The 287,574-nt window shown below is 41.7% G+C and overlaps 11 protein-coding genes and 1 pseudogene across 17 annotated transcripts in view; 2 read left to right on the top strand and 10 right to left on the bottom strand.

Annotated features, from left to right (window-relative positions):
• KAZN (kazrin, periplakin interacting protein) overlaps positions 1-12,265 on the bottom strand; it is a 218,301-nt gene extending 206,036 nt beyond the window's left edge. The window contains exon 1 of the mRNA XM_057424203.1: positions 12,010-12,265. Within this exon, the coding sequence (XP_057280186.1) occupies positions 12,010-12,130 (121 nt within the window). The 5' untranslated portion in view covers positions 12,131-12,265. The remainder of the gene's footprint in view (positions 1-12,009) is intronic.
• A 5,512-nt stretch (positions 12,266-17,777) lies between these two features.
• On the bottom strand, positions 17,778-91,584 carry PRDM2 (PR/SET domain 2). 4 transcript variants are annotated; one of them, XM_057424177.1, is made up of 10 exons: positions 91,410-91,584; positions 83,894-83,967; positions 75,287-75,404; positions 73,893-73,996; positions 69,819-69,971; positions 63,283-63,409; positions 39,926-40,033; positions 35,120-39,491; positions 22,243-22,378; positions 17,778-21,039 (listed from the first exon to the last, which is right to left on the bottom strand). In XM_057424177.1, exons 2-9 carry the CDS (start codon positions 83,900-83,902, stop codon positions 22,270-22,272), a joined length of 5,100 nt encoding a protein of 1,699 aa, XP_057280160.1. In that variant the 5' UTR covers positions 83,903-83,967; positions 91,410-91,584; the 3' UTR covers positions 17,778-21,039; positions 22,243-22,269. The 4 variants fall into 4 exon arrangements, with proteins under 4 accessions (XP_057280160.1, XP_057280162.1, XP_057280163.1 ...); XM_057424178.1 differs by lacking the exons at positions 17,778-21,039; positions 22,243-22,378 and adding an exon at positions 31,627-33,203 and having other exon boundaries at positions 91,410-91,583; XM_057424179.1 differs by lacking the exons at positions 73,893-73,996; positions 75,287-75,404; positions 83,894-83,967; positions 91,410-91,584 and adding an exon at positions 72,165-72,368.
• A 12,793-nt stretch (positions 91,585-104,377) lies between these two features.
• PDPN (podoplanin) lies at positions 104,378-118,376 on the bottom strand. Of its 2 annotated transcripts, none has more exons than XM_057424186.1 (6): positions 118,098-118,376; positions 108,154-108,233; positions 107,441-107,573; positions 105,770-105,805; positions 105,282-105,393; positions 104,378-104,705 (listed from the first exon to the last, which is right to left on the bottom strand). In XM_057424186.1, exons 1-6 carry the CDS (start codon positions 118,171-118,173, stop codon positions 104,699-104,701), a joined length of 444 nt encoding a protein of 147 aa, XP_057280169.1. In that variant the 5' UTR covers positions 118,174-118,376; the 3' UTR covers positions 104,378-104,698. The 2 variants fall into 2 exon arrangements, with proteins under 2 accessions (XP_057280169.1, XP_057280170.1); XM_057424187.1 differs by having other exon boundaries at positions 105,288-105,393.
• A 17,013-nt stretch (positions 118,377-135,389) lies between these two features.
• Positions 135,390-223,157, top strand: LRRC38 (leucine rich repeat containing 38). Of its 2 annotated transcripts, XM_057424183.1 has the most exons (6): positions 135,390-136,285; positions 147,354-147,596; positions 149,910-150,158; positions 151,480-151,633; positions 222,540-222,755; positions 223,080-223,157. In XM_057424183.1, exons 1-3 carry the CDS (start codon positions 135,658-135,660, stop codon positions 149,936-149,938), a joined length of 900 nt encoding a protein of 299 aa, XP_057280166.1. In that variant the 5' UTR covers positions 135,390-135,657; the 3' UTR covers positions 149,939-150,158; positions 151,480-151,633; positions 222,540-222,755; positions 223,080-223,157. The 2 variants fall into 2 exon arrangements, with proteins under 2 accessions (XP_057280166.1, XP_057280165.1); XM_057424182.1 differs by lacking the exons at positions 149,910-150,158; positions 151,480-151,633; positions 222,540-222,755; positions 223,080-223,157 and having other exon boundaries at positions 135,398-136,285; positions 147,354-149,681.
• CFAP107 (cilia and flagella associated protein 107) lies at positions 172,981-176,302 on the bottom strand. The gene is made up of 4 exons (XM_057424185.1): positions 176,079-176,302; positions 175,088-175,201; positions 174,098-174,275; positions 172,981-173,470 (listed from the first exon to the last, which is right to left on the bottom strand). The coding sequence occupies exons 1-4, from the start codon at positions 176,217-176,219 to the stop codon at positions 173,217-173,219; spliced, it is 687 nt and encodes a 228-aa protein (XP_057280168.1). The 5' UTR covers positions 176,220-176,302; the 3' UTR covers positions 172,981-173,216.
• LOC130607240 (arylacetamide deacetylase-like 4) lies at positions 176,669-180,881 on the bottom strand. The gene is made up of 4 exons (XM_057424181.1): positions 180,673-180,881; positions 178,643-178,859; positions 178,378-178,441; positions 176,669-177,694 (listed from the first exon to the last, which is right to left on the bottom strand). The coding sequence occupies exons 1-4, from the start codon at positions 180,844-180,846 to the stop codon at positions 176,920-176,922; spliced, it is 1,230 nt and encodes a 409-aa protein (XP_057280164.1). The 5' UTR covers positions 180,847-180,881; the 3' UTR covers positions 176,669-176,919.
• On the bottom strand, positions 182,369-184,872 carry LOC130607258 (arylacetamide deacetylase-like 4). The gene is given in 6 exon segments (XM_057424212.1): positions 182,369-182,649; positions 182,652-183,133; positions 183,982-184,045; positions 184,329-184,394; positions 184,397-184,664; positions 184,765-184,872. Coding segments are annotated over 6 exon segments (1,269 nt in total).
• LOC130607244 (arylacetamide deacetylase-like 4) lies at positions 187,249-191,937 on the bottom strand. Its single transcript, XM_057424188.1, has 4 exons — positions 191,596-191,937; positions 189,225-189,441; positions 188,764-188,827; positions 187,249-188,047 (listed from the first exon to the last, which is right to left on the bottom strand). Exons 1-4 carry the CDS (start codon positions 191,860-191,862, stop codon positions 187,273-187,275), a joined length of 1,323 nt encoding a protein of 440 aa, XP_057280171.1. The 5' UTR covers positions 191,863-191,937; the 3' UTR covers positions 187,249-187,272.
• LOC130607246 (arylacetamide deacetylase-like 4) lies at positions 193,821-199,561 on the bottom strand. The gene is made up of 4 exons (XM_057424190.1): positions 199,304-199,561; positions 198,720-198,936; positions 195,294-195,357; positions 193,821-195,016 (listed from the first exon to the last, which is right to left on the bottom strand). The coding sequence occupies exons 1-4, from the start codon at positions 199,484-199,486 to the stop codon at positions 194,242-194,244; spliced, it is 1,239 nt and encodes a 412-aa protein (XP_057280173.1). The 5' UTR covers positions 199,487-199,561; the 3' UTR covers positions 193,821-194,241.
• Positions 207,345-212,815, bottom strand: LOC130607245 (arylacetamide deacetylase-like 4). Its single transcript, XM_057424189.1, has 4 exons — positions 212,649-212,815; positions 209,968-210,187; positions 209,135-209,198; positions 207,345-208,290 (listed from the first exon to the last, which is right to left on the bottom strand). The coding sequence occupies exons 1-4, from the start codon at positions 212,802-212,804 to the stop codon at positions 207,504-207,506; spliced, it is 1,227 nt and encodes a 408-aa protein (XP_057280172.1). The 5' UTR covers positions 212,805-212,815; the 3' UTR covers positions 207,345-207,503.
• LOC130607257 (arylacetamide deacetylase-like 4) lies at positions 218,510-219,552 on the bottom strand (annotated as a pseudogene).
• A 10,115-nt stretch (positions 223,158-233,272) lies between the features above and the next one.
• On the top strand, positions 233,273-259,625 carry DHRS3 (dehydrogenase/reductase 3). 2 transcript variants are annotated; one of them, XM_057424174.1, is made up of 6 exons: positions 233,273-234,385; positions 255,423-255,566; positions 255,858-255,977; positions 256,519-256,757; positions 257,783-257,908; positions 259,088-259,625. In XM_057424174.1, exons 1-6 carry the CDS (start codon positions 234,191-234,193, stop codon positions 259,170-259,172), a joined length of 909 nt encoding a protein of 302 aa, XP_057280157.1. In that variant the 5' UTR covers positions 233,273-234,190; the 3' UTR covers positions 259,173-259,625. The 2 variants fall into 2 exon arrangements, with proteins under 2 accessions (XP_057280157.1, XP_057280158.1); XM_057424175.1 differs by lacking the exon at positions 233,273-234,385 and adding an exon at positions 246,874-247,031.
• The last annotated feature ends 27,949 nt before the right edge of the window (positions 259,626-287,574 follow it).

Here is a 287,574-nt window from a genome sequence, read left to right as displayed (position 1 = left end):
AGGATGGATGCATGGATGGATGCATGGATGGATGCATGGATGGATGCATGGATGGATGCATGGATGGATGCATGGATGGATGCATGGATGGATGCATGGATGGATGCATGGATGGATGCATGGATGGATGCATGGATGGATGCATGGATGGATGCATGGGAAGTAACTTGGAGCACAGAACAACTTCACTTAATATTGCAAGCTTCTCATGTCCCTTGCGTATGGCCACTAGCAATGGCTTAAAATGGTGAGGAACTGCAGGAGATCCCCGTGGTGCAGTTGTGGGTTTGATGCAGTACAAACCTTTTTATACCCATAAACTCCGAGGCGTTTGAGTTGGACTCTGCTTTGCAGTGGACTCTGCCTCCCTCTCCTGGCCTGTCTAAATGAGAAACTGGCGAGTCGTTAAACGAAAGCAGCACCAGCCAGATTAGGATTTGTCCATTTAAAATGCTCAAAGCCTATAGATGAGAACAGTGAGCCCTGAGGAAATCCTTCCCATCATTAACCTACCGACCCTGAGCTGATACTTCCAAAACCAGGTTTTGCCACGGACTGGCAGCTGTAACAAATGCCCAGTAAAAGGCAAGATAACAGGCAAGCCAGTAATCCCTGTTTAAGATCACAAGCACGGGTATCAAAGCCCAACAATTTCCACTCAGGCTTTCTTAAAATAAATGATTACAATCACGCTCTCCCATTAATCATTTTAAACTTCATACAAAACGCACTCCCCAAGGGAAAGGGGAGGAAGGGGGAAGCATCAATCTTGAGCCACGATTCCCTAATTCAATCAATAAGAATGAAAGCAAAAAGCCTCAAGTGAGACATTATCAAGCTCAATGAAAGTTTAAGCGTAACAAAATCCCTCTCTCTACAGGGAGAGTGTAATTTTCCTGGAGTCAAAGAGCACTGGGGCATTCCCAGGTTAACTGGGGGCAGCTGGGTTAGGAAAACTGAAAGGGAAGGAGGAGGAAAAAAAAAGGAAAACTAGCTAAAACACCCTGTTCTACTGCTGAGGCAAAACAGCAGCTCCAGCCCGAGTTAGTTATGTAGATAAATGTAAATGAATGCTTAATCGTTGGCAACATTTTAAGTATCAGATTCCTAGGTGTACCTGGAACACAGTAAAATACTCCGGATCAATAGGATAATCAGCATTAGATCCCTGTAGCTAGATTCAGAAGAATGTCATCTGTATTTTAAACTTTCCTGTGTGTACTTTGCCATCAGAGCTGGAGAGTATGTGGTCTTCAGTGTTTTCCACAGGGTGGACAATAGATATTCCACCCTCAGAAAATCATGGCACTCCCTTTTGCCACCTCGGACTCGAATATCAAATTTATAATGAAAATGCAGAACTTGATAGGGGAGAAAAAGTCACTTCTGCAATGCCTTTTCTGGGGGTCCTACATGTGCAGAAATCTTTACAGGAGTTAATCCAGTTTAACTAACTGTGAATGTTAAATTCATGTTAAAATGTTAATGTTAAATTACTGTTAAATTACCCTTCCAGCTCATTTACAGTTCTCCTGGAAGATACAAGCTTTTTTATATCTGCAAAAGCAGCATTTTGCAGTTTACAGAAAACAAATCCTCACTTATCAATTTGGGCAGCCAACATTAATAACTCTTGATTTATTTGTGGTACTTCCCACATGATTAACTCTTCTTGGGGAGCAGAAAGAAATTCTCAGCTTTAGGTTAAGTAATTATTTGTAAAGCACATGTACAAATATAAATCCAAACCCCAAAAGTCTTTTTCCTACTTATTTCTAAGCAACCAACTCAGCTGGGGCTACCCATACCAGTAGCCTGACTCAAATCCATGCGGATTTGTGATGATGGCTCTTTGGTTTTCAAGTCCATGTTCGCAGCATAATAGCAAACAGACAGAAAATGGAAAGATAAGCTCATGACAAACAAACTGCTCTCAGTTCTGCATTAGGTCACTGGGAATATATTCCCCAAACTGAATAAAACAAGGAAAAAAGATTTAAAAAGCAAGTTTGAGGTTCTTTGAAAACGTTTGTTCTGTCTCTCAGAATACATTCCTTCTTTCCCCAGAAAATTTCATTTACTTAAAACGAGCACTTGACAGTGAATCAGGGTCATACCCAAGCAACTGTTAGCACTGCAAAGCAGGCACCAGCACAGCAACCACCGGGGGTCAGCACCACAGCAGAGGACATTGACAGGAACAGCAGCTTTGCTAGAAAAGCACCACAGCAGAGGACATTGACAGGAACAGAGCCCTTCAAGCACATTGTGCTGGAGATCCTTAACACAACAGGGAAAAACCTCTCTTGGCACCCTGTTAATGGAATACCTAGTGAGGCCGAAACCCTTTATAACGGTTACTGGAAGGAGTATCCATGCAAAATGGCCTGAACGACTTTTCTACCTCCAAATGAAAAGGTAACTTTGCGAACAGCCTGGAACTTCAGAGTGCAAACCTGCATGTGAGGGACAGTGCACATACCATGGGTGCTCAGAGCTCCACCTGCAGCAGCTGGGAAATAAGGACAGAAAGAGTGCATCAGAGCTGCCACAGCCCATCCCTGGCAGTGCTCAAGGCCAGGTTGGAAAGGGCTTGGAGCAAGCTGCTCTAGTGGAGGGGGTCCCTGCCTGTGGCAGGGGTTGGAACTGGATGAGCTTTAGGGTCCCTTCCAACCCAAACCATTCCATGATGATTTAAAGGCACTGGGGTATCTTTGCACCAGAGTGCACCTGCCCTGAAACGCTTACAGTCCATTTAGGAACACATTAAACCTTATTTAAAGCCTCCGGATGTTATAGGTACACCCCCACTTAAGCACACAAGGATTGTTTATCATGGAAACACCAAGTCTTTGTGTTAGGCATTTGTCAAACTAGCCGTGAACCTTGAACACAGACCAATAAAACCAAGGGATCCTCCAGGTATTAAAGCAATCCTGGCAACCACTGCCTTGGAAGACAAGTGGGGTCAGAGGGGCATGCAGGAATTGTCCTGCCTTCCTCTGCTCAGGTAAACTGCAGCTGGAACATAGAGCCCTTACCTGTAGTTCTCCAGATATAGCTGTGTTTTGGTCAAGCATTACAGAAAGAGGCACATAACTGAGTTCTGGAGAGGCAGCACACAGAAGTTAATTACATCCATGGGAGGCATGGGACAGATGGAGAATGGTACATGAGCGAGAGGAATTCCTACAAGTTCTGCAGGTTTATGTCCCTGGCTGTGCACAAGTCAGGCCAGGCTCATGCTCAGAGCAAGGGCAGAGCTGACCTGTTTTCCTCTCCCCTCTCTAGCTGCCCAGAAGAGAACACCCCATCGTTCTGGGGTGGCCTGATGTTTGCAAGCTCTTGCGTTGCTGCTGCTCCACCTCTCCCGGAGCTTTCTGCAGAGTCACAGCAGCAGCAGTCAGCAATCCTGAGGGCAATCTGGCAAATCTGAAGCTGCGCTGTTCAGTTTTGCGGCCACTGAAGCACACGGTACCTTTGTTCCAGTGTCTGCAAAAGCAAGCTAACAATAAGCACTCCTGGAAGATAACCTGAGCAGCTCAATTGAGAGACAGAAACTATTTTTACCCACGCAGAAAGATGCTGCAGGGAGAATGAAGTTTCATTTTGCTGCAAGTTCTGTGTACACTCAGAGCATCAGATGCCTTTTGCTCTCCCAGACCTTTACAAACACTTTCAATTTCCTGAAATCTAACTTACTTCTTTAACCATTTAGTGGGGGCAGCAGTTTCAGCCATGAGGCCCAAATGGCAGAGCAGCAGTGATGCAGACCTCGTACCAAATGAATGCACTGCACCATTAACCGGGCTGCTGGCAATTTGCTGCAACGTCACTCTCTCCAGCTGCTTTACTGGGAGCTGTTAAAAACTGCTTTTGAACCAAGCCCTATAGAATGATACTGCAAAAATGCAGTATTCCTCATTTGTAACCCCTCTGCCACCAGCTTTGGGACATAGATTGTCTTTCCCTTCTGCAGAAAAAACATCAGTTTCTCTATCCTAACCTGTTTTCTTTTTACACAGAGGTTCAATGGCACTACACTTACATTCCCAAAACTAATGGAATTCAAACATAGTTTCTCCATCTCTTACGACTTCATATACTTGATTTCACTCAAAGCCAGGATAACGTACAGCTCTGTCAGGAGTAGTGTACTTTGGCTCTGGAGGAATGTTTTGGCTCATACATTTTCAGTTTCATCACTGCAGCCACTGCGTTAGCCAGGATGATAAAATACAAAAGCAATACCTCGACCTTGTTCCCTGTTTCCCAATTAAAATGATATTTTTAGTAAAACACTTACTTATCAGAATTTAGGCAAAACGTTCATTTCCATGATTCTCAAAAATCCCCACCTACCATTAAATAGGATAAGAGCACAGTAAAGGCAAATACCTTGCTTAACGCCATTTAGTCCACTTTCCCTTTAACAATGCATGGCTATTGAAATTGCCTCAGAGACCTCCAAAGAAAGAAAGGATAACAAATTCCTGTTGTAGCTGCAAATCTAATCACGCGCATGTTTCCAGCTCATTATTTTGGTGTCATAAAAATATGATGGCTGCTTTCAATTTGAAGGAATTATTATATTCTTCTACTTCGCTGTTCATGAACATTGACAAACCCAAATTTGTCAGGAGGGGAGATGAGCACTACCCATGATTTAATCAGGAGGAAATCAGCTGCAGGTTAGTAGAGAGGTGCTGTGTCACTGAATCTCTCTCTTGGTGTGACAGGGGAAAATCTGTATTTCATTGAGGCAAAGTATTTTCAATTATTTATTTCTGCTTTCTGTTGTTACATTGGGGTTTTTTTGGTCAGACACTAGCGGCATGCAGCAGTATCAACAACACTTTGGAAAAGTTTGAAGCCTGTTGTGAATTATAGAGAGATGTGGGTACATATACATCACTTCATACCTATTAGCACGCCGCCTCCTCCCTCCAATGACTCTTCTGTGCTGCTCTGCTTTTAGGCAGGTTAACCACATATACAAGGGACTCTCCCGTGTGTTACGTGGTGAGACACGGAGGCACAAAAGTTCAAAATGTAATCAGTTCCAAGTAATGTGAAGTTTGATGGCTTTGTAATGGAAAATAACTGCGGTGCTTGGCGGTAGTTGACATAGGTTCAGGCCCTCAGGGCCTCAATGCAAAGGGTGTGAGAAAAGCAGAATAGAAGGACAGGACCTGGCATGGGGAGTATCCCGGACTAGCAGACGTCCAGGATGAGAGCAGTTAAACTAAGTGATAAGTAGGAGGCCAGGATGACTGCTATGTCTGTAATGTTAATTAAGCTTGTTGGAAAAAGTAAACGACCCTTGAAGACCGCCACATTTTGTAAGCATGCCGGAAACCTTTTGGAAAATGATGTAATACGCCCAGTGACCACACGAGGATGACCTGTATAGCAATACGGGGACACACGTTAGGAGGAGCTATCCCCCGTGTCTCCCGGCGCCCCAGTAAGGAATACCTGCTTGTCAGCTTGAAACTCTGCTGGCGAGTTTGTTCCTGGAGCTTTCTCCGAATCAGTGGCCATGGCGAGAGGGAGAAGCAGACCCACAGCACTGGGCATCTTGCTCAGCTCCCGCCTGCCGCCACATCCAGAGCACTACTTCGGGGAGTACAGCACCGAATCCATCTCTAGGAATGCGGATTTAGCCACAGGCTAAGTGCAGCTTTCCTCACTTAATGCCCAGATGCCCTACAGTCATGCTTTTGGAAAACACTGGTTTTCTCCCCTCTTCAAAGCAGGTACAATCCATCACCCTCAGGACATGATCCACTATTTGGCCATTAGAAACAGATAAACCGTGCTGTAAGAGACCCTGACCCATCATCTCAGCCCTGTGCCACAATTCCCACGAGCTTTTCCAGTGCAAACACCCCAAACCAGGAAACCCACTCACACATAACAAACCCTCCAACCTGTCAGCCGCCGTGGGGACCACTGACATGCCATCTCTGTTGATTTCCATGCACTTCACAGCAATGTTTCTAGAGTATTAGCTAGCAATTGTCTTCTGTGCCCCTGTCCTTCAGAGCCCTGTGCAGCATCCCCCAGGTAACCTGCAGCTTCCCCAGCAAATAACAACAGTTACGAAAAGGAGAACGCTGTAAAGCAACAGAAGGCATAAACAGCAAGTGAGCTCCATCCATAAGGCACTGATCACCATTTTTCCTCCTGGGGAGCACAGTGCTACCGAGCAAAGTGAAGGAAGAGATAAAAGAGATAAAAGTCACCTTTTTTTTTTTATCCCTCGTAACAGCTCATTCCACTGGGTGGAAAAGAAAAATAGTTGTGATCTTCCCATTTCATTTCTGTGGCCCCTTAATCTATTCAGCTCAGGCAGGAGCACGTCATCTGTCAAGGCAGATTTTTACTTACTGCTTCTCTGGGGGGAGGTAAATGACTTTCCTTCCTAGTGCTGGAGCTGGCCCTGGAGAGAATCAGATAATCCTGTTCTCCCCCAAAACACAAAAGGCTTTTGGAGTAGTTTGTTTCTGATACATTTTCTTGTCATCTCAGAAAAACAGGGGTTTGGTTTTGACAGAAATGACACCTCTTTCTACAACAACACACACAACGTTATTTAGCATGACAATAGCACGCACAGTTGGCAGCGAACTCATCTACATGTTCTTAAGCACCACAGTGCTGAGCACAGAGATTTATGCTGGTTGCTTTCAAGCCTGCCATAATACCAGGAGGTAGAGCTAGATGACAGCTCCACCCCAAGGGAAAACAGCAGTCTTCAAGAGCAGGCAGATTTAGTAAAATGGGAAAAAGCACCATTTCCATCCCTGTATGAAATGCCAGCAACGTAACAGGCCTTCACGTTGTAACACTGCAGTCTATTTTCTTTCCAGGTGTCTGCAGGGCTGGCCCATAGTCCAACAGCTTCACAGAATTAACTAGGTTGGAAAAGACCTTTAAGATCCTCAAGTCCAACCTTCTGGTTGAAGCATCACAAGGCTATTGCCCAGGAGGACCAGCCTCTGGGATCACCGAATTCATCTCACCTCACTCAACTGATACGTATTTCTGTTTCTTATGTCCCCAAACGCAGGAAATCTGCTGCTCGTGCACAGACCTACCCCATGGCACGCTGATTAATCAGGACTGTTGCAGTCGTCTTTGGAACCAAAGTCTCTTTGCTGTACATACGCACAGGGTCTTCTCTTGGGAGAGCAACTGAAACAACTTGTTACCATTAAAAATTTATTACAGACTAATGCCTGTAGGAAACCTAATGCACTGAGAGCCAAGGAACACATTTCTAGCCCCGATTCTGTGTGGTCTCAAACCAACTGATCCAAGCGGGTTTCACGCTGACTGTTTTCTCTTGTCGTCCGTGAGAGGAAAGAAGAGCTGTCACAAGGGCTTAGCTCAAATGTGCTCGTAGCTTGAGCCTGAGCTCGCGGAAGGGTTGCACTTACGGAAACCCAAGACCAGAAAGGGTTGCGGGTTTGATATGAACCTGTTAAATCATCTTTCATCACACATATGTGGCAGAAGATGAGAGCGATGTGGCTCCCTGAGTGCCTGACGGGCACTCCTAGTCTCAGCTTTTGGGAAGAAGGTAAAACCAGATCACCTCTGCTCTGTTTCAGCTGCAGGTAAAAGGTTTGAAACCAGATCCTGTTTGGCTGGTGCTTAATTAAATCATGGAAAAATGCACAAGGGACTGAAGGACAGAAGTATGAGAGCACAGATGGCAAATGCTCACCTCCTCAGCTTCATTTTGAAAGGTCAGAGATGTTCTTCAGCGTTTTATGAGGGGCTGTGATTTTCCCCAGAAGTTCTTCCCATGTGCCCAGTATGTGCTTTAGATCAGCAATGATATTAGTGAAGCTTTCTTAAGAAAGGCCTTGGCTATAAAGGAGTTATTAGGCAGAGCAGTGTCCCACCTGGAAAAGCAGTAAGTTACAGACAAGCATGGATCTGAGGGTTTATTTTTAAGAACCCCTCCCTGCCCTGCTGCAGCTTTGCTCCTTTGAAAGCTGTCAGGGCTGGTTTGCCCTCAGACCTTGCTCGTGTACTAGCAAATCCGTCTGCTCTGTCACTCTCTGGCTCCTTTCCTCATCAGGCAGTGCAGTGCTGTGAATTCAGCACCTTACAATTGCTTAAAAGCAAATCAGCACACCTATAGTGTCTGATGCAACAAATCAGGGCATTTCCTTGCGTAAGTGTTCAGTATAACTGAAAGATAACATGGAAAAGTTTCAATGCAACATCTTAAAGCCTCAATGATTTTCAAATCACCCTAAAGCTTTCTTGTTCTTTCTGGTCCATTTTGAACCAAGTTCCTTATTTCATAACCAATGGAAAATTAACTGGAAAGATATAAAAAATAAACCAACTTGGAGCCTAACAAAATGGCAGCATCTGTAAGCCAAAGAATATATGGAAAAGGACAATCTAATGGAGCAGTGAGTCAAGGCTGTGAGTCCAAAAAACTGCATCATGGTCGTGGTTTAAGCAAAACAAGTTGCTCGGAACTTGCCTGTGTATAAAGTGGTTTCTCTGCTAAGCCTAATTCTTCAAGAGAGTCCTCAGCTCTCTTTGAGCTCTGGTCTCACTCCATGTATTCAATACTTCCTGGGAGGGCAGAAGGGAAATACCCTTCAAATCCTCAGTCTCTCCCATTTTGAAGTCTGAAAGATTTCTAATTGACACTACCAGTTTTTTATTATTATTTTTCAATCCAGAAGCAGCCAAATGGAGAAACCCAGACCCTTTCACCCCAGTATTGGCAGTATTTGTAGATTTATCTGTGCCAGATTCAAATTCGTGCTTCAGACATGAAAGATGCTCCTTCATTCCCCGGCAGACAGGACTTCCAGCTAAGACATGAAAGATTTAGGATTAGGTTATGAAGACAGCTTCTTTCCCAATTACTCCTTTTGGAAATCACCACCCTTGGAGTTAGGTTCAACCAGGTGAAAAACCAATCAACGTACATGGCTTGCCCATGAAATGAAAACCTTATTCTCTGAGCAATTCTAGACAGGACTTACAGCCCCCCTTTTAAAATCACACTCTCTTGAAAGGTGAGCATGTCCCCAGATGACACTGACAGATCTTTCAGGTATCAGGCACATTTAAAGCCTGAAACAGCAAGAATTGCCTGCCTGGGAAAACTGGAGTTCCATCAGCGAGCTCCAAAGGAGGAGTTAAGCCAGCTGCAGTGTTCCAATCTGCACTACTCCCTGTGCTCAGTGCACACAAAACCCCACGTAACTGCAAGGAACACATCCCACCAAACAAATGTATGGAGGCACAGTAAACTTGGTAAAGTAACAACAGTACAGTGGGGTAGAGTAGGAAGATCGAAGACTAATTTTCAAGAGAGCATCCTATATAATAGACAAGTAAACAGTGCTTCAGAGGTTAAACAGAGATCAAGTACTTCCACAAAGGACGAAACAGCTTTGGAGCAGAGCTCCCATATGACAACACACTCTTTAGACTAATATTGTGATTATCATACTACATCCCAGGGTATTATGCAAATCTACAAAAGCTATGCATGAATAATCAGCCAATTATGCAGAATGAGACACAAAAAACTTCAAGCCTTCCATCAACTGGAAAGACGTGCAGCTGGCTGGAGACAAGTTAACTTTCAAGGCATTCAGTACTGGCTTTTCAGAGCAAGTTACTGAAGAGCAGCATTTGACACAAGGGGACACACATTTGCAAGAGCATCACGCACCCTCCGCTCTCTCCTTCAAGGACAGACACTGCTACACAAAACCCAAGCATATTCTGGAAGCAGATCCCCGATCTTCTTGCAGGTGCCTTGGAGCAAAGGCAGAAGCTATAGAAAATCGAGCTCTTTCCAGGTGGTACATGAAAGCTGTGCTGTCAATTCTGTGATTTATCTGGAGTTCAGTATTTCTGCAGGCACATAACCTGACATTTAATTCAGGCCAGAACCTTTAACATTCAAGCACATCACAGTTATTAAAAACAGCCCAAATGTCACCATCAGCAGTGATGTGGTACTTGAGTGCCTACAAGTCTTGCTCATGAAATCTGGCCTGTAGAGGTGAGAACTTGGCCCCACACACAGCTCCTCAGAAATCACTGCAGAAGATTCACAGGATCTTGGGTTTATGGTCTGTAAAGGCCTTGCGCAGCCCTACACGATGCAGTGACCTTTTATAGCTCACCCCAAGTGTCACTTTGAGCATAGGACATAAATAAATTATGGAGCTTGGCATCCCAAGCCTGTATCCACTCCTGCTCCCTTAGGGCACATTAAAACCCCAGAGTACAGTGGCAGCTTACACAGGCCCTATGAACACAGGCAAATCCACAAACACATCAACCAAAATGCTGCTTGCAGGTATGCTGAGCTTATATTGTCATAAGAATAGGAATGGAAACAGATGTATATCACATGTATCTACCCATTTGCTTTGGGTATCAGTGACTCTCATGGCAGCCACCCCTACATTGCATTGTACCTTGTACCTGCAGGCTGCACATGCCCGAGAAGGCATCTAGAAAATCCTGCTAAAATGATCCACACAAAAGGAGAAAATCTTATGGTTGCGTTACTGAGGTGGGGTTCAACAGCCCTGGAATCACAGGTTTCCTCTCTGGGGTTTCTACAGGAAAGAGAAACCAAACTAAAACGACCACTTACGCTTTCCCAGCTGATCAGTCTTACTAATTTGGAAAACACATTGCTCACCCAGGACTAGGGCTTTTCACACATCTCCTCTCTGCGTCACATCCAGTACAACAGATCCAGTACCTTTGGACTGATCCCAGGCCGTATAATACAGAATATTAACACCAAACCCTCTTGAAAAACTGCCTGCCATTTCCTTGGAGGCAGCAGCATGGTCACAGGCCTGATGAGCTGGGGATATGTCAGCTATGGAGTCACTCTCCAAGCTCAGCCTGTGCAAGTACTATGAGAGGCACAACAGAAGTCACCCACAGATCTGCAGCTAACCCCCAATACGTAATATTTTGTATCTCAGCACAGAAACAGCAACATTACAATCAAACCTCATTAGTCACAGAATCAGCTGGGGAGAAGAGAGAGAAAAAGAGGAAAGGGGGGATGGGACACTTTGGAGAACGTATGTGCAAGATACATGGCACCATCCAACAGTAATAATCAGGTCCCAGTGAAACAAGCCCTAGAAATTCAGAGCAGATGTTATCATTGCTAAAACCCAGGCTTTCTCCACAGCTGCAAATAAATACATCCATCCATTCTCCAAGCTACCTGGAAGCAGGGGTAGGGAAAAGATTCATTGTACTAATCTGTCTTGGGTACTCTCAAGTATGAAGGAGGATGCAGGATGCTAGAGCAAAGCAAGAGGCAAAAATTTAACATCTGGGATAAGCCATGTTACACACACCCTTCTTAATACCCAAAAGCCACAAACAACGTGCAACCAGGCCCATCTGCAGAGACATTACAAGTGTATGAAAACACCTGGGAAAGGGAACAGAGCTTCTAGGTGCTATGGTAACAGAAACAGCCAGAAGAAGCAAAGGAAAACAACCAAACACTTTGTCCTTTGTCAAATTGAACACCGAAGTAAAGATCCACACACCACGAGAGGCTCTGTACTGCAAGAGTCGCCCTCCAAAACTGCAAACCAGCCTCTAGTTGGAAAGGCATTGTTTTGAAACTGGAAAAATTGCTATACATGTCGTGTACACATCCAAACACAATGGGAACATCCTCTACCAGGCAAAGAGCAGTTTGCTCCAGACCACGTTAACCCAAAAACGTGCAATCACCCCAACCCTTGCCTCGTAGTTGTAACTACTTGGACACAAAGGTTTTAGGTAGTTTTGGGAGAAGTTGAGGGAGCTACACAGATGTGACAGGAGTCACTCCAACTTTCCCTTTGGATAAGACCAGGTCTGATGAAGAACTTGGGAAAGACGATGGGAGGGAAGAGATCTGCAAACCAGGAGATGAGATGCAGGACGATGAGGTTGTACTTGCACACGTTTCTCTCTTACCTGCTTCCATAAGCTGGCACTGCTGCCCGAAAACATGTGAGAAGGTAACAGGGCCTGCTGCAGAGCTGGAGGTCACCGGAGGGGAGTCCATAGCAATCTTCGAGTCCTTCCTGTTAGTCATGGGGCTGAGCCCAGCAGCTCTGAGAAGCTTCTGTCCCCCCTCAGCGGGCAGGAGGAGACCCCCCGAGCAATGGTGCCTCTCCCCCAGCCCGGAGGATGCTCCTTCCTCCCTGTTCAAGGTGGAGCAGCAGCACGAACGGGTCAGGGGATTCTCACTGGTACCTGCATTGAGACCTCTCTGCCTCTTCCAGGAGTCCTGTGGCGAGTCCCAGGCAGGGCTGGTGGCCTCAGGCACAAACAAGCATTAAGCAACGAGGACCGACCTCTTCTAGGGTATCATCCATAGCCACAGCAGAGACATGAGTCTCTTTCCTTCTTGCGGAGCCAAAATGTCCAAACCCAGCCGCTACCTTGCCCATGATCTTCGGCACATCTTCTGAGAGGAACACGAGGAGTTTTCTGCCCTGGACCTCAAACCTGCCCCTGCCCCCGGCCCCTGAGGGGGGCACGGCAGATGCTGAAGCACCAGAGCGATGCCCGCTGCTCTCGGCCTTCCGAGCCCAACCTCCCCGTTGGGAGCTCAGCGCAGGAGCCCCGCGGAGCAGCCGGTGCGGTCCCGGCGGCTCCCGGCGCAGGCCCCGCGCTCCGGCAGCCCCCAGCGCGCCCCGGCCGCGCGGTTCATTCCTTCCTCTCGGCCCGCTCCCCCCTTCCCTCGGCAAAGCAGGCGCGGGGGAGGAGACTGCAGGCGCGGTTAAATAACGCCTCCGCTGCCCTGCTGCAGTGTCCCTCCCTCCCCGTGCCCGGGTGCGGCGGCTCTTCCCGGAGGCACAAGGAAGCGCTAGCCCAGCCGGGAGCGTTAACCCCCTCACGCCTCTTCCGGAGGTACCCAAGGGGAAGGAGCGGGTAGCGCAGGTACCCAGAAACCTGCCCATGGATGCCCTTGGCTTTGCCTCCCGCAGGGCTGGGGCTGCTGCGCCTCTTGGGACGGAAACGTCAGCCAAGGCGGTTTGTGTGCAGGAGAAGCCAGGAGTTAACTCGCGGGGAAGTCTGGCTCGGCTGATTCATCTTCACTTTAAAAACTCCCTCTGCCAGGGCAGAGGATGCTGCCTGCAGGAGCCCTGTGAGTCACCGGTGCTTTCCAGGAGCGCTGCGGGGGACACAGCGCACCGCAGATGGAAGACTGCCGGGTTCCAGCAGCAGCCGGAGCAGGAGAGGCGCCTGCAGGTAGCTCAGACCCCGATGCAGCAGGGAGGTGTCCTTAGCCCCCGTCTGCAGCAGGGAGAGGCAGAGACTTGCCCAGGGCCGCCTGGAGGTGTTTTAGCAGTGGGGAATTGAAGGCACGTCTCCTGCGCTGCGCTGCGCTGCGGGCGCCGCTCATCCAGCGATGTCACCGCACAGGGAGGATGCTCAGGCAGGAGCTGCTGCTGCCCTACAAACCCGGCTTTGTCGTTTTACTGTATCTATCTGCCCCCTTCTGCTCATAGTCCAAAGAAACTGGTAGATGTAGCACTTTTAACAGCTGTCTAGCCTAGTTCTGTGCTGAGAAAGCTATTGCCTCCCATGAGGCTGCTCCTTTCTGTAACGATTGCTATAACTAACATCTTCATCAGGGACACAGATAGTGGGATCGAGCGCACCCTCAGCAAGTCTGCAGATGCCACCAAGCGGTGTGGTGCAGTTGACACACCTGAGGGAGGGGATGCCGTCCTAAGGGACCTGGGCAGACTCCACGTGGCCCCATGTGAACCTCATGAGGTTCAACAAGGCCAAGTGCAGGGTCTGTGTGTCCCCGACATTCTCACTCTGTTGCCTGCTGTGACCATGTCCAGCTGCCAGAGCAAGCTGTCATTTGGGCGAAGCCTACTGATACTTGAAGCCTACAAGAGCAGGCTCTAAAACTATGCAAAACGCCAGAAAAGCCGGCATTAAATGCCTTAGTGGCATTTAATTTGGTGGGAAGTGGTAAGTGAAGAGCAAAGAGAGCCAGTTCTACATTTGGCATCATCTCATGCAACGTGTACTCCTGATCATGTATCGCATATCTGCAAAATCCACCACACGTCTAGCACTGAAATATTAAAGTATAACTTAAAAAAACCCAACCAAACAAAAAAGTTATGCAGGAGGCTGCCTGAAAGTCCCTTTTCCCTATTTTCTTAACAAACTCTTCCAGCTCTCCAGGATTTTAGGGAGTTTTAGTGTTGCAGAGCAATTCCCAGGTATTTTCCCCAGTTTCATTATGCATTAGAGGAGTGCATTGAAAGTTATTGAAAAGCCAAAAACAACTATCAAAAGTCTTAGAAAATGGGTATTGTGCAGGTGCTAAGGAGTCTGGCACTGGTAGGATGGGCACCCTGGCTGTAAGAAAGCTTCTTACGTAATGGAAATAGAGAAAGAGGAAGAAATGAGAGGAAATAGAGAAAGGGAGAAGTGTTGAAGCCAGTTTGCTATTTGATTTGATTCAGTGACATGGACAGTGGGATTGAGCGCGCCCTCAGCAAGTTTGCCGATGACACCGAGCTGTGTGGGTCGGTTGATACCCTGGAGGGAAGGAATGTCATCCAGAGGGACCTTGACACGCTTGTGAGGTGGGCTGATGCCAACCTCATGGAGTTTAACCATGCCAAGTGCAAGGTCCTGCACCTGGGTCGGAGCAATCCCAGGCACAGCTACAGGTTGGGCAGAGAAGAGATTCAGAGCAGCCCTGCGGAGAAGGACTTGGTTAAACTCATTACACCAATAGAATGGGCATTTTGTTACAGTGATATTTAACATCTCTAGAAACACCCTGTGTGAGAAAGGGGCTTTATTCACAACAGTGTTCTTAGTAGCAAAGGATTGTGGAATAGAGGAGGACTCAGGAAAGAACACTGACAAATTCAGATGTTACTTACTGAGATGTCACCAGCAACGGATGGTAGCAAGTGAGAACTCATTTCTTGTGTGTCAGAAGTCAGTGTTTCACTGTTACAAAGCAGACACAAATGAGAAGCTTGCAGCACACACTGTGACAAGGAGGGCTGGCCAAATCACTGGCTAGATGCATGGGGAGGTATGGATGCAATTATTCCTCTGCAGACACCACTGCTGAAACCAGGTCTGGAACATTTATGCAATCCCTATGCCTGTATCATGCAGAGAAAACTGAGTAATGAGTTTGAAGCAATACACTTAAGGTCTGGCATCAGTTACAGCACTATTTCCCCCTTCCTTCAGATGACGTCTCCGTTAGTTCTTGCCTGAAAGAGAATTTTGTTTGGTTGGGTTTTATTCTTTCCAAAAAATAAAAGCTGGAATGGCACAGAAGGAAATGATGTAAGTGGTGAAGAGAGAAAAAGTCAAACTCTAAAAGACTTAAATAATTCTTTGGGTAGTTTATCAAAGTAAGCCTGAGGTATGGCTTATTTGATGTATAAACATCCTTGCAGAAAAGAAATATCAACTATGAAAGGACCCTAATTAGTTGATGCTAGGCACAAAGAGAAGTTGAACTCGGGGACGGACATTATCTACTAGACAGAGTACTAAAGGAGATCATCTGGGTATTTCACATCCCAAGGTTAAACTAAGATGCAATCCTAAATCAATGCACCCTAGGTAAGCCTTAATCACTGCACTTCCTAGAGAAATCAGAGGATGAAGTTCAGGGAGTATCAGTTAAGTATTCCAGCTGTAGGAAGATTCAATGTATAAACATTATGTAGATGACAAGATAACAGTGAGCAAGATGTCTTATAGTGCCAATTTTCTGACGTAAGGCTTGTTCCCAAACAGTGTGCTCCACAGAGGATGTGGAACACCCTCCCGCTGGAGGGGTGAGAAGGAGATGAGCCTGGAGATAGCACCCTCCTGCCTAGCTCTGTGCACAGCCAATGGCACAAAGAAAAATGAATAGAGAGAAATCTATTCAAAACCCTGTGGAAGTCAAGGTGACCCAGAACTTAGCGGAGCAGTGAAAGGAGGGGGGAGACTATTTGCATGAGCATCTCATATCTAAGAATATTTCCAGAGCAGTCTAATCTTTAACAACTGCCTCTTCTCCTTCCAAGGCAGCTGCAAAGCAAGTCATAAAGCAAATGCAAGCACAGCTTGAAATTCCCTCCTACCCCCAGCACCTGTCTGTCCCCCTCATCTTCTTCACTGGAGAGTAAGTGGTGCTTGTTCCTGACCAGTAGGCCAGAACGTGCTTCCCTGTCAGCTTCCCAGGCTGGCTCATCCCTAAACCCAGCGGAATGTCTCTCGCATCAGAAGGCACAGCGCTGTTTGTGTGTGCCCTCTGTGCCCTTGTGGGACCAGGCTGGGAGTATCACTGCTCCTTCCCCCAGGCTGCTCATCACCAGGCACAACTACCCCTGAGCAATGACCTTGGCTTGGTGCAAGCCAAAGGCCTGGAGGTGAAAGGCTCCATTGCTATAGTGCAGGAAAACGTTACTCAGCAGTGCCTGATGTACGTTTCTATTCCTACTGCTGTTCCACAGCCCACATCCGAGGTGACAAGATGCTGGGGATCTCGGGTGTGATGTACTTGTCTCCTCCATGTCCACTAAGTGTTGGTTTGGAGATTTTTCCTGAGCATACACAATGCTCTGGGTGTCCTATCGCCTTGAAAGACCATTTACAATTGGCACCAGCATCAAAGTCTCAAATAGCCTCACCCAGACACTCTGCTCCCAGCAGCATCTTGTTCTCTGCATCCTCCTGCCTCCCAGCAGCTGCAAGCAGCACAATACACACGGTGTAAGTAAAGCAGTACTAAGGCAGCAGCTTCACTGCAGGTTTTTCTCCTTGCCTGTTTTTGAAGGTAGCCTTCTCTCCCAAAAGCCACAGCTCTTACAAAAAGGAGTAGTTACTGCTGCTTCCCGTGGTGGCTCAGAGCAGTGGAAGTATGTAGCAGTTTAGGTTGAGAGTATTTCAGAAGTTCCTCATGGAAGGAACTGAAGCTGAGTGGCATTTAATAAAGATCAGGTAGGCTGCAGCACTGTGAGCTGTGAGGCTGCTGCAGGCAAGGCAGCAAGGTGCAGTGATGGCAGCAATGATCTTTTACCCACAGATCACATTTATAATGCATAAAGAATCTTCAGATTTTCTGGGGTGAAAGAGCCACTTTTAGCATATGTGAAATTAACATTCATACCTACGCTTCATCTGTTCCCAAACCTGTTTGTTGTATCTGCCATTGTTTTTAATAGCTGAATTAATGCAGCAGTGATGAATGGCTGCACACTGAGTCCCTCAAGTAAGCGCCAAGTTCCACAGCCCTGGAAAGGTGTAAAATTCCCCTTGAGGTGTGATGGAGCAAATCCTTGAACCAAGATGAATGAAACAGGGATCATTTCTAGGAAGTGAAATACCTCCCACTTCCCACCTTGCTCAAAGCTTCACCTTCCCATAGCTACAGAAACCCTTGGTGTTCATTGTGTTGTGTTGCTCCCACAACGCTACAAGAGCTTGGGCTTTGAATGGAGAGTCCAAACTACAAAGAGCTTCCGTGCTGCTCATCCAGCCCTGTAGACCCAGAGTTTGAAGCTCTTGGGAGAGCTCAGTCTGCAGTAACCACACGCTTGGAGCTTGACAGACCAAGGTGACATTTCCATCTCCTTCCTCCCCTCCTGCCTCCTGCCCCCCATCCCACTGTTTCAGAACTGGACTACATCCAATCTCCATTTTGAACACTTCCTCTGCTGGAATAACCATCACTATTTCCATAATGCTGTTTGTCACATGAATTTATTGTTCTTTTTCTTTACACGGCAGACAGACAACAGAGCTTTCAGCCCTCAGAGGAATGGTCAGAACCCACAAACCAACCAGGTTCCACCACATCTCCACACGGTTGATTCTGTATAAGCATCTCAGTATCAGCCTTGTCCCGAGAGCACTGCGGAGCTACCAGTGTCACTAATTCCTACATGCAAAACCTGAGCTTGTTCCCCACCCTCTCCTTGGATTTTCATGAGAACTTGGGATATTGGTCAAGAGCAAAATTCCACGTTTCAGCAGCAGGCACGGGGGGAGCTTAAAAATTTGCTGCAAAACTGTGAAAATCTGCCTTGGGCAATAAAAAATGGCAAACTTTCCTGAATTTACTGTGGATAAATAGCAGAGCAATGACACCATTTGAACTGATCCTTTTTTTCTGCAAGAAAAAGCAATTTCCCCCCCCCCCAACCTCCTGCTTTTGTTATCTGAGGGAAAACAAGGAAAAGTCTGGTGCAACCATGGGGTGTTTCTTGTCAGTGGCGTGGATATTCCTCTGCCCCAGCTTCGACGCCTCAGACAGAGCAGTACAATATAAAGCTGTGTGCTCCGGTCTCTTGGCTGAGTAACCCGCGTTATAAAACTTTAAAAACAGAGCATTTACAACCAGGAAGGACATAAAGACGTGCTTTGAAAAGTGTAAATACATATTTACAGGCTCATGTGAGAAAGCAGAATTCCTCTGGGGAAAACAAATGTTCCTATATCACAATTTACATACTTCTCTCCTTGAGTTTGTCCGTTACTGTAGTTAATACCACACTAAAAAAAGCAGCAAGAATAAATTGCACAAAAGCGACCTCTTCTAACCTCATTGGTATGCCTTAAAGGCACTAAACTCAGCAGCATCCGTGCCAGACACTCTGTACTGAATTTCACTTACTGTTGCTGGAAGTTGAAGGGATCTCAGAAGAACGGAGCGTTCAAAGCAGGATTTGGGCTGCATGGCAAGAACGCTCTTCCCTGGCAACAATCCTTGTGTGACCAAGGAACGTTTATACACTCAGGGTGATCTCTGCACTCAGGAAAGCAAGGGAACATCATACCGGTGCTTTAAGACAGAGGAGACCGGAGCTAGATTTTATTAGCTCCGTATATTCAGTTTTCAGATGATCTAGATGCTGTCCACACACGCAGGAAGAGAATTGAAAGAACAGGGTTTACCATACTAGTACTAGATGATGAGAGGAAGGAGAAAACATGGAGAGAAAATACATTAAAACTTCAGACATCTTGTGCAAAACTGAAGCGAGCTGAAGTGATCAGGGAGCTCTATGTACACGCCAGCTTCTCTGAGATACGCCTAAGGCCAGGAACTTGATTTCTGTGCTATTTGACCACGGTTTACCAAGCTGCCAAGCAGATCTGGATACTCGCTTCCAACTGGTTTGGATGGATGATGAGAATCTGTCTTCCCAGGCTACTGCGAACAGTTTCAGCCTTCTTTTGGGATTGCTACATCACATAGGGAAAGAGGAAATTATTGCTAGCAAAAAAAGCTCAAGAGGGGACAAATCCTAGAGCCAGAGCAGCCAGCAGTGGCAGGGGCTCTCCCCACAAAGCCTGCACTCAATGGTATCAGTCTTGAACTTCCAACATGGAAGGGGATGTAGCTTTTTATGGCTCATGTAGTTCTCAGCAGCTCAGCCTTCCCCCAGACCACAATTGCACTTAGAAAGCCTCCAGCAGGGGTTTATCCAAAAAAATCTGTAGCTGGGTAATAGAAGATCCCGAAGACCTTTTCTTTCCAACTCAAACAACACGTAGCTAAAACAATTTCACAATGCACAAACCCAATGGTTCTTGTTTAAAGCTTTTGGATTCATGTTGAACAATTTGATTCTCAGCAAAACTATACAAAATTAACTGTTTTCAGTAATTTCATACATATATATTAATATATATGTCATATACATATGAAGATATATCTAAAATTGATCTCTTTTTTTTCACTTTTCCAGGGAAGGAGTATCAACCGGGCACTTAATTTTTCTTACCTAACTTGTGCATACACAGATGTATGCTTATCTGTGTGGAGTGCAAAGGCAAGGAGAGGAATAAACTGGCTGAAATAGGGGGAAAGAGGGCAATCACCCCCCTGGACTCCTTGAAAAACCCCAAACCCAGATGCTACCTTAGCAGGGATCCTGCAGTAACTTATCTTGACAGAAGGAATCCTTCATCTTGTGTTGAGATGAAGGGGTCTGGGGAAGCACCCCTGGTAGATGATGCACCAGTGTGTGATTGTCACCATTTTGGAACAAGAGGTAAGAGACCTTTTTTGCACTGTGTTTTACCAACTGACCCATGTGGTTCTGCAACTTGTCTATCCTGGCTGCCAGCTACCTTCATGGATGTCCTCTCTGCTGGACCACTGTAACAGAACATGCTTGCATTGAGGGCTGCAATCACAAGCTCTGTATCTAAGGAGAAATGTCACTTGGTACTGCACAGCAACATGCAAGTTTGATACTCTAAACAAATCAATCCTGACTATGACAGGAGCACCAGGCCAGCAACAAATGTAATGGCAGCTTTTGAGAAATGGATGCTTATCCCTTTATGAAACTGGGTGACCAGTGCATTTCACAGGTGGACTTCCCAAAAACTAGTGGGTCCTGACCCACTTGGAAAGCAATGGCATTACGCCCATTAAAGCTAATGGTACAAAGTCAAGAGACTGGGATACCCCCAGACTTCAGATGTGGAAACCTCAGTAAAACCTACCACTCCCCTCATGGATTTCCATGGGATGCCCCATTCTTTACCCGTTAGGATGTAAAGCAGGAACTAAAAGGATGTAACAGTCTTTTCAGAATTGAATTGCATAGTATGTTAAACCCCTCTGTGTTCACCAGGAGGAGGAGACTCATCCAGACCCATCAACCCTCTGAACACGCTTCATCTGCCTGCAAGTGTCTGAACACTTCTCGACGCTGGATGGGGACATGCGGACTCCATGCACAGGGGACCCCGAGATCACCCCTCACCAGCAGCCACAGCTCATCACTCTGGAGAAGGCAGGAGGCCTGCTCTGTGCTCTCTCCCTCTGGAAGGAAGGACGATGTGACAGCAAGCGAGCCAGTGCTTCCAGCAGAAGAAACTACTGTCCCTGTTACCTGCTGAGGGAGCTGTCTCACCTCGTGTGAGAAAAAGCAGGAAAGGATAATGCTTGAGGATCACTTCACCTCACCTTTTCCAAGTTCTTAGTACCTGAAAACACAGAGAGTTGCATTTAATCAGTGTCAGCTTTAAGAATCAGTAGTCAGAGCACCTGCCCCGTTACCCTGAGCTGGGAGCAGGGAGAAGATGCCCCCGATTTCACTTGTGTAAAGTCAGTTCTGTGTTAAGGCTTCCCACAACTGAACGGTCTATGCCTTAGGGGGGGACGTTAACATTTCCTTAGCAAACACCCCCATCATTCAGGAGATAATAAACTTCACAATCTCACTAATTTGTCCCCCAGAAGTTATTTTTCTGAACATACTTAACAAAGAATAAATTTCAGGCTGCAGCATCTTGATTTTGCTGGCTGTTTTAGCTTTACACATGTATCATGTTCCTTAGCTGTTACAGCAGCATAAAGGAGGTATCTGTGTGTTACAGATAGGGAAATGAAGCAGCAGAAGACAGTGTCTTGTGTAAAGTCAACCAACAGGAAATTCATTCAGCTTCACCAATGCCACTGGGCCAGGTCATTAATTTGTCCCAGCCCCTATAAGCTTCATTACATCAGTTTATCTCACCACAGTCCCAGCTAGTGTCTTTGTATATTATTGTAACAGTGCAATTTGCATTGTAATAGTGGTCCTGGAGCTTCTGGCATCCAACCAAAGCAGCCAGGCACAACACACATTCCCAGGCATACTTTCTTTTGGTCAGAGCTAGTAATTCATTCAGCATTTACACATCCAGCTTAAAAGATCTCAGAGCACTTTACTCTGTACTACGATCAGATACAAACAGCACTTTCTTCTAAGATGGGGACAAACCTCATCCTTACCAAAATCACCACCATCTTCAAACCTCCTCCTCCAGCACCCAGAGGAGCAACAGAACACCTCATGGCTTAAAAGCTCACAAATGAATGAAAACTCTCCCCACATCTTCCATGGGGCTAAGAGCTGACCCTGCCCCACCAGATCCTTTTGATCCAGAGTATACAAGTACACATCAGTAGCAAAGACCGTGTCCCTTGTGCTGGATTTAACCCACTTCTGACACACCTCTCCTGCTTTACACCTCCTTTTGCCATCAGTGACCACTTACAACAAGGGCAACAACACTGTGGCTTTCCTGAGGCTTGGGTAATATCTGTATCTGGTATCTCCTGTATAGCATCTCCTTGCTCACAGAGGCACAGGATAGGCAGCCCTACGCATCCTCCCGCGGCAGCACCCAGCTGCATCGCCCTACCTGGTGTGGTTGGACATGCAGAAGAGTCTATTCCTTAAGGAAGTGGGGTGCGATGCAGTTGGATTTCTTGCACTGCCTGGTGCTGGTGTTATGCGAAGAGGAGGAAGGACATCTAGAGGCCATGCGGAGCCTGTAACTGTACAGAGAGGCAGAAGAAACCCATACACATCCATTAGGGTACTGGGGGCATAAAGCAGAGACTTGGTTTAGGGCCCTATAGGGGCTTTACTAAGGTGTACGTAAAAACCATACACTCCACCCACATTGCGGGTGTTGAGAGGGGCTTCTGAAAGCCAGAAGGAGTTTTGCCTTGTTCTGAACTTACCCTGATAAAAGTTTTTTAAGCACAAAACACACAGTATCAACTGGAAGCAGCATCCAGGCTCCCACCGCATGTCCCAGACCCTCCAACTGGGACTGACAAATCCACAGCGATGTAAAGAGCAATGAGAAGAGTCACGGTCTGTTTGCTCAGGACAGTCCATGGGAGGTTTTAAAATACAGATTTACATAAAAGAAACGTCACTTTCCATGAGCATCATAGCAGAGCTGGTCACTTTTCCCAAGGTTAAAGCCTGCACCATGCTTCTGCCGCTGCAGCACTGACAGAATTGATGCTGACACACAGAGGCCATTGCAGCGAGCGCTGCCCCAGGGCCTCTAGTGCACGATTCATTATTTCACCTCAAATCTAAAACTAACTGCAAGAATCCCAAAGGGGAAGTGAAAACCAGAGGTTTTATTTGAGCTGCTTACATCTCCATTGACTGTGATGTCAATAAGCATGAAAACATGAGTCAAAGCAAGGGAAACAGAAGGGTTTATGGCGCTGTTCAAAACATACCACCTCAGCTCAAATGCATACCCGAGTTCAACTTCTTACACTAAAAGACACAAAAATCACCCATTTCTTTACATATTCAGCATCTTTTGCCATCTTGGGCACCCTTGCACCTCTCTGGTGTGTGCAGATGCACGTCAGCTGCCCCCTCACCTCCCAAACCTGCTGTAGTTTCATCTCGACCTTCCATACACAAATCCTTTAGAAGTCCCACCAAACCCAACTGCTCACATTCTGCCAAAGGAACAGCTTTGGAACATCATTTCATTACACACCACATCAAAGCAGAGGTAAAAATCAGGGGTTTCTCCCGGTTATTTTTAGAGTCCAACGTGCAGCCTTTCAAGGAGATTCCAGTTGTTTGTCCTTACACCCAGGTTATACAAGCACCAAGTTTTCCATTACGACAGAGAAGCAAAACCACAGACGTTCTGAAGATTAAGCACTTCCATTCTTCCCAAATCAGAGTTTGTGGTTAAAATCCTCTCCCACTGTTTTGCTATTGTTATATGCACATCCTACTCTGCAGGCATTGTGAATGCCACACTGACGCATCCATCTGGAGAGCAAGAACCACAAAGTGGTAACAAGGAGGTCACCAAAGGCTGGATTTTGTTGTCCCATGTAAGGGCAGTTACAAAGGGACACAGCAGAATACCCCAAATGAGTTAAGTTTTTTGGCTTCAGTTCTTCAACTACAAGAGAGAGATTCTGGGTTCTTTTTATTTGGTTTCCATTTAAGTAATGCTTCATGTCACAAAATTCATTCTGACTTGTAGAAGTCCTACCGCCAACAACATGTGTGCGTTTCTGCATGCAATGAGACCCTGTGGGAAACCTCAACCAAAACAAAACCAAAGCCTCAAATCCAAAGAGACAAAGAGAAAACCTGACCTGCATTTTCAGATGCACATTCCTCATCCTCTCCCAAAGGGAGATCCTTCATCCCCTAATTCCATCTTGCTTTAGAGCAAATAGATCATTTGTTTATTGTTTAGAAGTCAAGGATTAGAGGAAGAAGACAAAGAGGGACTGTTTTTCTAGATAGAGACTGCACTTCTTCATGACAAAGCACTGGCAGAGCCGTGATCCTTGCTCTACCAGAGCAGTGAGGAAAACGGAGCCCTGCTCTGTCCTGGCATTGAACTGGACTGAGAACTCCGTGTTTAAAGAGACTCCTTAAAGAAATGCTGGATTCCTGCTGGTTTAGGAGGATTTCCCAGGGTTTGCCAGGGAAGCGGATCCCGGAGCAGGGAGGGAGCTGAAATGCCCCCATCACATGCAGAAACAGCTCTTGAGATTACTAATTTTAGCAGTGTCACTTTGCACCTGCTTCCACCATCACCCGTGCAGGGCAACTGGAGACAGGCAAAGGCAAAGGAATTCCCAGGCGCCCTGTGCTGATGCAGCCGAGCAACGAGGATTTATCGGGAAGGGGTGAGGGGCTGTACCCCAGCCCCACTGTGCACCATTGTAGCACACCCTACGCTACACCAGCTTTGCCAAGGCCATTGTTCAGGAACAGCCTTAGCCAGAATAAGCTGGGGGGAAAGGGTGGGAAAACAAAGGAACAGCATCAGAAAACATGCTATGCTAACAAGGGCACAGAGACACAATGTTAGACAGCAGGAAGGACTCATCTGCAGCAAGTTTTCTCTGTCAACAGGGTTTTCAATTAGGATAAACAGCTCTGGTAAATGCGGTAGCTATGCCGTAAGTTAAATCTGCACCAAAAGTTAAATGGTGCTATTATTTAAAAACATAGGGCCCAAGCTTCTCTCGCGATTGAAAGCACACCCCAACTAAAGACAAATCGATGTTGTGAGACTCACTACAATAAAAATACACTAAATCCCATGTTTTAGTCGCCTATCTTTGGACCTGAAAGTGTTTTGCTGTATGAGTCAGTCCCATAATCCCCGTTTTAAAGCTGCAGAACTGAGTCAGAAGGATAGGGATTTGCCAAGGTTGCCCAGAAAATCTGCAGTCTTAAAGCAGAGGCAGGAACAAAGGTGAAGGTTCTGCTACCACCCTTGGTACTCTCTGCAGTGTTAAACTGCCTACTGAATACTTAAGCTTCACCTTACTTGTCTAAACCAAATTCCTACTTGCATGCACCTTCCCAGGCCACTGAAGCAAGCAGCACACACAGAGTGCGCAGCAGTGAAACTGCCAGCTCCCAGCACACCCCCTTCCCTCAGCCATTCCCAAAATACATTTGGTATTTTTCATGCAGATCACCTTCTCTCCTACCACACTTGTGCCATCAGTGTTCTTCCCAGTTCCTACTTTAGGTCACTAGAAACGTCCCAGAAACATCAGCCACGCTACCAGGGGGAATGAAGGCTGAAGTGATCTGATGTTGCTGGTCACACCAGGGACATTCAGTGAAAGTCAATGCATAAAAGACTCAGGTAACTGAAGTTCACATTTTACCTCAATTAAAGTGTGTTTTTCTTGCAGGGCTTCTACACTCAAAAACCCCAAGCATATGGACAAGCACTGCAGACATGCACTCCAACTCACTGCACAAAAATAGATAGGGACGTGGTCTATCAAAAGTGTCTCCTACTCTTAAATAAAACTACATCTAAGCTGACACAGAAGAAAGCAGACAACCTGGGAGAAAACAAAGAGATCTGGATGCTTGAGCCTGAATTCTTGGCTTTGCAGAATTAGGGTAGGCAATTTTACAGGCCAAAGGCAAGGAAGGGAGTTCAGAGTCTGGATAACAGAGTTCTGAGCACTACGCTCTCAGCAAGAACTAAAGCATGGTGCTGCTACCACCACTGGCACGTACTCTCTTGCACTAGCATATTGCTTAATGGGAAAGTAAATACACAAAACAAGGACTTGGAAAACCATCAACCACCAATTACATGAACAATTCTTGTTCTTATTTAAGTGAAACAAACTCTTCAGCAGAACAAAAGGTTTGTCCATAGAATTCCTGGAGGACGTCCTGCCTCTGCGTACCAAAACTGGGGGAGCAGCACTAAGCTAAAAGGACCTTAACGTGCTGTCCTGCAGCTATTTTGAGACATACATTTATGAAACGGGTGAAAAAGCTGGAACACGTCAGACTTTATCTTGCGGTCAGGTGACGCTGAAGGACAGAACATGAGTATTATGATTTTATGGTCAGGCCTTTCATGAATCTAAACTGGAAAAACCTGTTACTGAGATCCTTTGCATTCTCAGCTTTCAAGAAGATTCCTAGCAGCATGCTAACCACAGTGCTTCAGAGAAATTGAGAACTTTAAAGCACCACTGCTCCCCCACTGTAACTCCAGAATTGCATTGTTTCATGCATGTGCTCTAGAGTTCAAGTTTCTTCATTGTTGACTTACTTCCACTCCCACTAAAACCTGCTTCAGACCACTACTAACTGCAGTGACAAATACCAAGCCAACACTGAGACTGCTGAGCAGAATAAATCCCACACCAAGCCTGAACTCAGCTAGGGAAATACCCCAAATTGGTACCATTTTACTTAAACATCCCTAGATTTTCAAAAGCTATCTACAGCAGCCACTTTACAGAGATTCAGCTCCGGAGCTTTCAGGAAATCAGTCCTTGGTGGCACCTCAAATTGAGCTCAGACATTATTAGTTTCTTTAAGAGATCTTGGTCTAGGTCTATAAATTTAGATGAATAGTATCACATCCTCAATTCATCTTCCTGCCCTTTTAAAGCAGCACAGAGCATTGTGCAAGGCAGAAGGCAAAGAATGTTGCATTAAAAATAGCAGTACTCAAATACATGGTCTACACTGTCAAACAAACTACTCATTTGTTTAAAAGATTCTATCTACTGAATCACATTTATGACAGGAAAAGAATGAGAAAACTTTTACCATACGTAGGGAAGACTTAAGTAAACTTTATTTATCTTTACACAGAAATTTACTCTGAATGAGCTCAAAATGATCACTGAAGGGCAGCAGAACTACTATGAGCCTTCAGTCCTGCACATCTCATTACATAGAGAAATCACAGAACAAAAGGTGCTTTCAATTTAAAAAGACGAATCAAAGCATTCGCTGTAATGAATGGGGAAAACACCTTCAAACTCCAGTGACAGCAGAGTTTCAGTGTGTAACCCACAGCAGCTCAATGATGGAAGAATTCAGTCTCTCTCCTCTTCCTGCCTCCTTCCACACTACGTTTAGCAGAAATCACAGCGCCTAAATGAAACACTAAGGGAGTTCTCCCTTGAGGTCACAGCTGGAACATGACTAACTGCTACTCACAAGATCCGCTCAAGAGAGGGTTTGCTCAGTCTGAGCACTTCCCAATGCAAACTGCCCCCAGGACCCGTGATGGAGCAGTGCCCGTGCCCCATGGTTCAACCTGCAGTGAGAACAAACTGAGCTCTTCTGTTCCCACTTGCTGCCAGGCCTTCAAATACCCTCAGCAGGCAGCACATCCACTGCTCTCTCAACAGAATCACCTCCCTGAAACAAAATCCTCGTGTTTACCATTGGCATTTAGGCATCAGCACTGCCTAAACTGCAGAAGGCCCTGAGGCAGGCTCTGCAGAGACAGACCCACAAATGAGATTAGTCTCCTTTCCTTGACTGACACGGGGCATTAGGAGCAGTGGAAGTCTCAATTCTCCCGCTCACCTGAAGGGCAGCACACCTGCAGTGTGCGATCCCACCTTGCATCACACGGCCTGAATGCTGAGCCCACGCTTCTGAGAAATGGAACATCACCCACCGAATAACCAAAGCTGTTTCTCGCAACCCTTTGGCAGTTTCATCCAAACCAGGACTCAGAGACCCTGTTTGGCTTGTGAAACATACAAATCTCACAAAAAAATAAGCAGATATACACATCATGCCTGTCGCTGCTTACTATACTATGTCCCACAAACCATTCCAGCTATGAATAAATTAAGAAGATGAAGCAGATACGTATCTCTTAACAAAAAAGCCTCCCTCCAACTTGATGCCTGGTCTAGCTTCCCTTTTCCAGTGTTTTACTGCCTTGTATCTGTGGAAAAAAAAAACCAGCAGTATCTCAATGCTCTTTTTCAAACACATGCTTTGAAAAGCACACTCTATCAAAAGCATTTTAAAAGTCTTACTAGGAGAAGTAAATGTGCAGGAACTGCAAAATGAGAATGCAAAGCGATGAAGTACGCACAGGAAGGAGTAGTAAGAAGTGCCTCAATAGCAAGAAAGCTTCCTCTGAACTAAGGAAGAGGTTTATAAGTGGATGAAGAGATTGGTGCAGAGCAATAGGACGCAGGTACCTCCTTTCTGAGTTCCACCAGCGATCTCGCGTTAGACCCTGCTTACACCAGCAGTTTCCTTTCCCACTATTGGGTCCAATACCTATTTTAATCATTCGGGTGACCTCTGCCTGTCTGCAAGTGATGAGCGCACAGCAGCACCGACTTCAGCTGCACTTAAGTGTTAACTCAGTATTCATTTCATTCAAAAAACAACTTACATTGCAAAGTCAATATCCCAAAGCAAGCTTAAGAAATGACATTGAGACACTCATGTATATGGCACAAAGATCCATCTTTAGTGACATTAACATTTAGAATTGTCTTATTTGGTGTGTGTAACAGACCATTACTGTGTCATGCCTCTCTTACAGTATTTTATTTGCCCCTTGCTCTGAAACACAATTACTTTCCTCACTTTCCCACTCTTCCACTACTGGGAGGTCCTAAACGTACCCCCTTCTATTAAAGAGCTGCTATTCATTAGAGAGCAGCTCTGCCCTGTGTTATGTCATGGTTTCCACCCAAAATACAGTGTACAACTCTGGAATTAAAATCCATCCCATACATCAATAGAACACTGTGGGGGTTCAATGCCATCAGAACATCAGCTTTTTTGAAATCTCTTAAGCATTTTGATTTGTACTTTGTTTCCAAGTGTTTTCTATGACATCTCTTGAGCAGGTGTGAACTCTCAGTTCACTGATATTGCAACCGTCCATCCACAAAGCTTAGATGAAGCAATCTGCTTCAGAAAGTAACCCAGACTATTGTGTAGGTGAAGCTTTACAGGGTTCCCATTAGACGTCTGTGAGATTTAAGCTCAACAGCTCCTAGCCATTCTCTTCAAAACCCGAGCCACATCCTAAAACCACCAAACACAATGTAGCATTAATTCTACAAGGATTGATATTCTGTTATAAATATTGCATAAGGGTGACCCCAAATCAGCTTTGCTCTATATTGGTATTAAAGTATCTTCAGTTACTACTACGAAATTTCAAGCTAGTCCCAAGAGTTTCTTTCTAGTTCTTTACCAGTTTAACTAAACAGCTGCTGTAGAAGTTTACCTCTTTTTCACAACTCACTTACCACAAAGCTCAGATCCAGAACAGCATGCACTTGGTGCTCAGAACCCATCCTTCAGCTCATTTTCAGCAGGAACAGAACATCATGTGACTCATTCAGATCACGCATGCATTAAATAAAAGCTAGAATTAGTATGCGAGGTCTTCCAAGTTATATATTTTAGGTCATTCACAAGCTATTTGTCTGTCACAGGTTATCACTGGCAACTCAGCTGAACTTCACTCCAGTAAAAGCTGGAACTGGCCCCATAATTTTGGAGATGAAGTCCCAAACCTCAGTAAGAGGAGTGCTATTCATTTCTGCACTCACATCTCAAATTGCCAGGATCTAGTTTTCTACATTTCCATGAAGAAAATCATCAGGATCTAAACTAAACTTCAAGTAAGAGGCTTGTAATACCAAATGCTGACAAAACATAGTATCAGAAATACACTAACCTAAATCAATTACAGGTGCCTTACACAAAGGGTGAGGAGCTTGCAGATCAAGGCAGGAAACACTGTATGCAGGGTGTCAAATACCACAGTCAAGACATTCTCTGATATGAGCTGGTTTTAACTCCTTCTAGTAAGCTGGCTAATGAGTAATCACAATGTGATACATCTCCCATCTCCACATACACTGCAGCATTACTGCTTTTATTAAACTGACATTTGATCGCCAGCAGCATGTCAGTCTTGTGAACAGGACAAGCTTTATTGCTTTCAGTGCCCATCTGGATGCATTTCAAGCAACGTCAGCACTTTGCGTGCATCATTACAGCTTTATTGTTGCATTCAGATCATAAAGAGGCAGTTATACAAGCCACAAAAATTCAACTACGCAGATGAGATGCAACAGTAACTATAAAGTTCTAAACTTCCCATCTATGATGAGGTGCCTATTTAGGATTGAAACTTGTTCCCTGATTATCAGCTCTCACTTTGGAATAGAGATGTCCACCATACAGCCCTCCTCTTGAGAACTAGCACGTACAAACACATGTGAACATCTCATAGTAGTAGTATCCTTGGGTCACCAGAGATTTAATATCACAGCAGAGAAACAGCACAGACAATGGCAACAAACCTCTGCCATCATATTAAGGAATGAAGGATGGAAACTGGTTTATTTAGGATCAATTCACTGCTAGACATCTCTAATAAACCCTTACATGGTGATCAAAACACCAACATTGCAGCAAGATCAAACACCAACCGGTAGTTCACTTGTCAGCAAGAGATGAAAGATGTGGTAACAAGTAGGTAAGGGGAAGTTTAGACCCCATCCTCAGCAACTTCGAAACTATGGAAGAGTTTTTACCTTTTTATGTTTCTTAATTGTATCTATCCAAATACAACTATGGGTATGCAAACCAAAACGTTTTCACTTAAGTAAATATAGCAAAACCTAATCAATATAAAAAACCTTTACTGTGGCTGTCCTACCACGTAACCACTGCTGTGAGCTAGGATAGAATTCACCTTTTCCATCACACTGCAGCTACCAAACTGCAGTGTATAGTATCCCAACAGAGATGTGCCTGCAAAAACACCCAGGGAACAAAGTTAGAACTCCTGCCTCATTGTACCAGAATCTTCCTCTTTGCTAAAATTCAAGGAAAACTTGGCTCTGGAGAGGGTAACGAGTTCAAGGAATACATCACATCAGAAAATAACAACGGAGTTCTTGCCAAAGAATCTTACTCAAACAGAAGTATTAATTTGAACAGACAACTGCATAAAATATTAATTTACTACTGGATCAGTAATGAATATGTTAAGAAATTGGCTACTGTAATACTGATGGTGTTAATGATACTACATTATCCCATCCAACCACCAGACTAATATGGACACAGATGCTTCCAGCTCCACTGCAGGAGGCAGAATGTACATCTTGGTGATGGAATACAACAATCCAAAACTCTCAGAACCAAAACTCTTCACATGTACCTTATAAATTAAACTATTTCACGCGTTTCAAGCATATCAAATAGAACAGTCCAGTACAAAAAAAGTTAGTGTGTCATTTTAATTAATACAAATTTATTGTATCCTCAATTAAAAATAAGAATCCAGGCCTAACTCAGAAGTGTCAAACTGCTATAAAGTTGCTCCAGTGACATGGGTGTAGACCATTAAGGGATGCAAGCACACTTAATTCCTTCTAGATGTACACTGCTGCTTTGCTCCTGGTCCATCTCATTTCCACACAAAAGGCAAGTTTCTCACAAGTTTGTAAAAAGTTGACTTTATTGGTTACAGTTATATAAAAATGTGTCAGGATAGTTCCATCTAGTTGGTCATTAAGTGCTTGCAACACCACCAAGACTTACATACATCTGCAACTCACTCGATGCATTGTGCTGGAGGAGAAAATCCCCCTTCAGTTGCTTACCTGCATTTACAGTACCTTCAGCAAGGCCACAATGTTCAAAAGCAATGACAACCCCACTTTTACATCAAGTTGTAATTTTTAATGTTTTCATTAGAATAGTCTTTATATCACTCTCCAATAAAAGAAACAATATAACTAACAGCAAACTTTAATACAGGAACATGCTCCAAGATTAACAACCCAAAAGGAAAACAAACTGAAATTGATGTAAAATGTAAATCACATATAGTACAATTGAAGTGTCCAAAACAATTTAAATAATTTTAAATATTTTATTTTTTTTAAACTTGCTACAAATGCTTTTATACAGTATTTCAACATAAAGTCCCCATAACAGAAATGTAACAAAATGGGAATGATAGTGAAAGTGAAAGTTAAAGTGGCACAAATTCACCAAACAAAGTATTAAACTACAAATTTTAAGAGGTAGATTACTTTTTTAAGTCAAGAACAAAAAATAAAAGGGGTGTCTGTGTAAAGAAACGAGTCACTTTTCCATCCATTCTGTCATTAATCTTGAAAGCTGTATGAACACGAGAAACAGCATTTCCACAAAAAGCTGTTATCAACAACAGACTAATTTGTTGTCTTAAGTTATTAGATAGAGGTGTACAACCTTTCTGAGTAATTATATATTTAACTTTCAAAATATACAGGTATGTAGTCCTGGTCTATAGCCTTCTTATCGATAAAAAGATACAATGCATTCATTATATATATGGTATTTAGAAATTGATATCAGTATTTCATTGCTATATAAAGTTTCATTTGCATGTATAAATAGGAATTTGGAAAAAATCCATAAAACATCCAAATCAGGCTTTTCCCCCATTGTATACTGGATATCTAAAAGACTCAGAAAGCAAGGAGGAGGAGGTGGGAAGGAGATTCTGTGGTGCTAGGTTGGCCTCTATTGATTCAGTTAGACAAAAGAGACTAAATACATGACAAAAATACTTTAAGTGCAGCAACATTTGTTGTCCCTGAATCTACACTGAATTATCAATAAAATCAAGGATCCTGCTTTGCCAAATACACCACTGACCTGCCTGCGTGCCACTCATGAAGGTACAGACAACTCCAGGATCTAAGCAAGCACAAAGGTAGATTTGGTTTAGTTAATCCCACTATTTTTTTTGGTGGTTTCACATGGGTTTTGTTTTGAATAGTACCCTTCTAACTGAATCATCCATGAGCCCAGCCATATGTGTCAGGCACGGAGTAAGACAACCTAAGCCTGACCCTGACTATTAGCAAGAAGCCTGAAGGCAATTTTACGATTGTGAGTCAGCTTCAGCTGGTTTCGCAAGCTTGGTGGATTTCACATCCATTGGCGTAGTGCTTATCCTAAGTTGAGCATGCAACAGCTCTACCATGTCATTAAGGGATTTTGTTTTGTTTTTACAGGAGATTCCTAGAAAATAGAAGACAAAAAACTGAAGATAAATGACAAAACAAACTCTTTGTGAATGGAATATGTTTACACAGAGAAACTGAAAGGTGGAAAACACATCTGGAGACAAATATTACATGAAAAAATATTAAGATTTCCTGGAAAAAAAGAAAAAATACAGTGCCTGCACAGAGCAGAATCAAAGCCCGTGCTGACAATAGCGTATGAAGGCAAAAAAGTTCTTCATACTGTATACCTGATAGAAAACCAAAGTTGACTACACAATCTAGATCTATGAACATTACTTACTGCAGAAACAAAATGCAAGAGTTCTACTAGCATTAACTATTCATTAAATCAGTCAAGGCTGCAAGCTGCCAAAGTAAACCAACAGCATTTGAGAGAGTCAAGGAAATCTTAACCCAGGTCAACTGTGATTTACTCCAAATACTATTGAATGCTTTCCATATGCACCAATTTCCAAGTACTCCATTATTCTGCCCAAGGCCAAATGATTTAATTTAGATGGAAAGACGTGTCATTTTAGCCTCAAATTCTACTGGTCTGTTCTGGCACCACGTAAAATAGAGTTTCACACAACACTAAAGGAGCAGCTGATGAGAATTAAGTAACATAGAGATGTTTATGTCCCAAGAGAACAGGCCTGGTAGATGTTTCTTGTTCCTTAAAGGCATTTTTTTTTTACCCCATTAGTCTCCAAATTCCAGTAACATTTTTCTCTTTCAACACGTCCTAATTAGGGTATTGACTATTTAAAGTCAAGTTCCCCTTTAGCGCTTTGAACAATTCTGTTATATTGAACCTTTACTTTACAAAGCATTTCCTCAACATTTTCACCTAGGAGGTCTCCACCGTAAGACACACAAGCTGCAAAGGCTGGATTCTGACACTTGATAAATCCTCCTTGTTCTGAAGGAGGCTGCCAGTTCCTCCACTGTCAATTACTTCGATTAAAGAAATAATACCTTCAGCCATAACTCTAGTGTTAAACACAGCCACGCACTGCAATTACCAAAACCAAAAGAACTCCTACCTACCAGTGAGCTTTGTGGAGGTTACTGGGCAAATCACGCACCTGTATTCAACTCCAGCAGGCTAGGAGCATGCTACTAGCAGTTACAAACAGTTTGGAAAGCACCCTATTGATCTGAGAGACTACACGAAGACGTAAGTCGGGACTCAGGCACGTAGATTAAGAGTTTATTTATTTATTGATGTATTATGCTTTCTTGTGATTAAAATGGTTCTTCGCAAAAAGAAATAGAACTTTCATTATAAAATTTGTTTATACTGCAACGTAAGAACATGAAACTTCTAACAAATTTACATGTTCATGTAAGTTTTCTTACACATCTACTTCCCTTCTATTAAGTATTCACTGATCTGACTCAATATGCACATACATCTTTGAAGTATTTGGTCGTGGTTCGGTTTTTAAAAGATATGCAGAGAATGCTTTTATTCAAGACCAACAATGCAAGTCATTTTAGTGAGCAAAAAATGCCATCATGATTTTTAGCTTAGCCAACCACCATAAACTAAATCTAGAAAGATTTTAGGCCCCCGTATATGCCAGGTATCAAATACAAGCTCAGTGTCTCCCATACCATTAAGTTTAATGACGTTCAGTTTATTTGCACTCAGGTACTGACATTTTTTTTCCAGAGTTTTCAATTCAGTTTATAATTAAAGACATTCTCTATACAAACTATGTATTATTTCATGACAACATGAAAGAATGCATCCAGTATGTACATCATACCTCAGCATGACAGCTATTTAACCAGGGTTTAAGAAAAAACTTTTTTATTTAAGTACGAGAAACTCAAAAACAAACAAACAAAAAGACCACGAATTATGGCAAACCAGCAAACAACGTGTTCCTGTGCTGTTTCAACTTCAAATTAAATGCTTACCTGAAATCTTTCAGTTCTTGCTTTGTACTGCTTTCATCTCTTTTGTTTTCTGCTGCCTCTGCATTTGCCGCCTGCTGTAGGCTTCGTGTAATAGGTCCTCCAATCCTCTCCCTAGCTTTCACCATGAATCTGTCTGCCTTTTTCTTACTTGCCACAGCAGACTTGCTTGACAGAACAGCTTTGTTATTCCTTTGTATTCTGACGTGCAATTTCCGGGAGGCTTTGCTAGAGATTCCAGAGGAACTGTTCTTACCAACCCCCTTAGTCTTTTTCCCATCAACGTGGGACATTCGGGACACCCTCACAGGACTAGAGTTCCTCAGTGACGATGATGAATTTGGCTTTTTAGAGCGAATGGAAGGTACAAATTTAACGTTTTGTTTTGATTTGAAGGATGCAGAAGGAAGCTGGAGTTGGGCAGGTCCTGAGGTCCGTGCTCTGGTCTTGCCCAGGTGAGGCTGCATGCTCTGCATTTTGATTTCTGCATCTGCTGTCCGCCTGCGCTGGTTACTGCCTTTCTCACTGCTTGCAGGTGAAGGACTTGCACCCTTTTTAGAAGAATTCTTTTTAGAAGATGGAGAGATGGGTTTTTTGGGGCAGCTAAATGATGCGTGCTTGTTCAAACTGCCAATGTAAGTAAACTCTCTATTACAGTAGGGGCATATGTGAGGGTCTGACTCGGACGGATGAGTTTTCAAGTCTGCCTTCTGCTGGGCAGCTTTCTTTTTTTGCAGAATAGCTTTCTGGACAAGCTGGTTCTTCTTTTTCAATGCACTGATTTTGAGTTTGTTTGAGGACATTTTGCTAATCTCAACATTGAAATTAAGTCTTTTAGGCTGACCCATACGTCTAAAGGCGTTCTTCCCAGGGCCAGCTATAACCAACATGCCATTCTTGGGCTGCACCGTCTGTTTGAGCGGTACTGGATTCTTTTTAGGTGTGTATCTCTTTTTATCACTGGCAGATGCACAGGCCAGTATGTGTTTGTGTAACTCAGGCATGTTATCAACACTCTTCCCACATTTTGTGCATCGAATGGCAGTAGTAAAAGTCTGCGGAATATTGTGGGTAGTGAAGTTTGTTGCAGTAACTCCAATCCCCATAGGATTACGATGGTGATACTGAAATGGAGGTGGTTTAAAGCTTGGGTAGTGTTGATTGAGACCCATACGAACATCTGGATCTTTAGATTTTACTCCAGAAGCCATTATTTTTATAGTAGTATAAAGCTCTTCAGAGGAATCATTCAGATCTTCATCTTCCTCCTCTTTAGAAGGTTCCAAAGAATCTTCTGACAGGCTCTGAATGTGCTCCACATTTGCCTTACTGGGGTCAGTAAAATTCTGGGGTCTCAAAGTCCCACTTTCAAACTCATGATGTGTGCACTCTTTGTCTGGATGGAGATCCCGCTGATGCTGTTGCAAATTGCACAAAAAAGCAAATTCCTTTTTACAGACCGAGCAAACAAAGATATTTCCTACTCCGTGAAGCAGAAAGCGATGCTCTGACAAGTCTGTTTTATCCCTAAAAAGCTGTACACAGAATTCACATTTGAAGGGCCATTCTTCAGCATGAATGGATAAATGCTTTGTTAGGTCTTTAATGGAAAGAAAAGGTGATTCACAGACATTGCACACAAAGCTTTTGTTGAATGTTTCCTGCACTACTCCTGATTCACCTGAAGTATGAGGATCTTCTCTTGCTTTCTGCTGTTCGGTTTCAGCTTCTTCTTGTTTTATTATTGGGAGAGTATTTTCCAGATTATCAGCAGAGGAAACAACAGAAGAAACTACAGAAAGAGGAGGTGGAGATGGAGATGACGAAGATGAAGAAGAGGAGAAAGAGGAGGAAGATGAGGAGGAAGACGAGGAAGAGAGTGTAGGAGGACCAGGTGAAGCAGCAGAAATAAGAGGTTCAACAGAAGGAACAGGAGATGGAGAAGGAGAAACTGTAGGTGAAAGAACTGGTAGCGGGGATTGGGTAGTAGTGTTAGAGAGTGGCGATGGACAAGAAGAAGTGTTAGTGGCACTGGCAGAGGCTTCTGGAATTGATAAGGGCATTGTGGGAAGGAGGGGAGGAGGCGATGTAGCAACTGTTAACATGGGTGGACAGGGAGGTGGGGAAGGAGGATTGGTTGGTGTTAACAAAGGAGGCAGCTGGCACATGGAAGGTACAGCAGATGCCTGTGGAACAGGGGAAATGGAAGAACTAAGGGGCTGAGTGTCAACAGAAGACAATGCAGACAGACGGGGATCCATGTCAGGTTCTGTCTGAGGCTCCAGGGATTTGTTCGGGCTCACACTCCTGTTCACCCCGAGTGTGCTGTCTGTGGCTGCATCCGTCCCATTATACTCATTCAGCAGAACTTTCTGTAACATGCAAGTGGTCGGTTTCTTCTTTTTAACACCACTACAGGTTGGCTGTATGGAATTTTCTTTATATTCCCTAATTTCAGCATCATTGCAAGGCTTCTTATGCACACTTAAATCTAAAACAGATTCCCAGGGAACCTGATTCTTATTCTTGGTATCAGACCTTTGTTTCACACCACTAGATAAATCCAGTGGCTGCTGGTTGCACACACTGCCAAAAGTCGGAGCTGCTGTCCAGTCTTTTGATATTTTATAGTCTTCAAAGCAAAGAGGGCTCAAAGTCTCTTTCTCCTCCCTTCCAGTCAAGCTCCAAGCAGGTGAGTTGCTGTGGCTTTCTAACTTTGGCATTTTTGAACCCCGAATATTATCATTCCACACAGTTTTTCCCTCACCTGATTTGACAAAGTCTCGAAGTACTGGACTGTGCTGTGGAGAACTGGGAGGGGAGCTGGTCCTTCTTTTAAATCTACTGGATACTGAAGGCAAAATAGGTGAAGATGTAACAGAAGGTCCCAGTTTAGGGATCTCTCCTGATGGATTTATCTTCTTACTGTCCTGTGTCTGAAGAAGCTGTTTTAATTTTGACGACAAATAAACACCTTTTTCTTTCTGAAAAGGTAAGCTTTCTGTTGAAAGGCTGAGAGGCAGATTTAAGGAACTAGTAGGAGTTACAGGTTCTGGGTTTATTTCAGTTTTTATTTTTGGTACAAGAGGAGGGCTGGCAGTTCTCCTCTTTTTGGATTCATTGCTCCCATTGCTAGAGGGTTCCTTAGGAGGTTCATTCACATGCGTCTGTGTAACCTTTAAAGTTGGGGAAATTTCCACTGTGACTGGACTGATGATACAATTTAGCCCATACAACTCTGCAGAGTTGGACTCCATCTGAATCACATCACAATTGCTAGTGCTGCTGTTGGACTGAATTTTACCATCAATGTAATAATTTAAATTTTCAGAGATATTGCTGGAAATATCCATAATATAGACATCGTCTACCTCACCTTCCTCTTCTATTTCTGTACTTGCTATATATACACTCTGGACTGGTGGGGCCTGCTCTGCCTGAAGTGGTGGCTCTTCAGTAAAGAATCCTTTTCTTCTGACACCTTTGGGAATAAGATGACGCTCATGAACCCTACGCTGATGCCTCCGCATGTTGGTGTGAGTTCCAAAAACCTTTTTGCAGTATTTGCATGGATGTAATTCTTTGGGCTCCTTATTTTCCTCAGCAAAAGCAGAGTTTGACATTTCTTGGGAAACCTTCTCAGAATCTAAGACAACAGAGTCTTGCACAAGACTGGAAACATTCAGGTCATCTTTAAGACCATCATCCACAATTACTTGGTTATCAGCAACATTATCCAAGTGTTGTGAGGACGTTAGTGTTAAGAATGGTTTCCTTTTTGGCCCTGCCTCATGGCGTCGCTCATGTCTTCGCCTGTTAATCTGAGTACCAAAGGCTTTCCCACAGTATCGACACTTGAAAGCATGGTTAACAGTAGATATATGGATGTGCATGTGGCGTTCAAGTCCTTGCTTTGTTGTAAACTTCCTCTCACAATGCTGACAGGGAAACATGAATGTTTCTGGAACATCCCCATTTGACTCACCTCTTGCTTTTGGAATTTTCACAACCAGTTTTTTCTTTGGAGAGCTTTCTGGAGATTCTTCTGATGTACTCTTTTGCTCTTCCACGCAGTCTATCTTCTCTTCACATACCAAAGGCATTTCAGCATTTTCTTTAGGCATACTGGTATCTTCTATCTCCTCTTCATCTTCCTCCTCTTCATCATCCTCATCATCTTCATCATCAAAATCGTCTGATGCACAGTTTATTGCTTCTTCTTGTTTATCTTCAGTTACCGTTTGTGGTTCACTGGTAGGACTGGGGATCATCAGCTTTGGAAGTACATCCTGATTTACCATTTCCTGAATTACGGCTGTTTGTTCCAGGGACAGTACAGCAGAAACAGAAGGTGCTTCATCTTCCTCTTTGTGACCTGACACACGGAGTAGGAAAAGAAAAGCATGAGACATTTTTACCAAACACTTCCAAGTACACTGCACCTTTCTTCTGCCTTTTCTTCTAACATAGCATAAACAGTATTTATATTATGACACCGATTTCCATTAAATAACAATAAATACTGACTGTATAACTAAGCTCCAAAGACTCTTCCGTTCTAAGAAGTCTGGATTTACATCTAAGTTTTACAGTACATTTGGTTTTCCTGTTGTCAGTCCTGCATGCTTAATGACATACTTCTGATACCAAAGTTCCCTACTAATAAAAAAGTCTGGGCAAACAATATAAACACGTTCACTCTGCTACGCTAACAAAACATGCTAACATACTAAACAGGACAAAAAGCATCCCCTATTCAAAAAGATAGTTAGAAGGATAAAAAATAAGATAAAATACTTAAGAACTCACCCTCTTTAGAGTCCTTCATATCTGCAGCAGTAGAATCCAAATCAGCCTTTTTCTGTTTTGTATCCACTGCCTTCTTTCCCTTTTTACCTTCCTGAGACTTCTTCTTTCCTGAGGAGAAGAGATGACCAACAGTCATTATTCCTGCTCAACAATATTTGCTTTTCGTATTTGAATGGCAGAATTAAACCCCCCAGCTTTGGAATATAATACTTCTCTAGAAACCCCATCTTCCTGAGGAATACAAATGATGGATCAGTAAAAAAGACAAAGATAAAGAAACAAACCTCCAGAGCCCAAAACAAATTAGAAGACAACAGTGAATGTCTAAAACCCTGAGACTCTGAAATACTTTACTCACTTTCAAAGCAAGAACAGACTATAACAAAAATGTGTTGTCCAGAGTTAACCAGCTCACACCATACAGTTACCCAATACCTCCATATGGCTACTGAATTACTGTATCCATAAAAGCATATGGAAAATGTGAAATGTCTTCATACAACGCTAATTGGAAGATCTGATGAAGTGAAACCCATGGAGGCTTCCCTACTTGTATGAATATTCTGAATAATGACTTGAAGAGCTGTAATAAAAGCAATGAAGTAATAACATTATGAGAAAACTAAAAGTAATCTTGACCAAAAAGGCAAAGACAATAAAATCAAACCAGATGGAACTCAGTAACAGTACAATATGAAGGTATTTGATCATGTCCACCAACACAAACAAATTTTCTAACGTTTTCTGTTGGCAAAATTAAGAGATTAGATTAGTTCCACAGGACGCTGAACACAAGGAAGATTAGGGGAGAATGGCATTACGCAAAGACTTGATCAGTGTTGCAAGACGTACGGACACTGTAACTTCTTTTACCAATGCACTGCACCGTTACATCTGCTGATTTTTTCCATTAATCTTAAAAATTCAGTCCTGTAACATATAGAAATTACAGGAAGAACTGCAGTAACAAATGAAACTTTAAGGCCTTCCACCTCATTCACTGCAAAGACCACATTCTCCAGGCAGAATGGTTATTTTACATACATCAATGCGGTTGAGACATCCACCTCTTCTGAAACTTCACACTTCTACACAGTACCTCTTAGGAGTGAGAACTGTTCAGAAGAAGCAAGCAAAATTCCTCCTTCTAACATAAATTCCTTCTCTAACACTGAAAATGCTACTTTAACGCACTGACCCTTCCCTGTAATCAGAAGTGTGCATCACAGCCCCAAACCCATTTCTTATTTAGAAGCACATTCTTCCAACCCACAATCCTGTCAACAAGTTCCTCCTCTTTTTTTTTCCTTGAAAATATTTTTTTCACATCTTGAGCCAAGAAACTGAAATGCCTTTTAAAAAATGTTCCTCTGCTCAAACTGAAAATGTTCGAGTATGTAGCCCTCCAACAGAACAGATCAGAGACAGGTCAGCTTTAAAAGGAAATGCTTGGGTTTATTTGAACATTCTATTCTATCTAAGTAATTATCTGGATTTCCTCTCAAGGAGCTCAGATTTCACAGGCTCTCCCCACATTCTGGAGTGTTTCCATTTCATGTATATAATTACCCTTGTGTTAATTTCCTAATTCCAATTCAACGGCCTTTAGCCTGAGAAACTGGCAATAGTCACAGAATGGATTTATGTCACCTTTGCAAAATACACACACACCCTTCCTAAAGTGAACTAGCAATTATCTCATCATATCCTCAGATACTATAACAATCTCTGTGTCCAAACAGCCCATAATGAACCAATACTGATTTATCTGATGATTCAACATTTGGTTGTATTTTATACCAAACACCTACAAGCTGTGAGAATATGTAGCGTGGATTTTAGTGTTCACATAGGTATAAGGAATTGAAGAGCATCTTTCTGTGAGAGGCTACTGAACGTCCAGCTTGAACAGAGCTTCTTGGTATCAGCACCACCAATGTTTGTAACTACAACTGCCAGTACCAAGCCTGAGTACGAAGTATTTCAAACAAGCTTCCAGAAGTCAGCTGAAACCACTCTTGCAATGTACAGTAACACAATCCACCTACAGTTCCATTTCTAGGTAAAAGATCCAAATGTGTCAATTTCAATATATCCTGAAGGACTAAAACATACCTCACAATACACCTTAGGACCAACCTAACAAAACTAGGTAAAAGATCCAAACGTGTAACTTCAGTACATCCTGAGGGAATCAAACATATCTCACAGTACACCTTAGGACCAACCTAACAAAATGTATTCAATTGCTAGAACCCTTTAAGAGCTGACATTTTTCCTGCAGACTGCTCAGAATTTCAAGACCAACATCAGTATCCTGACTTAAGTGACTGAAAATATGAAATTCTTGATTTCTCTCTCATCTCTATAAGTGAGAGTGGAAATAAGAAGGAAAAGATGGGTCCACAGGCCCCTCTCATCTGTGCCAAACTCAGCCACAGTTAGAGACAGTGCTCTACTAGACTGTGAAGCATATGACAGTATTGCAGATGAAGTCACAGGGCAATTCTACATTTAGTTCTAGAGCAGCACTGAATTTAAGCATAATGACGTGTTACCATTAAAGCCTTCAAATCCAGACCCAATTCTTTTTTCTAACAGGACTAGAAATAAATTGTGCTCTTTGAAGTGTGAGGTCAAGACCATAAAAGCAACAATAAAAATCACTCATAGGTGTTAAAGCATGCACAGGTTTTCCAGAGCACTGTCCATTTATAGGATGTAACATTTACAGTACTTCAAATCCAATTATAATCTGGGAAATCACTAAAATAGCAGGATTTGTACACAAAATGGAGTTACTCAAGTCACATACTTCCTTATGCTATGGAAGGAAGATCATCTGCAAGTTCTCCTGCCACACTCCAAAAAACCAAAGATGCAACCTGCTCACAATGCAGCCTGCTCAATTGTATGGCTGGAGGTGGTTCAATTTCTTGGCCCTGAAGCATAAATGCATTTGAAAATTCATCTAGCACCTAACTGCCCTTACTCAGAAGGGCAAGCAAACTTGCCAGTTAAGTGTCTGACAGTTATCAGCTAGAAACAACCACCAGTTTTCAGTGTTTTCCTTGGACCAGCTTTAGCTTGTTCATTTATAGGCTGCAGCATTCTTGTAAAGGTTAAAAGAATCCACTGTACTCAAGCATGGCAATGACTGTCCCAGATGAGTCCACTTCATGGCCCTGAATGTTCAAAAGCAGATGCCCAGGAACAGAATTTAAGACCAGAGTAATAGTAAAGTGGTAATTCATTGATACACTCTCCCAGCTTTCACAGATCAAGACTTCAGGAACTTTTGAAGATGTTTAATAGCTTTTGCTAGACTTTCTTCTATGAATTCCCAACATCCATATACACCTGAAACATTGGTATCATTTTCTTCCTGCAGATTTTCAATGAATAACACAACCTACTATTCTGATATAATGGGTACCACAGGGAGTAGCCAAGAAGGTCTGCCCCTTAATTTTCCTACTGTTTCAGATGTCAAGCACTAACAGAAGCCTGCAGGAGAGGGAAAATGCCTCAGAATACAGAACCTGGTGGAAGCCTGAGTATAAGTACACACGTGCACTTACCATCAGGTTCCTGAAGGGTCCTACATGGCTGCTACTGCCAGCTGGATCCTCCACTTGGTCTAAACAAGAAAGATACAGGAATGAAACACAGGGAAAGTGAAATGGAAACAATGACAAAAGAATAAATGAAGGGCAGAACTTCATATACGTGCACGTGCATTAAAAGAATTGCAAAAGAAAGATGCAAAGGAAAATGAGTGAAAGAAACAGATGGAAAGCTACTTGTCTACAGTGACAAAGATCAAAAGAGGAATGCATCAATTTGGCTTGCAACTTCTTTTTAAAATATAGTCCTTTTACGCCCTTTCCTTTCACTTATGCTGCAGATAGGTCAGCACAAGCATTATCTGCCTTTAAACCTTCACAATACTTGTATAACATTTAGCCCAAAAACTGCAACAGCCACAGGTGATCTCATGCTATTGCCAATGTCCAGATAATCATTAAGTCCCACTTATTACAGGAGTTCAGATGAGAATAGAGTAAGAATTCAAGAGAGAGGAGTAACCTTTATTTGGCCACACTTTATTGATCAAACCAAGATACCTCAAAGCAACCTACAGTTAGCTGTGCTTGTATTTTTGCTCTTAACCAGAATACTAATGGAACTGTGAAACCAGAGTTATTTCTGGTGGGATGGGATAAGCATACTCAGACAACAGGAGGCAAGAAGTTAAACACAGTGTTTCTATACACTTGGAGCTGAATTCTGTAAGTAAATGCTACTAAACTATACAAGCTGCTATTATGTTTAATAACCATTAAGTGCAGCACCATGAGACACTGGCACAGGGTGCCCAGAGAAGCTGTGGCTGCCCCATTCCTGGCAGTGTTCAAGGCCAGGTTGGACACAGGGGCTTGGAGCAAGCTGCTCTAGTGGAAGGGGTCCCTGTCCGTGGCAGCGGCTGGAGATGGAGGAGCTTTAAGGTCCCTTCCAACCCAAACCAGTCTGGGATTCTACATTCACAGTTACGATCATAAAGCAAGGATACTCACACCTGACCTCGAACAGTTTTGAATCACTTCCAAGAAATCTGACAGACATTGGCCTCCCCCAAAAGACTGTGTTTATAAGGGAAAAGAATCACTGGTGTAAGTTTCTGGTACTCCTTTGAAATCCACAGCCAACAACTAACTGCAGCCCAGTAACGTATCTACCTCATACCCCACCTGTGCTGTCTCAAAGTACCACACATACCTGCCCAAATCTCAAGCCTCCTGGAAAACAGTGCAGAAGAGAACCCTTAAAATGCATTCTTAGGGCACAGGTGAGTGTGGCCACCTTGGAAAGGTATGGCCAAAAGGAAAAGGACAGATTTGCATTTTATACTCTGGGAAACAAGGATCCCCACATGGTTTCATGATGCAAATTACAGTATAATGACATAAACTTGATAGTCAAATCCCTTTGGGACTGGTTCAGATTAGTGAGAGTTTGCATCAATCCCATTCTAGAATAGTATTTTGGCATTGAAGAGAATGAAATAAAGGATAAGCCTATATACAAGCTAGAAAGTCCTACAGAAAACTCACCAGAAGACAACAGCATAATCATTTCCACATTATTCTGATTAATGAATTCTACAATACTGATGAAGCTTGATTTTTTAATTTGAGAAACTGCTTGTTGTGCACCAGAATTCCTCTGTTTCTATACCCGGAATGCTGGTAGATGTCCTGCTTTTCAAGTACATTCCTTAAACCTTCAGGCATCTGTAAAAATCTGACTACTTGTTTGTTCTGGAAGACAGGCTAGAAAATATGAATGCCCTTTGCACACAAAAGCAGCCATATCCAAAATAACAGCATAAATGGCTCCAAAAAATTAAACCCAAGTTGTGTTGGCTGCAGGAGCATGAAAAAACACAGAAACATGTTGCAGTCACTCTCAGAATCTTGTCCAACTTGGAATGTCACAGCACATCAATGTTAAAGACCGTACATATTTAATAAATGGAATTTATTAAACAGTAAATTAAGTAAGCACCAAAAAAATGTCTTGAAGTCAAGATGCCCATTATGAAGCTGTGAAGTCTGAGGCTGTTCTTTTAACCTGTTTTCCCCTGATGGCTTTTATGTGTCTTCATTTTGGGTTTTTTTTTTTCGTTCCCCCATTAGCCACAGTTCATCACAGAGTGAAATCCTGTTTACAAAACCTCTCCTGCTATCTGCCAGCACCTGCTCAGGCAGCAAAGCCAAATCATGAACTACTTGGCTGACTAAAGAGCAACATACCTGTGTGTTAAGAGCTGCTTACAGACACTGGGAGGACTGAAGAACTCTTTCTAATATTCAGGAAACCTGGTACGTATGACATGCCCGAGATATACATATATGTATATATATAGATATATATATGAGGATTATTCGTATTATCATTGGGATTACAGAAATTTGCTGAAAACACGACGTCATACTCACAAGGTTATGCAAATATTTTATTTCAAGATCTAAGCCAACAGCCACACATCAAAATAGACACAAGCTCATTGCACAGCTCCTCATCCACATTTGAAGAGTTAAGCACTGCAGACTTACACCTCTACCACATTACTGTGGCAAAGAATATTTGACTTTTAGCATTCACCGTCTCACAATTAATCCATTTTTAAATGGATTTAAACTTTGCTGTCCAAAGTTTAAAGTGATTTAGGATAGGTGAGTTTATTCACTATATTGTTCAAAGTGTCACACCGCAAATTACTGGAGAGAGAGGATATGAGCATAGAAATAGCAGGGATAAGTCACAAAATAGCAGGGACAAGTCATAAAGCTAGCAAATATTAGGCTAGGGATTGAAAAGATTACACCCCTGAAAGAAAACACCCCAGCAATTCTAGTTTGTTGATGTTACTTAGGTGTTATAACATTCACCTCCAATATTTCTACGTAATATTACTGTTAATACAATACCCCAAAGTTCCTTTTAACTACTTACATTTACATATTGCTTTGAAACTTGACTAGAACAAGCTGAGCTGTGTTTAACTTCTTGTGTACTTCTGAACACACACACACACACACACACACACACACACACACACACACACACACACGTTATTACCTGGGGGGGGGGAGAATGTCTTTTGAACTCAAAGCTTCCAACTTGAAACAAAACAGAACATGAAACCACTGCCCACCAAATGCTTTGGGGGAAAAATGCTCTTGTCCTGGCAAGCTAAAGTACTAGAGAACCCACCAGGATGCTTCCTGAGACCCCAAGGCTCAGATACGCAAGTGATGCCAAAGAACAGCTTTGATGGTAGATTTTTTTTTCCACAGGCTGAACTGGTATGAGTCAAGGCAGAAAAAAACTTATTTTTATGCCATTGTGAGTGTAAGAGATGCTGTATGAGTAATGTCTTCCAGTTTGGCTATATGTGTGTGTTGCACGCACACATGAAACCCTTTCTAACACCCTCTGGCAGAACTTTTCCCCTGGGTTGGAAGGTACCTATCCCTCTGATTCAAAAGCAAGACCAAGTATGAGAACATTAACTGACTTTTCCATCTTCAAGACTAAATCTTTCTAAAACTGAAATTAAAACAATGTAAAAAAGACACCAAAGCAGCACATTCTTATTCAGATTCCAGCAATTCTAAGGGTGAAATTCAAGCTACAGGAGGCACAGATCAATTTTTGAAACACCTGATTAAAGGGCATGTCAAATCTGAATGGACACACACAGGATCATCAAGAGGCCTATTTCAACAAGGCCTATTTCAACAATGCTGTCAAGGATGTAGGAAAACCTGCAGAAAAAGGCAAAATTTCAATGTGGTTACCCTGGTTTCCTCAATCTATACGATAAAGAATTGATGGAGCATTTTCCTTGCAACACCATTACAAAAGCAGCAGATACAAGTAGACCCTGCAAGTATAATCTTGGGTACTGTTAAGAAAATGAAACACTAAAATGGACATGGGATGTTTCAGTGTCCAAAAACTACCACAATGTAGTTTTTCTGACTCCCAAGAATAATTTAAAGCCAGAGAAGACAGCAAGGTCTCTGAAGAGAAACTGCATGCCCTGTTGTTTTAGATAATCTATTTTCCTCACTGTAATTTGAAACACAATCTCCAGTACTACCTCTGTCTGAAGACCACAAACAGCAGCAGCAGAGATAAAGGGCTGCTTGACAAGAATAAAGGCAAATGCAGTGAGCAAAGGCTCTTCTGCAATTTTTTCCAGCATCAGCTCTTCCTTAAAAAGACACTTTCAAGCTTGCCCAGTAGAAGCGAAGAAGAGGAACCAAATAAGCATGGAAGACAAACTTCACAATAATTCTATTAATATCAAACTGTACAATGTATAAACATAATGCTACACATTAACCATCACCTTGCATACAAAGAGTAGCATTTTAATCACTGCATTTTCCAACCAGATTATGAAAGTTGCAGTAACGTCCTGCCTTGAGAAGACATTTCAGAACACCTGAAGACAGATGCGCATACACCCGTGTATATGTATTGAAATGGTGGTACCAATCACTAAACAGCCATTTTGCAGAAAAATGGAGTAATGCATTTATGGAGACTGTTAATATGACATTTGCATAACAGATGAATTTGTTGCCATGGAAAGCATAGGAAAATTCTGAGCTGGGCTATTTAAAACACCAATTCCTGCAAGTGTTTGGCAAAGTCTCCACTTCAATGATAGCACTGAAGATCCTGTTACTCTATCTCAATACAAACTTCTTGAACTATATAATAACCAGTACAAGAAGCATTAGCATGGCATCATAGGGTATGCCATGCCAATATAAAGAAATGATGCAACAGTTTGCAAGAAGCAAAAGGGAATATACTGCCATTATGTGGTGTTCTTCATGACCCCAGAAAAGCTCAGCTGAATTTCTTCACAAAATTCAAATGTAAAAAATCATTTAGCCTGAAAAATCCTATGAAGGGAAATCTTAGTATTACATATGTGATATTACACTAGTCCTCAAAAATTAAAATAGGAATTCTCTTCAGTAGTCTTCCTACACTTCCTGGTTTTTAAGTTAATTATGTACTATCTTCCTCTGTAACAGGAAGAGGGGCAAAAAGCAGTTTATATTATCTGTTTGCAGTAGTATGCCATCCACATTGGCAGCACCTCATGCAAATTATTAATATGATATGCCTTTTGACTGAGTATAAATCATAGGAAGTGTTAAGTTTATAGAAAAGAAGACTTACTCATCTGTCGTGGTTTAGACATTATCCATAATGACTTAAACGGTACAGAATGTCATCTAACAACTACCAAATACAGCAAACAAACATCTACAGGGTTTAATTCTGTGCAGTTTTCACCCACATGAGAGCTGTGATGACACTATTAAATGCAAATAATTAAACAAGGAGCTTTCATCTTCCCAAGATTTAAAATGTTATTCCTGCCCCATGCCAGTATTTCTAAAACTGAATTAGCAGAGCACACAAATATGCGCTCAGACTTGCCCTAGAATTTCTCCATCACTCAACACAGTTGTGTATTTCTACCTCCTACCCTCCCCAATAACACAACCTCCCACCATTCACTACAAATTCCTAGTAAGTCACTTGATAGCCAGCCGCCACAGGCACAATGACACAGCCAACCCTCACAGAAAATGTGATCAACAGCCTTCCCTCATTATAATCCATTAGGTTTTAGTTTGCTAAGCATTAAAACAAAAGCAGCAGTGAAAGAAATGACAGCTGGCATACAGATTTTCCAGAAATAACTGGTGCTCTCTATATTTAGCCAGTTTTTATGGACAATTCAGTTAAAAATAGAGCATCCAAAGTACGTATTTAAATACAGAGAATTATTCAAAAGTTGAATTTATGCTTCAACAAACGTGAGCTTTTACTTGAATCCAGAAAATGGTGCTTCCGCATTCACTACATCTCTCCTTGATATGTTTTTCTACCGCTGACAGGAAGCTAAACTCTGATAATTAAGAAATAACATGCACTCTGACAGCATCATCTACAAGATAATGCAAATGAAAGACCTCACACAAAAACTTGCACCACAAAGTTTAACAGGATCACTATTAGATCAGCCTGCCTTGATCTATAATAAATAAAACAAATATTTGCCATGGCTCTGTCTGGATCACTAAACATTTGAGAGGGTTAGATTAAAAATACCCAGGGGTTCTAGCTCAGTTATCTTTAGCAGTAACTACTTAGGACTTTAATTTTACTCTGCTGTTTGACACACTGGAGAGATTCAAAAACAGTGGTGGCCACACCAATAATGACATTTAGAAAGAGAAAATACTTATAAAGAAGAAAGAAACATGAAAGGACTGCTGAGTCCACATGCAGACCCCAAAGCTGATGCCCTTCAGACACTGCTGCTAAAGGTGTCCTTCCCCTATGAAGAGCAGTTTCACTCCACCACACCAAACAGAACTCTTGAAAGGTGAAAAACTGCAATTGCTTGGAAGACCAAAAGCACGGTTTATCCAAACGTTTGTCCAGACATGGGCTGTGGCTTTACTTGGAGAATGCAGCTGTACAAGGGCTACAATTCCCAGGAAACAGAACTGCCTTTGTATCAAACCGGAGCACGGGAATTACTACAACAGGAGTCTCTAACACTGAGGAAACAAGAGCAAAGCCTCTCACAGATGCAGGATCCAGACAGTGCTGCTACTGCCAGATTAAATCTCTATGTATAAAATTAAACCCCTCAGAACTGCTACAAGGTCACACTCAACATTTTCTATTTAATGCTCTCATTTGTCCTGTTATTTATATTGTTATTTTTTTCCAAATGAATTCTTTTGTTTAGCAGACATACAACATGTCATCTGTCAGAAATCTTCCTCCAACAATACAGTAAAATATTCTCAGTGAAATCACCCTCTTCTCTTCTACAATGTATTTCATTCCCTCCTTGGCATTCATTCCCCATTTTCTTTCCTTTAACCTAATTCTCTTATTTTAATTCGGTACAACTTGCAGACATTATCTCTACTTTGGGGACTCAAAAGGGAAAAACACAGCACAGAGTTTTTGTTGAGGTAATTTTTTTTTTACTGTTATCAGCAGCAATCCAACAGATTTGTAATAGAATCCTATCTTGTATTTCAAGAAGGGAAAATTACTTTGGAAACAATATTCAGTGGTACTCCCCAAAGCACACACCCCCTTACTGCCCTCCTGTCACCAGCACACCCCAAAGTGCCAAGGTATCAGCTTTGGCATGCAATGCAAGCCTGCCTTAAACAGCATTTCTTCTGTACAGTTTTAAAGGCTATTATTTACTGCACGCACAGCATTAACAACTTCCCCGAGTGTTTTGCTCAAACACTAAGAACAGATGTAAGAACAACATATATCAAATGACACACACTCAGATTTGTACAAGGAAAACACCACGATTACCAGCTTCAGCAGAGATGACAATAACAGAATTACCAACTACACACTATAGTAAATATGTAGTGCGCTTTCATCAGTCCCCATAAAAAATCTTAGAGCATTTCATGAACTGGGTTTCTAACATAAGAAGGAACATCTTTAACTGTTAACAAGCAGCTGCCGTCATGACATTTGCAGCATGAAAATTTTGCTTCTCCGCATCTGTTAAATTTAGGAAAACCCTCATGTCCCTCCAACTTTCCAACCTCAGAGTGACAATCCAAGGTCATGAGGCAGAATATCACTGCAGGTTCTTTCTAATATATACAAGTAGATAAAAGAAGAAGGTAAATATGTACAATTGTTATTTTAAGGTACAATACAGACCCCAAATCATTTTTATCTGCTGAGAAACTGAGATGTGCTTAGGTTCCTCTGTGAAACCAAGCTCTTCATTCACTTCAGCTGCAGCTCACTGGTAATTCCTTTGAGAAATGCTTTTCAGTCTTCTCTGATAGTACAATATACTGACTTGTACTTCCAAAGGAACTCAAACCATAATGCTCCAGTTGCCCAACCAGAGCATGCCTCAAGATGCACAAGAGCATACCACAGAACAACAGCAACAGTTGGTGCTTAAGTTAACAGAGCCAACAACAGAAGTTACTAAATTTTTTGTTTTCCCCAAACCAGATGACAGCAATTTGGTACCTGCTTCATTTCTGAAACCAAGTCAGGTCTATAGGCTCAAAGTCACTACAAGGAATAGCAACTTCCTCCATTTTTCAAACAATGTGAAATGAACCCACAGTCAGAGCACAAATCTATGTGTCTTCTGCTCAGTTAACTACTATATTCAAGATTAATCTGTTCAGATTAAATTTAAGATGGGTAAGTTTTTGGCACACATCTTTGCACAGCATAGGATATCAGCAAGAAAGAAAACTTCACTGAAAAGTAACCCGCATCTTTTCATTTGCAGGCAAGGAACTGGAAAAAACCCACAGCTCTGGACTATGAGTGTGGAGAGCCAAGAGACTGGAGGTTGATACTGAACAGTTAAGGATTCGGTAGCTGTAGTGAAGTTGCAGCACAAAATCCAGTTGGCTTTTGCATCCCCTGAGACAAGGGTCTGTAAGATTGGAACCACTGGACTCTCTGCTCTTCACCTGCAGCTTGAAACAGAACACTGTGGGCAAGGCAATTTTTTTACTCAATTCACTGAAATGGAGCATGACCTACTTGGTAAAAGCCCCAGACAGTGCTAATTTGGCAGCAGTGTCACACAAATTTCCTTTCAAGAGTACAACTCTATGGCAAAGGTGTGTATTTTAACATTCTGACGCAAACTTAGTGCTAAAGAGAGGTAAGCTATCGCGGCAGTTGAGCGGTTTTACCCAGAGCTTACTGTCTAGACACTTAGCTGCTAATTTTACTGGCAGCAGCATAGGAAGCCTGCATGGGACTCAGCTCTGAGCAATGGCAATGCGTAAGAAAGTCTACCAAATTCTGTATGAATTGAGTAACTTTCAGAATCATTCAGCCTTTCCCATTCAAGAATCAAATTGTTTCAACTGCCAAATAAAACAAGATTCATATCTGACTAGACTCAAGTGAGACATCTGGCTTCCAATGCAAGCTAGGATAGATCTGTAGCTGATGGTTACCACTCAGATGGTAATCCATGGCATTCTGCAGTAATAATAATCCAGATGATTGATTTTCAGCTATTACAATACTCTCACTAGTGTCAATCATCACACTAATAATACTGCTTCTTTGAAGTTGAAAGCATTAATCACAGTACATCAAATGCTCTTGCAGAACTCCGACACAAAGTGTGACAACAGCATTAACTCTTTAACAGCAACTCTAGTAATCTCCTAAATGCTCCTCAGAGTTTCATCCTAAACAACTTCCAGGCACTGGTGATCCAAATAAATACTGTGCTTGCTTAGTCCCGGGGGAAGAAGTGTTTAAAAGGTGAGTAAATATTTGTCAGTGAATATCTGATGGTCAGACATTATCTGATTTCTTAGCTACAGATGCTGAAATACCAGCAAGTCTTATTTCACTAAGCCAAGTAAAAACTTCGACTGCTGTAACATTTCCTTGAGGAACTTGACACAGCAAGTGAAAGCCAGTGAGAGCTCTTCAGAACAAAGTCATTCCTGTCAGCCTGTGTAAGGCTCTTGGCAGGAATAACAAAATAAATATGAAGGTTTGACACGTTAAAAAAAATACACTCCAGTCTGACAATGCTTTTCCATTTTGTTGATTTGGAAAATGAACTGAAGAGCTAATAAGTGGATTATAAAGTTACTTTGATATTTTGCAGTTTCATGATCCAGTGACATGAGAATCTGCAGAGACTTCACAAACACAAATTACCTTGCAGAGATCTCACAATTAAAAAGCTCTCAGCCACACACACACAGATGTAGCCTGTATCTCTCCTCAGAAATAACCAGCTATCAAGACTTTGCATGCACACACGAGGTTAAACATGCTTTTTTAGCACTGCACAGTGAATTACACAGGGCACCTGTAGGTAGGCCCTCAGTGCAAGATGATCCTCATAAACAATTCAAGTGAAATAAATGGTTGGTGCAAAATTAGGGTAAATTGTAATAAAAACAAGCACTTAAGTTTAGTGCCATGAATGCTACAGAATCAATATCAATAATATTTTTCAAATGGGTTGGAAGAGATGAAGTCTAAAAAGAAAGCAAGAAGAGAAAGGCAGTAAAACCAACTGCGAGTAACAAAGATTCTCATTACGAGTAGAGCTTTGTCCTGGGTTCAGCAGCACCAGTCATTTTTCTCCTTCTTGGAAGCTGGTGCAGTGCAGTGTTTAGACTTTTGGCCTGGGAACAGAGCGTATAACAAGGATGTTTTGGTTTGGCCAAGGACTTTGTGAGCCTCATGCTCTGCCAGGGAGGAGGGGAAGCCGGGAGGAAGGAGACACAGGACACCTGACCCAAACTGACCAAAGAGGTATTCCATACCACAGCACGTCATGCCCAGGACGTAACTGGGAGTTACCTGGAAGGGCTGGGAGACTGCAGGGTTGGAGGAGGTATCGGTCAGTGCTTGGTCAGGCTGGGGGGAGTGAGTTATCGGTCAGCTGGTGGTGAGGTGTTGTATTCTCTTCCCTTGTTATTTATCATTATTATTATTGGTGGTAGCAGCAGTGATTTGTGTTATACCTTAGTTACTAAACTGTTCTTATCTCAACCTGCGGGAGTTGCATTCTTTTCAATTCTCTTCTCCATCCCTCCGGGAGCAAGGGGAAGGAAAGAAGGGGTGGAGTGAGTGAATGAGTTACCTGACTGGGTTTAAACCACTACAGTTCTTTTTGGCACGCAATGTGGGGCTCGAGGGGTTGAGATAACGACAGATCTAACCGGATTAATAGTCACTTGTCACAAGGCAGATTTATTGGCTCTCAGAGCTGTTCCTCTTGATCTCACAGTTTCAGAATGTAGTACATTACTTAGAGCCGGTATTTGCTGTGTCAGTGTTTATCAAGTGTGGGGCTTGGGCTAAGGTTCTTGTCTCACTGTACTTCATGACAATGACTTGTAATACGGGTGGGCTCCAGCAGCAGGGCGGGACGGACGTGGCCGTGGACTTGTACCTGGCCGTCCGGCTGCTCTTCACCGGCCTGGCCCTCGTCCTCTCCTCTGTCTTCATGAGGCTGCGGGGAGCTGAGGGGGAGCGGCCCCGGTAGCCGGCGGCAGCCGAAGCGGCCCGGGAGAGCGGCCCCGGGGACCAAGCGGCGGCGGGAGCGGGTCCGGAGGCCGCGAGGGGACGGCTGCCGGTGGAGGAGGCCGGGGAGGTCGAGGAGCGGAAGGAGGCGGCTGTCGAGCAGCGGGAGAAGGCGGCGGAGGAGCCCAGCCCCGCGACGGCCGAGAGCATTCCCCAGCAGCCGCCCGCCGAGCCCCAGGAGGATGCAGGAGACCACGCAGCACTTCCCAGCAAGGCAGAGGAGGAAGAGCTGGACTCAGGAAAAGAGAAGCTGGTGGTGGGAGAGCCGGCAAGCACAGCAGCTACACCAGCCCCAGTGACAAGTACAGCAGCTACACCAGCCCCAGTGACAAGTACAGCAGCTACACCAGCCCCAGTGACAAGTACAGCAGCTACATCAGCCCCAGTGACAAGTACAGCAGCATCGTCTGAGAGTTCTGAAGGTTTTGAATGGCCTTTGGGTATCCTTGGGACCTGCCTGCTGATTGTCATGGGGATCAGCATGTTGGCACACACACAGATTCTGTTCTACCCACGACCATTTTGTCTGATTTCAGAAGTTAAGCAGAGTCAGGTTCGGGTCTTGTCTGGGGTTAGATGACGATACAGGGGGACCAGGAGATTTTCCCCAAGGCTGGACAGTCATGAGTGGCAGGGTGTGTGGGACAGTATGGGCAAGAATCTAGTCCACTGGGCCTCTCCGGTACTCTGGAAGCGTCGGAGGTGGAAGGCAGCTGTATGGAGTCCCCAGCAACAAGCTGCAGTAACTGCTGAAGAGGACAGTGAATTATTTTAATCCTGGTGGGCCCATGGCACTTCAGGCCATCAGAGCAGAGATGCAACACAGAGATGGACTCATGATCGAGGGGTGGACTTAGCAATGGACACTATTGCCCAGGTTATTCACGAGTGTGAACACTGCACACAGTCTTTCCTGCTCTGGAAGACTGTTACAAGAGATGGAGCCTGACATCATGGACCACATGGACTCAGCAGCTTTATAGGGACTGGTCCATGCACTTAGATAAGAGTGATAGTATATTGAAAATGTGGGATCTGAGCATGACGTGAATGGTATGGAATAAGGGGGGGGATAATGTCCTGGGTTCAGCAGTAGCAGTCATGTTTCTCCTTCTTGGTAGCTGGTACAGTGCAGTGTTTTGACTTTCAGCTCGGGAACAGAGCTGATAACAAGGATGTTTTGGTTTGGCCAAGGACTTTGTGAGCCTCATGCTCTGCCAGGGAGGAGGGGAAGCCAGGAGGAAGCAGAGACAGGACACCTGACCCAAACTGACCAAAGAGGTATTCCATACCACAGCATGTCATGCCCAGGATGTAACTGGGAGTTAGCCGGAAGGGCTGGGAGACTGCGGGGTTGGAGGAGGTATCGGTCGGTGCTTGGTTGGGCTGTGGGGGCGAGTTATTGGTCAGCTGGTGGTGAGGTGATGTATTCTCTTCCCTTGTTATTTATCATTATTATCATTGGTGGTAGCAGTAGTGATTTGTGTTATACCTTAGTTACTAAACTGTTCTTATCTCAACCTGCGGGAGTTGCATTCTTTTCGATTCTCATCTCCGTCCCTCCAGGAGTAGGGGGAGGGAAAGAAGGGGGGGAGTGAGTGAACGAGTTGCCTGACTGGGTTTAAACCACGACAAGCTTAAAGTCTTCACTAAACTAAGACACAATTCAAGCTAAATAGAATGAGAATACACTTAAAGTCAATGGCTGACTTTACCTTGCATCCACCATAAAAGCCAGTCTCTAAATACAGAACAAAAAAAGTGAGTAGGAGATGGCATAGGAGAGTAAGGAAACCATAGAATTTCTGGTAAAGCCCTTGACTTAGCATGAGGTAATGCAAAGGAATTCAAGAAAGGATTATTCATGTGAATAGACGTCATCCAGACTTACGGGAGAAAGCAAACCCAAATGCTTTAATACAGGTAAGGCAGTCAGGGACTCATGGAGCTTGCTCTCCTGTACAGGATTAAGCAACCGGACAATTCTAAATCACAAAATAAGACACACTGGAATAAAAAGGAAAAGTATTTGCTTCACTGTGGAAAACAGTGGCTATTCTCCTGTTCTGCAGGAATTCATCCCCTCCCTGGTTTGGAACGTAACCTCCAAATACGTTAATCTCGAAGCTCTTCACTAAAACAGCAATCACGAGGTTTCCTGTGCAAAAGCAGTTAAACAGTTCTGTGATTCTAAGAAACTTTTGAAAAATCCTAATATAATGCAATATTCTTGCAAGGAAAGCTGCTTTTCAACAGAAACTCTGGAACCTTTAACTTATTTTCAGGAAAATTAAAAAAGTATTTTCCTAAGAAAGGAAGAGAATCGCTCTAAAACACATTGTCTTTATTAAAATAAAGAGTGAGCAGTGGAACACTCATCCACTGTTCTTTCAGGTCACTCATGGTTTCAAACATAACCCTGACCAATAGAAAAAAATTGATTAATACTGGAAAGCTGCCTAGTGCCTTATCACTTATTACTTCCCACTGTAGGTTATGTAACTGGAGACAGTATGTGCTTGAGATGTGTTTTATTTTTTTAGCTTGGAAAAAATCATGTAAGGAAGAGTGGCTGAAAGAAACAAAAGCATAAAGAAAAACATGGAAACCCAAGACAAGTATTTTTCTTACATTAGATAAATATATGTATTTGCTCTAACAGAAATACCTCAGTAGGTAGAAATATGCCAACTTGTTACAATCATGAAGGCCATATTGTTATTTTAAGTTAAGGACACAGAAACAGAGAGATAAAGTAACAGGGACACCATGGAAAGTGCTCCTAGTACTTAATTAACAAAGACCTGATGTCAGCACTGAGTCCTTACACTGCATTCCCGACCACCTTCGAGCCCTTTGCTGAATTCTTCTTATGGAAGTTCTGCTTTGTTGGTGGCATCACTGGTCAGAGGCTCCCACAGCAGATATGAGGATGTCTGACCCCACTGCTCCTACAAATACATACTGTGATGCCCTGTTAAGTCCCACACTGCCAAGGCTCTGATAGCACCTGGGGATCCATCCCCAGCTGCACATGTGGAAACTTCTAAAAGGAGTGTGTACACAATAGTACATCTGAGGCTTCTGAAGAAGAAACAAAGCACACAGCCTCCCCTACCCCTGTAATTACAGCATGTAAGTAAACACATTTCCCAATGTTCACATAAAGAAAACACAATCTGACTAAAGCCAAAACACTGATGGTTTTCAGTAACTTGGGAAACATCCGAATGTGCTAAGGCTTCATATGTCTAAAAATTTACACTAGGAGTTTAAGGGGTCAATACATGCAATTTAGTGTAGATTCGTCATTTACTTATTTTAATAAAGATTACTTATTTTTTCCCTCTGAAACGAAGGCTTATCTTCTATTCTTAAGCCTGTAGGCAGAAGCAGGGCTGGAATGAATCACTGCACTCTGCTGTTTGGGAAAGCTTAGAGCAGCAACTCTCCTAGGAACTGGTGGAATTGCTATAGAAGTGAGATGGGAATTTAACACGAGCCTCCCATTCAAAGGGCTCCACTTACAATGGATAAAAGAATTTCCACTGGTTAGATGACCTCAAATATATTAAGATAGTCACCAGAGAGAAGCTGCCACGAGAGACAGAGCTGACCTTCTCCTTCCCCCCTCCTGCCCTTGCCTTTTCTCGGTATTGGCTAGGAAATTTTGAAGCCTTAAGTTCTGATCTATGGCTTTCAGTAAATCTACTGGAAACAAAGCTTAGATAAGAATATCACTTCATATTATCCTTGCTACAAGTGTACAACTTGCCAAACTTTAGCACCCTTCTATAAGCTACATTCTAATTAATAAAAAATATTTTTTCTCAAAAGCTCTTTGGTGTTTGGAAATAGACTTCTAAACCTACTCCAAGTACAAGCCTGTCTAATAAATTCATGTAACTTAAAGAACAGATATCATCTGGCCATGATTTCCATTTGTGATGACATCCACACTGCAATCCAAGGCCTACCTTTCATAAACAGGATGCCTATTCATGTGACTCTCAAGTACAGCTCATTATTTGGAACTGAGAATGCCTATTAAAAAAAACTGTAAGGATTCATATCACCACAGAATTTAACCTGCTTATTCCATCTTTCAATTTCCCCTTTCTGCAGCAATTGAAGGCTCTTTCAGCAACAGTCATACTTACAGACAAAAGAAAATCCAGTGTAACTTTTGTTATGACAGCATTTATTTTATTTAGCATTTGGCTGTGGAGCCAAAACCTGAAGTTGCACTTTGCATTCAGACTGGTATAAACCAAGGCATAATAATTATTTATAGCAGGTGAGAATTGATTCATAATTCACCTACCTTGACCTCACACTATCTCTGGGACACTATTACCAAGAGTTACCCCATAGTTCAAGCTTTCCCTGAAATCTGATAAGAACTATGGGAAACAGCAACATTATGACAGCAGTAAAGCCACTGAAGGTAATAAAGTTTGAAAAGATTTAGTAGCAATGGCTTCAGACTTTAAAACTGCACTACAATAAATAATCACCAGAGGCTGTCCAAGATACAGGTGAACCCGATTCAGGTGTTCTGCCCTCACTACAACAGAAGACTCTATTTTAAGAGGTGGGGTTTTTAAGAGGTGTTCTGGTTTCTTCACAGACTCCTACTCAATTCACCTTATGCAGCATCTGCTTTTGGTAAAATGAAATTACGGACTTCTCCCCCCCCTGCTCTTGACAGCATGACTTTGTACAGAGAAGATATGAAAGGCACATGCAGTACTGATTCCAGGCAATAGTACAGATTATGCCACTGGGGTTGGTTTCCTACATAAAGTGCAAAGTGAAGCACAGCTACGACACAACTACAGCTGCACAGGCCTGCATGGAACCCCTACCATAAATAAGCACAGGAAAAGTAAAACATCACATTGTCCCCCCAAAAAAGTTTTTTTTCTAAAAGGTATTATTCACAAACATGTAGCAGAGCAAACCTTTATCCTGTGTAACATCAGTATCTTTCTCCCTTTGAGAACACTTTCAATCTGCCACCTAATCCATAAGAGAAACTGCCCAGACTGTTTTAGCTTTGTCTGACTGCACTTCGGAGCCTACGTAGCACCTTAAAGCAGATTACAGCCTGATCAACCCACTGGACTGGGGCGGCTCTGCTAAAAATCTTTGATGCTACCCAAGTTCACGAAGCTGCTGTTGAATTCTCTCCCTCTCCCCCCCCCTTTTATCCGACTACATTTCTTTCTAATTCTCAAATGCACTCATCAGTTTAGCAACAACATGCAATGTTTCAATGCATAAAAATAAATAAGAACTGCCTCTTTTCCTCAAGGTCTCCTAAGCTACTGCGCATGGCAGAAGGAAGATGTAAAGGATTTATTCCAGCTCTGAAAACCTATGACCAAGCCAACCAGTGACTACCAAAATTAACACCTGGGAGATGTAAAGGAATTTGAATGCACACTACAGGAAGAAAAATATGGAAGACACTGAACTGCTGAAGCTGTACAAGCAAAGAGCGAGGGAGCTTTGAGAAACACATCTGAAGCCTAACCAAGATCCCATCTTCTTGGTGAGAACACACCTTGTTGGGCAAACATGTCAGAGAAGACTGGCGCACAGAGAATGCCCATGCCACCCTAAACGTGCTCTAAAGGAGATTATGAACCTTATGTCAGTAATCACTTGCAAACAGAGGTCAGATCAAGGGCAAGGAAAACAGTTCAATCAGTACTTTGTGTCTAGACTTGGTCAGCTGCTGATCCTGAAATGCCATCTCAAATTCACAAGTTTAATAAAACCTGCCTCTTACAGTAAGACAGTCCGAACTGACACCACAGGAGGATTTAGTCAGAAATAAGAGTATTGCTACTGCAACGTGAGAAGTTTCACAATACTGACCGCCTCACTCGATCAGGCAAAGCACATCACATTTTTAATACCTGCGAAAAAAATCACCTTTTCAGATATAACCAGAGTTCATTAAATAAACACTCTTTGTCAAATGACGGATATCTTAACTTTCCAAGGGCAAGGCCTAAGATGCATTAAAAATTCAAAAGGATATTTCTTTTACTGAACACAGAATAATTAAGAGCTATTTAATAATTACATGCTTTAAGTAACTAAATTCTAATACACTTCTCAAATAATGTCTAGTCATTTCTTAGGTATTAAGCTGTCAGTTTACTTTTCTGGAAAATGTGTTTCTAAACGACACTCTCATTCACAAGTGCTTAAACTTGGCAGTTTTGACTTAGTTCTATTTTCTCCCCAGTGTGTAAGACAACAACCTGCAACACAAGCCAAAGAAAAGTTTGTAAGAAAAAAGGGACTGATCTGATTAGGCAGCCAATAAATTCAACTTTCAGAGCCCTCTGGAGAAGCTGCTCTCCAGCGAGTTGTTTAAGTTGGTATTTAATCTAAAATATTACCTCTTATCCTGATTTTTCATATGCATAAACTTAAGCCACATCTTTCTCCTGCCACCCCCCTTTTATTATAGCTAAATTAGTTTTTCTTAATCACTTTTTAACCCTGCTCATCACAATTTCCTTTATTTTCCCATAAAGCCCAGGGCTAAGAAACTTCCATATCCAAGAAATACAGCTGAATCTGCAAAAGAAGAAATATCAGTAGAAACCATTTTGGAATCCTAACTGCAGCTACTGCCATTAAATCCGCACAAAAATACCATGTTTCTTACAAGAAAATTGCTGTGAATGGCAAATATTACCAGATGTTATGACACACACTAAAATCACAGAGTAAATATAGAAGAGTAAAAATAATTTTGATGAAACCTACTGGAACTAGAATTATATCATTTCAAAATATGCATGTATTACAAAAGAATAAAGTACATGCTATGAATTGACTTATCATTTACAGCATGGATATGGACTCTGTAATCACAACAGTTCAAATCAACTAAATATTAAGAATTTGGTCTTTCTGCTTCATGATACAAGAGTATAATCCCACAGATGAAGTACTCTTGGTTATTCTCAAATGCTTCATCTCTATTGTGTTTGGGGTGGGGTTTGATTTGCATTTTATTTGGTTTATGTATCTGTGAGCCTTGGTAAGGAGCTTAGGTTTATAAAATGGGGGAAAAGGCCAATTCTGACAGTCTGAAATCTGTATACTCCATAACAGTTAAAACTTTAAACCTATAAAATAACACACAACTAAAACCCCTGAACCACCTAATTACTTCACTGGTATTTTGATCTATTAACTTCATGAATGCAAATAAAATTTCTATGCCACGAAAAAATTACCTTAGCAATTACTCTGTCTGGCTTTTCTGATTTGCAATATAATCAAATTCTTTCAAGTTGTTTTTCTAGCCTTTCAGGTAAATCACTGGCACACAGATTTTATTTGCTAAGATAATGCACATTTAGGGAAAAGCACTATACAGCCTGTAATTTGCCAAGCCATTCCTTCTATATGTACTAAATATGCTTCTCATTACAGGCAGAAAACAAAACTCCGGGCTTGCATTTCAGTTTGTTCTCACCTAATCTACAAATTACTGTTGAAAAGAACAACTGTGTTGCACCACTTCTTTCCCCCAAACCCCTCCCCAATCTCTAAAATAGAAAAACTTATATAATTAACTGTTTTCCTAAATATCCAAGCTCGTTCCTAGTGTGAGTCCCACACTCAATGGCACTGCAAGGAAGATCAGGCCCAAAATTTTAAGCTTAAAAAACCCACGGTGATGCCACTTAAAGTATTATCTCCTTTCTTCGGTTCACTTGTAACCTTTCAGAGAATTCCAACACACGCATTCACCTACAAGAGGAATCGATTTCCTCCTGCTACGACTGTAAATACTTCCTTTTGCTATTTACTCTCTCCAAGTGGTAGTTTCTACTGCGATTCTGGCCTAAAACGGTAGTCAAAATGTCAGTTATATAAGGCCATGCGTGGAAGTACAAGCACTCTAAAACATATTGCTACTGAATTAGTCATGGAAAAATAATGGAGGTCTGGTCAGACATACATATTTACGTAAAGACCAGTATGTGTGTACCCCCCACCCCCGAAATCCTTCCCTCATCCTTCCTCCCCTCCCAAAGCCAGCTGGAAGCAGTCAGCCACACTGCCTGCAGGATTCCAGCCCCCACGAGACCGCCGCTACCCCAAAACAAGAAGAAATTAAAAGCCACAGAGCACAACAAAGCCTCAAGTTTTCCATCCGCACCGAGCGAAGTGCACAACCCCCGCGCAGGAGCAGCCCCGCTCCTCGGCTCCACTCGTTCCCGCAGCCTGCGAAAGGCTTTGGCAGCGGCGGCCGCACCCACACACAAAGTTTACAGTTTGGGGAGGCTGACACGGCCTCGCGTGCTGTTGCGCAAAGGCCGCTCCCGCACTCCCGGAGCCGGCCCCGCTCCTCCCTCCCGCGCTGCACGGAGACATTTTTGCTCCGCGGCCGCCCCGCCGCCAACTTTCCCAGCGGGGCCGCAGTCAGCACAACTTCCACGTTCCGCCCCGCGGCCCTCCCTCCGGCCCAGGAGGAGGCGGCGGCCGGGGAAGGTCACGGCGGCCCCCGCCGCCCACCCGGGAAAAGTTTGCAGGTCTCCCCCGCCCCACCTCACGGCCGGGCAACGCGGGAGGGCGGCGGGAGCCGGCAGCGCGGCCGCGCAGGGCTTTACCTTTCTTGGCTTTCGGGGAGTGCCGCCGGCTGCGGGCGCTGGCTCGTTCTTCCTCAATAGCGGCGGCTATCTCCGGGTCGTCCTCCCCATTGTACCACACCAACAGCTCCTCGCCGGGCGCGATTGGCTGCCGGGAGAGAAGAAAGAGGCGAGGCGCCAATCAGACGGCGGCTTGTTGGCGGCGGCGGCGGGCCGCGGGGCGGGGAGCGGCGCGGCGGCGCCGTCGGCAGTGGCGGTGGTGTCCCGCGGAGCCCGCGGCACCCCGCGTGAGGAGGCGGCAAGAGGGGGCCTTGCCGACCGCGCCCCTGGCGGCTGGAGGACGCGCAGCGTGAGCAGCGCCGAACACCCTCCGTGCTGCGGGCAGCGTTAACAGCACAGAGCCGTTCAACAGCCCGGAAACCCCGATGTGGGGTTGTCTCAAACGTAACAACGTAAGAACGACATGGAGCTGCTGGGGCAAGTCCAGAGGAGATCACGAGGATGCTCAGGGGCTGGAGCACCGCCGGTGTGGAGACAGGCTGAGAACATTGGGGCTGTTCAGGCTGGAGAAGAGAAGCTGTGTGGAGACCTCAGAGCAGCTTCCAGTGTCTGAAGGGGGCTGCAAGGATGCTGCAGAGGGACTCTTCATCAGGGACTGGAGTGATAGGACAAGGGGTGATGGGTTCAAAGTGAAACAGGGGAAGTTCAGGTTGGAGATAAGGCAGAAGCTCTTCCCTGTGAGGGTGCTGAGGCGCTGGCACAGGGTGCCCAGAGAAGCTGTGGCTGCCCCATCCCTGGCAGTGTTCAAGGCCAGGTTGGACACAGGGGCTTGGAGCAAGCTGCTCTAGTGGAAGGTGTCCCTGCCCGTGGCAGGGGCTGGAGCTGGAGGAGCTTTAAGGTCCCTTCCAACACAAACCTTTCAATGATTCTACGATTAAACACAGCAGTGCACCCCTGGTGTGTGCCACTACTGCGCTGCACAGGGTCGTTGTTTCCACGGAGCTGCCAGCAAGATTCAGGCTGAACACACCTACCTTACACAAAGCATTAAGCAGTGAGTTTAACTTCAGTCATCCACTAATGTTGGGGTTTGGAACAAAATCTAAAGGTACAGGAACAGGCTGTTGCAGTGAGTTAAAGGTAATACAGAGGGAAGGAGATCATTACTACATGTTTAACTGATCCACTTACAATAATGTTGGTTTGTTTGGTTTTTTTAAATCTCAACCATTCTCTCTCCATTTCCTGAAACATTCTATCCAAAACCAAGAAAAACCACCTAAAATGCCTTCCTTTACCTGACCTACAATTCCCTTCTTCCAAGGGCTTGGCAAACATCAGGCTCGTGGAGATGAGACACTATTTTTAGAGTGATTTCATTCAAGTAAAGGGTATCACTGACTTCTTATCTCAAGTCCAAAGCCAAAGGGAAGTTTTGTTTCAAGAACAACAGTAATAGTAATATTTGTCTCTTCTAAAGCACAGATTCCAGATTCCAGATTCCAGAACAACAGCCCCAGATTCCAGAACAACAAGAGATTCAAGATCCCTCCAACTGTTTAAGTTATAAGCGCAGCCTATGGTTTGGCTTCTGCAATACTTGTGGAGGCCTGATAGGGTAAACAGTGGTAAACCCATTTGCACAGTCCCGTTTCACAGCTGTTTAGCAGCAAGGAATGAAGAAGAGTTGTCCGATGCAAACAACTTATCATCTAAACAAAACCTTGGAGAGAAGAGCTGGCAGAAACTGTAAGCAATGCAAACACAGGATGATAAGGAGCACATAATCTGTTAGCTGCATGGCTGGAGCTAACATTCGATGTGGTGAATTTAGTACTGGTGTAACTACTTTAGAATCTAAATTAAGGCCTCTAACGTTGTGCTTCTGAAATGAGATGGAGCAGCAGCTTCAAAGCCAAGCAATTAAAACACTATCAATAGAGCTAGAAAAGGACTACACTGACCAAGCGCCACTTCTACTGCTACTACAACACTAGAGAACACATCTCTCTTACTGATGACACCCTCTAACAACAACCCCAAAACCCAACCTCCTCCAAACTATTACCTACAGATTGAGTAGCCACATCAGGTTGGCATAGCCTAGTTAGAGAAGGTAAGGATTCTGCAAAGGCTCATCACTTTAACAACTCCCCCACACTTTTTTGTGCTTTAATGCAACATTTAGCATTTCTTAATCTGAGTATTTTCTGTTCAAAAGGTTTTAAGTAATTTAAAAAACTGTTATTTTCAAGAGAAATATCACAGAATGGTTTGGGTTGGAAAAGACCTGTCACAGACAGGGATGCCTTCCACTAGAGCAGGCTGCTCCAAGCCCCTGTGTCCAACCTGGCCTTGAACACTGCCAAGGATGGGGCAGCCACAGCTTCTCTGGGCACCCTGTCCCAGCGCCTCAGCACCCTCACAGGGAAGAGCTTCTGCCTAAGAGCTCATCTCAGTCTCCCCTCTGTCAGGTTAAAGCCATTCCCCTTGGCCTGTCCCTACCACATAAAAAGTCCTAGTTGCGTGTTTGACAGATCCACTTAGTCGCAGTAATGAAAGTCGTAGAAGTCCTGAGAAAAATATTGTAACGACTCACATCCTAAGAAGTTCTAGCACAGATTGTCTAAAATTCAATTCACTCTACACATACAAGCACCACAATGTGTCTTGTACAGAGACATGCATTTGCCTACATAAAATATCTATTAGAATATATATTTTTCACCCCAGACATTACATTTTACTGTCATACTGTGCTTTTGCACCTCAATGTGGCCTTATCAAAGTAGACAGCTAGTGGCATTAGTACTTGTGTTTGGAACTGACTTTTCATTCCAATTCTGCTTCTTCAGGAAATACAAAGTCCTGTGCTTTGTGCAGAACAACACTATTCAACCGGCTCATTTCATTAGGAGAGGCAGGAAGAACTTCTGAAACTCCGTAATGAGTTTAAGCTGTTTCATCAAAATAACACAACTCTTATATATGCATCTTGGGGGAAGCATATGCAAAGCAGTCTCCAAATATCTTCAGTCCTTCAGTAAGGATAAAGAGAAGATGGAAGAGAAAGGTATTTGCTTGTGCTCACTTAAGTGTTTTATCCCATTACTATTCATTCAGGGCAGAGAAGAGGGAAGTTAAAGCTCTGTGCAGTTCTGAGGTTCTTTTCACCAAGCAAATTCGGACTTTGCTCATCTCAGCAATGAAGCTTGGAGATCAGCTTGTTTAACTTACAAATCAGCAAGCCACAAAAAGCTTAAGAAAACATTGGGAAAAAGATAAATAGAGAGCCATAACAATACTTCAAGTACTTTGAAGTAAAGCAGAATAAAATTAAGTATAAGCCACTCAGATTCTCTTTTGGGGGGTAAATAAAAACAGTGCTGTTGATTTATCACTAAATGGAATTCCCCTGAATTTGTGAATCACGATAAAGATCAGGAAAGCACCATGTGTATGTACTTAGGCTGGTAAATTTGCAATAGTTTTGAAATGGCAGCACGTCCACAAAACATATGCAGAAAGACAGCTGTTATTATATGCTTTCTTTTGTCTCAATCATGAGTAAGGTGTGATGTGAATCTAAGGCTGATATGGACTCTACAAGAACAACACCTCTGTTACAGAAGCTGAGACAATTACAAACCTCTAAATAAAAAAGGCAGATATATAAGTAACCATATTTTGTAAAGAAAGCAAAAATAGCTCTTTTTTCCCCACCCCCAACACATGAATTTTCCCTGCAGTTTCTAAGGGTTGAGATAGTAAAAACCGATATGACAGACAATATTTAAGTGCTTGAATTTAGTAACTTGCCCTTCAGACCACACATTCAAAATCTCCTCCGTTATACTTCTCCTACACTGTCAGTCACCTGTAGCTTAACTTCCAATTTCTTCTCACTACCTTTATTTTAAAAGCCTGTCACTAAATAATGAAAAATAAGTTTACAAAACACTAGACAAGATTTCTTAATGCCTTCCTTTGGTTTTCATATTCTTGGAATGGACAAGAAATTAAAGAGAATATTTGATTTAAAATATTCCTATTAAAGGACAAGAACAGTCCACTTGTGCAATTAAAAAACACAAAATGTGACTCCTAAATCTTGACCTGATTTATCAGTATGCTGACTGAATGCTGAATGTTTAATGGGCCACGAGGATGATCAGGGGCTGAAGCACCTCCCATACAGGCTGAACCATTCTATGATTCTAATGGTAGTGAAAACTGTCCAATTTAACAATAAGCTTTCACTTTAAAAATCATCAGAGACTAGCAAGATCAGAATTTTCCTTATGTATCACTTCTCTATAAGGTGGAAAAAAAAATATATTCAATAGATGGTTCAAAAATAATCATAATATTAGAATGCACTTTTAACAATCATTCCTTATTACACGTTTGTGAACTTTCTTCCCCAGCATAGGGCAAAGTTACACTTTACATTATAACCTAGTTTTGCCTAGTGAAGCAATTCAGACATTTCTACAGCCGCCTCTTAAATTACCTGCAAGTTACCTGTGTTGTAGTTGTAGTGACAACCAAAGAACAGCAGGAGCACACCACTGAACCTTGGCTGCAAGGTTTCTTGGATTAACTTGGTCCTGGAAACTGGCTACTCCTGAGCAGCACGAAGCTGGAATTACTAAAACAGGCCATCCCACCCCAGCTCATGTGTAGTAGCTCTTTGAGCATGACTACACTGCCTTCCCGGAACTATGTCTACAGGGCAGAGCCAACTCTGTGGTTCTATGCCCAGTGACCTCGGTGTGTGACACCCAAGCCCAAAACTACTCAGGGCTTCTGCTTCTCTACTGGCCTTGAAAAAATACAGCAGCAAGCCTTCGCACAGAAGCGGCCTTGAAGTAACACCATTCCCAATGGAACACTCCCTCCAACTAGCATACAGTGCAAACATACAGATGAATTTCCAGAGGCTTGACTTGGACTGGTACTGCCAACCCTGAGCTGAAGCTAAGGAACAGTCCCACAGTGCACGTATATCTAAGTGGTTGCTGCAGGGGCAAATAAAGGCTGCTGAAGATGGCTCTTTGAAGAACCCCTTCACATCCCAAACTCAAAACCTCCCATTGCAACAAATCCCAGACTGATTTTGAAACACTAAAACTGATCCCTATAGGCTGCTCTAACAATCCTCAGAAAGAGCTGCTTGGCAGCATGATCTTGTTGGCAAAACCTACTAGGATAAAATTCATCAGGTCGCAAGGGAAGACAGCCAAAGGAACAAAAGGATCTTTCACATGCTGAGGCAAAGTATTTGTTATTGTCAGCCTCTTTAGGGGTACAATTATTTTCCAAAGTGCAGTATTATCCATCAGAAAACAAGCCTGGAATAAGCAAATGCTTCTTTTTATCAGGACTAAAACCTCTGCTGAAAACATTGAATGAGAGAGAAATTTACAATGTCAGTGATTCCAAAAGAGCACTTATGTTAATGAACTAGTGTGACTATGGGCAAGGGCAGAGGCAACCTGACATAGAGTGTCCAGGGAAAACTCAGTTGGCTACAGCTTCACATTGGGAGCCTGCTCTCAGTGGATGAACACTGAAGTCAATAGTCTGGCTGGCCACAGCAAGCTCTACCTGAATGCTATCCCAAAACTACCAGAAAGTTCAGAACACGTTTAGAAGTTTGGGCTTTTTTTCAATCTAGTTTGAGTGACCTAAAATATAACAGTTTTACCTATTGCTGCATTGTCAACAGCTTCAAAACTGAATGATATCAAACTCATTCTTTTTAAACGAAGATCAGTTACTTATAGATGTTGTCAGCCTTACAAACAAATGTAAGAAACAGCAACAGCCTAACAGCAAGTCTGAATATACCCAAAAACCACTAAAGCATTTTAAACAGAAACAAAGTTGAGCTACTAGTTGTTATCTACTACTAACTGCCAGGACGTTCTTGATCAGAGATTCAAATAATACTTTACAGCCCCAATAGTCTAAAACTAACACACTCGACCATTAGTTAAACTAAAAAATTTTTTTCTTGGTTTGGGAGATACAATATCCCAGGAATTACACCCTTCTTCCTGCCTCCCACTCCCTGAATAAAATTGGAACGGTATAAAACCAGGCAAATTTGTTTTATGAAGCTACCTATGAAAAGTGTCTTGACAACCAATCTTTGACATTTGATGCAAAGACCATAAAAATAACTGATTTCTGCAAAAGCTCCTCAGAAGAAAGTGTCTCAGTATCTACAGAAATAGAAAAAACATTTATGTAATCTGCTATAGTTCTTCATTCATTTGTATCAAATTTGGTGCTACAGCAGATCATTAACATGTAAGATTTTCTGTTCATACATATCCTATATTTTACCAGTAGATCTTAATGTTAACTGTACTGGCATAGAATTTAGACTGATGAAACGTGACATCTGCAATATTTTAATTATATTTCATAAAATGTTTCAAAATCTGTTCAACATAAATGAAAAAAAAATAGGATTTGAATAAAGGGAAATTAGAAGTATTAATAATAACAAGTAACGGAGCAGTAAGTGATTGTTCAGACATCAGTACCTTTAAACTTTTGTAGTATATGGTCCTGTTGATCTCCAGAGGAAACAGATTCTGCTCCTTCCCTGACCGTGCCCAGTTTATATACCGCAGCCAGTTCCCCTTCTCTGGATCAGTTGCATCGACACACATCCATCCCAGGTTTGGGTAATACACCTGTGAGACACAAATGGCACTAAGTGTGACAACTCGTAACACTGAAGTGTACACGTACTAAAACTCTATGTACTTTAAGGCTATACAAAGTAGTAGTTATCATCTAAGGATGGAAGGTAACACAAAGGATGTGAGCAGGGTTAGGGCGTGTGCAGGGGGAAATGTTTCTGGTTTTCTACAAGGTGTTTTTTTTTTTAAGCGGAACTGCTGCAACCAAGGGGAAAAAAATCCCAAACTTCCTACTCTAGAGGTTTTGGGCTCAAAAGCCAAAATACTTGCAACATTTCATGCTTTCTTTTCAGTTTGGCAAGCCTGAAATGACCCTGTATATTTTGCATTTCCTAAGATGATTGATTTTAAGATATAAAGGCAAGAGGGATTTATTTTTACTTTCTTATGAATTGGGAAAAGTATATAGTAGTTAGAAGAATTTGCTTTATTTGGGAAGGTAAAGAAAAGCGTAATTTATACTTAATCTTTTTTCAGGGTATTAAAGAAGATCTTTACGTTTCAGAAACCCTTAAAAAAAACTGTCCATGTCAATGAACTGCTGCATGTTCCAAGATGTGTAAATTCTTTGGTTTACATTCTTGGACAAAAAAATTCAACACCTACTCCTGTTTTACATTCAAGACAGCTTGCACTAAAGCAAGGTTACTGCCACCTTCAGTGCTTCCTGGTGACAGGCAACTCTGCTTCTCTTTCAAGACATGTTCTGCATCTCCCACTCTTATTATAATCCGAGTTAGATGTCTATAAGAAGAGCCATTTGTGGATGAGGTACAGCTTTTTTCCCCAAACAAGTAACACCCCACTTTGGCAACTGGAACTATCTTCCATCACTTTGTCTCTGAACACAGACATACGAATAGGTACACAACGTGTCAGGAGTATTGGGCAGCTCACGTTTTAAGAACAAGAAAGAAAAAATATATGTAATTTTACTGTATTTTCTACTTGCTTTTTCCCTTTTGGTGAAGTATCTAAACAACAGCCTCTGCCTGGAAGAGCTCTTTTCAAAACCCATCCTCCCTAGCTCATTGACTCCTGCTACACTCACTTAGCACTACTGCACATAAGGAATACGCTAAAATTCTGATTCCCCTGTAAACTTCATATTTTGTTATGCAATGTTGTAGCTTTTTATTGTTTCTGATACTTACAAATAATTATTTTCAAACCATCTTTTCATCAGGGACTATCGCAATAGGACAAGGAGTGATGGGTTCAAACTGAAACAGGGGAATTTCACGTTGGAGATAAGGCAGAAGCTCTTCCCTGTGAGGGTGCTGAGGCGCTGGCACAGGGTGCCCAGAGAAGCTGTGGCTGCCACATCCCTGGCTGTGTTCAAGGTCAGGTTGGACAGGGCTTGGGCAACATGGTCTAGTTAGTACAAGGCATCCCCACCTATGGCAGGGAGTTAGAGCCACGTGAGCTTTAAGGTCTTTTCCAACACAAACATTCTATGATTCTATGATTTTACATTTTCAATTTCCTACAGCAATTTAAAAAAGAAACATTAAATAATTTTTAATTTAATGATTTAGTAAGTAATTTTAATAATGATTTTAAGTTAATAGATTTCTTTTGTGTTGATAAACTGTTGGTCTAATAAACTAGAACTTTTGCAATAAAGTTTCAATAAACACTCTGAAATAATCTTAGTTTCCAAGCAAACAGAAAGTTACTTAAACTATTCCAGTATGGATTTCATCAGCTGACTTTTGAAAGAATGATCATCAGCACACCCAGCCCTTGCAATATGGAAGAGCATAAACAGCTGCACAGACCAAGACTGTAAAAGCAACTCGCAACTCTTTTGGTTAAAATGGAAGAAGAGAGCTGAATAGTGCTGTGGAAGAGTTAGCAGATATGCAATATTTGGCAAAACATAATGATTTATTACTTTTTTTAATGAATTATTTTATTAAATTGTCACACAACTTGATTATGACTTTCGCACAAAGCAAAATACTTTATTACTTTGCAGTTAAAGCTTCTAATTCACAGATGACTGTTTACAGGACTCATGCACCGTGAGAAAGGAACCAGCTCCAAGTCCTCTATAGAACACTGTGACTTTAAGCAATTCCTGAAAACCACAATAAAGATCCCTCAGCACAGCAGTGCCCGAATCCCGCATCGTCTGGTGGCATTCCCTCCGTTTTCAGTGACTTGATGTCATTTTCTTACCTGTGGCTTTTGTCCGACAGAGAATGAAAATATGTTCAAGTCTCTGTTTCTCTCCTCAGCCATGGCCCTCACACAGAACTTGTGGCTTTCAGAGGGATCCTCCAGCACAACAGTTAAAAACTATTAAAATTCATTAGAGATGCAGCTTTGAGAAGCTTTACTTATTCTTCAGTTTAACTTCATTAGAGAAACAAATGGGGTTCTTGCGGAAAAGGTTGCTCTGCTAGTTGGAGGTTTCTGATACTTACTTACAAATATTTTCAAACCATCTTTTCCTCAGGGACTGGAGCAATAGGACAAGGGGTGATGGGTTCAAACTGAAACCCATACACCTAACTACTCCCACACACCACCATCCTTTCACAAATCGTATTTTCTAACAGAGAATATTCTGGAGTGGTTGCAGATATCAGCATATGGGGCCAACTGTTCTGGTCTCATTTTAGCTGCTTTTTTTCAATTCTAAAATCAGTATTAAATCAACACAGGATTCCTTTGCCATCTAGCAAAGGTTCCCACTGTCACCTGCACTGAAAAACTACAGAATTCTGTAGCAGCTTGTTTGCAACTATCATTTCTCAACATAAATTTAAAAAATATTAAGGCATATCCACTGAGAACACTCAAAATCCAGCACTGAGAAAAAACACCACAAGGTCAGTAATTTACTTGGCTGATACAATCTCACCAAGTGTTCTTGTATCTGATCAAAACTGGAGATACCTCATGCAGTGGAGTTTCTGATAATATTAGCTCAATGAAACAAGCACTGTTTGAACACTTTATTACTTTCCTGAATATGAATTTGCATGTAAAGTAAGTTGTTCTAAATTAACTCCTCTGGTAAGAGTTAACAGTAAGTTTTCTACGTATTTGTATGTATCTAGTGGTTTATGCAGCTCAAGTTTTGCAAGCCAGGGGCCAGAAGGATGACTTCTATCAGTATCTTTGGCCTACAATGCCATAAACTGTCCCAGATCATGCTATGCCACAGCTCCTCAATCCCTCCCCTCCTCAACCATTCACTTTGCTAAAGCCATTTGCTCTACGTGTCTTTAGAAAGATTAAAATAGCTTTTGGAAGTAGTTATGAACTGCCTTGAAGAAACTGTAGATAAGATTCAAGACCAGATTAAAGCACCTACATTTTGAAATCTACACAATATCCAAAATGTTATGACTAGCAGCAGAGTTTAAAGTGCGATTCCGCTGTGAAGATAGTATTTGCTTTAACGCAAGCCCAAACACAAGCAGCACAAGTGAGAACTTTTTATAAAAGTTCCAAAAGAAAAACCAATTCCCATAACCAAGCTGGTTTTCAAAGAGCTAAATGAGGAGGAGTGCTGGGGCTCCCTTAAAAGATTCCATATCCTCCTGATTTCCCTAATTTCATGAGCAGTTGACGGTACTCAGTTGCAGATGGGATATTACTCAGGATTCAAGCCAACAAAGCAAAGCTTTAGCAACAACAAGCTCTTAAAGGTAGGTGTGATCCAGAGACAGTATCTAGGAAAATTAATACAGCAGTTTCAAACTATGTCAGGAGTTTAAAAGTAATTCAGAAAGGTTGTTCAATCCAAGTGTCTATAAGTAACTGTAATGGTAGACAAAGTCTGAGGGCAATTATTTCCCATCGTGTCTATTTCTAAAATCTCTAGAAAAAATAAAGGCTAAACAAAATCTTGCGCTAGTGACAGATACCTTTTTCCATTGACAAGCTGTTTCTTACCTCCCACATGTACACATTGCTCTTAACTTGAGATCTTTTTTTCTTGTCACCAATGAATGGTCCAAACTTCTTGCCTTTTAAAATTGATTTTGTTGCCCAGACACCTAAAGAGACACATACCAGTAGTTAAAACTTATCTAAGTTTAAGTTATCTCGAGTAAATCTTCTACTCACAATTCGTTTTTCTTCAGAACATCACGAGTCTGTTTCAGATGGGGGAGCATTCTACATTAAGATCACAATAAGGAATTTGAAGTTCACTAGAATAAATTCCAACAATCCTCTCCCCAAAACTCACTTCAACCGTGAAAGTTTTAAGCATGTATCTAGTTTCACTCTTTGCTCATGGGCTACTGCAGCTCTGAAAATAAAAACAATCTTCATTTTTCTTGTACTTCAGGTGATACTGAAAATACTGTAAGAGCATTTCAGGTTTTACATTGTAAAGTCACAGATTTCAGCTATTTTGCTGAGTAAATATCTTATTAAACAAAAACTATTTGCTTTCTCTGAAACAATGCCAGGCAAATGAAGCCCTCACAAAAGTTTTACAACTAATGGATACTATACTTTAAAGGAAAAAACATCTAGGACTGGTTAAAATATGTGCATCTGCCCAAAGCTTTATTGACAGGATTTAACTGAACTGAAAATGGACAGGTGTATTTCACATTTACAGCACGAAAACTAAGAACAGATTGGCAAGTAATTGGTAACTAAACATAACATTCTCGTTCAAACCATGCTAGATCAGGTTTGTACCAGGAAAGATTAACCTTGCTCCAAGGAGCTTATAACCTGTTACTAACAGTAACGCATCTATTGTCAGGCTTAGTCTTCAAACCACCAGCTTTCAACATCAATGTCTGCATACCCAGTCTGCAATTCTGACTTCCATCAAAGTTCTCCCATTGTGTTAAAAAAGCAGCCAAGCATTTTGGATATATTACAGAAACACCACTTTGCTCCACACAGCAGCTTTCACGTCTGCACTGAGTCTGTTCTTCTAAATAAAACTTTTTATATTGATTGGACAACAAGATGCAGCATTCTAAAGAGACAGAGTAAGACAGCTGCAAAACACAAAGCTGGTAACAGTTAAAGTGTTATAAGTGAAAACACAGCAGTAAAGGAACTTATCAGTTATTTTCATAATCTAATCTATTTGCATCCTGGTCTATCTTAGACCCCAATTCTGATGTTCCAGGAACATCATCTTAGAATGCTGGAGAAACTTGGAAGATGTCCACTCTTTCCAACAGAAATTATTTCCGATAAATGCACCAGACACCATCTCTACTCAGCACAGGAAGGCACCACACTTTCACAGCAACTGTAATTCATGTGATCTAGTGTACAGCTCTTCATTTCCTTTTCACAGTTGTAGCACTCACCAAGCCGTGTCTTGTCAACAGCAGATGGGAAGAGCCTCACGTCCTCGGGAAGTCCCCTAAGCACATGCTCAGGTACGTCATCCAAGGTCTCCACAGTGACAGTAGCTTCAGTTGTGTTCTACAAGTTAAAAACCCAGAAGGGCCACAACCATTAACAGGTAAAAACAATAGCACAACAGATTGTCAACTCATACAAGATATAAAAAACCCTGACCTGATATTAAAGCAAAATTTCCAAATTGCCATTTCACTGTTATTTTTATTACACTTGTTTATGCTTTAATGCAGAGTTCTATGACTACATTAGAGATATACACAGAACACTGATAACTAAAGCTGCTGCAATTATTATCTTGCTTTAGTTAATGGATGTGTTTTGATCACAAGCAGTAACATTCATTTCCCTCTGGCCTCTCCTTACAAAGAAAGATTCTCCTTTGAGTTACCTGGAGAACAGAGCTAAAGGTATTTTCCTCTTGCCATCTGAATATGACTTACCTGACAGCATTACTATATTATACCTAAAGATGTAACAAAAAAGTACTGTGGTCCTACACCATGGATATATGTGCATTTTTCAGAATATAGTTTTCATACAAGTTCAGGCTTTGTATTAAGTCTTGAAACAGCTCATTAATATGGTAATCTGAAGCTCATCCATGGAGCAGTTTTCAGTTGCTTTTTTTTTACTGGTCAGCTATGCCATAAGAAACTATATCTAACAAGTAATTATGTCAGTAACATTGTGTTGTTAAATGCTACGTTATTTTGAGAGAACATTCCTTTGTACTGTTTGTGATTAAAGTTCTTCCAAATTTCAGATAAAATACACTGTAAATTCATCTACCTGCTGAGATTTCCTTCAGAGAAGTATCACCTAAGTGTTCACAGAAATGGTCCAAGAGTTTTAATATCTATGAGTTATCACTATAAAAAACTCCAGTTCCTGAAGTATTCCACTGAAGACTTAGAGTTACTGATTACACAACAGATTTGTAAACAATATGCTTAATTCTGGTTTTAGGCAACTCAAAATTTTTCAACAAAATAAGACATAGCATGAAAACACATTAGCCTGTATGTAACCTGCCTGGAAAGTCTGACTCCGGTTAAAAAGTAAAATAGGCAGATCAATTTCCCCCTGTGCCGTGGTTTAAGTCACGACTGTAACTCAGAACCACGCAGCCACTCATTCACCCCCCACCTCCCGTTGTCCTCCCTTACAGGATGGGAAGGAGAATCGAAGAATGTAAACGCCATGGCTTGAGATAAAAGTACAATAGAATACTAATAAGAGAAATAACAAGGGGAGAGAATATAAAACTGAAAGCAGAAAGGGAAAACAAACAATAAACCCAAGCAATGCACAATACCATTGCTCACCACTCGCTGACCAACACTGAGCCCAACCCGAGAAGCAATCTGGGTCTCCCAGGTGACTCCCTCCAGTTTATATACTGGGCATGACGTGCTGTGGTGTGGAATACCCCTTTGGCTAGTTTGGGTCAGGTGCCCTATCTCTGCTTCCTCCTAGCTTCTTGTGCCCCTCCTCAATGGCAGAGCACGAGGGACTCAAAAGTCCTTGATCAGAGTAAGTGCTACTGAGAAACAGCTACCATCAGCATGTTATCAGCATCATTCTTAGACTGAAGTCAAAACACAGCACTGCACCAGCTACTAGGAAGGGGAAAAATAACTGTTACAGCTGAAACTAGGGCAGCCTGACATTACAGACAGATACAACAACTGCATCTCACATTCAGACCTAAACTTTTCTGATAATAAGACACCAAAAGTTTTCATTATTTTCTGTTTCAGCTGTATACTAGATCTTAAATATTATCTCTTATGCTAGAAAATGTTTCTGCCAGCTTCTGAAAGGCTGGCATATTTAGGAGCAACACACGATGCTTTTAGTGTAAGTCTTTTTAGGCAAGTGAATTGCCACTCTAAAGTACACTGATTAAAATGGTATGCAGCAAACCAGCCAGAGCACAGGAGGAGTAAAAGGTTTTTCACTTTATTTTATAACCATCCTATCAACAGTTTTCTAAAATCCTAGTTTTCTTAAAAAATAAAATGGTTGAAGTCCCTAAAACAGAGGTATAATGTAAACTGATTCTGTCCTGAAGCATCACCACCTGCATTGTTACTTTTCTTAATTCACTTAATTCTATGTGGCTTATCTTTATCAGAATTGACAGCATTAATGAAAAGGTTGACTGAAAACACACGTATGTCTTATCAACCAGCCATTTTGTTTTCTATTTAACATAAATATCTGTCCATAAAAAATAATGGTGACCAACAGGAAGGAAAAAATATACTTAACTGTTGAAGGCATGTCTATTAATAGAAAAGTAGGCAATTAAATGCTAAAAGTCATTAAATTTGAAAAGTATTTATTTGTACTTTTAACAAGTCTAAGCATTTTCCATTTTCTGTATTTGTTAAAAAAATCCTTCCTTCAAGGGAAAACTGCAATTTTCCTGAGCATGCCTTCATTTGCGTTCATAATGGAAGCTAACTGGTATTCCCCCTTAGAGTAAAAGGCCATCTTAGCTTCAAACCAAAGGGCAGTTCCAGCTCCAGAGCACTTACGGTCTGAGGGTCCAGACCTTCCATTTTGATTCTGCCAATCATTTCCTAAACATGCACACTGAAGTTCCCAATTAAACAACTGTGTATGCCTCTATGCACAAGGAAAAAATTACGTAAAGCATCGGTAACAGGAATAACTTGCCTAGAAACACCCTAGTGATGCCTTTGGAAATAGAGTTCAAAGCCGGGACATCAGCTACTCACCGCACTGAGGATAATTTCACATGTATTAGCAAGTCTTTATTTCTAACTAGTTTCTGGTATTGGCTTATGTGAAAAGGTATCTTTTGTGAGAAAGACTAAACAGTAATTTACGGAGAAAACCACACTCCAAGTTCCAAGAAGTACACACGGTTCATAAAAATGAGAAGTTTTGCCTATTGAATCGAAGATGTTGCAGTACAATAACTACTCCAATGTACACAGCAGAACTTGCACTTGGGATACAGCATCTACTCTGCCATAAACATGGATGTACCTGTACTACCCAGTACTGAATGTTAGGTGACAGAGACAAGCTACCCTGCACATCCTGGGGACTAGTAATGTGCGTAGTACTCTCATAGTAGAGCAGCTGACATAGCAAAGCTTTTATTTTAATGTACATCACAGAGCTGCTGTGTGTCTACTGTTGTCTTTCTACTGCTCTATTTACAACCTACGAACACACCATTTTACTCCACAGATTGACACTGGAGTATGTGCATGTCAAGTTTACTTCTCTGCAAGCAACAGAGTAAGCTAAAAAAGTAGATTTTAGAGAGATAATAAAAGGTTTTAAAGAATGTCGTAAAGCTCATGATTTCCAAATCCTTCTAATCATAATTCCTAAATAAATCAACCACTCAGAATCCTTAGCCAGCAGGTTGTAATTAATACAAAAGCTTTAAAGGTATTTTTATATTAAAGTTTGAAAGGCAACAGAAAGCTAGTAAATGATTTATGAATGTCTAGTGATTCATTCCAATTTAAGCAGCCTACAAGGTTCAATAGGCAACTTAAAATATCATTCACACTATCCTTTGTAGAACACAATAAATGCTACTCAGACTTGTCATTAAACAATTTGCTCTATTACCTGATTATAATCACTAAAACACTCTTCCTGATAAAAATTACCAGAATTTTAAAATTACAAGCATGTATTTTCTCATAAAACCTGTCCACTTCTGAAAGAATCGTGCTTGGTGAGAATTAAGTCATACGTCGAACCACGTACAATGGCCCTAAAGTACCTGCCCTCTGAAATCAAATTTCAGTCATTCTGGTCAGAAACAATTCCTGGTGATGATGAAGGATGTTATATTTAATATCTGAGCAAGCTTCGGGAGGTGTTAAACTGAGAAGTAACAACAACTTGGGCAACACTACAGCTGTCCAAGTAAACCCTGGCTTTCCGAAAATTATTCTTGCCGTAAATATGCCAGGAGTTTTCCTACAGAGTAGTACTCAGAGCATCGTCCACTGAGCACTTCAGAAATATGTTATGCTGAAAGTTTACTGAAATATATTTAAAAATGCATCTCTACATGCTATCCAATTTCAGGGGTTTAGCTCTAAAGCAAAACTGAGCTCCTCAAGCTTCTCTACTTGGCACCCCATCTTTGTGAGGGGTGCTGCGTATGGTAATTACTCCCTGCATTTCTGACTAAGTCACAATGTCTTCTGCCAGTTTTAACAGCAACAATGAGAAATATGATAAAACTGGAGTCATAGCAAGGTTATTCTGTTGCTGCCTTGGTAAGCCCTAACAGCTGCACAGACACATCCTTGAGAGCTATATGTGTGGGGGAGAAAGACCTCAAAATTGGAAACCATGGAAGGAACAGAATGCCAGAAATCCCATCCCATCCAAGAGAGTGAAGAGACCAGGAGGGACGAAATAAAAATAAATCCTTATTCTTTAGTTGTAATAGCTGAAGGCTATTCAAAGCAGAGCTAAGTGTTATTCTGCTCTTCCAACAATCCAAAAGAAAAAACAGGGATGAAAGAAGTCTGATTTTCAGACATCTGTTAGCCCTGAACTGATATACAAGAAGCCATGTCTCCAACAAAAAAGAAACAAGTATGTTTCTTCTTCTGAGTACTTCTCAGCATATCAAAGAAACCTAAACGTCATTCTAGCACATTATGCCATGATTTCATGAGGGGAGAACCAAGCCTGTTTTTCACTGTGGTTTCTACTAAATTATATCTAGGCACAGATGAGGGGGACTAGAGAGAGGGAAGAAGACAGCTATCAGAACAATGCTCTTCTAGTCTCAAGCTAACAAAAGCAGGGCGGGGTTTTTAGTTGGGTTTCATTTTGGGGTTTGGGTGGATTGTTTTACAACCATAGCCAGGCAAGCAATTGAAAATCTCAAGCCTGTGGATAAATTTTAACCTACCAAAACTTTAAAATTTAGACTCAACTGATTTAAGACAAGTGTAATCATAGAATCATAGCATAGTTAAGGTTGGAAAGGACCTGCACTGTGTTCTCTGATATGTCTGGCATATTCCTTAATAGTTTAGCCATTAATATCCCAAAACTGTTCCACCATTTATTTGTATGCAGTAATTCAGAATCAGAACTTTATTTTGCACCTGCCTACATAAATCAAAGACTAGCAGCTACATTCAGAGAACACAACACTCACACTACTTCGACACCTGCCATATTACAGGATTTCACAAGTACTAGAAAACTGGCTATGGTCTAGGACATAATACATTTCACACCTCAAACGAATGGTAATAAGTAACCAAATACTGAATGGTAAAATAAACAACAGTTTAGTTTAGTCAAATCACTGCAATTTCATTTTATTTGCAATTTAAATGTAGCTACTTCAAACATTTTCCAGATCGCAGTCTGTCCCCCAGGAATGTCTGTCTACCAAAAGAAGAAATATCGTATTCCAATCACTTTTCCACCAACACTTAATCGCATTTTAAAGAAATCTCCTGTTGATAAGAATGGTGCATGTCCTACAGCCAACTTTTGCATTTAACTGAAGTCCTAACACAGTATTTTTCACCCACTGCAGGACTGCAGTTTTGACTATAAAAGCATTTGAGGCTCATTTCACTTTCAAGCTTCATACTCTGAAGATCAACAGGAATATTACATTGTTTCAATCAAATCAGACAGGGTGAAGCGACTTAAGAACAATGCCAAAAATCATCTGAAGGTGCCTTAACTGAAACTCTCTTATCTCCATCAGAGTCCAATCGCTTTGACAGTACCTTTCAATACATTCAGCAATTTTTCACACCACTTTCTACACAACTGTACCTATGGAGCAACCACAAATTAGATTATAATGTTACAAGCAGTATTTAAGCAGAGCAGGAACAGTACCTGTATCTGTAAACAAGATGTTTACAGATAACCAGAGATCAGAGCAAAAAGGAAAAAAAGAAATCATCCTGAACAGTGTAATGACAGTCAGTCAGTGTCATGTTTTGGTGGGAAGAGGATTAAGATAAATGAAAAGATAAAGGAAAGGATGCTACTGGGAGAGGGAGGAAGGGCAGATAAGTCAGAGGAGGTAGTTGTGAAAAGGAGTTGGCAGAAGAGGTAGCTGTGAATAGGAGATGAAGGGACTAAGACTGCCGACACAAACCAGACGGTACAAGGAAGGGAAGTCAGAAGCAGAAACGTCTCTCTGTCCTAAGACCCTTATCTAGCTACCCCTCAGCCACAATTTCACTGTGGGTACTTGAAAATTAAAAGATGTATTGGAAATACTTTAAAGAGTCACCGAAAAAATCAGAAAGAATGTGGGGAGGGAGCTTTAGTACAAGCGTGGGTGTCATTTGCTAACAGACACCACCCCAGTTTTTAGTTAAGTTCCCATGCAGTTTTCCAGGTAGCACACAACTGTTTTTCTAGTCTATCTTACTGCAGTCTGAGAGGCAATAAAACCCCCATGTTTGCTTGGCGCTTTTAAAATACATTACTCAGCATATTCGATGAAGGAGTTCACATGTTAAAGGAAGGCCTCTTTTAAAAACAGACAGGAAAACAAATCCTGTCTATCCTGAGACAGCAGTCTTCCTAGAAACCTAAAAATACTAATTCCAACAACAGCTTGCTTTTTTAAGCCTTCTCCTTACTACAAGGCAGCCATATGGAAGTACGTATGAAAAGGTTTTCTTTCCCTTCTTCAAGATTTCTATGGGATAAACAACAAAACTAACAGTCCTTTCATATAAACCCAATTAACAGTAGACCAATTAGTTTCAGGGTCACTGACATCACACCAAAAGCAGAGATAAGAAGAAAGAACACTTGAAAGATGTTTGGCATCATGCAAAACCATTTCTTACACAGACATGGCACTACAACTTGTTAACAGTGAATGAAATGACAAGGGCACTGCAAGAAAAAACTCCACGGGGTTGATGCTAAATACAAACTTAATATGAATGGTAATTGAACAGTAAAAAGCAACATGAGCTCTGTGCACTTCAGAAACTAAATGTGAAAGCCCAAAGAGAAAGATGAAGGCTTTGTTTCAATTCAGAAATCTTCATTCTAGAAACAGTTTGGGAGCAGGGAAACACAATAGATAGGACATCATGGGACACAGATAGGTAAATGGAAAGGAAACAGTCAATTATAGCAGGTAAATATGAGGATCTACAGCTTTCAGAACTTTAGCAGAATACAAAGCTTATCAGAATGACTCTTAAGGCAGGTTTACTACTTAAGGAGACAGAGCAACAGGCACCGAGTGCATTCAAAACAAACCTTAGAGGTGTAAAGATTTCAAGCCTCTAGAAATAACTTGTGAAGCAACAGTTAACCCACCTACCCCAAATTAGACTGCTAAGGCTTAAAACTGTGCAAAAGCAAATGTCATTTTAATATCTATATGTATAATTTCTATTTGTGTATATTTTACAAATATGTATTTTACAATACATATTTAAAGGATGTGATAGAGATAATACTGTTTTTTTACTTTTTTAACGAACATATATATTGAAGATTCTTTTTTAATTTTAAATCAGAACAAAAAAATAAAAATAAAAGGAAACATCCTAACAACCCACTGCACACTGCATTTGCCTGTACTATGTATATACTCCTGTAATAACAATGAGAGCAAAGCGCTAGCTGTATTCAAAGCTGCTGCTGATCAGAAAAGGGCACAAAGGGTAATAAAAGCACGTTAGAATAGATACAGGCATCAATAAAGAAAAGTATACAAAGCATTTCATATGACTTTTGTACATAACTGACTTTTTTCGTAAATTCAAAATGGCATTCCTTCATGTAACATCCTACGTTCACATTCGCACACCAAAAAGACTTTGTAAGATCATTCAAAGAGGAAAGTACTTACAAGAGAAAATTAAGGCAAGATGTACTTTTTCCGTAAGTAATCTTTAAATAAAACAATTGTGCACGATATACACAAACAGATGTGTGATTCCTACTTGGAGAGACAAATGCAAAGTAAAATCATGTACACTTGGCACCGATTAAAACAACACCCTTCAGTCAGGATATTCGTGCATCCCTATAGGCACACCACAGATAAAATATGCTTCCCCAGTCTTTTCATTCGATTCTAGGGAAAAAGCTTAGGGTGAAATGTCCTGATCAATCAATTTCTGTGACTGATTGTTCACTGCACATTTGAAATGGTAAAGTGGTTAGAAAAGCTTTAAAAAAATATAATGGAAGCCTTCAATTTTCAAGGCACTTTCATATGGAGTTGAATTATTACAAAAAGCCTCAGGATGAAACGGATTTTTCTGGAAAAGGTGTTCTTACAAGAGGTGCCAACAGTAGTAACTTACATGCTGCTAAAGGTAACTCATATACAAAAAACTTACATCATGAAATGAAATAAAATACATCTCACAAACACACACGCTGTGGAAAGGAGGATTATGACATTTAAATACACTGAAGATTTTAGAGCGCATTTCTCTTATAGTGGACAGTTTACTTCTATTATTATTGTCTAACATCTAAGCATTTTGATAAAGTCTTACATTCATACTCACCTGATTCATTTTGAATTCCTGTTGTGTTCTGAAAAGACACACACAACAAAGAAACTCCTTTGATTACATGAGCCCTAAAAAGAAAAACAGACAATTGTAACATGTACCTACCTACAAATGTACAGTGAAAGCACACACAGACCTGGAGGATCCCTTCCTAAAGGTGCAGGGATCCCTTTGTCACAAAGGTGCATATTGCTTTATGAAAAGAATAAAATCTGCTCCAAGCTATGGATTTGTTGTTATAGCTCAAATGAACATGAATAATCTCAAGATTATTATCTCCCATTAATCTTTCTTCCAGTTTTAAATGATGCAGCAACAGAAACGTGCTCCTCTGATTGTTTCATCTGTTTTTAAACACAAGGGAGCTTGGTCAAGATTAAGTACCTTTAAGAACTTTAGGGGAGCAGAATTTAGTATCAAAGCATTATTAAACACCTTTAATGGGTTTTGAATTAACAGAATGTATGCATTTGAGTCTCCAAGCTCTCGTATTAGAAACAGGAAATTCTTGCTTAAAATTAAGCCTTTTATTGAGGTATTTTGTTACATTAATGCATTTGGCATTCTTGTTTAGCAGAATGCCTGAGATTTCATAAGGTTTCCTAGATGAAGTAAGCATCAAATTTGAAAACCCAGGACTCAATGTAAAACTAATCAGAACAGTGCTGTACCTAAAAGTCCAGTACATCAACCCACTTCCTTCACTTTAGGGTTTTTTGGGTTTTTTTTTAATACCTACATAAAAGCATTATTGCGAGTGCCGGAAACCCCATCCTTCCCAGTGACACACAGAATTTTCAATACAGGAACAACCCCCTGTTTTGGATGTTAACTCGTACCTAATCACTTAAAGCACTTCATTGAAGTACTGCTATTTATTCCTCATCTTCAGTAACAACAATTAACTGATTCTTCACCAAGTACTTTGTATAAATACTAACATTTAACTTAAAATACATTCCAGGATAACATACTCCAGAAATACATACTCCGAATAAATTTCATATAATCCTTCACATCTTTGCACTGTAAGAATTCTTACTGCTGCATAACAACGCCATACGTCTTAGAAACATTACATTAAGAAATTCCTCAGAAAAGGAAAAAACTCCTTGAAAAGGGTATTTCAGTTGTATACAGCTCTTCCAAGATTAACTCCCTTTTGCCCCGATATTTCCATATTGCATGAGCATTTACACAAAAAGCCAAAACATCTGTATTTCAGTTCCACTTTTGCAGCTGGTTCAGTGGGCTTTACAGTATGCCAGCAAAGTCCAGTTGCTGGATAAAACAGCTCCATCTGAACAGCTTTTAAACATCTGAAGGAAATCAATTCCTAGGAATAAGACATCCCAAGCATTTGATCTTCTAAGATTTTCTCTATTACTGAGAACATAGCCTACACCAAAGTACAAGAAGTAAGGAAGGCTCTACAGGTTTCATTACTAATCACAGTCACTTACAAGACAGTTAAATCTTGCCTTGACAAAAACTTCTGTACTTGAGATGAGGCCTGAATAACAGAGAAAAATCCAGTGCTCCTACTCATTGTTCACTGGGACAATACCTACACAATGTCAATTTATAAATGAAATATTTTGGATAGCAGAAGACGCATCAAAACATTTTCTGGTGGGAAAAACAACTTTTTAGTAGCAAATGTCTTGGTTTGCTATACTTGGCTACAAAACAAAAAATGATTACTCACCTAAAGACAACGAAAGCAAGAGCTTTTTGTTGATGCTATTTTACAGCCCAGCCTGATGAGCTACTATGGCTGTAGCTGCCAGTTTAAGTGGTTATTGTCTCCAGGTGCCTTTTGTACCTTTACTCCTCCCTCACAGTGAGGATTATTAGTCCCTCAATGACAAGGGATTAACTGTTCACATAACCATTTGCTGTTACAGTTCTGGAAGGTGATTTAGAATAACAGAATCACAGAATGGTTTGGGTTGGAAAGGACCTTAAGATCATCCAGTGCCAACCCTCATCCTAGATCATGTTGCCCAAGGCTCTGCCAACCTGGCCTTGAACACTGGAAAAACACTCGAAAACCTCCTGGAGGAAGCACACGTATGCTACATGATGGTAAATGACAGTCATCTTAAGTACACACATCATTTTCAACACTGAGTAAAAGAGGAAGACATTTAACCCATAACTCTTCAATACCATTGTTACTCAGCCACTAAACATAAAGAATTTGGGTCACAACCAGCAAATATCAATTAAGCGATAGGTTGAAGGGCTCAATGCTCAAGTGCTGTCGTGCTGAAAGCTTCCTTTCTCACCAAGTTAAGCAAATTAGTCTAAGACTTGAAAAGCAGTCAAAACTTTTCTGTTTCATATGAGCAGTAAGAATACACTTTTCTTGTATTTCATAGACTAACTCAACATTATTTTGCTACGAATTAATACTGTTTTCAAAGAGGGTTGTTTGGTTTTTTTTTTAAAAAAAAATCCTACCATTTTTACAAATTTTATAAAGGCTTTATTCAGCTTTAATAGAACTGGTTATAGTCAAACATCTCAACAGCATTTCTTAGAAGATTACATCAAATCTTAACATCCTGATGTATTTAAACATCCACATAATACAATTTAGGTAGGTTACTGTACTATTCCATACACTTGCAGCTACAAGTTAGTAGAGGAACCAGCTGACCGTAAAATAACAATTAAATGATAAATTAAGCTACAGTAAAGCAAAAGCTTCAACAAGTATTTATATTGCTATTAATTTAAAATACACTTATACCTGCAGTACTGACAAGTTCATATATGAGCTCTGTAACTGAAAAAGAGACTAAAAATATTTCCCCATTTCTTCCTTCCTCTGTTATCTACTTTATTAACAATGAACTCAACGATGTGGAAAACAAGATTAACTGCACTGGGGGAAAAAAAACCCAGAACTTAAGAGTTCTTGCAGCCTTACGTATAATCGCTAGTTTTCTTGCCATCTAAATGAAAGATGACAGAGGAAGACAAAGTATATGCAACATTAAACTTGCACTTTAACTTCTAGTACAAAATTAAAAAAAAAACCAAGAAAATATGAAACAAATATAAAAAAAAAAGAAACTGCTATACAAATATTAGTGCACCTATGATCAATAACTACCAACAATGTACATCCTCTTGTCTCTGCAAGCAGAAACAAGCTTTCACTTCATAAGCTAATGACTTTTTAGCTACAGAGACAAGTCTTATTGAAGATCTTCCAGGAAAGCCCCAAAGAAAATGTTACTGCTCTGACTTGTCAGCCAGAGAAATATGATATATGAAGTTTAAAGAAGTGATGATGACCACATTAGATCATTTTTAAAGGTAGCAATAGCCTACAACTGTGTTAGTACTCCGGAAAAACTCACATCAGCAACTCCATCAAACAGAGGTAACAAATGGTTCGATTCAACCTTTCCTCCTAACTCAGCAGTAACATTTATCTGCATCTGAGAGTGAAATACCTGAACATTGTTAGTAACATCTACCACAGTAAACTCCGAAGATTCACTAAGTACCTAAGAAAAACTAAATAAAGGTTCTATGCCAAAAATGAAGCACATTATGAGTACAGGAACTTGAATTTTTAATATTCATTTCCAGAAAACACAGCAAAGTCGCATTCATTTCAAACCACTACCTACTATTTTATCTCATGAGTACAAAAATACTATACTCTTTCTCAAGGCATTAAAGCATCTGGGAAACAAACACAAAAGAAAAAAGACCTACTGCATCATATAATCTTAAGAGTGTCAGAAAAATGTATTTAGAGGCACTGTTAAGCAACAGATTATATTTCTTTAGAGAAGAAAATACAAGGCATTTGTGTTTAAGGAAATACTGCGGTCACAGTAAAACAAAATGCTTGAAACAAAAAAACATTTTAAACTTAGTTCTGAATTCTACACTTCAGAATTCTTAAATAATCCCTTATAAAGAAACAAAGACACCTGCTGGGAATAAAGGCTGCAAACAAAAGCAAGCAGTTGTATACAAAGCTAGCACTACAGATCATCTTTTTCAAACTAAATCCAATGGTACTTCTAGGTTTCACCTTCTGATTTTATAAACCACATTTATAATTTCTATAGGTGCCTTTTTAAAAAAATAAAAATCTCAGAATCAAAAAGCACTTTGAATGAGAACTGGAATTGCTGCTTCCAGTTCAGAAAAAAAAGAAAAAACAGACATAAGAGCATCAACACTCTTTTGGAAGCTGAAAATGGGACATGCATTATGTCACTGCTCCAGTAAAAACAAGTTCATTATAGAACCAGGAACAAAACTTGAAAGTCTCAACAGTGCTCTCTTAATGACCAGGGGCTCAGGCTGGGACACAGCAGGGCTCTTTGTTTTAGTTTTTAGTTGAACAGATCATTTTTTGGTTTTATTTTAACATCAGGGCACTTACATTTTTCCAATTCAATGGTATGCCGGTAATAGAGTATTTTGCTCTAATCCACAATTTTCAATGTATTTGGTGAAATAAAGTTTGCAAAAAAAAAAAAAAATAAAGTTCATGTTAACTCTTAAAGATTAACATATGCTTTTGATAGAAATGAAAGCACTATCTGTGGGCATTTAACTGCAAAACATGGTCAGTTATTCAAGACTGCCAGAATAAGGAGAAAAAAATGGGCAAACAACGATTTTCTGAACACAAAAATCTACCGCCTATTGTCCATTAGGAAAAAAAGCTTTGCTTACTTCTATGTAACCAAATAAACTGGAAGGTTTATTCAGATAACTCAGAAAATAAGCCAAGAAATCACAAACACAAAAACTTGACTTTATTAAACAGCAACTAGTCAAGAGAAGTCAGCAGAAAACAGGAAGTCTCCAAGAGCTGCAAATATAGAAAAATACCACTCCAATCTTCAGACCTAAATACACTTTTAATTCTACTTCCTAACAGTAAATTCAAATGAAATTGAATTTACAATTCAATTTACCAGACAAGTACATTGCTGATTTGCTACTATGTGAAAACATCCATTTCTGTCATTCCTTTTTACAATACAGGACTGAGCCACCCACTTTTGTCTACAGGCATGTTTTTATAGAGAGACAGAAAAGAAGTATTTTTTTTCAGAATACTGCCACAGAAAAAAACACACTGGTACAGATAAATATGCTAACAAGTATAACAGCAAATATATTGCACTTCAAAAAGGTGTGCCAATGCAGATATCCGGCCCATGAGTTTATGAACCCCGTCTGTTTATAAATCCCTGATAAAAACCATACAAGTAGCAGTCTCTCATCTCACCAGTAACGAAGTGACTCACAGTGATCAAGGTACTGCACTATTCCCATAAGCTTATTTTTGCTTTTATTTTCTGGTTCAGAGCTCCAGTCGAAGATCTTGCAGGCGCACTGCAAATAAACTATCAACTGGATACTAACTGGAAAAACATTACCACAGTGGTCACCTCTAAATCACTCTGAACTTCTGTTTTCAACAGACAGACATCCAGTAAGCAACAATATTCAGACCTCTTTCTTATATGCTCCTACTTGTTTACCCCTAAGGATCAAGCCTTTTATGTAAAAGAGTGGAATGAGGACATCACTGCACTGGAGATGGACTGCAAGAGCCATTTTAGTTTTTACAGAAAAACAGTAGCTCACTTTGACTTTCTGCTTTACTTCCAACAAATGCTCATGTAGAAAAATAAGGGTAGATTATACAAATGTACGTAAGTATTTCAACATCCTTCCTCCCTCTTCCATGCTACTCCGGAAAAAGGCTATTCTTCAGATCCTCATACCTACACTAAACAGGGATCAGCTCAGGAATCTCTAAACACCACACTCATCGGGACATTTCTACCCATGACATTTTATCCAAAGTGATGATCTGCCTTTTATTTAGCATTAGTAGGGTTACACTACAAGTGAAATTTAGCCTCATTTTTATGCTTTAATCCACGGGCACTTCACACTTCTGCCCTATCAAATCCTGGGAGCTAGATGCTTGAAGACCATCATGAACACGGTTCTCACTGCTGTCCCTACAAATCCAGTATTTCTTCTGGACTTAAAAGTCACTGTATCAATGATGCAGTTCTTTATCTGGAGAGTACCAATGCTCTCATGGATCATCATCGTATGTTTTAACACCTGGAGGCCTCTCTATACCAAGGAAAGCATAGCTGAATCCTTAACACACACGTAATTTTCATTAAAACATGGCAAGTGTCTTAAGCCAACACAATAATTGCATATCACACTGCTGTGCATCTCCAGCTCTCCTGATCTACTTCATATGTGTGAATAAACTGAAAAAGACTTTGCATCCAAATAACATGCCCAAAGTCAAGAGCTTGGACTGGGAACAGCAAACTGAAGCAGCATCAGGAACACAACCAGTCCTGCTCTCAAGAGCTGTCCACTGTTGATTACTCAAATGCAAAACAAGAGAAGGATTTATACTGGCACTGAACAATCAGATATCAGGTGCAACCACAAAACCTCCCCTTCCTCCTGCAATGGTTGAAAGCAATTTAAAGTTTTCTTTACCATTTCACAATGGAAACGTTGCAGCTTCATGTGAATTTGAAACCACTGGAAATTTCACTGCAGGCTTCAGCCACCTACTCCTGAGACAGTTACCAGCAAAACTTCACTTACTGCTCTGGCTTTAAGTAGAAAACCTACTTGAAGATACTTCCCTTGATCTGTCCTAAACTTTCTCTCTCACCCCAGCCACAAAATCATAGAATCACAGAATGGCTTAGGTTGGAAAAGACCTTAAGATCATCTAGTTCCAACCCCCTGCCCTGGGCAGGAACATTCTTCCCCATGGTACTACTGCACCATCATGAAGAAATAAACCTCTGCTTTATGTGACATGTCCTAGGAAAGACATTTCCAGTTAGAAAATCAATCCTGAAATCCATTTCCCCAGGCCCCTCTCACGCAGTCTGGCAGACCCTTGACCTGCAGCGAGCTTTAAGGCATGTGAATTGCCAGAAGTTTTGAAGACGGTGTGTATTGCAACTATTGGGAAGACAACTGTTGTCTCACAGCGTCGGGCTGGCAGCGGTTATGGAGCTCTGCTTCGCCAGCTGACACCTCCGAGGCAGCGATTTCAAGGAAAAAACATGGAATAACAGCCCAAGGGATGGAGCGCCTTCTCCCCAGTGGCCTCTGCCGCCATCCCCCTCCTCTCGTTCTCTCCCCGGACCCCCGTTCTCCATCAGGCTCTCCCACAGAACTCAAGTCCCTCGGTCTCTCCTCGCACTCGCAGGAGCCGCCCCCACCTTCCCCCGGATCCCCCTCGGGGCGGCTCCACCTCCCCGAAGGAGGCTCCGCCGCGGGCCCGCCGCCGTCGCCGCGGTCCCCTCCTCCCGCGCCGGGCCGGGCCCCTCTCAGCCGCGCCCCCGGCGCCGCGCTGCTGGCTCTGCCCACCGCCCTAACGGCCCGGCCCGGCCCGGCCCGCCCTGCGGCGCGGCGGCGCCCGGGGGCAGCACCGCGAGTCCCGCCGCCTCCTTCTCACCTGCGCCGCTGCCGCCGCCTGCGGCCCGGCTCGGAGCGGCGCGGAGCGGCCTCAGCTCCGGCACCGTTCGGGCGCCATTTTGTCTCCAGCCTCGGAAGTGACGTTGGGGGGAGGCCAGCGGGCAGGTCCCCCCACCGCGGGACCCCCTCCCGCCCGCTGCCCCCAGCCGCTGCTGCGGGGTTCGTCCAGACCCCCTCAGCTCATCCGGCTGCCTCCGGCCACCACCCTCATCCCAGACCATAAGCTGTGGAGAAGAGCAGATTCTTTTCCCCTATTTTTGCTTTCGCGTCTGTTTTTTTTCTTCTCATACTAACGCAGCTCTGCAGGGAGGTGGTTTTCTCGACGCTGCCTGAAAACGAGGTGTCTGAGGGGAAACGGTTTGAATAACGAGGTGCTGTGAGGAGGGATGCTCACCCCCGAGAAGGTGCGGGCGGTTTCTCTGGGCCAGCGCTCCGCCACAGGCCAAGACCTGTTTGCCTCACAGATTTGGTGCTGTCCTACATAAACCCCATTTTTCTCACTCTCATTTCTGAGCAAGTACCTGAAGAGAAAAAAACAACCCATAGTCACCTCCTGGGAGATGTTCGTATGCGTACTGCAGGAATAAGAGTGTCTCTTTAATTTGGAGAGGAGAATACCTGTTATTTAAATTCTGTATTCATAATACTGCCAAAAAATACGTAATCCTCCTTGGCTAGGGCTGTTTTTTTACAATGAAATGTTAAGAATTTGACCTTTTTTCCAGAGGAAAAGCCCCTGACTTAAACAAGTAGGAGATGGGAGGCACTGGTACAGTTACAGATTAGAAACTGAAAGTTCAGAAGTGTTTTACATGGCTTTGTTTTCATATTCAGTGTGAAACTGACAGGAAACTTGGCAGTAAGCCTGGACAAAGGACTCATACTGTACCAGGATGGAGAAATCCCATTCCATGAGCTAGAAGGCTTCTTTAACAAGTAGCCAAGTGAGTCCCCTGGCTACTCCTCCCTCTTGTCAAACTGAAGTATTTTTTAAAATCCACCGTATTTCGAACAAAAATAGCTACAATGACAACATTTCAGGCATCAGGAAGATGCATACTCTGAAGCCAGAGAATCTGAATGCCTCTGTGGCAGCAGGCTGAAAAATAACAGGACACAGTGATCTTCCCACCTCGAATACTCAGGATGTGTTTAAATTTTAAAACATTGCTTAGATATACCAGAATCAGTTTTAAACCTTCTGATTTTAATAGCAACAATTTTCATATAAGCATGTTTAAATTAGCTTATTAGGCTAAATTAGTTCTAATTTAGCTGTATTAACATTTAATTTTGTAAGTGAGCCTGACTAATTACACCTGGGTTAAGTTTGGAGATAATTATAAGAAAAGCCAAGACTCTTATTTCTCTTATTTGACATGTTAGAGCCTTAGAGAAAACAAAACCAAGAACACAACATGTACCACATCAGTTAGAGTATGAACCTTTCTACCCTCAAAATGAAGTGTAAAGTTTGCCAGTAGTATCACAAGCAACACAAGTTGTAATTTTCTTTTACTTAGCATGTTTATAGCGCCAGGAAAAGCTTCCAAAAGAGCTCAAACCTCCTCTTTCGAAAAAATACCTTCATCCATTAACTTCCTACTCCTCCTCCTTCCCCCCCTCCCGTGTTCTAGAAACAGTGCTACTGAGATCTTAAGTGAGGGAAGGTACATACCAACTTGCAGCGCTAATGACAAAACACTGGTACTCTTACCATCTGCTTTGAGCTTCCTCACTTTATTTTGCTTGTCTAACCTGACTGTCACAATATTAATGTTTACTCACTCATTTAAGGATGAAAGAAGTAAAGGCTTTTGCTCAAGGGCTGATGCTACCTTTCCATTTCTCCCTCATCAAAGCTTTATTGGTTCTTCAAGATCTTAATTTGAAGGCTCACCCTGCTACTGATTGGAGGATGGCCCTTAAAAAGACATGGTGGAAGGGCAAAGAAATTCAAGGCTGAAAACTAGGGCATGGAGGTGAAGTTGTTTTCAGTGAGACTGGTTATGTTTTGGTTTTTCTTTTCCTGTTGGTTTTCTTTGGCTTTTTGTACAGATGTCATACAGCTGAATTTGTTTTCTTGCCTTAATTACATATTTTTAATTTTTTTTTTTATGTTTGCTTTTTCTGAATCAACTTTCCAGTGAATGGAGCTTAAACCTTAAATTATTTCTGCTTGCTCCAAAGCATAATTTTTTTTTCATATTATGTGGAAATATAGTCCTAAACCAATACGATACTTTCTATACCTGCATATTGTTTATGAAGACTACCTAACTCCATGTTGCTTCTAACACTTCCAAGTTATTTTACTAACTTTACCCAAAAGAGGGTAAACGAGGCAGTAAAGCTGTTTCTTGAATCCTGTATTGTTTGCGCAGTGACTTGTAATGTATTAAATACTAAAATCATCTTCACAAATGTCTGCTGCCTTTTGAGGCACAAGAATAGAGAGTCACATGGTACCACAAACACAAGCTTCTACTTTATCTGTGGAAGCAGGCTTCAAGATCTGGAGAAACGTGGGGGATACTTTGTCAGCTCAGTTTTACATCTATTGAACTAAAGAGATTCCAGTTACTCTAGTTTAGGGGCCTCACTGGGGGTTGTTTCTTGGCTGGTATATTTCTGGTTTATCCCATCACTTTCGCTCTAAGCAGCTGTGCTTTGCTGAAGTGTTAATCGATGCTAGAGTTTTCCATCTAGCTGTCACTTTACCAAGTTCTGTATATCTAATTTACATGCTTTGAGTGTGAGTAAAATACCTCTGTACCTTCAGTACTTTTTGCATATGCTTCTAATATAGGAAGACCCATAATCCTGTAATCAAGTGTATTTTTGTTTTCTCATTGATTGTCCAAGTTCCAAACCATTTACACGTTTCTGTGCTGCTGTGATTCAGTTAATATATAGCTTTAAAAGTGAAAGATGGACCAGAAAGACAGTAGTATTTAACACCCTTTCTTTTAAAGTAATGCAGTAGCTCTGTGAGGTAGTTGAATCTGGCATATGTCTTTGTGATTAAAAATATTTCTTCAATATCTATTGCTTTTCATATATAGAATGTTATTTCAGTGGTTCACTTAAAGCACTACCAAATGGAAAACATGGATGAGATTCATTCCTATGTTGCTGTAAGGTATTATTAACAGTTGAGAGGAAATTTTGAGGACCTGTGTAGTATGGACAGCATGTTTTTAAAGGAATGGCAGGCTCCAGCAGGGCAGAATTTTTGTCAAAGTTTGAGGCTGCATTTCTTTCTGGAAATCATTAGTGTTTCTTTCACCTGTGATAACCGAAGTACTGACACAAATGGATTTGTATTTCAGGAGTGTCGTTGTATGCTTATTTGCAAAAGGTGAAAAAGGATGTAGAAAAGCAAGATGTTTTCTGTCTAGCCTGAGATTAATATTGCTAGTTTAGAGTCATTAAATAACAGAAACATTAATATTTTAGTGTGTTGCACTTGATGTAGAGGAGGTCTGTTTATGAGTCCTAGGGCTCTCGGGCTGCTTTTTTAAATTATAAATGTCTCTACAAAGCTTACTGCAACATGCTACCCTCCCAGAGTGAGAAATGGTACAGCAGGCCAACCGTTCCTTGTTTTCAGAGCTGTCCAAAACCAGGGAGGTTAACAGACTGGCAGCATTAAAAAAGCAGGTGACAGATTTTGGCTGGCTGTCAGGGAAACATGAAGGAAACGTATATTTTTCCAATAAAAATACAGCTTCCAATATCAGCCTTGTCTCAAACTCTCTTGTACTATACCTCAGTTGCTTCCTTGTGGTATTCTTTGCTTGTATTCAGGCACATCTGTGACTGTTAATCCTGTTTTTCCAGATCTTGTCACTCAGTCATACTGAACAGAGCAAGCTGTTCTGTTGGCATAGTCTGTGCTGGTTTTTTGTTCCTTTTTGCTCTGTTTATTGCCTGATAGCACCTCTCGGTTTTCTTTGCCTGAAAGGTTTTGCTTTTGTTGATTGTAGTGTAGTCATTTATTTGTGCTTGAAATTCAGCTACATCTGGCTATGGGTGTACAAGTCATCGTTATTTTCTCTGTATTTGCATTGAGAATATATACCACCTGATGGTGTTCAGTTCACTTGTAATTCTGTTTACACTATTTCTGGTGGTCAGAGAAGCCTACAAGTCTTTAGCTGAAGATCTGAACACTTAAGCTTTCTATATTGTGAAAATATCAATACTGCTGCTGTTGTGCTGTCTAAATTTATGAATTGGCTTTTCAGGTTGCCTGGGTGTGCATAAGCACAGACACGTATCAGTCAGCCCACAGTAGAGACAAATACTAGCGAAAACTTGTAAATCTGGATATCAGACTCAAGATATTCATAATGACTGAAAAAGTGACTCTTACTGCTTAGACAAGGAAATTCTTGTGTGTGGAAGCCCTAGTGAGCCATGGAAGGAAAAAATGCTTCTAGATTTTTCTCAGGAGAGTCTAAAGCAGCCTTGAAACCAGACAGCCCTAAGTGATACCAGTATGGCCAGTTGCTGTCATGTTAATGGGAACAAGGTCTCTATTATCAAGTTTCTCTGCCATTCTAGTTTGTCCTTAAAAACAGGAGACAGTGTGCTACATGTTACGGCTTAAACTAATAGTTTCTCTGGGAGAGACTGGCACAGTTGAACTGCTGGGGTTACTGGTCATTTAATAGCTCTGAATTTTAGGAAAAAAATAAAAGGTAATATTACTTAAAGAGCTTTTTACAGGTAAAACAAAGAATTGGCTGAACTACTAAGATATTTACTTAGCTTGTGCTTGAGATGTCCTGGGGAATGAGACTCTTAAAACTCAAGCACTTAAGTATTCTTGCTGCTGTACTTCATTCTTGTTTATGTTATTCTTTCTGACTTAGGCGCAAAGTCCTTCAGAGTCTTGGATTTCTGCAGCCTGGGGAATTTGTACCAGTAGCACAAAGCACTGTCCAAGCTTACCATTTGAGTTTTCCACTAGTCACAGATGTCTCATGGTTTGCTTGTCATTCTTGTCAGAGTTCATTGCTTGCCAGTGATACTGCACACAAGCTCTTCTGCTAGGACAAGTGCTTCTTTTCCTGTAGTTATTGAGTTTCTCAGTTCCACTTTATTGAATTGATGATATGGTCATAACTAGCTAGTCTTAGATACTTGGCTTCCATATGCAAGCTCCAAGTGGCCTTCCTAAAGTCCCATAGGACTGACTTTAGCAAAAAGGTAACCAGCATATCTGATTGGCAGACTAGTGGTGACAGGTCAGTAAAGTCAATTCACTACCTCCTGATCACAGGCTGTGGAGCCTAAGATGTTCTTCTCAATCTGCAGAACAGATGGCTTCTGTCTAAGACTGAACAGACATGTTTCACTTAAACATTGCCCTCTCCAGAACTTGACAGCTGCTGACGTCTTCAGTCTATCAGGTAAGTTACGTAGGATTAGTAGCCATTACCTGTGTACTATTCCTACTAACTGATTAAATGAGTCTGTGTCAATTTCACTGACAGTGATACAGGGATGAAGATAAGGCCCATTTAAATTTGGATAAATTTAGATTTGTCAAGTGGCATATGATGGTATCCGTCGCAAACTAGAACAGATCTTGTAGGGCTGCCTCTGTAAACTGATTCAGACACTACAGGATCGGATTCCAAAAATGGATGACCAGCCAAGTTTCTTAGCTGGATTAATCACTTCAACTCAAGTATTTATGTTGAGAGAAGATGTTGACAATACTCTGTGGAAGAGGAAGTGTGGTAAGAATAATGTTTAATTATTCTTTTGGCTGCCTACTACTTATGTAGCGATAACCTGGTTCTGAGGATGAAATAGCACAGAGTATGGAGAAAGCATGTATTGTCTGTACTAGTACTGCTTTCAACTTCAAACAGCTGGAACAGTCAAAACGACTTGAGATGCTGTATAGATGGGGTAGGCATGCTTTGTGAAACCAGTAGTAACTTTGGTTTTGTTAGTAGCATTTTAAAACTAAAATCGGGTTTGACAGCTAGGAGGCGATATATAATAACCTGAAGCTTTTCATTTTTCTTGTAAAAATGCTTTCAATAATTCTTACCACTAGCTGGTGCTAGGGTACGGTTCTCTGTGTGCAGTTATGGTGCTTCTGCATTACTAGCCTATGGTGTGGACCGAGTCTTTTGTTCTAGTGTTCTGCTTGTGTATTTCTTTATACAAGTTGTTCTTGTGGTGCTTTAGTTTTCTGCATGAAAACTTACCTTCTCAGATACTTTATTACTTTCCACTCAATCAGTCAAGCATGCTTATTGTGAAAGTAAGCTAATGATTAATCATGACTAGATGAGCTGGAGAAAGCCATCAGGAAAACTTGTTTTCAAGGAGTGACTTCATAATTCTGGAGTTAAACATTTAAATTCAGCACTTGTAAGTTTAGATGAACAGTTGGCAGGGTTTGCCCCCCTGGGAGTTGTGGTTAATAGCAATGTATGTTTTCATAATCTCATTGATATTGTCTCTTACATAGAGGCAGATCTTAGTGCCAGGAGTAGTTTCCTCAGGCTAAGTCCAGCTCTGGAACACAGAGATAACTTTACACAGCAACTTACACTATGTAAATTCTTTTACTACATTACTGATAAAGCAGAGGCTGCTGTTAAAGCAAGCTGTATCTTACTATGCAAATTGCCTTTAAGGGCTGGTTTAGGTCAATCTCTTGTATCACCAATTTCTAAAACTATGCCTAAGATGTAAGAAGCAGACTTAATTCTCATTGTGTAAATGGTTTGTGTGAGTATAGGCAGGGAAATACAGTTCTGCAAATGGCTGTCCCTTAGTATTTCTTAGTGCATCTTTATTACATCAGGGATAAGCGCACAGGAGAAGAAATTCCTTTCAGAAGGAAGCTAGTGTGTGTTTTGCTATGCTCAGTTATTGCTGTTTATTCAATTTTTGTGGGATTTTTTGCAAAATGGTATACAGGAAATGAGAAAGAGCTGATTTTCCCATCTCTTTTCCCCTGAGTACACCTGCTGAAGCTGCTAATTCCTTCCTGCACAGGATGAATCAAAAATGTTGCAAGGAAAAATATCCACAGGACTCTAAAGGAATGTGTTATGTGATGATAATGTGGTTGATAAAAGCAGGAAATCGAGTTGCTTCCCAGCTCAAATGAGACATACACTACTAGTTTCCTAAGGCAGACATCAGTGCATTTAAAATTGCCTTGTCAAAAATGTTTAGCCATTTCAGAGGTCAGGAGGAAGTGCTTTAGGGGTTTAGGTTCATCCGCTTCTAGTCAATTATTTAACTCAGTTGCTGGTCAGTGTTATTTTTAAGTTGTTACCAGGTGGTAGTCTTATTTTAGGGAAAATTAAAGGGCCTATGTAGTCCAGAAAAATTGGTTTTCTTAAAACGTCAGTAGTTTCCTGTTCTGCACAGGAGAAAAAGAGGGCTTCTCTGAAGATTAGGACAGATTCTTCCTACCATTTTTCACCTCAAAAAAGAGAGGGAGGTATATTTTTTGGGTTGGTTGTTTTTTTTTTTTTTTTTTTGTGGTTGTTTTTTGTTTGTTTGGTTGGTTTGTTTTGTTGTTGGTTTGTTTTGGTGTTTTTCTTTTTTTCCTGGATCTAACTTGAATTGCTGCTGTACTGCATCAGTATTGCTCTTACTGTGCTTCCTTTCCTATTGGAAGATAAGTTTGCAATTACTTCAGTTACTTTCTGCTGCTGCAGTGTCCACCTAGATTTTGTACTGTTAGGAAAACTAAAACCTGCTTTATACCAGTGCTGCTGTACCATTTCAGAAGAAAATCAGTCCAGTTCTAAATTAGATGCAGAGCATGGAAGATTGAAGTTTTCTTTATAGAACTTCATTATAATTAATGATGCTTTCAGGAAGGTAAGCCATGAAAAATCCTTTGCTCCCTTTACGTTTTGCTAAGGTAGATTTAGCAGTGGGGAGGAGAGAGGTGCAAAAATTTGTTGCAAACTCAGTCTTTATTGACTAAAAGCAATTCTTCATTTGCAGAGAAGTGCATCCTGGGGCTTGTAACTGTAAAAACAAAAAAGCTCTTAGTGATGTGCATCCTGAAGTGTAACAAAACTACAATTGATTGCAGTCTGTACTTTGTGTCAAACACCAGGAAATACTCAGCAGAAATCATCAAATCCATCTGACTTTTTAATGGGCTATAGGTACTATACTGTGGGAAGCTTGCAAATGAATACAGCTCTAGTCTAGCAAAACCAGCACCTGGCTTAGGAATGTGTATCTAGAGAATCTGAACCTTTGTGGCAGATTGGTATGGTTTGCTGTAAGGTTTGGTGGTCTTAATAGAAATCTTTCAAAAGCCAATTTTATTGAAAGCTGTGTTCTCATTACACCAGTTTCATTTGAGATGTATCTTCTGGATTTCTAGATTAAAGAACAAGCTTAAAAGGAAATGATTATTTCTGGAAGAATCTCTGTGTGAGCTCTTACCCATTCAACACTTGCTATAGAGACTTTGGTGGTCCAAGCAATTCTTTCCTACCCATCTGTCCCAGTATTCCTTTATTTCAACTTGGATAGACTTTGTGGTGGTTTAATGTAAGAAAATACCTTCTTTATCCTTCAAAGAACCTGTTTTGGAAGGTTTTAAGAGCAGTTGTGGAAAATATATCCAGTCATATCCAAGTGCATGTAAGTGAACTTCAAGGCTTAATATTTGATAATTCTAGGGATCCTGACTGCACATAAAAATAAGGATATTGTATGTCTATGCAGTGGAACACTCTAATACTGCAGGGGCAGCCCAGGATGAATTGAGTGGTTCCTTATCCTTATATTTGTGCTGTGGGATCCCAGAGGACACTTAGATCTATGGTTCTATGTTAACCTGAAACGTAGCCCAGGAAAAGATTAGAGCCTGTGTATGCCGGACCCTGGACAAATGTGTTTGAGACAAACTTCTAATCTGTCAGAACAAAACATTTTTTCTCCTGATACAAGTTTTATCTTACTACTGATGTAGCTTCACATCTGAAATAGCCCCCACAGGTGGGCAAGTCCTTTGTTTTATTTCAGCTCATTCTGGAAATGTGAATGAAAATTAAATGTTTACTTGAAGACAACATTCTGCAGTTCTCCACTTTCACCTCGCCTATTTTCCACTTTTCTTTTGTGGATGGCACTGTTTGCTTTTGTTTCTGAGCTCTCAATCAATCATCCTTGCCAACTGCTGTCTGGAAATGCATCACAACCTTGAGAATGCATGGAATGTGCAGCACTCCTTGCCTGCTAAGACACTTGCCAATTTAGCACTTAACCAGAGTCTGAAAATGTGACTTCTCCAGCCTGGAAGAGCCTTCCAAGCTGCATGATTGAATGGGGACTTTTGTGTTGCTGTCCAACTGTTTGTTGCAGAGCAGGGGGAGCTGTGGGTTTGGTCCAGTGCCTAAATCCACAAGGCTTGGACAAAGACACATGGCTGATGTGATGCTGGGTTTATTTATACATAAATGCCTTCACGCTGCAGCTGTGAGAAATATACAAAGCCCTAATTCAACCTTCTCATTATGGCATCTAGTGTTAAGTTACATATCCACTACTACCTTCTGTATCCATCAGTAGTTACCTGACAAAAGTAGATGCTGGGAACTTCACTATAATTAATGCTTTAGGATTAAAAAGCTGGCTGGAATAGGATGGCTGTGTTTAATCTGACAAATAGGTATAACAGTGTCTTCAGACATGGTGTAGGCCAGTTAAGCTTTGAATTGCAGCAGTTCAGTAACATCTACAGTGCAAAACTTCAGGTGGTGGAGTTGTTTTTAAATGGAATGATTTTTGATCAAAACCAACACAGCATATTTCTGACCTGAAGGTTCTTGGTAGATTCAGTAAGTTTTTCTCCCCATTGTTGCTGATATTAAATAATGTTAAAGTTCATGCTAAAATAAACCATAACGGAACATTGCTTCATCTGAATTAGTATGGACCTGTGACAGAACTAATGGTTAAAGATTTCTGGGTTGGTGACTCTTCCCTTAACTGTGGTTATAAGCCTTGGCAAGTCATGTAATCGGTGTATCATCCTCTCCTGAACTGGAGGTACTTGCCATCCTCATGTGAATGATGTATCAGTGCTTTTGAGTTTGGCAAATGTTAATGTGCAGGTTGTAGTTTATGAAATAATACATGGTTAGGATACTTGCAATAGCATGCTGCAGGTGCTCTTAAAATAGATTAAAAGCAATTGCTGAATGTTTTAATTGGTATTTCACTATAAATGAACACTTTGAAAATTCATTGGAGTAACGATCTCTGTGATTCTTCTGGTTCATACTTAATTATTGCTAATTTTAATGAATTTGTTGTTCTGACATTTTCTGATCTTTTAGTAAAATCTCCTTACATGAATTCCTGTAAGAAGTGCTGTATGAATGCCTAGAAGTATTATAAATAATGATGCATCAAGTCATTGCTTTCATAGTATACTGATGTGTATCTTCCCCACAGATACAAACACAAGGGGACAACTATGTTTATGATACTTTTTAGTGACATCTGGCATTCTCACAGGAAGCCTGGTGCCTGCTTGTCTGTTGGGAAGAGCCACATTTATGACTCCAAGCCAAGCTGCAAAAGGGAACATTACTGTTAGTAACTATAAAGGAATGAATGTGATCAGGACTAATGGCTTTAAGTTAAAAGCAAGTGTTGATATATTTACTTTTGTTCCCTGTGAACAAAAATCAAAACTGGCCAGCTGTTGAAAGTACGGAGCTGTTGTTTCCTCGTACATGCTCATGCATAGGAAGTCTCCTGACCTTGGGCCTTGATTCTGCAAACGTGTACTGATCATTCATTTCAGCTTACAGAAGTATTTGCCCTAAGATAATGTGCTGTGTGGCTTCTTGCAAAACAGAAAAGATCCCATCTTCCATGCAGATTCTACCAAAAAAACATGGCTTATGTTTAACCTACCTTTGAAGTCTTGAACTAGAAGTGGGAATATAGATCATACAAGCCAATAAAAGCTCAGTCACAGAAGGCTGCAGTAGTTTGCCTATGGAATATAGACCTCTGCAGGGATTTTTGAGTCAGTATTTCTAGAATGCTTTCATCATGAAATTAAATTCCTGCTTAACAGAAGAAACTGGTGACATCTGTGCTGTTCCTTCCAGCGGCTGAATAATTCATAATTCCATGAGGCATGCATTTGGTCAGATATCGAGTGCATGTTACAGGGTAGTTTCCAGTACAGACAAGGAATTATTAAATCTAGAGTAACAGAAATTCCTATTCTTTTATGTTGCCATGATAAGAAAAAGCTGTAATCTTCCTGCTCTTGTATGATTTTACATGCATTTTTAGCTAATTCACATACATCAAACAAGCAAATATAACAGTCGTGTGAAACTTGGTCATAATTCTCTTTGAAAAAACAGTGGTATGTATGGACACTTGGAAACAAGATATCTGAACTAATCTGGTCCCCTTTAATTACTATAACCTAAAAGTACAAGGGCAAAGGATGCTAATATGAAAAATTAAACTTTTTCTAGCCAAGTTCAGTCTTCAACTGAACTGAGTCACAGGAAGTGGAAGGTGATTAAGGTGTGTGTGAATTGTATCTCAGGGGTGGGACCTCGTGTGTTCATCTGTAAGACTTCAGACGTGCTTTCTTGGAAGATAACTCATTTGATGTACCAGAACTTTAGAAAATGAAAGTTTACCCTCACTGCATGACTTTGTTACATGAGTAATGCTGCATGCAGAGTGCAGTGAGTCAGAGGTGAAAAAATCAACTGTTGCTGAAGTTAAACAGCTGCTTTTAAAAAACAAGTTAAACTGAGGTCCTGTGGCTTTCATAGAGGTGTGAAAGCTTTTCAACCTATTTCAAGCCTACTTTGGCCCTTGAATTTTGTACTTTAAAAATGCTCAATACCAACTTGCGTTAGTAAAGGACTGACTTAAGATACACACTGGGCTTAAACTTGTTTCAAGTTTGTATATAGTGCATTCATTGTACAGTGGTATCATTAATTTGTCCTTTACTTTTATGCAGCTTTTGAGTGTAAGCGGAAATAAGCCACGTAAGACAAGTTGCAAAATCATTCAGGAAAATTGAGGAAGTTTAAAACAATTTTTTTTTTTTAATTTTAAAGAGAATAAAGAAACATTGCAAAAAAAGACAGTTTACATTATAATTTTTATTTCCAAAGCTTGAAATTGTAGTTCAAGGCACATGAATGAAACAAAAGCACATATAGTTGACATGTTTAGCAATTATTGACCATATGGTTTATCATGATTTTTACACCAAACATTTAAGTGCCTTAAAGTTTAGAAAACATGATGCATATCACTTGACATACAAAGCCCTTTGCTCTGAACTCTGCATTCAGCACTAAACATGCCGCAGAAAAGCTGTGGACTCCAAAGATGCTTTATATCTTGCTAACATATTCTGTTCTTATTTTGCACACATTAACAAACAAGCCAACTATACAGTTAGGAAAAAAAAATGTATATGCTAATTCAAAAGCTTCTACATATCAGCTCTAAAGTGGGCTGAGTAACTGGCTAAAGTGACCCATCAAAACTGGGTATTTTCCAAGCACCCTTTAATTCAGGATGTGTATTTCAATCCCTGCATGTCTCTGCAACAGGAGAAGACAGGAAATTCCTGGTGCAGCAGTCAGAAGAGCAAGCTTTCAGCTAGTAGGTCAGTTCCAGCTGGGCCTACCATGTTTTGCCACATAATGTAAATATCAAGAGCAGAAAATCTGTATCAGTAGTGGAAAGATTTAGCTTCCAATATCTATCTTGTAAATAATTGGTTCTCTGTGAAGCCAATCCCTTCTTTTTGATACATCATTTGGTAGATAAACATGCCACAAGCACTTAACCAGCCAAAACCACTTAAGATTCTGGAGGTTTTTTTAATGCTTAAAATGTAATGTGAAATAATCTTTGGTAGTGTTTAAAAATAAAGCTAGGATACATATATTACCTGCAAATCACATTTCAGATGTAAATCTCATTGCTGCTGGGTTTTTTCTTACTGTATAATCATTTTGTGCTTCTACTAAACTCCTGGTTAGTAAAAACCTTATGAAATATTCCACACTCTGTAGTCTGGGGCAGTGGGAGTCTGTATTGTGTGGGATCCCCATAGATCTGGAATTTTTCAACCGTATTTTCCATGGATCATCTTCTCACACAGATACAGGAATAGTCTTTAGTTTTTATAAGAAGCACTTGTATTTTTCTGGTGTAGAACAGCGTGGCTGCTTGTTTCAACTGTTTTCAGGGCCTGTAGGACAAAAACACAGATGTTTTATGTTCATACTTACCCAAACGTTACGCGGTCTTTACTCTTTCTTCTTGTATGTCTTATTTCACTTTCCAGTTCATAGTTGAGTACTATTGATACAATGCTGTATCAATAGTACTCAAGAAATGTAGTGTGGTCTTTTACTAGTTTGGAGTTTATAAGCACTTCAGATTTACATGGCACCAGTGAATCTTGTTGATACCAAAACAGCTTCTACGAATGTCCAGAGAAATAAGATAAAGATCACTTGTGTCACATGTTATCCCACACTTCCAGAAGTTGGTCCTGTAATACTTCATACTGGATTTTACCTCTGTGCAGTGGAGTAATCCAAAACCCATGCACCTGATGACTATTATAACTGCATGAACGCAGCGTCTGACAAACTTCTCTGAAGTATATGAGTGGGTTTAGATCACCCACCTCACATTGGTGCTGTGAGGTCATGAAACAGGTTATTGTGTCAAAACAGCATTAGAAATTCCCAAAGCAGTCCCTGTGACCTTGCTCAGAGGTTGGTGCTTGTTTGAAAAGCCTGAGTAACTATTTACTTACGAGTACCTGCCTGACATCTTCCTTACAACAGCAATGATGATTCCTGCAAGGATTCCAACTGCAACTATGACTCCAATAATTATTCCAACCAGTGCAATTGTTTCCAGACCACCTGAAAGAATGTGGGGAATGTTAGCATGTTTCTAATGGAGACCACTAATAGAAGGCTACTGATAGAACTGACAGTGTTCTGCTGCATCTCACTCTTTGGGGAAGGTTCCCTTATCTTGTGAACTCTGAATTAGGCTGGGTAAGTTAAGCAGGCTTTTTGTAACCTATAAAAGTGCTTTTGGGCTGAGGGGCTCCATAGAGATATGGCCATGGGGACAGCAATGGGGTGAAACAGAGGAAGAGTTCAGGGAGCAGCTTGTGACTCCTGCCAAAACTTTTATTTAAGTATAGCATGGGCATCACTAGTAGCTTTTTGAAGGGTATCACCTGGCAGTTACGTTCTCCCTTGTTTTTGTAATGGTTACTTCTGTTCATACCTTTTTCAGCTTTCTCTGGCTCCCCACTCAGTCCACCTGTAAAGCCAAAGAGAGAACAATTTTTAATTACCTGCTCAGCTTTGTATGGAGTTTTCCATCCCAATTTTTAATGCTGTATCCAAGGAAAACTGATCTACTTATCCAAGGAAAACGTTTATCAAGCTTTTATTGCAGTGGTTTGAGGGTTGTGTAATAGGTTGTTCTTTCCACAGAAGTGAGCAAATGAGAAGCTTGAGAGAATGAATGCAAAGAGATCCCTGAAGTAACAGAAATTAAAATCTAAGGGACTGATTGATCTTATATATACTAGTGAAGCTTAAGTGTGATCACATCAAGATCAACAAGGATATACCTGGTAGAAAATGATTAAGACAGAAATCAGATTTTAATTGAGATGAAGTTATGCTGATAAGCTGACAGCAAGGCAGACCTTTATTTGCTGAACTACTCTTTGTTAATAAAGGCCTTTTTTGTCAGTTTGAAAGATCCTCAAGTTCCTTAAGTCTTTTGTGTCTGGAAGATTGTATAAAATCTGTTTAGTATACTTCTCTAATCCTGGAATTTTTAGCTGAGAACTCATCAGAAACAGATGAAACACAAATGCTGCTTTGAATTCATTACAAGTGTGTAAGCTCTAATCTTTCATGTATCCTTTTAGAAACATCTGAAAATTCTCCATAAAATTCAAATCTGCTGAACAGTTTGTTATTTAATGCTAAGCTGAGAAGCCTACACTCAGCAGAGACAAGCAGGCTGGGAAAGGAGATAAAAGCATGTACAATTTTTAAACAAACGTGTCTGATTTATTGAGGGATATAAAACTGCTGTAGAACATGAAAGCTTCAAAAAGAAGCTAGCAAAAGAGAGGTGTTTGTTCATAGCTGCTGTCTAGAGGTAATTGGTTTGGGCTACTCTGGGGAGAAGCAGTAAATAATATACCTACTACAAGACTTTGTAGAAATCCAGTTGCCACCAGGTCTGATTTGAGTGTTTCAAAGCAAAGCCTATATGCTAAAACCAAACTGACTTGCAGTGGGATTGACAGATGCCATTCATGTGAATTAAGTTTATCACTAACGTATTCTGATAGGGGAACCTGACATATCTGTGAACCTGATTGACTTCCAGTATTTCTAATCTGATTGTTGAGCTTGTACTTGAGGTAGAGTCCAGACTGAGCATCTGTTGGCAACAGCTACTACTGTTCACATTAAATGAAGAATGGTTTCTTTGGGTTTTCTTAGACACTCTGCTGAATTTGCATTTGGTTATCAGAAAGTTGGTCTGGAAACAAAACCACCTCTTTTCTCATAAAGGTTCATCTGACCACTTTAAAATGAGATCCATTAAACTTAAGACTAAGTCAGTGGTACTGTTATATGACTGAAAAAGCAGAAATTATGATGCTTGTGTTCTCTCCCTTTTTACTGGTATGAGAGTGAAGTGCAAGAACAACCACTGGTGAACAGAATGATATAGCTACTCTTTCCTATTATGAGTGCACATCTGTGATGAAGTTAGGATGAAGAGTGATTATTGAGTAATTTTAGCAATCTCTTTTCAGCAATGCTACCTTTGAGACCAACTTCAACTTAGTATTTGAATTTTCCAGGTCTTGTTTAGTAGGTGGCAGTAGAACTTTGATATAATAAAAGAAATTAAAGAATTTACCATCAGTATTTTCTGTGTTGCCTTCATAACCAGTAGAATTATCACTGTCTTCAGCTGGGGCAAATGCACTTTCTGTGGTCATCAGTTGTCCAAACTGCAAGAGATTGGTTATGCTCTGTAGTCTTGTGGGCAACTACAAGAATTTGGGGGGAGAAAGAGGGGAAAGAAAACCTCAGTACATTTGGTCTGTATGTATGAAATAAGCATTTTAAATCTCTTGGTCTGTCCAGTGGAGGATCTCTTAGCTATCATATGTCATCTTTGATTTGTGTACAGTGACGGGAAAAGTAAAGGGATTTGTATTCCCAGCCAGAGGCTCTCAAGATGGGATGACCTCTCAGTAGCACTATGGAAGGTGTAGGGCAGCACTGCAGAATATTGCAGACCTGCCTTTTTCATTGTTTTTCTTTTTTACAGATTGTCAGTTTGGTTTCACTGAAGCTAATGGAAAGGTACTGTATTAAAGGTAAATGGCAGCACATAAGCAGTTATGAATGCTTTTTACAGCACAGAACTACTGTCAAAAAAAGTGTTTTTAACTTTATTACCTTCAACCTGATTGCTTGCAAAACAAAGATATTGGTGTTAGAGCTCTTATGTTAGAACTCAAGATTATTCTTTGTAATGATTATTGAAAATGTAAGACACAAGACAATACCAGGAATATGAAATCAGGGTACCCTAAAGGGACCTTTGTTCAGAATGATACTCACCAGGGTTGGTGATTCTTCAAGTTCTGTGTCATTTCTGAAATCTGTTGTTGCACTTTCTTCTCCCTCTACAACTGTGCTTGCTGAATAAAAGTTTAGGAAGTGAGTTAGCATTTTTCTTGGTAATCAGATGTCCTGCCTACACTGACATGGAAATTGTGTTAAACACAGGATCTGAGTAGTGTTCCATCTCCTTTTCCCTGTGCACTTAGGTTTGCAAAATTATTTAGATTTCTTTGAATTCTGCTATAGTCTTGTGCAAAGCTGTAGGATAAAGAGCTGAAATTCACATCACTTAAACCTGGCACAACCTTGAAGCTTACTGGTTACTAAACGCATTGTCTAAGAAGAGATTTCTTTAAGGAAAAAATTTCCCCCTTCCCTCTGGATGGAGGCAACTACTCCAGATCTAAAGTTAATGCTTAACTTATGTATTTGATAAATTACTTCAAGCATCTTCCACTTTCTAAAACAATAAGAGCTTTCTTCCATTTTTCAGCTCAGTCCCAGCTACAACCTTTATTTTTAGAACTATCTTGAATGTTTATGGGTGTATCTGTAGTTTAGAAAATATTCCTATACAAATCCATTCTGAGCTTTTTTCTAAGTTGAACACGTTACTTGCTGAATATTGCTGAATAAGGATTTTTTATGTAACAATGTAAGGTCTCCCTTTTCATTCTAGACCTATGTATGTCACCTGTGTTCTTTGGTGTAACAGACATGCAAGTTTTGACCTTCACGATGTTTTTACAAATACCTCAGACTTCATCAATAGGAAAAATAAGATGGAACAAGATAGAACATTAAAGATGAATGTATGAAGACAACTGGTAATATCAATATTAAACATAAGTATCATTTAAGTTTCTTGCTGATTCATAAACTCTGACCATACACAGTATGATGCTACTGCAGTATGGTATCTCTGGGAGTTTCTGATTCAGTGTGCTTACAAAGCTTGGTGAGGCTGCTGTTATGCTGCTGCCTGGGGCATAAGGGTTTCTGCTAACTCCAGATACCGGTGTTTTAAATTTAAGCTAACAGCTAATAATAGCCATTGTCCTGAGCGAAAACTGCAGGCAAAACCCCTTAAACTTCTGAAAAATTCTTTCCTGGATTCAAATTTTGCATCTAACGTTAATTTCAGCAATTGAAGCAAAAGTTTGTCCAAGTAAGTTGTTGCCAGGAAATACTGCAGTGATGGCTGAAGGTTAAAATAAAAATGTTATTTCAAGTGAAGAAGCCAATATTTAGTTTTGAAACAAGTAACGAAATTACACTGAGCACTTTATAGGAAACTTTTCATACAGAGGATGAATGATTTGACATTGGAAAAAAGCAATCTCTGGTTTTGCTTGAAACTCTCACCTGAATTCTACTGGAAACTTGCAAATATTTTTCCTTGCTCCCAAAACTCAGTTTTGAACCAAAGTAATGCTTTTTCATCCATCTCTGGCATTGTAAGACTGAGAGCTTTGTCCAATTGCCAGGAGCCAAACACTGGTCTAAACTTAAACTTCTAATTCCTGGTTTACCCAAGTAAATAGAGTTTTCTATTTTTACACCTTTATAAACCCAAATGCAGATGCACTTTCATTTGAAGAGCCAAAAGGGTGTGCGAGTAGTACTTGAAACACAAACAGATGAAGAAAGTATATTTATATTATGCCAACATGAGGTCTAATTAAGCCAGTGAGTCTCCCCAAAATCATCTTCTAATCCATGGACAGTCTGGAACAGGCTAAGATAAGTTATTTTTACCATCTAGCTTAGAAATAGGATGTTTTGGTCATTTTTGATTGAAATATCCCAGGTGAGCAGCCTTGCATATTTTCTGTTGAGATAGCATAGAGGGGCCTGATTTAGGTGTCTTGCTTTAGCCACCGTCTACCTATCAGGGCATTTTTAAGATATGGCACTACTTTATCATATTTTTGTAAGTGTCTTTAAAGTACAATATTGTACCCAGAGTTTTTCCTTTATATATACAAAGTTAACTTCCTATATTAGCAAGCAGCTTCTCTGAATATACTCTTGGCATGCCAGTAGCTTTCAGCCCTGGAGAGTTACCTGACAGTGAAGGCAGGACAGTGTCACACAGCAAAGGTGGAAAGAATTAGTTTGTCACAAAGAAACATGAAACCATTATTCTTTGTGTGATAAAGTTATTGCAGATTCTTGGCAGTGAATGAAATGTAGAAAATCTCCTTCAGTGCATTTGCCCTCTGGGTACAGTGATTGATAAAAGGAGGTTGCCCAGATTAATCTGGCCTAATTTTAGGTTCTTAAAGGGGCCTAAATAAATGTCTGCTTGCTCTTATCTCCTTTCATAGTCTGTAGGGAAAGATAAATCTAGAAGGTAATTCAGCTCACCTGAGATTTGGGTCACCCTAGGTAGTGCTGCCTTGCCTTTACTGCAAAGGGAAACGAGAATAATATTGCTCCCCTATTACATGCCTCAATCTTACTGATTTCTGTCATCACATCCCAGTCCTGTCCAATCCACATAATTCTGTGTTCAAGCTGAGCTGCAGGATATGCAGGGGAATAGTCCCTGACTGTATTTTTAGGTTTGTTTTTCTGGCGAGACAGTGGGGGTGGTAGTTAAGCTGACACTACTAACTGACCAAAAGACAGACTGGGATGTAATTTAGCAGTGTACTACATTTGTAAGAAGGAATACTTGATACCAGACAACTCTTTGGCCCAGAAAGTCGTAATAGAGTAAAAAGTATTTAACTGGAATTGAGACGAACTATTGGACTTGAAATGTCTTTCCTTCGACCTAGTACAAGGCACATATATCACTGACATCAAAGAGACTGTAAATAGGATGCAGGGCTGTATGTGCTTTAGTTATTTGTTTGTTTTGTCTAATGTGGGTGAGTGTAGCAAGAGCCATAGGGTTAAGTAGTGCTTTTGTGTATGTTCTTGATATGATCTTCAAGGAGGCTGCAAATGAAAACATTGCCTCGCAGTGCTGTGGTTGTCTCCAACCAGCATTATAGTCTCTTCTATTTGCAGCTGTATGTTGCTGCAGATGTGAATGATTCATTGCGTCTCTTTCTGCCAGAGTTCCAGCTGGGTGTGTTTCAGTTCAAAGTCCTCAGCTGCTATCAGGCTGCCAGCTTCTCACACCAGGAGAAAATGGGATGCCTTTAAAAGTTTAATACTGCTTTGAAACCATCCCATGGTTAAGCATCCCATGACCCACTTAGGGGAAGATGAGCTCACTGCTCATTGTTATGCATGGAATGACAGTTTACTAGAAAAACCTCTTAGGGTTGCTTTCAAAGCACAGTGGTTGCGTTGAAAAGTGAGTGGTAAAACTGTTGTTCATTAGCATTTCTTTCAGATATCTCCAAACCCAACAAAGATACTTCTGAAGATGAAAAATGTTGTAGGATCTTGTTTCTTTCCTGGCAGCCTGAATAAACCCAGCCACTAGTGAGCAAAGGCAGCTGTAAGCCTGTATTTTAGCTTAGTCCTCGAAATAGGAAGCCCTCAAAATAGAATGTTTCCATCTCTGTGATAAGAGAGCAGTAGATAAAAATGGGTAACCTTAAAGGATTCCCTCTAGCAAGAGCTGAAATAACCTTTATTGCTCATTGCCCCTCTGTGCCTATTAAAATAAAAGCAGCTTCAGTTATTTATAACAGCTAAAAAAAAGAAAAAATCTGCAGGTGAACTGTTAAACTAAAGCTTTGAGCTGAGAATTCAACTTTATTTTTATGTGTATCTTACTGATATCATATTTTATCCTATCCAGCTGTGCCATATAGGTGCTTTGGGGAATGCTGCTCTAGAGAAACAAGGGAAAAAATTTAGTGGGACAGGTCACTTGAGAGATACCACTCTTGTGCATCTGGACTTTACTGATGTTTTTCAGTATCTGCTTCCTGAATTGTTACAGGCCAACTGGTGGTTGAAGGACTGTGTGTGTACATGTGTGTTGGCTGTCATGTTTTGCCAACATTTTATTCAGCATTTGTCCTGATACAGGAATTCCCTTTCTGAGGAAGTACTCTTCACTCACAGATCTGAGCAAAGTAGTCTTAGAGCCTGTATCTTGTTATTGGAATCAATTCAGCTCTAGTTCAATGGAAACTTTTATTAATGGTGGTGGAAGCTGAACAAAACTGTGTGATTTGATAAGGTTATCTGCCCTCAGAATACAGAATGTCTCAGCAGCAGCTCTGTGATTTTCAAAAACAGTTTTGTCAGTGATTTGGCTTCATCCTCAATTTAAATATATTCCAGAGTCAGGTCCAAAGCCGACCTCATCAGCCCAGCCTTCTCTGGTAGGAGTTTTCCATTATTTCTCTATAATTAAGTATTTTCTGGGATTTATAAAAGCATATAGTTGTCTTTGTGTGTGTGAAGTAGTTTCATGCTGCCAAATACAGGCTACAGAATTTTTTGCACTTAGAAAATTTGAGGGTTTGAGGAATATAATATAGTTTATGCTGAGTTTTACCTTCTGGATTTTGAAGTTTTGGACAGTTAAAATTTTCAGGCTCTTGAAAGGAAGTTCTTCATGGAAACTGAAATTCTCATTGTACCTCTGGTTCAAGCATTATTCATGACATCTGCAGTACCCTGAGCACTTTGCATCTTTACCCTCTTTGGGGCCACAGCATTGGCGTATCTTGTGTTAATTCCTTCTGGTAGTTGGACTAATGTATCATGCCACAATAAAGAAATGCCCTGATGTATGATTAAGTGTCTAGGCTTCTTGTTCAGGAGAAAGTATACTGTCTGTGTGACTCCTGCGATGCTTACTACAGTTTTCTTTCACAAAGACTGACAGCTTTGCTTTATGTAATCAAGGAAGCTGGATGACAAAATACCATGATTGTATATCTGCCAGTTGAAAAGTGGCCGTGATGCACAAGAAATGATTTAGTTCAGCCTTCTTCAGAGTATGGCTGCCTTTGTTCAGGTAATCCATGTAGCTCTTGATGACAGTGTTTTGCTGAATTGTCAGAAACATATCCTTTGGTCACCACACCCTACCACAGATGGTTTCTATTGCTATGACTGGCTTAGCCAAAGGAACAAAATCAGAGTTGAATTCTACAGTGCCAAGTGACAAAAAACTATGTCCTGGGTTCAGCTACTCTGCTGCTTCTGAAGGAAGTCACATGGCTTCTGAATGTTACAATATTCTACACAGCTGTATTTGATACCCACAGAAAAGCAAAGTATATTTTAACTGGGCAGATAGAGGGGAAAATAGCACTTAAAGAGCAGTGATGTGTATATGACCCACAACCAAAGCTATGAAACAAAGCCACAGGAGGAAGTGGTGGTAACTTACTAAGCTTTTCTTGTGCATGATAAAATTGACCACAGAGCTGTGGGCATTGAAAAGGAAAAGAATATTTAATTCCATTATGGGGTATTCCTTGGAGAACTAGAGAACTAGAAGTGAATCTTCTAAGATTTATGGGTTTAATACTGTTGCTGTGTCAGTCTGTGATTTCTTACGTGATAATTACACTGAAGTCAGGGTTGTTATCCCATGAATGTGGGGTAAACCGACTTTCTTACAGTATTTTCTGTTATCCCATGAATGTGGGATAAACCGACTTTCTTACAGTATTTTCTGCCCCATGACCCTGCTGCCCTGGTTGAGGTCTTACTAGCAACTTTGTTGTTGTTGTTCCCTCTGAGCAGTAAGGGTTTGACTGGGGCAACAACACTGGACTAGTGATCAAATGTAAGTCTAAGAGAATATGTATTGGCTTGAAATGGTGTACACATCTGAATTGTGCCCTCACAAAGGAATATTCTGATGCAGTTTATGCTAGATGTTGTAGTGTTTGTAACCAACAAATACAAAGATGGAAAAAAACATGAGGAAGTCTTAAAGCAACATGAGAACGTGCTCAGCATCAGCTTCTATTTGCTTTGAGAATCTTGGCCAAGCTTCTGAGAAAGTGAGTTAAAATCAGTAGTAAATTTAACATTTTTTCTCATTTGTTTCTCTGTAGAACATCCCAGCATACCTATACTCCCAATCCTACATCTCTTTCTGAAACGCTCTGCAGCCTGTTGTGCCCCACACAGCCATGGGAGCTTTGCTGTAGAATGAATTCAAGCTGAGGGTATGGTATGTGCACACGCAACTTAGAGGAGGCCGTTTTGGAGGCTGCCTTGCCTGCAGCATGAATCCAGGATGCAGTGAATAGTAGGACCTGGCAGCATTTGGGTTCCATCCTTTAGTCCCTAACCACATCCAGACAAAAAGCAAACAAACCAACAAAACAAAAGTGCAGCTGAAACAGACCATGTGTTAGAGCTGGGCAAACGGTAGTTTCTGTGGCCTGCATGGATGTATGGCTTGCCTCAGAGGACATGAGGAAGAAACACTGCATGCTTCTCTCAGAGCCCAACAGCCTGAATGCTGTGGGTTATCATTTACTGGCATTTTATTTTCTATTAAGACATGCTTGAGGTTCTCAGCTGCTGGTTTCTGCAGATGACTTTCAAGTTCTAGATCTTGGGTAAATGCATGGGTTCAGTGGAAACTGTTGAATTACAGGAGTGGAGAATCTGGGTGCCTTTTTTTCAGTTTTCACTGTGCAGCCTGAGTTAAAGTTTGCTTGTAAGCTTTTAAATATGAATCTTTTGCCTGTAAAGTTACACAGATTCAAACCCCATCTTTTGTGATAGGGATGGGCAAGCCTCTCTGAAGCCTCTTTGCTTTCCCTGTGGAGTAAGCAAATTTCATCTATTCTCTGCTGGTCTTTTACCAAGATACTGCAAACCAGAGTCACTAATTTGCAGACTTACTAACTGAGATCCATTAAGATGTTTTTCTCTTCTTTGTGATGAATAAGTTTGGGGTATTGGACATGAAGAGCTAGATTCATCTCATGCTAATGTAGTTTTCCAGAGGCCTGTGTGGGAACACATGCACAAGTGCACTCATCATTCATGATGCAGCCAGATGCAGAGTGAAAGGCTTTGTCATGCTTACTGAGTACAAAACTGATCCTTGTGAGTCACATGTGACTGTTCATTTTGGTGGTTCATTTTATGTACTACCAGCAGTTACCCAGTTTGATTTTCAGAAGTGTTTGGAGTAAACCAAGATCTGTTTGAAACAATCCTTTCTTGTTATTTTGTTGATTCTAGTCTTCATGATTTTGAAAAATATAAAATACTTTTTAGTCTTTCATATTTGACTGTAAACTTCAGTTTTCTCTTACCATATAAACACTTTTCATCTCAATTACCCTATGTGTTTACTTATAGTTCAACAGAAATATAATGTAATGTGACCTAGTATAAACCTGTTTAATGGAGACTTGCATAAGGAGATATAATCTAATATTTGCCTCTAGGTAAGATCAGGCATGTGGACAGTTGATGCAGCTCAGGTGACATGTGGTAACTTGTTAAACAATCTCGTTAGTTTTTGTTCATGTTATGTGACAGCCAAGAGAGTCATCTCCTTCCCTGCAATGATACCTGCACCAGGGGAAAGGTTTCAGACTAGGAAATGTCACCTCCGTAACCACTTGTGCCTTTAATTGTTTGATTAATGCTGTGCCCAGAAAGAATCAGGTTAACTTCCATTTCAACTCATTTGGTCTGATCCTGTGTGCAAAGGTTTGGCTGAGTTCTTATGTGCTGAACAGGATCACAGGACAAAAATTATCTGCTAATCATTGATAGGAAACATTTAGCCTACGAGAGTCTAAGGATTCATCAGCTTGTATAAGAGTGCTCAGGGCTCTCTTTGCTTGTAAGAACAAGAAAGTAGTTGGCTGTTTCAGTGAGGATTTAAACCATGAATGGATAACACAAATAGAGTGTTATCCATCAGCAGATACTGATGAAACTACTCAGATTGTGGATCCCTTTTTGAAGGGTGAAAAATGCTATGCTTAAAACTAGGATCAACAGCTGAATTCAGTTTATTTGGCAGTTCAAGGAGGAATTTGGAACCAATAATCTTTTTTGGACATACGCTTCCTGATTGAAACGAACCTGCTTTTCTTGAGTCAGTCTCAATCCATAAAAGAATGTCCAAATATAACAGAAGGATGGCTGTAGACTTTTTTCCTTTAAAACCCTCAGGCCAAATTGTCTATTCCTGAGGTTCAGGTATCTGAACATACCCACTCCCCTGAGTATTGTACGAGCCTAAAAACTTCTATTTTCACTAGCAGTGCAGGCACAGATTGTCCAGGGTGAAACTGTCATTCTAAGTCTAGTCTAACTTACAATTGCTAATGGGTATCAGTAAACAGCACTGATACACATGCTAAATAATCAAGACTTGCTTATTTTATATCTGGAGTCTGTTTTCCTCGTGTTCCCTTTGGAAGTCATCTGAAATGACTTGTTCCGCATGAAGTCATAAAACCTAAACAGACACAGAAGGCCTTAAATACTGTGAACTGTGTTCTAGATCCAAGTGTGGAGTTCAATGCAAACTATATCGGAAATGGAGGTAGAATCTTGCACGCAGGAAATATTTCAGCATTCTTTTGGCTGGCAGGATTTCAACCTGAGCATTGCTGGGCTCCTTCTCTTAGGGTTGAAAGAAAGAAAATATACTTAAAAATTCCCCAAAAGCCTGTGATGAAGATGAAAGACCTTTTCCTACAAGAAAAGGCATCTGGTATTATGGTATCTTAGAAACTGCTGGAGAGAATTCTATGAATTTGGGATGGTTTTTCCTCATTTCTCATGGCTTTAAGCTTTGGTCCAGGTAATACTGATACTTTTTCAGGTAAGCTAGCTCGGTAAGCCTAGAAAGGAATAGTTGGGACTTGCCTAATTTCTGTGGATTTTACATTTTCTGTGAAATTTTGAAGTGCAGCTCCCAAGCTTCCAGCCTCACATTCTGCCATCCAGTCCAGAGCACCTGGAATTACCATTAGAAGTCTCAAGCCAACATTCACACATCCTGTATATTGATATAGCCCCACTATTCCAGCAGAATGAGAGAGATTGACACCAAGCCAAAATTAGGTCACATCATTCAGTTAGGGTCCCTAGATCTAAGTCAGACAAGTAGATTTATGCTTTGGAAGACAAGCAGGCTGAGTCTCTGTTTATTGTTTCAAAGCACTAGGACTTGGGACATGTTCCATAGCAACAGCAACTGGATTTTACCACTACAGGCATACCTCACACCTCAGGCACGTTGCCTGATGGCCAATTCATTCATAATGAGTCAAATACTATGCAGAAAGAGTGGGGTTTTTTGAATGCAAAATTCCTGGAATCAAGTACTGCTCAGGGTAATTCTGATTTACTGTTAATCAGACTCTTCTTTAGCTGTAAAAAGACTTAATCTGTTTTACCTTAAAGTGTGTGGTTTATTTTTCTTAAAAAATTATAAATAAATAGTTTGCCAAATAAACTTCCTGATTAGATATGTAATGCTCTTCAAATCTATCTTGCGTAATAATTCTTCCTGGTTTCCCTCGCTTGTATACATTGCTTACGGCTAAGTTAGTATTAGCAAAATCCTGCATAAGGCTCAAATTCTAAGCTGTTGTAATGCCTCAAAGTACCGAACCTAAACTCTTGAATGGAAAGATTTACAAGTTACTGTCACAGAGTTTCACCACCTAAATATCAGTTACCACTAAATTATTGCTTGCAGTCATCTTTGCATATATACAGTGAAACTACAAACATTCCAAGGGCTGATGCTGTGCCTTCCCTGTCTGCTTGTACCCTTCTTCCTTTACACAGACACACAGAAAATGCTTTTCTAATAGAGCATAACTCATCTGAAAACTTTGGATGTGTTTCTTTCCCTATTACAGCCATAGTAGATGCCGAGGAGTAGCTTAAGGATTTGAAGGAAAGTTTCATAAACAGGACAGAGCAACTCTATTGGCTGTGAGTAAGGACACAAACTGTTACATTACAGGAAATAACTGGAAATCATTGTAACCAACATTTCTTCTTACCTTCTTCCACAAGTGCTACGAAAGGTACTCTCCCTAGAACGAAGATGAAGAATTGAACTTTGATCATAACAAACATCTTTGATCTGCTTTGAGAATAGTTTTCCAATCCTGAGACCAGATGGACCCAAATTCAGATCAATTTTTGGAGAACTGAGATCACAGAAAGAAATCGCTGCAAAAAATACTTTGGTATTCCAAATATTCCTTTAACTGCTGTAGTCTAGAGGGGGAAGGTTTTCCCAGATGATAACTATACAACTAAGGAAAGCTGAGTGGAGTCAGCATTATTTGCTTTAGCGAAGGGGTGGGAGCATGCCTAAGGTGGTCCTCAAAGGGCCAGGCCCGCCCTCTGCATTCTGTTTGGTCAGTACTAAAATGATGATCTCAGCCCAGGTTTAAAGTTACAGGAGCTGTGGCTTTCAGAAGACTCTTATTTAGTAAAGGGGGAAAGGGTATTCAGGCAGAGGGAGGTGTTCAGGGAGTTCTCTCCCTTCTGCAAACTGTCCTTAAGAAATATTTAAGGAACGACGCTAAGGACATTTTTCCTGTTATTTCCAGCAGGGAACTGATGTTTTTTTTCATTTCAAAGTGAGCACCCATGTTTATCTGAGCAAGTGTGGTAGTGGATGTGCAGTTAGGGAGACTGAAATAGTTTTAGGACAGGACATTTAATTCTGCAGTAAATACTGTCTGAATTTTTCTGCACGCTGAAGTCTCTGTTGTGTCCTCAAGTGACATCTAGCTTCCTCCAGCATCGGTCTCTGCCCACAGGCTTGCTGGGCTCGTCGGCATGCTAATATGACCCTGCAGAGGTGGAGGTTTTTCCCTTTCTGAGGGAAAGTATGTAGCTATTAGTAGTAAAGCTGTACAATGGTCTATACAAGACTAGATATTTTTTCTTGTGTATGTTTCTGCCCATCAGCATTCTATGGCATGAGTGCAAGACTAGATGAACACCCTACCAACATCTGTAACAGACACTACTTCTCACAAGTCATGGTGGTTAGACAGGAGCTGGGACTGAATTAGGACCTGGGAAGCAATGATTTATATTAATCCTTTTCTGAATCTTCCCTTGTCTTGGGCAAGTAATAATCTAATGATTGACATCTGTTTAGCAATGTGGTGAGTTTTAATCAGGGTTCACATGTGCCAGTGTGCCACATGGCTGAGTGGAGGAAGAATGTAACCTCCTTGGGTTTCTCTACCTCAAAGTCCTGTGGTGCCAGGACATTAGGCTCTGAAGCATAGATTTGTTTTCTTTCTGCTGAGAGCTGTGGAGGAGGTCAGCTCTGCAGGAGAGTGGGGCATGCTTATGGAAGAGGTTTTGACTTACAAAACAACTCTGAAACCTGGCTACGTTGTTTTGCTCAGTGAGTGATAGTCAGAGCTGACCCCACAACGCTTTGTTGCACTATGAAGGAGCAAAGCAAGTCCAAACATAAGCAGTGGTAGTAATGTAAAGAGGGCTGCAGGTAGGAAATGCAACACCTTCCATAAGGCTTTTCTTTTGAAAGGGATAGGTGCCAAAGGAATTTCTTAGCTATAGATCTAAGTTATGGTGCTGTAATTGTACTCTTTGGATTGAAGAAGACTAGGAGAGAAGGATTTCAAATAGTCAATGCAAAGAAACAACAGGCAATATTGGCTCATTTCTTTAGAAAAACAGTGAAATATTACCATCTACTAACTTTCAGCATGTCACGGGTCTTAAAATCTGGGATTAATTATTCCTCGATAATGCAGCTTCAGATTTACTTAAAGAATGTTTGCTTACTGGGCAATGCCATCATGTGAAGCTGAGATTTGCTGGGGGAGTATGTCAGTTTTAATGAAACTTACTTTGGAAAATGGAAACAAATCATTTCTACCATATCAGAGCAGAATATCTGGAATTCTGTCTGTATTTTCAGAACCAAAACTGAATGTAATACACTATGAAAGACAAGCTGGAACAAACAGTGACTTCTTAATGTTAACAAGTCAGTAGGAACAAAGAGAAGGTATTAGGATTTCATTCAGTTTCCTTCAGAGGTGCCCTGAAGACATGTCACGTTTATTCATGGAAATGAATCTGCCTCAGGTTTAAGAATAAGCTTTTCTCAGGAAGGACAAGCTCTTTGCTGAATGAAATAATGTTTTCCTTTAAACAGTAGTGTATTCTGGGTATAGAACCGGAGCTCTTGAGCTTTCAGGGATTGTAGATGTCCAAGTTCCAGTGGCTACTTCAATACTTTCTAACATTTTTAGTATTCTTCCCAAAAAGGAATCGTTTCTCCTATAGCAGCTATTTCTACTGCTGCTCAAAGAAAAAGTCTGTAGATAAATTTACTGAACTATGAAGAATTCAATAAAAGCAGCTTCTATCACGGCATCAAACTGATAGATATACAAATATAGATATATCAAAGGTATACAAAGAAAAGGAAAAAAATTTGCCTACCAAGTTGGTGAAAAAAGCTAGAATTGTCTTACTATTTGTCATCTTGCTAATTGTCCTTAAGGAACAATGCAATTGTTAGTGTTGAACCAATTGTTCCTTGGGGACAACAGTGATAGGAACTTGCCTTCTAATGGTGTCAGCATGTTGCTGAGTAAGGAGATTAAGGCTGGGAGCCATTGCTGAGCCATCTGATTTAAACCATCAACTAAATTCTTTCAAAAGAGCCAATACATCCTTGAAAGAGAGCATGGAGCCAGGGAGAGAGGAAGGAGCAGTTTTCCTCTGAACTGTAACAAATCAATAGGTTTTAATGAAACTATAGTTTAACATATTATCATCTGGTTAAGTCAATAGGGTTTGTGAAAATGAAGGAATTATTCTAGGTTCTGATTTAACAGTTCATCTGTGTTTAAAGCAGCACTGAACTATGTGCTCAGCTTGCTTCAAAACGCAAGTTAAGCACTTACTCTATGTAAGTGCATGTCTCTGGGAGTGGACTTGCACATGTGCTCCAGCGCTGCAGTGAGCTGAGGTTTAGGGCTATGAAGAGATGTCGGAATTTGGTATTTTTTGTTCTGGGTGTGTTCTGACAGTTCCCACAAATTGCCAGGATATGAGTGCATGGGCGCCCTCCTTTTGTTTTCGTCAATTTTTTGGCCAGGCAGCTCTGTGTGGTTTTAATCACAGTGGTTTAAGGGAGGAGGTGGAAAGGGTCTTGAGTACAAGCAGCCCTCATGTTTTCTTTTCATTATCTGTCCTTTCTGCCTGACTGTATCAGTCATGTGCACAGCCTTGAGAGGCTTAGTCTGTCTCTAGTTCAGCAAGAGCAAAGAATGAAACAGAGCTGGGGGGTAGAAAAGTAGTGACTGTATCCTGCAAAGTGTTATGCCTCAGTGGGCAGAAGTGTGGGATGATGTTTTGTCCTGAATCAGTGTTGCAATATGAACCCAGGAGTGCTGAAGTCAATAGAAGTCTCCCTGTTGTCGTAAGTGGGCCTTTAAAGAGCAGCTCTGGTATGAGTGAGGGCAGCTGTCCTCTGATCCTGTGTAACTCTGCTCATGCAGGGTGTGCATGTAGGCAGCTCAATTTCTGTGGCTGTAGGACTGCTTTATGTTAGCATTGGTCCATCTGCCTACATACACCCTTCTGAAAGTGCAGTGTTTTGTTGTGATCTCTTCCCTGGTATTATTTGGCCTTATAACTGGCAATGGTTTGGCAGTTTATCCTGGAACTGGTTGCATTTTGCTGCTCATGGAAATAATCTGTATGTGTACATTTAATTCATCTAGCTCCAGATTTCCTTTCCCTGCAAGGAAACACTAGGATCCAGAAAGTAAGGAATGCTCCACAGGGCAGAGTGTGACAATGAGCTCTGGGGAAAATGCTGACTCAGCTCCTGAAGTTAATGGGCTGGAGGGAAGAAGGGATGGTTGTAACACAGCTCCAGATGTTGCATGAAGCTGTTAATTATACTTAGCCTAAGATGACAACAAACTTGTTACTATTTTCCTGACCATGCTTCAGGAATAATTCCCCTTTTCACTACAGCCACAAGGAAATATATATGGAGAGAGAGAGGTCTAAACTTCTTAGGGCTGTGTTACCAGAATTGATATTTGATTTTTTCTTATGTTGGACTGTTTTAGAAACCCTTTGAGCACACCTGAGTCTTCTAGCATGGAAATTCAGGAACGCCAAGCATGCAGAGCTCCTGTAAACTGTCTGAGCCCCACGTTGGGCGCCAAAAAAGAACTGTCGTGGTTTAAACCCAGTCAGGTAACTTGTTCACTCACTCCCAGTGAGTGGTGCCAAGCTGACAACAATCAAGGTCCGTGTTCGTCTCCCCCCCCCTCCCTGCACCGGGGCTCTCCCCTTCCCCGCTCCCGGAGGAACGGGGAGGAGGATCGAGAGAGTGCAACTCCTACGGGTTGAGACAAGAACAGTCCAGCAACAAATCACCACCGCTACTATCAGCTAAAACAATGATAAGGGAAAATAACAAGGGAAGAGAATACGATACCACCGGCCAAGAAAACGAGTTCCACCCGGAAGCCCCTGTCCTTCCGGGCAACTCCCAGTTACCCCCCACCCCGGGCATGACGTGCTGTGGTATGGAATACCTCCCCGGCTAGCCCGGGTCAGGCGCCCCGTCTCTGCTTCCTCACAGCTTCCCCTCCTCCCTGGCAGAGCATGAGCCTCACAAAGTCCTTGGTCAGGGTAAACATCACTTAGCAACAACCGAAAACATCGGCTTCACCAACGCTGTTCTCAAAACTAGAAGTCAAAACACAGCACTGCACCAGTTAACACAAAGGAAAAAACATGACTGCTACTGCTGAACCCAGGACACCATGCCTATCCCTTCTGCAGGCCCAGGCTCTAGTGTCTCAGACTGGACAGGAGGTTTCTGCAGGTTTGCGTTATGTATCACAAGAACCTGCCTAAACATCAGTTAAGAAAAATGCAACCTATGGACAGAATTTGCATTTGATTTCCACCTCCAGAAGAATTTGGTTTGTGGATACTCTCTGCTTCTGATTTATTGTTTTCAAAGAGTAAATCTATTATATTATGTGAAAGATTCAAAAATGGAGATGGGCAGTTCTGTACAGCATGGTTTGCTCAAAGGTTACCTCACAGTAAAGCAAAGTTGAAAAACTGTAGCTGTCATTCTGGGTCTCCTCCTCTTTCAAGTCATTGAACATCTCCTAAAACTGAATTGTGTGTTTTTGTGTATGTCAGTACCTGCCAAAAGGGGTGGGGTTGCCCGAAAAGGGGAAACAGGAAATGGTTTGAAAATTAATAAAGCTTGCAGAAAACAGTTTCTGTGCTTCTGACCAAATATTGCAGGAGCCACAGCTGCCCCTGGGGTACAGAAACAGGAAATCTGGCAACAGAAAGAGATGGTATCTTTTCAGTTCCAGAGCAGATTTGCAAGGGATATAATCAAATAGAATGCTTAATTTCCACATTTTGAGTGTAATTCTAGTGAAAGAGTAGGAAATACTGGTTTATTTTGTATGTGCTGGGGATACAGAAAACTTCTATGGGGCAGAGTTCTGTGGAAGAAGAAATTCTGGCAGCGTATGAGCTGCATATTCATGGGAAATAGGGTTAGTCAGGCACAAGCCCGGACATTGAAACCTGTCAGCAGTGTCCAGTCTCTGACAACTTGTGAGACTTTGGGACAGTAGAGGGGTAATTTGGATATTCCTCTTTCAGAGATGAGGCATTTGTGTTCCCTTTTTACATGTGTGTATATAGAGAGAAGTCATCTCTCTATATGCATTTGCAGGTCTACATAGTGGACTTGAAACTGAGTATGGATGATTATGTTCTCATGTTATGGGGTTATTTACATCGAAGTCAAAGATTCTTAAAAGGCTTTGCAGAAACACAGACTCTTGCGCTCAGAAATGGCCTTTACCTTCCCTTATTTACAAACTGTTAAAGTTGAAGTCCCTAGTATCTCTTCATTGATTTGTATAGGCTTTAAATAGGCATGGCTTTATGGTAGATTTTGGTTTAGAGTTAGTGTGCTTTTAGTTCCTAATGTCTTGAAATGCATTTGGTATGCAAGATATGAGAAAAAAGCAATCTAGAAGTTTTTCATTGTCAGGGAATGGGAGAACTTGAAGACCTGTCTGTGTTTCAGACAGCCTTTTCTGACTGGTAGGAGCACCACTTTTAATGTGAAGTCAGCCTTGCAGCTGATGTAAGACATAAGAATTCACTGAAAGTAAAACATGTCCTGTAGGAAGGGATTCGTATTAGTATTAACAAACTCAAATATTTGTATTATGCATCAGTTCTTAAGATAAGCAGCTATAAATCAAATCCTGTTCCTTAACGATCTGTGCTCCTGATTGTAGTGTAGTATATGCACAGATGTGTGAGCAGCCCTGGCTGTGTCAGATGTAAGGAAGAGATTATTGATTTGAAAAATGGCAACAATGCATGATAGTAGAAGATCTTAAGCTAGTATAATTATATTAGTCAGTTTTAGAGATGGTGCTAGGTTTTCAGCTGGTAGAACTCAGTTTCACCAACATCAATATAGACCTGTGTTCACAACCAGTGCTCCAATCTATGTGGCATTGAGGCAAACTAAAATACCTCATGATCTGATAAATGAGCTTGTGCCTCTGGGCTGTACAGCAGGATGGCTGATAGAGCAATTCTGAAGTAGCCTGGTTCCATCCAAGCCAGGAAATCAAAATGTATTCATTTGACTCTCAAACGAGTATCTAACAAAAAAGGAACAAGCACCTACACTTGCAATAGTTTCATTTGAGATTTAGGGGCAATTGGTCTTTGTACAAGCTGCTTTTCTCCATGATGCTCCTTCAGTCAGTCCTCAAAAGACTTAACTAAGATGGGCTGGGAGAGGGAAAGGGTAGAGAGGGCTACACAGTAGTTACATGTAAGAGTGAGTTGATCTATGTAAAATGTCAATAGTTCTCTATGATGTTTCAAAGACTGGTTTGATGTTAAAGTGAATTTATTTCCTCTTACAATTTCAGAATGTAAATTGTTGGTGGGTTTGGGTTTTTTTGTTTTACTGTAAGGCTCTTCACTGGAAGTAGCATTTGGGCTGTTTAAGCCAAAAGCATGATTTATGATCTTTATATCTTTTAAGTAAGAGTAACACCATTGCCTGCGTGAAGGGAGTAGGGTACAATTGATAGACACTGCCTTTCTCAAGAGGATAGATATGTATGTTGTATGTAAAGGCCCTTGGAGCAGAGCTGCTCAGCTGCTTTCTTACTAAAAGTTTCTTCTCAAAGTGAAGTTCTCAGGAGGAACAGTCTTGAAAACATAAATTGTATGGGATACAAGAGGTTACCTATGGTGTAAGAGCTGGTTGCAGGGAGTGGGCACACTCCTGAGGGCTCACTGGAGTTGGGATTTCTGTCAATAAGCATTTTATTCAGAAAAAGTCCTCCAGAGGCTGCCAGCAGTTGTCTCTACGTGACATACAATGGAGTGACTCAGAGTTAAATATGGAATGCCCACTCTTTACTACTTTTAAACCTGTGGATGACCACCGGGTATTTAACAAAAAATTATAAGGTTGATATAGGTTTTCTTAGGTCAGGAGTGTTCTTTTAACTAGAACAGTTAAATAAGGAAAGCAACACAGTGATGGAGCCAAAAGGGGGGTAAAAACCACACAAATACTGTGTATTCAGTCTCATTTATTACAGAATGGTTCTGTGAGTGTTTCTCAAGACTTTCAAAGACTTTCATTGCTTTCATAGTGAGTTTATACAGGTAAAGCAAGTGCCTCTCATTAGGAATTTAAAAGTTGTAATGATTTTAAATACACATTTAAAACTGTGTTACTGTGCCGGAAATGCACCAAGAAATGCTGTAATCCTGACAACGTGGCTGAGATCACACTGCTTGGAATGCAGGCAGAACCCAGCATGGTCCCTGAATGTCCTGTGTCCCAGCAGCCTGGGCATCTTCAGCATGAAGCCGGATCTGCTGGGGTTTACAAGGAGGTGGACTGAGGCAGACACAGCATATGTGTGCAGCCAGTTGGTCTGTAGATTTGTAACTGTCTCTTTGAATATGCTTATGTGTCTTCTAGAATAAATGAAATACACATAGATAAATAAAGGATACTACCTCCATGAAGTTCCATGACAAAATTCCCTTTTTAACTCTGATTTTAGGGAGAAAATGTATATAATGTTTCTTCTCCTTTCTGTATACAAAGCATGTTCCCAAGAATAAGCAGCGTCATAAAGGAGGTGCAAAGATGGGGAGTTGTTTCAGATGGTGGGGCGGCAGGCAGGGGCAGAAACCCAGGCTGGTGTGTGAAGAGGTACTTACTGTGGGGAAGGTGGGAGTGCAGAGTGATGTTTTCCAGTGACCTTTCCTGACTGACACGTTTCATGTTAACTGGGATTGATCCGGAAACAATGTAAGTGAATAAACAAGAGCCCATGTCTGCAGCCAGCAGAGGGAGGGATGTGTTCACAGGTACTGTTCAAAGCGTGCTCGCTTCCCTAGTCCCGGTGAGGAGATGGAGCAGAGAAATGTGCTCCAGACAAGTAAGGTTTTGTACTGCAACCTCTCTGCCACGTCTTCAAGCAGCAGCATGTTTTCCCACCGTGCCTACATGTCCAAATGGGTATGAAACTACATGCTTCTGTGAAAGGTTTGGTGAGAGAAATAAGGCACAGTGATCTTACTGCAGTAGAAACCATGGGTTTGCTTGAAATGCCAGTTGTTGCGGTGACCCCCGGCTCACCTTCTGACAGACAAGCAAATTCAACAGCTAGCAGCAATCTGAAGCACTGTATTAAGGGCCAAAGCGTACCTCAGCTGAAAATGAAACCAAGCCCTGAAATCAGGGCAGGGATCCTGGATGGTTCAGATCTTTTGTAAAATCTGGATTCATTCACATATTATTCCACTGACATGAATCATGTAGTCTCTTAAAATGAAATAGTATACCACTGAATTTAATAAAGGGTCTCAGCTGCAAATGCTAATGCTTTGTCTACGAGAAATACCAGACTAATAGCATGGCTTTATAAGTATTTTAGCCAAAAGGTTATAAAACTGGATTGTTTTCCTGAAAAATAAATTGAATAAGTATCACAGGAATGGAGACAAAGCAACAGAGGACACAAAAAAAAATCTAAAGCAAGTTTAGCATGCTTAAAACAGCCGTTAAATTCAGGGCTTGATGTATTCTCCTAACTTTGCTATAAATCATGAATGTCTGGATTAAATGAAGTGATGACTTGAGACTGTGTAGGGGAGTGGAGTCCCAGCCTGAGCGTGGAACATGGACCTAACGTAATGTGATTCAACTGGAATTCACAGAAAGACCTTGTCTTTGCGTTACACAAACTGTTGCATGAGCTCAGGCTTTGTGATGTTAGCTTGTCAGTAATAACTAGAGGGAGAGAAGGGAAGGTAGCTCAAATGCAGGATTTTCCTATGTAAGGGGAAAATTCAGTCATGCTTTAAATGGAAATAAATGTTTTATGCTTTGCTCTCTGTTTGCAAGACCCGTCTTATTCTAGAATTAGTTTATACACAAAGGAGAATGAGAGAGTTTCTCTCTTGGAGGCCTGCTCACCACTTCAGTAGCTTCAAGCCATGTGTCTTCAGATCAAGGCACTATCATGTTGTTAAAGTATATGTATTTAAAAGCCCATGCCTTTTAAAATGGAAATGCTGAAAGCTTCTGAGGTGAATATCATCTAACTTTAATGTTCCATCCCGTTGCTGCTTCTTGTTATTTCTATATGGAACTGTGGGGAAACTGAGGCACTTAGCACCAGAGTGACTTTTCCAAGGTTCCACAGTAGATCAGTGTGGAAATAAGTGTTGCAGATTCTCCTTGCAGTGCCCACACTGTCTCTGTTCTGTAAATTATTTCACTCAATGGAAGTAGTGAATCAAGAGGTTTTTTCTTTATTGGAATGTTAATATCTTCTTGGTTTCACTGTAGGAAACTGTATTAGAGCACCATGATTCATGTCTTTGTAGGCGTAGGCAGCTGTACACCAAGTACAATACAAGGAGTATTAACAATTTCAGTTGCTTGCAGGCATTATTGATAATGCAGCATCTTTCATAGCAAAGGAGATCCTTCCTAAAATCAGAGCTTTAGACCCATATCCCTTATACCCTGTGCATCCTGTAATCCTTATAGCAATTTTATGCCTTCCCCCATTTAAAAAAGGGAAACTGAGGCCCTGAGGTATTATGCTGTAAGTAAAGGGATTTAGATGGAAGTGTACAAACAAGTAGTAAGACACCTCTAACTCCCACCACGAAGGGTCCTACTGAAGTTCCAGTATTTAAAACTACATGTACCGCTGTGGGTACATATACCCCTATGGTACGTTACATCAGCATGTAGGCTGAAAGAAGTTGTGTTTGAGAGACCAGCTGTGCTAATGGTTGCTAATGCACCATTCAGAGTGTGCCTGTAATAGACTTCTGGAGGTTAGATGCCAGAGAAGTACCCCCAGTTCATTGTCAGGGAGGTAAGTAATTCCTGAAGCGATTCTGAAACTAGTCATTGTAATAATTACCATTATCTATCAACATCCTTTAGGGAAGCAAACCCAGAGGCAGCATTACAAGGCTCCAGACAGCTCGCGCTCGGGGATGGCTGCGCTCCCTGATATGATTCCACCTGACATTTTACTCAACTTATTACCAAGGCGAGTGAAATGTCAGAAGGCATCAAGTCAAAATATGCTGCATTCCCTAAGGGACACTGGATTTGTGTATAGCCAGAGCAAGTTGTGAGAGGATAGAAAGATCACTTCAGAGTGAAGACAAGTGACTGACGAGGATCATCTACCATAAACAGGGCTGTAGATATTTCAGTTATCATAGAATCACAGACAGGTTGGACAGGACATGGAGCAACCTGGTCTAGTGAAAGGTGTCCTTGCCTATGGCAGGGGGTTGTAACTGGAGGCGCTTTAAGGTCCCTTCCAACACAAACTAGTCTGGGATTCTATGAAGGAGGAAAAAAAGACTTACAGCTGAAACCAGGACATCATGAAATATTTTTATTGAAAAGGACAACAGAGGACTGTGTAATAATTATTTCCATGATTTCTACTACTCACCTGATGCTTGGAATTCTCACTGACACAGATATACTTTCTGCACATTTAAACCCATGAAGGGTGATCCATTTAGGCTGCATGGAGACTTCATAGCAGCTTTCCAGTATCTGAAGGGGGCCTATAAGGATCCTGGGGAGGGACTTTTCATTAGGGACTGTAGTGACAGGACAAGGGGTAACGGGTTAAAACTGAAACAGGGCAAGTTTATATTGGGTATAAGGAGGAAATTCTTTCCTGTGAGGGTGGTGAGGCACTGGAATGGGTTGCCCAGGGAAGCTGTGGCTGCTCCATCCCTGGCGGTGTTCAAGGCCAGGTTGGACAGAGCCTTGGGTGAGATGGTTTAGTGTGAGGTGCCCGTGTCCATGGCAGGTGGGTTGGAACTGGATGATCTTAAGGTGCTTTCCAACCTGAACTATTCGGAGGGTATGCAGCAACAATCAGTGTGGTAGATGGCAGTGACCACAAATTACTGTCTTGGGGACTTGGGGGGGGGGGCAGTGTTTTTCTGCATTCAAACAAAGGTCTGGAAGATCCAGCCTGTTTCTTTGCCCCTGTTGTGAGTAGCTTTTACCATGTCAAATAAATTAATAGAGCCAAGGAAGGTGGCTTTTAATGGCTTTGTAAAATCCCCTTATCAAAGCAAACTGAGGAGTCACGAAAAGCCTCTGACTTCCAGTTAAATTAGCCGTGCCTTTGTAAATGGAGCTGTTTTCTGGTACTGTTTGTATCTTTAGTACAAATTTGCATAAAATCCTCAGAAGTGCAGCATCTGCTTTGCTCTGGAAAAGACATTTGGCCCATTAATGTTCTGATTTTGATAGAAAAATCAAGCCAGGGCATATTTTTGTTTGTCTGGGGGAAATTACGGTGGCCGGGGGGGTGTTTTTGTGGTTTGTTGGTTTGTTTTTCTCTGGTGTACCGTGCTGACCTCCAGAGAGGTTTTATACTCAAAGAATGTATAGGAGGTATTTTAATAAGCATTAGCTGTCAGTTGGTTTAGTTGCTATAAATGCATTTGCTGTTCATTAGAACAAAGAGAACTCTCCAAAGGGTTTTCAAGGTGGCACAGGGCACACATTAAAACTGTCTGCTTCCTACTGAGAGAACATAAATTTGCTTCCCAGATATTTCAGAATAATTTCTGGGTTTCCTTCCTTGAAAGATAACTTGCCTCCTCTCTGCTAGAACATGCACCATTTGTCACACTGCACCCTCTGCTCAGCCAGATTGCACAGGGGCACGTTCAGTGCTTTGATAGAGCGTTCAGCAGAGGGGGGCCGGAAAGGATGAGTATGGAGGGCATGACTTGGAGGAAATCAGTCCACAAGACTTACTAGCTTCCTGTCTTTTGCTTTATAGTAGCAGTCATGGGTTAAAAATAACAATCTGCTTGGCTTTACATCAGAGCTGGATTAAATTTTGTCAAGTCTTTGGGCTTTGAGAATTTGCTCCGGCTTCCTTCTATGTTTAGGTGCAAGTTGAAGCAAGTTCCAGATATGAAAGTTATGTTCTACTCCAACCACTACTTTAAAGTCATTGACTTCCATAAACCTTCCCCTGCAACTCTGATGGTGAATTTTTTTTATATGTATGTCGTTATTTAGAAACCCTTAGGTTTGAAAGAATCTCTGATCTCCTCGAGGTTTTTCAGAACTTGACAGACCCATTGGTGAACCTGCCCAGATAAATAGTGTTTGAGAAGAAACCTGAGCCCAGCTTTATTCGTGACTCTACTACATACAAGTCTATCAGTGGATATACATGAGCACACCTCTGTGCTTAGGAGAACTTCCACCTTCAGTCACCTTTAATTTGCTTTAAAGCTGCAGTAATTCAGGATCAGCGAAGCCGAGGGCGTGGGGCTGAATACACTGTAGTGGCTGGATGCAAACTCATTCCTGAGGGAAAAGGAAAATATAATTTACACTGTTCCATCTCTTGTGGATGCTTTTAGAGCTTTTCAGTGGTTTACAGTAAGGCAGTGACCACATATCTGTGTGATCCACGTTCTCTAGAGCAGATGATGGAAGTCTTTTGATGGAGCTAGACTGGTCTTCTTTGGCTCTGAACTGCGGTGTCTGAAGTTTTCAAACTCAATCCTTGCTGTTGCCAGATCGATTAATTTTGATGGCATTTCCCTCCCAGTGGCATGGCGGCAGCACAGAAGGGCTGTGCAGGTGTAACACAAGCTTCAGTTCACAGTTTCTTACATCTCAGGAATTGTAAGACAAAGGAATCTTTTGCTTTTTCAGCACTTCTTATATGTAAGATCAGAGGGAACTGTCCAAAGGTGCCCTTTGGCTGCGTTCATACAACATACCTGGTCATAGCAGGGGAAGGTTTTTCCCAAAAGAAAAAAAGCCCTGGAAGTGAAATGGTAAACATCTGAAGAAAAATGGGACTTGTGTTCAGAGCTGTTGTTTAGTGCTTTATTTTAGTGTTTGATGGATTAATATGCAGTTAATCATTCAAGTTTGAACACCGTTCCCCATGACACATTGCTAATGTATGAGGGTGAGGAGGAAAACTGTTTGCAGTCCTTGTGTGCACCTGGTACAGCAGCCTCGGACACGACATGTGCCTTAATGAAGCATAAGTTTGGAATAATAACCTCCTCCATGGAAGGAGGAAGTTTCCATTCTCAATGGGAAAATATGATCAATGAAGCTCTTCAAAAATGTGGGTGGGGATGGACCATTTTCAGTCTCTTCTAGGTAAGGATGTGTTGGCTGAGATTGGGATCCTTCATGTTCTTTCTTTTTTTCTTCCATTACTCAAATTATTCCAGGAAGTTTTGAGCACGTTTTAGGGGAGTGCTGCAAGTTCCTAAGATGAAATCTTTGTCATTTTCCTGCAAAGCCATTTCTTACTTCACTAGATGGAGAAGCAAATGGGTTTTGGTTGGTTCCTCCTGGTTGTTTCCTCCTGCTTGCCATGATGTAGTGCTACAAGCACACTAAAGATTGAGGACCAGTGGGGACTTGTCGCTGTTTTATTTTAGAGGTTTCTCTTACCAGTATCCTGAATAGTAAATTGAAGGAATGAAAAGCCAGATCCTTGTTGTTTTAGTCCAAAGCCTGCCCACTGTTACTGTTCTGTTTATTCAGCTCCTACAACTGGAAGGTATGGAGAGAAATTGGTTTTGCATCTCCATTTTGCACAAAAGGTTTGTCACAAACTTCTCCAAAGTTCTTTGATTATGAAACTCTTACCCTGTTTGAAGTACAAGCACGTTCCTTGAACTCATCCTGTACTTCTTGCCTTAAGGGAGCCTAGAGGGCAGGACCACAGGTTTTGTATTTACCACAGTGGCAGGTGAAGCCAAACAAAATCCTGATATGCATGATACATTGTGAGGTACTGAAAAAATGTTCTCAGTGCAATCATGCAATAGGTGATTGGCAATCTGTGATTTAGGGTCCCTGCTCCTGTAACAAGGAGCCAAAAGAACACCACCAATTAGCACATAAGAACACTGCTGGGATTATATCTTATCTTATTGCATGGAGTGACTTAATAGGCCACTGGAAGAGGAAGAAGTGAAGCTCAGAGCATAAATAAGCTGTAGGAATACGGTAAAACTTGCTCCTAGCTCATCAGAAGAGACCAGGGTGGCTGTGGAATGACTGCTGTCTTGCAGGGCACAAGAGGGTGCTGTGCACGTAGAAGAGAGCAGGCTAACCCCTTGTGTAGCAGAGCAGGTTACTGTGACTGACTGATGCAAATAAAGATGACAAAAGTAAAGCTTTATTTATTAGATAGAAAGCTGTGCTGCTGAGTCGCCTTCCTGCTATCCAAAATTGCCTGAAGTGTCTGGCAAGTGAATGAAGCTTCAGAATGATTCCAGAGAATATTTATGCTGTGAGGAAAATAGATACAGAAATAAGCAGTAGCTAAGGAGTGAATAAAGCTGAGCAGACAAAATGAAACAGGAATGTTATACAGAGAAAGACTGTTCAGGAAGAAGCTCTATGGAATCAAAGACAACAGGAGAAAGGTGCCAGACCATGCAGGTGGCCTGTGATAGCAGGCACTGCGCCTGGTCTGGGTAGCTGGGACATGTTGGCAATGACCCTCCATTTGCCTGGATGCTGAGGAGCAGGGCTGATGTTTGACAAACCTACAGGATCCCTATCCCAAAATATCCAGAGCCAGTAATCCCTAGTCTCCTGCCAACCCCTTCACAGACCTCTCAGACAGGAAAGCTCCACAGGTTCTACAGAGAAAATGCAAACTGCATGCAAGTGTGCAGGATAAGCTGTGAAGATGCTGTTGCTTACCAGGCTTACCCTAAGGGTAAGATGTAAAGAACACACATGCGTGCCTGAGCAAAAGGAAGGTCTGTTCTGTATAGAAAGGAATGGTGGTTTTAGCAAGGGCTGGGGGAATTTTTAGGAAGCTGAATCCTGCTCCTGCCTGTGCCACTAACATGTTCTTGGATCTTTCACAAATTGAGCCTGATTGTCTGCAGTCTCCCATCTGTGGAATAGGCATAATAAACACTGAGGCCTCCTGGAAAAGAAAATGGGAGAGTCTGATTCTGTACATTTGATAGGGAAAGGTGGGTCTGCATAGGAGGAGCCATAAGGAAATGATAATGTTGAATGATGGTTAATGTTTGAAATGATAATGTTGGGAATTCAGTTGGGCTTTGTCCTGGTGATTTATGGAGGCCGCTGTGGCCATTTCTTTGTAGATGGTGTTTTAAAAATGATTCAAGACATGAAATCTACCTGAAGCAGGATGTGTGGTTATGGCAGAGATGTAGAGGCTGGCTCGAGGTGGTTTAGACTTACGAATTAGAAACAAGGTGTTGCAAAACGTGCTCAAAGGTATAACTCTTCCTGGCACGGTCATTTCCTGACAGCTCTGAGGCTGGAAGGGATCTCTGGAAATCATCTTGTCCAGTCCCCTGCTCAAGCAGAGTTGGAGCAGGTTGCCCCATGTACCGCATGGGAGAGATTTCTCTTCTTCAACATTTGTGTAAATGGAGGCTCCACAACTTTTCAGGGCAACCTGTTCCAGTGTCTCACCACCCTCACAGGAAAAGAGAAGTGTTTTCATCTCTTCAGATGGTTTTTAATCTGTGCCCATAGCCTCTTTTTTCTGTTAGTGGGTGCTATTGAGAACAGTCTGGCTCCCTCTTTGCTCCCCCACAGCAGTTCAATGTTTCTACGTCCTTCCTGAAGGAGAGGTTGATAATTCTGCTTCCTTGTGTGAGTTTAAGCGCACTATCTTGGGAGGATAGGCTGTTTTAGAAGGAAGTTTTTATACCATGTCTTGGATGAAAGACACTGAATTCAGTGATGAAATAAAACGTTAAATCAAGATTACTGGCCTCTCTTTGACATAGGAATGAGCTCTCCAAAGGTGTTTGAGTTTGTGCTCTAATCTTCAGGACACATGCACACAAATACAACCTGTCTTTAGAAAAATCTTCCTTCATAGGCGTAGGTATGGCCCAAGCACCAGAGTCCCCTTTCTATCTGCTTGTACGACGCGCATGAGGAGGGAGGGATGGAGTTAAATGTTAAGCTTGCAGCTGGCTGAGGATTTGCCTTTCTGGGTGTGGATTTGGGAATGTCAGAAAAACACAGATACCCTGTTGCAAAATCATCTCTGCTGGCCCACAGGAGGCAGGCAGATGGATTGTCAAATACTGCAGCCCCCTGGAAATGAAGGAAATCTGTTCAGTTTTAGCTCACTGAAGAGCTGAGCCACAATTTGCACTTCTCCATGGCCCAACAGACTCTACTGGTGCTGTATTAGGGAGTAGCTGGTTTTGTCATTAAAACGCGAAGTAAAACCCCGCGCTCTTCAGACCGTATTCCTTGTTGCTATAGGAGGTTATCCTTCTTGATTAAAAGATAATGAGTCATATCCAGAAACAGCACAAGTGCCTTGTCTGTGGGCTCCCCCTTTGCTGCTCTTCTGCTCCCTGTTTTACAAAGGAAAGGGAGAACAGTCCTTAGCAGTCAACCAGGATGCTTCCTTGGCTCTCACCTGCCTTTCTATAGGGCATTGCTCACCTTGAGATAGGCTCATACAAAGAAAGAAAGTCAGTGATTTCATTAGGGTTTATTACCTGGAGGGCTTTTTAAGCGTAAGCTGTTGCTGTCAGAGTCACAGGATCAGGTGTGATTTCCCATTTGCTGGAATACACAGCAAATATGCGAGCAGGCTCTCGGCTTTTTTTAGCTCACAGAAGCAAAGGGAGCCCTTTTGAAAGATCCACCGCTTGCCCAATCATCGCTTTCCCTTGCACTGTGCAGCATTATAACATTCTGACAGTGTAAATCCTCACATTTGCCTCCCTCCCTCCCTCCCTCCTTCAGTCATTCTCCCTCCCCCTGCCAAGGCTGTGCTGCTATCGGATCTGTGATGATATGTGATCTCCTGGATACAGTCACACACACACACAAATACCAGGCACTACTGCTCAGCTGAGCAAAATGTCTTTCTCTTAGAAGTGGTGCTCATCACAGCTTTCAGATCCTTGACGATGTTGCCATGCTTTCCTTTCTGCCTTCTGCCTTCTCCTCTCTTTGTCTGCCTGCTTTTCTTACCCGTGGGTCATTTTTGCCCTGCTGTCTGTAGCTGTATGGACTACCACACCATAGATTGCCGGGATCAAGGACTCCCAAGTGTTCCTAGTTCATTTCCATTGGATGTACGGAAACTTCTCATAGCTGATAACAACATTCAGGTGATACCAGCTGATTTCTTTATATTTTATGGAGATCTGGTCTATTTGGATTTCAGGAATAACTCCCTCACCTCTTTAGAAGAGGGCACTTTTAGCAGGTCTACCAAACTGCTCTATTTAGATTTAAGCTACAATAATTTAACACAGCTTGATGCTGGGATATTCAAATCAGCAGAAAAACTGGTAAAATTGAGCCTTGGCAACAATAACCTGGTGGATGTGGATGAGGCTGCTTTTGAGAACCTGGAACAGCTCCAAGTGTTAGAATTGAATGACAATAACTTACAAAGCCTCAATGTGGCAATCCTAGAAGCGCTTCCCTCCCTGCGGACTATACGCTTAGAGGGCAACCCCTGGGTCTGTGACTGTGACTTTGCCAGTCTTTTCAGCTGGATACAGGACAATGCATCGAAGCTCCAGAAAGGTAATGCTCGGTGCCTTACAGCACAGCATGTATGTTCTTTGTATGTCTGTCTTGGAGGGCAGGAGGGTTCTTGGTCAGGCTGTCTGTGTGCTGCCTGCAGTGTCCCACACTGCAGTTTGGTCCAGCCGTAATTGCATGCCTTCAGCAAAGGAGCCCATTAAAATGATGTTGGCTTTTTTAGCAGCAGCTCCTTTTCCCAGTTAATAAATACAAGTTAAAAATTAAGCCCTAATAGTTTTGATTTATAGACTAAGCTTACACAGGCAGTGAAAGAGCCTTTTCAAATTCATTCAGCCCCGAGCTGGTTCTCTTCCAGACTTCATTTTCTCTCTGGTAAAAAATGTTTTCTACAATAAGCCCTTTGAGAGCAGCTAAATATTCTGTGGCAGCTCCTTAAGAAAAGTGATTTTTCTCTCATCTTGCTGATCGGCTCAAAAGCTGCTACAGAAAAGTTAAATCCCCATTTTATGCAACTGTGATTGTCAACCCTTTCCTGGAAGTATTTTGTTGCGATACTCTGTGTTTGAAACTCTGTAGCTTGATCTGGGCTCTTTTTCATTAAAATAGCAGTGCTTTCCATACTAGGAATAAATTGAATTGGCTCTGGAACACCCCAAATATAATGCTTGTATTTGGGCCAGTGATTTTCAAAAAAGCATGGGAAGGGAAAAAAACAGTATTAACACTGGAAACATAGGGAATCCAGACTCTTGCTCCACACATCCCACCCGACCCTAAAGCCTCTCTTAATCCAGCTTTAGCAGTAGATCATCCCCCAGTTCATGCCTCTGAACAAGCACCAGGGTATAATCTTAGACCACTGAGCTGCCCAGATGCAAACTGCTTGAAGCAAAGCACCTCTGTAAGAACTACAGAGGCTGTACAGGCATTGCCTGACATGAAATCAGTGTGTTGGAGTGGGGATATCTGTGCAGAAGATGGTGAGAACTAAAAAGCTGGGGGAGAAGAGCGCGGGAGAATGGGTTGTGGTTCAGTAACTGTTCCTTTGAATTCAGACAAAAAGGAAGAAAAACAGTGAGGCTGCAAATTCCAGAGGTCTTTTCTCCCCTTTCTTGATCAGTAGTCAGTTATTCGGTTCTTCCTATGCTCCTGACCTTGTGCAGCATTTCTTTCATATACTCATCTAGGTTGCCATCAGTATCCTCAGCTCTAAAGCAGCTGTGTGGAGGAAGAACACAGCTTCCTCACTTTTCATTTGAGGAAAAGTGTTGTGGTTTTGCCCTCTCCCTCAGTGAAACTTTCATCTCTGTTCTTTCAGAACCAAACCTGGGCCTGTTCTCACACCTCCCGTGATGCTTTAGCTGAAGTTTGCTCTATTTGAACCAAGTATTTGCCCACCTCATGCTAAACATCTGTTCGCTTTCTCTGTGCTTTCCATCTCTTTTAATAAGCTTCTGCTCCTTCCCCTTTATCCAGACAGAGTCTGTTCAGTTTGAGAGTCTGTCCCAGCCCTGTCAGTGTTCTAAAGCATCTCTGAACTTATGTCTGGAAATTTCAAGTGATTGAGCTCTCCTATAGTATTAACAGTGTTCCCAGTGTCTTGCAAGCTTCGAGATGCTTTCTCACGGCATTTTCTCTCATCCATAGTTGTGTTTCAGCCTAATAGCTAAAAATTGACTCCCTCATCTGCATCTTCCAAACTTTCAGTTAGATTTTATTTGGGAAGACGAGGAGGGAAGGAGCAAATACTGAAACAGTTGGTTTGATCAGAACCGTCCCCCTGACTTGCCCCCTGACTTGTATGTGTTCCCGAGAGCAAGTCTTCTGATGTCTTTGCATCCAGTGATCTCCAGTGCATGTATGCAGAAAAGCCTGTGGAGTCAGAGAGCTGCTGCCACAAACATACTGGCTGTCTCCTGTAATAAACCAGCAAAACATTATTCACAGAGGGCAAAATTAACCCAAAAAAGGAAAAACTGTCTCAAAGCCAATTCTGAAACCACAATGCCACAATTCAGTACCTTTCAAACCAACTTTTGGCAAGCCAATGGAAAACTAATTCTTAGAATTATGATCTGATTGCATTTAATATCCAGTTTTTAGGTTGTAATTATATCACAATATTATACCCATTAAGAACTAATCACATTTGCACTGTTTGTGTGGCTGACCTTGTCCACAGCCCTGTTTGCGTGGCCTTTCCTGATAGGGGTGGGAAGAGCAAGTCACTGAAAGGTCCAGGATTCCGATTCCCTGGCTTCCTCAGGGTACTGCTGAAAGGCTGGAGACAGAAGTACTCCGGCAGCAAATGCATCAAGCTAAGTAGGACAGCACACGTTATGTCTGGAAATACAGCAAAAGCAAAAGGGATGCATTTTCAGGGGCCAGGAGAAGCTCATGTATCAATGCTACGTGGTTTTCCTTTATAATTCTATTTAAGCATTTGCATTGCACAGCCTGTACAAATGGGAAATCAAGGAAGGAGAAAGGAGTTAGCTGGTGTTTTTCCTCTCTTGTGTTCTTTAAGAATAAACTGTGATGAGCAGTACAGAATGGTTCCATGACAGATGGAAGTTCCCCAGCCTGTAAGTGGCAGACTTTGTAACCTGGGTTTGCTGAGAAGGGAAACTGTGGAAAGGTGAATGACAGTAAACTCACAGTGGTGATCCCCAGCCCTTTCATGAGAAACACTGCAAAGAAACTAAAGGCTCTGTACACTGTCTTGTGTCTTACACTGCCTTGGGATGCTTCTGTCAATAAGGTCTCTGAACAAAAGCTGTACTTCAACCCCTTAGTTTTGCAAAAGTCAGGTCTATTCTTTCTGGCATGCTCCCAGAAATAGCTTGTGGAGTTGTACCTTCTACTGACCTCTCTGACTTGCTGACCGAGAAGCCTCTTCTCAGCTGAGCTGCCTTTGCACATCTGACTTGTCACTTCACACAAACAGCTGGGGGTTGAATCATTTTGCAGTTCCCTGCATTTATTCACCTAACCTAAATGTCTGACTGAAGTCTTAATTTGGCAGTGAGTCAGTGCTTCTGCATGCCGCATCTGCAGGCAGACTTGGTAAAGAAACTGCACTGAAAGTTTTGCCGTTAAACTCAGCACTTTACTGCAATCGAACCCAGCACTTTAAAACAGCAAACATTTTTCTACTTGTAAAGAGATAGTAAACCAGAATTTTCATCATACTCCAAAACCAAACCAGTCTTTTCCCTCTGATTTGGTTATTGATTAATAACAAACTGAAAGTGGAGATGGAATTGTGAAGACCAAAAGTGATAGTTGGAGACTATAACTATTATTCTTTCTCCTAGACATTATAGATCTTCTATTCTCTGCTTGATTATATTTGATCCATCTCGAATATTGCAAAAAGCAATTGTCAAGTCAAGTAAGAATTGCAGAAGGAGGAGGAGGAAGAAGAAAGTTTGTTTGGGCTCTGACAGAAGAAATTAAGAAAAATAGGATTAAAAGCAAGAGAGGTGCTGAATAAAGGGAGGGTGGTTAGATGTTGAGTTAAATAATTTCAGGGCATAAGGTTTCAAGTCTATGGAAATCTGGCATTCATTGCCTTGAGGTCAAGAGTCATCTTTGAGATTTCTTGCATTTTCTACTTCAGAGAGAGCTGGAAATACTGAAAAAATACACTCACTTACTTGGAAAGGTTTTCTTCAGCTTTCAGAGCTTTTTCTGTGTCGCATTTTATCTGGGCTAAAAATGCACTTTTCCTTTCTTACCTCATCTCTTAACCTACTTTTAAGAAAACTGTTTGAAACTGGGGGCTCATCCAGCAAAAGGCTGTCGCTGGTGCACATGACCTACAGAACTGAGGTTTATGAATGCTCCCATTTATGTTTAAATACAAACGGCTTTGATGGAATCAATTTCTGGTGAAAGGTGCTGTTAAAATTAATGCACAGCACTGTCAAAAATGTTTCTTGAATCCTTCTGAGGATCCCATCTTGATGAAGTGGTTGGATTCAGATGAAATGCATGTAACAAGGACATATGAGTAGTCTGCAGTGGCCGCATTGAAGTGCTTTGGAGAGATCTGTGGCTGAGAACATGCTTTGGGCAGCCATGCCTGTGACCTTGTTTGCTAATGACTAATGCATTTCTAACATTACTTTTAATTAGAGCTGAAGTATTCCGGGAGGGTGACTCCAGTGTCTCCTTTCTGTCATCTTGCCCTCGTTTTGCTTTTTACTTTTTTCCTTCTCGCTATCTTTGGAAAAACCTTTTTGGGAAGTTGTGTAGTTTCTGGGATTGCAAGAAATAGTCAGTGTCTGTGCTTTTCGTGCTGGATGCAGTGATGTTTTCCCAACCCTCTGTGTTTAATACAGACTTCTAGTTTCCCACTATCCATCGCAATAATGAAAAATTTTGCTGCCCTCTGTTAAAAGAGTATCAGGTTTGTAGCAATTTGATGAGGTTTGGACTCAACATTCTTATTGGTGGCTTTGAAAAATTCATTCAGAATTGGCCAGTGACAGAATTCCAGATAGATTTGTGCTGTCTGTGTGATAAATAAAGGAAACAGATGTTCTGAATGTCTGACATTAAAGTAGTGCAAGTTTAACATGAGGATCAGTGCTCAGTGTTAGACTTGCAGATGGGATTAGCTAGCATAGTGTCAGTGCACCACCCCCCTGGATGCTAACACTTACCTTCACACCACTAGAAGCCAAACTGGTGAAAGAAGCCCAAAGAAGACAGAACTGGCTCCATGTGCAGGACTGTATCCAAAACTAAGGTAATCACTGAACTTTACTAGAAGAAAGTTCATTAGCGGCTGCAAATCCTGTGTCACAACACGAAAGTGTAGCTAGGACCATGTTTCCCTCTTCATCTGGGCAAATGTCACGCCAATTTGGAAAGTGGTGTTCACAAGACTGCAGATTTTTAAGATTCTGAAAGGGGCTCGTAGTGATGATACTGATACAGATCCTGTTTAGCTACTTTAAGGACTTCTGTAGCTAGTACCTATATAGGTGGATAGGTAAATTCTGGTAAAGTGAAATACTTCCAGGTAAAAGCTGTCTATGGGAAAGATTAGGACAGAAGGATGGCAGGAAGAGGGCGTAGGGAAAAAAGCCAGAGCAGGTGACAGTGAGAATGTAAGCGGCCTTCTGGACAGGAAACTCAGGCTGAATTCAGTCCTAAAAGAAAACAGGACATTCAGAAGAGAATCAGTTCAGTGAGAAGAATGGAAGGATTTGTGTAAGCCTGCTTAGAAAGACTGCCATGAGGTGTTCATCTCTTGCTTCTCTGGCTCTTTCTAGAATCGCATTCCAATCTAAGATCCATTACTAAACTTGTTCTGTAAATAAAATAACATCTTACTTCACTGGTCCAGGCTGTTACAGTAGCCCTGGGCTCACTGAAAATGTTAACCATTGCCCTAAGAACAAAGCATCTCTGTTAAATGGGAGCACAGGTTTCATTTGCCTGTCTAACTAAAACTCAGCGAAACAACTGAGCATTTTGTAAGTCGTCTCAACTTGGCATTCTTTATCAGTACCTATTTATCTGCTATGTAGAGAAGGCTGCCTTAACTTCATGTACTAATACAGACCAGAGCACGCTACAGCTAAAAAGGACAAGCTGTTCTGTCCATTACAACCACTCAGTTCTTCCCTGAGTATTGTGAACATGCTAGCACATCACTGGTACAGAACACAATATCTGTCTTTATGGAAAGGAATGAAAAGCCTTAAGGCATTTCACACAGCAGTTTTTATTCTGTTCAAGCAGAAGCTCCTAACAGAAATTAGATTCCCTATGAAGTGCATAAAATCTGTTTCTACATATAAATACATGATTTGCTATCCTAGTAATTTTCAGTAAAATGGTCGGACTGCAACTGGCTTTTCACTCTGTTTCTTCCATCTTAAGGTTATTTGGAGTACTTCCATCTTGAAGGTGTGAGGAAAGCATTTGAAGACATGAACACCTAATGCTAATATTTAGGCACTGAGACAAACTGTTACGAGCCCTCTGATGTTGATCTGTGAGGCTCTAGGTCACTTGGCTATAAAAAAAAATTGCTTTAAGGACCTAAATCTAGGTTGTGGGTTTTTTGAGACTGTTCTGATAGCTTGAGGCTATTTCCAATGAGAACTCATCTCTCTTCAGAGGCAATGCCTGTCTTCATTAATGCTTATTAATACATCTAATGCATTAGTGACAGTGTTTAAGTAGACAAAAGAGAGCTATAGCTGGAGGAAAAATACCATATGAGAAATATAATGCCATATTTAAGCATTTCAGTCTCTGTCAACTGCATTCAGCAGCATGAGAGAACAGCTAAATTCTGCCCAAAAGAGCGAATATAAATTTTACTTAAAAAATAATAATAAATAGCATATTATAATGTTTTTATGTTTACTGCATAGATAGTAATAAACATGTGTGCATGAAGCTCACTTGGATATTTATGGCTTCAGGTGTTTTTCTGGGCATATTTCCTATGCATACCAGTGTATGTATGAGTGGCCATTTTCATGCTCTCATACTGTTGTACACTGATGAATGTCAGGAAGCTGTTTATTTTGATACCTGTTTTTTGTGAACTCTACAAAGACCCAACAGAATTGAGGCCTCTTTTTAAGCTCAGCATCCAAAATTATAGCTGGGAAATCTCCCTCTGAGGGTAAACAGACCATAAAATTCAAGTAATAATGAATTTCAGAAGTTCTTCAATAAATATATAGTTAGCATGGGTATTGGAAATAAGCAAAGACAGAAATACACAAGGAGTCCTTTAAAATAGAGTTGAGTAGACCTGGAGTAAGTGATACCTCTTGCTTAAAAACCTCTCTCCTTTTAACGTCATGGCTCTAGAATTCCAGCATTTTCATACTCGCCATGTTACTGAGATGATCTGTTCCCCAGGGTGCAGCCACGTATTTTCACCTCATTTTATGTTTCCGTGTTGAGACAAGACTATACAGAATCTAGCACCCGTCCCTTCACTGGCCCTTCAAAGCATTCCCCTTTTGAAAGCAAACAATATGTTACAGCCTGCCAGGAAACTACATCTGCTGCTTCAGACGACGTAGCAGAAAGCTACGGCCTGTGTGACATTGTCCTTGGGCCAGCTGGAGTCACTGCAGATAATGTGATTGCCCTGACCAAAATAACATAAGCTATATATTTATAACACTCACACTTGTTAGTTCATTTACAGATTTGTTTGGTATGAAGAAGCAACTCTTTGAACATGTTGTGGGAGCAATGAGGTATATATATAGCTATCATCAAAGGTTTACTTGCTGCAGCCAAGCACTAAATATCTTTGACATACCCTTTCAAGAAGCTTGGCTGTTTTTTTTGAATGATTAAATTGAGCAGGTTCCACAGAAAAACAAAAGCAAATCAAACAAAGAGGAAAAAAAACAAAGAAAGTATATGAAAAAAAAACAGCATTCCCATGGCTAAAGTTTGTAAAAGTGGAGCACTGAGGTTAAATGGCACTCTCCTGTCCTTTGGAAGTCTTGTGTGTGTGGACAGGTAATCTGACCGAGCCAGCCTGTATGCAACAGAATCACTCAGAGGGAAAAAACCCCACACTTTATAATGAATACTGGTCACTTTATAGAAGCTGTTCTTTTGTTTGTGCAGAGGGTGTATGATGACCTGGGATTGTGTCCTGCCCAAGCAAAGAACAAAACTGAATCTATTGCACAGGTGGAGTACGGAACATCAGTTCTTCATTCACACTGGATCCTCATGTCATAAGGACAACCTACTTTTAAATAATGAAAAGTCAAGTATTGATGTGGAAGGAAGCAGATGCAGTGGCATTTATTGTTACTAAGTCTTCTTAAGCAGACATGCATAAAGATGACTTATTGATGACATTTTCAGGTAAGCAGTTAGGAGCTCTGGTGCAATAATCACTGCTTTAGCTTCGAGAGAAGAAATTCCTTGTGCCACCAGAGATACAGCTGCTAGTCTTACTATTGTCACAAATGAACAGCCTGTTTCAAATCCTCTTTGGAGTGGAAAGAAATGCTACTATTAACTGTACTGGGGTTTGCAGTAGCATCAGGACACAGCAAAGAGAAACTTTCACTGAGCAGAATGTTCCTTCCTCCCTCAATCGCTGCCATGTGCTTCCACCGAGCTCTGGAGTCCTCCTCGGTTGCTTCCAGCACAATTTTAGCTGACTGCCTTCTCTGTGGATAGAGGAGGTCAGTTCCTTCCTGTCTTGTTGAAAATGATGGTGCAAGCACCGGTTGGCTGAAACCAGAGCTGGGATCTAGCAAGACCTCTGCACTGCGCCTGGTTCATGGTGATACACGTTGCCCAGTGGCATCTATTACTCTCCATGACATGCGAATTCTATAAAAACTTAAGGCTAAGCTAACACACTGGAGTGTCACAGGGTAAAGCAAGTAAGAAATTCCTATCTAATCTATTTGGTTTGAGAACATGACCTACATTCCACTACCCATGGCTACATGGGGAAGAGCTTTTTTATTTCTCATTATTGTCTGATCAGACTCAAAATCATCCCAGCACATAACAAGGAATACTCTTGATCTATTGCAGGTTCTATTCTTTATTCTGTGCGTTGTGATGTTAGGTGAAAGCATCTGAGGACTGGGAATAGAGCTCACAGCCTGCAGGCTCAGTTTTGATCTATAGCAAAGCTGCTGATCGTAATGGTAAAGAATAAGTGAGCTCTTAGTTTTCTGCCTCTGGGATCCTGGGCAAATACTACCAGGCTAAGATATTTCTAGAGGTAAGGGCTGTAGTCTGCAGAACTACTTAGAACAGGAGTTATCTTTTGGAGTTTTTTACCCCATCTATAATACATCCTTTTTCTACTTCCTTCCTTATGGAAGCTTAGGTCTGATACTCCAGCTGATCAAGGCCCCTCCAACACAGGGGTCACATTAAAAGGTGGCATGTGAGGACACCAGAGAATTTCTTCTGCTTTGGCCTGAAATAGAAAGTTTAGAAAAAGAAAAAAACTTGTTTTTCTTGTGCTTGCTACAAGAGAAATGGGATTTTTTCAGGTCTCATATTCAATTGGACTGTGCTTTTCTGCCAAAATACTGCAATGTTCTTTTCTCTTAGCAAGGAACTTCCTCTTTGAATGAATTTGCAGTATGTTACATTCATTTTCTTGCTGTTTCTATACAACAGCAGTAACTGCTTTGATTACTGTCAACATCATGTTGATTTATTGAAACTGTTTTGCTTTTTAAACTCTGATTAAAAAGACACAGGGCTTGGAATTCCAACCCATGGTTTTTCACTCCTCCCATAGATCTCATGGTTTTGAATAGGGAAGGATATCCATTTGTGTCCCCTTTTGCTTGTTCCTTCCATTAACCCAAAGGTTGCTATTCTGAAGTCTTGATGAGAAGAAAATAAGGGCTTGGTGAACAACTCTCTCTTCTTTCAGTAGAAAGGTTTGTGCAAAGAGCTCTGTCACAAGCTAGAGAATGCAATAGTATCCTAGGCATCTGTGCAAAGGCATGCTCAAGTGCTCCTGTGTGTCAGCTTGTATACAAGACACACTATATATGAATACTGCAGTTTCTGGATCTCCAAGTGTCTCAGAGGATGTTGGAAACAGTGTGGCTTCTTTACCTTCCAGACTCATTGCATAGGTAGGAGGTTCCAGAGATGTGCAGAGCAAGTTGCCTCACCATCTGGTGTATGTCACCAGTGCACTCCAGGCTCAGCAGGGAAAATGTAGCATGTATTCAGGTGGCAGCTTGCCTAGAAGAAACCTTGGGCATGCTGACTTGTCCTGTTCTGCTGGTAGCTTTTAGTCCATTGTCAGCAAGAGGAGCATGATAAAGACCAAAGGCAACAGAACTTTAGGCAAATATGACATACAGGTTGGCTTATAAAAATTAAAATTTAGTACAATCATCATTAAAAGGTCAAGGAAGTCATTGGATCCATAGTAGACTTAGCTAAAACTCCCTCCCAAATCAACCAAACAGCTGAGCTGGACCAGTTTGCACCACTAACCCTAGGAGCTTGGGTTTAATATTAAAATATCGTATGCCATTGCTGTTCAGCCATAAGAAAAATGAGATTCACAAAAGCAGAGGAAATCTTATTGCCACATATTCCTTATTTAGTGACATATTGGTTATATGGTAGAGCTGTGTGACGGAAACACCTTCTTGACTGTGTGCACACAGGAGTGCAGAATCAGATGCTTGGATCCCTCCTGTGATCACTAACAAAGAGTGAAAGTGTATTAAGGAAACCAGCAGCAATTCTCCTGGCACTAATGCACAATAATTCATTTGCATTCGTATCCTTAGCAGCAAGATAGAAACCATCTTGCCAACAGCCTCACAGATTTAATTCATGTCATTATTTGTTCCATTCTAGCCCATTTAACACACTCTCCTGATTTTCCCATTATGAATGAAGAGGGAGATGGTTCTGTGCAGTGAACTGTAAGCTTTTACTGCCCAGTATCACAGTATATTCTCATCAGGTTTCAAAAATGGACTTTCTCTTTGCTTTCACTATGAAGAGCCCAGCTGTAGGCATTCTTCAGTAATGCATGGAGGAATAACACCTGCCAGACTGCATGTCCTTATGACAGGCAGAGAGAAAAGGTGAAAGCAGGTCATAGACAGACAAGCAGCCATTGAACATAAGCCTCTGTTTTGACCAGAAGGAAAATACAACTGTAATTTTGGAAGTACATGGAAAAAAGTGGTGTGGAAGGAACTTCAGTATCCCTGTTACCCTGATTTGGAGTCAGAATTTGTGTTCAGATGGAGTACCCTGGCAGTGCTTCCAAGTCTTCAGATTTAGATGCATCCAGGGTTCTATACTGGCTTGTTTTATCTGATCCTGGTCCTAGGTCACACCTGACCTGTCGGAAGACTGAAGGTGAAATTAACTTAATACTAACTTAATTACCCACTTGAGGGGGCTGTGTAATGGCTTTTGGGTAGTGACAGATTTTGTTCCATTATTTTCCTGAATTTTGTACAAATTCATAAACCTAGAATTAACCCTAAAACTGCTCTTCAGCCATTCAGTCTCTGACCGGAGCAACAGAGGACTTCACTAATAGTCCACTGATTTGTTTCCCTTTTCCTCTTCTTTGCAGGTCTCCATGAAATCCAGTGTTCCCTGCCTGTAGAAAACAGAAGAATCTTTCTGAATGAATTATCTGAGGTCAGCTTTAGTGAATGCAAATTTAGTTTGTCATTGACAGACCTGTTTTTCATCATCTTCTCTGGAGTCGCAGTCTCCATTGCTGCTATTCTCTCAAGCTTCTTCTTAGCAACTCTAGTACACTGCTTCCAAAGATGTGCTCCCAGTAAAGATGACGATGACGATGAAGATGACGGTGAGGATGGAGTTGGAGCTTGCATCCAAGACTGTTAGCTTTTCTTACATATGTAACCTGGTGCAATGAGGGAGGCTCAGTTTCTGTGATCCTTAATCAAGCGCTGCATTTAAAATGGAAGATTGGAGGAAAAAAGGGGTAAAGGCTAAAAAAAAAATAAGCTCCAGTGTTTTAAAAGACTAATAATTCTCGGCTTCCACCTTGTCCTTCTGGTGAGATGCAAGTCCCTGTAAGGGCTTGATAATGCATTCTAATCACACTTTGAAAAGGATAGGTGAGATGGAGGCATTTCAGCTGGAAAATAAGGAAGCAATTAAAATAGTGTCCTTCCTGGGCCTAAGTAATGAGAGATTCTCTTAAGCTCACACAAGTAACAAAATGTGATTGAAAGGATTCCTGGAGTTAGAGAAAGCATTAGAGGAAGGTTGGCATTTTCTCTCTACAAATGTTCTTTATAAGCATTCATCCTCCATTTAGTTACAGCAGTTGCAGGCATCATTCAGCCAAAAAAACCTTTTTCTGTAAACCCCACAATTCTGTGTCTGAGTCATCCACTGCAGCTGCTTGGCACCTCTTTGGTTATGGCACAAACACTGAATTTAATGTTTCTTTGCATTTTTAGATGCAATGAAGTAAAGGATTTCCATTCCCTGTAATGCCAGGTACAAATAACTGTTGCAGTATTCAGTCCATTTAGTTATTTTAAAATACCAAGGGCTATATTTGGCTCCTGATTATACTAGAGTAGCACAACTGAAATGAACACCATGATCCAAATTGGCAACTGTATAAACAAGAGTGGCATCTGGCCCAAGATGTTTCTGACTGTATTATAGATTTGTCAAAACTTGAGCTCTTCTATATAAGGGTAGATATTTTTGTTAGAATTTAAAACAAGACATTTATTACACGAGATTTTTGGAATAGTGCTGGACAGCTTTTTAGGATAAGTATATTTTTAAAATATTTGTAATGGAAATATTTTTTTAAAGCTCTGTGTATTTAAATATCTAGAGTAGCTGTGAGGGCTTAACATAGTAGTAAATGATCTAAGGACTGTATGCTATTATCAAAGAATTAGATCTGATAAAAAGTAGCATCTGTTTAACCACTGTAAATGCTAAAACACTCTTTGGTTAAAATATTGCCTTGCTCAGCTAATATGAATGGTCTTTTACGGACAGTTAGTTCCAAATCTCTTCTATCTGTTGTGCATATTGTTCAGGCAGACAGGAGTTCATCACACTGTGTGTTATGGGTCAATACAGGCCAGTAACTAAGGGACAAGATCAGGATGTGGCGCTCTGGGGTTTTGTCTCCATCTAACAATGATCAAGTAGGAGAACTCCAGCAAATCACTATCTGCCTGTGCCTCAGTTCCACTACCTATAAAACAAAGATCATAATTATTTTGCTTTCTCAAGTGCTTTGAGATATGCGGGGGGGGAGGACACTATACTGGGGCGATGTGTATTGATTATACGCATTAGGCTGAAGCAGATATTTGTTACGCAGTAGGTCTAATCTGATCTCATATCAAGGTGACTTGACTGACATCAATGAAGTTAATCCACTGGCCAACTGCACTTGCAATGGAGTTTGCACCGTGCTGAGGTCAAAACCAGGACGAGAGTGTTTATTTCTGTTAGCTCTACAGCTTATTCAATGCCACTTAATGCTACTGTTGTTAAGGTTGTTATTTCTGCAAACACATTGCAGCAGAATGAAGTAGGGCAGTGGGAGGATGTTCTGAATCAATACTGTTACTCTATTCTGATTCTCTCCAGAAGAATGAAATGACATGATTTTCACTGTGTAGTGCCATGACTATAAATAACACAAATATATTTATAATTTCAACATGGGCTTTCATGTTTATTTGTACCTGGGTATGAAAAAAAGGAGAAAAACTGTGCCTGATTCATCATTTCTAAGCGGGGTTTTGCCGTGCAGTTGGACATCCACAACTTGCTGCCTGGTGCAATTTGTGCAGTGCGTGCCTTGGCAACAAATACAGATGTTATCAACAGTTTATATTTAGAGCCGTGCAAATTGTCCAGTCATGGAACAAGAAACTGGGTCACACTTTTTTGTCTGTAAGTTTTATTGCAAACTCAAAACCTGTCATCAGTTAGTAAAATGATTTGTCCTGCCACACTTTTCAGTGAGACATCAGTGAATGTTTCAGCAAGTGTCTACCCTTCCTTTGGTAACAAACTTATGGGTTTGGTTTTGTTTCATAAGGCTGAGTAATGTTGCAGAGGGCACATCTCAAACTCTACTATTTTGACTGGGTTCTGCTCTTACTTGCAGGTTCATCCTACCGTGGTGCCTCAAAATGAAGATCTAGATTTGTTTGTAGTTTGTAGCTTTTTGTTCAACCCAACATAAAGCCCTGAAAGCACTGATTATATTTGGAACATAGCACCCTTCAGAACAGCAAGGAACAGACCAAGCTGACACCCACATAATCCAGTGCAAGTTGAAGAGCAAGGCTTAGTAAAGCTTTACTTATGAACCTGCCATTCTGGATACTCCATCACATCAAAGCGATTTTGCAATGTATGTTTTTTTCCAGATAAGAAACTTTAATGAAGTTTTCCCATATTAAGTAATGTATATTTTATAAGTATTGAACTCATCTGGTTAGCAATATTTGTTCATCACAAGCATCAGCAGTTATTAATATTGATTTTGCATAATTCTCATTGCTAACAAGACACAACTTGGATTTAGTTCTTACTGGGAGTTTTCTTATTTTATGTAATCATCAGATCAAAACATTCTCCTGTTGGAACATTGCCAGAACCAGTGATCAGCATAATGATCCCTGCAAAACTTTGAAAGCAAATTTGTGGCCTAAAGGCTGCGTTATTACTGCAGTTTTACCTCCAAAAAGGTAGTAACATGGAGGTAATCCCATCTCCAGCTTTGTGGATGTGAGAAGCATTCCCATGCCAGGATGCTCCTGTGGGTGGGATCCAGTGCTCCCTTCTCAGTCTGTGGTAACCCCCGTTAGATTAGTGAAGCTACGGTGGTGCCAAGTGTAAGAGCTGAATTTAGCTCCTTGTGCAGTACATTGCTAGCTCGAGAGGCACTGCCTGGAGGTGATTCTAAATGTGCAGCGGAAAGTTTATCTTCATTTCCAGTTTTCCTTCTAAAACAGCTTTACCTCAGTGGTGGTATCTCTTGCTGTCAGAAAAGAGCAGACATTTTACCTGCTTCAAAGGGAAGGAAAGATACTATGCATGACCCAAATAAAATGTTGCAGGCTCAAAGAGCCAGGAAGCAGCTGTCGCATTGCCTGCAGATATGTCTCCTTGATGAAATGCTGGAGCTTGGTATGTATGAGGATCCAAAAACTCTGCAGTAAAGCAAATCTTCATGGTGTAATTGAGATAGGGTCTGACTTTTCAGAAGTGTGTGCTTTGGTTTAAATAAAACCTCCTTTAATCCACAGAGCATTAAAATGAAGCTCACCTGAAGGCACTGTCCAAACCCAGCATTTCATCCATCAGCCAGCATCTTTTTGGGGTAGCTTCAGTCCTGCTGTGGGTCTTACTCAGATGTGAATATTAACGGACCGGTTTTCAGAGCAGCATTAAAATGCATTGGGAAAGTAACTTGAAGGGATGGTTCTGGAAGCTCCTAAAGAGGAGCACACTGCTTGTCTGCCTCTGGTGTATAGTAGAGAGTGAGCCAGTGTACACTGACAGTGAAAATTTAGCCTGGCATACACAGAGGTGATCAAAAATGGTCTTGTCTTTCAGCAGGGGGAAGAACACTGTTCTGTGTATGTGGATAGGGTGTGCACACTTGTGCAGTAGGGTGGAGGTTGTGTGTATAACAATACTAGAGCTTGCTGTAACTATCACCCCTGTAGACAGCCTCAGTGGAACAGCTGAAGCCTGGTGGGGATGCTGAGCTTGAGACAGTCCTTCATCCCCAGTGAAGATTCCTCTGTGCTGGCTTCAAACCCATGAGAGCGACAATGTGCAGGACCTTTTCCTGATCAGTATGAGCTGCCTACCTGCTATGTGAGTAAACTACTTTAGTTTCCAGGACTGCTAGTTGGTGTGTTTCTAAGTTCAGCTCATGTCCCCCAAAGTAAAGGAGCAGGGGTTTGGATATCTTCCAAATCTGACCATTCCTCTCAGCGAATGAGAACCTCGTTTACTGACCTCTTGTGGTACCTGGGATGCTCTGTTGTGGAGGTAAGTCCTTGTGGTTCCTTGCGGTGATACTGAAACGCTGAATCCCTGCATACTCTTTGCAAAAAGAAACCAGAAATATACGTTAGGGAATTAAATTTCTTGGAGAGTAAGCTCTGCCTTGGACTCGAAGTGCCAAGCAGCCTGTAATATGCATGAGCCACCAGAAGCACTCACTTCATGTTTAACCTTGTTAAGCATTTAACAAGGTTAAACATTTAGTAAGGTTAACATTGATAACACTGATTTTGTTTAACCTTGGAGCAAAACAACCTTGTCATAGAAGTGTAGAAAATAGGTATGGCAGAACCTCAGATACATCACCTAAGGATAGATGATGTTTTGTAATAAAGATATTTGGTTTTCTAATCAGATTCCTACTTTCATCTTTCCCATTGTGTCTTGGTTACTGTATCTTCGTATCTTGACTGTATCTAGAACAACAGAATCCCAGTTTGGTACTGTTTCTGCAGTGTACAGCAATACAAATCACCACCAGCAAGAACCAACCAGCAGACTAGGACAAACAGAGTTTTATTTATGTTGACCGACCATCCATCTACGTAAAGTGTTAGCATGAAAAAAACTATTGCGTTTTAAGCTGACAGAGCAACAGGAGACCTTCTGTTGCAAAGCAGAATGCCTGGATTCTGATGTGTCTTTCCAGTTCTCATCAGTTCTCACACCCCACCCAGAGCTCCCTGAAGCCATGTGAAATTGTGTAACTTTGGCCTAGCAAATGTGTTTTTTGGGGGAGTTGTCAAAAACCATACGAGTAAACACTTGAGAGCAGGCTTCTGCTGTTAGTCTTGTGGGAAGAGAAAAGTTTGCAGGGAGGTAAGCAGCAAATGAGGAGTGAAACAGCTTGGGCCAGGGTTGGTCAGCAGAGACAAGTTTGCTTCAAAGCAGCATTGTTTTGATCTCAGAGCTGCTTTTTCACCAGTTTGTCAGCAGTGGTGAAGTCTCAGGGGCAGTGAGTTTGCACCCAGGTATGAAGCAGTACAGTATTTCAAGCAGAAATTGATGTCAGTCCAATTCCTAAGGTTTACCACTCCCAGCCAAAGCACCATTTGCCTATTTAAAAACTTTAATTTGAATCTGGAATGGGAGATGTCACTCGGTAGGCTGTACAAAAATCCTTTATCAGCTCAACTGAGAAAGTCAAAAACATCCTTCCAGACAATGGTGGGAGCAAGATATGCTTCAGTCATTTCAGTATGTGAGGTCATTTTGACTCTTCCTGTTGTTTTTATCCTGGTGATGCTACTCACCAATAGTTAAGCAAAGACCAGGCTACAGATGTTGAGCACCACCTTAAAAACTCCTGTTAGCTGGAAGAATGAGCAAAAAGGAATGGAGAATTGAGCAGGAAAGCAGCTTTGTGACCTTTGCTTAAAACCTAACTGTGATGCAGTCCAGCTATCTGACATTCTAAGGCATAGCTTGCTGCTGCTGCATGAGGAATTTGCTCTTTAATTAGGGCAGGTGTTGAAAGACTTTGCAGTAGAAATCGTTTGATCTTCATGGCATTTAAGAGGGAATGAAATGACTGTGAATGTATTTGGCAAACAATCCTAATTTATTTTTGCCCATCAGTTTTTCTCAAATTCAGAAACTGTTGCTCAAGAGTAGATTAAGTTTGCAATCTGCAGTGGGTTAAAGTATTACTCCCTTGATCCTTTGAAGATCTGGATTCAAATGGGAGTTTGGGTCAGAGGAGGAAATGACCAGAATAAATCCCTTAAGGTCGTTTTAGTCAGTTCAGCAAATGCATGGAGATGCCCTTATTAACAATATGAACTGTACACTTGAATACAGGAAAACAGGTCTCTGAACTTCAAAAGATTCCATATAAATATGGCATTTGGATGGTGGCTTCAATTCAGATTTCGCTACTAAATTATTTGTTATCGAGTCCTTATCTTGTAAAGATTGGTAGGACTCCATTAACTTTACTACTGTGATATGCTCATTTACCTAAGGAAGATACTGGACAGTGAAAACTGCAGTTGTGTGTATGCGTGTGGTTATTCTCTACATTTTCATACAGAGAGAAAGAAAATAACTCAATGTGGGCCTTTTGTAGGGGTGATCTCTATGTACATTAGTAACTGAGTCTGTGGTTTCTGCACTGGAAGGTCAATGCTAATTTTATTTAGGTTTATAGGTGGCATTATTTGGAGGTTGCAGACCCTGTGCAAAGAGAGGCCCTCCAGATCTTCCAGATTCTTTCTGGATTCAGTGCTATTGTGCTGTGCTCTGTGAAAGGAGGATCTGACCCTGCTTACCAAAACTTGACTACAGTCTTGTGTAGCTCAGGCAGCAACACAGAAGTTGCCATTCTAAGCACATTCCCTCAATCTGGTAATCATTGTCCATCTATGTCCTAGTTGAAGATGGATTTATAATGAGCATCTTTAAGCTCAGCCTAGCCTGGCCATCTGCTTTATGAAGCAAGCTGGCACTTCAAAGCCATTTTTTGCTTCAAGGTGTCTCTTTGTAGTCTTACAGAACAAATAATGAGTCATTTCCTCCCACCAGAATCAAGTAAGATCATAACCTATCTTGGTGTGAATGGAAAGACAGATTGCAGAGAGCACCACAGTCAACTACAGTAGTAACTTTTGCACTGAGGAAAATAAAGGCTCATCAGAACAGGTAATGCGGACGTATGTTTGTCCTCAGAGGGGCCACAGAGGTGGGAGTAGTGGTTATGTCAGCCAGGTTTGTGTGGGGTCATTTGCCCAAAGAAGTTGTGGATCCCTGGACATGCTCAAGGCCAGGTTTGATGGGGCTTGGAGCAACCTGATCTAATGAAGGTGTCCTTGCACATGGCAGAGGGTTGGAACTGGATGAGCTTTAAGATCCTTCCAACATGAAACACTCTGGTTTGTAGAATATCTCCTTTGTGGTACGCTTACCTAGGGATAGGCAGACATTTTTGGTGAGCCCTCCTAAAATACAGAGGGCATAGAAGTCACATATTTCCTATTTTGTTGCATCCCTCTTACTGCAGACTTCAGAGCTTTGTATTGCTGAGCACAGGAACCAAACTTGAGCATTATTGCTCTCAGCTGAGTGGTAGAGAGATGATACACTGAATGTGTTAGATACGGGGGTGTTTAACTCGCATGGTGTATGAACGAGGGATTTTCTTGCACATAAGATTTATCTGATTAAAACAAAAAACAGATAACTTTGTCAAGACTAAGCTGTTGGATCAGCATCTCTGCCATGCTGGTTTAATTTATTACTTCTCCAAATGTTATAACCAATGATAGGAATTTTAGACTAATTGCTTGCTTTTGGTTTTAGATGATCTTTGATGTAACAGGCATATGCAGAAAGGATTTTAAGACACAGGGTCATTACTGTACCTCATTTTCATCCCTGCAGTGTTGCTGGGGTGCAGTTTGTATGCACTGCACATGTGAGTTGTAAGCAGTACACGTGCTTTGCCAGACAGTACTTTACATACCCCTTTCACTGTATTACAGGCACAGAAATCAAGGCTTAGCACAGTTTCTCTCTAAAACCCATGGTCACACAGGAATTGATTCCAAAACTGAGTTTCATCAGAAAACAATAGATTTTAAATTTACCTATTACCGCTTCGCATCTTTGAGAACTTGATGTAAATCACATGGAAGAGAAGATCCTCCCTGCCCCCCTACTGCAGGCTGTTATCAAGTAAAATGCATTTGGAGAAAGTGTCAGTGAGGGCACTCACTTCATTAAAAGAAATAATTCTGGGGTTGTAAAACTGTTTTCCACTGCCTACTGTTAGCTGAAATGAACCTTTTGGTCTGTCTTATATTGCAGCACTAGAAAATTAGGGGCATCCAGTCTTAAATGGAAAAGTACAAGAAGCATTGTCTCAAAGTGATGCGTAAGACTTGTCTGTCTCTTTTTCCCATGTTCTTTACTAGATGATCCCCCCTGCTGCCATCTTCAGATGAAGTGATTTTAAATGGGTATTAATGCTTTAAGATAGGGGGTTAAAATAAATGAAATGCTATCAGGACTGTAACAGTAACAGATGTTGTGTCCACCAGATGGATGGTGACTTAATCACTCAGTCAAATCCCACTTTCCACAGTGCTGCACTCGTTTTATCTGCTTCTGCCCTTTCACCAAAGCTGCAGCATCAACTCAACAGAGGCTGCTTTCCTGTGGTCCGTGGCTCACTCTGCCAGAGCCACCAAGGGAGAAATCTCTTTCTCAGCACTGCCAGCACAGCCTGCACCGTGCAGCTGAGTTTGCCTTACCTGGAACATGCTTTCTAAAGCCCTCAAATCAGGAAGCAACAAGAGCTCAGGCTACACCTATGTACATGCTTTTGTCCCACTATGCAAGATACAGGTAGGAATGTGCTGCTCAGGGCATTGCTGTGTACCTCACAGCTGCAAAGCAGGGCTTTTAGGGATCTGTTTGTGTAGATATTGGAAAAGCAGCTCTGAACTCCTGTCTTCTGAGCTGGCTGCTTGTAGTGCTGTTTTTCAGAAGGAAAGAACTTCTGCATTCAGTATGAGATTGAATAGTGTCAGATATATTTCAGTAATACTGTTGCTTTGAAGAAAAGGAATTTGTCACTGCTGACTTACTCACAGCGGTTCCAGAATCCTCACATTTCACCTGTTAAAACTCACAAATTATTTCCAAGTCATCTCAGAAAGCAACTTGTGGTTTCAAAATGGCAGATTTCTCTTAGACTTTTACCTAAGCTTTGTAAAAAGCTGTAGCAAAAAGGCTCAATATTATTTCCTTTGAGCCGAAACCGAATCTTTTGCTTGACTCATTTAATCTCACTTGGTTAAAAGAGCCATTAGGAGAAAATTGGTTTTAGCCAAACTGAAAACCACCATTTTTCTGATTGATTATTTATTCAGGTCTGGGTTCTCACTCCCAACAGTGCAGCTAACTCAGTGAGCAAGCATGGCCAAGGGAGTTAACCTTTCTATTGTGTGTTTAATCACCTGTAAAATGGATATGATACTACTTACCTGCCTGATGCAGCTGTACAGAGGCTTAATTTTTAATCAAGCTCTGTTGAAACACTTTGAGCTCATTGTATAAAAGATTCATGGAGAGACAAAACACTTTTATTACGCTATTCTTACTTTTGTAAGATTTAGGTTTCCAAGAATAATACATGGTAAACTATATCATGTTCTAGAAATAACACCATAAAAGAAACAATCGAGAAGCATAAGAGATGTCCTGGGATGGAGAACAGACTTTCTGACAGTCTAGGGTTCCTTCGTCCTTATTAATTATACATGTGGAGCAACTTGTTAATGCATTTCTAAAGACACATTGACACGAGCTCAGACCTCTACCCTGACAGGCAGTCTTTTGAAGGAATTTAACCCCAGGATCAGAAGGAGCTGGACAACATAGTTAAAGGCATTTCTGTAACAACCACAGGTGACTACTGTCAACACAACAGATTTCCTGGGTCCAGGAGAGAGACCAGGGAGTAATGGAACACCTTCATGGGGAGCTGGCTATGAATAATTTCTGTAGAAGGCCCTGGCATTACATTTCAGGCTGATTGTCCATGGACTATGACCAGGTATCATTCTCTATGTTATATCTCTCTCTCCTATGCCCTCCAACAGTTTCAAAAATAATGATAGAAATACTTAATTTTACTATTAAAGTGCCCAAGTCGTTCAGGAGTTAGGTTTATGGTAAAACATAATAGCTTATATTTAACAGCCAGCAGAAATGGAAACCAATGGTTAGTTATATTTGAACAGATTGCCTGATATATTCTACAGTATTCAACTCTTCCCTGCTATTTTGAGCAAAATTTGACACTGCTTTGGAGGCACAATGCCCCCCCCCCCCCCCCCCCCCCGAATTACTGTTCGTAATTACCCACCCAGTAGTGGCGGTGCAGTATTCGAAGTGCATTGCTGGAGTGACTGCACACGAAGCTCTGTGAGGTTTCCTGCTTTGTGCCATCTCAGGACCCCCCACTGCATGTGTTTCTTTATCAGAGGATGGAGAACAGGACAGCCTGAAACTTCCACAGACCAAACTGTGGCAATTTCTTGATTCTGTAGGTAAGTCAGGTCACGAGGAACACACACCTCAGTGGGACCTGAAGCTATTACAGGCATGCATGCATTAGCTTACAAAAGTGTTATTGTTTCTTTTTTGGAGTCACTTAGAAAATTAGACTTTCCTGATAAAAAACTGGAGTGGGCTGAATGAAACAAAAAGCATTACTGGGAGGGACATCCATACTGAGTGTCAAAACTAGGATATTACAATAGTTTGATTATTTTACATTGTGGACTCACAGGGAAGTCCTCCCAAAGATGAATATCACTGTGGGTTTCTCATACAATTTATGAAATGAATTCTTGAAACAACTAAGTGACTTAAACTACTGATTCTGAGTGTGCAGCTTGAGATATCCTGAGGAATTTGACCTTAAAGTGCTGAGCTCCTGCTGCCTTGAAAATGCCAAAACTTGGAGATATCCAAATAATGTCAGTATGTTTGAAAATCCTGAATCTGAAGTTTAGCGTTACCTCTTTACCCGAAGACCTGATCTCTTGTATAATAGGAGTTCTGTGGAGAAAAACATTTAAAAATATAACCTAAGACATTAGAGCCATTTCCAATATTACAGCTTTGGATTTAGTTGATTTAGTGAGCTCTTTTTTCCTCTTCCTTTTCCATGCTGTTCATAAAATACCTTGAACAGCTGCAAATGTTAAAGCTTTATCCACCAAGACACATCCTCATGAGGCACAGTGCATCTAATCCATAGCTGGAACATCCCCACAGTATTAAGCCTGTAGTTTATGCTTATTGCTAGAATGTATGGAATTGACCAGACTAATATTTTTCTCTCTATTTACTGGATTTACTGGATTTATTATTCTGGATAATCTTTAAGAGCAATCATATCATCAGTAACACTTACCACAGCAAAAATCCACTCAAGTTCCTATAATTCAAGGTAGTTTGGTGGATCTCGGCTAAATGGTGATTCTTTTTTCCCTGATTCATTGAAACAACCATGGAAATGACTAAAGGCTTTACTGGGGGTGTGACTTGATAGGATAAGGGTTTTAGGGTGCTAAGCAGTGCGAGTGTGGGGGTGAGAACCGCTTTTAAAAGATGTTGCCCACTGCTGCTTTCATTAAAGCTCTTGTGAATTCCACATCCCTAAGACTTTTTACAAGAAAAGCTTAGGGAACTCCTCACAACATCACTTGCAAAAAGGCAGAAAAGGATGGAAGTGAATCTTTTGAACCTGACCAACTAGGCAAGATCTGCTAACGGCCTGTGGGCACTGGGAATGATGGCTTTCTTGTGGCTTTGGAAATTAGTAGATGCCTCACTCCAGAGAATGAAGGACAACAGGAGCAGACGTATCAGAGATTTCAGGTGGACTTTATCGCCCAGTCAATATTCCTGATGTTTGAACACCAGACAGTAGCTGTGCAGCTTCCTCCTTCAGACTGAGGCTGTACTTGACTTGAAAGAGTTAATGTTCTCTTACTCTTCCTTTTTTTGTCCTTTCTCTCTACCACTGGCTTTCATCTGAAGGGCACAGCATACTGAGTGCTGTTCACATGATACCAGTGACACCAGCAAGATTAAGTGTATTTCTGAGTGTGGCAAATTACTATTATGAAATCCCAATGCGTCTGATTGCAGAATGACTTTGAGAAGGGATCACACATAGGAAGGTTATGAAGGGCTCACTGTTTACTGCAGTAATGCTGACTTGCTGGAAAAAAGTAGCAAGAGTTCTTTAAATAAGAAAGCTTGGGAGATTCCCAATTCATAAGCCATTTGGCTGAGTACATCTGAGCAAACATTATGTTTCTCTAAAATGAAAGGGGAAAATATGCTCAGCAGGAATTCTTAAGGTTCCCCACCCCACCCCCCCGGCTGACTCGCTGGAATGATTGCCAGTGATTCACTCAAAAGGAATCATCACTTGAGGCTGTCCTTCCCCTCTAACACTTCACTTTACGAGGCTACAGGAGTTCTGTCTCCCCGTTCCAGTCAAAGCTCAGGATCCCCTATGTCTGCACTGTGCCCAAGTTAAAAGCAGAGTAAGATTCATACAAAGAATTGTGACAAAAGCAGGAGTAGGAGGAGAAACAGGTGATTTGTGGGCTATGCAATCATGGAAGTTGCCAGAAAAAGCAGCACATCTGTAAAATACAGAACAGCAGTAACCCACCTGCTGAATTATTGTCAACATCCAAGGCTGTGTTAAAACAAAGAGATAAACTGTCCCTGCTCCAAACACCTTCCTTTTCAATGCAATCAACAAAGAAAGAGCAGGCAGTTAATGCTCAGGTTTACAGCAGGATTTTCATCACACCAATGGGCAGCAAGGTATTTTCATGGGGAAATAAGTCTTTATTATATCCTAATAAATAAATATGATTATTACTTTGCTTCTTCTAGGCCTTGTTCATAAAGTTTTTAGTTATGATAACCCAAGTAAACCTCTAATTGCTTTTCTTGCTTTTATTAACTGTAACAGCAGCAGGTTGTGATTACTGCATCCATAAGCAATGTTCTGACTGCTTAACTAAAGCCTGTGCCTTCTTTTTCACGTAGACATTGACATTCCTATTAAATTACAGTTCAAGCACATCCTGCCTCCCTAAGTGCAGAAATATTGGTCTCTGCTATATTTTAGCAGTGTTTTGGAGCTGCTCTTTGTGCTGTATTATACCCAAGGTGTTACAGTAGAGCTCAGCGTATATAAGAATCTGATTAGGTTGATGAATAGGGGAAAACAACCAGCAAAACTTCCCCCCAATAAAAAAAAAAACAACATCTTTTTTCAAGTGTCGCTGATTTGGACTTACTATAGCTCTCAGATATTGAGGCAAATCGGCTTTATTTTAAGCAAGTTTGCAATAAATGTTCCCTAGATTTAGCAGTTGTAACAGTTTCCCTGCACTTCATTCAGTGAAGCGGTGGCTTCAGTTGTCTGCCTTGCTCAGGCAAACACATTTGCTCTGGTGGGTAAAATTAGGTGTGTGGCAAATTCAGATCTCTCCATCTTACTCCTTCGTTCCATCCAATTTAGGAATATTATTTAAACATTGGCTGAAATACACCTGATCCCTGTAAGTATGTATACAACATATAAAAGCCCCTGAAGTTTAAGTAGAACCCCTTAGGTCTGTGTGAGGCTCTTGAATGGCAAAGAAGAAAAATTTGTCTCTTAAAAGCCCCCAAACTCTTGTAATTGTCACTTCTTAGCACACTTTTATGCTAGGGCAAAACATGTTAATCAGTAGATCAATATACAGAAGATGATGATTCCCTTTCCTAATTATCTTCATTTTCTAGGCCAAGTAAAGCATTCAGATGATGTTTATTTTAGGAAAAACAATAGAGTCTTGTTTATCTGCTGGCTGGAATGTGACTATTCCAGTCTGCTTTGATTACCATTCCTAGCTGAATTAGGGAGTTGATCCCTTAGTTTAGTAAGAGGAGACTTGTAGAGGATTGGTATCCTGCCTCTATTGTAACACCAACACGTTTTGCTGATGGTGTGATATGGTTTCCATGTGTAGGTGGCCACAGCCTGTCCTGGGTTTAAACTGAGGGACCAGCTGCCTGAGGTTAGATGTGTAGCATCAACAGTCATCTTTATAAAAGGTTATGTTTTAAAGTTATGTGTTTGTTTCCTGGGTGACATCTTGTACCACGGAGAAGCCAAATATCTTCAGACACGTATTTTGCACTTTGTTGTAAAACCTGAAGGCAATTGCCTCTGAAATCAAACTCATGATGGCAAAGTTTTGGTGCAAAGTGAATTGGTCATTATTGCCCTGTCTGTGAATCATAGAATCCCAGACTGGTTTGTGTTGAAGGACCTTAAAGCTCATCCAGCTCCAACCCCTGCCACGGGCAGGGACCCCTTCCACTAGAGCAGCTTGCTCCAAGCCCCTGTGTCCAACCTGGCCTTGAACACTGCCAGGGATGGGGCAGCCACAGCTTCTCTGGGCACCCTGTGCCAGCGCCTCAGCACCCTCACAGGGAAGAGCTTCTGCCTAAGAGCTCATCTCAGTCTCCCCTCTGGCAGGTTAAAGCCATTCCCCTTGGCCTGTCCCTACATCCCTTGTCCCCAGCCCCTCTCCAGCTTTCCTGCAGCCCCTTCAGGCACTGGAGCTGCTCTCAGGTCTCCCCTTCAGAAGCCTTCTCTTCTCCAGGCTGCCCCAGCCCAGCTCTCTCAGCCTGGCTCCAGAGCAGAGCTGCTCCAGCCCTCGCAGCATCTCCATGGCCTCCTCTGGCCTCGCTCCAACAGCTCCACGTCCCTCTTGTGCTGTTGCACCCAGAACTGAAAGGCAAAGCTGAAAGGGGAATAATGGCAAATTTGGGATCTTTTTGCATGTCTAACAGATTTGAATAAATAAGACTTTTACCTCTAACTTTAGTGGGGCCAGAATGTCACCTGAAAGTTTTTGGAGAAGAAAAGCTAGTGCTGAAGTTGATAGTGCTGTGTTGTGTTACAAGCTGGGAGTTTGAGTGCTATTACTATTTGCAGTGATCAAAGACATCCCACTGCTGCAACTGCAGCATTTACTGGTTTGGGTGCAAAGGAATTGTCTGACTGCAGCATGTGGCACAAGCTGCAAACCCACCAAAACAGTCAAGCTTCATGCACTGCAGCTGGAGTGCAACAGGCTGGGAACTGATCCCTGGTTTTAGGAACTGGAGACTTGCAGGACTTTTTCTGTAAAAAAGAAGCCCATTTGGTTTGCTGCTTAAAAGGTGCTGCATTCCCAATACTTCACTCACACCAGTGACTTGCTTGTAGACCCACCTTTGTCTACATCAATGCCAGCCTGTGCTTTCCTGGATAATTAAACACAGATGAATTGCAGCGAGTATCTTTCGTTACAATGTCTTGTGATTGTTTCTGGAAAGTCCCAAGATTCTGGGAGAAGAAGAGGGCAAAGGGGGTATCCAGCTTTTCCTCTGAAACCGAAGGAGAAACTATGCAGGATCTGCCACCGTAAGCTATTAATGATGGCTCTTTGTTTAGAGGTTGAGGCTGGCTAATTGCACAGTGTGTGATTTAATCTCTAAAGAAAGAGGGGAGGGTGAAAACTGTCCTCCAGGACTTTGAAGTGCAAGTGTACAATTGAATACAAGAAAATTCAAAAATGAATCATCACAGTCTAGAAATAGAATTATCTGTAGTCCTCAGAGTTGCAGTTCTAAGAACTAACAGCCTGACCCAAGTGTTTACAACAGCTGGAAATCTTTCCATTGTTTTCGGTTTACTTGGGACCATATGTAATGCACCTCATGCTGCAGAATTCCTAATTTCCCCCTGGAAATATAATCTAGGTCCCTGATGTGTTATATATAGACAATGCCATTTCCAGCAGAGTTTAAAGACTTATGATGCTAAATTCTAGTTTCACAGTAAACTTCTGCTTAAGTATTTCAACTTAGTCATACAGTGGCTGATACTACAGTAGATCTGCATGTCTCTTTATTTTATGTAGGCAGTCCGTTGTGCTTTTGATACAGGGACTCTATCAGATAGGTAAAAATAAGGAAATTATTTACTGTTGCAGAATTCTAAGGGGAAGACAATAACTAGAAGTGGTGGGACTCCATAAAATAGGCCTTTGGGAGTTTGCTGTGACTGTGTGTTTTAAGGAAAGGAAAACATTATTTTAACTCTGAAGCTGGCAAATTGCACGGTTTCGATTGCAGAACACTCGGCTCTGGGCGAGACAGGGTTTAAAAGCTGCTATTTCTCACTCTCTGTAGCTAAATACACTTTTTATTCTAAGCAATGTGAACAAAATTAGAGCACCGTGAATAAATTCCCCCTGCCTCTGCGCCTGCTGTCATAGCTCCAGGCGGAAGCAGATGACTGATCTCTAAGACTGTGGAACTAGCACCATCAGCCAAAGCTACATTCACCTCAGAAGAACATGAGGTTTATTCCAGCTTGGTAACAAGCTGGGCCATTATTTCAGGGGGTTGGTGCCAGTGTTCAGTTTTTGAAAAGGCCATCTGAAACCTCACGGGCATTTTTGACATTTTCCCATTAACAGGGTTAGTATTTGGGGGCTCGAGAGTGCTTTGTGTTCACATTTAAACTTTAACACCTTAAATCTGTCACCAGTGCACTAGAAAATGCTATTTTGATTTTTCTCGTTAGCAGCTCTGGAAACAAGAAAGGGGGGAAAGAAGGAGAGGGGCAATAGCACATTTCACATTTAACATTAATTGGGACATATTTTTCCCTGTACTACTTTGCTGCTTATGGGGTTTCCGTGCTGCTGGCCGAGGTGGCTTTGCAAATAGTCCCTATAAGTAGAAAATAAGAAGCTGTTTCTGTGAAGTGACCAGCTAGAGAGTCATTAATCAGGGACACAGGTACAGACCAACAGCCTGCCTAGCACTGGGCTGGCAGCACTGTCTGGACAGCCAAGCAGAACAGTTTGGGCTACACTTGCATTTTGTAGGGAGAAAGGTTAGTCACGGGTTTAAAATATGGAAATAAAATCCCTGTTCTGAGTTTTCTGTAGCCCTCCTGCTGCAGTCAAATCACCTTGCCTCTGTGTAATCACTGACAAAGGGCTGGTTTCCACCTGAAAAGAGATGTTTGTTGGATACAGTCTTCAGAAATCACATCATGGAGTATGAAAGGTGAAGGTGACCAGTGTGTAAATCACATAGATTTGTGTGGCAGTGTGGCAGTGCAATTTGTTCATGTTAAAACAGTGCAGGTCATTTTGGGCTGGTTTGCATTGATGTTTTCTGTCATCCATGTACCCTCTAAGTAAGTGCGTGGACTATTTCCAGAAAACAAAGATTATTCATAAGGGGGAGCAAGACCTCTTGCTGCCTTGTCTACCAGGCATGTACCAAGTAATAACGTGCCAAGATCTGCTTTTTGTGTTGACAACACAGTTTACTGCCAGCCCTGCTTTGACCTCGTTTGTAATGTAGTAGAAATAAAGAATAGTAACAGTGGCACCTTTCATCTCTGGGGCTCTTGAAATATTTGGAAAAGATACGTCCTCTGAACAGATATATTGAACTGTTTTAAGGATCATGTAGACATTTCTTCCCAGTAAGAAGGAGTGGGGTACCTTAGATTGAAAAGAGGTGACTACACCAGATCACAGAACCCCAGACTGGTTTGGGTTGGGAGGGACCTCAAAGCTCCTCAGGTTCCAACCCCTGCCACAGGCAGGGACCCCTTCCACTAGAGCAGCTTGCTCCAAGCCCCTGTGTCCAACCTGGCCTTGAACACTGCCAGGGATGGGGCAGCCACAGCTTCTCTGGGCACCCTGTGCCAGCGCCTCAGCACCCTCACAGGGAAGAGCTTCTGCCTAAGAGCTCATCTCAGTCTCCCCTCTGGCAGGTTAAAGCCATTTCCCTTGGCCTGTCCCTACATCCCTTGTCCCCAGCCCCTCTCCAGCTTTCCTGCAGCCCCTTCAGGCACTGGAGCTGCTCTCAGGTCTCCCCTTCAGGAGCCTTCTCTTCTCCAGGCTGCCCCAGCCCAGCTCTCTCAGCCTGGCTCCAGAGCAGAGCTGCTCCAGCCCTCGCAGCATCTCCATGGCCTCCTCTGGCCTCGCTCCAGCAGCTCCATGTCCCTCTGGTGCTGCTGCCCCAGAGCTGGATCAGGGCTGCAGGGGGGGTCTCCCCCGAGCACAGCAGAGGGGCAGGATCCCCTCCCTGGGCTGCTGCTGGCGCTCTGGCGGTGCAGCCCAGCACACGCTTGGCCAGCAGCTGTTGGCCAGCACTCGGACCTTGGCACGCTGTGCAGTGAGCCCCAGTGCCCGCAGGCGGTCGGGGAGCCAGATCAGAGGCCAGGAGGCAGCTCCTCCTCAGGAACCAGCTGCCGGGGAACTTCTCCTGGTGCAGTCTCCAGAGCGAATTGTGCCACCTGCTGCCTCCCCGCAGGCCTGCAGTGCCCTCAGGTCAGCACAGACTAAGCCTTGGTCTGCCCTAACCTGGTGGAGGTTGCGCTGAGATTGCGTTTACCAGTGGGATTTCTGTATTCAAGCCCAAAACGTGAGGGGCTAGATTAAAGTGATTTGCTTTCCATATTTATAAGTAACGGCAGTAATGCTGTGACCATGAAGTACGTAGTGATACAAGTGATCAAGAATGTCCACATCTCTTACAATACTTGGATTGGGCTAAGTATGTATTTAAAAGTAAAATTATTGATAGCACAAAATGCCAGGAATATTGATGGGGAGTGGGCTGTCCAGTGGGAGCACTGACATAACTGAAGGTCCTTTCAAAACTCAAGTGTTTGAGGGAACAGAAATAAAATGCAGACTCGCCTGTGGATTTTTATAGCCTTCCTCTAGATATCTCAAAGAGCTTAAATTAGACAGCCAGCTCTGTGGGCAGTTATCAGCAATGTGCAAAGCCATAGCTTCTGTATCACTGTAGGAGTTCAAAATTGCTTTATTTTTAATTTCAAAAGTCCAAGAGTTTCTCTTTATTGGCTCTAGGCTGAGACACAAGAAGCTTAGCCCTCTAAGCCTCTTCTCCATAAGCCTTTCCCTGTCCTGTATGAGTGTTCCCCACCTTGAGGTGAACTAGGGAGGACACAGCTATAAGCATCCATGCCAGCAGAAGCTGCTGAAGTCCTTGACATGAAGGATGTCAGGGTTGCCATGGCAGAATGTAGCTGTTTGGAGCTTAAGGGAGACTTGAGCAGCATTCCTCTACGGATCCTTAACTACCTCTCAGGCCAGCCACTGTCAAGGACAAGGGCTATCACCAGGTCAATGTTCTCTTTATATATAGAGCTAACTAAATTTAGTGTTAAATCTGCTGTGAAAATTTGCAGCTTGTGCTATTTACCTGACAGGCATCCAGCCCCTTGTGTCCAAATATACAGTTCCTTAAATTAGACACTAAATATGTCATGAGCCAGCAGCCTAAGTCACACATTTCCAGTGCTGAAGCAAGTACACATTTGTGCAGCCAATCCCAAGTTTGTATTTTAAGAAGTGGACTGGCTTATTCAAGGTATTTTTTGAGATCCTGATGGAACAGGCTGTGGTTTGGGAGCTCTCTGGGCCGGGGCTGTCATTGTATGGTCTGTTTACAACCAAGTCCTGCACAGCAACACTGGTACCCTTGGGGGCTGTTCCAGCTGCAGGAATAGAAGTATGTGACAATAAAGAGCAACTCCCTATGAAATAATTGTGCTTAGAGATTTTTTCCTTCTTAGCAAAGGAGTTATTGTTTGGGTTATTGCCCCCAAACAACTAGTATATTATTTATATAATGATTTCCTTATGGGTCATTGTTGAATAGAATTCGTGTCCTTTCATGCCCAGAGCAAATGCCTCCATCACTGCAGCTACAAAATGTTTTCCTTTATACCCTGTCAGGACTGAGCTGTTCTCTACACCAGCCAGCTTAGGAGCTACTCACAGTTACGTAAAGACAAATAGAATTCTGTTCTACAGTTCTTCAGTATCCCAAACTTACTCCTTTGTGAATTCCCACAAATCACCATTAAAGCTTGTGTAGATTTTAAATGATAAGAAAATAAGACCAGAAAAAGAACCCAGGGAATGTGTTTATTAGAAACAGTTCATAGCACAGATCGCGTTCATGACAAGCTGCTGTATTTTTGTGGCTGGTAGCTATTCCTTGAGGACAAGTGGCTCCTCTGAAACAGGATTGTGGAGTGCTGACCAAGTAAGATGTTTCTGCAAAGAATGTGTCAGGTTTTCAGAAGTTTACACACTCTTTGTTGGGGTGAGTAAGCAGGACCTAAACCTGCTTAATTCTTAACTTAGTGTTACTGAAATCAATGGGTCTGTGCCCCTGTGTGGTCCTTTCTGACACTCTTAAGAGCTGTGTGACACAGCCCTTGGTTTTCAGGTGTTTGTTTTGCTTGATGAAAGTCTTGATGGGAGCTGTAGTTCCTGTCGATGTGTAAGTGTTTCTATGAGGAAAGCTGTGCTGTCTACAAAAGAAGGACCAAATACGAATTATTTTTACAAGCTATTAAATGATTTTTCTTCCTGAAGTGTTACAATCCCATATGGCAGTAAGATCATAGAATCACAGATGGGTTTGGGTCGGGAGGAATCTTAAAGCTCATCCAATTCCAGCTTCAACCCCTGCCACGGGCAGGGACCCCTTCCACTAGAGCAGCTTGCTCCAACTTGCTTGAACACTGCCAGGGATGGGGCAGCCACAGCTTCTGTGGGCACCCTGTGCCAGCACCTCAGCACCCTCACAGTAAATGGTTATTATCGTATATGTACTGCAAATGACATCTGTTTAGAATGCTTAGACGTATGGGGAAGGAAAGGGTACCAGTGCATAGGTTTATGATGGTGCATTTTAAGAGCTGATCAGTTCAGCTCAGTTCAACAAACTAAAAAAATTTAAACAAGGGGAAGACTAGTTACACTAATGGCAATTTGATGTTTTCATCACCAATATGAAAACTGTATGTCTAAATATACAACAAGCTTTGCCAGATACGTGTGCCTTGTGTAACTGCCATAAAAGAAAGCTTTTTATGTTCTTATGGGAGCCAGGTGAACCTGAATCCCAGGTGCTCTGTGTGCTTAAAGGTACTGTTCAGAGAAATCAATGCAGTGGAACAGGCAGATTTGAGGACAGAACTTGGCAGCCATTGTGTCACTGTTAGGCAGTGCTCAAAATCACAGAATCATAGAATAGTTGGGGCTGGAAAGGACCTTAAGATCATCCAGTTCCAACCCCCCTGTCATGGGCAGGGACACCTCACACTAAATCAGGTCACCCAAGGCTCTGTCCAACCTGGCCTTGAACACCACCAGGGATGGAGCATTCACAGCTTCCCTGGGCAACCCATTCCAGTGCCTCACCACCCTTACAGTAAAGAACTTCTTCCTTATATCCAATCTAAACTTGCCCTGTTTAAGTTTGAACCCATTAGCCCTTGTCCTGTCACTACAGTCCCTAATGAAGAGTCCATCCCCAGCATCACTATAGGGATTCAGACCAGTGAAGCTGTTTGACCAGTTAACTGACTTGGATATCTCTTCATGAGCACCTAAATATTCCTCCAAAAGAATATTTATAACTTTCTGAAAGAGGCCTCTTGACCATGCAAACACCCTCCTGTCAATGGCTTGTTTCTCTTTTCCCTGAATCCCTGCCATTTATTCTCTGTGACCACCCTCCCTTATAAGCTGGCACCCACAGTCCCCAGTTACTGCAGACCTTGCCAGCCAGAATCAGTGTTCCTTGTTGGAGTCCTGACTGTGACTGAGATGCTCAGTCCAAAGAATCTGTCGTCTTGTTTGTGCAGCTCATCCAGGCTGACATCGCTCTCCTCCAAGGCAAGAAGCACGCTTGCTTTGAGAGATGTGCATCAATTCCAGCTACTGCTTTGCCTCTTTAATGTCACAGAAGTTCAAATATGAGTCTGAGTTCATGCAGTCAAGACTGTCTAGAAGGTTGTATCAAAGGCCCTGTTTACTCCATGAAAACCTGAAGAGACTGGTGCACTCTTTCCAGTCACAAGGGACCACAAGGCTTTGAGACAAAACCAGAGTTCCTCAAAAAACCTTGGATAAATCTGATGTGTTGGCAAAATGTAGTCCTTAACGTATTGTAACAATTCCCAGGAATCCCAGAGTGCTTGTTATACAGCAGTGAATTATGCCTTACAGCATCAAAGCGTGCCGTAATAAACATAACCACTTCTCTGATACAAATATGCTTAAGTTCTGAACTGGATCCATATTTCAGAGGTCTCCAAGAGTGTTCATCACCAGTCTATATTTCAAGTTGATCTGTTGATCTCTTTTCTTTGTAAGGATATGCTGTTTTCACCATTAATATTTCCTCCTCCTGAAAAGTGTGCATCATCATAGTGTAACCCAGCATTTCTGTGGTACATTTTCACTAGTTGGCTTCATTTTCTAATTGCTAGTAAATGGATTTCTGAGTTATTGCAGGTTTTTACTGATGGTGTTTCATGTTTTCTCACCTCTTTTCAATGGCAGCTGTGAACATTTTAATTGTTCTTGAAGCACAGGCAAAATGACCTCTGTCATTTTGGGTTTATCCTTGAATATCATCAAGGGTTTACCTTGAAAATCACGGGTTTACCTTGAATAAAAGTCTTTGTAATTTCTGAACATTTGAGGGAGTTGGGAAACACATTTGTGTTAGACACAACAAGGGTATTTAATTATTAAAGGAATCTCTAGCACAGCAATATTGAAACTGATTAAAACAGAATTGTTTGTCTCAGCAAGAATTAGCTTAGATAACCTTCATTTTTATCTATAGGTGTGGATGTCCATTTTTATCTGCCTTTCCTACTTCAATGCACTTGTGCCAAATGCAATATAATAGTTGGGAAAAAATGTGTATATTCTTACCTGTATCTATAGGGAATAAAACAAACATACAGGATCAGACCCTTGAATTGGAACTAGATGACTTTAAGGTCCTTTCCAATCCTAACTGTTCTATGACTGACCTAATAAAAATGGTCAGAAAGAAAATGTCAATGAGGTATTCTTGGTGTAGCCATGTGTCTGCAGCATTGCTTTCAGCAATGGTTTGACCTTACTGTTTTGGGGGGTTCTGATTGGAATAACCTAGGTCAACTACATTTTATAGGGGAAAAAAAAAGAGAGGAAGCTTCACTATCAGTGCTCTTCTGTCTGAATTTTTTTCTTGTAGAATATTTGAGCAATATGTGTTTGAGATACATTCATTCAGTTTTGGTTACTGTCTGGGTTGTGGTTGATTCCTCCTTCACTGAACTTAGATCAAGAGAAGGAGAAGCCTGAACTCAGTCGTCAGTTCAGCTTGAGGCCTGAGTCACCAAAAAGCTCACTAGATATCATAGAGTCATAGAATCAACCAGGTTGGAAAAGACCTTTAAGATCATTGAGTGCAACCATTCCCCAGCACTGCCAAGGCCACCATTAACACTGCGGGCGTCATGTACATGATGTGTGAACACTTGCAGGGATGGTGACTCCAGCCCTGCCCTGGGCAGCCTGTTCCAATGCCTGAGCACCCTCTGGGGCAGGAATTGTTCCTCAGCTTCATCTAAACCTGCCCTGGTGCAGCTTGAGGCTGTTTCCTCTTGTCCCATCCCTTGTTCCTTGGGAGAAGAGACGGATCCCACCTCACTACAACCTCCTGTCAGGCAGTTGTAGAGAGTGGTAAGGTGCCCCTGAGCCTTCTCTTCTCCAGACTAACCCCCTCCAGGTCCCTCAGCCATTCCTCATCAGAATTATATCTGGGCTGGATGCTCAGTATTGCTGAAGTGACAACAGCTAATCAGTTAAACACTTCGAAGTGGATATTTTGCTCCCAGGTGTTATTAATCACAACTGACATGTCTTGTGGAGTTGTGCATTTGTCTATTTAAGAAGCTCCCTATCAAAATGCATTTCATCTGCTTGGCTGCTGAGCTTGGTGTGGTCCCTTTGGGTGTTGTACTTTTATATTTTACTGATAAATGCCTCAGCAGTTGAACAGCTTAGCCCCGCACTGGGGAGCACTACCCAGCTTCCAGATTGGGAATTAATGTTTGCAGAGGTTTCATAGGTGGGACTTGTGCATCTCAGTAATTTCCTGTACATCATCCAGCAATTTCTTTCCATATATGCCCTTTGGTTCTAGAAGCACAGCAGGTAATAACCATAAATGTACAATTTACTGTAAATATTTAAAAACTATGAATGATTGATGAGCAGATTTTTAAGCAAACTGAGAATTGCATGAAGTAAAGACTATCTTTGTGTAGTTTTCTAAGCTGTATTCTACATATCATATGGGCTTTATTGTGTTATTAGGATGCTTGCCTGAGTGGTATTTTCATTTAAAAGCTTAGCACATGGGTAATAAACAGAAAAATACATTTTTATTTGTCATATTTCCATAGTGATAAAGTTAATCTAGATGGACTTCCTTGTGACTACAAGAATTTCTATAGCTGCCAACTTCTGTCCCATTGTGAGGAATGCCTTCTTTATGGGTTATTTTAAAGCTGTCAAGAGAACATGTTTTCTGCAGCACAGCACTAATAGCTGGCTGTGTTTCAATGGCTGCTTTCACCTCTTTTGCTTTCAGTTTTTCCTCATTGCCTTTGATCTCCCTGGGGCTTTGAAGCCCAAGTAATGCCAGATAATGCTCTGATATTAGCAGGGCTCTTGCTTCTCTAAAAGACTTCATTACCAAAGCTGCTTTGTGATTCATGGGCCCCGTGGACAGTTTGGGATCTCTCCCAGCTTGGTGAGGAATCACTTTGCCAATAGGTGCCACTGTTGCTCTACACACGCATCTGAACCATCAGTGTCCTTCAGTTGAATATTCAACGTTGAAAAAGCAAACCTCAACCACAGTGACTGAAATGCTGCAGAAGTAAAACTCTGGACAGACCATGGCCAGAGGCTTGTCCGTGCCAAGACTAAAGTATATGCTTTATCTTGCTACTAAAAATAAATATATAACTGCTAGTTTTGAGCAAAACTGATGAAGAGATAAATATGTACTCAGTGAAATACAGATATATTTAATCTAAGCCTTTAACTTGCTACAAGTTAATTGTTAAGCCTCAGACTAACAGTAGCTGAACCTTGCAGATAGCTCCTCAGGACCAGATGTGGTTTAGATGCAGAAGCTGCACAGCAGTGTAATAAGAATTTGGATTCTGCCAGCATTTTCTACATAGGTCCTTCCCATGCTTTCTCGACTGAGTAAAGTGCCAGGGTGGCCCATCCAGCAGTATAAAGGACACCCACAACAATTTCTTCTAGGTTTACTGTTTGGTAATGTAAGGTTGGCTAATGCAGTTCACTTTGCAGCTTATCTACCACTAAGTGCCATTCAGGATGCAGAGCCAAGGGCAGTCAAGGTCTGCTTGTTTATGCAGTGAGGGAAACCTTGGTTCCCCTTGTCCTTAGGCAGGCAGCCATTCCATATGTTTACTTTTTTGTTGGATGTTTTAGGCACTTAATGGAATAACACAAGTTCCTTTTCTACCCTTTCTTTAAGCAAGTGGATAGCAAGCTACGTAAAAATGGAAAACACAACTAAGGACAAAGCAATTAAGATATTTATATCCTCTCAAGTTCAGTCCTGTTCTTGTTTTTTTCCTTTCTGCAACTATTAATTGACTAGAAACCAACAGATTAGATTGTTTTTTCAGTGGTTTAATATGTTCTGAAAATTTCCCAGCCATCTGCAGGTCAGAATGCAGCCAGCAACTTGTTCTAACTAGTAGACAGCCCTCTGACTAGATAACCTAATTCTCATTGCTTCTGCATGGAACAGATCATTCCCACATCCATGAGTGAAGCTATATTAAGTAGTACTTAAGATCACCCTAAGCAGTTTAGACAGAGGCGTCCCTTTGCTCTGCTGGCTCTCACCAGTCAGCTGATGACTTGCAGATATTTCTAAGCCTTTCATAGTCCAGGATTCCACTAACATTTTGGGGAGGACTTCCCTGGATGAAAGGGAGAACAGGGGTTTTAGGTGGTCGTCTTCTATGATGAGTAGCAAAGGCAGGAATTGGTAGGGTTTCATAGGAAGTGGTGTAGACTCTGTTCATCACTCTAGCTTCTTTCTTGTGCCATTTTTTCATCAGGTGCTCAAGAAGGCCATAGTTAGTGGGTGGTTCTGAGACAGGAAATGATTGAATGTTAGAAATGATAGAATAAAACTTTTGATCCTGGTGTTTTCACTCCACAGATGCCATAGGGAATACTTGTACTATTTGGACAGGAGATTAAGGACAAAACAGATCTTTTTGTTCCCCAGGCATGCGTGCCTACCCTCCGGCTGGAAGGGAAAAGTCACTCTTAAATATTGATATGACAGCGTTAATTGTATAAATTAAATGAGTCCTGATTCTTTGCAGTCTCTCTGGTAGGTACTTAAAAAGTTAACAGAGATGTATGTTAACATACACTTAAATTTAGAAACATAGTAATACTCTGTGAATTCTGCTGCTAGATGTGTCTCACAGCTCTCCTTGTTTTCAGCTGGTGTCTCACATTATTTAATAAGAGAGAGAAATCTGTTCATTTGCACTACCCTTCACTGCTTCCTGTGGTGATTAAGTATTGTGTGGGCAACATTTCCACTTCATCAATCCAAAAACAAGCTACTGACTGGGCAAGAAATCAGCCAGAATTCACCACAAGATCCATTACAGAATTAAAATAGGAGGTTCCTGGCTCCAACTCTATATATTGACTACTGCACCATGTTCCATCTGATTGAATTAATAATGCCAAAAACTACCAGTAATGGGGAAATCTGATTTCTGAGGAATCCAGGAAGACTTGGGTCCACTCCAGTTGCGCAGGGGAGGCAGCACAGGGTTGTAACTGTGTCTGTTGTATTTATCATCATACTCCGATACTAAATTGCGGTTCCTTGGCTCTTCATGATGGGTGAAACAGTGCTGCCTTGGCAGGCCCTGAAATGAGATGTACATGGAACCACACTGATTGGTTTTGAACACAGGCCTCAGAGGGTTTAGCATGCTTTAGAGTCAGACTACCCTCCCAGTGATATCACAAAATTTGGCCAGTACTTACATTACTTAGAATTTAATCCCTGAAAGTAATGACATTTGCATTTCAAGTAAAGTAAATTTCCAGTTAAATTAAGCAACTACATCAGTATGTAATGAGAACTGATTGGTCTCATTTGAACACATGCTTCATAGATTTGCAGATACATCTAAGAAGCCTACAAATGAAAAGCTGATTGTCTGATGCTGCTTAAGTGCTTCAGTATGCACTGGCATTACGTTTACTGCCTTCCAACTGTCTGTCAGGAGAGATGATAAGAATATTTGGCAGTGGAGAACCACCTTGGAGGAAAGGCACATTCTAGCAGCTGATCCTTGTGGAAAAAGCAAAAGATCTGGGACATGTTTAACTGCAGTTTGTTCCTATGAAGTGGAGGTGTGCTGACGGAAATAATCCTCTTTTATCAGCAAACTCATATTAAAGCCCAGGGAATGTCCTGAAGACACAATCCCCAGTCCTAGGTGGTAGTAATGTGCTGGTTTTCTTCATGTCCCCTGGCCACCCTCCAAGGCAGAGACTAGGAAACAACCAGAGAGTACCAAGAAGCATGTGCCATTGCTACCTCTGGAAGGCATACTGCCTGAATCAAACACAAGGGAGCTCTGGATCCTGTGAACTGGCCATGGAGCTGCAGCATCTTCTTTTACACATTTTGAAAATGTGAATTTGTTAATTTGTTATTCCTTTTCCTTACCTCCATTTTTTGCACCATGGCTCTCCTTAGTGTTTGGTCTGGTTTGTGATCTGGGAAGGAAACGAAGTCTTTTCTGTATATGCTGTGGTTCAGTTCCCCAGTGTCTTTCCTGAACTAGAGAGATATATGACATTCAGTAGAGCTAAGGCAAGCTGATAATTACAGGAGCTACATTTAAAAAGCACTTATTTGGACAGAGGTCTGTGCTGTGTACTTTTTCTCAGAGGGTAAAGTCAGCTGGTATAACCCACCACTGTACAATTCTGATTGATTCCTTGGTGTAAATGGAAGACACTGCACAGCCCTGGAAGAACTATTCATGGTGTTAAACACTTAACCCTGCCACATGAACTAATAAACCCTTTTGGGGGGTTTATTTTGTCCCTTTGTTGCCACTTCTGCTACAGCAGGTGAGCCTCTGCAGTATAGTCTAGCATTTTGCTCCGGGGGAAAAAAAAATCTGAAGGAAGTCATTTTAGCAGAGTCAGGAGGATTTGCCCTCTGCAGCTCTACTATTGAATCCAACTGGCATGTTTTGACAAAGTTAAATGTCTAATGCTGAAATTCAGCTCGGCTCTTAAGCAGGCCATGCAATCTGCAAGCAGCTCTGCGAGCAAAGATGTTTACACCAGCAATTTACACCAATATCCAAGTTATAAAAGATTCTCTGATACAAGTAATAGTCAGTATTAACTTACGGGTTAATGAAGCCTTTTTATGTAATGTTGGTATATATACTGTTGCATATAAGCTGTAAAGCAGCCTGAAGTGACTGCCAAAAGAGCTACAGCATTTTTAATTGGCTGAGGTTACGTGGAGTGGGAACACACATTAACCTCTGCTCAGGCCTTGCTCTGTCCTGATTTAGGGAGAAGAATGGCAGATCATGAACAGAATGACGTAGGCCAAGCAAGGTGCTCATCCTTCTCCCTTTCATTTACTCTTCCGAGATAAGCCTGGGCTGCAGCTCATGACTACAGCAGTACACTACCTCCACAGGGCTGGATCTTTCCCTTTTCCTGTCTTCCAGCCAGTTTCCAATGAGAACTTTAGTGGAATATCTGGGTTCAATTTTCCACGAGTCCTGGCCATCATTTTGCGATGCTATCACATGTCTTCGTCTCAACAGCATCACCCCCAGTGGTTGGTGGAATTGTCCTTCAAGTTATGTGGGTGAAAGATTACTCAGTAGCCCAGCACTAAAACTAAGGCAGAAAAGGGAGTGCTTCAGCAGCGGAGCACTTCTGCCTGCCTGCGTGCTGCGTGATGTGAGTGAGGCATGGAACTGCGTAGCCATGGAAACGTTTGTGTTTGCTATTCCCCGGTGACTGTTGTTCCAGTAACCACATTCTACTTCCTGTTGACCAAAACAATGGCTCCTAACCCAGGAAAATCAGCTGGATATTTTCTCTAATACAGCTCAGAATCAGAGAACAGTGTATTGTTCCACAACACCCTGACATAAAGTACATACTCCTCTATATTATAAAGTACATACTCTATAGACTGCACCACACACACCTGCACACACACAGTCTCTCATCATGATCAAATTTTATTTTTAAGAAGTGAAATAAACCAGGATGTCCATTCAAAATTATGTTCTTCTTTATTGACATAACTAAAGATAAGGGCTTGCAGCATGGTACAAGCTTCTAGAAGGTTTGCATGTTCCATATTCCAACTAACAGCTGGAATGGGGTTCTGATGAGCCTTGTATGTCATTGTTAGTGCTGCTCTTGACTGACTACCGATCACCTGATATTCAATATCCTAAAAGGACATTTTCCTAAGTTGAGGCATGAACAGACTCGTGGAATCTAAGATGTTTGCTATAAGCTTTTTAGGAAGTTAACAATGCTGTCCAATCCCCTTTTTCCAGATGGGAATGACAAACCACAGTAATCATAGAGGCTTATGATTCCATGGAATCCATCCTCGAGGTGGTACCAGGTCACTGGAACACCATTGTCCTCCAGTCTCTTCTTGTATAGCAAGCCATCGTCCCTCAGCACATCATACTCACAAGTCAGGATGAAAGACTGAGGCAGCTGCTGAACCACAGCATCTTCGGCCAGCAGCGGGCACAGGTTGGGCTCACAGAATCTCTTCACTGTCTCATAAACTTCAGCAATAAAATCAGTGGACTTACATGGCTTCACACCTCTGTCCTTAAATTTTTTGGGGATGTGATCTGGACTTACCCATTTCCTATACTTCAGCCTCATATCTGGAGGAATATGAGAGCCCTCCAAGACCTCTTGCATATGCAGTGCATGCCCATTGAGGTACTGCAAAGCAAAGAAAGCAGCACGTTCTCGGAATAAGAGAGGGACTCCTCGATTCTGGTGATAGGATGGTAAATTGAAGTCCAGGGCCTGCAGGCCTGGGTAGATCAAGACCTGAGCACGCAGGCTGGGGAGGTCTGATCTACCTGCAAGGGTTTGGCTAACAGCAGCTGCCAGATTGCCCCCAGCACTGTCCCCACAGACAGTTACATTGGCAGGATCCACGCCATAGTGCTCTGCATTCTTCATGAAGTGTATGGTGGCAATAAGACAGTCTTCATATGCATCAGGGTATTTGTGTTCAGGGGCTAAACGGTACCTAGCACACAGAAAGAGACAACAAAAGTAAGAGAAGGAAATGTTGTTGGTATTATTCAGAAAATGGTATCTTATGCTGTCTTCCAGCCCTGTCATTTTGTTTTTTTTTTCCTCTAGGTGAGGATACCCATTACCCCCTGAGCAGGCATTCCTCAGTTAGTGACTGCAGGTAGGCTGTAAACTATAAACTCAATCACCAGGATTCAGTAAAGTAGGATTCTCTTTTGATAACAAGTCTGAGTGAGACTTTGTACATTTCTTAGTCATGCTGAAAACTCCCTGTGTATCCTTGACAAGATCATTTAATCATTTTGTGCCTCTGCTTCCCACGTGTAAAGTGGGAGTAATGCAGTGTGATTATTCTCTTTCTATAAATACAATTATTTTGAGGACCTTATTCATACATTCAGCACAAGGAAGATTTTTTTTTTAGCCAAGTTTTTTATTGACTTTTATAGATTTTCTTAGTGTGACGAATATTTCCATTTGGGTCTTTTCTGAGTGTATCAGGGCCTGAACAGTCATGAGCTGTGATATCTCCATTATCACTATTTGTCTCTTTATGGACTTAACTGAATTCAACAGAAATTTCTCTGAAAAAAAGCACGTCTCCAAATCCAGTGCAGCTGCTGTGACACCACAGCAACAATCACCTCCAAAGAGTAGAAGAGGGCAGGCACTTACTGAACAGATACAACTACTGAGACACTTTCTCTGGATAGGTAGCGACATACTTTTTCATAGGTATCTGGAAAAGAAATGTTTTCATTAGTGCTGTGCTATTGCCCTAATCCTTGGGACAGCTGGGGGATGTTCATTCCGGAAGGGCATGCATTTGTCTTCAGATTTCCTCCCATATCCCATGGTGAGCCCTCCACTTATTTCAATTTTATAGAAAGATGAGAACGTTCTTTCTACATCACTACAGTCCTTCCAGCAAGTATCTTACCAAGACTTCCAAATACCCAGCCTCCTCCATGAAAGAAGATGAGAGCTCTCCTTCGCCCATCAGAGGTAGTTTTAGGCTGATAAACCCTCACAGGTACTTTGTTAAACTGCAGATCCTGGATAAAGAGCTTTGGATCCACCCCTAGTTTCCGTCCCTGTCGCACATATCGGCCAAATGTGATTTGATTGCAAATTCCCGTCTTCTCCAAAATCCTTCCCTGTTAAAGGTAAATGAAATTAAGGCTTCTTTACAGGTCTTGAGTTAGCCAACTTATACAAACTCTGCATCATACTTATACTGAACTGTATTTGAGGGAAAATTTAAACACAGAAGGGTAATGTTGTAAAATACAAATACACTGTAAGAAGATACAGCAATAACAGCACAAGATGGTAGAATAACTACCACAAGGGCTGTTCCCAGAGGAGGATAATGGCCATGCAAATGTATTGCAAACCCTCTCTAAATGGCTTCCTGTATTCTTAGTACTGCTCAGAGAGCTCCCTCCCATTGCTTGGTTAGTCCTTTGGTTTTGCTGTAATAAATCCGTGGAAAGCAGTGAGGAAAAGTAACTCCACGGTTGGTTTTCTTGGTAGGAATGCCCAGTCTTATGGAAGTGAGAGATCCCCTCACTGAGAGGAGCCAGAGAGAAAGCCAGAAAGGAGTATTTAAGTTTGCCTCAATTAGTTTTAGTTTCTAACATATCAGAACCACTGGAATGTGAAGAATCAGACTGAAAAATCTAGTCTTCACATACAGCAATTTGATTTCTCTTGTCTGATAAAAATAAAGCTCTTTGATTCAGAAAAAAACCCAAACCCACAACAGTTTTCCCAAGCTCTTGTATCCTACAGACTGTAAAAAGTATACTTGCATTACTCAAGTCCTATGTCACATCAGAAATTTGATACAGGCTATTCAAAGTGGCTGCCTTGGAGAACACAGTTGTCAGCATTGTCCTGCACACCTCTGTGATAGCAACATGACAACAACAATGAAATGTCCTATGTTGAAACAGCAATAAAACTTCTAAGAGTTCTTCATTGCATAAACTAATATTCCTGAATTAGACCATAAAACTCAATGAATTTGCAAAACTCAAGCACTGAGTTGCATTGTGCAAATTAGTTACCACTTTTTATTTGCACAACATTTACTGAGCACAATCAAGAAAGTTCCTTTCCTGATGCTACTGCAATGCTTCTCCATGCTGTATTCAGGAATCTTATGTGAAAAGTGAAGAAACAAGAAATTGGGAACCAAATTAATTAATGGAATAAAACAAACTGTTACAGTTCAGTTCCTAAACGATTTTAAATACTCAAAGAGAGTCTGTCTTTATCCACTCCCTTATTGTCACCTGGTAGTGGGATTCAGGAGAGCTAGGTACCTTAGTCAGTAACTTTCAAGAGGATGTAAATGGTGTAGGTATGAAACAGCACGAAGAACAAGTCTTTATGATAGCAAAAGTGATGTGTTTGTCGGCTAAAGGAGAAAACTGAAGATTTAAAACCATTAAAAGATACAACTAGTGACACGAGAAGAGTTTAGGGGAGCTCTAATGCCGTTTATGCAATGCTGTAAAAGGGAGTCCACGGATTAAGTAAAGCAGCCCTAACCGGATTGCGTACCATCAATGTCAGCCCCCTTGAAGGGCTGCAGTGTTCCTTGTGCAAGGTGACTTCGGCTAAAGCAGAGGGCAGTTATCAGCCCAAGCACCAGCCCAGCTCTCAATTGGAGACTTCAATCAGCCCCGCGGTTTGGCAACCTCCGCTAACGCGCCTCAGCACGCCGCTCGGACCGGGAGGTGGGTCCCGGTGAGGTGCTGCCCCGCGGGGAGCCGCAGGACATGCGGATCTGAACCCAGCCTCTTGGGGTTTTCTCTTCCTAAGCGCAGCCCGCGGGCCGCGGCTTGCCCGCCCTCCCGGCGAGGGGATGCCCGGCCAGGGGCCGGACCTGCGAACCCTCGGGCTCAGTGGAAACAGTCCCCCGTTCCCCGGAACCACAAGCGGGCGGAGGGCGCGACTCACCAGGGCGGCCGTGCCGAGCAGGACGGCCAGGACCAGGCGCAGCTTGGCGGGCTGGTTCACCCCGGGCGGGATGTCGTAGCTGGGCAGGGAGAGAAGGACCGCGGCCAGCACGGCTGCCAGCGCCGCCAGGCCCAGGAGCAGCAGCAGCAGCAGCAGCGCGGGCAGCAGCGCCATGGCGCGGCGGCGGTCCCCGGGGGCTCCCGGCCCGCGGCGGGGCCCGGCAGCTCCCGCCCCCCCGCCCGCTCCGAACCGCGGCCCGGGCCGGCGGCGTCACGGGCCGTTTGTGACAGCTCCGCAAAGCCGCCCGCGGGGTCATGGTACGGGCGGCGGCGAGCCCCGGGGGGCGGCCGCGCGGGAGCCGCGCAGTAATCTCGGTTCAAGGAGGAGGCGGTGCGTGACCTGCGCGCCCGGCAAGGGCGCTCCGCAAAGCCGCGCGTCCCCGCGGGCGGCAGGGAGTGCGACCGGGCGCTATGCCGGGTGCTGCCGTTACCGAAGAGGCGGGGGAGTCCGCAGCGCCGGCGGGTTGCAGCGCACCCTGTGTCCCTGACGGCTTCATCGCGGGAGGCAGTTTATAGTTTGTCCCTGAATTTAGGGATTCTTTGTCTAACGGCAGCGTGCAGGAAGCTGAGGGAAGGGCTGCCTCTGCGCTGTGACAGCTGACTGGAAGACGGCGTTTCTTTTTGGAAGAATTTCTGATTTCCTCAGTTTGGGGATTATCTTTTCCTTAGGCTGTTAATTTCTCTGTTTTACTATTTTGAGTATGCTTATGACTGTTTTCTCCTTGCTTTATCAGCAGAATATAATGGGACATCACGTCAAGGAATACACTGCCTTGTCCTGTAAAGGAAACTCAAAGTATGAAGAACATCACAACATAAATTCTAAAAATACAATACTGGGGGAACCATTCTTTCAAAGAACAGAACATTTTGTTTCGTATTTTCTGTCTCTAAGCTAAACCTTCCAGTGTACACAGATCAAGTGTCCAGTTCACTGATCCTTACTTTCTAAAGCCGATGTTAAGTGTTCCCGCTCAACCAGTATGTCTTGTCCTGAGCTTCAGTGGCATAATAGAAACATCACAAAATTAAATAGGAGTTTGTAGAGCTACAGTTAGTTCAAGTTCAGGGCAGCCCTTACTTGCCTCGCGCAGGGTGTCCTCAGTTAACTCAGGCCTCTAGTGCTCTTGCAAATGTGGATCTGTCAAGCCCACTGAAAATCTGCTGATTTTCCTTACCAAGACTTCATCTCTGCCTGTATTTCCAGAGCTTTCCTCTAACTTTTTCTTATAGCTCACTATGTACCTACCTTGTGCTTTTTAGCTAAATAAAATTAAGTCATGCTTTGGAGCTCATGAAATGAACATCACAAAGACCCTGGCTGCAATTCACAGGAGTTATTTAATCCAAGTCATTCCAAAGACATTATTCATATAGAATTACATAATTTGGTAATGAAATACAAGGAATCAATCAGATAGATACTGACTTTAAAGAAAAGGGATTGAAACACAGTATGTGGAAAATACTAAAGCTGTAGACACTGAACTGACAAGAGTCTCATGAGGACAAAGACCAGATCTGAAGTTCATGAATATGAAAATAGGTATTCTTACACATCGCATTTTTGCTGACAAGTGCTACCTGAGGTTTGGGAGCCTAAACAGTGGGAAATCTACAAAGAAGTAAAGTTGTTTTCACAGGCCTTTTATGAATTTAACAATTCTGTCCAATCCCATTTTTCCAGATGGGAATGACAAACCACAGTAACCATAGAGGCTTATGATTCCATGGAATTCTTCCTCGAGGTGGTACCAGGTCACTGGAACACCACTGTCCTCCGGTCTCTTCTTGTAAAGCAAGCCGTCGTCCCTCAGCACATCATACTCACAAGTCAGGATGAAAGACTGAGGCAGCTGCTGAACCACAGCATCTTCGGCCAGCAGCGGGCACAGGTTGGGCTCACAGAATCTCTTCAAACTTCAGCAATAAAATCAGTGGATTTACATGGCTTCACACCTCTGCCCTTAAATTTTTTGGGGATGTGATCTGGACTTACCCATTTTCTATACTTCAGCCTCATATCTGGAGGAATATGAGAGCCCTCCAAGGCTTCTTGCATATGCAGTGCATGCCCATTGAGGTACTGCAAAGCAAAGAGAGCGGCACGTTCTTGGAATAAGAGAGGGACTCCCCGATTCTGGTGATAGGATGGTAAATTGAAGTCCAGGGCCTGCAGGCCTGGGTAGATCAAGACCTGAGCACGCAGGCTGGGGAGGTCTGATCTACCTGCAAGGGTCTGGCTAACAGCAGCTGCCAGATTGCCCCCAGCACTGTCCCCACAGACAGTTACATTGGCAGGATCCACTCCATAGTGCTCTGCATTCTTCATGAAGTGTATGGTGGCATTAAGACAGTCTTCATACGCAGCAGGGTATTTGTGTTCAGGGGCTAAACGGTACCTAGCACACAGAAAGAGACAACAAAAGTAAGAGAAGGGAATGCTATCACTGTAAATACAATTTTCCTACAGCACCTTGGCTTTCCCTGTGTTGTTTGGAGTATTTTATCTTCAGGAAAATAACAAACACCTGTGTTATTATCAGCTGAACAGGTATTTGTCCAGCAAGTTATAACAGATAAATGATAGCCTGCAGGATGAAGTTGCAAGGACATGGCATAGTTGGGATCTTCTCAGAACAGCACTGATCAGAACTTAAACTATACAGGTTGCTGTTATACTTCTGGTGTAGACTGCATTTGGCTTGTGGCTGAAGTAATTTAACCAGTCTGTACCTCACCTGTATTTAGGATATTTCCCCTTGTGAATTATTCTTTTTTATTTTTCTGTGTTTATTTGAGTAACTGGGACAGAGGTATTTTTCAGTACTATTAGTATTAGAATATATTAGTAATTGATGCTTACTGTTAGAAAGCACCTTGAAGTTTGTAGAGGGATTACATTCACCTGATAGATCACTGAATGAACCCTTGAAGTCGGTTTCTTAGTTCTCAGCACATTTCCAAAGTCTTCTGGACAGGATTCCTTTTTTTTGTGTGCTGCCAGCATAGCTCCATGCTGGAAAGTACACGAACCTTACTTTGGAGTCTCTGCACTCTCCCTGCATTAGCAGATTGGTGTGGGGAGGAAGAAATTAAAACCATGCTCTTGGAATTCTGTCTGACCATCTGGGATCCTGGGGAAACGGTTACTGAGGAGAGGGAGTGTTCCCACAGTATGCGTTAACACTGTGGTGCTAAGTGAAAAGAAGCAAAAAGACTTCCATAGGGTTACACCAACGTAACTCACCCAATTAGTACAACCACCGAGTTACGTTCCCTGGCAGTGTAACTGCAGATGTTTTCATGGGAATCTGCAAAACGCCGGGGGATCGCTACGGGCCCGCTCCGTTTCCACACGCCACAGGCAAAGAAAGGCGGGCACCTCCTCTTCCCGCCCTGCCGCGCCCTTCCCGCCCGCCACACGCCGCCTCCCCTCGGGGCCGGCAGCCGCGGGAGCGCTCAGCGGGCCGCAGATGGCGGCGATGCTCAGCCGGGTGCTGGAGTTCCCGCCAGGTTTCGGGGTAGAATTATCCCACCGCCTCCAGCAGCGCTGCCGGGGAAGGGAGCATTGCGGCGCGGCCCGCCCTGCCCCACCGATGCTGCGGTACAGCCAGCCGCCGCCGTGGAAGGTGACGGCAGGAGGCGTGCGGGGCCGGTATATCTCACCGGCACCCGGCCCAGCCGAGCGTCCGACATCCACAGCTGTGGGTCCGGCCCCGGCTTCCTCCCGGAGACCGCGTAGCGGGTGAAGGCGATCTCGCTGCACAGCCAAGTCTTCTCCAACAGCTTCCCCTGTTCGAAGAGAAGGGGGAGAGTGCGGGTGAGCGGAGGGCGGGCTCCGCGGGCACAGTCAGCAGCCGCGTTAGGGGAGGCTGCTGCAGGCCACGCTAGGGTGTTCACCGTGAGGGAGAGACCCTGCCCTTGGCGAGGCTTGAGGAGCACCCGGGCTTCGTGTTGGTGAGGTTCAACCTGTTCCAGAGCCTCTCGCCTCTACCCTGGCCTTGAGCGGCCGCTTCGGTTTAGACCTCACCAGAAAGGTGGTGCAGGAGAAGATGGAGCCGTGGCGGTGTCCTGCGAGGCGCTGCACCTGGGTGAGCAGGGCTGCTGTGGCGCTGTGTGCCTGAGAAGGTAGGGCCATGTGTCCGACTCACACTGTCAGGCAAAATGGCTTAGGGGAGAAAAGAGTTTCCATCTCAGTGCCACCAAGTCCTGTGCTTTCGTAGCAGCTTCCCATCACTTACAGCCGTATACAACACAGAAGTCATTCCTCTAAGGTTTCCTGGGAGTCTCCAGTTTTATCTGCTGAAGTGTTACTGGAAAGCCCCAAGACTGGCCTAAAACCATCAACTGTGCTTAGCTGAAATGGAAATCAAACCAATTTCACTTTTTATAAATAATCAATTTAAACTTCATTAAGGAAGCTCAGCTTGTTCTGCTTAGACACTTAAGGTTGTCTTCATCCCTATGTAACAGGGAAAACCTGACTGAAACTCTCTGAGGTGTAGCAGAAATGATTTTACTAAAATTGTCCTCTAAAGTCAGCCCCCCAAAAATGGAAGCTGTCATTTAAGTCTTGATGCAGCCAGCAGGATTCTAGTATTTACACATAAGCTTACAAAAATAACACCTAAACCACATTTCTGATAGAAATCATGGCAGAGTAACTCACCATAGCTGATGTACCAATCACAAGAACAAGGATAATTTGAAGCTTTCCAGGATGATTCACTCCAGGAGGGATACTGAAATTGGAGTTACTGGATTGAATCATTCCCTTAATTGCTAGTATGAAAGAAGCAATAAAACCCACCAGCAGTACCACTGGCAGTATATAAAAAAAAATGCCATGTCGCTTAGCTAAATGTGAGGTGTCTTTATGCCTGTCTTTGATGCACCTTTCTCATCTGAAAGTAAGCCTTAGAGCAGTCCAAGTTGCAACTGATCTCTTGGGTGCCACACACCTTCAAGTTCTTATAAATGTTGTGTAAGGTACCAGCATGTGTTACATTGGAAAAGAGTCAAGAGGAGAATGTATTTAATAACCTATTTAGCTTTATGTTAATTGTGGGACTGGTGCATAGCCTAGTATTCTACATGGTGTCCTCGACATAAAAAGGACATGGAACTGTTGGAACAAGTCCAGAGGAGGGCCACGAGGATGATCAGGGGCTGGAGCACCTCCCATATGAAGCTAGGCTGAGAAAGTTGGGGCTGTTCAGACTGGAGAAGAGAAGGCTGTGTGGAGACCTCATAGCAGCCTTTCAGTATCTGAAGGGGGCTGCAAGGATGTTGGGGAGGGACTCTTCATTAGGGACTATAGTGATAGGACAAGGGGTAATGGGTTAAAACTTAAACAGTGGAAGTTTATATTTGGTATAAGGAAGAAGTTCTTTACTGTAAGGGTGGTGAGGCACTGGAATGGGTTGCCCAGGGAAGGTGTGAATGCTCCATCCCTGGCGATGTTTATGGCCAGGTTGGACAGAGCCTTGGGTGAGATGGTTTAGTGTGAGGTGTCCCTGCCCATGGCAGGGGGGCTGGAGCTAGATGATCTTAAGGTGCTTTCTAACCCTGACTATTCTATGATTCTATGGTATTCTTGGATTGCGGATGATATAAATGATTGTTCAGAGATAGCAGTTAATTACTGAAGAAAGGTCTAGTCTATGATGGGTTGCTATTGACAATGAAAGCCAACTAAGGTGGAGGTTAAATTGTCTCTTGCGTCTTACATAAATTATCTCTTGGTTGATCTGCAGCAACAGCATATTGCTCCCTGTATTGTGGACATTATTTAAGTGGTTTAGAGGGTATAATTTTAACAAAGACATCTAGAAAAGAAAATGGGAACTAACATGTTGGGGAGAAGCTAATCTGCTCTGCAAAAGTAAATGTTTCAGTCTTATTTTGTTATTAGAGTATTTAAGCAGAGGACAGGTTTTTCAGCATACTTGTAAGTTTGTTAAGCGTAGGAAAACACATAGTTTCTTCCATTATAATTTAAACATAGCTGCCTTGGACAGTTGCAGTTTTCACTTCATTTATGTGAGTCTAAAATACCAGTTTCCTAGCCCATAGACATAGCTGGTGACTAGGAATCTTAAACTCAGATGCTACGTGTAGCATATATCACAGGCACTGCATTACAGCATTTTAACATCAGTATCTTTTTCCTTTGCCAAAATAAACCTTTGGCAAAGGAGAAAGATACTCAACCTTCTAGGAAGAATTAAACTGTTGATCATCATATAATAAAATGGGTCAGACCCAGTGTTGGTTTAAATTTTTACTTCATCTTTAATATTTACTGAGAGAATAGCAAGCATCTAGTCTAAATAGATCATTAAAATAGGCAGACTGCACGTGGAATACTTCAAACAGCATGAAAAGAAACTTTCATAGCATTCTTGAAGTATCTTTTCCAGTGGTCACACTGGCAAAATTGCTCATAGATGTCCTATCTGAACATTTTATATGGAATTTAGAAGCATAAAAGACTACAGAAAATTGGCAGTTCTTGCAGAAGGAAAGAAAATTGTTTCTATAAGCTTTTTAGAAAGTTCACAATATTGTCAAGACCCCTTTTTCCAGATGGGAATGACAACCAGTCAGTATTAAATGAATTTACGATTCCATGGAATCCATCCTCGAGGTGGTACCAGGTCACTGGAACACCATTGTCCTCCAGTCTCTTCTTGTAAAGCAAGCCATCGTCCCTCAGCACATCATACTCACAAGTCAGGATGAAAGACTGAGGCAGCTGCTGAACCACAGCATCTTCGGCCAGCAGTGGGCACAGGTTGGGCTCACAGAATCTCTTCACTGTCTCATAAATCTCAGTTGAACAGTCCAGTAGCACATGTGGTTTGTAGCCTCTGACCTTAAATTTTTCGGGGATGTGATCTGGACTTACCCACTTCCCATAATTTAATTTTATGTCCATAGGAATATGGGAGCCCTCCAAGACCTCTTCCAGGTTTGATACATTCCCATCTAGGTACTGTAACATATAGAAAGCAGCACGTTCTCGGAATAAGGGAGGGACTCCCTGATTCTGCTGATAGGATGGTAAATTGAAGTCCAGGGCCTGCAGGCCTGGGTAGATCAAGACCTGAGCACGCAGGCTGGGGAGGTCTGATCTACCTGCAAGGGTCTGGCTAACAGCAGCTGCCAGATTGCCCCCAGCACTGTCCCCACAGACAGTTACATTGGCAGGATCCACTCCATAGTGCTCTGCATTCTTCATGAAGTGTATGGTGGCATTAAGACAGTCTTCATACGCAGCAGGGTATTTGTGTTCAGGGGCTAAACGGTACCTAGCACACAGAAAGTGACAACAAAAGTAAGAGAGGGAAGTATTTGTTTTAAATGTATTGCTGAAAACACTGGTTCTTGCAATCAGCAGGATTTTCTCTTTGATCATAAAATAAACTGCAGGTTGTTGGACCAGGTGGTGCAGATTAACCTGTTAGGATATCATCTGTTTAGGGCGTTTCCCAGGTATTTGACAACACAATAGTAGTCCACTGCAATCCTTTAGTCATTTTATGCTTTAGTTTTCCATGGGTCGGAGAGAAATGACAATACATCTGGTTTATGGCTTTGTTATAGTGTAACTATATCCTCATAATCCAAATCATTATGTCAGTATGTTGATGATGATATTAGCTTGTCATTCATATTGTGCATCTATAAGCATCAAGCAGAGTTTTCTTGAATACGGATTAAGTAGGATATATGGCTTACTATCCATTTACTATCAGTTTTGAATTTGGAATTTGAAAACAGTGATTCAAAACTTTATTTTCCAGGTGGGTATCCCAAAGCATTATTTGTGATGTAGTCAGCAGTGAAAACTTAGCCAGAGTCATTCTTCAGTGGCTCCAAACAAGAACAGAGTGAATTTGTACATCACATGCTTGACAAGCCCCACAGAAACACAGAACAGTTGTTGATGTGGTTAGAGAAGCTGTAAGGTTATGCTTACACTGTATGAAATAATCTGTAACAAACAGCATGAAGAGAGACTCACCCAACAGATGCAACCACAGATTCGCTTTCTCTGGCAATAGAGCGGCATAGCCTTTCATGGGTCTCTGAAAGAAACAGATTTGGTGGGGTTTGGTTTGGTTTAGTTTGGTTTGCCGGAGTATTAATTTTGTCTATTGCAGAAGTCAAAGAATTGCAAGAACAAAATACTCTCTAAGTTTCTCTGCCCCCTCCTACGTAGCTCCTCAGTTCTTTTGCACCTCCTCATATTCCTATTTCACTATTTACTTACTGTATTTTTTCCCCTTGTATCTTACTGTCCTTAAGAAAAAACACATAATGTACAGCAGATTCTTTCTTCTGACAGCCAGACTTAGGAGGCTGCATCTGTCATTATACTCCCAACTTCATAACTGCTTCAAGGTCAAGCGACACTTCACCATTTATGAAGTAGATACTTATTTAACTATATTAAAATATCTTTTTTTCTGTTAGGTATCTTACCAAGACTTCCAAATACCCATCCTCCTCCATGGAAAAACATGACTCCTCTCCTTTGGCTGGCAGATGGAGCCTTAGGCTGATAAATTCGTACAGGCACTTTTTCAAACCACAGGTCCTTGATTAAGAGCTTTGGGTCCACTTGTAGAATCTTTCTATCTTGCATGTACCGGACAAAGTTAACCTGGCTGCATATACCAATGTTTTCCAAAATCCTTCCCTGTTCAAAGGTAAGGAGAATTGGGAGTTCACTCAAGAGATACTGTATTTTCCAAAGTAAAGAAGCTGTATGGGCAGTATACTCCTGATCTTAATGTTGTATATTTTAGGGCAACCATAAAATATTTGAGTAGTATAGGTACAGTACAACTGAACAAATAGCAGCAGCATCATGAGAGGACACATGAGCAGCAGCATTCACTGAAGAACATAATCTCAAAGTAATGCAGCATTAACACAGTGGTGAAATATATCCCTTCACTTTCTCAGTGGGTCCTTTATGTAACACTGGAAATGAGTTTGCTTTTCACTGGATATTCTGTCCTTGCCCCTGAGGACATGTGGAGACATAGTGAAAGATGGTAGCTCTGGTGCTCATTTTCATCATGTGGACACTTGCCCAAAGTAGAGTTGACTAAGTTGAGAAATATATTTGATAATTGCTTTTTGAGTTCATGTCAGAGGTCTTCACTGATGTGTGCAATGCACTAGCAAGAACATCCTGAGATATTTAGTAGGCTTAAGCTTCTGTTCTTCCTACATGCCATCATGATATTCATGCCAGGCACCAGAAGATGAAAAGAATACAAATGAGAGCTACTGGTCTGATATATATTTGCAAAAATAGAAAAAAAACACATAACCTCTGTTTTGAAATACATTTTTTAGTCATGTCAAACTAGTACTTAGGTGCTTATGAAGATTTGGATCAAGCTTTTAGTATTCAGTATTTTGTTATGACTATGTCTTCTTAGACCACTACATTTGCATGCTTGTCAGCAGAGTGTTGTGACTCAAAGTGTATTTACTTACGAAAGACCTTTTCTTCAGTGACTCCAGCTCCTTATAATGTTCTCTATGCCTGATTTTTTTGATAAAGAAACTAATACATTTTGCAACATGCTGATTTTAATTAATTATAGAAACTAGTCTTATTATCTCTGATTGGGTACAAACATGATGCAATTATTTATTCTTTGGTATTTGCTATTTTCCAAGCAGAAATAAAACAACTACAAAGAGTATTCTCACCTTTGCATTCAACTTACTTGGGTTTTTTCAGCGTGTGTTGTTGACATTGCAGCGTACAATTCTGGTTCATGCTACTAATGGGCAGTGTATAAATATAAGGAGAGAACTGGCTTTTCCAGTTGCTTAAGTGAAGTAATCTCTTTCTAATCAAAACTTCTGTACATCCAAAGCATGAGAACATGGATCTAGAATTCTTCACTGTGGTCTGCTATAATCTAGAATATATCTGACAGAGATTTTTTATTTTTCTAAAACATTTTAAATAGTTTTTCCCTTTTGGAGGTGTTTAAGTGATTTATTAAATACATTACTTCTGTTATCTTGCGTGTTTCTAACACCTTCTGTCACCACAGCATCTATACACCTATCATTACATGAAATACTCCTGATTCAGTGAGATCCTGTGTCAGCAGAGATCACCAAAAGTTGAGTGCTGACAAGAGCTTCAACTCTTGTGGACCAGTTCCCACTTTCTTCCAGACCTGTTCACCTGAAGCAGCTAGGCTGGCCAGAACCCCTCATTCCTATCAGAGAAGCCTGCTCAGTTGCTGCAGGAGTTACAAGTACGTCTTCAGGGGAGATGGACTTCCTCCACCTCCTCTTGGGCAACATTGCCTGATTTTGTCATTTGTGTGACAAAAAATACCCCTTTCCCAAAGCAATTTTGAAATGTTCAGTTTCTAATTTTATCTTCAAGTAGATAACTCCTCATCCCCATATCTAAGGAAAGCTTGAAGGCATGTCCCAAAGACATCTGATATATTCTGAACCTATAATAGAAATGCAAATGATCCAACATGCAGAAGTGGTCTTAATCAAGTTGTTGCTAGGTTAGCACAATTCATTGTAGAAGCACAGTCAGACTTTCAAATTCTGTGTTAGGCAGCATTTACATCCTGCCTAGTGCCAGAGCCAGGCAGGACTGTAATAATGCAGCTTAGTGTCAAAATCTGGTCAAGGTTTACCTAGGAAAACCAGGCTTTTAAATCCAACATGCAGCATGATAGCAATGCCCTGCTTTCCTCTCTGGAAGCTAATTCCAAGCAGGGCTCTAGCATTGCATTATGTTTCAGATCTGCAGGTTCACCATGCTTCCATCAGAAACTGCACCAGGTTAACTTACCACCACAGCTCTGCTTATTAACATGATGTGGATGATTCGGAGCTTTACTGGCTCGTTCACTCCAGGAGGAATTTCTGAGTTGGAGAAATCAAAATTCATTGCCCCCAAGACCAGCAACACAAATCCAGCAACAAAAACTGCCAAGAACAGCACGAGCAGTGTGTATAAAACTGCCATTTTGCTGAGCAGCAAAGTGGTCTGAAATGTCTTTGATTTGACTTTCCCAGATGTCTTTGGCTTGTTACTTCCTGATTCTTTGTTCGTCATAAGGCTGCTCTAGTAAAAAACTTTCTCCTCCCTTTTTACGAATACCTTAGTTGGTATCTTGCCCTCTCCCACTTTCTTTCCCTCTTCTCCCTTTATTTCACAGAAGGTAAGTTGGTGAAACTCCTGAATTCGTTAAGAGATCTATGCCAGCATACTCTTGGAATTGTTGTAAGAAACCAGTCCTTAGCTGCGAGAGGAGTGTTAGGAAAAAACTGTATTAATATTAAATTAATTAGAGGTTGAAAATGGACACAGGGCATTTGTGTAGTTTGAGTTTGTGATACTATAAAGCAGTTGTGTTTCTCTAGGGTTATGCAGAGACAGGAACCTGCAGCTGGTGATTGTCACTCTAAAGGGACAGATGGATTGTCACCAGTGTGGTTTTGGAAAGGTCACTTGTGAAATTAGGTCATTACCTCAATCTCAGGTTTTTTGGTATTTATGTATTCTTCTAAAAGAAGAATGTGGTTAAAAAACCCACAGGAGGCTGACTTTAGGTTCATGATCAGATTACCTCATACCGGATAACCTCAGTAACCAGATAACCTCATAACCAGATAACCTCAGTGCAGCAGGTAGCACGTAAAATGACTTAAGGTGGTCAGCGATTAAAGAGTTTCAAATCAAACTGGTTTGCCTTGTTCTTGCTGTAGAATGGGATTGTGCAAATGTAGAGGTGAGTTGTGCAAGCGTAGAATGGGATTGTGCAAATGTAGAGGTGGTTTGTGCTAATGTAGAATAGGATTATGCAAACGTAGAGGTGGCTTGTGCTGATGTAGAATGGGATTGTGCAAACGTAGAGGTGGCTTGTGCTAATGTAGAATGGGACTGTGCTAATGTAGAATGGGATTGTGCTAATGCAGAGATGGGTTGTGCAAATGTAGAATGGGATTGTGCAAACAGAGGTGGCTTGTGCTAATGTAGAATGGGATTGTGCTGATATAGAGATGGGTTGTGCAAATGTGGAACGGGATTGTGCAGACATAGAGGTGGCTTGTGCTGATGTAGAATGGGATTGGGCTGATGTAGTATGGGAGTATGCTAATTTAGAGATAGGTTGTGCTAAGGTAGAGATGGGTTCTGCTAATGTAGAATGGGATCATGCTACTGCAGAGATGCTGTAGCTTCAATAATGCTTGAGATACTAATTGCGAATCTAAGTCTGCAATTCCTCAAACAACTGGGAAGTCAGACCATTGTTGAAATTGCAAATTCTCAGGGAAATGAAAGGTAAAAATGCCACTTCATTAAGCAGCCATGTTATAATTTGTTGTTGGGGCTTTTTTTATGTTAAATTGTAAGCAATAGGGGAAGTACCATGTCATTTGAGTCAGAAAACTTTCTAAAAAATGAAATTTTGTAGGATTAGCAAGAGTGTGGTCTCTGTTTGCCAGTGTTGCATTGTTCCTCTCACCACAAGGTGTTCATTTAGGTTTATCAGTGAGTATATGTTTAGCAGATATAATTTGCTGTTGTAATAGAAGTACTTGAAATGCTAGCTTTTATTTTTTTTTGTTATTGAAAGCATCACAATTGCCACACTATTACAGTGATAAGAGAATATGACATTGTGCTTTTCTACTCTCTTACCTATGCAATCTTCAGAGCTTTTTCAACAAACATAGCGTAACAGGTAACATAAAAGGTCCTCTTGAGCATAATCTTAAGAGAAAAAGAGTACAGAAAGGAAACCAAGTCTCACCTCTGCACTTCTGAAACATGCACACACTAATTACAGTTTAGGGATTCCAGTTCAAGAATCAAGTTCCAAAATGAAACATCATTTCTCAGATTTCAAACGGAATCAACCGCATACTAACTCCAGTTCAGGACTTCCACTTCAGACAGAAGCCTTTCTTCTGACTTGAAGAAAGAAACTTTCAAGAACAGCATAGTCTGTGCAAACTAACCCTAGGAATTAAAACACATAGCTGCAATTTCACTACCAGACATAAGACTTCACAGAACCTGAATCATTGGGCTCTCCATCTGATACCCTGAATATCTGTCGTTCACAAGGGCCAGAGTAGACCCTGGTTGTTGTCTTGAGCATTCGTCAGGAAGAGGTGTTCTTGCTGCTTGTCTTGAAGGTGTGACAGGCATGCAAAGACAGTACAATTGCTTGAGTTGAAGTGAAACAGTATGTGCCAGGTGCCTACTTATGCATCTTGATCTTAATGGTGGGGTTTTCTAATCATGGTTTCTGGAATGGTGATGCTTTAAATAATCTTTACATTTGTTTGAGAGCCACTGCAGAAACACAAATTAGAAAGTGGAAAATGCAGTCAAAATCTGGTATCAAAAGTGTTTACATTCTTTGCCAAGTGTAAATTCACCAAGGATAAAGTAAGATTTGCATCTTTGTTCTGAAAAATACTTCTATAAGCTGTTTATAAAATTCACTGTACTATCCATTATCTTTTTCCCAGTTAAAAAGGAAAATATCCCATATCCAAAAAAGGGCAAAATTCCATGGAAACCACTCTCAGAATGGTACCAGGTTACTTGAACGCCATTGTCCTCTAAGCGCTTCTTGTATAACAGCCCATCATCCCTGAGCACATCAAACTCACACGTCAAGATGTAGCTTTCCGGGAGCTGGCGAATAATGGAATCTTCAGCTAAGAGTGGGGAAAATGTTATTGCTAAAATTTCTTTGATTGCTTCATGGACTTCAGGTTTATATGAGGTGGGTTTCTGAGGTACGTAGTCTCTCAACTTGAATTTGTCAGGAATAATGTCAGCACTTACCCATTTCTTATACTTCTGTTTCATACTCTCGGGAACATGGCGGTTTTGGAGAACATCTTCCAAAACTGATGTTTCTTTATTAAGATAGCGAAAGCAGAAGTAGACAACTGACTTCCGAAACAACAGGGGCACTGAAGCATTCTGCTGGTAGGAAGGCAAGTGAAAATCCAGGCCCTGCAGTCCTGGATAAAGTAAAACCTGAGCACGTACTTTTGGGAGATCTCTTTTATTCAGCAATATTTGGCAAATAACTGTAGCAAAATTGGCTCCACAGCTGTCACCACTAAGGATGATGAGAGCAGGATCCACATGATACTCTTCTAAATTCCTCATAAAATACAAGGTGGCATTGAGACAATCAAAATACTGCCCTGGGTATGGGTGTTCAGGAGCCAAACGATAACTGGAATGTCAAGGATACCATGGTTATTGTCACAGCGAGTATAAAAATGCAATTTAGTTTTCATTTTAACCAGTGCAGACTGGAAAGACAAACTAAGGGTATTACAGCTATTTTAAAATATTGGTCCTATAAGCGCATTTCTCAATGGAATAAAAGGCTAAAGTGAAGAATTAGGGAGTACAGTTTGCAGTAGTAGATGTTTTCAGTATAGGTTTCAGATAGGTTTCGGCTGTACACTGTGTTACCATAAATACTTTGATGTAAAAGTAGCACTTACCCCACAGACACAACCACTGAGTTGCATTTTTTGGCCATATAGCAGCATATTCTTTCATAGGCTCCTAAAGAGAAAATCAGAAATTATATGTTAAAAATCAAATATCCTTTTGAAATGGAAATTTAGACCCTTGAACATAAGCTTTGTGGAAGGCACTGCAACGTGAGACCCATGAGTAATTTCTGCTGTGGTCTTTACCTGTTAATGTATTTTCTGGTTATTGATTGGTGGCTGTTAGGGCATAATATAAGCAACATAAGAATGGTCGTACTAGGACAAACAGATGTCTGTCTAGGATGGTATCACATCTCAGATGTTCTTCTCTAAGGAGAAGCATAACCTGAGGGCAAGCATCTATAAGTAATAAGCATACAAGAAGCTGAGGCTCAGGGCACTCCTCTGAGACAGACACTGTGTCTTCATATTAAATGCCCTTGGTTAATGTTTCTTCCCTGAATTACTCACACCACTTCCTGAAGCCATGATTTTAACATTAACAATTTCGTGCAGTGAAGAATTCCATAGCTTGCTTACAAAGGTGTAAAAAACTGTTTCTATTTGCTCGCTTTGTGCCTCAATTTCACTACTTCCATTTGATGACATTCACTTCCGTGCTGTATGAAATGGTGATAATTATTCCCTGTTTAACTTCTTTTCCATCTCATGGTTTGTAGACATTTAGTGCATCTGTATTTGTCTGAGCCTGAAGGATCATAGTCTACTCATTTTCTGTACAGCAGCACTTTTCTCCTTTGATACTGTATCTTATTTGAGGTACGGGAACCAGAACTATAAGCAGTATTCTGTATTTACATGCACAGTGGATTTATTACAGTGGTATAAAGAAGTTCCCAGTTTTGTCCTTTCCTAATAATAATTCCTTGCATTTTATTTGCTTTCTGACTGCTGCTGGGCACTAATTCAACATTTTCAGGCAATTTTCTACCATAATCCCAAGATCATCTTCCTGCAAGGGGAAGTCTGCTTAGAGCCCATTGGTTTATTTATAAAGGTAGGATGCTGTGGTCATGTCTGACTTCTCTACACACCATTTCACCTGTCATTTTATTGTCTAATCCTTCGCTATCATAAAGACACTGCAGGTTTTCAGCCATCCACTTACTAGCCCAGAGGACTTCGTATCAGCTTTCAGCATCTTTTTTTTTTCTGACTAAATTGATTAGCACTGACCTCAGCACAGATCTCCTTATGGGAATCTCCCAGGAATATCCCAGAACTCATCTTTTTTCTCTCTTTTAATCAGTTTTTATCTAAATATGTCATGGGTGTATAGCCTCTTTAAGAGGCTCTTTTGGAAATCAAAGTAGGTTTTATCAACTCAGTCTCCTTTATTGCTGTATTTGCTGATTCATTTAAAAAAGCTTAAATTGATTTGTGAAGCATGACTTCCATTTGTATGGATTTTAAGGAGTAAGTCATATTTACCTGTCCACTGATTTTGTTCTTCATTGTAGCTTTTGCTAATTTTCTAGTTGCAGACTTCATGTTTACTAGGATATAGATTCCACAAGTCCTTTAAAAAGCTTGACATAGAATCACAGAATTCCAGAATAGTCTGGGTTGGAAGGGACCTTAAAGCTCATCCAGTCCCAACCCCCTGCCACAGGCAGGGACCCCTTCCACTAGAGCAGCTTGCTCCAAGCTCCTGTGTCCAACCTGGCCCTGAACACTGCCAGGGATGGGGCAGCCATCTCTGGGCAGCCTTCTCTGGGCACCCTGTGCCAGCAGCTCAGCACCCTCACAGGGAAGAAGACCTGATGTTAGTTGCTGTCCTGTCACCAAGTACCAGTGTGAATTCAAGTGAAAGGTCACATTCTATAATCAGTGTATCAGTGTGGGTATTATCTTAATGGCATGTGAACAACAACAACAATTATGCCACCACACTATGGCAACTACAGCTATGGTGTAGGTTTTTTTCTGCCACTGAAAGGAATTCACCTTTCACTTAGATCACAGCGGCTTATCTTAAGTCCTCACCGCCACCCAAAGTAGCTCTAGAACTAGAAGTGTTACAGGTAGTGCCAGCCTAACACTCCACCCAGACTAACATGCTCTGCAGTAAAACAAGGGTAGCTTATTTCTACACAGTGCAGAATGGAACCTCAGTTCCTGGAATTTACATTATTATTTCTGCATGATGTTAAGCAAAACTTGGTAGACTCTCAAACTCATTTGCAGATAACTGGAGTCTGCCTGGGGTGTAGTGGAGACTTACCATGTGAAACAGTAAAGGATTCAAACCCCACAAACTTCCCTGTCTGACCCCTGGAATGAAGTCTGCATTTCCATGTTAGGTACTGGCTTCCAGACAAAGCACACACTAACTTGGCTGCTCAGGAGGAGATCCAGAATAGATAGGAGGAGGCTGAGAGTAGCAACTGAGACAATCAAAGTTGTCTTCCTGTCTGAAAAAGAACTAAAGTATTCTGTGCAGTGTTGCCACAAGGATCGGTCTTCCCCAGATTGGTTCTATTTTTGATGCCTATTTATTATTTACATTTTCCTTGATTTTGATTCCTCGTTTGCTGAATGGGAATATATTTACACATTATTTTTTAATGTATTCTTTAAATTCTTTCTTGGGCAATATTATACCTTTTAGACTTTCCTTTGATGCATAGACTGCAAGTTGAGAAACAGTTTCATAGTGTTTCTATACAAAAGATGAGTGGTGAGCACAGAAGTATTTAAATTCCACACTTTGAGGCCCTATCCAGACTTACAGAAAATGCTTTAGTCCAGTTGAGATCAAAACCTAAAAGTTTGTCCTTGGGAAGTAACCAAAGCATTACTCCAGAGAATTAAGCCAGAATGTGGTTTTTTAGCAACAGTATTGCCATTTTCATGATGTAATAATTCCTGAAAGTAAATCTAGGTTCATTTGTGTGTCAGCCTAAAAGGATTTTAAGTTGCATTTCTGGCAAAGATGGAGAACAGAGGAGCGGGGAAGAGACCTGATTGAAACCCTTACTCCAGGACTGCTGCTGTATTTTCAGCTAGGCATTAGTTAAGTTACAAGAACATCCTGTAAGCTCAGCTTCCCACTCAGTGACCTATGAGTTTTGTTTCAATGGTCTCTTTTTCTCTGTGCCAGCAAACTGAATCTTTCTCAGAGTCAGCAGGAAGAGCAGTGGAGTCCCTCTGCTGTTAGCTGACAGCTGACCCAGGAGGTTCTGGAACACAGTTCTGGATTTAGAAGCCTTAGATCTGCTTTCATCAACTTAGCCTGTAGCCCAAAGGAAGTAGAAATGCACTAGGCTATTAATTCTACAAGGCAGTTAGTAGTGAGATTGCAAAGGCTATTGTCAGTAGGAAGAGCAGGTGAGATATTGACAGCGTCTGAAGGTAAAAAATATAAAGGTTTGGATTTGATTTTAAAAATAAAACTTGCTCTTTTCTTACTAATGCTTCCAAATGTGCCAGCACCTCCATGAAAATACAGTATTCCTCTTCTTTTGCCAGGAGGTGGCCATTTGGGCTGATAAATCCTCAGTGGTACCTCATCTACTTTGAGGTCTTTGATAAGAAGTGTTGAATCTCTCCGTGGTGGTATTCCATCGAGCACAATTCGCATTAAGCTTAAGTCACTGCAGATTCCCAGCTTCTGCAAAATCTTTCCCTGTTGAAAAGAAAGAACTTGGAAGAAGAGGAGCAATGTTGGCTTGCTTCTGATAGACAGCATCATTATATGTACATGCGGTTCACTAGGTACAGTATACATATAGCTGGGGGGGGGTTTAGTTTTCATGTGAAATGGTTTTCCAATGTAAAGTGGCTGCAGTTTGACAGATGCATTGAAAAATCTAAGTAAGCTTTTTAGTCATATCAGTTTTATGAGATAATATAGTGTGTTTCATACAACTACGCTTACAGGTTTCAGGGGGGTGAATTGCTTCTTCTTTTCTCTCTTAAGCCATTATCTTCCAGCTCCAAACTATCCTATCAAAATAAAAGCAAAATCCTCAGTTTTAAGAAAGTTCACTTACCAAGACCATGGTTGTAATCATCACTGAATGATAAAACCGCAGCTTTAGAGGTTGGTCAATTCCGAGTGGCAGTTCTGAGCTGAAAAGATCATAAAATACCCCCCAGAAAAACAATGCTGGTAATACAACAGGAGAGATGAAAACCATCCCTATTGTTGCTAAAGTCACATAAACAGATGCCATTTCACTTCAGTAGATGTGGATGCTAAGAAAGCCCTGTGCTGCCTTAAGCCTTGTTTTCAAGTGGTTCTGACATGTCTTCACAGGAGACTAAGCACTCACTTCATAAGCAGAAATGAAAAGTTTATTAATGTTGCAACATCCTATTTTTCTCCACCCTTCTTTTGCTAATGATATTACTGGCAACAAGTCGTTATACTTAAAAAAAGGGCAGGGGGACAGTTTACCCTTTACAAAAGGTGGAGTTCTGAGTATATGGAATTGACTTGTACTGTGAGCTCTTCACTAGCAATGAGAAATGATTATTCAGAGGAGCCCTTATTTAAAGATGGTCTATGTTTGTTTTGTTGTGGATTCATTATGGATGGACATTCCTGTTGTAGTGTTGAACTGTAGTGATGTGGGGCTACTTGCATTTGTCATCAAGGTGTGTACTTCTCTGGGAAGAAAAATACTCATTAACAATCATATTTTTTTAATAAACTTTGGTTTATACTGTACATTAAGACTTGCATTGTTTGTCACTGGTTTTACTTGTACTCCTACTCCAGTGTGAAGAGTGATACCTGTGCATAAAACATCTTGTGCAGCTAACATAATGTAGCACATACATCACAGGTTATACACTGAGCACAGGTAGTCATTTAAACCAAAATTGAAGCATGAATGTGTGTCTTAATGCACAGTAAGATCTCTTCAGATACAGAGTGGTGTATTTGGAGACTCTGTTTCTGGTAAAAGCTTCTCACCAATTAAACTCAGAATTTGATATTGATTGCAATTCTTTGTAGCTCTATGTAGAGGCATGATGAATACATGTGTATCAGTGACGGCTAATTGAAGTTGATGGCAGTTTGTGGTGAAATAATTTTTATGGCTTATGTTCTTTTCACTGAATTTCATTTTCCACACAATGTTAAAGTTACAGCTCCCAAGACTTTTTCCTGACCTGTCTTTTAAAGTGGAAATCAAGTCTGAAAACTGCTTTAGTCCTTAGCTTCATTGGCAAGTATTTAAAACAAAGCAATCCTGACAGCTGATTTGCACAATTTTAGCTTGTGGAGATAACAATGTGTGGGATAAAGCAACGTAAATTTACACCAAAGTTTGTGAAACGGGCAAATCATCAGTTGTTCACAGTAAGGGCTTTTTCCTTGCTGAGGTTGGCTGATTTGTGGCTGCCTTTCCCCTTCCATGGAGTACAAAGTGATCCTGTGTGTTACAAACATCAGACTGCAGAGTGTTGAAGCCAAACCCTGATATGCCTGGTCAGTGCTCATTTTGGCCTCAGCTTATCAGCATCTAACCATAGGGCTCTTCCTGCGGCACAGCAGGGTCATCTGCTGATGTTTTTAGTTAGGAATTCTCTAAGTAATCTCTGTGTAGTGTAATGATAGAACATAGCCCATGGGGTTTTGATTGATTATTTGGGTTTCCAAACAGCAGAACAACACAGTTCTTACTAAAAGCTTATTTCTGGTGTCTGTGCCATCAGTCAAAATATCCTGAAATGAATTGCCACATGGGGCAGCTCTGAATATTGTATTTCAGCATTGAAAATGGTCTTTTATATTTGAATCCTTGGAGAAGGAAAATTCTGTGTTTCCAAAAGAATCTGTGATCAAGAGGAGTAAACTCACAGAGGCACTTCTTATTGCAGTGGCAGTAAATGACACTCTTAAGAACAACCAACAACATGAATAACCTGATGTTTGGAATAGAGCAGTTCAGATTATGAAAGCCTCATGCCATGGAGGACATGTGTATCTGCTGGAGCTGGATAAACTGTTGCTGACACTGTACTGGCAGGAGTCTTTTCTTCACAGTATTCGGTGAGTCAATAATTAAACACCATTAATCAAAACCAAAACACCTGAGAGATGCCACCTCTGTTTTGAAACTGTGATGGATCCGATAGAGTGTAAGGAGTAGTTCTTGACTGCCTCTTTTATTTTAAATATAGATTGAAAAGTGGACAGTTTGTGGGGGGTGTTTATTTGCTTTTTGATGTCATGCTCCTGCAGTTGCCTTCAGGAAGTATCTGTTGTACAGTTGTGCCAATTTGAACAAAAATCTTTCTGTTGTGCATTATAGCCCTTCTGTTGTCAAAGCAATGTTGGTTAAGTAATGTTTCAGAATAATTTCTTCATGTTTTAGTTTTAATCACTTAATATCCTAATATTTTACTCTTAGACCATACTCTGAGTATGCCTAATCAGAGCATATTCTGTCTTCTAAATCAGCTCCTCGGTCCTTCTTCACTGTCCAGTTTCCATGTTTTTCCATAAGCAAGCAAATCTCGTGGTCTTAGAGCTGCTCAGTCCTTCTGGGATGCTCATGCACAACTGTTTTATGATTCTCAGTGCCTTGCATTCCAAAATGCTCCTGTGACTCCTATACTCCTGTGGCTGCATGTCACTTTTGTAGTAATGCTTATTCTGAGATGCTTCAAATCTTTCCAGCCTGGTCAGGCTGTTCCTGCTGATAGAGGGGTAGAGATATCTATGATCATTGTCAGACTGGCACATTTCTAACAGTCAGTGGGGCTTTTGGTGGGCTTTTTTAATTGTTTTTAACATGTTAAATTGTTGGAAAAAAATGTTTTACCTCCCTTCAGTCCATTCCATAAAGTGAGTACCTCATGACTTTGCAAACAGAAAGGCTTCTCTTTCTGGCAGTAGATAGATATCCATCCCATATACAAAGCTACTAGGTGTTTGCTGATGTGTTTTGCTACATCCATTCTTCTTTCAGCAAGCTCGTTGCAAAACCCCAGCTTCCACAGAGTCTTTGCTTGTCAATAGGTAAGAACAGCCTTGAATTAGCTGAGAAATAAACTGGAGAAAATGAACACAGCTTGGCATTTGGCATTGTAAGGTGCCCTATGGATTTACATATGGTTCTTTATTCTTATCAAGCAGGCAGCTCATAGCTCACAAAACTGATACTTTATTCATTGAATTTAGTATTGCTGGAAACTGATTTATTTAATGTATCAGTTGGTGAGTCCAGAATGAGAATAATCGAGTCAGTTCTTCCCATTTTCTCATCAGCGAGCCTCTCTTTATGCAAGATGTTAGTCACCTCTGAAATCCATTCTTAATTTTTCAGCCTATTTGTAATGGTTATAGTAATCATGGGAAGGCAAAGTATTATAACAGTAACATGTTCAAAGAAATATTTGCTGTTTTTTCCCAGGCTTAGCCTGTTGGGTTTTAAAGGCTTATGTAGCTGTGGCATCAGACCTCTTTGCACACTGAGAATGTAAAACTCATCAAGGTCACATAAACTGTTTATCAGCAGAAGTGGGCAGGTTTCAAACCAAACATTAATCAAGACAAAAGTGTCAGGGCAGTTGGAGCTAATGACTTACCTGAATGTCATGTGCTATTAGGTAATTTTGTAGCACAATTAGACTCCATAGTGCAACTTAACTAACTTGGTTTTACCAAGTGGAGCATGTAAGAAAGTCACTGTCCTCCAGTTCACATTTCCTTTCTTGTATTAATGTAAACAAATGACTGAAACCATCTCAGACCTCTTCATACCTGTAAGCTTTGATCTCCTGATCTGTGAAATGGATTTAGTATGCCCTTTACAGTGACAGTTACAGCTTAGTATGTGCTCTATGATACTGGTTTTTAAAGGTGCTAGGTATTTGCTTAATCTATTTCCTTCTTCATTTAGCCTGCCTCCTACCTACCTTTCGGTTTCCTCCCTATTAGTTATCTCCATCTCCCCACCCAAATTAGTAGCTACTCCCTATGCATTTTGCTCTTACTCATGACTAAAAGCTGTCTTCCATTTAGTCTGCCATGAATCGTTATTTTAACCTTTCCTTTCTAAGTTATTTTTTGAAGTGTATGTCTTTCAAATGACTCTTAGGTTAAACATCTGGATGTGTCTTGGTAGCTGTGCAGTTCTGTTCCTAAGAATGGGTAAACTCTGCTCCACACAAATGGACTCCAGATAAACTGCTCTGGAACATCCACCTGGGATTTCATGACAGGTCACCACACCAAAGTATATTCTTATTGTGATAAGTAGTTTGAATATGAATATAAAAACTACAACTGACCTTCGTTTGCTGTGGCCAGATTTGTCTGAGACTCATTACACCAAATATATAGGTTAGCAGTTTCTTCACGATCATGAGAGTGTCAGCAAACACAGTGAATCACTGAGGAAATTGGCAATCAGAGAAAGAAGACTGACAGGATTAAAAGCAGCCATAGTTTGCAGGATTATGTCTGTTTATTTCAGGAGTGGTATAGACAATGGGCATCATAGGCAGAGAATAATGTTAAATGCTTTTAAATAAATAATATTATTTATAAATAATATAGTTACTAAATTTGAAATGTTTTCTGATTGCCTGCTTATTTTTAAAAATAAAAATATGCAACTTGCTGTTGTATACTGACTTTTAACTAGAGTGGTACAAAGAAGTGATGTAAAGATAGCAAAGCAAAAGATAACTGAAGTTGTAGACTTATGTAATAGACAATGGTAACATGACTGATATAGAACAGGTATCTAACTTTAAAATTATTGTGTGTTCTATTATTAAACATACAGCTTTAGTCTATGAAGACATAACAACAGGTTCAGTAAAAATATTTAGTATGTAAAAATATTTAATATGTAAAAATATTTGATATATAAAAATATTTACTGGTCTAAACCAGAGATCGACCTGCTGTAATGTATTTTGGGCACTCAGATTCCGTGCCATAAACAAAGAGAAGTTTGCCAGGTTATTCTGCTGGCATTAAAAACTCAACTGTGCACTGACATCTGGTGATGGGGGTGGTGCACAGCAATTTGCTTTCCCTTAATTTCACATCTACAACACATAGCTGCTCAAATAGTGTCAAGACCTCCCAGCTGTACTGCACTTTCCAGCATTTCACTAGGGTTTGGATCTTGACAGTGTTCTGATCTGCTCCTGAATCCTACTATTTGAGTCACACTGCCTGTGTGCCAAAGCATACAGACCAGCTAAAGAAATGGCTCGTGTCCACATTATTTGGGGTTAATAATAGTACCAGCTTTTATTAACCAGCTTTGTCCATACCCTGTTACTGCCTGGGTGGTCTAGGATGGTCTGTCTCTTTACTCAGGATGCAAACTCTAGAGTAAATGATTGCCTCAGCCATATTCACCTTCCCTTTTGGAAAGAAGCAGCTGTTTCTGTCAAGATGGGAAGTAACTGCCTGTTGTGGTATAAGCCCAGCCGGTAACTCAAGCATGCAGCCACTTGCTCACTCCCCCCCTTCTCCCTCCCCCTGCTCCCAGAGAGATGAGGAGGAGAATCGAAAGAATGTAACTCCTGTGGGTTGAGATAAGAGCAGTCCAGTAACTAAGGTATAACCACTACTGCTACCACCAATGATAATGATAAGGGAAATAACAAGGGAAGAGAATACAACTGCTCACCACCTGCCAATCGATACTCAGTGATCTAGCCCTTCCACGTAACTGCCCCCAGTTTATATACTGGGCATGACGTGCTGTGGTATGGAATACCTCTTTGGTTAGTTTGGGTCAGGTGTCCTGTTTCTGCTTCCTCCTGACTTCCCCTCCTCCCTGGCAGAGCATGAGGCTCACAAAGTCCTTGGTCAGAGTAAACATTTGAGCAGCAACAAAAACCATCGGTGTTACCAGCGCTGCTCCCAGGCTGAAAGTCAAACCCACAGCACTGCACCAGCTACTAAGAAGGAGAAAAATGACTGCTACTGCTGAACCCAGGACACTGCCCCATTTAAGGAAGCATACTTGTTAGGATTGTATTTTCCTAAGTTCTTCATAGGCAAAGACTCCTTGATAACGTTTAAAAGAAAAAGATGTGTAGTATCTTCAGCATGTCTTTTTGGGGGGTTTAATACCCATGAGAGATTTATCAGTTTTAAGCCTTCTTCTTAGTCTGACTACATATGTATTTTAGTGTTAGGAATGTAACGTTGTATTGCTTTATGGACAAACTGCCCCTGATGTCAATGGAGTGAGTAAATCTCAGCATTCATGGCATAGGTGGCCCATATGAAAATCAGGTAGCATTCAAAAATCAATGTTAACTGGTTATGTTTGCCTAGAAATGAGGAAAATACTGTAGAAGACTTCTGGGGGGCTTTTTGCTTATTCAGGTTGTATTCATACAGAAAAGCCACATGGAAGAGCCCTGTAAAACTTCTTTTTCCTGCCTATACTGAATAAGTGTAACTAACTAAATGTCACTGATACTATTCTAGCAGGCTTTATTTTCTCATACACTGAATGTAACTAAGACAGCCATACCAAGCATTGCAGAGCATCCTTCGTTTGTAGGGTGTCTTCTGTCTGAACACTTACCTTACATGATTGTCTGCAGCATGCTTTGCTTTTGATTATAGCTTAAATAAGCCAGTGGTGGGCAGAAAGCACATACAATAATATCAGTAAAAAGATTCTTATTTCTAAATGCCAGAGCTAGAAATTTCTCTGACAAGATCAAAACTAATTCATAGTGTTCCAGGTATTAATTTAAGCAAAGATAGATAGTTAGAAGTTTTGACTGTAAGATTGCTTCCTTGCCCTGCTCCCATTTCTGTATGGAAATGCATCTTGCCTCCAAGTATAACTCACTGAAGAATTTAAGGCATTAGTGTCTAATGACATCAATCATTATAATGCAGGTTAAAAGATTACAGTAAAACAGAGGAAACAGTTAACACTGTAAGATGTTCGCCTCAGAAAAAATGTGTCATCAAAACAGTTACTGATATTTCTTGGCAAGACTTGCTTTCATTTCCAAGACAAAAGCCTCAGACATTTATTATGCCATTTTATTTGTATTTTTTTACTTAATATTTCTCTCATCTTGTAAAAAGTTTAAGATCAATGTGAACTTTTCTTTTTTGTGTGTTGTTTGTGGGGGGTTCTTTCTCCTTAATTCTCCTTTCTCTGCCTGAATTTAGCTATAACAGTTCTTTTTCTCCTTAGTATCTGGTGCAGTGCAGTGTTTTCAACTTTAGTATGAGAGCAGCACTGGTAAACTATAGAAACTGGGGGGAGTTACGTGGAAGGTCCAGATCGCTGCTCAGAATGGGCTGAGTATTGATCAGCAGGTGCTGAGCAATTGTATTGTACATCACTTGTGTTTATTGTTTTCTTTTCCTTTTCCCTTTTTAGTTTTATATTCTCTTCCCTTGTTATTTCCCTTATCATTATTATTACTGGTGGTAGCAGTAGTGGTTTTATGTTATACCTTAGTTACTGGGGTGCTCTTATCTCAACCCGTCAGAGTTACATTTTTTCAGTTCTCCTCCCCAACCCTCCAGGAATAGGGGAGAAGAAAGCGGGGGAGTGAGCGAGTGGCTGTGTGGTTCTGAGCTACTAGCTGGGCTTAAATCACAACAGCACTTTATAAGAAAGTGCTTCCTGCTTCAGACAGTGCAGGCCTCCAGTTAATACAAACTCTTTATAAACTGATATTACTGTGCATTCCCATCTATATATAAAAGGTGTATGCATAATTCTTCTAATGGATGTTGTGTTCCTTAAACAATACTTTTCATCACATCAGTAGTTTCAGGCCAGTTCCCTTTTCTGACCTCTTTCCCTCCACTTCTTTCTGTTATGTCTATGCTCAAATCTGTTGTGCTGCATTCAGTTCTGTAAGCTTGCCTCAAATTCAGCTTTCATCAGCTTTCACCTGTAAATCATTGACCATGTTCATTACGCACTTAACCTCTAGATTCATGCCCTGTTACCTGCCCCAAGTTCTCCTTAAATCACAGTTCATGCTTTAATATTACCATAATTTTGTTGAGGCAAACTGCATTGCAAAACACAAAAAACAGAGAAAATGAAGCAAAAGCCATCAACAAATCAATTTATTGGGTAAAAAGAGGACAGATGCAATGCAGAAATTCATAATGATGATTTAAGAAAAGGAAAATTGAGGATGTTTTTTAAAAGTCTTTGCAAGCAATAAAAGATTCAATCTTTTGAACCAGGAAAGTAAAACAAGAAATGAATTTTACATCAATCTTAGAAAATGTACTATATTTTCCAGGCCTTTATTTCCAGATTGAAATGCCAAAAATGCACCAGAAAGAGCTAATAATACTGTGCCATGGAATCCCTCTTGCAAATGGCACCAGGTCACTTTTATACCATGATCCTCTAATCGTTTCTTGTAGAGCAGTCCATCATCTCTAAGCACATCATATTCACAGGTCAAAATGAAAGCCTCAGGAAGCTGAGCAATAACACTGTCTTCAGCTAGCAGTGGTGAAAAAACAGTGTCAAAAATAGGTTTGACTAGTGCATAGATTTCCTCTGAGAATGAATATGTTGTACTCGGCGTGTAGCCTCTTCTTTTAAACTCAGGAGGGATGATGTCAGAACTCACCCATTTCCGATACTTCAGTAGCAGATCTTCTGGAACATGATTGCCTTTAAATGCTTTAAATGCTGGTTTTGTGGCAGACAATTTTATATTAAGGTACTTCAAGCCAAGAGAAAGGGTTCGTTCCTTTAACAAAATGGGCACCCCCTCATTCTGCTGATAAGAAGGCAAATCAAAGTCCAAACCCTGGAGAAAGGGATATATTAGGATTTGCGCTCTCAGCTTTGGGAGATCTTGTCTGTTCACCAGTGCTTGGGCCACAGCAGCAGTGATTGTACCTCCACTGCTATCTCCACAGATAACAATGCGAGAAGGGTCTACTCCGTAGTCTTGTGCAGTCCTCATGAAGTGGATGGTGGCAGCAAGGCAATCCTCAAATTGTGTTGGATATGGATGCTCAGGAGCTAAGCGATACCTAAACAGGGGTGAGAGTGTTCAAACATGGTCATATCTAGTGAATGTCCCTTAGTCATCTCTTCATTCACATATTTCTTTCTGAAGATAGGAAGTACTCTGAGATAATAATTACAGCAATGGAATTTATGATAATTATTGCTTTTAATGGATTATTTACTACTATTGTTAATGTTTGGGGGATTAGTCCGCTATTCTATCTTTACAGAATACATCTTCACTTATGTTTTAGCTGACTCTAGGCACGTGCTGAGTCATTGTAGGATTAGGTGGCAAGGCACCTGATCTGATGTATGCATGAATCAGTTATCAGCAATTCCACTTAGAAATTCAAGTGAACATTTCCCAACAAATTGTTAGGGAATATGAGCACAGAACATTGATAATGAAAATCCAAAAGGTTTTCAGTGGTTTTCTATAAACTGAATTCTTTCAAAACAGAATCAAAAAGAGTTGTTGATTCCTCAAGTATTTTAGGATGTAAATAATAATTGCTAGAATTTAATCCATTTCCAAAATGTCAACTCTTTTCCTGAACGCTTAGAAATCAGTTCTTTTAAAAATGCATTATAGCTCACCAGAAAAAGACTTTGAATGTTCATCTCAGGTTGATTGCAGGTTAAATGTGGATATCCATGTGGATATACCCCACCATTTCTTCAGAACGCCTACTAAGATGAGTATTTAGTACTCTGGGCAACTGTGCTTTTAGCAAAAGCAGTGACACTTGGAATACAGTGTTGGCTTTCAGCTGCAGTTTGCTCTAACTGTACATTACAGACTTACAAGCCTAGAAGGAGGCGTGAATGGCTGTCACATTGTATGTCTGGATTGACTGCACTTACCCAACAGACACCACCACCGAATTGCTTTGTCGGGCAAGATAGCGGCATGTTCTTTCATAGGCCTCTGTAAAACAAAGTATTTCAGTGGAATTGTAGCTTGCCTTAAAAATGAGTAGAATGCGAGTATTCTGAAAATCTTATCTGTATTCTTATTCTGATTCTCTTATTGTAGCATGGTCTGATCTGGACATGGTTCTGTAGGATCTTCTTGGAACTAAGAAACCTGGAATTTACACCAATGCATTGCTTCACTCTCCTCTTTGAGAAGTTAAGGAATAGAATGAATTCTGCCACTTCTAAAGTAGTATTGAAAGTGATAAGTTGTTTAAAAGCCCCAAACAAAACCAAAACCCCTTGCTAAATCCAGCACAAGGATTTTTCTTGTGCGTGAGCCACTATCTAATCCCTTATGCCTTTCCATTTCAAATGCAAAAATATACTTTTCCTTGTTTTGCCATTAAGACAGACTGCAGTATACACACATACACACAAGCTTGCACACACATGTCAACATAAATCGGGTTCTTTAAAATAAAAAATAAAATTCTAATGAGATTTTCAACTTTTCTTCTGTGCAGGAATGAGAAGAAGGAAGAAAACAGGTATTACGAATGACCAGAGAAAAAATGTTTTAGGTACACTACCTGCATAAAGACAATTTAACTCTTAATTTACATACCTATTACATGAAAATAAAATTACTCTGCTGCCCTGAAATTAATTTTATTGTATGTAGTGCTTCACCTACTAACTCTTCTTGTCATCTAAGAAATACTGTATCAGATCAGAAACTACATCTATTTGTAGTTATAGCTTATATTTATATTACTTACTAATACTTCCAAACAGTCCAACTCCTCCATGAAAATATAGGATTCCTCTTCTTTGGCCAGTAGTTGATGATTTTGGCTGGTAAATTCTTACTTCAACCTTTTCAAACCTTAAGTCCCTGATAAAAAGTTGTTTATCGTCTCTTAATGGTGGTATTCCATCCATGACAGCCCTGAGGAAATCCACCTCTGAGGTGATACCTACTTTTTCCAAAACTTTTGCCTGTTAATAAAGGGAAAGAAACCACAAATCAGTGCACATTTCCTTCTTACCTGGAGATTGATCGTGAAACATTTACAATTATATGGTTAGTTCAGACTTTGTCTCCTGATGGTTCTTACAATGAAGTGGCCAGTTACGGAAACGATTTGGATAGATCTCAATTGTAACGTAATACCTAACAACATCGGAAGTTCAAAGAGCAGTAGGCTGGAGAAGAATGGATGATTTTATATTCTGGAGCTGCCTTGTGTCATGCTCCTCCAAAAGCAAGGCCTTTGAGCCTAAGGGTTGCCTCCACAGAAGTACAGTAACTTGGCTCATTAATCCCATCTCAGGTCTCTAGCAAAACTGTTAGCAGTGCTGTGGCAGAACATAGGGTTAGCTTTGGTGGTAATTTCTAGGTTATGTTAAAAGTGTTGGATGAGAGCATGGTGGTTTGCAAATGATTTACTTCTTCAGTGGTGAAATCCTGGCTTAGTTTTTATCAGCAGAAAAAATCCCCTGGCATTAGGGTCCTTTGTGCTTTTCACACAGGTACAAAAGCCTACCAGGTACAGCCCAGAACTCAACAGAATTGCACTGTGCCAGTCTGTCTGACTAAATGCTGGGTACAGGCAGCTTACAGAACTATTAACACAGTAGGTAGCATCATTTAATCAGCCTATTTCCTAGACAGGATCAGTCATAAGTCCCCTGGCTATTGTGTAGCTTCTTATAGGCTGAAATTAAATAAAAAAATAAAGGATGAGTTAATAGATTTTTCAGTGAAGAAGTTCTATTAACCTTTAGATGCAGCTGGTTTTATTGAAGCAGATCCTTACAGGTGAATGCAGTCATTTCTTCATAAAATCTGTTCTTGAGCACAAGTACTTCAAACTGGTTTGTCTCCAGTGACTTCACATGCATCTTTTGTCCCAGCTGAAGACTGGACATGCTGGTAAACTTTAATGTTCCTGCAGTTTTGACATCATGGGTTGTCATACCTTGAAAAGGTTTGGCTATTTAGGCACAAGTAACTGCCCTAACAGCAATACTAAGAGTTGCCTCATGACTCAAACTTTACTTGCATTTAAACTTTCGTAGAACCATACGTAAGAGACAGTCCAGGCCAGGCTGGATGTGGTTCAAGGCAACCAGGTCTAGTTGAAGATGTTCCTGCTCATTGCAGGGGGTTGGATTAGATGAACTTTAAGGTCTCTTCCAACCCAAACTGTTCTATGATTCAATGATTCTGTTATTCTATAAATATTCTTATCTTTGTGCTCCTTTGCGGTAATGTGGTACAGTGCTGGCCTCTCTCTGGCCAGCAGAAAGCATACTGAATTATAAGATCAGCAGTTTAAAACTACATTAATCACCAGTAAATTTTTAAATCCTGCAGTTTAGCTTTTTACAAATTAATTATACAAAGATAAAACTTTGATGGATAAAGAGTCTTCATACAGTGTTTTGAAAATGTGGAAGTACGCTTTGTACAGTAGAGGTAAGAAAATGTAATTTGACTTCTGTTACTACCCTGTTTTGTTGCACTGCTTTAGTGTAGTGTCAGTGTTGAGGCCTCGGTGGGGCACCTCTCAAGAGACACAATGAGTCACATTCTCAGGAGTTTACCGGCTTGCTTCAAACAAAGCTTAACAAGCAGTGTAGCATGGAAAGGGAGGGAAGAAACAGTGCTGGAGGGTGGGGCTGAAGTGAAACATAATGAACAAACCAAAGAAACTGAAGGGTTTTTCTCAGTTTAAAGAACCAAAGGAAAAGAAGCTTGATTTAAGTTTCACAGAAGAAATGTTATTAAAATGATAGTGGCAACACTTAATCCAGGAAAGGATAATTGGTGAAACAGTAAGACAAATAGAAATCTCATTTTAGTTTTGAAAAGAAAGAAGGTGAAAAACAAGAGAGGATCAAAAATGTGCCAAAAGCAATGACACAGAAAGACAGCTTTCATATGTGTAGTGTCTCATAAAAGAGAGTCATGTAGACATATTGAAAGGCAAAAGACAGTGTCTTTCAGATGGCTCACGAGTAGAGTGATACAGTTGTAGAAGAAAACTGAGATCACAGACATCATTTAGTTGCTCATTCTCTAAATAAGCACTGTGTTACACGGTGCAGAAGTTCCACGTACGCAGTGCAGTAAGATGCTTAAGCCTTCCAGCACTGCATTGAGCACTGGGGCAACCAGATCAGAAAGCTAAAGCATACTTAAAAACTGGGAATTACAGAGTTTGCGGGATTTTATTTTCCATATTGCCTCTGGTGCTGTATAGCAAGCAGCAGGGTCTGTTATACCCAGCTGAGCTGAAGGTGTCTTCAGTGGTGCTCACAATTGCCAAATTAATCCAGTTGCATATTTGCAATACATTTAAACATTGGTTCAAAAAGAACCCCCCTTATTAATCCATTAACATTTTATCATAAATGAAATAAAAAACTCCAGCTTGAATCAAGTTTTACTTACGAGGCCAAACCCAAAGTTCACGGCATAATGAAAAATGTAAAGCTTTCGGCGCTGACTAAATCCATGAGGGATTTTTGCTTTGGGGTGTTCATAGTAGAATGCCATTGCCACGAAGAAAGTCAAAACAGCAAGAAAAATCACTAGAAGCAATCCCATCTCAGTGTACTATGAGGAACCAAACTGAAAAACCAGCTGTGGCTTCCTCACCCCTCTGACTTTTGAAGGATTTCTGAAGGTTAAAGGCATGGGATTAGCAATTCTCTTCATATCTCATCATCCAGCTTTTAAAAATGCCAATAGGAAGATGAAAACATGTGGCAATCAAAGCATACAATTAGACAGTAACAATTAGTCCTGGCAGAAGCTTGCATAAGAAGTTTTTCAGATTTGCAGTGAACATGTTTTGGGTCTGTGCCCATCACTATAGAACCAGTGCTTTGTGTATCATTTGTAGTGTCAGTTTTACGAGAAGACAAGAATTTGTTGAGTCTCTCCCAAGTTCTTGAATGCAGTCAGGTCTGTTATTATTCCCAAGTTCCCCTGCGTTCCTGTGGAACAGGATTTCCTAGCAATCATCTTCAGAGCTGCTCAGTTTCTTGATTTATTCTGCCTCCACTCCTTATTTCTGCAGACTTCTAGTGAAATCAAGGTTTCAGTGTCACAAACACATTTAATCACCTTTGATGACTGATTCTGTACCCTGCTATGCTGTTGTGTTCTTGAATCTAATGGAACCAGAAGTGGTTGCAGCCTGAAGTGTCAGTGGTTTGCATCTTGCTTCATCTTCCTTGATAGTTTTTCTCCAGGAGGTGGAAGCCTGGAACCAGCTGTTGTGGTTGGTTGGTTGGTTGGTTTATGTTTGGCTTGGTCGAGCCTTACAGTATGCAGTCTCCACCTTCTCATGAGTATATTACTTGCAGATGTCATTCCAGGTAGAAATGTGACTGCAGCTGATGAAGCCTAGAGCTGGACTTCATGGTTTCAGTGCTGGTAGCAACTGACTAGACATCAGGAGCCTACTCTTTTCTGTGTACTCTGTAGTGAGCTTTAGGATCTTTGCCTGACTCTGGAATGAACAGATTTTTCAGTACACAGGTGATGAGATTTAACCTGAAGCAAAAAAATCTGTAAAGCAAAGCTTTTTCAGCTCGTAAGGTATTACCTTTGGGTGTCTTTTTACCAGTCAGATCCCATGTTCTGCTCCCTGTGCCCAAACTGATTCTTCGTTTTATCCAACACCTCTTTGCAGACTTTCCTGTCCCAATGACCCTGTTCCCTCTCCCTGCCTTGCCAAGGGTTGTTTACATGCTGAGGATGAAGTTTGCTTCCTTTTGGTTTATTCTTTGTGGCAATTGCACATTGCCCAGCTGGGTGAGGGATGCTGGTGACAGGCATGCTGGTGGTTGGGCCACTTGGGAAATGGAATGGGTGAATTTAAACCTGTCAGCACCAAAGTGCATATAAGGTTCAGCTTTCTTACAGTTCAGACAAGATCATTAGGAAATACTGTTACACAAAACATGGTTGCAGCTCCTTTCTTTAGTGCTTTAATAGTGAAAGGAATCAACTTAATGCTAAACTGTGCTGTCCTAGTAAATTAGCGGCGTTGTAAGTATGCTTATCAGATCTGGCCCCTTTGGGGTTCTAAGAAGTCTTCTGACTTTTTGTGACAGATTGTTTGTGCTAAGGTTCTTACCACCTATTGTTGGTCTGTTTTCTAAAGCTTCTGGGTGCCAGTCCTTGAGGTAGCTAGTTACCAACTGGTCTTGGACAAGATCCTTGGGGCGTGTTAACTAGGTCCATACATCAAAGCCAAACCACCAGCAACAGAGGCTCCACACAAAGACTGGATGTGCTGGAATCTGCTAGCAGCTGTAGAAGAAACCAACTACTGTTGGTTCCTGAAGTAATACATTCTTTTTTTTCCTTGGGCATTGCAGGTACAGGGTAACCATTAATGTTTTAAAAGCATAGTCTCAGCGATTTACAAGCTTGCTTGAATCCCAGGATGGAGAACCATTCCCTAAATAATCTTTGAAATGTATGCTCTCTCCAGCTTCTGATTTTTTAACCTTATCTCTTGAGATACGTGAGATATGTCTCTCTGTGAAACAGAGCAAAGGAATTGGCTCGTGAGGCCAAACCGCCATATTCTCCTGCTCTAGGAACTGACTTAATTTCCGATGAAGAGCTAAATGTTGTACCTGAAACCTTGTCAATACTGGGTTGGCACCCTTAAGCTTTTTCTCTCTAGTGTAGCTTCATGTAGTAGGAGAAATAGACTGAGCCAGTTGCTCAGGTGTGAACTATTTCCTCACATAGTCTTCAAGCAGACCCAAGAACTCTCTGCCTGTATCTGGTGCTGATTAGGTGTCAAAGAGGTAATCACTTGCTTAGATTCAGACACAGCAGGTGTGAATAGATGCTTGTTCTTGGACACCGGGAAGCATTCCCAGAAAGGGTGCTGCTTGTCCCGAGAAGCCCTGTGTGAGTTCTGCAGAGCATGAGGGCCATCTGGTGCTTGAAGTATGCACCCTGGTCAGTCCTTGCCAACATGCTGACTGCCGCTAGCTGTCAGCTGAAGTGCCAAAGCACTGAGGAGATCCGTTAATGGCTTAGTTTGGGTGTTCACGCTTGTATCCATATGGATAACTCCTTGTGGAAAGTCATTGGTGTGCATAATTCTGTAGGAGCATAGCAATTTTGTCACTGACTGTGTTTTAAGTACCTGAAAATTAATTCCATGCTTTGGAAAGTATAAGATATCTTCAAATGACCAAATGTTCTATCTTAGCAATGCAAGACACAGCAGAGCTGGAATTAATTCAAAGAAAGTAGAGGACAGGAAGTTCCATGGAGACAATTCCATCTTGTGACTCCCTAAATTTTAGAAAATATAGGAGTCACTAGTTGTCGTGGTTTAAACCCAGTCAGGTAATTCGTTCGCTCACTTCCCCCCCTTTCTTGCCCTCCCCCTGCTCCCGGAGGGACAGAGAGGAGAATCGAAAAGAATGCAACTCCCACGGGTTGAGATAAGAACAGTTTAGTAACTAAGGTATAACACAGATCACTACTGCTACCACCAATGATAATAATGATAAAGGAAATAACAAGGGAAGAGAATACAACACCTCAGCACCAGCTGACCGATAACTCGCCCCCCTCAGCCCGACCAAGCTCCGACCAATACCTCCTCCAACCCTGCAGTCTCCCAGCCCTTCCGGCTAACTCCCAGTTACATCCTGGGCATGACGTGCTGTGGTATGGAATACCTCTTTGGTCAGTTTGGGTCAGGTGTCCTGTCTCTGCTTCCTCCTGGCTTCCCCTCCTCCCTGGCAGAGCGTGAGGCTCACAAAGTCCTTGGCCAAACCAAAACATCCTTGTTATCAGCTCTGTTCCCGAGCTGAAAGTCAAAACACTGCACTGTACCAGCTACCAAGAAGGAGAAAAAATGACTGCTACTGCTGAACCCAGGACATTATCCACCCCTTATTCCATACCATTCACGTCATGCTCAGTTCCCACATTTTCAATATACCATCACTCTTATCTCAGTGCACTCTTATCTTAGTGCATGGACCAGTCCCTATAAAGCTGCTGAGTCCATCTGGTCCATGATGTCAGGCTTCATCTCTTGTAACAGTCTTCCAGAGCAGGAGAGATTGTGTGCAGTGTTCACACTTGTGAATAACCTGGGCAATAGTGTCCATTGCTAAGTCCACCCCTCGATCATGAGTCCATCTCTATGTTGCATCTCTGCTCTCATGGCCTGAAGTGCCATGGGGGATTCAGGACTTGCTGTTTCGTACTCACCCATCTGCACTGCCATGGTTATAACCCTCAATACAGATTAAAATGTACAGAGAGTACTATTACTGCTGACATATTATAATTTTATTAATATTTATAATAAATTAAAGACTTACAGATAAAGGACCATGGAAAAATCTCAGGAAGAGATCAGTGAAGAGTTTGGACATTGGCCTATAAATGAGGCATAAATTCGGAAAGTGAATAATGGAAAGAAAACAAGTATTGGATTGCTGAATGGACAAGCAGTATAATACACGCTGTGCTGAATGAGGTATGTGTAAAAGAGTATGAGTAAAAGAGTATGAGATCATACAGGATTGTCTCATAACTTACAACATACAAGGTGGAATTGTACAGACATCCTTAGTTCTAGCACTTCCACCCATCTCTACCTGCAAAGAATCATCAAGAGAACAAGCTTGGTACTGAAGATGCAAACAAGAGCGAAGCGTGGATAAAAATGACCCAAAATAAAGATAAGCTTAATAACTGTCACAGGTTTGATGAAGTGCATGGAGATGTACCCAGGCTAGTTTTAAGCCATCTTGTTCAAGGCAGAGCACCAGACTGCTCAAATACTAGCCAGCTTTCTGCACAGCTTTTGCAGCAGGTACTAGCTGCAACTACTATGCTGGCCTAGCTTCAGCTACCAACATGTTGAGATCAGAAACCACAATTAATCCCCACTTTCACATCTGCTTGCATAACAGAGGCAAATCCTGAAACCCTCAAACTGTGGAATATCTGGAATTTATACATTTACCCCGGAAGAATTTCTTTGCTCGAAGCATAAATTGCTAATACCTGCAATAGGAAAAAAGAAAACAATCTGTTGTGTCAACAGAGCATGAAGAAATGTCATTTCATTTTGCTGCAAGGAACTGAGAGCAAGAATTCACAAGTAACAACGTGTTGCTGCAGAGATGTGTACCTGTGAAGTTGTCATCATATTTAATTAACATGGTGACAATGTGAAGAATTTAACCCAGCATTTTCTTCCTACTCACTGTTTGGCTGACAGAGAATGAAGATAGGGAGTAACCTCTTTCCATGCTTGTGTGTGCTCAGGTATTGCAAGTGCAAGGCGGTTGCATAAGAGTGATTTTACAGTTCGTAGGCATTGAATGACCAGCTGTTTTGACATGCAATGGCAATTATCTTGTGTTTAGTGAAGGTGGATCTGTTCTAATGAGCAATATAACAACTCAGCTGAGATTTTTCTTTTCCTTTGTGTTTTGTATCTTTGCAGAAATAGTTCAATAGTTCATTCACAGAAATTGTTTAGCCTGGAGAAGAGAAGGCTCCAAGGGAAGCCTTAGAGCAGCTTCCAGTGCATAAAAGGGCTAAAAGAAACCTGGAGAGGGGCTTTGGACAAGGGCCTGTAGGAACAGGACAAGGGCAATGGCTTAACCTGCCAAAGGGGAGAGTGAGATGAGCTCTTAGGCAGGAGCTCTTCCCTGTGAGGGTGCTGAGGTGCTGGCACAGGGTGCCCAGAGAAGCTGTGGCTGCCCCATCCCTGGCAGTGTTCAAGGCCAGGCTGGACACAGGGGCTTGGAGCAAGCTGCTCTAGTGGAAGGGGTCCCTGCCCATGGCAGGGGGTTGGAACTGGATGAGCTTTAAAGTCCTGTCCAAACCAAACCATTCTGTGATTCCTTCTGTGAGATTATTTGGGCACCTTCCATGCTGTTTTCGTACTTTCTCTCCAAATTCCAGGTAAAAGAGTTGATGATGTGTCTGATTACAAAATGGCAAAACCCACTATGTCTCTGTCTTGCTAAAGACAACCAATTGCTTCTCAGAAAAGAACTTTATAGAAAAGTTTAGAGGCCAGTCTCAGACACAGGTACCTGTCTCACACAGCTGGCATTTCTGTACTCCCTCTGTGTCACCCATTTCCCTTTAAAATCAGATTTGTAAATATACTCAATTCCCTCATTCAGACCTTACAATCATGTCCAAAGCTACCTATACACATAGTTTGATGATGATTACTACTCATTTCAGAAGTGCTGGATGTGAAAGTATTGTTACTCTCCAGAGGCTTTGAGGGGGCATTTTATGCTGATTTTGTGTGTATTATGTTGAGATGTGGATGCACATTGCTAGTTACTCATTAATGGCATGCTTCAAAATGTTCTTTTACTATGTTGAGTTTTTATTCTTTGACATAAGAAGAGAATGAATCTTCTTACAATGTAAAAAAAGAACATCAGAACAGATATACCAAATAATGGGATTTTTAAAAAAAGGTGGGGGAAAAGATAAAAAATAAATCATGTTCCCAAATAACAGCAACTGAAAATCAGAATTCAACAGACCATGCTAATCTTATTATTTGTTACCTAGGTTCTAATGTTCTAATATACAAATAGCTAGTAGCTGGTTAATTAGAACACCCTCTGCATACCAGTACACTATACTGGAGAAAACATTTTAATAGCCTTCTATTAAGTTTACAGTGTGGATCACTTTTTTACTTGGTGGTGAAAAGAGAAAATACCATAACCAAAAAATCCCAGTGCACAGTGGAAACCGCCTTCCATGCTGAACCAGGTCACTTTGACATTGTTGTCCTCTAACCGTTTATTGTACAAGAGTCCATCATCTCTGAGCACATTGTGCTCACAGGTGATGATACAAGCATCAGGTAGGCAGCAAACAACAGCATCTTCTGCTAGCAGTGGGGACAGTCTTGTCTCAACCAGTTCCTTTGTTTCTTCATGGACTTGAGGTAGAAATGAAGCAAGTAGCAGCTGTTTATAACCCAGCTTAAATATCTCTGGGATAAGATCTGGATTTATCCACTTCTTGTATTTCAAATTCATACTCTCAGGAATGTGAGAACCTGCCAAAACAGCTTCCTTCATAGAGCAGTCTTTCTTCAGGGACTTCAGGATAAACTTGACTGTATGTTCCCAGGACAGGAAGGCAGTGAAAGCATTTTTCTGATGAGATGGCAGATTGAAGTTCAGTGCTTAGAGAAATGGATAGATCAGTACTTGGGCGCATGTCTTTGGGATATCTCTTCTATTTCCCAGTTCTTGGCATACACTAGCAGCAAAAGTGCCCCTGAACTATGCCCACAAACAATAATAGAATCATAGAATCATAGAATAGTTAGGGTTGGAAAGGACCTTAAGATCATCTAGTTCCAACCCCCTGCCATGGGCAGGGACACCTCACACTAAACCATATCACTCAAGGCCTCGTCCAGCCTGGCCTTGAACACCACCAGGGATGGAGCATTCACAATCTTCCTGGGCAGCCCATTCCATTACCTCACCACCCTAACAGGAAAGAATTTCCTCCTTTTATCCAAGGATCCAATAATCCAATAATCCAATGAGGATCCACCCCATAGTTTTCTGCAGTCTTCAAGAAGTACACGGTAGCAGTATGACAGCCCAGAGCTTGGACTGAATGCTTATGTTCAGGAGATAAAACGTACCTGAAATGCAGAAAAGAACTAGTATTACACATCCACTAGTATTACACATCTACTTGCAAATGGCTTGAATGCATTTGCAAAACTCGCTCAAAGCAATATTAACTTTACTTAAGTTTTGCTTGGTGAAGCAAACAGAAGAGCTTCCCCAAGACCATCAGCATTGAGCTATGCTCTTGTGTAATTTAAGTGTGTGAGGCATTAAGTCTTGCAGTCCATTTCCCCACATTTTACAAGGCCATACATTTACTCAGTTCCTGATCCAGGTGCATCCACCTGGGATGCAAGTTCATGCCTGCAGGGAAGTCTGCAGTTGTCCCACTCAGACTGACTTTGGATGTATGTATAGCTGTGAGTAATCCTGTGTAAACCCACAAAATCCAGCCGAGTCATGGCTCCTGAGCTTTTTACACTGGGGACACTGATTATTAGGTTATTCTATATTGGTACAGTATTGTATATTATTATTGCGTTTTAATATAGAAAGATTAATAACATTATAAAACATCATACAGTATATGTACTGTGGTGACAAAACAGCTTCCTGTAGACAATACTTTTATTTATGGTATCCATTGGAACAAGTGAATTACAAAAAGGGGATGTTACAGTGACAATCCCTTTATTTCTTTCTTAACTACTAACTTACTTTATGTGTTGAAAATCAAGGTAGATATAACTGTCAGACACCTAAGCAAGTTAAAGTGTTGTACATTGATTTCAATGACATCTAAGTATACTTTGAGACTACGTTTTTAACAGCCATACTTCTTTATTCTCTGTATTCATGGTTTTATGGCTTTCTGGCGAAGATTAATATTAATAAGAAAGTAAATACTACAGAGGTAACAGTGTGGGCATTCTCTCTTAACCCTTCACTGTTTGCAGAGACACTGCTTCTGCTTCTCTGGTTTTTCACTGTTCTGTGAAATTAATTCAATGGATTCATCAGCATCCTGATAACCAGGGAATAAAAAGATATTAGAGACTGAAATTAGGAATATGACTTATAATTCCTTGTTATCAAAGTCAATGATTTTTTGTGGTGACAAAACAAACGGATCTGCTCCTCTGAAAATAGCTGGCATATATATAACTTTTGTAACTTTATGAACCTGTGTTTCTCACTGCCATTTCATGGCACATGCTTGCTCACACATATCAACAGCATAGGGGTAGACAACACTACAGCTCAGCTTCTCTTATATTTAAAGAAATGTAAATACAGAATGGGTATCATTAAGAGGGAACCGGAGGGAACTAACTAATCCTGGGAGTAACACTGAATGGGGGTCACTTATGCAACAGACACAACCACTGAATCAGATGTTCTGGCTATGTACCAGAATATTCTTTCATGGCTTCCTGAAGAACAAATGTTGTTGATGTAATTAAATCTGAAAATACTTGAAGCAATATCATCTCTTTTTTTATGACATATTGCCACAATTGAATGTGTTCTTCCCTGTGAGGGTGCTGAGGCGCTGGCACAGGGTGCCCAGAGAAGCTGTGGCTGCCCCATCCCTGGCAGTGTTCAAGGCCAGGCTGGACACAGGGGCTTGGAGCAAGCTGCTCTAGTGGAAGGGGTCCCTGCCCGTGGCAGGGGTTGGAGCTGGATGAGCTTTAAGGTCTCTTCCAACACAAACCATTCGAGGATTATTACACACCGTTTCTTAGGGTGGTTGTAAAGGCTAAAATAGCTTGAGATCCTTGTAAAAGCTTTCTACGTTGTTTTAAGTAACTGGAAGGCTGAGGCTGGCCGAGGTACGTCATACCATTTTCCTGTGGAAATGTTAATTGTAGTACAAAGCTGAGTCTAAATGAATTTTGAAGCAGAGATTTGACTGTTTGCTGAAGAATGAAGGGTGCAGCTGATGTGCCCCTGTGAAATCAGCACATTTCTGTGTGGCTGATTCAGGCAGAAATCTGAGACCTACACATCATGTTACAGTAAATTGTCTAATAGAATTATTCCATCGTAAGGTTGTGGGCAGAAATATGACTCTTTTAATGTATTTAAAGATGCACTGAATTTTTCTTCAACCTTAATTGTGATTTTGCTGCATTTAGAAGATTTGGTTTACAGGTATTTGCTCAGTGATGTGTTCTTTCGGTTACAGAATTCTAATGCCATGTAATATGTGTGCATGTCTCCTGCCTGTAGAAATAGGATCTTTTAGAACTTTCTGAATTACATGTTTGCAGTTATATCTGGTTTCTCTAATAAATTAAACGGGAAAAAAGACAACTAAAGTACATCCATCATGGACACATGTTTTTAAATGTCTGCTATAAGACCATCTGAATTGCCATGAGCACTACAGAAGTCACAATAAACATGCTGCAGTTAGAGACCAAAGGGAGGAACGCAGATGTTAACAACTTCAGTGTAGTTTAAAAAAAAAAAAAAAAAATTTCTTTAGCAGCACTGCTTCCTGTAAGGAATATATGTCATAAAGAGTGCAATATCCTACAAAAGTAAGGGCAGATTAGAGAGTTTTAAAAGTAAAATAAACCATGAGTGCTTTCTGTCTCTCAATCCCTCAAACTAATCTTCAGTCACTTCCTAGGTTCAGGAGAGTTATTAAAAAGATTGAGTTAAGAATCCTAAATAATCATATTTTGTCTTTCAGCTCCTTACTGATGCTTCCAAATATCCAACATCCTCCATGGAAGATGATGATTCCTCTCCATTTATTTGCAGCTGGTGCTCTTGGGCAGTAAATCCTCACTGGCACCTCATCAAAACGCAGATCCTTTATGAAGCATTTTGAGTCCCTGCATGCTGGCAGTCCATCAGCAAGCAACCTTGTAAGTTTGTGCTCCTCAAAGACACCCAAACTTTCTGAGTAAGTTCTTTGCCTAGATAGATATAACAGGAAAAACTTGGAATTAGTTTAGGAATTCAGGCCTTCCCACTCTAAAAAGGCCACAAGCTTCTTCTAACATAGAATCATAGAATATTTAGGGTTGGAAAGGACCCTAAGATCATCCAGTTCCAACACCCCTGCCATGGGCAGGGACACCTCCCACTAAACTATGCCACCCAAGGCTTTGTCCAACCTGGCCTTGAACATCCCTGAGTTTTAACAGAGTTTTCAGATTCCATTAATATACATGATAAACTTGGTATCAGTGCATTCTAAATATCCTCTTTTCTTTCCTTCTCTTAGGAGATCCTGACATCACAGAGGCATCTCAAAATTCAGAGAAAACACTGTCATGAAGGAGAACAGAGAATTTGATACGTATTCTGTCAAAAAGCTTCTTTAATTTTAAAAATTACAAAGCACTTCAGAACCAATAGCAATGCACTCAGAAAATGAAAGGTATGAGTATTCCTAGACAAATGTGCTCAGTGTTGCAGTGATCAGTAGTAGGTGAAACATTTTATATAAGCCAGGTTCTAAAATGTGTACTTGTGTAAGAAAAAGAGGACCTAGATCACCATGTCAGCACACCTTTTCTTGTGAAATAGGGTCTTTGAAAAGCTATTTGCTGGAACACCTGAATTCTGGCACAAACTGGCTTTTTATGTGGAAAACCATATGGGGACCAGATTTTTACTTTAAAAATAATTACAGAATCACATACTAACCAGCAAAAACCACTCAATTTGAGCTTAATTGACCTTAAACTACATTAGACAGTCTTTCTGTCAGTCACTTTTAAGTTTTATGCTTTGCCAGCCAAAATCATAGAAACATAGAATCAGCTGGGTTGGAAAAGACCTTTAAGATCAAGTCCAACCTTTACCCCAGGACTGTCAAGTCCACTACTAATAATAATTATCATCAAAGCTTTATATCACAGTGCAATATGATTAGTTAGTCTAAATGCAGATCTGTATGAGCAAATTAAAACAAAAGCTAGGATGTGAGCTAGGAGGCTTTCTCTTATCTTTTCCATTTGAGATTGTCATTGATGTCTTTATGACAGAGTACGTGGATAGATTCTGCAGGAGCATCACACGTATGATACTTATGCTGTAGAAGGCACACATTTAACTGTTGATGCAGTTTTGCTATGACATATCACAAATAAGGTGAAAGAAAAAAGGAAAAGACTGTTAAAAGAGGTCTTCATTGCAACATACAATACAGACCCATCACTGGCACAGGAAGAGCAGCATTCATCAGAATGAGCAGGATATGTTGATTGTACATGTTCAATGCACATGTTCCTTTATGGAACCCTGTGAAGTCATCACTATGAGGGTTATTTCTGTGGAAGAAACATAAAGCCAGAAATTCACCAAAAGTACCAGCAGATGTCTAAAGGTTTTTGAAAGGAAATCAGGTATTGAATAGATTCAGTGAACAGCAAATGGTGAAATGCATCTTTAAAACTATCCAAGAATAGGAAACTGAATTTTCTGGAACATATTATCAATGAAGATAAAATACGTACTGTTGAATAACAGCCACTTAGAAGCTATAAAAGTGGGTTAAAAAAATCACCTGAAAGAATCTTTTCATTCAACCAAGTATAGAAACATAGAGAACTTAATAACATACAGTCATATTATTATATTAAGTTTATATATAGCTTAACATGAAAAGCAGTGTGAGATACATAAAGGACAGCAGACTCTTCTTTCATGCCAGACAATGCAGAGCGGCTTAGGCTGCTCTTATGTACTCCTGTTGCCTTCTTTGATAGCTTTTTGGGCACAAGCTGTTTCTTTCTCTGATGGCAAAGCACATTGCACAATGAGTCTGGCTTACAAGTACTTAAATAATAAGTGGTAACAGGTCTAGCTGACCCTGCTCTGGCTGGAGGTTAGATTAGATATTCTCTGGAAGTGCCCTCCAACCTACATGGTATATAACTAGGACACAGTATATATATATATACTCTAAGGTATATAACTAGGACGCAGTAATTCAGTCACTGCGGAAAGAATCGCAGGTAAGAAAATTACTGCAGATAGTTCAAAATTTAGGAAAACACCTTAAATATATCAAAGTGCATTGAGATACAGAAGGGTGGTTATTACTATTCATGTGATCCACAGCCCTCCTGTCATCCACAGGACCAATCATTTCATTGTAGAAGGCAACCAAATTACAACTGCAGTATAAGAATATGTATCTCGGTATTTAAAAGAACTCACCTCACACTGGCTGCTTCTATGTATAGAATACCAACTCAAACCTTGGCCTTGATCTTTAAATCTGTGTTACTATGTGGTTCCCATTACATACAGTTGCAATATTTAGATGCGTATCTTCATAGTTTTCTTTTCCTGAAAATCACAATATCACAGAGCATGATAAACTCACCAGAATTTCCATCAGAATATGTAAGTAATGATAGAAGCGGAGCTTTAGTGGCTGATCAGCATCAGGAGGAATCTCTACCTTGAAGGATTTGTAAGTTTCCACTAAAACCAGTAATACAAAAGCAGCCAGAATTCCTGCTATTAAAGCCAACACATAAAAGGATTCAATTTTTCTTTGGTGGGAATAACGTATTAGAGAACGGTGTTATCTGATTCTGTCAGTGATGTGATGTGATTCTGTCAATATTTACATCCTTCAATGTGACTCCACAGAGAAGTCATTTGCATTCCAGAACTCCTCCACCCTCCTCCTACAGATAAAGCTGCCAGATGCTGGCAGCATCTAAACATCTGGCTATTATAGGTTCCTTTAGCATGGTCAGAGTTAATACATAGAAGACTCACATCCAGGAAATGTCATTATTCTGTATATTCAAAAATTGCAAAACAACTGTATTTTTTAGCTGCTTTAATTGTATTCTTCTTTATGGGCCTCAAAAGCTAGGTGGAATTTTTTGAAGTGTACTGATTAGTATAGGATACTACCTCTCCTTAAGAACCTGCGGAAGACTGAACTCCAATCTCCATGTTCAGAAATTGTAGCAGTTCTGGTGTTGGGAGGAGATCTGAAGTATGATTCTAAGGCTTTTGCTTAGTGCCGGTCATGTTTTCCCCTGCTATGTTGCTGGGAGAGACAGCTTCGAACAGAGAGCTTAGAACAGAACTGTTCTGTTGGCCACAACAGTTAGACATTGTGAAGTCCATCTAAAAGAATTAGATTTTACAGATTTATATAGATCTGTCAGTTATGTGGAAGCTGTCCAGAGATCTCTGGGCTTACCAATGATATGAAAGAGAAACTTCACCTTCACTTGGAGAACTCTGGCCCTAACCCTCTGTTCTGATTCATTCTAAAGAAAGGATTTTGATCTCTTTACACCTTCTCAGTTTGCTGTTTGTTGCTGAGCCAGCCCAATGTTACCCTTTGCTGTCATCTAGGATGTGATCAGACCACATGGCCAGCCAAATGCTTGTACCAACAGAGGTGATGATAGCAAAGGAATGTGTGACCAGGTGTAACTCCATGTATTTCTGTCCACCGTGTGACTGGAAAAAACCTGTTTGGGTAAAAGTAAAAAGCAAAGAAACACCAGCTCATTGTGATATAAGCAGTACAACCTATGCTTAGCCCCTGAATACCCTGAACTATTTCTTCATCCCCACTAACTTCTTAGATAGTCCATTTAAAAACCCTTTTAAAAGCTTGTAATTGTGGTCATAGAAGAGAAATACTCCTCTCTGTGAGCCATAAGATTCTGCATTTGGTTACAGACTTGCAGTAGTATTCCCTCAGAAAGTAGGATCTTGACTCAAAACCAGGTGAGACCTTTTTAGCTTTTCTTATACCCTTAAAAGAAGCAGATGAAATGTATCTGCTTGGGAAAATCCCATTTTTTTGAAATATGCGTTATAGGAAAGAATGAGAAACATTCATGTGAATTAGTCAATAGGCTAAACCAATACTTACCTGTGTAGAATGAGAATAAACAAGAAGAACCGAAAGAAAGTACCAGATGATGAGAGACCAGGCTGGGTTTTAAAGAGAATGGGTCTAATCTGTAACTTACTGGGAGCAAGTACAGCTGATTAAATATAAAACTAATACTGACTCAAATTGTTTGACTAAGCCGGGGAATAATGGATCTCTTCCATCACTGCAGGGTGCAGGATGTTTAGTTGCTCCCTCCCAACTTCTTACTCCATCCAGACTTACAGGGTACACTGTATGATGATGATTAATGATGATTAAATGGAATGATTAAAAAACCTAACCCAAACCAACCAAAAACCAACCATGTAAGTTAGAGCAAAAATTAAGGCTCCTTTTTATATTCTGAGAAGGAATATCTGGGTTGCGGTTTAATGATTTTTACTAATACTTCCTAAAAGTAATAGGTTTTAAGTTCTGAATGTCCCCATATAAGCATACTTTTAAATAGGACAAGTGAAAGTACAACAATATTTCTTCTTTATTAATTTTTAGTTTCTTTGTGGTGGATTTAAACACTCCCCTGATACTATCAACTGTGGCTTGTGGCATATCCAGATCTCCCCAAATCACTTAGGAGCTCTCAATATATACGTTTTTTTTCCATGATGTCAAGACTTTCAGACCAGCAACCAAGAATCTAATGAGAGACTGGAGGGGAGGTATGAGGCATCTGAAGAGGGGTCTTGGACTTTCTGGTTAGTTGATTCATATAAGGGATGTGTTTTTAATTAAATAGTGCTGGTCATTAAATGGAGGGGAGGGCGGAGTGTTCTGAAAAAAGCATCTCTGGTCATTATTTTATACGTCAGCTTTTAGGAAACACCTGGATTTATGCATGCTACTGTTACAATGGATCTTTCTTCCTCCAAAGAATCAGCTGATCCTCACTGCCCTGTGCCATTGTGCATGTCAGGAAAGATAAAATAACTTTTTAAAAGGCAGCAGGCCCCATAAATGAGTTGAAGGATCAGCCGCCTTTGGAAGCCCTGTGTTGTTTACCCTATGTATCATTTGCTCCAGTGTCCTCCTCCAGAACTGCTTGTCCCTTAAAAAGATCAGTGATACAGATTTGTAGGTGTAATGGCAGTGATTCAGCAAGAGCAAGCAAAGTGTCCTAGTGCTAACAGTGAGTAAAGCTCTAGAGATACCAGATTAAGTTGCTAAAAATCCAAATCTTTCTGTTGCTCAGACCATCAGTGAAAGTACTGTAGTTTCTGTCTGAATGAAGAACTCAGCATCCCTCTGTGCCTTCCCTTAGCTCAGCTGAATCTCTCCAGAGATCTTTTCCCATCCTCAATCTACAGTGTGGTCCTATTCCATCCCAACAGTTCATACACCTAAAGCTGACCTCTTCTAGCCTTCTAACCAAACAAATTTGGCTTTGACAACAGCATTCTTTGCCTAACATTCCTCCTCTCTTGGGCTTCCTTTCTAGAACTGTCAAGTTTGAAGAAGCTTATGACAGCAGACTTGAATTATCTCACCTCTGCCTGTTGTAGTGAACCAGTAGCTCAGAAAGAAATTACAGCTGCTTGTAATGAGTTTTTTCAGAAACACATTGATAGAAAGGATTCAGGGAACATTTTGTCTGAAGATTTTTTTCCTAAGCCAGTTTACAGGCTTCCAGTGCAAATTTACTGCAGGCATTAACCTCTTGTCAAAATCTGTATCATGTTAGTGTAGTAGGATTTCAGGTCAGACTCTTGAAACAATAAGCCGATTTTGATTTTGAAGGCCTTATGGACTTTATTCTTCTGCCTCCCTCAATCCTTGTGTGTCTTACAAGTTTTGTCAGGACTGAGGAATTAGTCAGAAGGAATGGTAAATAAAGAGAAAATAAGATGAGTCAATCAGTCTAACAAAATGTAGTCCCTCCATTCCTGTTTACATGTGGTATTTTTCACTGTTCTGTTTCCCAATATGAAGAAAAAGAATAACAGATTGAGACAGATTTGGCTTCAAATCAAAGCATTAAGGAAAAAAGAAGAACAATTAGTACAAATGACAAAATCCTATATGTACTAAGATGACTAAGAATTTGAAAGATGTTTTCTTTTCTTGCTGTTGCATTCCTTTGTCTGAATTCCAGCTAGTACCTGCGTGCACTTTGAAAACATTGTACTGCTTATAAAGACAATTATCTTTACACATCTTGAATCTATAAAGGTATGTCATCTAGAATTTAGAATTACTCAGACATTTGTTATGTCTTTATTCATGATACAGGTTTGTTGTGAGACCCTGGAAAAGCAGTGACACATCCACATGTAGCTTTTTGCACAAGGCTGGAAGTTAAACAGAAACATGGTTCATTTGAGTTTAGTCCATGGCAAAGCTCCACGTACAAGGCAACAGTATCAGACTCTTAATGCTTAATAGCACACACAGGGACAGTGTGAAATCATAGAACCACTGGGACACATTTCAAATGGAAAATGTTAACTCAAGGGAAGAATGAAATCGAGAAGCAAAAAATTTAGCTCTTGATTTATCCAAATCTGACAGCAGTGCTTCATGTAACAAAAACCAGACCAACTTGGCAAACGGTTTTCCTTTTTTAAAGGAGATTTAGTTTTAACCTGCGATTGTGATAGATTGTCCATGGTAAAGAACCTTGCAGTGATGTAAAAAACTGTTATTTCTTAACACACCAGTAACAGACTTTCCACTGTGTGACAGTGCTGCTCTGTGTTCCCAGTTTTTTCCCATCTGCTTACCAATGTCCTGTATATATTTGGGTGAAGTTTTTTAAGTTGAAAACACAGAATTCTTAGCCCAAATAGCTTTCAGACATGCATTGAGCATGCTTTTAATTTCCAGCTCCTTTTCCTGTCAAAAGTTCTTGCAGTTTAGCAACTTCATTTGCAGTCTTTCAAGTTTGCTAGGAACTTGACTGCAAAGGCTTTGCGAGCCAGTGTAGAGTTCTGCTAACATACAGAGGCGCAACATGAAGCTCTAAGCATTCAGATGTTCTACCCAAGCCTCTTCACAGATCCATGTAACACTGTTCTGCAAAAATGGACCTTTGTTATGCAAGTGATGTGTATGCAAGATATGTATGTTATGCGAGTGTGTTATGCAAGAGAGTGTTTCAACTTATTTTAGAAGTAAATGTTGCCTTTTCACTGCTCTTTTTTCCTTCAAGACTGGGAAAGTAAAAAGAAGTAGGTTTCTATGACTCTCATTGAGAATATGAGTAAATCTACACTAACTGTGATCCAAAAGCTGGGTTTCAGTTACAAAAGGCCTTCCTAACCTCCCTTTAAATTAGCTTGCCTAAATGTTTTTTTTTAAGCTGGGATATTACAATCAGGCACTACTGTGGTTAAATATTCAGAAAGCATAAAGGCATCTTTTGAGCCGTGGTTCCAGGTGTGGGTCATTCAGGGATGATCTAAATTTGAACTTATTAATTCAGAATAGATTTATAAAACTCCATTAAAGCTGTATTCCTTTACACTTCTGTTAAAAAGTACAAGCCCAGAAATTTAAACAGACAAGTGGAAGCCAAAACTGAATGAGTTACTGCTGAGATGTATTACATGACTCCCTTGCTGCAGAGTGGAATAAAGTTTAGTAGTTTAAAGTGCCATGAAAAGGGCTTAAACCAAGTTTCTGGGTTATTTTTCGTTTTTCAATTAATGCTTCATTGTGAGTGTCTGTATAGGAAAACAAATAGTTGGGTACTGTGCAACTATCCAAAACACAAAGTTCATTCTGCAACCAAGCTATAGCAACTGATGCAGTTTTACAACATTAATAGGCCAGTGAAGTGAGCAGAAACATGAAGGGATTCACTTTGGGACAACTTCTAACTTACAGTTAGGAACAACTGCTGTGATGTGACAGATCCTTGCTACCATCAACAAAGTTATGTACCAATCGGCTGTCTGCACCTCTAGATGTTTCCTGTAAGGAGTCTGGATAACCAAACCCACTTGAAGGTCTGGTTACGGGATTACACAACCAGAGATCAACTCTGAACAAAAGCGTATATTGGTTTTGTAAAGGTGACAGTTTGGGAAAAGACCTCTTGCCAAAAAAGAGCACAATCCCAGAATACTATTCTTCCCCACTTTTCAGAGTGGAACTGCAATTAAGAGGGACAAACCTCAGCTGTTCTCAGTGTTCTACTACATACTATGTGTAGAATTTGAAGCCATTTGACTTGTTGGCCAAAGTAGGTGAATTCTTAACTGGCTTGTACTTTTCACCATATTTATTACAGACAAGATACAGCAACTTCAGTTTTGCTGTAAGTCTGCTTTTGCTTCTTGCTTTTGTACATTTGTACAATGTAGTGACTCCTGGTTTTTAGTGCTTCAAGGTAAATCTAAAGTAAAGTAGTAAAGAAGTAAAATAGTTCATACTTCCAAGAAATTTTAAAAGGAAAATTTTAAATATCTAGAACCATCTTTTACTCCCACTCCAAATGGTAACAGCTTCGCACATACATCAATAAACCAAAATCATAATGAATGAAAAAAGCCCAAATACTTTCAATGCATTTTAAGGTATTCTTGAAGCTGGGAAGAGATTGAAATCCATATTCACAAGATTATTCCATTCCCACTGGCTTCAAAGGATCTGCAAATGTTTTAAACAATGAATTTTGGTTTTAATATGAACAGGTTAATTATAATATTACTGAATTTCCTATTTTAAATGTGTCTGTGGTGATTTATGCATAAAGAGACTGAACTCAGGAATCAAAAAATCAGATTTACTTTAATGAACTTCATATCCTTTCATTTTGAACACTGCTCCTTACGTCCGTACCAGCAAGTTGTTATATTTGTTACCAGACCAGACACTGAGTCATTCTAGTCTAAACCAGACACTAAGCTGTAATTTCTCTCTCCTCCTCAGAGTTTTTGGACTGAGAGGAAAATTAGACCCCCTAGCTCCGTTTCCAAAGGTATTACTGTAAAAACACACAGAGGAGCTAAACGCTGCCAAGCAGCAATGGAAAGTCTTTGAGCTCTGGTTATTTCAGATGCAGCTAAGTTAGGGAGTACCACCTGATCCCAACAATCTGTCCAAACTTACAGTTTCTGGTTAGGAGCTTCATCTTCTTCTCTCCAAAAATCTCTCTCCTGACACTCAGTGATGATCCAGTGATAATCATATGGCTTATTAGTTATGAGGAAACCTGCCATTTAAATGTAAGAACTCTGCAAGTTTCTCTCTAAATTTTTTTTTTTTTCTGAAAACTTTGGTGGAACTTTTAACAGAGCTGAAATACAAGGATTTACATGTTCGTCATATTTTATGTTAAAAATCTCGTGTGTGATAAAGATTTTAAATGTGGGTGACACCAGAAACTCGGTTACTCTTTGAGAACAAATAACCCCTGAACACTTACCTTGTGGCCCCTTTGAACACTGCCTACTTCCAGAAATGTCTGATTGATTCCACAGCATAAAACTGAATTTCTTTTCAAAGGGACTCAGCTTCCTAATTAATTTATATTGGTTGTGTAATACACTTCCATTGCAGTGGTGCTTTAGTAACTTTGAAGTTGGAAGGTGTCTTTCAAACGTGTCATTTTCCAGCAATTGTAGCTTTTACCACTAGATGGCTTCCCAGGATAGTGGATATAGACCCGACCTCCTGAATTAACGTGGGATTGGATTCATTTTAGCACATTCTTAATGATATATACAGATGCAAAGTGTAAGCTCTTTCCAGCTCAGCTGTGAAGACAGCAAAGGAGGTTTCACACCCTTGAGCTTTTTGCGACACCTTCAAAGCTTTGCATACTGGATTATCAGGTTATTTCTGGTCGCTGTCAAAGCTCCAGCAGTGCTCTCAGTTCAGATGTGCAGTTAGATCCCCCTCAGAAACGCTTCATCAGTGCAGCTAAAACAAATCATACCTGCCTCGTGCTTTACAGCGCCAACAACCAAGCTGGGGGGCAGTATTGCAAGAAGCTTTGCCCTTTCTCCTGTTACAACAGAGTCCAAAGTGCTATGGACTCCTTCTTGTGTTGCAACTATGCCCTCCTAACTGGACAAAAAGGGATTGGGAAAGTAGAGAGAAAAACCCATTCTTTGTTATGAGGAAGTGTCTCCCTCCTTCGTACCGAGCCTGCCTCTTACTGTCCCACTACTCCAGCACCAGTTTTCAGCAGTGCAAACATCTTCCAGCACGGAAAATCCATGAGTTTTTGTGTTGTCCATAAAAACATTGGTCCAGCGTTAAATTTTGATGGTTAGCTGGATCCAGCCTGGCAATCCGGCGCTGAAGGAACCATTCCCCTCCACACCAGTTCATCCTGGGCCAATACTTCTGCGCCCGAGCTCCAAGATTTGAACTCAGCCTTAACGCTGCCTGTTCCTGAGCTGAGGGTCCGGGTGGGGGAACAGGGGGTCCGGCTGAAGACAGGGGGTCCCAGGGACAGGGAGTCAGGGTGGGGGACAGGGGCTGCCTGCCCGGGTGGCGGAGCCCGGGGACCGCCGTAGCACGCAGCTACCCCCGACTCGCAGTCAGCGCCCGCCTCGGGCTGCGTGCTGGAGCCGCTGTGCGGCGGCTGCGGGAGAGCTCGGGGGAGGGGAGAGCCGAGCCAGCCACTCACAGCAACAGTAGTGAGAGCTCCCCAACACTTTAACTGTCAATCAGGCTTAATGGGGTATATAAACCTCCCCAGCGCTGCGGCTGTGATAGCCGGAGAGCGCCATAGGGAGAAATGAGAAAGAGCCGGCGCTGAAGTAGTGCACGGCGTAATTCCTGCTCTGTGATCTCAGATACTCCCAAGTGAAAAACCCGGCGAGGGGGCAGCGAGAGGCGGTTTGATAACAGCTCAGCCTCTGCAACCGGCTCAGGACCGAACGGCTACCGATATTTATAGATATGAAAACAAAACCAACAACCTTACCCTGAGTTGAGCCTTTCTTAAAAAGAAGGTCCTGGCAGTTCTGTCTTATTTAAGCAATTTCCTGAGTCTAAGAATAGAAATGAGCTGCCTGGAAGGCACTGCAGGCTGAAATTTGGAGACACAGGCTGCTTTATTTTATTTTTCTAAATATAAAAGCCTTCTATTTGGATACTGGATTTTTATGTTGGTCCTTGAAGCTGAGGGATGGATAGTTACTTTTAATTTCACTTTTTTTTTTCCCTCTCTTTTAATTTAAAAAACCCTGTCTTTCCGTTAAAAAGCAAGGAAACCATTTTACCTGCATGTGACAATCCCAGAGGACACTCATCAAGAAACAGGGGAGTGACTTGGTCTTCTGTACTATTTTACTCCTACCCCATTTTTTTTTTAGGGGGAGAGAAGGCTTTCTGCCAGTCCAGGAATCTCACGTCCCCCAAGGTTCGGAAGGGGGTGGAAGACTTGTCACCCATCTGGGGGTGCATGAAGGGTATTGGATTTCTTTCTCTGTCAACTTGGTTTCGTGAAGGGTTGGAAGAGGATTTTGCCTTCCTGGCTTGCCTGGAACAAGAGGATGATTTGGAAGTGGCTGGGCGCTCTGCTGCTTTTCCCTGTGCAGATGGTTTACCTGGTGGTGAAAGCTGCCGTGTGCATGGTGCTGCCACCCAAGCTCCGGGACCTGTCTGGGGAGAACGTGCTGGTCACCGGCGGCGGCAGAGGCATCGGCCGGCATCTGGCCAGGGAGTTCGCAAAGCGAGGAGCCAGGAAGGTGAGCAATGGGTGTGAGGGGAGCTCCCACCTGCTGCTCTGCTCCGCTCCGCTCCGGAGCCTTCCACTCAGAGGTTAACAGCCCTTTCTCTGGGTGGGATTGATGGGATCACCTTGGAGAGGGGAGAAGGGGCACTAATCTTTTGAAAACGCAGCGTGCCGAGCCATTACATTGACTTACATTTCAGAAGTTGCCCACTCTCCTCCTTCCTTGCATCCTCTCTTTTTCCCAGCTCATCAAAGGAAATGTGATAGTGAGAAAGGGCTTCCCTTGTGAATTCTCTGCTGACAAAGTGGAGGTTTTTGCTCCAGCCAAGGTTTTCATGTGTCAGGGAGAGGAGAGCTAGGTGATTCCCAGGCGTGAAGCTACTGCTCGCTTGCATTTCTATTCATAGGCTGCTTCCTGGCAGTCCTGGTTGCTAAGACTGGGTACAAGCAGGGAGGGTGCAGCTGATCTCTGGTGCCAGCCTCAGGCTCTCCTTGGGCACAGCCAGACTGCCACTGTCTGTCACCCAATGTGACACTACGCTTGTCACCCCCCAAGGGGTCTTGACTCAGAAACGGGCAGATGGTGTATGCAGCCCTGGCTCTTGGGAACGTGGGGAGAAGGGTTCAGTTTCACCCCAGTGGTTTTCCACTTGCAAGACTCATTTCTTGTGATTTCCAAAGTCCCTTGTTTTTTGCTTTTGGCCAGTCCAGAGCTGTTCAAAAAATAAGACAAAAGAGAACCTAGCAAGGAAGAAAAACACAATGCGAGTAGGAGCTATGAGGTTGTTTGCAGGTTTCCTTTAGGGGAGAGGAAAAGGGGGAGAGTCTCAGAGCCTGGTCTGTCTGCACAACAGCCTGGAAATACCCGTGTAGCTGGCGTGTCCATTCTCTAGCTCAGGAACTGATGGTTTACCTTCAAACCTTGTGTTTTCGTAACTACAGGTGTCTCCATATGTGTGACTCAACCAGGAATACAAACCCACACATACCCTGAAACAAGGCTTGAGATTTAAAGTTTCATCTCCCCCTTTATGGGTAATGAAAGGCAGGAATCATGAAATTAGACAGCTGCATAAATACTCCTCTGTGTGAGAAAGGATGAATGAGAGTCAAGAGAGAATAAAGAAGGAGAAAAATACAGAATGAGAGGATATTTAAAGAAAAATTTGCATACTGTTTTGTCAGTTCCTTACACATGCTTTGCAGTTTTCTCTGTGTGGTATAGAGCTATTCTGGCATGCAACTTTGAGGTGTAAAATATGTCAGCATTGAACTTTGATGTTTGTAGATGTTTGTGTTTAAACATCATGTTGAGATTTACAAATTCTTGGAAGACAGAGCAAACAAGTTGCCTGACCTTTGGACCCAAGCAATTTGCTGGAGGTGTATTTATATTATCTGTTAGAATACCATGCTTCATTATTTATTTAGCCTGGCTGGTTGCTAGCCTGAGCTCTGGTATTGAAGTACCACCATTCTCCAGCTAGCTCCAGAGCTGCTTTAGCTGCAGTTGAGCTGGACACTGAACAATGGCCATCAGCCCTAATGAACTTGGTGACATGGGCCAAAGGAGAGGGAGCTCTTCAAGATACAGAGCTCAGGATGAAATGACTGTAAACAGCTACAGACTGTAATTCATTTGTATGCCTTATCTATAACATCTCTACGTATCTTAGAAGGAAAGATAAAGGAAAATGATTATTGGGAACCTTTGTACTTGTCTTGTGATCTTGTGAAATGCTGTGTGGTTCCTAGTTACTATTTAGAACTTTGAGGGGGTTGCGTTATGTGATTTTTTCATGTCTGTCATCAAGGTGATCCAGTATTTGCTTTTACTGAGTTGAAATTAGATTCTCCTTTCAGTTCCGTCATGGCTATCCAGTAAGTCAAATATGGCACGCGGCAAGTTTTGATGCTCTCTGGCAGTGGCACTGCCTTTCTGCCTTTGGTAGTGGCACATTTTCCCTGCAACACTAAAGTAGGCTTTTTTTTTGGCTTCCTTCCCATTTTTAAGGACAGTTTTACATGGATGTAGTAGTTTCAATTCCCTTTGCGCTGAGATTTCATTTCTGGCTTGCTTTCTGTGCTCAGCCCTGACTTTGTGTGTTGCAGTTTCCATGTAGAACACAAGACCTCTGTTCAGCACTACTCTTTGATTATATGGTTTGCCTTAAACAATCAAGTTAGAGCAAAGCTTGAATTATTGAGCATCATTAATAATGCATGGCAGATTCATAGTCATAATATTCCAAGTTTAAAAAATACACTTCCACCAAAGGCCTGAAATTCTGAGGCCAAGCACACTGTTACTTAGGGGAGAACAGAAACAGGAACATAAAGGTTCAGGTTCTAATAGGGGGTGTGCAGCGTAACCCACCATGCGCTTGCGCACATAGACATCGTGACGGAGTTTTGGAGGTAGGCGGCGATATATAACCATATTTTTGAGATTAGAATCTTCTGAAACATAGGTTAGTTGAGGCTGTTAGCATCTGAAATTTTCTCTGATAATTAGACTGGATTGGATTGCATTTTGCACTCTATCTTTGTTTTCCCAGGCTGGTTTTGTTAATCACGAATAAGGTGTATCTGAGCAGTTTTTGCGTCAGATGACAAGTGTTGTATCTGACTAAGATTATGAATAGTCACACTTGCAACATTTTTTACTGTAAAATTTGATCCTGCATTTAAAGCTATGAAGATGGCAAGAAATAAATTCAAAACAAGTTCATATAAATAGAAATACAGTGTCTTCTGCTTGATAGATACCTCCTGACTCTATCCTCCTTTCAGGTATCTGGTCTCTTCTCTCAGCCACCTCCTCTTGACAGGACAAGAAGAAATGGCCTCAAGCTGCACAAGGGCAGGTTTAGATGGAGCTGAGGAACAGTTCCTGCCCCAGAGGGTGCTCAGGCATTGGAACAGGCTGCCCAGGGCAGGGCTGCAGTCACCATCCCTGCAAGTGTTCACTCACTGTGGAGACGAGGCCTCAGTGCCATGGGTTAGGGGTGGCCTTGGCAGTGCTGGGGAACAGCTGGACTGGATGAGCTTAAAAGTCTTTTCCAATTTGGTTCATTCTGTTATTCCGTAGTTGAGCATGGAGGGTGAAATTCTCAATCCAGCAGAAGTCTGTTGGGCATGATCATGCAAATCAGTCTTGATTCCCATTCTCTAATCTCGTTCTTTTAATCCATTGCTCTGCCATTGTGCCTTCAATGAGACTTGGACAGAGAAATGTTGAGGCGACATTTCCTTGTGAGGTGCTGTGTCTTTTCTCGTGGTTGTTCATTGGCCTCACTGATGAGATGGCCAATAAGGGGACAAAGTGGTCGGTAGCAGTTGTACTTCCAGTTTTGAAAGTGTGTGTCTTCTGTTTTGTTTTCAGTTAAAACAACCCGTGATTTTTAGGCAATGCGCAACTTTAATCATTAGATCATCCTTGTGCAGGTGTATACTAAGAGCTCAAAGGATCCATACTCCCTTTTTACTTTCAGGTAGAAGTTTTCAGAAACTCCTTGGTCATGGGAGGCATTGTGTATTTAAATGCTTCCTGTAGCACTTCCAGCAAAAACCAAAAGCGTGCAAATTTGCTGAATGCAGAGGAAGAGTGGTTTACAGATGATAGGGGACATGTTAGTGTTATTATGAAGGATGGATAGCACTGAATGCTCTCTGGAAGTACTCAAGTGTTGTAATTCAGCTTTCATGCTGTTTCTCAGAGATGTGGCCAGATTCAGAAGTGCCGGCTGAGGAGCTACTTTGCTGTGGCTGAATTACTGGAGAAATGTACTTACTGCCTTTGGTACCTTTTTGCTTGCTTCTTGCAGCATTCAGGATCTTCACTACTGTAGGCTTTAACTCTTAAGATTTTTTTGGCTACACCTTAAAAGCACATGATGAACAGTCTCTGGCTCAGGCTTACACATTGGGAGCTTTGTTAAAGCTCTTACCTGTTGATTTTCTGTGGTGAGCCAAAATGGCAGAGTAGATTGGTGTTAATGAAACAAGAGAAGGAGAGATTTTTATGAGTTTATGATTTAATGCCTACAAAATAAAAATCCAGTTCCAAAGCCTAATGGTGTTTTGCAAAGAATATACTGCATAAACGAGTTAATGTTGGAAGGACTGGCCCCTTTGAACAATATATCTTGTGTAGAAGAACAGCCCTCTACAGATGTGAGTAGACAGAGGGACGTAGGGGCTCAATGGGTTCATTCACTGGTGCTTAAGTGTTGAAAAATAATTCTGGTTTCCTCTAAGCCATTTGCTTTTCCTACAGCATTTTCTGTTACAGCCCCTTTGCCAGAGAGTTGTCAGCCCTGGTTTTGATGATCTCCAGTGATGAAGTTTTGATTCGTATGTCTTTTGTGTGTCATTTGCATGTCTTGCTCTTTGTCAGGTTTTCAGGCATTTCCTTGAGGTCTAAAAACATTCCTTGTAATTTTTACTTACTTTGTTCACACATTGTTTAATCTGAGGTCTGACTGAACAGGAAAGAGATGTTTGATTCTTAGACATTCTGGGTTATTAAATGTCACCAAAACTAAAAAAGTAACTGAAAAAGATATAATTATAGGATAGAAACAGATTTGCAATGTGTGTATGTATATTTAGTATTCAAAGTTATCTGACGGTGACTTTGGAAGAGTTTCTTAGGCCTTTTCTATTAGGAGACTGGTCAAAACCCATTGATATTCCTTAGGGTTTTTATTTACACGGAGGGCTCTGAACTCAGAAATCCGCAGTATGGATCTTCAGTAGCATACCTACAAGGGATATGTTCCTTTGTGCTCAGTTCTGTGGTCTCAGTTTCTTTCACAGCTTGTATATTCTGTGCTCCTATTTGGCTTTCTTTTCTTCCCCTCCAGCTGTGATATGTTTAGCTTTTCAGTAACCATTGTTGAACAAAACAGAGGCCTTCTAGGGAATCAGGGGTGTTTTGGCATGAGAGATGCCTCCAAAATGCCAGATGGGTTAGGGGCAGCCCTTGGGTCAGTGTGACAGTAGTGCAGAGAGGAGCTGACCAGTTCTTCACATTCCTCACTGTGCAAGAAATCACCTCATAAATACACTGGAAGATCTCTCCTTTCACTGGTTTGTCCTCTGGACATCCACTTCCTGTCCTGCAGGAGACAGAGACCAGAGGGTTTGAATGCCTGTGCAGTGATGAGGTAAGCAGTCTGGAGTAGCAGGACAGACAGGAGCCCTTGCAGGATGGCAGGGAGCTGGGATCACCACTACCAGCACCAAACAGAAGCTTCACTCTCATGTGGAATGCGCTGCTTGAGAGCCATGACCCTGCTCTGTCATCACTGCAGTCTAGACAGTTCTGTCTGCAAGGTGCTTTTAACAGGATGGCAGTGTGATGGGCAGCTGTAGAACACCACAAATGCAATAATCAGTGATGATTATGGGATAGTGAACAAAGATCCTGAAGGCAATTCTTAAACTTCTGCTTTGAAAAGCGATCAGGGATTTTTTGGTGGTGGTGGTTTGGTTTGTGTTGTGCTTCTATTACTCCTGATTTTGTTCAGGCTACAAAAAAAAACCAAAATTGAAATCTCAACTGTTCCTTCCATCATTATTTTCACAACATTTTTAAATTCAGACCTTAATGTCTTCATTTAGGAAGGTTGTAATAAGAAGTCAGTGGATGAAGGAACACCATGGAAGGGATAAGAGCTGTGCAAGCCCACGCTGCTGCTGAAACGGGGCCAGTTTCCCACAGTGTTCCACTGAATTCAACAGGACTGAAAACCACAGAGGAGCTGCAGGTGCTTGAGTCTTGTATACTTGCAGAGATTTAGCTGCTTGAGATTTTTGACTATAAATGGTGGTTAGGATGAGAGTATTGCAGAGAGGTTATGTAAAAAATGGTATCGAGTCTTAGATGTTAGCCTTGTATTCCCAGTAATGGGAGATTTGGCAAGTTTTGAAGTGAGTTTTTCCAGTGGCATGCTCCTCCCACATTAGTTACACAAACAGCATCTGTAGTTCAGTGAATATTTCACTTTGGTCTTTATGATTCATGTTGACATTGTCCTGGTTTGTATAAGTATATCCGAGTTTAAAATACTTGTTTATAACTTAAACCGATGCTATATGATAAAATATTAATTGCATTGTGATTAGAGCTGTAAAGGAAATGAATACTAATCTCCTGAAGAGAGGGCAAAATACTGAGACTGATGCTCAAAGTCATTTAGAGTTGTGACCTTTTTAAGCGTGTAGGACAATAGCTAAAAGCATATCACACAGATTTCAGTAAAAGTTCTTAATCTAAGATGTTTTAAAATCTTGGTCATTCTCAACATTCATCCCTGATTCAACTTTCAGATCCTGCAGAATACTCTTACTATACTGTATTTGAGAGTTAGCTCTTGCCTAAATAAGAACCTGACATCAAATTCTTAGTGCCCAGGAATTTTAATCTGCCATGGAGTTCCATCCAGCTGGGCTACAAACCTAAAAACATTTCTTTGGTCATGTACAAGGGTGTATCATTGCTGATAATGGAGCTGGGAAGAGAGGAGAGCATACCTGAAGTACTCAGGAAACCCTTCTGCTTGCTGCCTGTCAGGTTTTAAACGTACTGCAGCTGCACCAGCAATCAAGTAGACATTTGTGTTCTGCAAGTACTAACTGATTTCTGACATGTACCTTGCAGTTCATTCTGAATGCAGAACATGAATAGACCTGATCTGGCTACCCCAGAGATGAGTTCTGATAGAAGGAATAGAGCTGATTTAAAATTGCATCATTTCAGAGCTGAGAGAAACTCATTCTTCCTGGAAGACGATTAATCCCCATGTACTTGGTTTTAACAGGCACCATGCTGCAACATAAAGAAATCGGAAAGCCTTTAAAAGTATGTTTATAAAAGAAATGGACACAGTTCCAATGTACTTTATACCCCATGCAAATGCAGTATGTGAATGTGCTGCACAAACAGATGTTGAGTTGGCCTGGTGCATGATCATTTCTAAAAGGCTCAGCATAAAATTTACATATGTATTTTTAGGTTCCAGTACTAAGACAGCGTTGTCAAGAGACCATCTGTCCACATCCTGAATGCTTTTTATGCCCTGCTGAGATACCAGAATGACATACAGTCTGTGTAGCTAATGGATTTCTCTGTAGTGATTTAGAGATGCAAATAAGCATCTGAAAAGGCAATCTGACATGTCTTAAAGTGAAAAATACTGTCATTTCAAAGGAAATTTTGCATTTTCTATGTTGTAGGTACGAAAATAGTAGTAGTAATAAGGGAATATTTACCAGTAGTGCACACATCAGATTCTAGGTAATTAATCTCTCCTGTTGTGTGTGTGGTTGAAAAAAAACCCCAAACAGAGGAACTGAACAGTTTCAGGCATATTTTAATGATGGTTACTTTAATCTTATTTAAATTTAAGCACTTAATCTTACATTGAGCTATTAGAGCATGTCATAACATAGCAGTAAGCAGAAGTACATGAAAAGAATTGGGGAGTGAATGTTTTTCCATGTCATGCAAAATAATATATTAACTTGGAACATTTGGTAAACTGTGAGAGCATAGGTTTGATTGAGTGGCTTTATGGTCTCTAGAAAAACTTTCTTTCTATAAAGATTCTATACTGACAGCAGCTTTATTTAACAGCTTCCTGCTGGCAGCACGCTTCCTTGTTGATTGAATTTAAGGATGGGCAGAAAAACCCTTGTTCCAAGTCCCAGGCTCGGATGGCACTGAGCCTGTTGTGTGTGCCTGTGCCAAGACCATCCCTTTGAATAACACCCTCACAAAATGTCTCTGGTTGGCAAGTACAGCCAGAATTTATCTGCTATCAGATCTGTTGATGTCTGTGAAGCAGTGTTCTGGACGGAGCTGTTTTAGTTTATAATTTAGAACATACCTGTCTTTTGTTACTGGGTATGTTGTAAGGAGAATAAATGATGTTAACAAGAAGTGAAACTTGCAGAGTAACAGGCTTGTCATCTCACATCAGGATACAGTGATGTCGAGTGAAAATACTGTCCCAGTGAGACTGCTGTGTTGGCACACCAAAAGCCAGCACTTCTTAAGGGCTGGCACCAAGACAGTTAAATGAGGCTTTCCACAAAAGCTAAGGACTGTGTCAATGCTGTGAGAAATCCTGAAGTAAGATGAGGTCATATATTAACATTGTTGTAGCACCTCAGAAACCCACTCATGCACCAGAAATTATTTAGCATAAAGATACTAAATGAGCTGTATAAGGACATTAGAACGATGCTTACCTCAGGATTTACAGCACAGGTATGAAACAAAAGGCAACAACTGAATATAAATGGAGTAGTCTGTACTGATGGTGGTTTCAACACCACTCATTTGGCTGTTTTGAAGTTTTTGGAAAGGCATCACAGCAATGGAAGTTTTAAGGTGGGATTTGAAGAGCAACATCAAAGAGTTTTGGGGAATGTTTTCAGTGTGGTGGAAAACACAAAGGGGTTTTTAAAAGTTAATGCTGGGAGGAAAAGGCTGCAATAGGAGATCTGATGCTAAATGAAAGGTGATCAGGAATGTGGGGATAGCAGCCTTGAAAGCCAATACAGAAGCTTAGATCTGGAAAGCTTAAAGGGGAGGCAGGGCGATTCAAAGTGAGAGTTGACCTGGTTGAAGCAGTGATCTAGGTTTGGGACTGCGAGCAGGGGGGTTGGGGCAGATGACTTCCAGAGGTCCCATCCAGCCTCAACCATTCTGTCATTCTGTGATCTTCATCTTACTTGTACCAAGAAAGCACAAGGCTCCTTTTCTGAATTGCACAGATGACAAGATGGGTTTAGTCTATGATGTTTCACCTTGCTTACCTGAAGTGATCCATTCCTCTTTTATTTGTGTGTTTTCCTCGCCTACTTGTAAATGTGCTGCTGTATTTCTGTTGCATTTTGTCATGAGTCTGGCACAGGCTAGGAAATAGTTGCCTGAGACATGTAGCACTATTTCCATCTGAAGCACTGACTTATATAGGTAGGTTTTACTGCATTGTAAAATGAATTCAACATGCTGTTGAGCTAATGTCTCATTAGTCTGGCTGAGCAATTTGCTTTAAGTGTGGCCATAAGCCCTGTGCACATTTCTAAGCATTCTGACTAAAAAGTTTAGAAGGAATCAAAGGTAGATATATAGATGTATTTATTTATTTATTATCTTGCTGTGGAAACCTGTCTTGATAGGGTGATACTATACAGTGGATAGTAAAAATCCACTTGGAAAACTCTGAACACTCTGAATTACATTCCTCAAACAGATCAGCAGCATTCAAAGAGAACAAACACAAGGTTAGGACATCAAGAGCTAGCTGATTTTACATCATAGAGCCAGACCAGGAACACAGCCTTACAGTAAGCTGAGAGGTATGAAAGTATTAGGACATTTTTCCCAAGAGAACTAGGACAAATAGATGATGATGATGATAACTCCACTGAGTAGTCATTAATTTTACAGGAACTATGGGAGAAGAAAAAAAGATGGTAGTTTCCTTTGTTTCCTTCCATAAAAGTTGGACAAGCATGTAGAAATTCCGTGTCTTTCCTTCTGGATGGTTTGAAAATGTCAGCTAATGCTTATTGATTTTGAGTGTTTGCTGTAAGATCCATTACCAAATGTTCGTTAGTTTTTAAAGTTCATTTTTCACTTTGATTTCTGGACTGAATTGAACATACAAATCCAATACCATTGCTCCTGTAAGGTACTGTGTAGGAAAGGGAGACTGAGAACAGCCTCAGAGCTGCCCACCAAGAGAGAACAAACTCTGGAATTCATAAACCTGTGTGCTTATCAGGAATATAAAGCAGAAATTATTAGAGAGATCTTTTTAGCTGGGCCCAGACCCTGTTCTTCAAAGCATTATGTCAACATGCTAAAGAATCAAACAAGTCAGACCCAGGCACTGCCAGATCCATTGGCTGATAACACTGACGCCAGCAGAAAAGGGTCAGATCCATGTTGCTTGACCTTTATTCCAGTGGAGATTAAATTGATTCTAATTAATAGACTTGGGAATAGATGGGTACCTTGCCAGAATTTAAACTCTTCATCCTATTAGCTTAGGCATAAACTGTGCATAATTACAGAAGGATTCTATGGACAGCCACCCTTATGCTGCCACCTTAATTACAAGTTATTGAATACAGTGCCACAGAGCTTGTTTTGAGTAACACTGGGGTTTCTGTTGTCTAACACTGCCTGAACAAACGTGGCAGTGCTCCACTTACAGCAATAAAATAGTGTTTGAAAGCACAAATGCAGCTCTGCTGAAATCAGTTATGCTTTATGTATGTGACTGAGATACAGCTGGCTCTCTGTATGTAATCAGTGGCAGTTGGACCTCTGAGTACACTTAAACAACATACAATTATACATCTTGTGAGGTGGTATAAAATGATGCCCAGAAAGATCCTGGGCTGATACAGGGTGATTATCCTGTAATATGACATATTTTTAGCCACAGGTTAGGATGAGTCTATGTAAGCTATAAAGGTGGGATGGTAGTTGTAAGACCTGAATAATATATTTCATCCCTTATCTAAATGAAGCAGCCATTTAAAATAGGTGCAAATGGAGTTCAGGCTTGACTGCCAGCATTCCTCCTCTTGGTCAGCACAGATACCAGACTCCACCAGTTGCATCAACAAGTACTGTTTGTCATTTAGATGCATCTTCTTTCCTAGTGAGTCCTGGACTGAAACTGTGAGCCAAATGTCTGTGAGTGCTGACTGGTACCAGGTGCAAACTTCAGACACTGAACAAAACCTCATTTCAGTGTTTCTTGGAAGCTTCACTGAACAGCAGATGCTTCCTCCATAGCTAGGCCTACGTTAAGAAGTCAGGAGTTACAAAAGCACAGTATTTTAAGTAACTATAATTGTTTTTTTGTTCCGTTTGCCCTTTGAATCACACCCAAGTGTACAGACTTGCACCACATTACCTGAACGCAGGAATTGTTAGACAATTGCTTAACTGGACCTTAAGGAAAACCTCAAATATACTAGACTTACTATAACTTAATGGGAGTGGATATTGTAAAGATACTGCATAGTTCACCTTTAAGTGCCCTTAGAAAGAATGGATCAACAATGACAGTGGACAATCACAAATTTTCAATGTGAAGATTAAATTAGTGTTTGTCTCAGATTTGTCATTTTAATCTCTTTGCTAGTAGTAAACAGAGACAACTTGTCTCTCTGATCAGCACATTCACTGGGTGAGACTTGGCTGCGGCATTTTGGAGCAGGGATAGGAAATCCTGACGTTTGCTTCCAGCAGCTTGGTTTTATGTTGAGTACAAACTCAAATTCTGTAAGCCCTACCTCTTAAAAAAAAACCATCACCAGTGAGGACAAAACCCAGCTTACTGCCTTAAAGAGAAGAGCTCATTCTTCCAAGTAGAATATTAAAGACATCCAGCTGGTACAAGTGCTTCTTTCCCAAAGTGGTAATAGAACAGGGCTGGCTCTGACCACAGTGAGCTGTCAGAAATGATGTAAGAACAATTCCAAGACTCTTGGGAAACACAGGAGCCCTGTCTCAGTGAACAGAGCTGTCTGATTTGGGGTTCTGAGGTACGCTGGTTGTGCAGTGTTGCAGAGTGTTCTTTGTGTTGCTTGTTATTTGATTTTAATCCAGGCCCCTTGGAGACAATTGTCTATGTTGTGTTTAGATTTGAATGTGTGCTTTATGGAAGCAAGAGGTTTGCCTCTTCAAAAGCAGAGCATTCAGCCATCAAAGGGGTTTTTCAGGGTTTCATTTCCTTAGATGATGATATGCAACCAGTGCAGTTTACTTTGTGACACCATTTCTGCTGTGAGGATGTGCATGTGTGTCCACACGTGTGTGTGGGAAGCTTGTGCACGTAGTGATCTGGCACCTTGTATCTCCTTTACAGCCCTGAGTTCATCATTGGGTCAGCCAGCTCCTCGTGACATCAGTGCACTTGTTTACTGCTCTCACAGAGGAAGTGCTGTGCTGGTGGCTTCAGCCACTGTCATCATCTTGGTTTAGCCCAGCAGTTCTGCAGAACCAGAGAACTCAGAAAGTGCCCTTCTCCTTCTGTAAAGTCATTTTCAGTTTCTCTTCCTGAATGGCTTAAAAGGGAAAACAATGGATTGAAAATCCTTAACCATTGAAATTCTATTACAAGAATGGGATTTCCTGTTGTCATTGAGATTGTTTGTACAACCCAATAATCAGAACACTGGTTGTGGATTGAAAAAAGATCCATGTCGAAAGGAGTCAGTGTAATGGGGATGAACTGTGCTGCAATACATGAAGTCAGAATGGCTGCTTTAGCCACTAGAATCAGTAAAACCAGTTAAAAATATTTTTGGTTTGCTTTTGAGTCACAGATTTAGGCCAAGTACTGTTACTTGTTTCTGGATCTAGGCTACTAAGGGCAATTTTAACCATGACAGTTCAGTATGGATTTCCCACTGACTGCTGTCAGTCAGCACCCCTGCAGATTGTGTCATGTAAGTCATCTGGGTCTGTCTTTTTGTGTACCTATAACTATTTTCCAGAGGAAGTAAAGATTGTTCTACAGTGAATGTGAGTCAGCCCAAACTAGGCCTGGTTTTTAGGGATCAATTTCGCACACTTCATTGAAGTAGTTTACAGATCCCCAGTGCTCTGCAGTCTCCTGGTAAGTAGAAAACCCTCACAGCATCAAGCTCTGCTTGTTACTGACTTTGAACACATCAAGGAGTTACTGTGCCTCAATATTGTATTATTGCCTCCTCGGCTAAACCCCAGGTACTGTCAAGGTTACATTATATATTGTACTGGACGATATGTTCTGTGATACCTGAATTGATTTTATGTTCATGTTAAAGTGAATTAGCTTCATTTTGCATTGCAGTGGCCTAAAAAGCACACCTGTGATAGGCAGCCACATCCAAAGGATAGTGACTTCCAGGGAGCTGTAACTTATTGATATGCTGCAGCTTGATTTATGATTGCCTGGTCAGTTTAAATAGTGTCATTGAAGCAGAATGTGATTAGAATTGCTTGATCATTTCTGGGTAAAAGTAATCGTGAGAACTATTGTTTCTACATGTTGATATTGTGTTTAACTAGAGCTGTACTTGTTTACATGTTTTACAAGCAGGGTAGCTGCTTCATTTTAACAGTGTATTGGCAAAATTGGTGTAGTAGTAAGTGAAAGACCCTTATCACCCTGCTGTACCCCTTGGGGATACATACTCTGGGAGCTTGCAGTCCTCCCATCCCCATCCTCCTTCTTTGAGTTATTAGGCTGAGAGAGTTAAATCTGTGCTGAAAACTGACATTTGTACAACGAATAGATTTTAGAAATTCTGCCCTGTTGCATAGCAACAGCCACCATTAAAAAATAACATTTAGAAAGGTACATAAAAAGACAGGAAACTGGTAAGCATTTAAATACTGCTTTCTTCTAAGCGGTATTCTTTATTTCTTTGACTAAAATACTTATAAGAAAAGCTCCTTTTGACAGTTTTTAGATTTTTCTAAATGGAAGCAGTTCTCTTTTTTGCAGGCAAAGACAGGAGAGTGTTGGGGAGCATGTCTGGAGCTGTTGCCAGTGTTCAGTTTATGTACGAATTTAATGTGGGCTATTTTAACTCCTAATACTTCTCCAGTAGCCTCGTGGGAGAAATTATTTTTTCACTCAAGAGCTGCATCATATTATGCATGTGGATGATCTGGAGCATATTTTAGACCTTCCTGGAGGGTAGTTTATAATGACAGCGTTAGAAATGTTATTCATCCTTTGGTTTCTATGTCTGTTTTCTTTCAGTTTAATAAATTGAAACACTTCCCCTAGTCTTCCTATTTTGTGATGTTCCTGCAAGAGCTGGGGCTGTCTGGCTGCCTAGGTCTTCCTCAGGCTTGTAAACATTCCTTGTGGCTTTCCTCATTCCTCATAGCTTCTAATGCATTTCCCATTCTGGATTAAAGCTGCCCATTTTGGAGTGGGAACCCAGTACCACTGACCCTGCTGTAGGCTGCCCAGGGCTCTGGCTCCAGCAGTCTCAGCGCTGTCTCCAAGGAGGCGATGCAGTGGCCACTCCAGTTAAAACCACTTAGCAGATTAAGATTAGGCCCCTTTTACAGAACTCATCTCAGAAATATAAAGGCACACTCTAACAGGCCGGTTCTATTGGCACCCTTTTTGTTGCTGTTTAATTCTTCTTTTCCATAAAGTTATGTTAGGTCTAACTTTTCCATTTGGTTAGTTAAGAAGCAGCAGTTTTCAGTTCACCGTTGGCTGAACCAGGCAATTTTAGGAGTTATTTTCACCCACTCAGGTGATGGAAATAACACTGCGTTGGATCCGCATTTTTAATTTCACACGTCCCTTTATGTCTAACATTACCCTGTGATCTAAACTTCTGATTGTTTTTAGCTCTACAAAAACAAACAGTCTTACAGTTCAGTGTCAACATAACTTTCTGTCCTAGTAAATGTTTAACTGTATTATGTGAACATTTAACGTTCCCTGTGTTACGAACCAGTTACCCTGAGAAGTGTGTGCAGTAAGTAAAAATAATAATGCAGGGTTTTGGAAGGAAAATGTGCAAACCTTCTGCTGCGTTTGAAATGTGCAAACCTTCTACCCTGTTGGATCATGGCATTTCTGTTACAGAGATCCAGCTATTTCTGTTTTTTCCTTTTGAAATGTTACTTACTGGCTTTCTATCCCTTCATCCTGTCTGCTGTGCTCGCAGTACAAAAGGCCTTTCTGCACCTGCATATTTACCCTCCCCACAATTTCCTGAGATCTCTGTGGACATTTTCATATGGAAGTGGGTTATTTGGATGGCATGCCAAGCAAACGGAGGCGGCTGCACACTAGTTATTTTTACAGGGTGGAGTATTGTATTTCTTTTGGTAGATATCTACAAAGCCTTACCTCAGATATGCAGCTTGAAAAACCTTACCCCTCTCCCCATCCCCCAGATAGGCCACTTCTTTCTGCGTTGTAGCAGAGGATTTTATGGCTGGGTATTTCTTTGTGTGCTCTGGTTCCCTGGAGCAGAGGCCGGTTCCAACACGTGCTGTGGCAGACATTCACCATTAAAAATCTGTCTTTTTTTTTCCCCACAAAAGCTTCCAGGACCCTTTACAGGGTGACAGCTTGTGGCCACTTGGTGCTTTGGTTGGAACGTGCACTCCGTTTGACCCTGTCCCAGCGTTAATAGGATTGTAAAGGCTGACTCCTGCGTGACCTCTTCTTGCAAACAACCCCTCACCCTGCCCCTTCCTCAACTGCTCTACACAACAGAGCTGGGAAGTGTAGCTCCCAAGGCAGTCTGGAGTCCCAGTTCATGTTGCAGACGAAAGCAATTGGAAAAACCACTGGAAAAAAGTCAGCATGGGGCCACCTGTCCTTAAATAGTCCTGACTGTGAGAACAGTAGGCATTTGTTCGCTTCTTTAGAGGGAGCTGCTCTTAAATACCTCTATGCAGACAGCAAGTTACACATTTTCTTTCCAAGGAAGGTCTCTGTTGAAGAGCAGGCAGGTGTTCACATACTTTGCTGATTTTTTTAGGTGCTGTTTTGTTTCCTTCAGAGGAAGAAAGGGGTGGCTGGGCTACAAATGGATCTGGCTGTGGTTTAGGTGAATAATGTTAATCCCATTGAGTGCTAAATCAACATATAAAGTAATAAAAGGTATGATTCTAGACTAAAGGAATTGGAATTCATGCTTTTACTCGCCTTCTGAAGTGTCTTTAGACCTAACTCTTAATCTCATTACTGTATATTAACAGTAATTTTTTTAACACTTCTCTCTTAAAAACTACTCCTGGCCTGAACTCAAAGCCGTTTATAATAAAGTCTGTGTTTTGTGTTTACCATGGTGACAGGATTAAATTTAAATTCAGTTATTATAGTCTAATGTCTTTACAGCCTCTAAATACTAACCTAGAAAAGCTTGTGGGTAGAACAGGTTTACTCTCCTGATTCCCCCAGGCCTACCTGTAAACTCCTTATACTTTGATATTCACTTTCCACTGTGGGAATTGGGAAGATTTTGCCACCGGCCTGCTTTGTTTGCTCACTTTTATGCAAGTTTCACTAAGCCTCTGGGTTAAGTATTTTGACCTACCTACTTCAGGCATCCTCAGGTTCTTTTCTCCTTTCCAAAGCAAAGGCTGGTGTTTCACACTGCACGGCCACACCTTTCACTCTTCCAGTCATCTCTCTTCAGGCCTCTCCCATGCCCAGCTCCTGACAGAACCTGTCTGGCTTTGCCCTGGGGCAGGAGAGGAGAAGGGGTGGAGGAGAATACCCTCATGCCATTGACAGGCAAAACACATGAATGATTCTGAGGCTTTTCTCATCGTATGCAAAACCCAGCCAGGATTATGGGATACACTGGAATGCATTTCTTCAGAGGACCAACTGGGAGTTGGTACCACCAGGCTTTGTAAATACATGGAGTAAGACTGACATACTTAAGTGGATTATCTCCACTTTGTACTTCCTAAAAGCATGCAGGAACTTTCTGGATGCAGAAGGGTGCTGTGTATGAACAAAGGTGGCTGAGGTGGCTGTGCAATTCCAGGTACCAGCTCAAACACAGCAACTTTTGTTTCACTGGACTAGGAAGGAGGCTGAAAGGGGGAATGAAATGTGTTGACCTACCAGCTACTTATCTCAGCTGATCCGTGGGTAGGAGTTGTGCTTCATTTGTGGTGGCAGCAATATTGTGAGCAGGCAGGCAGAGCACTGCAGTGTCCCTCTGCAACACTTTCATCTTTCAGTATCTCCAAACTGATACAGAGATTTGCTTCATGAATCATAAACTGTGGAAGCTTTTGGAATGGAAGTTTTATCTGCTAATCACAACACATGTTGTTGTGTTGGAAAAGACTAAGAGGGAACAAGTCCATGCTAAAATACAACCCAGATAATCTAAGGGGAGTATCAAGAAATGGCACATGTTCAGTCTCAGACATGCTTTTGTTGTGGGACACCTTTCCAATACTGGTGTAGTTCACTGGAGGGATAAGTTCTAAGCACAGCGGGTTTGCTGAAGATACAGTGCCAAATTAATTGACGATGTAAAAGGGCAGCATTCCTTTTCTGCTGCTCATGAACTGTGCTAGCAATAAAATCAGACCAAACAAGTTAAATAGCCTTGTAAATGATGTAAAATTAGCTCTAACCTCATCTCCGGCACCAGTAATATACTTAAGACTCTGGAAGCATAGATCATGTGTGTATATTGTGGTTGATAGTAGCTTCAATCTAGACCTGTTTATATAAATTAGTGGCTTTATCTGATTTTGTGGCCAGTCAAAAGCGTAACTCTTCTATTACGGTGCAAATCAGGATCTAAACCTACAGTCATGGTTGGGGCTTTTGGCCAAGAGCCAGCGCAGGCCTCTCTTAGAAAGCCTTCCCTTAGTGCAACAGCAGCTAAAACCTTCCTTTTGACTCCCCTCCGACCTCAGGGCATGTCTCATTAGCAGATTAAGTCCAAAGTTAAACGACTCCTCCGGGAGCAGAGGATGCAGTGTCTACAGAGCCTGCCACTCCAGCTGAAACGATTTTCCTAAAGCCAGATAAGGAGCTCTGTGACTTGCCAGAGGGGAGAAGATCTAGAGATAAGGTTTGGTTTGCAAAACTTCACTCATGAATAAATCCTGGGAAAATCTGCACTAAGCTGTGATGTCACAGCCCTTGCCTACTTTCAAGTTAATGAAGAGGAGGCCGTGCTAAGCTCCTCTGTCACCATAAATCTCTGCTTTCCTACACCCGACAGTAGGAAGACGCCTGTCCTGCTGCTGCCCGGCTCTCATCACAGCCCTAGCACAAGGGATTGCTGTAACTTTCCACCTGCCTCCCTGGCTGCCAACCACCCGGGTCACCCAGGGCTAACCAGCGGGCAGGGAGCCTCCAGGAGCTGCCACGGGGATTAAACAACCTCCCCGGGCTCCTGCCCTCTGCAATTTTCTGGTCAGTAACTCTCTGAAAGGAAAGCGTGTCTAGTGTGGTAGGGAGGGGCTGGCAGGACAGTATGATGAGAGCTGAAAGGGGAGAAGAAGTGGGGCTGGATTCTTTCCAGGACGGAAAACTGTCTGTCCAAGAATTTATCTGAAACACAAATTAAATATTCCTCTATCCACCATTAAATTAACCGTGAATGGGTGGCTGTGCAACATCCTGACAGGCTGCGTAATGAGGAATGCCGTGTCTCCTTTCTCTTCTATTTCTCTGCATTTTCCTCTGTCCCAAGCAGGAATTTCTTTGTCTGTAAGTCATTCTCTCCAGGCCTAAGCCTCCAGTGAGCAGAAGGGTTTGTTCAGGAGCATTGGGAACATGCACAATTCTCCCTGACAATTTAGTAAGAATGTTACAAATAACCCAACCTTATGAGTTCCAGCTCATGAGCAGCAACTCACCTAATTGCAGGTTTTGCAGAAGGAGGTGAATTCAGGAGAGCAGGGAGGTTTGTAGGAAATCTCAGGCCACAATAGTAGACCTAGGAGAACCTTGGTGAAACTGGTGCAGGCAAGAGGAGACAAGTATTGCCTACAAAGGAACACTAAGCCAAAGTCTTCTGTAAAGACAGAGATCAGGAGCAACAGAAACCTCAATTAGGAAGCTAATGCAGCAACTGAAAGTCTTGTCTCTCTGTAAGATGTGATACCCTCAGAGGCCAGAGGGAAGCCCTTGCCAATTTAATTTGGCAAGATGTCAGAAGGAAATTAAAAGTCTTATATGTCTTGTAGGAGCAGTCAAGCTTGAATTTGGACCAAAAGCAGGTTGTATTGAGTTCTGAGTTTTATCCATCTGTAAAAAGTAGCAGCAGTGACGGCAGGAAACCTCTTGTGTCATTGGGGAACTTTCCCCTCTCACAAAAGAATGTCCTTTTATTTGCTGCTTTTTTCTTACTCAGGCTGAAGCTTTCACCTGAGTGTGAACAATATCAAGGACACAAAAACTTCCCATGGAAAAAGAATCAGTGCTGAAGTTAATGCTGTCAGCAGGAGAACCAGCAAATTCTGTCTTCCCCAGAGGGCCCGGATTTTAATGGGGTCACCTCGCAAGACTTGCCTGTAGGATATTAAAGGTCCCAAAGTAACTGTTCGGACATAAAAAATGTTATGTCCGAGAGCTGCATCACAGACAGATGTTCCTTTGACAGGTCATCCTTTGCTTACGATTCTTCCATGTCTTTCCTGACATCCAGCGCATCAGTGGCAGCTCTTGGGAATAGGAGGCTGTGTGGATGTTTGAAACAGATTAAAGTGAAGAGTGAGGGATCTACTTTTTATTTTGCAATAGCAGTGGGAAACCTGGAGTGCTGGGTATGTGAGGTCTGTTTGTTGCCTCATTCCTCTTGTCATAAAATCATACAAGCATAGGATGGTTTGGGTTGGAAAGGACCTTAATATCATCCAGTTCCAACCCCCTGCCATGGGCAGGGATGCCTCACACTAGACCATGTCGCCCATGTCTGTCCAATCTGGCCTTGTCTGCCGCATTAATTCTCTTTCTCTTCCTTTCCTACCTTCCATCACTCTTCAACTTGTCAGTTCATTTTTTACTGTCTCATTTGACTGATCCAGTCCTAAGAGGCTGAAGTGTTCACCCTGTTGCAGAGTAGGCATCAGACTTGATGCTTAAGGCTGACATTTTGGAATGTTTTTCTTCCCTTTCCAACAGAGGTGTAGGTTGTGAAAGAGAGAGCAAGTATGTGTGTGCTTGTAGCTGAATGGTATTTTGTAAATATTTCCTGAAAGCTTGTGAAATTTCTCACATGTTCTTGGTTTCCTGTCAAGTCTGCAGAGTAGGCATAAGAATTATCCCCCAGTCTAGCTCTGAGTTCAGCAGTGAGTAAATAGCCATTGGTTTTACAAGCTCTGTGCAGATGCCAGAGTCTGATAGCTACGGGTGATGTGCTGAGGCTTTCGAGGACAGGCCAATACACAAGCTCCCATTTTTAGCCAGATGTTTTCCTGCAGTTTTGAAGGTTTTTAATGGGTTTTTCCTTGAAAATTACTTCACCTGAGATAGGATTTCCCATGAAGTGGCTCTGGTGTATTTATACGTGCTCTGAAGTTTCTAGTTAACCAACTTATTAGCCCTTTGGTGATTTTGAGACTATAACTGTATCAGTCTGTGTGTGTTTATGTTCACAGATGTAGCAATGACTTATAAATGGGATTAAATTATTATTTGTAGTAATGATTTATATTGTTATAAATTTGACTCATTTAGGAAAGGGTTGAGAACCCAGGTGAGTAACCTTAAAAAAAAATAGAAAAGAAGGTTATATACCAGGAAAAAATGTTTTGGTTGAATCTTCTTATTGGTAGATGAATGTTTGAAATACAGCGATGGAAGCATGAAATGTTTTGTTTCTGTGGATATTCACAGTTGTTCTTTGTACAAGCAGTGTTGTATCATCTTTCCTGTGTTAAATGGGAATGGCAAGAGTGATCTTGCATATATTAGTTGCAAAATGAATTCGTGCTTGAAATTTCTCACTTCAGATCTATGTATCAGGATGAATCTCTTGTTTGAACTGCAGTTAGGACACCAGCCTGCAAACAGCACTGCAAAAAGTTACAGATGATGTGCTGAAAAAACATGTTTTACTGCAGAGCAGATGCTGTCTCCAAATGTAGAACAAGAAGCAGATGACATACCAGATATATAGGAAGGTCTGGGATTTTAGAAGAAATTTATCTTCGTGTGCGTATAGCAAAATCAGGGATAGGTTTGAAATTCTGTGATACAGAAAATTCGCCAAATGTTTCACAGATTTGTCGCATTAGGCTAAAGATGTGGCATTTTGTATTGCTTGTAAAGAACCTGCCAATAGTGTATCAGCACTGGGATACAGCTACCTTCAGGATACTCAAGTCCCATCCCCATGTAATAGAAAATCATTGTTCTAAATGAAACAATGCAAAGGGCTGGCAGTGAAAACACAACAAAGATATTCATCAAATTGTTGAAGTTAGGAAGCATGTTTTAATTATTTTAGATTTGAAGCAGAAGCAGTTTGACTCTAACAAAAGTTTCTTGCTGCAGATCATCCTGTGGGGTCGAACTGAGAAATGCCTGAAGGAGACCACAGAGGAAATCAGGATGATGGGGACAGAATGTCATTATTTCATCTGTGATGTAGGAAATCGAGAGGAGGTCTATCAGCAGGCCAAAGCTGTGCGGGAGAAGGTTAGTGTCTGTGTAGAAGCACTGTTTGTGGACAGCACTGAGTAATGACTCTGACTGATAAGGAAAAAAATAGATTGGCATATTGGGAAAAAAAGAGGGGTAACCATCCAGATTGTGTTGTATAGAGTCCAGCTACCTGTTCTAAATGATTACAAGCCCTATAAGCAAGAATGTCGAAAGCTAGGAAAATAATAACATATTTAGGTAATAACAGATACTGAGATCTAGTGGTGACTGCCAGCTCACAAGGAGAGATATTAGTTGTAACACGGAATTTGGGTTTTTTTGAAGGTGGGTGATATCACTATCCTGGTGAACAATGCTGCTGTGGTCCATGGGAAGAGCCTGATGGACAGCGATGATGATGCACTGCTCAAATCACAACATATAAACACCCTGGGACAGTTCTGGGTAAGAGGAACTCTTGTACCAATCACATGCATTTGGAATTGGGAGTGAGTGACAGGAGCCAGCAAAAACTTGGCTGTTACTAGGTCTTTTTAAACAATGCTTGGTAAAATCAGTCTGTTGTGAAAAGGAGACAGAAAAAACAATGTGAGGGGAAAAGCCAAGGGAAAAAAAGTCTAAAAATTTGATTTTTCCCAGTAGTGACAGTATTTGATGTTCTTGTAGCCCCATTCTCTGATTTCCAGTAAAACATCTGATTTCTTTTGGGAAAGTTTGAGCTCTCAGAGGATAGTGCTCTGTACAGAGACGTGTGTGGACCATCAGAGGAGAGAGATTTTGTTTTGTTTCTACACAAACTGTGCCTGTTTATAATCTCAGAGAATGACAAAGCAACAAGGTCCTGTCCCACTCTTCGCTAGCATAGTGAACAGCACAATTTGTTGTCTCTGTGTCACCTTATTTATTTTTTTTTAAAGTAACTCTTGTTTTTGTTGTATCTCTGCTGAACAAACTTTTTTCTTTTTTTAACACTGTTGTTCTTCAGACCACCAAAGCATTCCTGCCAAGGATGCTGGAGTTGCAGAAGGGACACATCGTTTGCCTGAATTCTGTCCTGGCCTTGTCAGCTATCCCTGGTGCCATTGACTATTGCACCTCCAAAGCCTCATCCTTTGCCTTTATGGAGAGCCTGACGTTAGGGCTGCTCGACTGCCCTGGAGTGAATGCCACAACAGTCCTGCCCTTTCACACCAGCACAGAGATGTTTCAGGGCATGAGAATCAGGTCAGTCAAGGGGAACTAGAATAAAGCATCTCATCTTAAATGAATCATCACAATACACTCCTAATTAATGCTTTATTTAGTTAAGAGAATTTGATGTCTCATTTGGCTGCCTGCAAACAGAGGGTCACTCTAGGCCAGCAGGGACTCATCAGACTGGTTCCTTTGGTTGCTGGCATATTCACACAGCCTGCCTTACCAAGTGAGACATTTGCTTCTGCATAGAAAGCTGAAAGTTATTTTCCCTGAGTGCATTTAGGCCATATGCAGTCACCACAGAGGGAAGGGAGGTAATCTGAAAGCTGAGGTCATTTAAGAGGCGCAGTCTACAAATTACTTGAGAATTAACAGTACAAATTCCTTCTTTATTCATTGAAATACTTAATTCTTTCTACTGAAAGGAACGACAGCCACTTCCTGAAGTAAAGCTGTCAGTACCTCCCCTTTCAACCTCAATCTAAAACAACAAGCTAAATTCAAAGACTAAAAGTTGACCAAATTGATCTTTTACAATGGACAAAGTAACTTACTAATACAGTTAGTGCTAGTGTTCTGCTAGACAAGAAAATCTGCAGTGTCAAGCTATTGCTGGAGCTGGGAAAAGCCTTCTGTTTGGTATTAAAAGCAGTACTTTTCACCTGTCAAGAATTTGGATCAATCAAAGAGCAATAGAGAGGAAGAGGAAAAACAACAACACTGAAATGACAGCATTTTGGGATTAGTTTGCATGCAGTTTAAGAAAATCCCTGAATCGAGGTTCTGAGCACACTCTGCCACTTCTTCCTGAAGGCACCAACATGTACATTCACAACGTTTAGTTAAACCAGCAGTACTGGTTGGAACTGGGTTTTCCGTTTCCAGTATTCTGGTTGAAACTGGAACTTTCTGCTTCTTCCAGCCTGCTTTGGGCATGTCTGAATGCCAGAAACCAGCGATAGCTTAGTGAGTAACAGGACTTGGACAGTGATATCTTAAAGCATGAGGTTGGTTAACAAATAATTATTTTATTTTTTACTTTATTTACTTAGGTTCCCTAACCTTTTTCCTCCTCTCAAGCCAGAGACAGTGGCTAGGAGGACAGTAGAAGCAGTTCAGATGAATCAAGCATTCCTGCTCCTTCCGTGGACAATGCATGTTCTTGTCATCCTAAAGAGGTAAATATTTCCTTTGCCCAGCAATAGCCTCACCCATTTGGCAAGACTGGCTTACAGTCCCTCTGTGTCTGTCAAAGAGTTTGTCCGTAACCCCATATCCAGGATCAGATTTGTCCGTCCCTTCCCAAGAAAGACATATAGAAGCAAAAACTACTTGAGATTCCCTTCATAGATGTTTTGCCTGGATATGACCCTTTTATGAAACAAGTTTCACTCCCCAAATTTGGATTCCTGAGGTCTGAACTAGTATTTGTATCTAGGAAATTTTTTAACAATTAACATGCATGGAGCTGATTTGGATTTAGTAAGCCACTGTTTGGGCTCCAGGCTCTGTGTTGTAAAGGATTTCTGCACAACAAGGTATGTACATCACGGCTGTATTTCCTTGTGCTAAAGTAATCAAACTGTTAAAAAGTATTTTTGTGTATGATTAGAACAGGAATTTTAAAGTCCCCAAGGAAAGAAAGTCATAACTTCATATCCTGAAACAACTAAAGAGGAAGGACATGTAAAATTGTGTTTCCATGAGAGTTTCCATTAAAGCCTTTGAAAAACCTGCTTCAGTCAGGAACTGAAACAAGGTCACGAGATTTCTGTGGAAAATAGTTACAATACTGCATTGCAAACAAGAAAAATAATTCACAATAAATACTTTGCTCTGTGATACTCTCAAAAGTTCCCATAAGTTCTACAGGCTGAAAAAACGCCATTCTCCTTCTCTTGTAATGTAAGAATTAATAATCCATTTTCCTTTACAGTAGTTGTCAGGAATCAGATCTCTATCCATGCCTTATGATAACAAGGGCACATGCCTAGCACAAAAAGATGGCAGGTTAACCAAAGCATTCAGTTTGTATCTGTGTATTTCAGGGTTCAAGATTCTACACAGAACTGGGGAGGAATAAAACATGATGGTATCTTCCAATTTGCAGTTTTTACAGACCTTTTTGGATAAATATTTCTGTGGAGAAAGAGCATCTTGATAGAACTTTCTCCCTTTAGACCTACTCAACAGCAGGATACTGACATGTTTTGTCTGTGCACCCTCAGTGGTTCATTTTGAGAATATGTATGCTTATGTATGTGTGTACATAAATGCATATTTGCACATCCTCTTACTAAAACAGACTAAGTGGTTTGTTTGTCTGGTCTGCTGATTTTCTTTCTGCTTCTCTACAGCATTCTCCCTCAGGCAGCACTTGAAGAAATCCACAAGTTTTCTGGGAGCTACACCTGCATGAATACTTTCAAAGGACGAACATAGACTTAATGGTGCAAGGACTGTTCTTCAGTGGAACCAGCACAAGCATGAAAATCCTGACAAGGCTGTGAATCAGCAGTCTTGGCTTTCAGCCTGTTCATGTGACTTGCACTGCTCTGAGGCAACACATTTCTTGCAGGTCATATCCATAGTAACATGACCTTTGCACAAGATTGAAAAACTAGACTATGGACCCTTGGAAAGAAAAACAAAAAGTGTGAAATGTTTATATGATGGTTAATTCTTTAGAGTTCAATTGTTAAATCTACTCATAGTTTTAAGATGTAATTTTTGTTCCTAAAGTGTCTGTAGGCTGTTTCAGCACATCACACCCCATGCATTCTTTCTGCCCTCTTCAGAGGAACTGTGATTACAAACTGCTTCTGGTTTCATTTCAGCTTTTTCAATGAGGAACTTAAAAAATACTTCGAAGAACTAAAAGTTATGGACATTTAATGGAAGCTTCCTTCCCTTCCTTCACTTTACATCCCTTCATGAAGCTGTTCCCAAGTCACATCAGGGAAGGAACAAACTGTGGGGCAATGTTTTCTTTGATAAGGGCCACCCAGGACTTCTGTCTGGAAGGACTGTACTGGGCTCAGGAAAGCTGTCTTACTTCACTTGAGAAGGCTGGAGGGGAATGCTCCGTCAAAAGAGCATTGAATAGTGGAATAGTTTGAATAGTGGAAGATTCTTTCTGTCACTGAACTCATCTATGAAATTTGTCTTTCTGGATATCTTTGTTCATTTATGATAAAATACATATATATTTTCAGCTTTAATCCCAGATTGCCATGCAGGTAGGCAGCATCACACTGGGGAGGAACTAAATCTAGAACTAAAACTGGAGTCTGCTTATACAAACATACATTCACTGACATAATCCATGCAGAAGAAAATCCATTGTTTGAATCTGAACAGTGAAGTAAGTGGAATAATGGTCTAAAAACAAAAGAGACAGTACTTTAGTCCTTATGAAATGTGAAGTTTGGAAGCACAGTTAGCAAAGACCTGATTAAATGCACACTGAATTCAACTGGGACTATACCCATTGTTTGTTAGGGGCATTTAGTCAGGCACTGATCAGCCAGAAGTGATAAATACTGCCGGGACTGAAATGCCAGAAGCAGCTAGACATTATTTATTTTTGTGGTGATACATTCTCTTTGACAGCCTAGTAAGAGCAACACTGCATTCCTGTGCCAGATGCAGCGTGCAGCACTAGACACAGTAACATAGCTGGAACACTACTAAAAGAGGAATTAATGTAATTGCAATACAAGGAAGCAGCAAGCCCAACTGGAGAACACCTGAATGAGTGCCTCAAGGAAGGCAACCTGGTTAAAGGAGTGAATTTAAGGCTCCTGAGTTGAATTTCAAGCTTTTCTGTAAATGTCCTCTGTAACCTGAGGCAAACTGCATAATTTCAAACCTGACCTGCAAAGCAGATATTTATAGTGTGTCCCTACCTCAGAGTTGTAAGTCTGACTACCTAAATGTTTGCCAAAAACTCGGCAAATTCAAATGGAACATGCTCTAGAAAGGAAAAGTAGTATTTTTTCAGAAAGTAAGAGCTTATGTACAGAAGTGTAGAAGAGGAAAACCTTCATATATGCCCAAATTCATTGAGAGACTTCATCTACAGCAGAAAAGCTGTGACCTGTATTTGAAATACTCCTTTGGTTCTGCCATGTAGAATGGAGACCAGTGATTTAGGTGCAATGATGTGAATTGAATGTTAAAAACTAGTAGCTATGTATCTTCTTGAGTAGTTCAAGAGGAAGACAGCACCCAAGGTGCCACTGATACAAGCCCCTCTGCTTGTGGGGGTGTTCTGAGGAGCTCTCCTGGCTGGGTCAGTGCTTCCCTTCTAAGAGCACAGAACATACAAGCTGTAGCACTGTGCCAGCTTTGGAAATGTTTCTTACAGTGGAGTTTTGTTTTGAATTCCTAGATGTCTGAGGCTCTCTGGAGAGGATGAAAAGTAACTTTGATCTGTGATTTTGACACCCACCCTCATAGATTCTTTCAGCTTTATTTTTTTGTCAATTTTTTGAGAAGAAACCCAGTTCATTGAAAACACAAGTGCAATGAGGGGAGAACCCTTCCAAGATCTGCCAGAAATACTGAAGGTACCATATTTATCACAAGGCACTTGGGAAGGGATGATCAGACATACCTACCCTTCTGCACTCTGATCCTTACTGGTTTCTTATTAATCACAAGCGTGACAGACTTGCAGATGCAAGAGCAAACAGAATTAGTGAAAGAGGGTGCCGTCCTCCTTTAATTAAACCTTTATGCTGAGATTCTATTATTTGATAATATCCTAATGCAAAAGGGAGATAAAAGCTGGTACACACATTGAAATGAAGTCCCCACGCGTTCCCAAATCCTCGGATGAATCTGCTCTTTTCCTGTGCTGCATAAAAGATGTTCCCTATCATCAGAGGTTGTCTTGCATACCAAGTGCTGTTGATTTCTTTCTAATGAATATAAACAAGTCAGAACATAGCTGAGACTCTCATCATCTCACTCCTCACATGTACACGCACACAAACTTCCCTCTCTCTTTCCCTCAGGGTCTCTGAGCGGACAGCAGGTCAAATAGCAGTCACAGTGGGGGAGAGGTATGCAGCAAACAGAAAATAATGAGGAAAACACTGACTTTGCTTTTCAAATAGTAAGGAAGAGTTGGGTAAGAGAATTTCTTGCGAGTGTTGCAAGACAGAATGCTCTTCATTCAGTGAGCTACTTGCAAATCTGGATGCATACATTTGAAGACTTGTTTTTTACAGAAAGGCTCCTCTGAAATGCCTGCTGAGGTCTAGTGTCCCCTTCACATAAGGTTAGTATTAGGTAATCTCAAAGTGCTACAAATGTCCACAAGCTTTCTTGAAGCCTAAGGCCTTCTCAGAGGAATTTCCGCCCCTTGACTTACTTACTTTAATTTTGGTTTTCCCTGCTCTCTCCACCTCCTCCTGCTTTCCACTGCACTAGGTTTTTTCCCTCCTGTTTTTCTATGTCATCCCTGCACTTCTCTGTGCCACCATCTTGAAGCCAGATGTTATACAAAGACTCTGGAGTAAGTTGAAATCTGGGTATGTATTTATTATCCTGCTGGAGGAGTCTAGGTGAAGCTGTAGGAACATGTCACCAAAGTTTCGTATGAAATTAGTTTTACTTGCTCCAATCTGTGAAGAAGTAGAAGACCTCTTACCATCATTTTTATTCAGGAGATTGCTGCTGGTTTAAGATATGAACTATAGAGAAACATTAGCTGTTTTGGGACATATGCTCTCCTGATATCAAAGACTGTATTTTAATGGGAGGATTTTTAAGTTCCAGGTGCTTTCAGAGGCTGGTGTTCATACAAAGTATTTTTCAGAATCAGCGAGGCAGGGCAGGGAGAGGAGGAGTCCTATGTAAGTAAATCTTACTCCTCATGGAGTTTGTATTTTGGTTTTGATGAGGAAAAGACAAAAATCATGTTCCCTTATGCAACTTTGGTGAAATTTAAAAGGCTCTTCCAGCCGTATCCCTGCTGATAGCTTGGTTTTAGCAGGATGAAGAAAAGAAGTAAGCCCTGAAGATGGGAACTTCACAGAAAGTGCCTGGGCAAGTGATTCTGATGTTCGTAAAGAGGAACTTGTTTTACTTTCATGTAAGATGTTAATAAGTGTGGGTGGGTATGATCCCATCTCCTTTCAGACAACTCCCTGAACACTCCCACCTTCAGATATTAACAGATAGTGCTGCAGTTGCCAAATCCCATAAAAACCCAGTCACAGACTCAGTACAGGCAAAGCATAAATGGGTGCATTTATATTGAAGAGGATACATCTGTTTGCAGCAGACATTAATGTGGCCTCATGCTTTCCTTGTGCTGAACTGCAGCTGTTGAGAAAAGAATACAGAGTGACCTTGGATCATCTATTTTGGTTTTATGTCTTCATGGAGCTTTAATAAACTTAATCTTGGTGACGGCCACATTTTTGACAGCAACTTGTTCGTAAGTTTGGGGGTAAAGCAAGATTATGCCAAATGTAATCTTGCATTTTCACCAACCAACCAACCGCCCTGAGAATCACAATACTCTGTGCTGCCTTTGTATCACTTGCCTCCCTGGTGCTAAGATCCTCCAACCTGTTAACTGCTTCTCACCCTGCTGGAGTTTGGAGACCGAGCAAAACCTGTCAGCCACAAGCAGCAGTTACATTCTCTAGTTAACAGAATCCTCTTTGCTTTTGTAAAGGAGAATCTGAGATGTGAATAGTGACAGATTTAGGATTGCTGAGGCTTTCTGGCTCTCTCACAGATTTCAGCAACTAACTTGGAGATGACATGAAGAAAAGCAGAACTCATCTTCTCCCTGCTAGTCATTCTCCTTTATCCACTGTTTCCTACAGGAAGATGGCAATTTGGTCACTTTTCTGACTGCTAAACTGCCCCTGTTCTCACCCTCTAGTTTACTAAAATCACCTCAGTACCTTTCTTCAATCCTCTCAGGGAGTGGCAGCTTCAACAGAAATAACCCTTTCTGTATTCCTGAGGAGAGTCAGATCATCCAGGTAATGTGTGAAGAAGACCAGGCTCTGCTTTGATGGGTCTGAGCTACCCTAGCCTGTAGACTTATTTATGGATGACCTGAGTGCTGCCAGTACCATGGCAGGTAGTGAGTTTCTTCTGCTCCTGTCATCTTTCCTTGAAACATAACACCCTCTTTTGCTTCTGTAACAGATGCCTCTAATGCTTTAGCAGAAACAAACTGTGTGGACTGGGTACAACTGAAAGGGCCAGACCTCTGAGGAAACAATTTGTATCTTCACACCCTTGGGGACACAGAGTCCAAACTTAATAGTTCCTTATGCTCACCTTTGCTATGGGCATTGTCACATACTAATGCAGAAAAAAAGCCCTGAGGCAAATGTGTATGTTGATTTGTGCATAAATCTAGAAAAGAACAGTTCCTCCTTAAATGACAGAAGAAAGCACTCCAGTTTGAGCTGAGCATGAGTAAGCATGTAAGAAAACAGAGGATAGATGCAATTCTAGAGGGAGTGCAATGGCCCTAAACAGACAGTGGTGAGACGCCACCTCATATTCCTGCAGTTAGCTGACACTAGAGGCGTGTGATTTCCATCCAAACTCTATAAAAGCGGCACATTGTTACTCTTCATTCTTATGCATCATGCCCTAAAAAGCAGTTCATTAGCTTTGTAGCCAGTTACTGTTTGCTCTCTTGTGCCATCCATCGTGCCCAGGTATTACAAGGACATGTGGTTCTCTGGCTTGTGTTAGTAATCATCCTGACCAAGTGCTCCCAAGTAGATGTGGTTCAGTTTCCTGTTTTTTTCTTATTCAAAGGCTTTTTTTTTTTTTAATTCAGATTTTATTTATCTGAAAGAGTTGCCTCTGTGTTGTTCAGGCTTTTCACAGACAAGCATCCTAGGCATGAATTTTCCCTGTCTATATTAATCAAATGATAATGAAAAGAATACAAAAGTGAAAACTTGTTGTTTGACATCTTCCCCAAGCATCCTCATTCCCAAAGCCATGTGGAATTATTGGAAGGAAATACTGTTGGAATATCAATGCCTTAAATCTGGACATGTCAGAAGTTTTTAACTTCTGACTGAAAGTGACCCTGGCTTCTAAAATTGACTACCTACAGATCTTCTGAGGCAGTTTGCCACTGATACTGGTTACGAGCAAACCGCTGTTAAAGCACACTGATACAGAGGAAGAGGGCATGGAAAGCTGCAGTACACAGAAGCACTGAACAAACGGATTTAAACTTGTGGTCCCACGAGATGCTTTTGAAAAACACAGATTAAAGAATGAGATGACACGTGATAGCCAGTACAGAACCAAGTATTGCAGTGAGGTCAGGCACCTAAGGTTGTCTGAGAGTAGCCTATGTGACTTCCAGAACTCCTGCCTTAGATTTCAACCCTGACTAGTTCCTTCCCTTGAGCTGCTCTGTGCAAACACTGGGCATTGTGAATATGTTAACCAAAATGCTGCTTCATCTTCCTTTTCAACATTAGGCTTCTGCTTTGGGCATTGCTCTTGATCTGATGAGCGTTCCCAGGTACTGCTCTGCCACTTACACTGTTAACATTAGCTGTAAGAAAAGGAGACAATTCATTGCAGTTAGTGCCTTTGTGCAGAGAAATGACTGCAACAAATGAAGGGGTGATACGGGTTCTGGAGTATTTTAGCTACATGAAAATGCTGTCATATGAAATCAGAGTTTATAATAAAAAGGGCTCATCTCAGAAAAACATAAACAGAAGATGGAAATGGTCGTAATGGAAAACAAGTGATAGTGGAACACACAGGTCCTCTTCCTTGAGCCTGCTGGGAATGCTGATTTCAGGCAGACGTGCCATAGTGAAGTCAGTTCCCTCACATGGTCATTACACCCCCTGCAACTCTGCATGTTACAAGTAAGAGCAGAGGTGACAAGTCCCTGATCACTCAACTGTTGAATATAGAAAAATAATTGCTTATTAGAAAAAAAAATCCATCAGAGAACAGCAATTCTTCAGTCTCAGCCTTAGAGAACGAAGACAACTTGCTCAGATACCAGAAAGAGAAGCTACAGCAGCTCTTAGCTTATTCCTTGAGGTCTTAGGCCACATTTTGCCTATGGGAAATAATAAAGTGAGAAGAATATGATTGACTCAAATCAGCAACAGGATTAAACAGAATCACAATTGTGAGCTATTCCTTGGCTTTCTTTTCCCCAGCACAAAATACCTTGTGGTCTTTTTCTGGATTCCCACTGGAACTGCAAATTCATGGAGAATACTTGCAGAGCTGGGCAATAGTTTGTTGCTCTTCTAAGGGCTGTAAAAGGCAGCAGAGAGACACCAGCAAGCAACAGTGCATGTGCTTTATCAGCCGAACAGTCTGTAACTTTCAATATTCTAATATTGTTGAATATTCAGTATTAGCAATCTGACATGTTTCTCAACTGTATGCTATTGCAAAAATCCTTCACCCACATCAACTATTATAATACCTTTGAACCCTAAAACATTCAGCTTCTCTGTTGTTCTGTTGACATAGCTGAGGTTTAATATAGTGTGAGGTTTACACTTTGGAGTGTAACATCAAATGAAATACAGTGCTAAATTTCTTTAGGAGGGATCTTGATGCTGAAACAACAAGTAATGAAAACAAGAAGTGTTGATGTCCTGCAGCAAAAGTTGCTACATACGTCAAAACCCAAAGAAGTTGAGTACCAACAACTATGTTCAAACATTCAATAGACTGCTCAACTTCCATCATTACAGGGTTGTAGCATTGAGCCTTCTGACCTCCCTTTGATTGGTTTAAACATAGTTACCCGTTACCCCTGGGGAAGGACTTTTCATTAGGGACTGCAGTGACAGGACAAGGGATAATGGGTTCAAACTTAAACAGGGGAAGTTTAGATTGGATATAAGGAAGAAATTCTTTACTGTAAGGGTGGTGAGGCACTGGAATGGGTTGCCCAGAGAAGCTGTGAATGCTCCATCCCTGGCGGTGTTTATGGCCAGGTTGGACAGAGCCTTGGGTGACATGGTTTAGTGTGAGGTGTCCCTGCCCGTGGCAGGTGGTTGGAACTGGATGATCTTAAGGTCCTTTCCAACCCTAACTATTCTATGATTCTAATCTATGATTCTATAGAGTCGATGCATCTTCATTCCAGTTAGAAAAAGATTTCCTAATACACATCCCCTCTGTTCAGCCAAATTATAGAATTGTAAGTTTACGTATGTTAAAACTATAATTTGTTTTTAAGTTCAGGCAGTTACTCCTCACAGCAATCAATCCCTACATCAAATAATAAAATAATTTTGACAAGTTCTTAAGCCCAGTATTTAGGAGCACTGAGGCTTTCTGGCTGGAGATGTCACGTTTTCTATGATGCAATCTCATAGGTAGTGTTGCAATCTTCAGTATTTCCCTTTGAAATCTCTTCATGTTGCCAGTCAGGTTTGCCAATGGCTCCTCACAGCATATAAAAGACAAGTTATATCCTGTCTTCTTCAATGAACTGAGTTCTTGTAAATGAACTTCCAGAGAAGACAAGGCGTTTGTTCTTTTGAATGAGCCACAGGAGCCATGCTGAGTTTATTTTAGCTGGGCTTATAGTAGGTCTGATTTTTGCTGATTCCTTCATTTTTCAGCATTTTGGCTGTCTCTTCCAGTTGTTCCTGTTGGGGAGGACTGTGTTTTGAGATTTTCTGAGCCAGAATGCTATTCATGCAGGTTGCTCATCCCTGTGCCTTCCCTCCAAGTAGTCTCACTTGTGTGTGCTGGTGTTCATCACACCTTCTCATGCGTTAATACTGCAAACTGCCCTAAGTATCTTTGAGATTAGCTTCCTTTAAAGCATGAAGTGTACAAAAATCCCAGCAAGCCAGCATTACTTCTACCTAACAAGTTGAGAACTGCACATTCTTTTTAACACCTACAGGATCTGAGTTTGAACTGGGAAGGACTCTTACATAGTGGCTGCCTAGAACATCACTTTATGGTTAAAGGAGGAATCATGAGCTGTAATTCAAACCGTTAAAGGAGGAATCATGAGCTGTAATTCAAACCATTAAAGCAGGAAGGTTTGCTGAAACAGGCAGTATCTGCATGAAAAGTCCAGTGAGTGCAAATGGTAGGTGTAAGTGCAACATCCCTGCTTTCTGCAACAAGGAATCAAACTAGATCTACTGGCATTTTATAGATCACTACTCAATAGAAAATAAAGACACATGAACCTTTTCCATTGGTCTGAATAACTGAAGTGCAAGCCCTGTATTTCCATTAGGGTAAACACTGCTGTTGGATTTGTTCTGGTAATTTATCATTCAGGAATACAAATATAGATTTTCTGATGATACCTAAAAGTGTCCTTTTGCAGTATAAAGTATGGATCATCTTGGATATGCTGTAAGGCTGGATGGGCAACTTCTACTCTTTTAGAAGATCATTTCAGCTAGTATTACTGTTCGCAATGGAAATTCTTGCTGTAAAATTAACCTGCTTTCAGTGGATTATTTTTAAACAGCTTCTTTCAAATTTTCATTTATCAAACATTTATATACTTAACAATTCTCAACCAGTGATTTCGTTGCAAGCTATTCACCATAACTACTGCTTCGAGCACTTGCCATTCATTAGTGTGTAGTGTTCCTGTGGAACTGTCCATGCACATCCCATGGTGGCTTTGCTTTCCCTGGGCTGGACGCCCTCCAATCCCACAAAAAGCTTTCTAGGGGCTCCAGTATGTCTGGGGATGACTGTGAGATGGCTTCTGGCAGCAAAATTAATGCAAATGCATACTCGAATGCATTCTCATGACATATTCCAATCTTGCGATCAAAAATGTGCTTACAGACATTTTAAAGGGAAAAATCTAACTTGGGATACTGTCAAAAGTGCATTTGTTTTTACTTTCACAGTTCAGTTTTGTTTCTTTCACCAGATTCATGTCTCTCAGCCTCAGATCATCAGGGAATGATGTGCTGATCCTGAAAATAGTAAATTAACATAAAAGTCACCTCCTGACATCAGGGCATGGCATATTTTCATATGAGGGGAATGACATGATTCCTTGGGGTTTGTTTTGCTGCATACTCACCCCTAGTTCATTTAAGAAAATAAATCCACAAATGTTATAAATCTGCCACTTCAATCTGGAAAGTGAGCAAATGTAGAAGAAGCAGCAGTCTGAGTGCAGTGAGAACACAGGTGAAGAAGGTTGTGCTTGCTGCAGAACATAACTCCATTCACCTGATGCTCATATTCACCCTCTTCACTCTGGTTTTGGGGTACAGATTTGAAACCCATCTCTCCAAACCTCAAGGCCAGTATTTTGATAGGCACCCTTGCTAACCTTGCCCTTCCCAGAGTACTTCCATTGTATCCTATGCACAGGGCAAGGGTGAAACAGAAAATTGTGCAGTCTTGCAGTGTCACAGATTGAGACAACACACGGTTGTACTGACGGTACCACCCTTAGGGTCACCCTAAAGCCTTTGCAGTCTGCATAGGAAGCTCCCAACTTACGGATCAAAGGCAAGTTCTGCCACTGCCAAGATGTTAGCGTCGAGACAAACACATAACCACTGGGATGGTATTTTATTGTAAAAACTTCACCCTCTCTAACAAAGAGGTCTGACAAGCACCATAAAATTAGAACTGTTTCTGAACACACAAACCCAGTGACAAATTTGTAATGGGGCTTTCCCACTTGTACTTGACCTGTGTACCTTAGATTACAGTTTCTCCTCAGTGCCACAACTGCAACCTTTCCATGCCTTAAACCAAGCTGTGCTGGACAAGCCGGCCTTGTTCTCCCGAAGTATTGGCTAAATGTGCTAAATGGGCTCTGGAAAGTGAAGGCTCTGAGGATTTAATCGTGAATTTCAGTGGATTCATTGGATTCAGTGCTCAGGGGTGCTCACGATGGGCTTTTTTCTTTGGAACTTTTAGCAAATGTTGCCTTTGCGTTTTTGTGTGGTATGTGTTTACTGTTCATTTGTGCTGCACATGCTGTGAGAAATCAAGCCATTATGTTGGGAGGTTTTATTCCTTTCTCCTGCTTTCATTCTTTTTATCCCTCCCCTCCAAAATCCTTGCAATTCCTTTCATTATTGCATGTTAACAGGACAAAAGAAATAAATACTTGACAGAAGATGCAAGCTGTGTTTCTGTTTTACTTCGGAGCTGCTGCAGGAACTGAATACCAGGCTGCAAGGTCGAAAAATAAAGGAAAAAAAAGGAAACTGCCAGAAAAACCTCCGTGCTCCAACCACAGGTTGCATCGCCTGCCTATTGTAAAGCGAATCTCAGCCCGCAAGCCCGAAGAGCGTAAAGTGTAAATCTCCGAGTGTTTCATATAGTTTCCTTGTCATGTGGCCATTAAATTTTATAACCTTTGCGTTTCAAGTGGAACAATGAACGCAAATCCCTTCTGCCCGCCCTAATGGGGCCCACGGGGGCTATTGCCGATATCGCGGCTGACCGGTAAGCAGGAAACCCGCCTGCGGGACGGCGGCCCGTGCCTGCACGCTTTGGAACCTGCCTCAGCCAGGGGACGGGGAAGAGGGATGGAGGGATGGATGAAGGGATGAAGGGATGGAGGGATGGATGAAGGGATGAAGGGATGGAGGGATGGATGAAGGGATGGAGGGATGGATGAAGGGATGAAGGGATGGAGGGATGGATGAAGGGATGAAAGGACGAGCCCGCGCGGCCGGCGGACCGTTAGAACGGTGAGGGGCGGGCCCAAGGGACACCTGCCCGCGCGCCACAGAAGCTTCCAGAGGCGGCTCGGCGGTGAGCGGGAGTGGGGCTTGCGCGGGCGGAGCCTGTGGAACGGCTCCCGGGGGACCCCGCACCCGGAAGGCCCCGCGCCTCTGCTGCCATCGCCCCCGGGGCCCCTGAGGCGGCGCGGTGGCGGGAGGGCGCGGCGCGGGAAGTGCGAAGTGGTCGTTACCAGCTTGTGAGGGAGCATCAGCACAGCGGGACAGCCGCGGGTGACCCGCTGGAGCCCTGCTGTGGGGGGTGATCTCTGTGTTTTCGGCTTTAGTTCCGTTTCGTTTTAAGCGTCGTATTTGAGGTTCTTGGTAACCAGCCTGGGCTGAAGCACGACGGTCTGCTGTTAATCCAGGTACGGGTTCGCGACAGAAGCAACAAGTGGAAGAGCACAGAACCTTAAGTGGAGGGGTTCATGTTTGTGCAGGGGAAGAGATTTCCTCCGATTTATGGAATTTGCGAGGACAAAAAGAATCTACCAGAGAGTCCAAAATGCCGAGTTTCTGATTGCTGCCCTCTTACTTTTCCATAATGGGAAGGGTTTGAAAGGAAGGGGCAGGACTGTCGGGTTTGTTTGGTTTGGTTGTTTTGAGTTTTTTGTTGGTTTTTCATTGTTTCCCCCACAAACAGTAGCAGCGTTTAAATTGGGTATGTTGAGAAGAGGACATTTGTTTCCTTTAGTGCTCTACCTGTTAATTGGTCTCCTGTATGTTGTCGATTCAGAGTGAAAGCTGCTTCCCTGAACGCCTGGGTTTTCACGAGTTGTTTCTGTTGTTAACAAACGCTGGATTTGGGGGGTGACTTGAATGTTTAAAATCGCCGTGTCAAGGATTGTATTTATTTATTTTTATTTAAAGAGGCAGTTTATAACCACAAGTTGTGAATGATCTGAGGTGCATTGCAGTTCAGCTTGTCTTTAATTTTCCCATGCTGGTATGGTATCTTTTGGAGTATTTTTGCTTTCCCGTGTAGTGGAGGGAAGGAGCCCAAAACCGGAATACGTAGCACTTGAAATCTTGGGGTTGATTTTATGCCTTACCTTTGTCATCTGCTGCATCAATCCTGTGCCTTTTTACCCGTGTGTGAACGGTTTCAACAGTTTGGAAGAGGTGTTAAAGCCTCTTAACAAAGGTCTCGAAATTTTGCACAAAGAACTCATTGTATAGAAATTACGGTTGTCTGTTAATAGTGTAATTACCCTGCTGCAGTGATAGGTGGGTGTCTGTGCTGGTCCTGCTGTTGAGAAATGCAGATACTGTTGAGTTATGCAGTGTGGGCTGAGAGTTCGGTGTGTATCCCCTGTTCTCTTATGTAGCAGTGTGAAGGTTGATATCTTCCTGACAACCCCACTTGGCTCTTCTTAGCAATTTTCATGCCTTGAAAATATGCAGGAGTTATGTGAGGCATGCTGAGTCACGTTCTGTGATAAGGGCCCGCGATTCCTTTAGTAACAAGGACCCTATGTTGCTAACTGGTATTTTGTTACCTTGGTTTGAAATGGGTGGTGTCACTAAATTAGTGACCACATCAGAACTATGCTGGCTTGCACTGCTTCCAGAGAAATTAAGCCATGTGTCAAGCCCAGGCCGTCTGATTATGCAAGTTTAGTATTATTCATAGACCAGAAGGAATTTCCACTTGATGTAAAGCTGTCAGGCTGTGTCTGCTCCCTCAGTCAGTGGGACAGCGACTTTGTTGTCTATGTGTATAGTGATACTGTAGTGGGGTTTTGGGGCACTGTAGTGATACAGTTTAATAATAATAAGCTGTTAGGGTTTCTACAGGAGTTAAAGCATCTTACGTATATTAAAGCTGTGGAACAGCCTTAAGGTCCTTTGTGAGTCAAAGAGTAAAATGGAAGTGAAGGTTTACAGGAAACATTTATTCTTCTCTGCTAATAGCATCCTAACTCACTATAGAGGCAGAGAGTGCCAGCAGGTGAGTATAGAAGTGTTGATTCTTGGGAGTCCAAGATTAAACATGAAAGAGAGTGCTGGTAGCTTGGTCAAGCAGTGAAAGCACAGCAGGCTCGGTTTGTACGCTGTTCCCTGGTGATGTATCCGATTATTGAGAAGGCCAACATGCCTTGTGTTGCCCCAGAGTCCTGGACACAGCAGGAAAATAATGAAACGCTGCCAGAAATGCGAGTTCTTGGGCAGATTTTTCACTAGTTTGCCTCACCTGATGGGGGGCTCTGATGTGTGAATCATGGAGTGTGTTTTCTAGGAAGTGAAACCCCTGCCCTGCTTACTGCTGTCGCAGTGGGGGTGACTTCAGGGTGATCTTGTGACACTGTTGTTGGGTACAGGGGGAGGATATGTGGGAAAGCTGTACAATAATGAGTGAAAGGCAGTTTCTGAGCAGAACCTTTTCTGTATTATGCAGGATGAGTAGCCTATGGATGCATTAAGGTCCATGGATCAGGAATCCTTTTCTCCAAAGAGCAGCAGTACCACGTCTCACTGCCCCAGTCTTTCCTTCACTGAGTTTATGGGATGTGAGGGGTGATTCAGAGAAAACTCCAGGACAAACTCGCCAACAGAGTTCAAGCTGACAAGCAGGTATTCTTTATTGGGGCGCCGGGAGACATGGTGGATAGCTCCTCCTAACGTGTGTCCCCGAATTGCTATACAGGTCATCCTTGTATGGTCACTGGGCATATTACATCATTTTCCAGAAAGTTTTCCTGCATGCATACAAAAATGTGATGGTGGTCTTTAAGGGTCGGTTTTTCTCAACAATGTTCATAACCAGCTTAATTAACATTACACCCTGTCCTGCTTATCGGTTAGTTTAGCTGCTCTCATCCTGGACATCTGCTAGTCCCGGATACTCCCTGGTAGATGCTTACACCAGCTTAATGGGTTTATTAACACCCCAAACATAATCTGTGCCCACCCTGGACATCTGCTAGGCCCAGATATTCCCCATCCCCAGGTCCTGTTTTTCTATTCTGTTTTTCTCACACCTTTTGTGCTAAGGTCCTGAGGACCTGAAACTATGTCAACGACCTTCAAGCACTGCAGTTATTTTCCATTACAAAGCCATCAAACTTAACATTACTTAGAACTGATTACATTTTGTACTTTTGTGCCCCCTTGTCTCAGGGGAGAAAAAACATCTAGGGTCTTCCTTCTTATGCTCCATGTTACTGCTCTGTTCTTTGCAGCATTTTAAGTATGTCTGTTGTGTTCCTTTTGAGGACCTTGAGCTGCAGAAATGAGGTAATGGACATACTGGACTAATGTATCTTTGAGATCATGAAAGTAGTAGGAACTGTGTGACCGTCCTCTTGCAAGGGCTTCTAAACTGGTTCAGGAATCTGTTTCAGGCTACCTCAGGAAGTGCTGCATCCTTGGAAGAGCTCTGGGCTGCAGAGGAGGTGGGGGTGCAGAGTGGGTGCCATCCAGCCTTGGGAAAACTGATAAGTTTGAGCACAGTATTGGGCAAAGCTGCTGACTGCAGAACTTTTCTGTTTGCTCCTGAGGATGAGGCCTGTTGAAGTGTAGAGCATAAATAATTATTATCTCTCCAGTGCAGGGTCTCTCAGGCTGTGCTTGGCCCTCTGTTCCAGCCCCCGCTCCATTCAGCAGGGTCAGGAGAAGGGAACAAGAGCCGGTGTCTTTGGCTGACATGAACCCACTGGGGAGGGATGAGAGGAAGGGGGTCCTGGGGGCTGGGTTCAGAGTAAGGTTAGCCAAATACTGGATAAATTAAGAAAGAGAAACAGACAGCTCAGCTTGCAGTGAACTTTTCACCCAGCTAACCTGTTCCTCACCCTGCATTGCACAGGTGGAGTACAACTCAAGTAGAGCACAACCCTTATGCTCCCTGCCGCCTTTCTCTGCTGTAGCATAAAGCATGGCCAAGGAGAGAACAGGAACTGAAAAGAGTTTGAGTTGCTATTTTGAGTCCAACAAATACTGTAGTACTGAGTCCACAACTCGTTAAAGTTGTAAAGTAGGTACGCTTTATTCAGCTGAGGCGCATGGGGGATAGTTTCTCCAAAGGCATGTGCACCCCAGCGTCATTTTCCCTCTACATTTATTCTCTAAAGCGTTACATATGCATTAGGTTACACAACATGCCTATACATATTCATATCCTTTTCCTGCTTCATATTATAATGAGCTAAAGCTTCCTTCACACCTGCGCAGTGCCCCCTGGTGGTCGTGGGCAAGGGTCTCGAGATGAAGTAAAGGAGTCTTCCTCACTCTTGAACTTTTCACCTTCGTCTTGTACGTGTGCTTGCTAGTCCCCTGGCTTCGGTTCAAACCATAGTTCCAGTCTCAGCTGGGTCTTCACCAGGTGTATGGTGTTGCAAGTAGAAACTTTGACCACCAGTTCCCCTTATCTGATGTTCTTTCCTTTCTTACACAAGTTTACATTAAACACCAGCTGCACTTCTAGACAAATAACTTATTGTTAACTAAAGAGATTGAAGATATTCAGAAGAATAACATAGGTTTAACATTCGGTTATTAATTCAGGCCCCCTATCAGTTCTAATTGCTGTCTTAAGAGCACTGAAGTTAAAACCACTAGTTGCAGAAGGGTTTAGTCATTTGCTCTAGTTTAAAGCAAGGACCAGTAATTCTCATCATAGAGGATTGGGAAGAAATTCCATTCTGGAGACGGCAAGGAACAAATGACAGTGTCTAAACTGCGATGACTGGAGATTCTTTGTGGGAAAACAAAAGACTGGTGGAAATTTAGTGAATTCTGTTGTTTATATTTCTCTGACTTTTCTTCTGCATTTGCAGGGCAAGTAAATACAAATAATTGATGACAGATGTAAAAACATAGCATTATGCTAGCCATTAAGCTTTGTAATTTTTCTTAATAATATATATTGATAAGGAGACATGGCATATTTGGGCTCTTATGTCACTTTGTTTAGTGGGCTTTGCTCCAGAGGTGCAGTATGGAACCAAGAGCTGGCTTTGTCCTGCTGACCCTTTCCTAAATCCCTACTGGTTCCTCTCCCTCTCTTCCAAGAAAGCTCCAAGTAAATTAAAGTCCCTAGGTTTTAAGTAGTTGTTCCACCACAGTCTGCATAGTGGTGAGACTGAAGTTTTTGATATGCTTTCTTAGACCATTTTTCTGTTCTATAGCTGTGGTAAGTTTGTTGGAAAGTAACACGTGGTTACTCTCCGTAAAGCACTGTGACCTAGTTTTTAGGCTAAAAATAACTGTTTTGAAATTGGGACTTTTTAGTTTTCTGATCTTACTTTTTCCTTTTCACTTATCATAGGTAAAGTCTGAAACCCATAGAAACATGTCTAATGCATAGTATTTCCAGGAGGTAAGTCCTCTGTGTGCCTAAGTTCCGTAAAACAGGTCCTTGCAAACACTCCCTTAAGAAACCTTTACCGCACTTTTGCTGCTGGTGATGGTAGTGAATGCCGGGAGCTCTGTGTCTAAAAAGGGAAGAGCATTATATAAACCTAGAGATAATCTCTGACTTCAGGAAGCTGTGAGCCTTCCTGGAGCAGTGAGGTTTTCAGTTTGCCTCCTGTTCTGTGCTCAATGCAAAGTGATGGTTTCTACCCCCCATTTTGGATCTAGGAAGAAGTTTTAAGTTCTTCTGGGACTGACTATGTGTAAATGTCAGCTCACTTACAGCTCCTCAGGTCTAGCTTAGGCGATTGGCTGCAAAGTAGCACCGATAGTGTCTCCCTTGGTATCCCAGATTCCTGGAACGACAGGAGCTCAGACAAACAGAAGCACGTTGTCCAGATGTGGATCCAGGTCAGCCCTGTATTGCAGTAGCTGGTGTCAGCCATCTTGTGGTGCCACTCTAGGTTACAGGAAAACTGGAGAGGAAGTGTGGGAAGAAAGGCCATGCCTACTGCAGAGCTTACTGCTATTGTGTGCAGTCTGCAGACACCTCTTGTACCAGAGGGTGAGAATGTAATTTGCTTTTTTGATAGTCTGCTATTTTGCCCATCAGGTGAGAAACACGTGTGGATTGGATGCAGAAGCTCAGTATTTCTGACAGAAGAGGGCCATGGTTGTGTAGATTGGGAAGAGGGGGGGTCTGTTAGAAAGCGTGGAGTAAAGGGGTGTGAACTGTACTGTGGTTGCTGTTGGGTTCCTGAGCTTGTCTGTTGCCAATGGTACTAGTTGTTTATCAAACAGGTTTTCTTCTCGTGCAGTTGTGTAAAAAGATAAAAGTAGTTGACACCTGTATAAGGCAGCGCTGCTCTCTGCTGCCTCTTCCCCTGCAAAGACAGGAACATCTCAGTTTGGTGAGCCCAATTAGAGGATGGATTCTGTTCAAACTCACTTTGTTGTTGTTTGCTAAATTTGGGCTTTTGCTTCATTGTTCTGGTTTGGTTTTGTTCCCTTGGGATGGTTCTGGCTGGCTAATTTTATAACCCATAGTTTCAAATGCAAATACCATCACTGGGAAGGGGGTGGGGCAATCACAAGTTCAGTGGTCATCAGATAATTGGGACCACTCCTTTAAGCAGGTTCAGCAAAGCTCCAAGATGCATCATAATTATCTAAAGACAAATTTGCTTCTCTGACCTGTCAGTTAGAGTGTATCCTCCACAAAAGTTGCTCCTGTTTAGTCATGTTGGTGAAACATTCTAGGCTTGTTTGGCAATTCACCTTGTGGCTCGAAACCATTGTATCATGGCAGGTTTGTTCCTTCTGCTGTATTTTTTACTGCCCCTTGAGTGACACCATTTAAATGATGAGTCTCTGAGAGATGATTCATACCAAAGAAGATCTAACAATTGTTACCAGTTATTCAAATCAGTGTTACTGATTTCCCGCATCCACCCACTGGTCCCTTGAGCTCTCCCACCCACTCGTTTGTCCTAATAATTCCCAGACTTTCTGGCTGTAGGCTCTGTATGCCCTCTTCTGTGTTTCTGTGCTGAGGTGTAAGTTATCTAGCTCTTCCCACAGAACATTTAGGGCTTGGCTACAGCAACTTATGTAGGTAGACAAGAACTCTAATTGAGCTAGCAAGGTCGATAGTTAGCAGCTTCAGTAAAGCTTCAAACCGTGTTCACAACACATCTACCTCACCTCACTGTGCTGTGGCTGTGATGTTGGCAGTCTCTGAGGGAGCTAGTTCAAAGCTAGATGAGTAATGTATCTGCAGGCTGAATTGCTGGGGTGCCCAGAACTACAAACTGGATTCTCTAGAGGAGTCCTGCAAAGAATTAGGCTAGTTACACATTGTGCACTAACAGAGACTTGCACCAGTAGTGACCCCATGTGCTGCTGCTGTTCAGTTCATAGTTATGATTGTTTCTTCCTTCTCACAAACAGATCTTCAACCCATGAGGCTTGTTTCTCCAGGCCTGTGAACTGAAATCTGTATTGTGCAGTGATTTGTATTGTCAATGTAAACAGTAAGCTGCTTTTGAGAGCAGCCGTGTTTTCTTCAAGCAGCTCCTTTGTCTGGCCCTGTTTTCCCGTCACGTTCTTTTCTTTTCATATCCCTATGCATTATTCCTTGGTCTTACCTGTCTGAGTCCTTTCCACATCTGTATTCTCATTTCTTTTACCTTCCTCAGTCCTCTCCTCTCTTAGTAATTTTTGTTGGCTGGAACACACTTGATTTGGCCAGAGTTGGATCTGGAGTCCCAGAGATGGAAAAGGATGAGGCTGAATCAGTTCTGGATACCCACAATGAAATATTTCAGAACACATTGACATTAGGGCAGCTGAAGTAGATTTTAGAGATATTTGTGGCTGTGTTAGACTGTCTTGTGCAAGGCCTAAAAGAAACCGACAGCTGTAGAGGTACAGATAAATGTATGGAGTTGTTCTCTCCTAAGCAAGGAGAACAGTATTCACCCTCCCTGTTTATTAACCCCAGGGGCAGGGTGTTAACTGACTTTGGAGAGTGGGAGAGTTGTAGCTTGAAATTTGTGCAGTCAAAAATCCTTATACAGGAAGTGAAAAGCCACTTCTGTTGTGGAGCTCATTTATTTGCTCTTGGTGGGAGGGGTTGGGATGGCAACAACTGAAAATAAGAATGTTCTCCCTGGTATGCGAGGCAAGTTGCTCATTTCACAGGCAGTGGCAAGGAAAATGAGAAGGGTATCAAGACACAGAGACAAGGTCTTGCTTAGTAAGAGGACATGGAGAGCCTCTTCGGATGACAAAATTCAGTCTGTTTACTAGTATTCCCAAGTTTTTAAAGGGGAAAAAAAAAAAGAACAAACACCCCACCACCCTGTTTAGGATTTTCCTGTAGAGGAGATAAGAGAATATTTTATAATACTAAAGAAAGGGATCTAAACCATAATACATCCCTCGCATAGGATTCCTGTGTTTTCTAGCTCACTGTGCGTTATTTTGATGGTTCTAAGCCATCCAGATAAGTAAAAGGATCACAAGGACTGTGGATTGTTGGCTGTGTTTCTGCAGCCTGTGGACTTAACCCCCATATAAGCCGACAGCTCTTCTGGAGAGGAGTGCTTTACATAGCAAACTCCTCTGGTGCTGGACTGTATTCACTGTTGTGTGAGGGGGTGAAACATCCTGTGTAGCGTGTTGGATTGGCAGGATAAGCTCACACAAAAAGAGCAATATAGCTGCCCCCTTTCTTCCTTTCTGGAAAAGTGAGTGGATTTACGGCTGCTCTGTGTGTGTAGTAAAGCTGGCACTACAACCCCTACTTTGTCAGCAGTAGGACAGTTGAGGGGAAGAAAAGCTTGGCGTAACCCTTGGTATGTTATTTATTATCACTTTGCAGCCCCCTGGAAAATGAACTTTAGCAAATTCTGAGCCGATGGTAAGGGTGAACACTGGGAAAGCCCAGGAATCAGCAAATCCATTGTGTTGTGCTGACAGAAAGATACTGTTACAACACACTTTAGCTGCCAACTTGCTGCAGTCACTCAATCCATCATGGTGGGCTGTTGGATCACAAGCCAGTGAAACTCAGCCTAGTGTGTTATTTTAGTCTTAACATGGACTGTGAGATAAACGGGGCATGAACCTGCCCCCTGGCAAGGGGTTGACCCCTGGCGCCCTCATTAAAGTGCCAATCAAAAAGAGTAATGGAACAGGGAATGGAAAGCTGGCTTCTTCAGCCTGTTACCGTGCTCAGCCTGAGCAACTTTCACAAGCCAAGGGAAACATTTCTTTCCTGAATAGGAGCCAGACCTCCAGAAGTGCCTCCTCTCTGCATGTCTCTGGGGGAACAAGTGCAGAGGCTCTTCCGGGTGTCTTGCTTGTGGTAGAAACCTGTTGGTTACTGCTACCTGTTCAGTGTGAGCAGTGAGAAGAAGTGTTGCTGAATGCAGCCCAGAAGGGGTGCGAATGGTGGTTCTGTGGAATATGCAGGCATTGTGCTGTGCTTGTGTTGAGCATCAGCTGGTCAGTTGCATGGTTTCTGTTGCAAATTGCTTATATTTCAGCATTTGTGTATGAAAGACAGAAACCTGCTTTTTCCCCAGAGCAGTCCAGTTACCAGCGTGAGTCTAGAAGGGTTGCTCGTGTGTGCCAGCTGTGAAAGTGGGCTCTTGTGCTGTGTGTGGGTTATTTCAAACCTCCCCAGGAACCCACAGCTGAGAGATCTTGCAGTAATACCGTAAGCTGTGGGTGAATGTACGGCGAAGGCTCAGTGCTAAGCTGCTTATCGTTGATGGTTATAATTCAAATAGGCATTTAACCTCTGCTTTTACAATGGATGCTTGTCTTTCAAATGCTGAGTGCATCCAACAGATGCTGTGCGAATTTCTGGATGTCCTGTGATGCCTTCTGGGTTTTTGGTGTATAAATACATGTTCTGCATGTCAGCTTCCCTCTGGTGTGTGCTCGAAGGAGAGGGCATAAAGGTTGCTATTGGAAAGAAAGAAAAGTGGGTGAAGGTCTGTGTGCTGTGTGGATTTAGCATTTGAAATCAGGAATCTCAGAGCTGGGGAGTTAGCTCTTAAACCTGCTCATAAATGTCAGCTTTTGGTGTGATCTCAGTGTGATTATGGACTTGGCAGCTGTTTATTTTTGCTCATGTTTTCTCAGTAGGTGGTTTCTCCAGGTAGATACTGGTTTGGTTTAATATATGTATTTATTTTCTTTTAATGGGTAGCATCAGCAGTTGGAATTAGTGTCAGTGAAGCAAAATGTACAGTTAGTGTCATGTTACAAGGCCTAAGAGCGAGAACCATAATAGATTCTTCTGCCACAAAACTAACAAGGTGGTCAAATGTCAAGTTGACATACTGTTGCATGCTGAGGCTGGTACGTATTAGGGAAGCCCTCAAGAAACATTAGAGGAAGCTAGTACAGGTAGCAAATAACTGCATCCAGCTCTGGAGCCCTCAGTACAGGGAAGACATGGACCTGTTGGAGCAAGTCCAGGGGGATGCTGCGAGGGCTGGAGCAGCTCTGCTCTGGAGCCAGGCTGAGGGAGCTGGGCTGGGGCAGCCTGGAGTGGAGAAGGCTCCTGAAGGGGAGACCTGAGAGCAGCCCCAGTGCCTGAAGGGGCTGCAGGAAACCTGGAGAGGGGCTTGGGACAAGGGATGTAGGGACAGGCCAAGGGGAATGGCTTTAACCTGCCAGAGGGGAGACTGAGATGAGGTCTTAGGCAGAAGCTCTTCCCTGTGAGGGTGCTGAGGCGCTGGCACAGGGTGCCCAGAGAAGCTGTGGCTGCCCCATCCCTGGCAATGTTCAAGGCCAGGTTGGACACAGGGGCTTGGAGCAAGCTGCTCTAGTGGAAGGGGTCCCTGCCCGAGGCAGGGGTTGGAGCTGGATTTAAGGTCCCTTCCAACCCAAAATAGTCTATGATTCTGTAAATAGCATGACTGAAGATCAGCTTTATACTGAGCTAAGTCAGAAAGAATAATATTACCAATTTATATACAGTATTGTGTTCTTGTTTTATACATATACTTGTCTGAACTTGGCATGTAAATATGCTGTCTTTGCTTAATCCTCTGAAGACTCATACTGCAACTGCTGTTACACCACAAAGATATATTCTGGCACAGATGGTAGTGCTAAATATAACCTTCATATTTCTGGGATGTTTACCTCAAATACTGTTCCTTCCATGCTTTATGATTAAAAGAAAATCTGAGAAATGTATTGGCACACAGAGGATTATTCAGAGGGACCAGAACTGTACATGGGTAGGAGGAAACCATTGCTGGTCTTCCTGGTGTCTTGAGTTTCTGTTTCTGGGTCCTGACCTTACCAAGGAAGGCTGGGGGGGGGGTGTGGGCAGTGTGGTCCTCCAGATGGTGGTTTGCCTTCCTCCCCTCCCCCCACAACTACATGCAGGCACAAATTTCTTGCTCCACCATTATTTCAATACCCGGTGGTTTGCACTCCTGATTGTGGATTGTTTGCCAAAGGCCTTGAAGCAGCAGTCCTCAGGAATGCTCAGTCACCTTCCCAGGTCAAAGCAAATGTTTGCTTTTGCTGTGTCTGAAGGGTTGTGGGATAGTTGGTATGAGAGATTTCTCTTCCATTTGTTAAAATTTCTCTACAGCTACAACATCCAGGAGACTTTTTTTGCTGGCATTTTCAGTGTGCAGAAACAGTTGTTCCATAGCTCCATACACAGTCCTTGTCCTCTGGGTGACCCAGCCATTTATCCAAAATGTAAATGCACATGAAAGCTGTTTACTTTTCTTGTGGCCTTTTAGTACTTCTGAGTCAGACCAGAGCAGGCCTGAGGTGCAAGGTTATTCTTGTCCACGGAGAGAACTCTTTGTGCTGGGCACATTGCTGAGGTAATTGCTTGTGTGTCAGCTACAGAAAAAAAAAAAAACAACACAAAGGCAAACCCCCACCCAAAATTCCCAGCAAACCCCTCTTATGATACTGGAGTCTGATGGCACTGAAGCACCGTCAGTGCACTCCAGGCCATTGCCAGCACGGGTATAATGCAGTAGGTATGCAGCTCTTCTGCAACAGCAACTGCTCCAAGATTATTTTTATGGCTGTATAGAATGTGCTGTCATTCTACTGAGGAAAACAGAAAAAAAAACATTTTTTTCCTCCCCCAGTGTTTGCCAGTGGTTAATGGGTAACTGTTCTCTTTCTGGCAAGCCTCCCTTCATGTGATTACATTGCACTTACACCTATGAGACACACGCAGAGCTGGCCAGTGTGAGGAGTGAGAAGTATGTACATAGGTGCTTTGTCCTCACATTCTACCACTGCAGAAAATCTGCTGCTAGGGAGCTACAAAAAGCTTATGCTTCAGTCCAACTGACCTGTGGCCTCTGGTAATGAACCCTTTTCTCAGGTAGGTAAGTTTATGGTATTATTGAGGAAGATGTCCTTGTGCTGTCCCAGTTCCTTTCGTAAGGTTGTCGGAGCACAGGCCAGCTACCAGTAGGCTGTAATAGACTATAATAAAGCTCAATCCAAAATACAAGTGGGAAAATATAAGTGATTTGGTCCTAGCCCTACATTTACTAAAACTAAGAATCATAGAATAGTTAGGGTTGGAAAGGACCTTAAGATCATCAAGTTCCAACCCCCCTGCCATGGGCAGGGACACCTCACACTAAACCATGTCACCCAAGGCTCTGTCCAGCCTGGTCTTGAACACTGCCAGGGATGGAGCATTCACAACTTCCCTGGGCAACCCATTCCAGTGCGTTGCCACACTTACAGTAAAGAACTTTTCCTTATATCCAATCTAAACTTCCCCTGTTTAAGTTTGAACCCGTTACCCCTTGTCCTGTCACAGTCCCTAATGAAGAGTCCACCCCCAGCATCCCTATAGCCTCCCTTCAGATACTGGAAGGCTGCTATGAGGTCTCCACACAGCCTTCTGCTCTCCAGGCTGAACAGCCCTGACTTTCTCAGCCTGTCTTCATACAGGAGGTGCTCCAGCCCCTGATCATCCTCGTGGCCTCCTCTGGACTTGTCGTTTTTATGTTGAGGACACCAGAACTGCACGCAGTGCTCCAGGTGAGGTCTCACAAGAGCAGAGTAGAGGGGCAGGATCACCTCCTTCGACCTGCTGGTCATGCTCCTTTGGATGCAGCCCAGGATACGGTTGCTTTCTGGGCTGGGAGTGCAGTGAAGCTCCCTCAAGTTTCTCATCAACCCCCAAGTCGTTCTCCGCACAGGGCTGCTCTGAATCTCTTCTCTGCCCAACCTGTAGCTGTGCCTGGGATTGTTCCAACCCAGGTGTAGGACCTTGCACTTGGCATGGTTAAACCTCATGAGGTTGGCATCAGCCCACCTCACAAGCGTGTCAAGGTCCCTCTGGATGGCATTCCTTCCCTCCAGTGTTATCAACAGCTTGGTGTCATCGGCAAACTTGCTGAGGGTGCACTCAATCCCACTGTCCATGTCAGCGACAAAGATGTTGAACAAGACTGGTCCCAACACCGATCCCTGAGGGACATCACTTGTTACTGGTCTCCAGCTGGACATTGAGCCATTGACCACAGCTCTTTGTATGTGGCCATCCAGCCAGTTCTTTATCCAACCACCTTGTTGTTTTTCATGTGCCTTAGCATGCCTTCCAGGAGAATTTGCTCCAAGATTTTGCCAGGCACAGATGTGAGACTGACTGCTCTGTAATTCCCCGGCTCATCCATTTTCTCCTTCTTGAAAATGGGGGTTTTATTTCCCTTTTTCCAGTTGTTGGGAGCTTCACCTGACTGCCATGATTTTTCAAATACGATGGCCAGCAGCTTCGCAACTTCATTTGCCAGCTCCTTCAGGAACTGGGGATGGATCTCATCAGGACCCATGGACTTGTGCACATTCAGGTTCTTAAGATGGTCTTGAACCAGATTCTCTTGTTACAGTGGGCCTAGGGTCTTCATTCTCACAGTCCCTGCGTCTGCCTTCCAAGACTTGGGTGGTTTGGTCAGAGCCTTTGCCAGTGAAGAGTGAGGCAAAGTCATTCAGAACCTCAGCCTTCTTCAAATCCTGTGTAGCCAGTTCTCCCAATAGCTTCTGGAGAGGGCCCATGTTGTCCCTAGTCTGTCTTTTATTCGCTACGTACCTATAGAATCCCTTCCTGTTACCTTTCACATCCCTAGCCAAGTTTAATTCTAACTGGGCCTTAGCTTTCCTAACCTGGTCCCTAGCTTCCCGGACAACATCCCTGTATTCTTCACAGGCTGCCTGTCCTTGCTTCCACCTGTTACAAGCCTCTTTTTTCCCTCTAAGTTTCCTCAGCAGCTCCTTATCCATCCAAGGAGGTCTCCTGGCCTTCCTGCTGCACTTCCTTCTAGTTGGGATGCAACACTTCTGAGCTTGCAGGAGGTGATCCTTGAATATCAACCGAGAGTCTTGGGCCCCCTGCCCTCTAGGGCTGTATCCCATGGAACCTTACTAAGCAGGTTTCTGAAGAGGCCAGAGTCTGCTCTCTTGCAATCCAGGGCAGTGAGCTTGCTGCACGCTCTTCTCACTGTCCTGAGGATCTCAAATTCGAGCATCTCATGATCGCTGCATCCAAGGCTACCCTGGAGCATCACATTTCCAACCAGCCCTTCCCTGTTGGTGAGCACGAGGTCAAGCATGGCACCTCTTCGTGTTGGCTCCTCTATTACTTGCAGAAGGAATTTGTCTTCCACACAATCAAGGAACCTCCTGCATTGCTTGTGCTGGGCCGTACCGTCGCTCCAACAGATACCAGGGTGGTTGAAGTCCCCCATGAGAACAAGGGCCCGTGAGCGTGAGGCTGTTCCTGTCTGTCTACAGAGCGCTTCACCCGCAGAGTGCTCTCGATCAGGTGGTCTGTAACAGGTCCCCACAGTAATGTCTCCCATGGATGTTCTCCCTTTAACCCTGACCCACAAACTCTCTGTGGGCTGCTCACCTGTCCCCAGACAGAGTTCCGTACTCTCCAGCCTATCCCTAACATAAAGGGCAACTCCCTCTCCCCGCCTGCCGGGCCTGCCTTTTCTAAAGAGCCTGTAACCTTCCATCCCAACACTCCAGTCGTAGGAGCCGTGCCACCATGTTTCTGTGATGCCCATTATATCATACCCCCGTAGAGGTGCCCACATCTCTAATTCCTCTTGTTTGTCCCCCATGCTGCGGGCCTTTGCACAGAGGCATCTGAGCCCAGCTCCAAATGCAGCCGGCTCATTGGCTGGAGCAGCTGGAATATCACTACATTGCTCCGAGCATTTATTATAGGTGCTGACAACTGACTGGGTGTGTTGGGATGGAACGATGCCCACCTCCCCCAACACATCCAGTTTAAAGCATCCTTGACCAGTCTGGCAAGCCTCCTACCAAAACCACTCTTCTCTTTAGACCAGCTCCACCAGCCTCCAGTAGACCTGGCTTCCCAAATTGAGTCCCGTGTTCTAAATACCCAAACCCCTGACTCTGGCACCAAGTGTTCTAACCACTTGTTAACCTGTCCAATCTAGCCTTTTTAAGGTCCTCCCCTTTATCATGGAGAATTGATGAAAAGACAGCCTGAGCTCCAGAGCCCCTAACCACCTCTCCCAGGGCTCTAGTCCTTCTTTATGTTCTCCTACTGCTTTCTGTATTGTTAGCTCCACATGGATCACTAGAAGTGGGTAATAGTCCATGGGACTTACTAGAGCAGGCAGCCTCTCCGCAGCATCACTGATCCGAGCCCCTGGTAGGCAACACACCTCCCCTGAGACCAGGTCAGGCCGACAATGGGTGCCTCTGTTCCTTTCAAAGTAGGGACTACTATGACCCACCGCTTTTTCCTGGCAGCACCAGTAGAGATCTCCTTTACCAGTGCATCAGGCGGCAGTTCATGGTGCGAGTGCGTTTCCTCATTAGATCCCTGCAGAACTGCAAAGTGGTTCTGGGTGGGGACAACAGATTTAGGAGGAAGCCCCTTGCTTCTGATTGTCCTCTTCCTGCTTTTTTTGTAGTTTTGTTTTGTTATTAGTTCCCAGCTTTCTGGGTCAGTGGCCTCCTTCTTTCCTCCACGAGCTAGAGGGGAAGCTTGAGGCCCCTGGACAGGTTGGGCCTGCAGCAAGCAATCCTGCTTCCTCTCGGCTACCCTGACATCGTTTATCCTATTGACAGTGTCCTGCAGCTCAGCCCCTGCTGCAGGAGCACCTCCACCAGGGAGCACCGAGTGCAGCCCTGCCCATTGTGCACACTCCCCTCACCAGGCCAGTGCAGGCACTCTCTGCACCCCGAGCTCTGCACTGCAGCCTCCCCTCTCATCTGCTCTGTCTGGTGCCTACGCGGCCACCGCCGGGGCAGCCAGAGCAAAGCTCCCAGACCAGGCCCTGCCCATGAGGCGAGTGCTCACCATCCCGCTCACCTGCCTGCACGAACTGTGCGCCCCGACTGCTGTGCCACGCACAGTTTGCCTGCCTTGTTTGCCGTGCTCCTGGTCGCTCACGAATGAACCAGTCACAACTACAACAAAGAACGTTTCAACCTGACCATACCATACTGAAATGTGTACGTACAGGTAGGATCTCACCCCTGGTTGGAGTAAAGTGTCAAAAAGTTACACTTTTTTTCCGGTTTATTCTGTGGCTTCAGAAAGCAATTAATTGCTCTTCTTCCAGAAGCAGCAAGTGGGCACGCACCTCATCCACTCAGCCCACCTCTGCAGTGCCAGATCCTGCTACCAGCTGAGGACTATCTCCAGGAATTACATTTGGTTGCAGAATGAGGTAGTGGTGACTGGTGTGGGGTTTGCCATTTTAGCAGCTGTAGTATGCAGACATGCCCTGTACCTTTGTATTTTTGTGGTACCCAGTATTAGCTTGTTCCCAGTAATCAGCTTGGTTCCCAGTAATACCTTGTTTCCTCAGCAAAAAAATTGACCTTGTTGCATTCCCACTGGCCATGAGGACATCATAGAGATAAAGCCAGTATGATCTAGAACTGTAATTCTCCATATTTTCATGTCTTTGTCAGACACAGGGCAACAAAATACAAGGTTGCAGCCGCTGCTGTGGATTTAGGTCAGATCAGGAAGGACTTATATAGTTCTACTAGTCCAGAAGTCTACTAGACTAAAATGACATTGCCATTTGTGTTCTTCTGCATATCTTGCATATTAAAAACTTGCTTACCTAATTCAGTCGCAAGTCTGTCTCATTATAGTGACAGCAGCACACTGGGGCTGGGTGTTAGGAATATTAGGATGCATTTTTCCCAGGTAAAAGTATATTAAGTTATAATTT

The sequence above is a fragment of the Pezoporus wallicus genome, unplaced genomic scaffold (genome assembly GCF_028554395.1).
Source record: "Pezoporus wallicus isolate ANWC-B61680 ecotype Strahan unplaced genomic scaffold, APGP_CSIRO_Pwel_v1 contig_11175, whole genome shotgun sequence".
NCBI lineage: Eukaryota > Metazoa > Chordata > Aves > Psittaciformes > Psittacidae > Pezoporus > Pezoporus wallicus.
Note: the sequence above shows the minus strand (reverse complement) of the source record. Positions and strands in the feature narration are given on the sequence as shown.

What these genes read in the sequence shown, in the direction of transcription:
- PRDM2 (XM_057424177.1), bottom strand. An exon ending in GCAATGTGTACATGTGGGAG is followed by an intron (nt 69,972 to 73,892) that starts GTAAGAAACAGC and finishes TGTGTCTCACAG; the next exon opens with GTGTATTACCCAAACCTGGG. An exon ending in TATGAAGGACTCTAAAGAGG is followed by an intron (nt 39,492 to 39,925) that starts GTGAGTTCTTAA and finishes TCCGTGTGTCAG; the next exon opens with GTCACAAAGAGGAAGATGAA.
- PDPN (XM_057424186.1), bottom strand. Translation starts at nt 118,173, where the DNA reads ATGTTTGTTATGATCAAAGTTCAATTCTTCATCTTCGTTCTAGGGAGA. An exon ending in TTGAAGAATCACCAACCCTG is followed by an intron (nt 107,574 to 108,153) that starts GTGAGTATCATT and finishes AAATTCTTGTAG; the next exon opens with TTGCCCACAAGACTACAGAG. An exon ending in GCCAGAGAAAGCTGAAAAAG is followed by an intron (nt 105,394 to 105,769) that starts GTATGAACAGAA and finishes ACATTCTTTCAG; the next exon opens with GTGGTCTGGAAACAATTGCA.
- LRRC38 (XM_057424182.1), top strand. Translation starts at nt 135,658, where the DNA reads ATGTTGCCATGCTTTCCTTTCTGCCTTCTGCCTTCTCCTCTCTTTGTC. An exon ending in TGCATCGAAGCTCCAGAAAG is followed by an intron (nt 136,286 to 147,353) that starts GTAATGCTCGGT and finishes TCTTCTTTGCAG; the next exon opens with GTCTCCATGAAATCCAGTGT.
- CFAP107 (XM_057424185.1), bottom strand. Translation starts at nt 176,219, where the DNA reads ATGCTGTTGAGACGAAGACATGTGATAGCATCGCAAAATGATGGCCAG. An exon ending in AAAGATCCAGCCCTGTGGAG is followed by an intron (nt 175,202 to 176,078) that starts GTAGTGTACTGC and finishes ATATCTCTCTAG; the next exon opens with TTCAGGAAAGACACTGGGGA. An exon ending in CCATGGTGCAAAAAATGGAG is followed by an intron (nt 174,276 to 175,087) that starts GTAAGGAAAAGG and finishes ATCTCATTTCAG; the next exon opens with GGCCTGCCAAGGCAGCACTG.
- LOC130607240 (XM_057424181.1), bottom strand. Translation starts at nt 180,846, where the DNA reads ATGGCGCTGCTGCCCGCGCTGCTGCTGCTGCTGCTGCTCCTGGGCCTG. An exon ending in TGCTCGGCACGGCCGCCCTG is followed by an intron (nt 178,860 to 180,672) that starts GTGAGTCGCGCC and finishes TACCTTTAACAG; the next exon opens with GGAAGGATTTTGGAGAAGAC. An exon ending in TCAGTAGTTGTATCTGTTCA is followed by an intron (nt 177,695 to 178,377) that starts GTAAGTGCCTGC and finishes TCTGTGTGCTAG; the next exon opens with GTACCGTTTAGCCCCTGAAC.
- LOC130607244 (XM_057424188.1), bottom strand. Translation starts at nt 191,862, where the DNA reads ATGACGAACAAAGAATCAGGAAGTAACAAGCCAAAGACATCTGGGAAA. An exon ending in TAATAAGCAGAGCTGTGGTG is followed by an intron (nt 189,442 to 191,595) that starts GTAAGTTAACCT and finishes ACCTTTGAACAG; the next exon opens with GGAAGGATTTTGGAAAACAT. An exon ending in ATGGGTATTTGGAAGTCTTG is followed by an intron (nt 188,828 to 189,224) that starts GTAAGATACCTA and finishes TGTTTCTTTCAG; the next exon opens with AGACCCATGAAAGGCTATGC.
- LOC130607246 (XM_057424190.1), bottom strand. Translation starts at nt 199,486, where the DNA reads ATGGCATCTGTTTATGTGACTTTAGCAACAATAGGGATGGTTTTCATC. An exon ending in TGATTACAACCATGGTCTTG is followed by an intron (nt 198,937 to 199,303) that starts GTAAGTGAACTT and finishes TCTTTTCAACAG; the next exon opens with GGAAAGATTTTGCAGAAGCT. An exon ending in TGGCACATTTGGAAGCATTA is followed by an intron (nt 195,358 to 198,719) that starts GTAAGAAAAGAG and finishes TTTTCTCTTTAG; the next exon opens with GAGCCTATGAAAGAATATGC.
- LOC130607245 (XM_057424189.1), bottom strand. Translation starts at nt 212,804, where the DNA reads ATGGGATTGCTTCTAGTGATTTTTCTTGCTGTTTTGACTTTCTTCGTG. An exon ending in TGGACTGTTTGGAAGTATTA is followed by an intron (nt 209,199 to 209,967) that starts GTAAGTAATATA and finishes TTTGTTTTACAG; the next exon opens with AGGCCTATGAAAGAACATGC. An exon ending in TCGGTGGTGGTGTCTGTTGG is followed by an intron (nt 208,291 to 209,134) that starts GTAAGTGCAGTC and finishes ACCCCTGTTTAG; the next exon opens with GTATCGCTTAGCTCCTGAGC.
- DHRS3 (XM_057424174.1), top strand. Translation starts at nt 234,191, where the DNA reads ATGATTTGGAAGTGGCTGGGCGCTCTGCTGCTTTTCCCTGTGCAGATG. An exon ending in ACACCCTGGGACAGTTCTGG is followed by an intron (nt 255,978 to 256,518) that starts GTAAGAGGAACT and finishes GTTGTTCTTCAG; the next exon opens with ACCACCAAAGCATTCCTGCC. An exon ending in TTTCAGGGCATGAGAATCAG is followed by an intron (nt 256,758 to 257,782) that starts GTCAGTCAAGGG and finishes TTATTTACTTAG; the next exon opens with GTTCCCTAACCTTTTTCCTC.